Genomic DNA, 288,358 nt, shown 5'->3' on the forward strand with positions numbered 1-288,358 from the left:
AAGGGCACAAAGCGCAGCCACAGCCGAATTTGTGCCTCTGAGGGCTGCCTGAGCGCCGAACCTGAGCGGCTTGGACCGGGGAAGTGCACGCAGCCTAGGGCCAGCCGCAGATGGTTCCCGGCTGAGCATCGTACAGCCGGAGTGGTTTGTGCGCCGTGAGAAAGGACAGGTCAAGCGGGGCTGAGATACTGTGTGCACACGACAGTGCTATTTGTTTGCAGCGTCCCCCCTCCCCACAGCACGACTGAACTAGTGAGCCTAAAAAAACAGCAAACAGAAGAAGTTAAACAGAGGGAACCACCTTGGAAGTGATCCCACACGACCCATAACATCAGAGAAGGGCCAGATATATTTTTGACTATTTTTAAAATCATTCCTTTTTTTTTTTTTTTTTGCTTTTTCGTTTTTTTTTCTTTTTTCTTTTTTTTTCTAACTTTTTTTAATTGTTAAGTCTTCTATTTCTCCTCTAATTTTTATTTCTATAACTATTATTACTATTTTTTTAAAAAAAAGTCTTTTTTTTTAAGTCCTTGGATGGTGGTTGGTGGTTTTTTGTTTGTTTGTTTTTTAATAATTCTTTTTTTTTCTTTCTTCCTTTTTTCTTCTGCTTTTCTTTAATATTGTATCTTTGAAAATCCAACCTCTACTCTAGATTTTTAATCTTTGCTCGTAGGTTTTTGTTGTCAATTTTGTACATTTAAAAACCCAAACTTCACTACCCAAGTTTACCTGAGAGTGAGATTACTGGCTTGACCACTCTCTCCTCCTCTGGACTCTCCTTTTTCTCCATCAGATGGCCTCTGTCTCTTTTCTCCCCCATCTCTTCTCTATCCAACTCTGTGAATCTCTGTGTGTTCCAGACGGTGGAGAACACCTAAGGAACTGGTTACTGGCAGGATTTGTCTCTCTCCTACTCATTCCTCTCTCTTATCCACCTGGTCACCTCTGTCTACTTCCTCCCTCTCCTCTGCCCTGTATAACTCTATAAATACCTCTGAGCAGTCCAGACTATAGAGTGCACATAAGGATATGACTATTGGCTAGCTTGCTCTCTCCTCTTTTGATCTCACCGCATCTCATTCCAGTTACCTCTAACTACCCCCTCCATCTTCTCTTCTCCTTGTAACTCAGTGAACCTCTCTTAGTGTCCCTCAATGTGGAGAAACTTTTCATCTTTAACCTAGATGTTTTATCATTGGTGCTGTATAGATGGAGAAGTCTAGAGGCTACTGTGAAAATAAAACTGAAAACCAGAAGCAGGAGGCTTAAATCCAAAGCCTGAAAACATTAGAGAACTCTTGAATTCAGGGAACATTAAGCAATAGGAGCTCATCAAATGCCTTCATACCTACACCGAAACCAAGCTCCACCCAAGGGCCAACAAGTTCCAAAACAAGACATACCACGCAAATTCTCCAGCAACACAGGAACACTCCCCTGAGCTTCAATATACAGGCAGCTCAAAATTATCCCAAAACCTTTGATGTCTCATAACCCATTACGGGTCACTCCACTGCACTCCAGAGAGAAGAAACCCAGCTCCACCCACCAAAACTCCAACACAAGCCTCCCTAACCAGGAAACCTTGACAAGCCACTGATAGAACCCCACCCAAAGTGAGGAAGCTCCATAATAAAGAGAACTCCACAAATTACCAGAATATAAAAAGGCCACCCCAAACACAGCAATATAACCAAGATGAAGAGACAGAGGACTACTCAGCAGGTAAAGGAACAGGAGAGTTGCCCACCAAACCAAACAAAAGAGGAAGAAGTAGGGAATCTACCGGAGAAGGAATTCCGAATATTGATAGTGAGAATGATCCAAAATCTTGAAATCAAAATGGAATCACAGATAAATAGCCTAGAGACAAGGATTGAGAAGATGCAAGAAAGGTTTAACAAGGACCTAGAAGAAATAAAAAAGAGTCAAAATATAATGAATAATGCAATAAATGAGATCAGAAACACTCTGGAGGCAACAAATAGTAGAATAACGGAGGCAGAAGATAGGATTAGTGAAATAGAAGATAGAATGGTAGAAATAAATGAATCAGAGAGGAAACAAGAAAAACGAATTAAAAGAAATGAGGACAATCTCACAGACCTCCAGGACAATATGAAATGCTCCAACATTCGAATTATAGGAGTCCCAGAAGAAGAAGACAGAAAGAAAGATCATGAGAAAATCCTTGAGGAGATAATAGTTGAAAACTTCCCTAAAATGGGGAAGGAAATAATCACCCAAGTCCAAGAAACCCAGAGAGTTCCAAATAGGATAAACCCAAGGCAAAACACCCCAAGACACATATTAATCAAATTAACAAAGATCAAACACAAAGAACAAATATTAAAAGCAGCAAGGGAAAAACAACAAATAACACACAAGGGGATTCCCATAAGGATAACAGCTGATCTTTCAATAGAAACTCTTCAGGCCAGGAGGGAATGGCAAGACATACTTAAAGTGATGAAAGACAATAACCTACACCCAGATTACTGTACCCAGCAAGGATCTCATTCAAATACGAAGGAGAAATCAAAAGCTTTACAGACAAGCAAAAGCTGAGAGAATTCAGCACCACCAAACCAGCTCTCCAACAAATTCTAAAGGATATTCTCTAGACAGGAAACACGAAAAGGGTGTGTAAACCCGAACCCAAAACAGTAAAGTAAATGGTAACGGGATCATACTTATCAATAATTACCTTAAACGTAAATGGGTTGAACGCCCCAACCAAAAGACAAAGACTGGCCGAATGGATACAAAAACAAGACCCCTCTATATGCTGCTTACAAGAGACCCACCTCAAAACAAGGGACACATACAGACTGAAAGTGAAGGGCTGGAAAAAGATATACCACGCAAATAGAGACCAAAAGAAAGCAGGAGTGGCAATACTCATATCCGATAAAATAGACTTTAAAACAAAGGCTGTGAAAAGAGACAAAGAAGGCCACTACATAATGATCAAAGGAACAATCCAAGAAGAAGATATAACAATTATAAATATATATGCACCCAATATAGGAGCACCGCAATATGTAAGACAAATGCTAACAAGTATGAAAGGGGAAATCAACAATAACACAATAATAGTGGGAGACTTTAATACCCCACTCACACCTATGGACAGATCAACTAAACAGAAAATTAACAAAGAAATGCAAACTTTAAATGATACCTTAGATCAGTTAGACCTAATTGATATCTATAGGACATTTCACCCCAAAATGAATTTCACCTTTTTTTCAAGTGCTCATGGAACCTTCTCCAGGATAGATCACATCCTGGGCCATAAATCTAAACTTGATAAATTCAAAAATATCAAAATCATTCCAAGCATCTTTTCTGACCATAATGCATTAAGATTAGATCTCAATTACAGGAGAAAAACAATTAAAAATTCCAACATATGGAGGTTGAACAACACACTTCTGAATAACCAACAAATCACAGAAGAAATCAAAAAAGAAATCAAAATATGCATAGAAACTAATGAAAATGAAAACACAACAACCCAAAACCTGTGGGACACTATAAAAGCAGTGCTAAGAGGAAAGTTCATAGCAATACAGGCATACCTCAAGAAACAAGAAAAAAGTCAAATAAATAACCTAACTCTACAACTAAAGCAACTAGAAAAGGAAGAATTGGAGAACCCCAGAGTAAGTAGAAGCAAAGAAATCTTAAAAATTAGGGCAGAAATAAATGCAAAAGAAACAAAAGAGACCACAGCAAAAATCAACAGAGCCAAAAGCTGGTTCTTTGAAAGGATAAATAAAATTGACAAACCATTAGCCAGACTCATCAAGAAGCAAAGAGAGAAAAAGCAAATCAATAAAATTAGAAATGAAAATGGAGAGATCACAACAGACAACACAGAAATACAAAGGATCATAAGAGACTACTATCAGCAGTTGTATGCCAATAAAATGGACAACGTGGAAGAAATGGACAAATTCTTAGAAAAGTACAATTTTCCAAAACTGAACCAGGAAGAAATAGAAAATCTTAACAGACCCATCACAAGCACGGAAATTGAAACTGTAATCAGAAATCTTCCAGCAAAGAAAAGCCCAGGTCCAGATGGCTTCACAGCTGAATTCTACCAAAAATTTTGAGAAGAGCTAACACCTATCCTCCTCAAACTCTTCCAGAAAATTGCAGAGGAAGGTAAACTTCCAAACTCATTCTATGAGGCCACCATCACCCTAACACCAAAACCTGACAAAGATGTCACAAAAAAAGAAAACTACAGGCCAATATCACTGATGAACATAGATGCAAAAATCCTCAACAAAATTCTAGCAATCAGAATCCAACAACACATTAAAAAGATCATACACCATGACCAAGTGGGCTTTATCCCAGGGATGCAAGGATTCTTCAATATCCACAAATCAATCAATGTAATTCACCACATTAACAAATTGAAAAATAAAAACCACATGATTATCTCAATAGATGCAGAGAAGACCTTTGACAAAATTCAACATCCATTTATGATAAAAACTCTCCAGAAAGCAGGAATAGAAGGAACATACCTCAACATAATAAAAGCTATATATGACAAACCCACAGCAAACATTATCCTCAATGGTGAAAAATTGAAAGCATTTCCCCTAAAGTCAGGAACAAGACAAGGGCGCCCACTTTCACTGCTACTATTCAACATAGTTCTGGAAGTTTTGGCCACAGCAATCAGAGCAGAAAAAGAAATAAAAGGAATCCAAACTGGAAAAGAAGAAGTAAAACTATCACTGTTTGCAGATGACATGATCCTCTACATGGAAAACCCTAAAGACTCCACCAGAAAATTACTAGAGCTCATCAATGAATATAGTAAAGTTGCAGGATATAAAATCAACACACAGAAATCCCTTGCATTCCTATACACGAATAATGAGAAAGTAGAAAAAAAAAATTAAGGAAACAATTCCATTCACCATTGCAACGAAAAGAATAAAATACTTAGGAATATATCTACCTAAAGAAACTAAAGACCTATATATAGAAAACTATAAAACACTGATGAGAGAAATCAAAGAGGACACTAATAGATGGAGAAATATACCATGTTCATGGATCGGAAGAATCAATATAGTGAAAATGAGTATACTACCCAAAGCAATTTACAAACTCAATGCAATCCCTATCAAGCTACCAGCCACATTTTTCACAGAACTAGAACAAATAATTTCAAGATTTGTATGGAAATACAAAAAACCTCGAATAGCCAAAGCAATCTTGAGAAAGAAGAATGGAACTGGAGGAATCAACTTGCCTGACTTCAGGCTCTACTACAAAGCCACAGTCATCAAGACAGTATGGTACTGGCACAAAGACAGACATATAGATCAATGGAACAAAATAGAAAGCCCAGAGATAAATCCACACACATATGGACACCTTATCTTCGACAAAGGGGGCAAGAATATACAATGGAGTAAAGACAATCTCTTTAACAAGTGGTGCTGGGAAAACTGGTCAACCACTTGTAAAAGAATGAAACTAGATCACTTTCTAACACTGCACACAAAAATAAACTCAAAATGGATTAAAGATCTAAATGTAAGATCAGAAACTATAAAACTCCTAGAGGAGAACATAGTCAAAACATTCCCAGACATAAATCACAGCAGGATCCTCTATGATCCACCTCCCAGAATTCTGGAAATAAAAGCAAAAATAAACAAATGGGATCTAATTAAAATTAAAAGCTTCTGCACAACAAAGGAAAATATAAGCAAGGTGAAAAGACAGCCTTCTGAATGGGAGAAAATAATAGCAAATGAAGCAACTGACAAACAACTAATCTCAAAAATATATAAGCAATTTATGCAGCTCAATTCCAGAAAAATAAACGACCCAATCAAAATATGGGCCAAAGAACTAAATAGACATTTCTCCAAAGAAGACATACGGATGGCTAACAAACACATGAAAAGATGCTCAACATCACTCATTATTAGAGAAATGCAAATCAAAACCACAATGAGGTACCACTTCACACCAGTCAGAATGTCTGCAATCCAAAATCTGCAAGCAATAAATGCTGGAGAGGGTGTGGAGAAAAGGGAACCCTCCTACACTGTTGGTGGGAATGCAAACTAGTACAGCCACTATGGAGAACAGTGTGGAGATTCCTTAAGAAATTGCAAATAGAACTACCTTATGACCCAGCAATCCCACTTCTGGGCATACACACCGAGGAAACCAGAATTGAAAGAGACACATGTACCCCAATGTTCATCGCAGCACTGTTTATAATAGCCAGGACATGGAAACAACCTAGATGTCCATCAGCAGATGAATGGATAAGAAAGCTGTGGTACATATACACAATGGAGTATTACTCAGCCATTAAAAAGAATTCATTTGAATCAGTTCTGATGAGATGGATGAAACTGGAGCCGATTATACAGAGTGAAGTAAGCCAGAAAGAAAAACACCAATACAGTATACTAACACATATATATGGAATTTAGGAAGATCGCAATGACGACCCTGTATGCAAGACAGGAAAAAAGACACAGATGTGTATAATGGACTTTTGGACTCAGAGGGAGAGGGAGAGGGTGGGATGATTTGGGAGAATGGCATTCTATCATGTATACTATCATGTAAGAATTGAATCACCAATCTCTGTCTGACGCAGGATACAGCATGCTTGGGGCTGGTGCAAGGGGCTGACCCAGAGAGATGTTATGGGGAGGGAGGTGGGAGGGGGGTTCATGTTTGGGAACGTATGTAAGCATTAAACATTTTAAAATTTAAAAAATAAAAAAATAAAAGAATAATAAAAAAAATAAAAATAAAATAAAATAAAATGTGTAACTAATTATTTCTTTTCTGATTATTCTATCAATAAATAAATATTGCCTTTCTCCCAATTTGGTATTTATAATTTTATATTCTTTTTGTTAAAAAAAAAAGCTCCCAAATCATATTAGTTTCAGGTTTCACAAACCCTGGATTTTCTCCTGACCTAGGGCTTCCCTGGTGGCTCAGTGGTAAAGAATCCACTTGTGATGAAAAAGATGCAGGTTCGATCCCTGAGTCAGGAAGATCCCGTGGAGAAAGGAATGGCAACCCACTCCCGTATTCTTGCCTGGAAAATTCCATGAACAGAGGAGCCTGGTGGGCTACAGTCCATGGGAATGCAAGAGTCAGACACGACTTAGCGACTAAACCACCACCATCACCACTTTAGCATCATTTCATAAAGTCCAAGAAGTTCTTGCCTCAGAATCACCCAACAAAATGCAGAGTCAAGGACTCAACTCTCCACCTGAAGAATTAGCACCTCATAAAAGTGACTCCGGGACTTACAATTTTAACAAAGTCTATGTATGATCTCTTTGCATATTCAAGATTGACCAATGCTTTTAGAAATGTTTTCTTGGAAGTCTAATAACCTACTTTCTTGCCAACCCCATTTTTCTAGCTCTCATCTCCTCATCCTTTTCCATTACATTTGATGTCCTTTCTTGAAAAGTAGAGCTTGTCTGGGTTATCTCTGGAACTTCCTGATTTATCTCTTCTCCCTCTTTTGGACTTATGTCCCCTAAATGTTGGCATATCCAACAAGGTTCTCATCTTAGCCCTCCACTTTTATCTACACTTCTCTTTTTCATTAGTGGTTCAATTTTCTACCAGACCCGGTGATCACCTGTATGAATTTTCTAGGGTAGGTGTAATGAATTACTGTAAACAAGCTGGCTTGAATCAACTAAAATTTGTCATCTGGAAGCCAAAAGTCTGGAATCAGCATATCATCTACAGGCTTTGGAGAATATGGTGAATGCTTCTTTCCTGCGTTCTCTTGACTCCCGGCCATCCTCTTCGTGCAATCTTCCACGCTTTCGCTTGTAGATGCATCACTATGATTGCTGCCTCTGTCTTCACATGGCATTTTCCCCTGTGTGTGTATCTAAATTTCACTCTTTTTACAAGACGGACATCAGTCATTCTGGACGTAGGACCACTCTAATCCAGTAAGACCTCATCTGCACTTCATTATATCTGCAAAGATCCTATTTCCAAATGAGGTCATATCCAAAGTTCCTGGCTTGGAGGGTAGGGGGAAAGAGGTGGAGCTACTATTTGAGCCAGTATATCACCTCAGAGCCACTGGTTCTCTGTGCAGTTTGAGAACTAGTCTTTGAAATTTCACAGTGGCCCATTAAATTCAAGTAAACCAATTTAATTCATCAAGCTATCTTCTTTCAAGTCACCCCATAAAATAGCTCCTTAAGTAGTGACTGGACTTTGTACTTCTTCCCCACTTAGACCCCATCTGTCTCAGGAATCAGGATAGTCACTCTATCCTAATGACAAAGTGTATACATGTAACTGTGTCATAGGGCCAACCACTGTAAACTCGGTACTCACGTTGCATGTGTCATTTGTAATGGCATTGCAAAGTTAGGTAGAGTGCTATGGCCTTAAAATGATTTAGCCATGATCACTTCTCATAAAGACCAATATTGAGAATGGTTACCTGCACAATGCCTTCTTTTAGGACTTGCTTGTGGATGTCACCAGTGGCTTCCCTGGTGGCTCAGGTGGTAAAGCTTCTGCCTGCAATGAGGGAGACCTGGGTTCAATTCCTGGGTTGGGAAGATCCCCTGGAGAAGAAAGTGGCAATCCACTCCAGTACTCTTGCCTGGAAAATCCCAAGAATGGAGGAGCCTGATAGGCTACAGTCCATGGGGTCGCAGAGAGTCGGACACAACTGAGCAACTTCACTTCACTTTGTGTATGTCAAAGAGACGAGCAGTAAAGTTGTCCCTTTTGATGGTGCTGGAAGAGGAAGCAGAGTATTTTCTAGGCTATGTGGGACATTAAAGACCAAGGATTTCCATTGTTTCCTGAATCCTCTCTAGGTCTACTGGCCCAAACTTGAATACCCACACCAAGCCCATAAGGAACAGTAGTTTAGAACACAGCTCTTGAGCCAGATGACCTGGGTTCAAATCCTAGCTCTCCCACTCACTACTAGGCAACCTCAGACAGTCACTTCACCTCTATGTTTCAGTTTGGTCATCTGAAAAAGGAAGAGAAATATAAATTTCTAACATAGCATTATTGTTGTTTAGTTACTGGGTCATATCCAACTTTTATAACCCCATGGGCTTTAGCCCCACAGGGTCCTCTGTCCATGGGATTCTCCAGGTAGGAATGCTGGAGTGGGTTGTCATTTCCTTCTCTAGGGGATCTTCCACCCCAGGGATCAAACTCATATCTCCTGCACTGGCAGGTGGATTCTTTACCAGTGAGCTCCCTGGGAAGACCAACATAGAGTTGCAGTGAAGAGTAAATGAGATATTACATGTATAGAACTGAACATAGAGTGCAGCCCCAAGAAGAGTTCAAAACTAGCATACACCATGACCATTCTGTAGTTGGTAAGCTTTCTAGGTGACCTAACATTTAACTCTCTATAGCTTCCACTACATTCTGATATCTCCCAGGACAAGTCCTATCTACCTCTTTCTTGGCAGCCTCAGATTAGAAGACAGCAGTTACACCTGGTGCCTCAAAAGATTTTTCTGACTTGAGCTAACTATCTCCATTTTTTTCTTCAATGAGTCATCATAGGAAGGCTTCCTTATCTGGGTCAGATACCCGGGTATGCATAGCACGATGGACCTCTCCTGTATAGCACTGACTGCAGTTATAATTTTCCATTTTATTTGTGTAATGGTTAGTGTCATCTCTCCTGTTTGACATGAGAGTGGGGACCATGCCTGTGTTGGCTCATGCTCATGGGCAAGTGACCTGCTGTGACACGGGACATGAGGTAGAACCCATCAGTATGGTTTTCTGGAGCCTTAGGAAGAGACACCCACAGGTAAATAACTTGTTGCCTCTCGAGATTCAGGCATGAATCTCTGCATGTCTACTCAAGCCTGACTCTCAGGCTCACCTTGTTATAGGATCCCCACTGAGTCCATGAAGCTCAGGCCTGCCCTGAAGTTCCTCCGCTCCCCATCAGCTCTCTCAGGGGGTCTCCCAGGCCCTGGTAAAGAGGAGAAACACCAGCTTGGCTTCTGCCTCTAACAAAATTGAGACACATTTGTGTTTTTTTGAAAAGATGCTCCCCTTCAACCCCAGGGCCTAGGCTATATTCCAGCTGTGATCCTGGCGTTTTCTCCCTTGTAAGCTAGGGTTTGTGTGTATTTTGGAGGAGAAGGTAATAACAAAGGCAGGGGTTGCAGCATTGGGCTACAGGGAAAGTCTCACATGTAACTGCAGCTTCAAGGTAAAGATCATAAATCAGGCTGCTCATATTTCCCCACAGTCCAGAGTCACGGGTACAAAATCCAGGCCTATCCCAAGAAAGACCTGAGGAAAATGTACTGGAGAAGTTTGTACACTCATGATTCAGTGGATTTTTAGCTCCAAGTCAATGGTTTCTGGGGGCTTCCCTGGTAAAGCTCAGCTGGTGAAGAGCCCGCCTGTAATGCAGGAGACTCCGGTTCGATCCCTGGGTTGGGATGATCCCCTGGAGAGGGGAAGGGCTACCCACCCCAGCGTTCTGGACTGGAGAATTCCATGGACTATTCCATGGGGTCACAACGAGTTGGACACGACTGAGCAACTTTCATTTCACTTCACGTTAATGGTTTCCAAACTTCTTACCATTATGAACCCTTCTCCTATTCACCATCACACCAAATTGCACATGTTAAAGATTTTGTATTTAACAAAATAAAATGTTTTTGATAAATTAAGACTAATATTTCAATATTATAACATAATTTAATCTATATTGTGGATTACATTGCCAAGGTATAGTTATTCATTTGAATTTACCATCTCAATAAACAGTTCAAAATGCATTAATAGAGCTATTTTAATAAAAAAATATAAGCATATGAGTCCCTTGGATTTCAAGGAGATCAAACCAGTTAATCTTAAAGGAAGTCAACCCTAAATATTCACTGGAAGGACTGATGCGGAAGCTGAAGCTCCAATACTTTGACCACCTTATGTGAAGAGCCCACTCACTGGAAAAGATCCTGATGCTGGGACAGAACGAAGGCAGGAGAAAAAGGCAACAACGGAGGATGAGATGGTTGAATGGCATCATTGACTTAATAGACATGATTTTGAATAAACTCCAGAAGACAGTGAAGGACAGGGAAACCTGATGTGCTGCACTTCATGGGATCACAAAGAGTTAGACCCAATTTAGGGACTGAGCAACAGCAATGAGCATGTGACATCAATATTATGTTTATTATCTCTACTTAAAACTGTAGGGATATTCTCAACTCCATGTTTTAGAGATAATAGTAGCAGTTCATTTAGGGACAGTGGTCAGTTAATTTTTTAATGAAAATGGATGGTACCATATGAAGAAGGAATTCAGTTCAGTTCAGTCACTCAGTCGTGTCCAACTCTTTGCGACCCATGAATCGCAGCACACCAGGCCTCCTTGTCCATCACCAACTCCCAGAGTTCACCTAAACTCATGTGCATTGAGCTGGTGATGCCATCCAGCCATGTCACCCTCTATTGTCCCCTTCTCCTCCTGCCCCCAATCCTTCCCAGCATCAGGGTCTTTTCCAATGAGTCAACTCTTCGCATGAGGTGGCCAAAGTATTAGCGTTTCAGCTTTAGCATCAGTCCTTCCAATGAACACCCAGGACTGGTCTCCTTTAGGATGGACTGGTTGGATCTCCTTGAAGTTCAAGGGACTCTCAAGAGTCTTCTCCAACACCACAGTTTAAAAGCGTCAATTCTTCGGTGCTCAGCTTTCTTCACAGTCCAACTCTCACATCCATACATGACCACTGGAAAAACCGTAGCCTTCACTAGACGGGCCTTTGTTGGCAAAGTAGTGTCTCTGCTTTTTAATATGCTGTCTGCTGCTTAGTCACTTCAGTCATGTCCAACTCTGTACGACCCCATAGACGGCAGCCCACCAGGCTCCCCCGTCCCTGGAATTCTCCAGGCAAGAACATTGGAGTGGGTTTCCATTTCCTTCTCCAATGCATGAAAGTGAAAAGTGAAAGTGAAGCTCAGTCATGTCCGACTCTTCACGACCCCATGGACTACAGCCTACCAGGCTCCTCTAGGTTGGTCATATCTTTGCTTCCAAGGAGTAAGCGTCTTTTAATTTCATGGCTGCAGTCACCATCTGCAGTGATTTTGGAGCCCCCCAAAATAAAGCCTGACACTGTTTCTACTGTTTCCCCATCTATTTCCCATGAAGTGGTGGGACCAGATGCCATGATCTTTGTTTTCTGAATGTTGAGCTTTAAGCCAACTTTTTCATTCTCCTCTTTCACGTTCATCAAGAGGCTTTTTAGTTCCTTTTCACTTTCTGCCATAAGGGTGGTGTCATCTGCATATCTGAGGTTATTGTTCTCCTGGCAAGAAGGAATTACCGTAATTCAAATAAGTAGCATATTACTTCCAAGGACTACATAGGATTTTACAGACAATCTGGTGGTAATCATTATTACATGTTTAGAAAAATAAATATGAAGAGATTGATAACTTCAGATATTTGTTTCTAATCCCTGAGGTATAATGCCTTTTAGCCAAAACACTACTCAGAATCAAAGTGAACCTAAGTAATTGTGGTCATTCACTAAACACTTTTGTCGATCGCCAAGTAGCCATAAATTTCCCCTGAGTCTATTTTGGGGAAAAAACAAAACAAAAATCTCTATAAAATTATTTAATATTATTTGTTTTAAAAACTAAAGATGTTTAGCGTATATCCTATGCTTTCCTGTTTCCATCAAGCAGAATACTATAACCACATCATTAATCATTATATCTGTTGAAATCAATTTTTATTCGCATTCGTGAATTGAATGATGTGATAAATTCTAGAAACAATATGATAACATTCTGAAATCATGATTTTTTTCTCTCTATACGAACAGAGAGAGAATTTAAGAGGAAAACTGGAATTATCCAAGGTTAAATCGCTGAATCTTAGTTCAAAACTTGAAATACTATGGCCTTTAATCTTATGGTTCAATAGGTGCCCCTTATAAATCATTACTATATCTAAGCAGCAATAGTGCAAGCAGTTACAGAGTTACAAGGCCACTCATTCACTGGGCACAATATTAGAAATAGGGTATTTGCACAGGTAATTAAAATGGATTGTGGACTCATCAAAGCTTATTTTAAAATGGACTGTGGAAAGGGCACAGTGTTCTGTCACTCACTTAGAAATTATTGCCCTAGACACTGGCCAGTTGTCATTATTTAAGGCAATCCAAGAGACAGGAAGGGTCTCAGATATAATGTTAAGACATAAAGAAGAATTATAGCATAAATTTACAATGAACAAATTGTCCTGGGCTCCCAAATTGTGCTATTTGTAACTTGAACACAGAAGCCAGGGGGTAGCCATATGGCAGAGGCCACCCTTCTCCAATACAAAAAGTTATTAAATCTCCTGGAGTTGGCTAAAGGAAACCATAATTATTTGCAAATGGAAAAAAAAAGCCACAAATTTCCTTCCCCTCTCCTTGCAGATCATTTTCTTATCCCAAGTTACATATTTTCAGCTTCATCACACATCAGAATGTCAAATCAAACCCCGTATCCTAAGCATATTAAAATTCTTTCCTACTCCTGACCCTGTGGCACAAGCAATACCACTATTTCAGAATCATCATTATTTTGTTTTATAATTGTGTTGTAGTTATCCTATCAGTTGTTTTTCAGTGTTAATGTGCACAGTTGACAGCAAATATACTATTCATTTTAACTCTCTCCGAGAAACAGCTAAGGTTGTTTCCTATTTATGTCTATTAATATTTTCATAAAACATTATAAGTGATTCTCTACTATCTCTGATGAGGTGTTAACACCATCCAAAGAAGACATTTAAAAATGAAGGGGCCAAAAACAACAAAAAAAAAGAAGGGGCCAAAGTGAGTTTTTCTAGTGCAGGTCATTACCCAGTTTTCTCAATCCAGATCTTAATTTCATTTAACTTAAAATGTACTGCTTCTTTGTACTTGTACAATGGATACTAAGCAGTGGGGAAATTTAAGTATTGATGAAGAGCTATTTTATGTTTCTGGTAGAGAAATGTTCTTAGTTCAGTGAAACCTCACTATAACAGTCTACTAGCACATGGACTTTTCAAGTACAAGGGAAATTGTTTTATAAAAAATTCCAAAACTACCTCTTTATCAACCACCTATTCCCCCAGTGATAGAATTTTTATAAACTTCAAGTTGATTTCTTTGTATTTTGCAATGCCAAAAACTGTAATTGTACTAAGGAATTTGAAAATCAACGCAAGACCAATAAAATGCCTGTCACTAGGGTGAAATACCAAAGTGAAATAGTGATGAGAAATGTTCAAGGATTGAGCTTAAGGAAAAGATTGCCTTGCTTTCTAAAGAATGTGACAGAGATTTCTAAAGAATTTTAGCAACACTTTTTGAGAAATGTATAAGGGGATATTTAGGGTGAACAGAAATTTGAATTTATCTTGCCTATTTATGATCCCTAAGCATATCCCCTGTTACACTTTGGCTTATCAGAAAGAACACTATACTTGTGAATGCATCAAGCAGCACTAGGTCCCCCTTGCCAAACGTTAAGAGGCATATCACACATTACAGTGAGTTTTCACTTGGCTATTTGTACACGGAGCTGTGAATGGTTGAAACTCTAGAATGGTAATTAGCAAAGCCAAACATATAGGTATCAAATGAGAAATACCTTCAAAATGTGAAGAAAATTTTGCACTAGGAAATGAATGAAGAATATGGGATATAATTTTATGGATCACTCAGAAACTCTTCAAAGCCTGGACTCAGGTACTTTGTACAATGAATAAGTATTCAGGAAGAATACAAATAATCATTAATTATGTGTTAAATGAATTAATTGTCTTTATGCAAATGATACACTGTATTTCACAGATACTTAAGGTCATATCCATATGTTTTCATGTATTAAAAATTCTGATATTAGGATGTGCCTTATTACTGATGGCATGAATAATTACTTGATATGTTTTCTAGGTTTTCTAGTTTAGTCGTATCTAAAACAATAGGTTGTCTTACATCAATAGAGACCTATTTTCATCATGACTTTCCTGTTTCATTTTTTAGATGCACTCAGACTGTTCTGAAGAAGCTGCAGCTTGAATTTAAATATCATAGACTCATTTTTTTTTAAACAAAGGTATTTATATAGGGTTATTTATCAATTTTCATTTTGCCAAGAAAGGTGATTAAAAATACACATACCAATACTATCTCTTCTTTCTCCAAAAAGATAGTCTAAAAGTGAAAATATAGAGAGATCTTAATCTTAGAATTAAGGTTAATCCTTTACTTTTAGTAAAATTAAGTATGGAAAATACACATTGTCCTTATTTTCCCCCCTTTTGTGGATTTGTATCAATCTATGATCCACAATTTTGGAATCACTTTTCCAGGATATTGTTGCACAAACATTCACACTCATTCACACCTCTGTTCCTAATAGACATTAGGAGCAAAAACATGGCAATTATATTATCTAGAGAATGTAGAGACATTTGCAGAATACTTTTTTCTTGATTTCAAGCATCAAAAAACCTTCTATCCCAGCTTCTTTTAAGAAGGCAGATGTGTTAGATTGGATCTGAAAAGTATCCACTTAAACTAAACTTCATTCACATCACTATTTTAAGGCCCAGAGCAATGGCTGAGCACTGGCCTTTGGTTGTGGTCAATTTTGTATCTGATCTTTCTGTTTAAATGTATCCTGAGCTGGCCAGGAATGAGTTTGGTAATATTATCCTGTGGATCTTTTCCATCTCTAATGTCTACAATCTAAACTTAGCTTGCTTCTGGCTTTAAATCCTCACACTTTGGCTCCTTCTCTTCAACCTGGCCCCTCTCTTCCGCAAACACTGGAAGCCAAACCCCAGTTATGCACACTTCTGATCCACAGAGCATACACTTCCATTTCTGATTCTCCTGCCCCCAGTCCTACTTCCTTTCTCACTACTCTGAACTCCTCCCAGGTGAGCACATTTGGAAAGTGTTAAGATACAATTCTGTAGTTCATATTTGGCAAACCTTTCCCCTCATCCAACTCTTATTTAAAAACAACAACAACAACAGTTTAACCACAGGCCCAAATGCCAAGTAAATATTTGGTAAATCACAGGACAAAAACAGAATTAGCTGATTAACTCCAGTAATTCTTACTCACATACTGCACTTAATAAATAGCTTGGTTTCCAGGTCTGGCTCTAGAAGGCATTTTCCCTGAGATTTTAGAACAGTTCCTTACACATGTATTTTCTTCATATGAGTAGTTAGTAAGATAACAAGGACTGTCTACACTGACTGCAATCCTTATAATCTAACTTCTCCATTAACATCTTGGTAGGGGTGCAGGGCTAAAATAGTTTCTACATGTGGGACTACTTCAATTTTTAGAAAATAATCAGACTGTATTCACCTATTATAATGCTCTCAGTTTATACATGGGAAACAGAAATGAAAAGAGGAAATGGCTTGTCATGAAATATACTGAGGAGAGGAGAAAGTGATAAACCTGGAACTAAAACATCTCTTGACTTCAATTTAGCTGGATGGATGAAAGTAAATACATTGCACAACTGACTTGAAATGGCCTAGACTCCACTGAAAAGCTAAAACTATAAAGCTTCTAGAAGAAAATAAAACAAGAAAATCTTTGCTACCATGAGATAGTCAAAGATTATTTAGCACTGAACATTTTTTCATTGCTAATTTGGACTTAATAAAAATTAAAGTCTTTACTCATCAAAAGATAGAATTAAAAATATGAAAAGACAAGCTACATGTTGAAGAAGACATTTATTATACATATATCTAACAAAGAAATTGATCTCAAATATATGCAGAACTTCTACAAATAAATAACAAAACAGATTGTTAAACTGGGCAAAAGACATGAAAAGCCACTTCATGTGGCTAATAAGTACATTGAAAGATACTAAAAATTTAAAAAGAGATATTAAAAATCATTAGTCATTGGGAAAATGAAAAGTAAAACCATAAGTAAGTATCATTTCATACCCACTAGTTTGGCTAGAATAAGTAAGACAGGCAAAACTAAGTGTTAGTGAGGATATGGAATAACTAGAACACTCGGTCACTATGCTGGTAAGATTGTAAGTTCATGCAACACTTTGCAGAATCGTGAATAGCTTTATCATAAATACCCAAAGGAATGAAAACATATATTCACAAAAAGACTTGTACTGAAATATAATAGTTCTTAAAAAATCGTTAAAACTTGTCCAGATGTCCATTAATAGGAGAACAGATTAGCAAATTATGACATGTTCATTTAATAAAATACCCCTTCAGTTCAGTTCAGTTCAGTTCAGTTCAGTCGCTCAGTCGTGTCTGACTCTTAAAAAAAAATGAACTACTGATACATAGAACAACTGGATAAAATCTCAGAAATATTATGTGGAACAAAATAAGTCAGACATAAAAAAGAACATATTGTACATCCATCTACACAAAATTCAAAACCAGGAAAAACAAATCTACAGTGACAAATCAGAACAGTGGTTGCTTATGAGAGAGAATGATTGGTTGGGAAATTTCTAAGGAGAAGGAAGTAATTTTAAGATCTGTGCATTTTTCTGATAAAAATCTTACCTTTATTATAAAAAAATGCAGGAAAGTAAAGTATACTCCAAGTTACTTAGGAAAATAATGCTTTTCCCAAATAGGTAATACCTTTATTTCTACAGAAATTTTCACATAAACATAAAAGTACAAGCAATAGAAAAGGGACTCCATTTACCCATTTCTCAAGTTGAATAGTTATGAACTTTATGCCAATTTCATGAAATAACTGTGTTAAGGAGAAAGACATACTGGCACCTGTAACAAAATTATTACATTATTTGAAGGCTATAATTGGAAGACACAAGGCAAAAAGTGTTTTATAAAATGTTGGTGTGTTTTACCCTCATGATAATTATCTTAGTCTAGCATGTATTTAAGTAATTAATTTATATGTTAATCGCCTATAAGAGATATTTAAATTCTTAAAGACATAGCTCCTTTCTGGTCCAATCTTTTTCCATTCCAGCTAATTTATTTAGTAGTGTGAAAGAAGACCCACGTAGAAAAGTTGTATTCACCTTTTTAAGTGTGGAATTCAGTGGTTGTTAGTATGTTCACAAGTTTGCACTGTCATCACCATTAATTCCAGAAATTTTCTATCATTTCCCCAAAATCCCAGCACTCATTAGTAGTCACTCCCTACTCCCCCTCCCCCCAGCTTCTTGCTATTACTAACCTACTTTCTGTCTCTATGGATTTGCCTATTCTTGGCATTTCATACAAATGGAATCATTTAATATGTGGTCTTTTGTGTCTGGTTTCTTTCACTTAACATAATGCTTTGAAGCATAATCCATGTTGTAGTATATATAGTACTTCATTCCATTTTATGAATGAATAATGTTCCATTATACAAAAATACTACATTTATGTGAGCCTGACACAGAATAGTTGCTCAGTTTACGCTACCTTCCTTCTTCATGTTTTAACCAAAAAAGAAATTTGAAAGCTTTTCTAAAATTGTAACTTGGAAAATACAGGATTGTACTTTGATCTTTTTAATTGAAGTATAATTAATTTACAATGTTAAATTAGTATCAAGTGTACAACATAGTGATCCAATATTTTTATAGATTATATTCCATTTGAAGTCATTACTATTTCCCTGTGCTGTTCAACATATCCTTGTTGCTTATCTATCTTTTACATACCAGTTTGTATCTCTTAATCCCATACCCCAATCTTACCTCTTCCTCCTTCCCTCTCTCCACTAGTAATCACTAGTTTGCTCTCTGTATCTGTGATTCTGGGTTTTGCTGTTATGTACACTGATTTGTTTTATAGAATCCACTTAAAAGTCATAATGCAAAGTATTTATCTTTGCCATTTCTCCAAGGTTAATACTCTCTAGGTCCATCCATGTTGTTGCAAATGACAGAATTTAATTCTTTTTGTGGATTGTGGGCTTCCCTGGTGGCTCAGTGGTAAAGAATCTGCCTGCCAATGCAGGAGACTCAAGTTCCAGCCCTGGGTCAGGAAGATCCCCTAGAGAAGGAAATGGCAACCCACTCTAGTATTCTTGCCTGGGAAATCCCATAGACAGAGGAGCCTGGTGGGCTACAGTCCATGGGACCACAAGAGAGTCAGATATGACTTAGTAACTAAACAATAACAATACTATATTTTGTGTGTATGTATACATACATTTTTTATCCCTTCATCTGTTGATGGGCACTTAGGTTGTTTCCATATCTTGGCTATTTTTTTTTTTTTCTAAATGGAAGAGGAGGATTTTAGCAGGGATATGGCCCCTGGGCTCCTCTCTTCTACCTCTTAGCACCCCTCGGCTATTTTAAATAATACTTCAGTGAGCAATGGAATACATGTATCTTTTCAAATTAGTGTTTTCATATTCTTTGGATATATACCCAGAGTGGGATTACTAGATCATATGGTAGTCCTTAGTGGAAAATTCTTAAAGAGATGGGAGTACCAGACTGCCTGACCTGCCTCCTGAGAAATCTGCATACAGGTCAAGAAGCAGCAGTTAGAACTGGACATGGAACGACAGACTGGTTCCAAATTGGGAAAGGAGTACGTCAAGGCTGTATATTGTCATCCTGCTTATTTAACTTATATGCAGAGTACATCATGAGAAATGCTGGGCTGGAGGAAGCACAAGCTGGAATCAAGATTGCTGGAAGAAATATCAATAACCTCAGATATGCAGATGACACCACCCTTATGGCAGAAAGTGAAGAAGAACTAAAGAGCCTCTTGATGAAAGTGAAAGAGGAGAGTGAGAAAGTTGGCTTAAAGCTCAACATTCAGAAAACTAAGATCATGGCATCTGTTCCCATCACTTCATGGCAAATAGATGGGGAAACAGTGTCAGACTTTGGTCATGTATGGATGTAAGAGTTGGACTATTAAGAAAGCTGAGTGCCAAAGAATTGATGCTTTTGAACTGAGGTATTGAAGAAGACTCTTGAGAGTCCCTTGGACAGCAGGGAGATCTAACCAGTCAATCCTAAAGGAAATGCTGAATATTCATTGGAAGGACTGATGCTGAAGCTGAAACGCCAATACTTTGGCCACCTGATGTAAAGAACTGACTCATTTGGAAAGACCCTGATGCTGGGAAAGATTGAAGTCAGGAGGAGAAAGAGACAACAGAGGATGAGATGGTTGGATGGCATCACCAACTCAATGCACATTAGTTTGGGTAAACTCCAGGAGTTGGTGATGGACAGGGAAGCCTGGCATGCTGCAGTCCATGGGTTCACAGAGTCAGACACGACTGAGTGACTGAACTGAACTGATGGTAGTCCTATTTTTAGTTTATCAAAGAACCTCCTTGCAGTCTTCCATAGTGGCTGTAATTTGTAACCAACAGTGTATGAGGACTCCATTTTCTTACATCTTTGCCAACATTTGTTATTTGTGATCTTTTTGATGATAACCATTCTGACAGGTGTCAGGTGATATCTCATTCTGATTTTGATTTGCATTTCTTTGATGATTACTGATGTTGAACATATTTTACTGTGCCTATTGACCATTTGTATGTCTTCTTCAGAAAAATGTTTATTCAGATCTGCCTATTTTTTAATCAGGTTGCTTTATTGTCATTGAGTTGTATAAGCTGTTTATATATATTGGATATTAATCTTATTGGTCACATTATTTGCAAATATTTTCTGTCATTCAGTAGGTTGCCTTTTCATTTTTGCTTTCATTTCTCTTGCCTTAAGAAACAGATCCCAAAAAAAAGTACTGCAATGATCTGTGTCATAGAGTATTTTGCCTGTGTTCTCCTTTAGAAGTTTTATGGTTTCAGGTTTTACATTTAGGTGTTTAATATATGATGTGAGGAAATGTTCTAATTTCATTCTTTTACATGTAGCTATCCAATTTCCCAGCACAACAGATTGATGGGACTGTCTTTTCTCCATTGTATATTATTGACTCCTTCTCTGTGAATTAATTGATCATAGGGTATAGGTTTACTTCTGGGCTTCTTAATCAGTCCCTCTGAGCTATGTGTCTTTTTTGTGCCAGTACTGTGCTGTTTTGATTACTGTAGTTTTGTAGTATAGTCTGAATTCAGGGAACATGATACCTCCAGCTTTGTTCTTTTTACGCAGGATCATTTTGGCAATTTGGCATCTTTTGTGGTTCCATTTTAAGTTTAGTATTATGAGTTCTAGTTTTGTGAACAATGTCATGGGTATTTTGATAGGGATTGCATTGAATTTATGAATTGCTTTGAGTAGTATGGACATTTTAACAAAAGTCTTCCAGTCCAAGAATACAGATTATTGTTCCATTTCTTTGTATCATTTTCAAATTTCATTAATCTTTTATAGATTTCAGTGAGTTTTCACCCCCTTAATTTTATTCCTAGGTATTTTCTTCCTTTCGATACAATTTTAAACATGATTGTCTTATTGTTTCTCTTTCTGATAGTTCATTATTCAGGAACAGAAATGCAACCAATTTCTGTATATTAATATTATATCCTGCATCTTAACTGAATTTATCTATTCCAATAGTTTTTTAGTGCAGGCTTTAGGATTTTCTGTATAGAATATCACATCATCTGTAAATAGTAACAATTTTACTTCTTGCCTTCCAGTTTTCCCTTCCAAAAGAATGCCTTTTGCTTCTTTTCTTCTTGATTGCTGATTAGGACTTCTAATATGATGTTAAATAGAAATGGTGAAAGTGAGCCACCTTGCCTTTTCCCTAATTTTAGAGGAAAGACATTCAGCTTTTCACCATTGAATATGATGTTAGCTGTATCATAAATGGCCTTTGTTTCATTGAGGTATGTTCTCTCTCATATCAACTATCATGATAGCTTTCATCCTGAATGAATAAAAGCTATGCCTTTTCTATCAAGATTGTATAATTTTTGCTATTGCTTTTGTTAATGTGGCATATATATTGATTGATTTCTGGATATTGAACAGTCTAAATCCCACTTGATCATGGTGTATGATTCTTTTTATACATTGTTGATTTTGGCTTGCTAATATTTTGTTAAGGATTTTTGCATTTATATTCATCAGAGATATTTGCCTATAAGCTTCTTTCCTGTAATGTCTTTGTCTGATAAATTGTTTCTGTTTCATTATTTATTTTTTAAGGTGTTTCCTCTTGCTCTTTCAACTGAGACAAATCCTTCTGTCTTCATTTTGCTTAACTTTCACTATCTCTATGGTAAGCAGTTACCTCTTGTGGTCTTAAAGGGATGTCCTTATGTGGAAGTGTCTCTATACAGTCTACAGATGTCCAGTGGCTTTGGTGGGAGACCTGGATATGATGTAAACACAAGTCAGGTCTTTCTCAGGGTGTACCAGCAACTATCACCTTGGTAGGAGATGGTGCTAAGGATGGAGAGTCTGGGGCTGCAACCAGGTGTGAGCTGGGGCTTCCCTTTAAATGTGTGCTCTCCCTCTCCCTGACCAGCATCCTTGCCCCAGAGGAGAGCAGTGCTGGAACAAGAGGTGCTGGTGTGAGCACTAGGTGTGTGTTGGGGCCTAGGCTGTGGTTTTCCAGTTGTGGACGGAGATCTGCTTCTGATGTACTGCCTGTGTAAGTGCCAGCGGTGGCAGTCCCCACCCTCCTTGGATGACACTTCAGGTCTGAGTTGCCTCTGTGTCTCACAGACAAGCTCTCAAGTGGAGCTGAAGAATTTGCTTGGTTCAGCTTGGGGCAGGCACTGGGGCAGACACAAAAAAGCCAACCAGTCACTCCGGTTTTCAATCCACCCTCTCGCCCTGCTTCAGGTGTGAGCAAGCATGCATGTGTGCCTCACAAGTAGAGGCCAGACTTTCCACAGTCCTCCTATTAGTTCTACAGGCCCTCCAATCAGCCAAAAGGGCCTATAGTCCCTATGTAGGACTCCAGGGCTGGGGCACCCCATATGTGACTTGAACCGCTCAGTCCCCAAGGAGGATCTCTGTCTGCATAATGTCCCTTTTCACCTGAGTCCCCTCCTAGGGGCATAGGTCCTGAACTGATTGTTTCTCTTCCCTTCCTACCTGATTCCATGTGAATCCTTCCTATAGCCTTGGTTGTAGGAAGGATTTCTGCCAGTCTTCAGTTAGTTTTCAGTGAGAATTATTCCAGATGTAGATAGGTTTTTAATGAGGCTATAACTTTGATCTATAAAGCAGGTACTCTAATGTTAATTTTCAGGAGATTTTACATGACAAGCTAAACTCTTTCTAAGAGAAGTTTCCTCAGAATAAATTCTATCAAATGGTGTTTTGTGGTCTGAAAAAGTAGATACTTCCATGCTCTCTGGCATGAAGCACCCATCACAGATAGTTCAGCATTTCTACATTACAAATTCCAGATCCCTGGACTCTACCAGCTGCCAAGAAGTGCATCACAATAGAGGGGGAAAATTGATTGCTTTTTTTCCATTGTCTTATTATCTCTCTGTTACCCTAAGAAATACCCTAGAAAAAAGTGAGGGCTATTTTTCATGTTATTTACATATCAAAGCATTTTTAAAAAGAAGAAATTACTTCTTTGAAAGTCTCCAGGACATTGGTGTTGCAATCATCTGTCTTAATCCACTACTTGGGTCACGGTCTTCTTACAGTAATGGACCTATCCAGGGTCGGACCAGCAGGAGACTTATTTCAGTCATTCAAGTCAGATGGGTTTTTAACATTTTTTTGGAACAAACTGATTAGAAATTTAAAGTTCTTTTGAATCTAAAAACCAGCATCTTTCCTCTAAAGGGTAATGGATAAAAGTTGCTTTTAAAATTGTTCTTAATACCTCTGTTTCATTCAACATAACTGAATGTGATACTCATGTTGAAATGTCACACTGAAAAGACTCTGACACTCATGACTGTCTTTGATTCAGAATAGTATCTGATTTGGTGTCTTCTTAAACTGTAGTGACTACAAAGTATCTTGTAGTCTATATAGATCTACTTGTATAATGTTCAGTTTCGGTGGGTTATAGCAAATGGTATATGTCCTTAGTTACTCTTCTCAATCAATTTCTATTTTAGAGAAAATGAAAATATTAAAGAGGTAACTGGAATGATGAAGAAAATTTTGTTAGTCTTTTTTTTAAATGGTGTAAATTAGCATGTTTGTATAGGATCAGTACCTAGGAAAAATTATAAACTATCTAAAGGCAAACTGACTATATATAGATAAGAATGTGGACTGTTCAACTACGGCAATGATCATATGGGTTTTAGGCACTTAGTACTGGCTTGGCTGAAGACACTAGGACATTGTCTTGCTAAATGGACTGCTAAGAATCTCCCAAGCTAATATGTTAACTCTTAAAGACTTAGTTTGCAAAGGAAATCAAACAACTTCGCCTATTTTTTATTTGTTAATATTGATTATTAAAAAAAGATTATAAGAGATTCAACAATAACAATTTATGATAAATATTTCAAAATCATCTATTCTAGATTATTTTATTTTCTTCTTTCAGATTTTATAAACAGGGTAAAGCACAATTCTTAAATCTTGCCTGGAAGTTAAGAATAGGATCAAATTACCTTTAGATGCCCTTTCAACCTTATGATTCTATGATTCAGTGCAGCTTAATGTAGATCCCCAAAAGATGTGTGTATTGACTTTGACACCCTAAAATACATTGAACTTGACATCCCAAAATACACAAAGACAAACAAGGGAGATAAATTTTCTTATGACACAATAGAGAAATTTGTCAATATGTCAGTTCTCTGGAAATCTAGAACCACAGAAGCAAACTAATCATTTTATTATTCCTTGACTAGAAATGGCAATTTGTGCTTTCTGATAAGAGTAATCAGTAGAAGCCTTTTAAAAACAGGAGAAATGGAATATGTATTTATCCCTTAAGGATATCCTCAAATATTTCCAATCCTTAACACTAATTTAATTTGCAATCTAATTTAAGTATTTTTCTACTTCAAGTCTTAAAGAAGAAATGCCACTCATCTAAAATATATCATTTAGCACTTTTAATTTCAAAATTGTTCATGCAAAATCATAACCCAACATATGTTTTATTTCTTGGGGTTTTTTTCCCTTCAGTTTTGGCTGAGTTTTTCTAACACTGTGTAGAGCTGGAAATTATACAGATCTTTAATTGAAATAAATGTGACCAAAATTCAAGTCTGAAGTTATTTAGTTGTATAATCACCATTCTCTAATTCTTCTTTTCAATTCTTACCCATCAACTGACCACAGCTGTTAGTACTGGCTTACTAGAAACAACTTCTGGACTTGTAATACCCTAGAACTGAAAGGAGAAGTTCAATGAGTACTGCCAATCCCGAGTTCTCATGTAGATTTCATCCCTCATCTCAAGAAATTTTCTGGCAGTTTTATTCAAAGACCAGACTGTGCTAAGTGCCACATGCTGCATCTATGCTTAATATATCTTCAATTAAAGGTGAAAATTACCTTGTGTCAGCAGAGAGGGAAAGGGCATTGATATGCTTAAGTGTGTGTGTATGTTTGATAAAAATCTTGGCTATAAACTCAAGAATGCAAGAAGCGGAGCTTCCCTGGTAGCTCAGTGATAAAGAATCTGCCTTCCAATGCAGGACCCATGGGTTCCATACCTAATGTAGGAGGATCCAGCATGCTGCGGAGCAACTAAGTCCATGCACCACAACTCTTGAGCCTGTGCTCCAGAGCCCGGGAGCTGCAACTGCTGAGCCCATGTGCCACAACTACTGAAACCCATTCACCTACAGCCTACGCTCCATAGCAAGAGAAGCCATTGCAATGAGAAGCCCACACACAGCAACTAGAGAGTAGCCCTACTCGCCACAACTAGAGAAAAGCCCACCTGAGCAACAGTGAAAGCCCAGCACAGCCAAAAGTCAGCCCGAGCTGGTGAAATCTGCTAGGGGTGTCTGCAGAGCAAGTCACTGTGAACCGTGATCCCTCCCGCTGTGCAAGTGCTCTTGGTAGCCCCTGCTTTTCTTCCTTGTTCCTAGCTCTCTATATCTCAACTTTTCTGGTCTGGGTGGGGTGAACCAAAATGAGACCTTCATTCAGTACTTCTTTCTTACTTTCCTGGTGAGGGGAAGTCATTCTAGCTGGGAAATTCCTTCCTTCTGCTGAGCAATTCTGATTTTGAGGATGGGGTGATAAAGTTGATGAAGTTGCAAAATGGAGTTGTCTTTTTTTTTTCTTATGCAGTTATTCTCAGGGTTTTTTATTCCTCTGTGTTGCTAAAATTTCTCTCCAGTTTTCTCAGAGCTGTTTTTATTTGTGGATAGCTAATTGTTGATTTTCATCAGAAGACAAAGACTAGGTCTCCTATATCGCCATTTTGATGATACTACTCTTCTCAAAAATCTTTTTTAAACTACCTATCACCATTGTCTTTTAAAAAGTAGAAGAGACAGACCTATTACCAATGGAGGGGCGGGGATGGAAAGACAGTTCCTTAAATTGACTTAGTTCACTGTACTGAAGCTCTCACTGCACTAGTCTAACAAAAAGTTCATTACAATCTGCCCTTTGCCCAAACCCAACACTTAAAAACCCAGCCTTCAATAATCCACTCATTATTCTAAGATTGTTCTTGACTTGGCAGGCAAAGATTCGAGGCTCACTAGGCTTTTTTCTTCTTCCTATACCACTAAACCTCTCCCTGGTCCCCCAGTCCACATAGGAAATCACCCAGTTTCTCTATAAATAAATCAACCCCTGCTTTCATGTTTATAAACTGGCCCTAAGCCCTTGAAGAGGAAAAATACCTTTTTTAAACAAACGTCTGGCAGAGATCCAGATCAAATGAGGTGTTTCTGTTTGCTTCAGTGGATGAAAGGACAATGAAAGGATGACAGAACAGGTAGAATCCTAGAGTTTTGATGACCACATGCTAATTGCAACCCTATACACCACTTGCCACATTAGTGCTTGGATAATCTGAAAAATGCACACATTTTGAACTTTTGACTCTGCATGTTTGCATACAACCTTCCTTTGCTGGTGGCTCAGAGGTTAAAGCGTCTGCCTCCAACGTGGGAGACCCGGGTTCGATCCCTGGGTCAGGAAGATCCCCTGGAGAAGGAAATGGCAATCCACTCCAGTATTCTTGCCTGGAAAATCCCATAGACAGAGGAGCCTGGCGGGCTACAGTTCATGGGGTCGCAAAGAGTCAGACACGACTGAGCAACTTCACTTCACTTCCTTTGCTACTTCTCCTAAAGCCTACGGCTTTAGGCTCTTCTTCCTTCATTTTACCTTTACATTACCTCTCCTGTGCTCATGTCTGCTCTTTTCACAACCTCAAATATTTCAGTTGTAATCACCAGAGAACTCACTGTTTTAAGAAGTCTCTCTCAGTTTATTCTCTAAATAAATAATCATACCCAAAGATTTGGGGCAGTGGGTTCTGCTTGGACTCCACATATTGAAATTGTGTAGTGATACACTGGAGACTAATTCAAATTATGCTTAGTTTCTGTTGACTGAAAAATAAGTCACAACCTGAAAGTAAAGAGTGTTTAATTCAGTGGGAATGTTTAGAACTTCAAACCTGGGAGGCAGTATCTCAGGTAGCCCTAAGAAACTACTCCGAGGGAAGGAGTCACAGGATATGGACATTTATAACAAAGGGGGACAGACAGTTTCAACAGAAGAGATTACTGCTAATGAGTGGGGGTGGCTCAGACGGTAAAGAGTCTGCCTGCAAGGCGGGAGACCCAGGTTCTAGTCCTCGGTCAGGAAGATCCCCTGAAGAAGGGCATGGCAACCCACTCTTCTTGCCTGGAGAATCCCATGGACAGAGGATCCTGGCGGGCTATAGTCCATGGGGCCGCAAAGAGTCAAACAGGAAGGAAGGACTAACACTAACTAAGGAAAACCAGAGAGCTCAAGTTAAGGAATTTAGTGCTCTTCTATGCATATGTATGGAATTACGGAAGAGTCTGGATTATTGAAGTCATTCCTGTCATATGCATCTCAGCTATCTGCAGCCAGCATCCTGGTTTTTTTTGGTTTGTTTTTTTTTTATTTCTCACATCCTTTCCCCATCCCACCCTCCCCACCCCCCAGCAATCCCTGGGGTGGGGAGAGAGGGGCATGGTGCCAGTATCTGCTGGATCCCAGGTATTATTTTCCCTTTGGGGAGCCCTCATTTACACTTGGAGACCCCAAATCACTGATGGCTGTTACATCCTTATTTATTGAGAAGGCAGAAGATATTCCATTTCACATTTAAGAAATCAATTAGTGAAAAGTTTGGGTCCTCAATCAAGCTGTGGCCTCAGGAATGGAATTGACAAGTCAAACATTAAGCAAACTGAGCAGTAAAAATGCTGACGTTCAATACTGGACTACTCACTGGAGTTAAAGTGAGAGAAAAACCTAAAGATGAAGCTCTGCATGCCATTGACTCCTCAGTAGAGCAAATGTAGAGGGAGAGGAAGGCACCACAGCATAAGACTGGAAAGGGAAAACTGGACGAAGCATGTAGCCAACAGTAGAACTAAGGCTTTGAATAGCCACAGAATGCCCCGCATCCCTTCAAAAGTGCCTGACTCCCCCCATTCAGACTCATCCTTTGTGATTACTGTGGGCATCACCATTTGTATTTTGAAATGCAGCTATCCTAGCCAGAGGTAACACATTATTATGAAAATGATCCTTTAACTTATTTTGCTCAGTTTTTTTTTTTTTTAATCTGTAACATAAGTTTTAAAATGGTAGCATGAAATTACAGGACATGATGAAGGAACTTGAACAAAAAGAAAGAACTCTGAAATTTTAAATAGGAAAGTATACTTCTACCACTTCATATTTCAACCTGATAAATCAAGATACAGTGGGTGCGTGTGAGAGTGTATGAGTTTCAATAGCAGTTACATCTATGAATGAAGGTAACACAACTGAAAGATTGTTAAACAGAGATATTTTTCACAGTGAGTAAAATTCTCATAGCAAGCCTTAAATAGTTTAGAAAGATTCATAATTCCCCATCAACAGAAATCCTACTTTAGAACATAACTTTAGCTTCAATTCTTGTATTAAAATTTAAATTATGAATCCCTAAAAACTATGATAAGGATAATTCCAACTTGGGGTTAGAATAACAAAATGTAGAAATTGTGATGTTTCAATGGGAAACATTTAGAGTAAGAACTATTACAAAGTTTGTGCCAATTTTGTGTTTATAATGAGCCCCATCTCATTAATCTTTTCAAATTACTTCCATTCATTAGCACATGGCCATAATGTTCACATAGCTCTCTCATTCAATCTTTTTGTTTTATGCCCCAGTAGTTCAAAGATTAGAACAAAAGAAAAGCAAAAGTGAGCCAGCCTATTTATCAGCTGCTAAATGCATATGCTCTTCATCAACAGCTTGATATCCACCAGTTTAGTTCAGTTCAGTTCAGTCATTCAGTCCTGTCTGACTCTTTGAGGCCCCCTGGACTGCAGCATGCCAGGCTTCCCTGTATATCCATGATACACCCTTATTAAATGAAACTCAAGATAGACCTATAAAGCCATAAAATTATATATTCATAAATCTGCCACTTTCATAGCAAAATAAAAATAAACGAAAGACACATGTCCTAAAGACAAGTGGCCTAAGTCTTGCATTATTTCACTATTTGTAGTACATCACAGCAGTTTCCTTGCATCAAGTACCGTACCTATTGAACTCAATTCCCAGACTTCTCAGGAAATGCAGACTAGTTGGCTTGAACTCTAGTAAAATATGAATTTAAAGTTAGAACAGTGCATGCATGCATACTTAGTCACTCAGTTGTATCCTACTCTTTGAGACCCTGTGGACTATAGCCCACCAGATTCCTCTGTCCATGGGATTTTCCAAGCAAGAATACTGGAGTGGGTAGCCATTCCCTTCTCTAAGGGATCTTCCTGACCCAGGGATCAAACCAGGTCTGCTGCGTTGCTGGCAGATTCTTTAGCCTCTGAGCCACCAGAGAAGCCCAGCCTCTGTTCTATGTGATATAAATACAGTATGAAACAAGACAAAAATGATCCTGCCCATCATAGAACTATTTATCTAGTGCAGTTGGGAGAAGGGGCAGAAAAGACATCCAAGCAGAAACAAATAAACATAGTAATGCAAGACACTTGAAAATTCTACAGAGAAAATAACATAGTATAATATGATAGGGGTTCCAGGGTGAGGGTAGGGGCTAATTTAGGTAGGATGACCTTAAAGGCCTCTTTGAGAAAAAGTGAAAGTTGTTCAATCATGTCCGACTCTTTGCAACTATACAGTCCATGGAATTCTCCAGGCCAGAATACTAGAGTGGGTAGCCTTTCCATTCTCAAGGGGATCTTCCCAACCCAGGGATCAAACGCAGATCTCCTGCATTGCAGGCCAATTCTTTACCAGCTGAGCCACAAGGGAAGTCCAAGAATACTGGGGTGGGTAGCCTATCCCTTTTCCAGCGGATCTTCCTGACCCAGGGATCAAACCGAGGTCTCCTGCATTGCAGGTGGATTCTTTACCAACTTAACTATCAGGGCAGGTCTTTGAGAAAGGACCTTAGATAAATAATGTTACAATGAATGATGAGCAGAGATCAACCATAGGAAGATATGGAACCAGGGTCTCATAGGCAAATGACAATGGCTGATCAAGAGCAGGAAAAGCTGGGTTTTCTGAAGAATGTAAGTAAGGCCTATTAGGCTGCAGCATACTGAGGGGAGACAATCATCTCTATGACATCAGAGAAGCTGGAAAAGAGCCACATCGTGTGAGCCTTTGCACACAAAAGTGATAGGGTGTTATTCCGTATGTAAGGGGATCCATGATAGCATATAGGTTTCCCAGGTGGCACTAGTCGTAAGAGCGCACCTGCCAATGTAAGAGACACAGGAGACTCCAGTTTAATCCCTGGGTCGGCAAGATCCCCTGAAGGAGGAAATAGCAACCCACTCCAGTATTCTTCCCTGAAGAACCCCCTCGGACAGAGGAGCCTGTCAGGCTACAGTCCATGGGATCACACTCAGACATAACTGAAGCAACTGAGCATGCACACATGATATCACAGGAATTTTTTAAGCATCCCAATTTTTAAACTAACAATAATATTAATACCAAATTATCTGTGATGCATACTTTAGAAGGAGTAAAACAAAGATCTATAAAAGGTAAGACAGTCCTTCCAGTTCCTAATAAAGCAGTTTTCAGAGAAGAGTGACATTTGCAAAAGACCTTGAAAGATGAGAAGTCACTTATTAACTGGATGGGCAAGGTGTTCTATTTCAGGTGAGAGGCAGCCAAGCTTAGAGGCACAGAAATAGTATATTTAAGAACCTGGTAAAGAAAGAAGCCATTCAGCCCATCAGTTCAGTTCAGTCACTCAGCCGTGTCTGACTCTTTGCGACCCCATGAATCGCAGCACGCAGGGCCTCCCTGTCCATCACTATCTCCCGGCGTTCACTCAGACTCACGTTCATCAAGTCCGTGATGCCATCCAGCCATCTCATCATCTGTCGTCCCCTTCTCCTCCTGCTCCCAATCCTTCCCAGCATCAGAGTCTTTTCCAATGAGTCAACACTTTGCATGAGGTGGCCTAAGTACTGGAGTTTCAGCTTTAGCATCATTCCTTCCAAAGAAATCCCAGGGTTGATCTCCTTCAGAATGGACTGGTTGGATCTCCTTGCAGTCCAAGGGACTCTCAAGAGTCTCCTCCAACACCACAGTTCAGAAACATCAATTCTTCGGTGCTCAGCCTTCTTCACAGTCCAACTCTCACATCCATACATGACCACAGGAAAAACCATAGCCTTGACTAGATGGACCTTAGTAGGCAAAGTAATGTCTCTGCTTTTGAATATGCTATCTAGATTGGTCATAACTTTTCTTTCAAGGAGTAAGCGTCTCTTAATTTCATGGCTGCAGTCACCATCTGCAGTGATTTTGAAGCCAAAAAAAATAAAGTCTGCCACTGTTTCCACTGTTTCCCCATCTATTTCCCATGAAGTGATGGGACCGGATGCCATGGTTTTCATTTTCTGAATGTTGAGCTTTAAGCCAACTTTTCGCTTTCCTCTTTCACTTTCACCAAGAGGCGTTTGAGTTCCTCTTCACTTTCTGCCATAAGGGTGGTGTCATCTGCATATCTGAGGTTATTGATATTTCTCCTGGCAATCTTGATTCCAGATTGTGTTTCTTCCAGCCCAGCATTTCTTATGATGTACTCTGCATAGAAGTTAAATAAGCAGGGTGACAGTATACAGCCTTGACATACTCCTTTTCCTATTTTGAACCAGTCTGTTGTTCCATATCCAGTTCTAACTGTTGCTTCCTGACCTGCATACAGATTACTCAAGAGGCAGGTCAGGTGGTCTGGTATTCCCATCTCTTTCAGAATTTTCCACAGTTGATTATGATCCACACAGTCAAAGGCTTTGGCATAGTCAATAAAGCAGCAATAGATGTTTTTCTGAAACTCTCTTGCTTTTTCAATGATCCAGCGGATGTTGGCAATTTGATCTCTGGTTCCTCTGCCTTTTCTAAAACCGGCTTGAACATCAGGAAGTTCACAGTTCACGTATTGCTGAAGCCTGGCTTGGAGAATTTTGAGCATTACTTTACTAGCATGTGAGATGAGTGCAATTGTGCAGTAGTTTGAGCATTCTTTGGCATTGCCTTTCTTTGGGATTGGAATGAAAACTGACCTTTTCCAGTCCTCTGGCCACTGCTGAGTTTTCCAAATTTGCTGGCATATTGAGTGCAGCACTTTCACAGCTTCATCTTTCAGGATTCGAAATAGCTCAACTGGAATTCCATCACCTCCACTAGCTTTGTTTGTAGTGATGCTTTCTAAGGCCCATTTGACTTCACATTCCAAGATGTCTGGCTCTAGGTTAGTGATCACATCATCATGATTATCTGGGTTGTGAAGATCTTTTTTGTAGAGTTCTTCTGTGTATTGTTGCCACCTCTTCTTAATATCTTCTGCTTCTCTTAGGTCCAGACCATTTCTGTCCTTTATCGAACCCATCTTTGCATGAAATGTTCCCTTGGTATCTCTAATTTTCTTGAAGAGATCTCTAGTCTTTCGCATTCTGTTCTTTTCCTCTATTTCTTTGCATCGATCACTGAAGAAGGCTTTCTTATCTCTTCTTGCTATTCTTTGGAACTCTGCATTCAGATGCTTATATCTTTCCTTTTCTCCTTTGCTTTTTGCCTCTCTTCTTTTCACAGCTATTTGTAAGGCCTCCCCAGACAGCCATTTTGCTTTTTTGCATTTCTTTTCCATGGGGATGGTCTTGATCCCTGTATCCTGTACAATGTCATGAACCTCATTCCATAGTTCATTAGGCACTCTGTCTATCAGATCTAGGCCCTTAAATCTATTTCTCACTTCCACTGTATAATCATAAGGGATTTGATTTAGGTCATACCTGAATGGTCTAGCGGTTTTCCCTACTTTCTTCAATTTCAGTCTGAATTAGGTAATAAGGAGTTCATGATCTGAGCCACAGTCTGCTCCTGGTCTTGTTTTTGTTGACTGTATAGAGCTTCTCCATCTTTGGCTGCAAAGAATATAATCAATCTGATTTCGGTGTTGACCATCTGGTGATGTCCATGTGTAGAGTCTTCTCTTGTGTTGCTGGAAGAGGGTGTTTGCTATGACCAGTGCATTTTCTTGGCAAAACTCTATTAGTCTTTGCCCTGCTTCATTCTGCATTCCAAGGCCAAATTTGCCTGTTACTCCAGGTCTTTCTTGACTTCCTACTTTAGCATTCCAGTCCCCTATAATGAATAGGACATCTTGTTTGGGTGTTAGTTCTAAAAGATCTTGTAGGTCTTCATAAAACCATTCCACTTCAGCTTCTTCAGCGTTACTGGTTGGGGCATAGACTTGGATAACTGTGATATTGAATGGTTTGCCTTGGAAACGAACAAAGATCACTCTGTTGTTTTTGAGATTGCATCCAAGTACTGCATCTCGGACTCTTTTGTTGACCATGATGGCTACTCTATTTCTTCTGAGGGATTCCTGCCCACAGTAGTAGATATAATGGTCATCTGAGTTAAATTCACCCACTCCAGTCCATTTTAGTCCGCTGATTCCTAGAATGTCGACGTTCACTCTTGCCATCTCTTGTTTGACCACTTCCAATTTGCCTTGATTCATGGACCTGACATTCCAGATTCCTATGCAATATTGCTCTTTATAGCATCGGATCTTGCTTCTATCACCAGTCACATCCACAACTGGGTATTGTTTTTGCTTTGGCTCCATCCCTTCATTCTTTCTGGAGTTATTTCTCCACTGATCTCCAGTAGCATATTGGGCACCTAATGGGGAGTTCCTCTTTCAGTATCCTATCATTATGCCTTTTCATACTGTTCATGGGGTTCTCAAGGCAAGAATACTGAAGTGGCTTGCCATTCCCTTCTCCAGTGGACCACATTCTGTCAGACCTCTCCACCATGACCCACCCATCTTGGGTTGCCCCGCAGGCATGGCTTGGTTTCACTGAGTTAGACAAGGCTGTGGTCCTAGTGTGATTAGATGATTAGTTTTCTGTGAGTATGGCTTCAGGACTCGATGGACGTGAGTCTGAGTGAACTCTGGGAGATGGTGATGAACAGGGAGACCCGGCGTGCTGCAATTCATGGGGTCACAAAGAGTCGGACACGACAGAGCGACTGAACTGAACTACCCTCTGATGCCCTCTTGCAACACCTACCATCTTACTTGGGTTTCTCTTACGAGCATGGGGTATCTCTTCACGGCTGCTCCAGCAAAGCACAGCCGCTGCTCCTTACCTTGGATGAGGGGTATCTCCTTACCACCGCTGTTCCTGACCTTCAGCATGGGATAGCTCCTCTAGGCCCTTCTGTGCCTGCGCAGCCACCACTCCTCAGGTTGCTTCTCCTGGCCACCGGCCCTGGCCTCAGGCGTGGGTGGCTCCTCCCAGCCACCTCTCCTGGCCTCAGGCTCGGGGTGGCTCCTCAGGGTCAATGCCCCTGACCGTCAGAAAGATGAAAAGTCTGGGAGAATAAAACATAAAGCTGGAAAAGTAGATTTGAACTAAGTCCAAAGAAAAAGGTGGACTGAGTCAAAAAGGATGGAAAAGACCCTGATGCTGGGCAAGATTGAAGGCCGGAGCAGAAGGGGATGACAAAGGATGAGATGGTTGGATGGCATCACCAACTCGATGTACATGAGTTTGAGTAGGCTCCAGGAGTTGGTGATGGACAGGGAGGCCTGGCGTGCTGCAGTCCATGGGGCTGCAGAGAGTTGGACACGACTGAGCAAATGAACTGACTGAAAAAGGATGTTCAGTATCAGGCTGAATGGTTGGGTTTTACTTAATAAAAAATGGGTTTGGTTTGTTTTTTTTTTTTTTTTTTTGGAGTGGCAGTTTCTATAAATAGCATGTGCTTTAGCTGACGGGTGGAACACTATGTAAGACATGTTAGGATGTATGGAAATGACCAGAACAATTTTATTTGCTAGCGTCAGAAACCCAGCTGGAAGTGACTTAATTATTGCCCCAGTAAGTGTTAAGTCCAGGGGTACACCAGCTTCAGGAATGGCTAAACCCAGGTGCTCCAGGTGTGCTAAAGTGGCCCTGCCCACCCACTGCCTCTGTTCCCCTCTGAACTGTGGCTCCCTCCACTGGAAAAATGTCTACCAGCAGCTCCAGGTTTATGTTACTCTCAAAACACATGACCTCAAAAGGAGAGACTCTGTCTCTCTCTCTCCCAGTTTTCAAATATTAAATCTTAGAGAAAATAATAATAGTTATGATGATTATTAAAATTTATTGCATACTTGCTATGTGCCAGAATATGTCCCAGTCACTTTAGGTGTATTGATACTATCTCATTTAATCAGCTCAAAAATCCTATAAAGTAATAATACTATCAGCTCCAATTTTCAGATTATGAAACAAAAATTTGACATGATTTACCCACAGCAACTTATTTACTAAGTGTTGGGGCCAGAATTCAAACCCAGATGAAGACTCTAGAGATAGAACTCTTAATATAATTATTTATTATAAAGAAATTTGAACATATTCAGAATAAGTCAAACTAGTGTTGTTAGATTTATACCTATTCTTGGCTGAGCTCCCCCAGGCAATCCACAGATCAACTGCCCCCCATATTATTTTAAAGCACATTTCAGACATTATATCATTTTCATTTGCTCTTTATATACCTCAGCATATATTTAACAAGACCACCCTAAACTATTACCCTAAAAAAATAAGCAATAATTTCTTAATCTCATCAAATAACCAGTCCATATTTGCTTTCCCAGTGGGTTCATAAATGTCATAAATCTTTATTTTTATATTATGGGACTGCAACAGCAAAATCTAGACTCTGAGGAAAACTGCAAGATAACCAGTATTCAATAAGAGGAAAACTTTTTAAATTTAAAGGAGAAAAAGAAATGGAGGAGAAAATATAGATTGTTAGAGGCTTGAAAGACTTGTCAAACAGACAACGTGTGGAAACTTTTGTGGACACTAAGTGCTGAAAATGCTTTAAAGTTCCTTTTTGTGCACCAGGGATGAACAGTAATATTACAGTATGTTAAAGCCATTTGGACTGGTTCTCCTCTGTGAAGTTATAAATGAAAGTGTTAGTCGCTCAGTCATGTCCAACTCTTTACAACCCATGGACTGTAGCCCTCCAGGGTAAGATATGCAGGTTATTTAGGGATTGCTTTTTATATTTTTTGTTTAATAATTACAATAAAATATTTACACAGTTCAAAGGTTAAGATTACAAGACATATTCAAAAAGTCTAGTTCCTGTCTTTATTCTCTTTATGTCCCTCCCTCCCTTTTTAAGTAACTCTTCCATTTAACAGTTTACTCTTCCATTGTATATAGTTAGCTTCATCTTCCAGGGTTTGCATCAGCTATGTTTCCAGAGTAATTGCTTTATTCCTGTGGCTTTATCCACTTCTAATTTCTGTATCCCTCCAGTTTGTCCCATCCAACTATAATCAACCGTTATCATCTGGTTCTTTTTAAATGCATCTGATAAGTTGTTACAAGTTGCTGTAGAATATCTCTGTTGAACCCCAACTCCACAAAGCAAGACACAGTCACCATTATCAATCTTCACATTCTTATTTGAAGAAAGTTAAGGCTAATAGCAAGTATTTTCTGGAGCAAATAAAAGAGGAATGAGATACATATTGTAAATGGTACTAATCCACAGCACCTTCAGAGGCCTCAATGCCCTGAGGCCAAGGCAAACTCAGGGAAAGAACCTGCAATGTGCTGTGCAATTTGCTCTGGGAGTTAATATGAGACTTTGTCAAGATCATACACAGAGCATCCTCCTGAGGACCCAAACCAAATTTGTATTCCTGCATGGAATATACCATTTGACCTGCAGAGGATATTTCAGCTAGTTTGAACAGAATGCAGTTTTCCTTTAAAAAGAGAAGGATCCAAGAAACGAGTCAAGGATTCAGAGGCTCATTCTCATCATGCAGGGTAAAGAATTCTTAGAAGTATAAGACAATATAACAGAGAAGTTTAAAGATTTTGGATGCACATTGGAAACCTGTGGAACTGCAAACTCAGGATGTGTTAGTGTGTGGCATTGTCTAGGATATGCCAAGTAGACATTCATTGGTATAATCCACAATTTCCAATACCTAGACCAGACTCTTAACAATTTGTTTTCCCATGGCCACCTCTGGCAATCTGGTGGAATCTACAAACATTTTCTCAGAATACTATGCATAAAATGGAACACACTTAGTTACAAAGGCAACTAGTTATATTACAATACAGTTATCAAAATATAAACAAATGTGGTGCAGTAATGTATGCAACACCTACACTCTTTTATTGATGCTTTAAATAACAAGATCTTTTAACCTCTTTTAGCCCCATGTAAAAGGGGGTTAATAATATCTTAATAAAGAGCATAAATGAAGTTAAATATCTACAGCTACTTGTCAGGAAATGAATATATTTGTGTTTTCTGCACAGTTAGGGTTTTCTGAGCAATGTTTACTGGAACCTAGATTAAAGGATAAACCTTGGAAGCTAAATGATGACTGAATAAACAGTGGAGAACCTTGGGGAAGTAATTTATCTTCTCAGAGATATGTGTTTACATTTCAAAGAGCGCTAAAATCTAGAATCATGAAAACATTTCAGAGATTATAACCCAGAGAGATCTATTTTATCTTCCCTCTGAGAATACAAATAGTATTCCAAATGGTAAGAACCGAGGGACCTTCCCCAATCTTCCCAAGGAGACTGTCTGCATTAGAGAAGTTAAAGGAGGGGAGGGGACAATGAGCACCTACACTTATCATTTAGAGATTCCTCTTCTATGGTTTTCAAAGTCCCTTTTGCCCACAGAAAGTGTTTCTCTTGCACTCATCAATTTACGCTAGAAGGGGGAACAATTAAAGCATGGATAAAAAATGGAATTGTTGCATTATGAAACAACAGTAAGTCTGTCTTAATGAAGAAACTTCATTTTACATCCAAGATAATATAAATAAATGTAGATCAAAATCAAAACTTATCAAGTTTGTATTGGGCTGATAAAAATCAGAGAGGTTAGAAAAATGCAGAGTTAGGAATGAGTCAACACCAATGATAGCATCATCAATTCACTTATCAAACATTTATTGAATATATAATACATGTAGACACTATTAAGTGAGGTATATATTCCTGAGTAAAACAACCTTATCCCTGTCTTTTGTGACTATTACAAGTTGAGTGAGCCCAGGAAATGAGAAGTGAGAAATAAATAAGTAAATAAACTGTTTTTATAACACAGCAGATACCTCAAAGAGAAATGGTACCAATTGTTTTTAAAATTAAATAGAGAATAATAGGGTGAGAGCAAAACTCTGCCCAGATTGGTAGTCAGGGATATATTTTTCCATTAATTAATATTTGCTGTATGGCTGGCTGCAAGGGCCAGGGAGGCTAGGAATGGTGCTAGCCCACTAGAGGGCAGGACCAGATCCCTGGCACTAATAGGCTAGAGGGAGGATTCTAAAGTGACATTTAGCAGTTGCTAATGTTTCCACTATAGGATACACTCCCCCAAATGGCCAGTGTCTCCATCCTCAGAAGTCACAGTCGCCTCCTGCCATTCTAAAATGCTCTGTAGGATCATCAAGCAGGTCTTACTCAGGCTTCTTTCAAACTGCTCCCTCTGTGCTGGGACTCAGAGTTTGTGAGATTTTGTACATGATCTAAAAGAGTGAAATCTCTGTTTCCTCCAGCTCTTCAGCTTTCCCAAACATAAGTCTCTCTGGTTCTCTAAGCCAGATGTTCTGGGGCTTGTGGGGGAGGGTGCAGGGGCAGACGATACCTTCCCAGTGCAGTATCCCCCACTAGGGAGCCCAACATGGGGTCCAGCCTCTCACTGCTTGAGGATGACCTCTCCGGTTGTGATATTTCTCCCATCTCTGGGCCACTGACCTGGGTGTGTGGGTTCTGATTCTATTGAGTCTCCATCCCTCTTACTCATCTCGTTTTTCATTTCCATAGTGTGGAAAATCTTTCCTTCTTGTTCTCAGAGATAGTTTAATTTTGGTGTGTCCTTGGACTTCTCCTAAGTTCAGAGTCTTTCTACTCTGCCATTTTGGCCACCTGCCCCAGGAAGAAATAGTTTTTAAGTATTGTAAAACTTTTTGTTTTTAATTTTCAAACACTTTTTAAAGAACTCAATAGGTAAAGAATAGTATGGTATATTTACCCAGATATATATTTGACTGCTACTTTTTTATCATTCTCATTATTTCAGGTTTCTTTCTGGTACAATTTCCCCTCTATATCTGACCAACTTTTTTAAGCAATTCTTTTAAAACCAATCTGCTTTCAACAAATTGCCTCAGTTTTTCTTCATCTAAAACTATTTTCTTCACTCCTGAAAAATATATTTGCTAGACGTAGAATTTTGGATTGATACAACAAAGGAGCCAAGAAAATATAATAGTCTCTTCAATAAAAGATGTTGGGAAAACTAGACAGTCATATGCAAAATAATAAATCTGGGTCTCTGTCTTACACTATGCACAAAGTTCAACTCTGAATGAATTAAAGACATGAATGTAAGACCTGAAACCATAAAAATACCTAGAAGAAAACACAAGCAATAAGCTCCTGGACATCAGTCTTGACAATAATCTTTCAGATTTGACACCAAAAGCGAAAGTACAAAAAAAAAAAAAAAAAAGTTCAACTACATCAAACTAAAAATTTTCTCCATGGAAAAGAAAGCCATAAACAACATGAAACAGCAACCTGTGGAAGGGGAGAAAATTTTTGTAAATTGTATATCTGGTAGGGGTTAATACTGAATAAGAGTATACAACTCAGGAATTCCCTGATAGTCCAGTGGTTAGAACTCCACACTCATTCTGCTGAGGGCCTGGATTCAATCCTTGGTTGAAGAACTAAAATCCCACAAACTGCATGGCGTGGTCAAGAAAAAAGGAACACATGCAACTCAATGTGTGTGTGTTAGTCACTCAGTCATGTCTGACTCCTTGCGACCCCATGGACTGTAGCTTGCCAGGCTCCTCTGTCCAGGAAATTCTCCAGGCAAGAATACTGGAGTGGGTTGCCATTCCCTTCTTCAGAGAATCTTTCCGACCCAGCAATCAAACCCAGGTCTACCATATTGCAGGCAGATTTTTTTTTACCATCTGAATAGCAAAAAATAAGCAATTCCATTTTAAAAGGGCAGAGGAATTGCATAGATATTTTTCAAACAAGACATTCAAATGGCTATTAGGTACATAAACTTTGTATCCCAGACATTTTTAATATTTCCTTAAAAGTCACTGGGCCTTATTTGAATCTTATGGGATAGTACTGAAATTTTTCTTTAAGCAGGAAATTGCCCAGTTGGATTCAGTCCACTAATTGGATTCGGACATTCAGTGGCTGAAGTGTCAGTTCAGTTTCCAAAGCCTTTCCCTAGCAGTGCTATTCTGGTCTCTCCTGTATGTGTGCTTGTCCTTGACTAGTCTTGGATTTTGGTAGTGGTCTGTATGCCATGGGCCAGTTATCAAAGTCTGTTTATGCTGTTTCAGATCCAGATGTGTACAACCCAAGGGTGAGCCCAGGAACTAATAAATAGCTTAAAGGATCACTTTCTCAATGGCTTCCTTCTCTGAAATCTCCCCAGGACTTTCCTCCTCTCTCATGCACCCCTACCCCTGGTCTTCTGGCCAGAAAGTTAGGACTTTATTTACCCTAGTCTGCTGTATATTTCCCATGAGTACACCTGCTTTGGGGCTAAATGGTGGCGGAACAGGAAGAAAAAGCAACAAGTGTTCATCCAACCATCTGGGAACTACCACTTCTCCAATCTCTAATCAGGGATAAAGGGTTCCCTGCTCAGGGCTTTAGATTTTAACTGGCCTCTTGTTGCTTTGGCTGCCACAACCATTACGGGAATGCTTGGCGGATGTGGTGCGAGAGAACAGAGAAGCAAAATGGGTGACTTCTACACTCTCTCTAAGTACTGGGAGTTGTCCTCCCTACATCTCCAGTCAGAACTAACAGAAGACACAGGGCCCCCTTGTCTCTCCCCATTTCTGCATCTGTTTGTCTCTCCCTCTGCCTCTCTCTCTGCCCCTTTTCCCTAGCAGTCCCGCTTTCGGGTTGGGGCTGCATTGAATCCAGGGTAGCAGAATAGAGGAGCCAGGGGCCAGATTGGTAAATCCACCACCAGTCCAGCAACACTTAACACTTCAATACTTGCCTTCTTCCCAAATCTGCCTGCTACTCATTACTTTTCAAAGTCCTCAAAAACTGCCCTGAGCATTCTATCCAGGTTTTATAGCTGCATTCAGTAGAAGAAAAGGAGGGAAGTGGGAGTGGCCTATTTTATCTTATCTTATCAACTGTTTTCAGTATACACACCTGCATTGAAAATCCCTATAGTTTTGCCAAGAGAACACACTGGTCTTAACAAATGCCCTCTTCCAACAACACCTACACATGGACATCACCAGATGGCCAATGCCAAAAAGAGATTCATTATATTCTTTGCAGCCAAAGATGGAGAAGCTCTATACAGTCAGCAAAAACAAGACTGGAGCTGACTATGGCTCAGATCATGAACTCCTTACTGCCAAATTCAGACTTAAATTGAAGAAAGTGGGGGAAGCCACTAGACCATTCAGGTATGACCTAAATCAAACCTTTATGATTATAGAGGGGAAGTAAGAAATAGATTTAAGGGACTAGATCTGATAGACAGTGCCTGATTAGCATGGACAGAGGTTCATGACACTGTACAGGAGACAGGGATCAACACCATCCCCAAGAAAAAGAAATGCAAAAGAAAAAGAAATGGCTGTCTGAGGAGGCCTTACAAATAGCTGAGAAAAGAAGGAAAGTGAAAAGCAGAGGAGAGAAGGAAAGATATACCCATTTGAATGCAGAGTTCAAAAGAATAGCAAGGAGAGATAAGAAAGCCTTCCTCAGTGATCAGTGAAAAGAAAGACAGGAAAATAATAGAATGGGAAAGACGAGAGATCTCTTCAAGAAAATTAGAGATACCAAGGGAACATTTCATGCAAAGATGGGCTTGATAAAGTATAGAAATGGTATGGACCTAACAGAAGCAGAAGATATTAAGAAGAGGTGGCAAGAATACATAGAAGAACTGTACAAAAAAGATCTTCACAACCCAGATGATCACAATGGTGTGATCACTCACCCAGAGCCAGACATCCTGGAATGTGAAGTCAAATGGGCCTTAGGAAGCATCACTTCACACAAAGCTAGTGGAGGTGATGGCATTCCAGTTGAGCTAATTCAAATCCTGAAAGATGATGCTGTGAAAGTGTTGCACTCAATATGCCAGCAAATTTGGAAAACTCAGCAGTGGCCAGAGGACTGGAAAAGGTCAGTTTTCATTCCAATCCCAAAGAAAGGCAATGCCAAAGAATGCTCAAACTACCGCACAATTGCACTCATCTCACACGCTAGTAAAGTAATGCTCAAAATTCTCCAAGCCAGGCTTCAGCAATACGTGAAATGTGAACTTCCAGATATTCAAGCTGGTTTTAGAAAAGGCAGAGGAACCAGAGATCAAATTGCCAACAGCTGCTGCTGCTGCTTCTGCTAAGTCGCTTCAGTCATGTCCAACTCTGTGTGACCCCATAGACGGCAGCCCACTAGTCTCCCCTGTCCCTGGGATTCTCAAGGCCAGAACACTGGAGTAGGTTGCCATTTCCTTCTCCAATGCATGAAAGTGAAAAGTGAAAGTGAAGTCACTCAGTCGTGTCCGACTCTTAGCCACCCCATGGACTGAAACCTGCCAGGCTCCTCCGTCCATAGGATTTTCCAGGCAAGAATACTGGAGTGGGTTGCCATTGCCTTCTCCGACCAACATCTGCTGGATCATCAAAAAAGCAAGAGAGTTCCAGAAAAATATCTATTTCTACTTTAATGACTATGCCAAAGCCTTTGACTGTGTGGATCACAATAAACTCTGGAGAATTCTTCAGGAGATGGGAATACCAGACCACCTGACCTGCCTCTGGAGAAACCTGTATGCAGGTCAGGAAGCAACAGTTAGAAGTGGACATGGAACAACAGACTGGTTCCAAATTGGGAAAGGAGTATGTGAAGGTTGTATATTGTCACCCTGCTTATTTAACTTATATGCAGAGTACATCATGAGAAACGCTGGGCTGGAGGAAGCACAAGCTGGAATCTAGACTGCCAGGAGAAATATCAATAACCTCAGATATGCAGATGATACCACTCTCATGGCAGAAACTGAAGAAGAACTAAAGAGCCTCTTGATAAAAGTGAAAGAAAAGAGTGAAAAAGTTGGCTTAATGCTCAATATTCAGAAAACTAAGATCATGGCATCCAGTCCCATCACTTCATGGCAAATAGATGGGGAAAGAGTGGAAACAGTGCCAGACTTTATTTTGGGGGGCTCCAAAATCACTGCAGATGGTGACTGCAGCCATGAAATTAAAAGACGCTTACTCCTTGGAAGAAAAGTTATGACCAACCTAGATAGCCTATTCAAAAGCAGAAACATTACTTTGCCAACAAAGGTCCATCTAGTCAAGGCTATGGTCATGTATGGATGTGACAGTTGGACTATAAAGAAAGCTGAACGCCAAAGAATTGATGCTTTTGAACTGTGGTGTTGGAGAAGACTCTTAAGAGTCCCTTGGACTGCAAGGAGATCCAACCAGTCCATCCTAAGGGAGATCAGTCCTGGGTGTTCATTGGAAGGACTGATGTTAAAGGTGAAACGCCAGTACTTTGGCCACCTGATGCAAAGAGCTGACTCATTTGAAAAGACCCTGATGCTGAGAAAGACTGAGGGCAGGCAGAGAAGGGTACGACAGAGGATGAGATGGTTGTATGGCATCACCAACTCGACAGACATAAGTTTGGGTAAACTCCGGGAGTTGGTGATGGACAGGGAGGCCTGGCATGCTATGGTCCATGGGGTCACAAAGAGTCGGATATGACTGAGCAACTGAACTGATGGTCCATTGGACAGCAAGGAGATCAAACCAGTCAATCCTAAAGGAAATCGATCCTGAATATTCACTGGAAGGACTGATGCTGAAGCTGAAGCCCAAATACTTTGGCCACCTGATGCAAAGAACTGACTCAATGGAATAGACCCTGGTGCTGGGAAAGATTGAAGGCAGGAGGAGATGGGGACGACAGAGGATGAGACAACTGGATGGCATCATGGACTCAATGGACATGAGCTTGAGAAAATTCCAGGAAATAGTGAAGGACAGGGAAGCCTGGCGTGCTGCTCTCCATCCATAGGGTTGTAAAAAATCAGACATGACTTAGCAACTGAACAATGAACAATATGGTTAATATATACAAGAGCTTCAGAAATCTTGATCTTTGATCACCCCTCCCATCTTATATAATGTTTACCAGTGTTTATTTCATCTTGTTATGCTACCTTGCCATTCTTTTGCTCTTAGTTTTTGTTAGAATGAAAATTTGTTTTAAAACCTTCAGTTTTAAATTCATGATTGACAATAATTTCTCTCAGTGTTTGAAGCTATTATTTTACTATCTTCTATTTCCTTTTGTTGACATACCTGCTATCAGTTTAATTTTTCCCTCATGAATGACATGCTTTTCTCTATTTTTGCTCTTAAAACCTTATTCTGTCTTTCATTGAGACTTGCTGTGCTTCCTGAGGCTGAGAAAGTATCTTTAGTGTTTTCTGGACATTCAGAGGTATTATCTTTTCCAATACTGCCCCTTCCCCACTCCTCTCTAGTGCTTCTAGAACTTCAAACTGACTTTTATATGATAGACTTCTTCACTCCATATTTCATACCTCTTTAATATTTCACATGTCTATGTATCTTTGTGTTACTGTTGCAGAATTATCCAGATATGTTTTCCATTAATAATTTTCCCTTTAGCTAACTATAATCTGCTTTTCAATCTATTCAATGCGTATGACTCTGACACCTATTGTTATATTGTATAACTGCAGACTGTGAACTTACTGATGAAGTTTTACTTGTGGGAATCCTGAATGATAAAGAAAATACCCTGGATTTTATCTCAATTTTTTAATGCCTTTTAAAAAAAGGCACTCTCCTAGTGTTTCCAAATTCCTGACAGATATTATTGTTTCAGATTCAGGAATGAAATACTTAAATTCTCAAAATCATAAATAGTTTTAACATACTTTTAACATTTTCATGCTCTTCATTTACTTCGTGGCTATATTAAAACTGCTTTAATAATAATTTTACAAGGAACTGTAGCCTATAGAAAATGTTATTGAATAGTGTTTTTATAATATAACATTTGGATCTCCTAATAGAGTTAGCAACACTACACAGAATCATAAGTCTAAATTTCCATTATGAGAACCTATTTTGCTTCCCAATTTGTGATTTCTTAGAACACCATTCATAGGAGTTTTATAAAGTATACTATGTATAAAAACATAGTAATATTTAATTAATTTACAGGAATGGCTCACCATTACCAGCACTCAGGGCCCGAAGCATGCACTTATAACACAGCAACAGCTAGAAGCAAGCCTTATTCAGTCCTGACCACCTAACTGCTACTCCCCTACGTGCTTGCTCCCGCCCAGGTTCCCGCCCTTGTCCACCTTAACTCTGGGCTCTGAGTATCTGTATGTTCTACTCTTACTTTTGACGTAACATCAGTGAATTTCTTTGAACCAGCATTGTTGCTCTTTTGCCTGTTGAACTTTAATTCTTGCAGTGAATTACAACACATTGCCCCCTATTTTCCCCATTTCTCTACTGAGTTTTCTCAGGATTTTAAAAAAACAGATCATTTAACTATCCCAAGAAACTTTTAGAAGGAATTTCCACATGGAAACACTAATATAGAACTATAGATATATGTTTTAAATTTTATCTGGTCTAATATTCCATGATCATGGACTCTGAACTCTGTCTTTAAATCTGACTTAGCACCCAAGTCTCCATTTCTGCTGACAGTAAGGGAATTGAACTTTGCCAGTTCGTTTCAGTTCAGTTCATTTCAGTCATTCAGTAGTGTCCAACTCTTTGTGACCCCATGGACTGCAGCATGCCAGGCTTCCCTGTCCATCACCAACTCCCGGAGTTTACTCAAACTCATCAAGGTGTCCCAATTACTTCTGGTCACAAATATGGACAAACTCAATTCAGAATTTCCCCTTAATCTCTTTGCTCTCTTACCCCCACAGCTTTTTCACCAGGCTTCATAATTTCTTGGCTACATATTGAGGTCCTGGTGGCTAAGTTCATAAAAGAATTAATATCAGAATGTCCCACTGGTGACTGTGCATAACCAATTCAAGAGACAGGTAGATCTACCATGTGTCATACTCTTTCATTGACAATTTTCTCTTATATCTTTCCTTATTCACATCTCTATAGTAATGTGGATACAAATACACAAAGTTGGGTATATATTTACTTTAGTAGATGAATCAAATATTAGAAGAGCAAAGGGAGATGGAACATTGAACTAAACTAGCTAGTCATGTCTGCTTCTAATTTTGCCTCCTGCACAAGGTTCAGAATTCTTGTTGCACATCAGAATTGCCTGTGAGACTTTTTTTTTTTTTTACCATACATTTTCTAAGTTCCAGTGCTGGAGATAAAGTAACTCTAGGATGAAGTCCAGAAATCTTCACATTTACAGCTTCCCCAAATGACTCTGATGCAGGGAACCTGGGTCCAAACATTATTCTTGAAGCTCTACAAGGGAACGTTCTCAATTCACCTGGTAAGAGCATCAGATAGGGATTACAGACCAAGTTTATAAGTAAGCAAGTGAAGTCACAAAGTCGTGTCCAACTCTTTGCGACCCCATGGGCTACAGTCTGCCAGGCTCCTCTGTCCATAGGATTCTCCAGGTAAGAATACTGGAATGGGTTGCCATTTACTTCTCCAAGGGAACTTCCCGACCAGGGATCAAACCTGGGTCTTCAACTTTGCAGGCAGACTCTTTATTATCTGAGCCACCAGGGAAGCCCAAATGTCTAGCCAGTAATAAAGGGTGCATTTGCTTAGTGCCTGTACTGTGTATCCTTCATGATCCTACTGGGGTCACCCATGGCCGCCTTAGAAGGAGTCAGGAATTGGGGTTCCATGCTGGCCCTTTTGTTTGAGATGACACTAACAAACAAGTCCTGAAATCAAGACAGGGAACAGAACTGAGAGAACGATTCTAAGCTTCGCCCACCTCCACTAGGAGACACCCTGAGAGAATTAAATAATATTCAGTGCAGAGGGCATTACAAACCACCATCAGAATGCAAACCAACATTGTCCAGATGTAATAAAGATTTTTTTTAAGTCTATCTTCCAAGAAGAGAAAGAAGTAAAGACAAAAAATAACAAAGGTTGGGAAGGATGTGGAGAAAAAAGAACCCTAGTACATTTTTGGTGGGAATGTAACCTGTTGCATTGACTACAAAAAAACAGTATAGAGGTTCCTCAAAAAAGTAAAAGAAGAGTTACTGTATGATCCAGAAATCCCACTTCTGGGTATATATCCAAAGAAAACAAAACATTCAAAAACATACTTGAACCCCAGTGTCCATAGCAATGTTAGTTATGATACCCAAGATATAAAAATAACCTAAGTGTCCATCAACAGATGAACAGATAAAAAAGATGTGGTAGGTGTGTGTACATACACACACATACACATACACACACACACTATATACATATACAATTTATATATATATACACTATATATAATGATATATACATATTATGTGTACATATTGTGTATATATATAAATTGTGTATTTATATGTATATATTGCATATATATACACACACACACAAAGCGATATTACTTAGCCATGAAAAGGAATGAATGAAATTTTGCCATTTGCGATCAAATGGATGGAACTAGAGGGTATTATACTTAGTGAAGGGCTTCCGCTTTGGCTCAGCTTGTAAAGAATTCTTCTGCAATGCAGGAGACCTGGGTTCGGTCCCTGCATTGGGAAGATCCCCTGGAGAGAGGAAAGGCTACCCACTTCAGTATCTGGCCTGGAGAATTCCATGGACTGTATAGTCCATGGAGTCTCAAAGAGACACGACTGAGCAACTTTCACTTACACACATTTATGCTTAGTGAAACTGGCCAGATAGAGAAAGACAAATACTGTATATTTTCACTTATATATGAAATCTAAAAAGCAAAACAAATGTATATAATAAAACAGAAACAGATTCACAGACACAAAGAACAAAATATTAGTCACCAGTGGGGAGATGGAAGGGCTGAGGGGCAAAAGAGGAATATGGGATAAGAGGGACAAACTACTAGGTATAAAATAAATAAGATACAAGCATGTAATGTAGAGCACAGGGAATTCAGCTAATACTTTATAATTAACTTTATACAGAGCATAATCTGTAAAAATACTAAATCAGTGTTATACTCCTGAAAGTAATATCATGTTGTAAGTTAACTATACTTCAATGTAAAAAAAATAAAGAAGCAGATATATTCCCCTCTCTTCCCATCTTGTCTTATTTTGAAGCATCACAGGCCTAGACTGTGAGTGATTTGAGTTGCTCAGACTTGTAAAAGGATTCAAAATAAGAAGGATACTTAGTAGTTCAGTTCATTTCAGTTCAGTCGCTCAGTCATGTCCAACTCTTTGCAACCCCATGAACCTCAGCACACCAGGCCTCCCTGTCCATCAACAACTCCAGGAGTTCACCCAAACCCATGATCATTCAGTCGATGATGCCATCCAACCATCTCATCCTCCGTCATCCCCTTCTTTTCCTGCCCTCAATCTTTCCCAGAATCAGGGTCTTTTCCAATAAGTCAGCTCTTTGCATCAGGTGGCAAAAGTATTGGAGTTTCAGCTTCAACATCAGTCCTTCCAATGAACACCCAGGACTGATCTCCATTAGGATGGACTGGTTGGATCTCCTTGCAGTCCAAGGGACTCTCAAGAGTCTTCTCTAACACCACAGTTCAAAAGCATCAATTCTTTGGGGCTCAGTTTTCTTTATAGTCCAACTCTCACATCCATACATGACCATAGCCTTGACTAGATGGAACTTTGTTGACAAAGTAATGTTTTTGCTTTTCAATATCCTGTCTAGGTTGATCATAACTTTCCTTCCAAGGAGTTCAGGTCAGTCACTCAGTCAAGTCCAACTCTTTGCGACCCCATGAACCACACCATGCCAGGCTTCCCTGTCCATCACCAACTCCCAGAGTTCACCCAAACCCATGTCCATTGAGTCAGCAATGCCATCCAACCATCTCATCCTCTGCTGTACCCTTCTCCTCCTGCCCTCAATCCTTCCCAGCACCAGGGGAATGAGTCAAATAAGTCAGCTCTTTGCATCAGGTGACCAAAGTATTGGAGTTTCAGTTTCAACATCAGTCCTTCCAATGAACACCCAGGACTGATCTCTTTCAGAATGAACTGGTTGGATCTCCTTGCAGCCCAAGGGACAGCCCAAGGGACTTGCAAGAGTCTTCTCCAAGACCACAGTTCAAAAGCATCAATTCTTCTGTGCTCAGCTTTATACTCCAACTTTATAGTCCAACTCTCACATCCATACATGACTACTGGAAAAACCATAGCTTTCATTAGACAGACCTTTGTTGGCAAAGTAATGTTTCTGCTTTTTAATATGCCATCTAGGTTGGTCATAACTTTCCTTCCAAGGAGTAAAGCATCTTTCATTGCTGCAATCACCATCCGCAGTGATTTTGGAGCCCAGAAAAATAAAGTCAGCCACTGTTTCCCCATCTATTTGCCATGAAGTGATGGAACCAGATGCCATGATCTTAGTTTTCCGAATGTTGAGCTTTAAGCCAACTTTTTCACTCTCCTCTTTCACTTTCATCAAGAGGCTCTTTAGTTCTTCTTCACTTTCTGCCATAAGGGGTGGTGTCATCTGCATATCTGAGGTTATTGATATTTCTCCTGGCAATCTTAATTCCAGCTTGTGCTTCCTCCAGCCCAGCGTTTCTCATGATGTACTCTGCATAGAAGTTAAATAAGCAGGGTGACAGTATACAGCCTTGATGTACTCCTTTTTCTATTTGGAACCAGTCTGTTGTTCCATGTCCAGTTCTAACTGTTGCTTCCCAACCTGCATACAGGTTTCTCAAGAAGCAGGTCAGATGGTCTGGTATTCCCATCTCTTTCAGAATTTTCCACAGTTTATTGTGATCCACACAGTCAAAGGCTTTGGCATAGTCAATAAAGCAGAAATAGATGTTTTTTTGGAACTCTCTTGCTTTTTTGATGATCCGGCGGATGTTGGCAATTTGATCTTTGGTTCCTCTGTCTTTTCTAAAACCAGCTTGAATATCTGGAAGTTCATGGGTCACATATTGCTGAAGCCTGGCTTGGAGAATTTTGAGTGTTACTTTACTAGTGTGTGAGATGAGTGCAATTGTGTGGTAGTCTGATCATTCTTTGGCATTACCTTTCCTTGGGATTGATATAAGTATCTTTTAATTTCATGGCTGCAATTACCATCTGCAGTGATTTTAGTAGGGTGTGTCTGAATGGGCTTGGGGAAGTCCATTTGATTCTGGAAAGCTTAGAAAGTTGCTAAGGCTCAAATCCAGAGGAACCATAGAAGCTTTTCAGCAATCAGTTCTGATTTTAAGGAAAGAAGTAAAGAGAGAAGTACTTTTCTTATTATAGCCACCAATTTGCCAGCAGAATAAAGGAACAGGGAAGGAAGGCAGAAGTTGTTCCTGGGGATGAAAACTCCATTGACCCAGGTGTCACCATTGAAGTTGCTCCAGAAAGATATTTCTGAGAGCCACAATTTCTCTGATTGAATGGAATATAGGCACTTTTCCTTGGTATTTTCTATTGATCAAAGCCTTAAAATGTCATGACACAAGAGGAACTGATACAGAAGTTTTCTCTTAATTATGACAGTGGCAATTAAGCATTACATCAGCAGACAAAATTATATTATGAAGACTATGAATAAGCAGCCAAGAGACCTGGTGATCAACAGTCATGATTCTAATCAAAACTTTCCTTATAAATTAATTGCACACAATTACCAACTGGTGCTTTATGAAAACCCTGCTATAGCTTTGAAACATGAATTATCTCACAGTGAGTTAACTTCTTGACTTCACGAGTACCAGTTTGGACAATTATTGGTCAAAGTCACAGTTCATTATGAGAATCAGCAGTAGATCTAAAGGACAAAGTGGTATTGAATTATCGTGAAAAGTTCTCCACCATTTATAACCTTCACCAAGTTGAAAAGTAATTAGGAGATGGACAATGCACTCTATCTTCCATCTGAGATATAGTTGCAGAAGTTATTAAGCAATCTAAAGAGTATACCTAATATAGAAACTCTTGAAATCAGGCTGCTGCTGTAAGGATAATTTCCCATGGTTTCTTATAATAAGAAGTGAAGGGAGCTGTTCATCTAAGGAAAGGCTGATGTTTCAAACCAGACTTTCTTGGTATCACAGAATATTATGTTAATGCCAGTCCTGTGAGAAGTGCATATCTGTTTACAGGACCCACCCCAAAATAAAGTCTCAAGGACAGAAAATAAACATTGTTACTGAGTCACTGTTTATGTATCATTACTAACAGAAAATCCATTAAATGGCACTGACTGTCCTAAATTTTAATTTGAGCCATAAATATTCTCAATGTATTGCCATGTTGCTGAAAAGACATGTGCTCCACGCATTTTTACCTCATCTGCCTTTCAGCATCTAAGAATTGCAACTCAGTGGTGATTAAAAACAGGATTTCAACTAAGACAAGGTCAGGTGAGTGTCTTGGATGATACAAGGCATATGAAACTGGCTAAGCAATCAGCTCTGTTTATGCCAAGGGCTTTATATTCCTACACTAAAATGGTTTAAAAGCCTGTGTAAGCAATTGACATTTATTGATTCCAATATATTTTTGGCTTCTTGGAAAGTATCCCATGTGTAAATTTTCACAATTTGGAATTCTTCCTCAGACATCTATTCTTTGCCAGAACACACCGTCTTGTACCCCAACAGCTCCTTCTAATGTTCTCCATGTCATATTCATGACTGGCCTCCAGTGCTGAAATGTTAAAATTATATTCCTTTGGGTAGATTTTTGCCATTAAGAGGCTCACTCATGTTTTAGTCCTTCAATCTCTTCCCTTCTCAATGTCAGGATTTACTAAAATACTTCAGCTTTGCTCTATCAATCAAGATTGGTGTAGCAATTTTTAAAATAATGTGACTATTTACTTTAAAAGAATATCATTTGAAAATTCACAGCAATGAAGTCCACATACCACAATAGCCAACACTGGTAAATGCAGATATTAAAGACATGAAAAGCATAAAAAAGGGCCCCAAGGCCAACATGGGCAATAGTAAACTTTTTAAAATAAAAATCCTTTTTTATTTTAATTTTATTGGGATAGAATTGATTTACAATGTTGTGTTAGTTTCACGTGTACAGCAAAGTGATTCAATTATACATGTACATATATTCATATATACAAATTTATGAAACTGAATTATTTTGCTATACACATGAAACAGTATTATAAGTCAACTGTATGTCAATTAAAAAAAGAAATGGCCATTGTCACGTTTGTTGATCACAAATTAATATCTCGTTGTCTCCTAATCTTCATAAAGATTTACATTCTTAGTAATTTATACTGTATAAACTCCAAACACTCACTATCTTTTTTCTTTTTTAAAATGGTTCATATTTAAAGATTGCTCACTGTAAATTTTTATTTTCATTGTTTTTAATTTTTATTTTTACTTTATTTTACTTTACAATACTGTATTGGTTTTGCCATACATTGACATGAATCCACCATGGGTGTACATGAGTTCCCAAACATGAACCCTCCTCCCAACCTCCCTCCCCATAACATTTCTCTGGGTCACCCCTGTGCACCAGCCCCAAGAATCCTGTATCCTGCAACAGACATAGACTGGAGATTCGTTTCTTACATGATAGTATACATGTTTTAATGCCATTCTCCCAAATCATCCCACCCTCTCCCTCTCCCTCAGAGTCCAAATGTCCGCTCTACACATCTGTGTCTCTTTTGCTATCTTGCATACAGGGTCATCATTGCCATCTTTCTAAATTCCATATATATGTGTTAGTATACTGTATTGGTGTTTTTCTTTCTGGCTTACTTCACTCTGTATAATAGGCTCCAGATTCATCCACCTCATTAGAACTGATTCAAATGTATTCTTTTTAATGGCTGAGTAATACTCCATTGTGTATATGTACCACAGCTTTCTTATCCATTCATCTGCTGATGGACATCTAGGTTGTTTCCATGTCCTGGCTATTATAAACAGCGCTGTGATGAACATTGGGGTACATGTGCCTCTTTCAATTCTGGTTTCCTCGGGGTGTATGCCCAGAAGTGGGATTGCTGGGTCATAAGGCAGTTCTATTTGCAATTTTTTAAGGAATCTCCACACTGTTCTCCATAGTGGCTGTACTAGTTTGCATTCCCACCAACAGTGTAGGAGGGTTCCGTTTTCTCCACACCCTCTCCAGCATTTATTGCTTGCAGACTTTTGGATTGCAGACATTCAGACTGGTGTGAAGTGGTACCTCACTGTGGTTTTGATTTGCATTTCTCTAATAATGAGTGATGTTGAGCATCTTTTCATGTGTTTGTTAGCCATCCATATGTCTTCTTTGGAGAAATGTCTATTTAGTTCTTTGGCCCATTTTTTGATTGGGTCGGGTTTTTTGTTTTTTTTTTGTTTTTTTTTTCTGGAATTGAGCTGCATAAGTTGCTTGTATATTTTTGAGATTAGTTGTTTGTCAGTTGCTTCATTTGCTATTATTTTCTCCCATTCAGAAGGCTATATTTTCACCTTGCTTATATTTTCCTTTGTTGAGCAGAAGCTTTTAATTTTAATTAGATCCCATTTGTTTATTTTTGCTTTTATTTCCACTATTCTGGGAGGTGGATCATAGAGGATCCTGCTGTGATTTATGTCGGAGAGTGTTTTGCCTATGTTCTCCTCTAGGAGTTTTATAGTTTCTGGTCTTACGTTTAGATCTTTAATCCATTTTGAGTTTATTTTTGCGTATGGTGTTAGAAAGTGATCTAGTTTCATTCTTTTACAAGTGGTTGACCAGTTTTCCCAGTACCACTTGTTACAGAGATTGTCTTTACTCCATTGTATATTCTTGCCTCCTTTGTCAAAGATAAGGTGTCGATATGTGTGTGGATTTATCTCTGGGCTTTCTATTTTGTTCCATTGATCTATATTTCTGTCTTTGTGCCAGTACCATACTGTCTTGATGACTGTGGCTTTGTAGTAGAGCCTGAAGTCAGGCAAGTTGATTCCTCCAGTTCCATTCTTCTTTCTCAAGATTGCTTTGGCTATTCGAGGTTTTTTGTATTTCCATACAAATCTTGAAATTATTTGTTCTAGTTCTATGAAAAATATCTCTGGTAGCTTGATAGGGATTGCATTGAATTTGTAGATTGCTTTAGGTAGTATACTCATTTTCACTATATTGATTCTTCCGATCCATGAACATGGTATATTTCTCCATCTATTAGTGTCCTCTTTGATTTCTTTCATCAGTGTTTTATAGTTTTCTATATATAGGTCTTTAGTTTCTTTAGGTAGATATATTCCTAAGTATTTTATTCTTTTCATTGCGATGGTGAATGGAATTGTTTCCTTAATTTCTTTTTCTACTTTCTCATTATTAGTGTATAGGAATGCAAGGGATTTCTGTGTGTTGAGTTTATATCCTGCAACTTTACTATATTCATTGATTAGCTCTAGTAATTTTCTGGTGGAGTCCTTAGGGTTTTCTATGTAGAGGATCATGTCATCTGCAAACAGTGATAGTTTTACTTCTTCTTTTCCAGTTTGGATTCCTTTTATTTCTTTTTCTGCTCTGATTGCTGTGGCCAAAACTTCCAGAACTATGTTGAATCGCAGCGGTGAAAGTGGGCGCCCTTGTCTTGTTCCTGACTTTGGGGGAAATGTTTTCAATTTTTCACCATTGAGGATAATGTTTGCTGTGGGTTTGTCATATATAGCTTTTATTATGTTGAGGTATGTTCCTTCTATTCCTGCTTTCTGGAGAGTTTTTATCATAAATGGATGTTGAATTTTGTCAAAGGCCTTCTCTGCATCTATTGAGATAATCATATGGCTTTTATTTTTCAATTTGTTAATGTGGTGAATTACATTGATTGATTTGTGGATATTGAAGAATCCTTGCATCCCTGGGATAAAGCCCACTTGGTCATGGTGTATGATCTTTCTAATGTGTTGTTGGATTCTGATTGCTAGAATTTTGTTGAGGATTTTTGCATCTATGTTCATCAGTGATATTGGCCTGTAGTTTTCTTTTTTTGTAGCATCTTTGTCAGGTTTTGGTATTAGGGTGATGGTGGCCTCATAGAATGAGTTTGGAAATTTACCTTCCTCTGCAATTTTCTGGAAGAGTTTGAGGAGGATAGGTGTTAGCCCTTCTCAAAATTTTTGGTAGAATTCAGCTGTGAAGCCATCTGGACCTGGGCTTTTGTTTGCTGGAAGATTTCTGATTACAGTTTCAATTTCCATGTTTGTAATGGGTCTGTTAAGATTTTCTATTTCTTCCTGGTTCAGTTTTGGAAAGTTGGACTTTTCTAAGAATTTGTCCATTTCTTCCAAGTTGTCCATTTTATTGGCATATAATTGCTGATAGTAGTCTCTTAAGATCCTTTGTATTTCTGTGTTGTCTGTTGTGATCTCTCCATTTTCATTTCTAATTTTATTGATTTGATTTTTCTCTCTTTGTTTCTTGGTGAGCCTGGCTAATGGTTTGTCAGTTTTATTTTTCCTTTCAAAGAACCAGCTTTTGGCTTTGTTGATTTTTGCTATGGTCTCTTTTGTTTCTTTTGCATTTATTTCTGCCCTAATTTTTAATATTTCTTTCCTTCTACTAACTCCAGGGTTCTCCATTTCTTCCTTTTCTAGTTGCTTTAGGTGTAGAGTCAGGTTATTTATTTGACTTTTTTCTTGTTTCTTGAGGTATGCCTGTATTGCTATGAACTTTCCTCTTAGCACTACTTTTATAGTGTCCCACAGGTTTTGGGTTGTTGTGTTTTCATTTTCATTAGTTTCTATGCATATTTTGATTTCTTTTTTGATTTCTTCTGTGATTTGTTGGTTATTCAGAAGTGTGTTGTTCAGCCTCCATATGTTGGAATTTTTAGTAGGTTTTCTCCTGTAATTGAGATCTAATCTTAATGCATTATAGTCAGAAAAGATGCTTGGAATGATTTCAATTTTTTTTAATTTATGAAGGTTAGATTTATGGCCCAGGATGTGATCTATCCTGGAGAAGGTTCTGTGAGCACTTGAGAAAAAGGTGAAATTCATTGTTTTGGGGTGAAATGCCCTATAGATATCAATTAGGTCTAACTGGTCTATTGTATCATTTAAAGTTTGTGTTTCTTTGTTAATTTTCTATTTAGTTGATCTGTCCATAGGTGTAAGTCTCCCGCTATTATTGTGTTATTGTTAATTTCCCCTTTCATACTTGTTAGCATTTGTCTTACATATTGTGGTGCTCCTATATTGGGTGCATATATATTTATAATTGTTATATCTTCTTCTTGGATTGATCCTTTGATCATTATGTAGTGGCCTTCTTTGTCCCTTTTCACAGCCTTTGTTTTAAAGTCTATTTTATCGGATATGAGTATTGCCACTCCTGCTTTCTTTTGGTCTCTATTTGCGTGGAGTATCTTTTTCCAGCCCTTCACTTTCAGTCTGTATGTGTCCCTTGTTTTGAGGTGAGTCTCTTGTAAGCAGCATATAGAGGGGTCTTGTTTTTGTATCTATTCAGCCAGTCTTTGCCTTTTGGTTGGGGCATTCAACCTATTTATGTTTAAGGTAATTATTGATAAGTATGATCCCATTACCATTTACTTGGGTTCAGGTTTATACACCCTTTTTGTGTTTCCTGTCTAGAGAATATCCTTTAGCATTTGTTGGAGAGCTGGTTTGGTGGTGCTAAATTCTTTCAGCTTTTGCTTGTCTGTAAAGCTTTTGATTTCTCCTTCATATTTGAATGAGATCCTTGCTGGGTACAGTAATCTGGGCTGTAGGTTATTGTCTTTCATCACTTTAAGTATGTCTTGCCATTCCCTCCTGGCCTGAAGAGTTTCTATTGAAAGATCAGCTGTTATCCATATAGGATTCCCCTTGTGTGTTATTTGTTGTTTTTCCCTTGCTGCTTTTAATATTTGTTCTTTGTGTTTGATCTTTGTTAATTTGATTAATATGTGTCTTGGGGTGTTTTGCCTTGGGTTTATCCTATTTGGAACTCTCCGGGTTTCTTGGACTTGGGTGATTATTTCCTTCCCCATTTTAGGGAAGTTTTCAACTATTATCTCCTCAAGGATTTTCTCATGGTCTTTCTTTTTGTCTTCTTCTGGGACTCCTATAATTCGAATGTTGGAGCATTTCATATTGTCCTGGAGGTCTGTGAGATTGTCCTCATTTCTTTTAATTCGTTTTTCTTTTTTCCTCTCTGATTCATTTATTTCTACCATTCTATCTTCTATTTCACTAATCCTATCTTCTGCCTCTATTATTCTACTATTCGTTGCCTCCAGAGTGTTTCTGACCTCATTTATTGCGTTATTCATTATATATTGACTCTTTTTTATTTCTTCTAGGTCCTTGTTAAACCTTTCTTGCATCTTCTCAATCCTCAATATTTAAAGATTGCTCATTGTAAATTTTTAATAAAGAGACTAAAAATCAAAATTTTCCAGGTATCATAGGTCTTAAACCTTATACATAGCCCCACGTTACTTAAGGTGTTGAGTTGTTAAATCTCAGTTGAATTTGAATTAAAAAGCAGCTCCATCAGGGTTTATGTTTAAACGTAGGCTGTGCCAGTCAGTTCATCCTGACTCTTCTATCTGGTGGTCCCTAAGAGTTACTCAAGCATACACAGCAGAGAGCTGCAACTTGGGAAACTCGCCCAAATGTCTTACCCAAATCCTGCTAACCATAATCCATGTATTTTTACTGGACGTTCTGGTGAAATTCAGTGGATATGCTTCATCAGCAAAAGCTAAAATGTAATCATGTAAAACAGAAGTATTTGGCAGCCTTGTTTAGTAGGAAAATTCCATTCTCTGGGTTCGTTTGCAGCTTTAACCCTCTCCCAAGTAGAATGGTAGACCAAGAGAATCACCCAAACAAAACATGTAAACATGCCCTGTCCTTTTCCTGACTGGATGGGAAAAAATTAAGAATTAAACTTTTAAATCTATTTGTAATGTTTCCTTCTGGTATATCTTCCTTTAAATTTTATTCAAATGAAGCAATAAAATGTATTCCATACTATCACAAAAATAGATGAAGAATCAAACACTAATAAAACTGAAACTATTAAGCTAAACCATATGTATCATTGGGCTTCCTGTATGGCTTGGCAGTAAAGAATCTGCCTGCAATACAGGAGACATGGAAGACACAGGTTTGATCCCTGAGTTGGGATGATCCCTTAGAGGAAGAAATGACAACCAACTCCAGTATTTTTGCAAAGAAAGTTCCATGAACAGAGGAGCCTGGCAGAAAATCCATGGGGTCTCAAGAGATGGACAAGACTGAGTGACTAAGCATGCATATGTATCATTAAAAAATATCTACATGCAACCAAATTTAAAATATTCAAATGTTTCTGATAAACAATAGATACTCAGTAAATGACTCTCTCCCACGATTTTAAGGAATAAAATGTCTTATATTTTAATACATTCTTTGCTAGTATGGTTATATATGTATTAATATTTGTAATGAAAATGTCTATCACTATATTATAGAGGTTTCTCTATTCATATAAATTTCTACATATTTTATTAACTCTTTTTTCCATGAGCTTTTGAAGAATCCTATACATTCCGACCAAAACTTTCTTTACTTAAACCAAGCTCAATCAAAAAAAAAAAAGAATAAGGAAAAAACAGTGTATCCTTTCAGATATGTTTTGATAGACAATTTTATGGCAGATTGATTTCTATTAAATTAAAAGTTTTAAAGATTAATTTCAAGACATTTCATTGCAGAACTCATTTGTATTTTTGAGGAAAAATTATTTTTGCTTTTAGCACAAAAATGAAAAGTCTTTTTTTTAATTCTGTGAGAGAATTTTCCATTGAAATGGTGAAAACCAATAACTGCATGGATTTTGTTTCAATTTGATATTTAAAAAGATCTTCTTGGGAATTTCAACAATAAATACCTGGATAGAGAGTCTTTAGTACCCAAAATATTGTCATGCATTGTAAATTCTAGGGTTTCTATAGCAGAACACCTTAAGCAGTGATTCCTAAACTCTTTTGATTATGATATACACTGAAGAATCTTACATTATGACGTGGTGCACGCAGGCATGCATATGTGGAAAAAATACATTTCTCCTGATGACCTAGGAGGCTTTCTGTTTATTCTTCTGCTTTATTCTATACGGTTTCCTTTCTTTTTCAATGCCAATCACATTCTAGTGAATTAATAAATTTCACTATTCAGTACTAGGTTGTTACCACTGGCTTGAAAATGCTGCCTTACTGAACTAAGTCTTTTAGTTCTTTTAAGCTATTTCTCTATCACTATAAAACTTAAAACAGTGTGGTACATATATAGATGCTGTGTTCATGTGTGCATATATAGTTTTTGAAACAAACTTTAAATAAGCCTAAGACTGAATGACTAGAGATACAAGTACAGGCATGGTAAAAAAAAAAAAAAAAAATAATTGCTTTAGTTAGGCTTGACTGAAGATGCAGTTAAACCCACTGCAGTGGTCAAAGTATTGGAGTCTTATGCCCACATGCAATATGGCATCAGAAAATTACCAAAGGCAATGTACCAGTATCATTCATTGGAAAACAGGATTATGTGACTGTGTCATCCACACTTTCAACAACACGGTCTTAGGATTTGCTGCACAGTGAAACTCTTGTGTACAAAAGAGATTAATTTTTTCTCCTCACCCATTTCAGTCATTGCTCTGTGAAAGAAGGGAGGACATAAAATTAAGATTCCTGTCTTCTCTGCATTTAATCTACCTCTGACTTTGGATGCTTCACTGACACATACTGGTGCCTTTACATAAACATTGTTGTTCAGTTGCTCAGTCTTGTCTGACTTTTTGCAACCCCATGGACTGCAGCAAGCCAGGCTTCCCTGTCCTTCACCATCTCCTGGAGTTTGCTCAGACTTATGTCCATTGTGTCAGTGATGCCATCCAATCATCTCATCTTCTGTCCCCCCTTAGATACAGTACTTATAAGGCAAAATTGGATCCCTGTACTTAAGTAAGATTGGAAGTCACAAAGTTGCACCACATTCTAACCAAAGTACCACTGAAGCCATGTCCATGCTCACTAATGTGCTTAAAAGCTTTGATCAACCTCTAGGTGTATCACCTGTAAAATAAGCACTGTGAACTGAAGATGCAGTAGAATTTCACAGGCTAGCAGAAAAGACGTGTGATCAAAGAACCCCCAACAGGGATGAACCAAGAAGCAAAGCCTAATTAAGCAATATCTGGACCCCATGCATGCGTTTTCTCTGGGCCCCATGCATGCGTTTTCTCTGCAACTGATAGAACTTCAGGGATTGTTCCATTTTGGGTTTCATGATTTTACTTCCTGACCTGACCCTGTTACCATGACAGCTCCTCCAGGTTTGCACATTCTTTGAATCCCTATTTCCAGATGAAATTGGGCTCTTTTGTCTCTGGCTCTTCGCCAGCAGTATCAGTTCTGATCCCCAGCTCAGCTCAACTCTACCGACCTCTTAGTGTTCTCTCTGAGTCATCACCTCATTTGTAACCAATCCTCCAGTCAACATCAATGCATATGTGGGAGTGTGTGGATAATAGAGGTAAGAATCAAGTGGTTTAGGGACTTCCCTAGTGGTCCAATGGTTAAGATTCCTCACTCCCAATGCAGGGGGCCTGGGTTCAAGCCCTGGTCAGGGAACTAGATCCTACATGCCACAACTAAGTGGCAGCCAAGTAAATATATAATTTTTCTTAAAAAGAAAAGAATCAAACACTATAGAAACAGAAGAAGGAATGATTAACTCTGCCTGGAAAAATCAAAGTGTGCAGTTAACCTGAACAATGAGGCTGAGGAAAAGAGGACCTGTAAGAAGACATACTGCAGGAACAAAGATAAGAAGATTCTATCTAGACTAGCTGATTAATTCACATCATTCAAGGTGAACATTCACATGAGGATTATATCAGAATGTGCTATGGAAAAAGCACAGTCATAGAAGAGTGAGGGAGAAGGGGGAATGCAAGGAGGAGAAAAATAGACTTCAAAAAATATCCAATAGTGTGATCACCACTTGATGGTTCTACTTTCTTCAGGTACATCTCTCAGTAGCTAAAGAGTTATTTCACACTTGCATCTTGTTGAATGACTTTAGCCCCCATTTAATTGCACTTGTGTTAATTGAGAAGGTTATAATAATTTTTAAATGATTGGTGATGGCAATATTTAATGATCTATTTTTTGTTGACAGGAGTTTACTTTTTAAATCAAAATATGTTTTGTTATTTCCTAGATCAATAGATACTTGAACAGTCAAAATACATGGAAATTTGTTTTTTTATTTCAGCCCCATATTTTTTTCTTTCTTTGGTACTAATAAAAAGACCTAAAATAGTCCAAACCTTATTTCTAGGCTGTTCAGGACATTTTAATCCAGAATATTTCACATAGTTTATACGCATTAAACAAAAACTGGGGGCCAAAGTTTTTCATCTACAATTTCCAGAGGCCTTTTATTCATCCCTTATGGCCATTACCCCTTGTCCCAAACTTACTCAGTTCACACAGCAAAAAAGAGGGAAACAACAAGGCAAGTTTTTAAAGCAAGTAGTGGAGAAAGTGGAGAGTAGGGGTAAAACAAATAGGTTTTCTCTCACTTTTTGTCTAAGACAGTAAGTTGTAGTTTTTCTTTCGTGTTTTTGTCAGGCTCTTTACTAGAAAGCAGCCATTACTTAAGTTGTTTAAATTATACAGCTCCAACTAGGATATCTAAAGATGAACTAGGATATCTAAAGATGGTCTAGGCACTATAATTCTCATGATTGTTAAAAATACTACATTAGATGATGCAATTCTAAGATACTGCTGATTATATTACACTTTCTCCCTAAAAATTTAAAGTTCTGCTTAATGCCTTAATATTTTTAGTATGCTAAAAATAACTCACATAAAGACTGAGTGTCAAAATACCTTCTGTATTAGTAAAAATAAGGCTAACATCTGCAACAAAAGTGAAAAGAAAGAAGGAAAGTGAAGTGTCTCAGTCGTGTCCAACTCTTTGCGACCCCATGGACTGCAGCCTCCCAGGCTCCTCCATCCATGTGATTTTCCAAGCAAGAGTACTGGAGTGGGTTGCCATTTCCTTCTCCAGGGGATCTTCCCAACTCAGGGATTGAACCCGGGTCTCCCGCATTGTGGGCAGATGCTTTACCCTTTAAGCCACCAGGGAAGCCTCTGCAATAAAGAAACACCCAAATGTTCATGTCTTAAACCTGTAGATTTTTCTTGCTAATAAGTTCAGTGTGGGTGTCCTGATCAGCAGCAAATTTCCTCCAGCCTGCTCATCTCCTCCTGTCTTTTGACTCTGCCATTCTCTGAGCTTTTAACATCTGTGTCTGTTCCAGTGAGAGGAGAAAGGATGTGGGAAGGATCAAGGAAGATTTGTGAAGGCCAAGTCTCTTTGTGGCATATGTCACTTGTATTTGGTAATATCTAACCTACCTGGCTTAGAGGGTAAAGCATCTGCCTGCAATGCGGGAGACCCAGGTTCAATCTCTGAGTTGGGAAGATCCCCTGGAGAAGGAAATGGCAATCCACTCCAGTACTCTTGCCTGGAAAATCCCATGGATGGAGGAGCCTGGGAGGCTGCAGTCCATGGGGTCACAAAGAGACACAACTGAGAGACTTCACTTTCACAACCTACCTGCAGAAGAAGTACCATGGTAAAAACCAAACAATCCCTTTTACTTCTGTGATTCTAGATCTTTTGAAAGTTGATAGATTAATATTTAGCTAGTTAGCACCCATGGTTTCCCAGGTGGCTCAGTGGTAAAGAATCCGCCTGCAATGCAGAAAACATGTTTGATCCCTGGATCAGGAAGATCCCTCGGAGAAGGAAATAGCAACTCATTCTAGTATTCTTGCCTGAAAAATCCCATAGACAGAGGAGTCTGGCTGACTTCAGACATGACTAAGCAACTAAACAACAAAAATGAGCATCCGTATCACTTGTCTTTCTAGATCTAATCATTCAACTATTGTTTAGAATAGATCCATATCCATATAATGCTGTTCTTTAGTACTCTGTTTTGTGTAATTTCAAGATGTAAAGTCAATATTTGAATTTTATCTACAAATAAAATGTGCATAGTTGCATTTACTTCAAAACATAAAGAGGACTTCATTCAAGACTTAAAGACATAAATTAGTACCAGTATGCAATGATATGTAAGCGTGGCATTTTGCTGGAAACAGATCACTTCATCTAGTATTGCTTAGTGCTTTTTTAACACAGTTATATTAGATTTTTGTACTGAAACTTGAAACCAAATGAAACTCTTGATGCGGGGTTTGGTTTCTAAAGGTTTGGGTTTTTCTATAAACTCCAAATCCATGTGTGGTTCATAGAAAATGTTGGTAAGATGCAATCAACTTTCAGAAAACCTGGATAAAATTTCAGGCAATTAGGAACAAGAGAATAAATATGCTTTGTTTACTTTAGGCCAAATTCTGTGGCTTTTGAATTTTGAATTGAAAAATTGGGCTTTAAGTTCCATTCATTCACAGGGAAATCATGACTTCCTAGTGGAAAGACCTGGAGAAAACAACTTTTACTTTGGAAAATATAAAAACTGTTCATGCATGGGCTCTGAAACAAAACATCGTGGTTGAAAAGAGGTTGCTTGAAAGGAATTTAAAGAAATTCTGTAATACCATATGTTACCACTGGTTGTTATGCTCACTACTGAAATGAATTCCCAGAAGCTATAAGAGGTGTTGACACACATAATCTTGAGCAAGAAAATGTTAACATAAGTCGTATATTAATAGACAAATTCAACAAGTTGCTTTTAAAATAAGTAGAATGTTTTGAAAAGCAGTTATCAGTGCATTGTCTGAATTCAGCTGGTTGTATTCCAAATAATAAATTCCTGGGAGGTAAATAAATGAAATAATTATTCTCATCATTTCAAAGACAGGAAATCTGCTACTTTGTGTTAAGGGTTGAATTTGTGTATACTATGTGATAATGTGAACCTTACAACCTTATTGCTCAGACAACAACTACTACCACGATCTGGGTTGATTCACATGGTTGAAGAAAACTTATATTTGTGAGGTTATGCTTTTCCTTTTGGCTTTTTAGAGATTTTGATTAGAAAGCTTCATGGAAGAAGTGAATTTTTAAGAGGTATAGCTGAAAAAAACTGGTAAACTGGAAAACTAAGAGAAAAAAATAACTGCTTCCAATTATATGCAAAGAGTGTGGAAACAAGGTACGGATCATGAATGTCAGAGGATATAGCTAAAGGGTGGATTAAGCTCCCCCGCCTGGGGAAGAGAAAGAGACAGACTTAGACATGAGAAGACTTCTGTCATGGCTTATCCACTACTGTGTTCTGTGTTGTCTTGTGCCAGCAAAACAGATTTTTAAACTAAGAATGGAAATAGCTGTTAAAAAGGCTTCTCTGTCCATGAGATTCTCCAGGCAAGAATACTGGAGTGGGTTGCCATCTCCTTTTCCAGGGGATCTTCCTGACCCAGGAAGTGAACCCCAGTCTCCTGCATTGCAGGCAGATTCTCTACCGAATGAGCTATGAGGGAAACTCCAAAAATTCAAAAACTGGCTATTAAATCTAAAATTTCTGAAATCAGTTCTACTCCTCAAGATTCAATCAGATTCTTGTCTCCCAAGAGGAAAAAAAAAAAAAGAGAGAGAGAGATTTCTAGAGATACATTTTGGACCTGGGCTGCAATTTGAATGAGATCCATTTGGAACAAGCTCAGGTCAGTTCTAAAGGTAGTGCATTTGGCTTTCAAATAAAGCTGGACTGGGTTAAAGGCAGGGATGAAAGCCATCAGAAACCTGCAAACAGGTGAAATTTAACAAAATAAGCTAATTTGAATTGATTTTTAAGATTTCCCCTGATTCAGTTTTGGAAGGACTAGCCTAAGTAGTAAATGTTTTTTGTGGATTTGGGTTTGTTTAAATAAGTTTGTATGCAAATACCCAGGGAAACAAACTGCCATGTTTTGTGAAACTTTGCTTTATTTGAAAGCCATATCCTGAAAAGACCCAGGCTTAATCCAGGTTTGTAAAAGGCAGGTTTTACATTTTGTGAGCTGATTGATTTTTAAGCAAATTGAGGAAGAAGCCTATTTTTGTTTGGTTTTTTTAGTTTAAATGTAAGTTTAAATCTAAATGGAATTTAGATTTCATAAATTCTAAGTCTTTAATTCAGTAACTGGGAGTGAAAAGCTTAGAACTGCTGGAAAGAAGAGATTACAAATAGAGAATAATTCAAATAAAAAGTAAGCAGAATTAATAATTTAAAAATTCTCCACTTGGATAATTCAATCTCCTAAGCAGATACATACATAGAAGAAAATAATAGAATTCTAGACAGAAAATATTTGTTACAATTTATCTAGATTATTGATAACAAAAATCCAACCTGTCATTTTCCCCTCATTAATTATTTTTCTAATTAAATCATTGTATAACTATCTGAACCCAGCACTGATAAAGAGAACTCAAAAGCTATATTCATCTATTTAAAAAAAGGATAATTTGGGATTAATACAAAGCATGTTATTCAACATTTTTAAATTCATAGGCAGAATCAGTAAACTCCTATTAAACTGTCAACTTATTGAAGATAGCAAGATACCAAATCCTAAATGGACTTCCTACCTTTAGAACATACCAAGTTCTGTCCACTGAAAAGATCTAGAAAAAAAATGTCAATCCAATGGCAATAACCAACTCTCACATCAATTTATTATTAACAGGATCTATGGCTTTAAAAAATAAAAATAAAAGGCTGATTCCATATCTGGGGCAGGAAATGTAAAACATGTACTTGAAGCATTTTATCATGCCACAAATCAAGGGAACTATCACATTATACTATATACATAAGAACTCAGAAGCCAACTTGAATTGGTTTACAGCAGCCAATGACAGAACAATATGAGCATTAGTAAGATAAAGGCAATTAATTAAAATCCATGCAATATGTTTAAACACCTACATAATAATATTACCAAAATCCTTCATTGTTCATCTTTGGAGAATACTAGGAAACAAATCCACTATTTTGAAAACTGGAAAATAATTAAGAACCAAGCTTTTAGTTGTTAATGTGCACTCCAGCATGGTAGCCAATATTAGGATATGAAGGGACAAGCAGAGAATAGAGATCTCAAAGATAAGCAAGCTACTGATATAAAATACAGAAGGTAAAGTAAAAAGTTTAAGTCCTCTCCCTCACCTCTGTCTGTTAGTCACTCATTCCTGCCCAACTCTTTGCGACCTCATGGACTGCAGCCCACCAGGCTCCCCGGTCCATGGGATTTTCCAGGCAAGGATACTGGAGTGGTTTGCAATTTCCTTCTTAATCTCCCTCACATATGCTTTCACAATTCCAATTACCTCTGCAGATTCAATCACTATTAAGAGCTTTAGTATTAATTTTTTCATATGTGCTTACATACTTCTGTACATAAATGGAATCACACATAGTAATATACATATACTAATCTTCAGTTTACTCGAGTATCCTTCCACTCATACTATTACAGATGTGCCATAATTTGTTTACTAATTCTCTTATTGATAATCAAGATTGTTTTCAGTCCTTTTAAAGACTGTTTAAAGACATCAAACTCTGCTATGATGCAAAACCTTATTCATACGTCTCTGTATTCATATGCAATTGTTTTAATAAAATGGACTCTTAAAAGTAAAATAATTGGGTTAGATGATACATGCAATAGCTTTTTGATAGCCTTTTTTGGATATAATTAATATAAATAAATATACAGTGTAATAATTTTTGACATAAGAATACCCTTATGAAGTCATCAATGCCCACAAACAAAACACATGCAAAACATATTCATCACTCCCATGTTTTCTCATGCCCGTTGGTCATCCCTCTCTTTCATGCCTTCCCCAGTCCCCAAGTGGTCACTATTTGCTTTCTGTCACTTGTCAAATGAAATTGCATCAGACTGAGTTAAACAAGCTAGGAAGGCTTTATTCAAGAGTATTGCAATAGAGGTAAAAATTATTTCAGTAGTGAAGACAGATTAAACACAACCCCACTGAAAAAGGCAGGTTAGTTTTTTAAGCATTGGTGTGAGTTGTAGAAAAAATACTAAAGGAAGATCAGGGGAGGCTGGTTAATATGATTAGTCTGTCTGTGTTTAAGTGGTGCTTACCCAATCCAGGCTTCTACCCTCCTATAAGGACTGGGAGATAAAGCCCTGTTTTGTTTTTTTTTTTTAACTGGAGGAGGATTGCTTTACAATGTTGTGTTGGTTTCTACCACCCAACAATGTGAATCAGCATAAATAAATAAATAAATATATATATATATATATATATCCTCCCTCTTAAGCCTCCCTCCACTCCCGCAGCCCCACCCCTTTCCATGATAGTGTATATGTGTCAATGTTACTTTTCCATTCATCCCACCCTCTTCTTCCTCCACTGGGTCCACAAGTCCATTCTCTACATCTGAGTCTCCATTCCTTCCCTGCAAATAGGTACATCAATACCATTTCTCTAGATTCCATATATATGTGTTAATATACAATATTTGTTTTTCTCTTTCTAACTTACTTCACTCTGTATAAAAAGCTCTAGCTTCATTGACCTCACTACCACTGACTCAAATTTGTTCCTTTTTATGGCTGAGTAATATTTCTTTGTATGTAGATTCTACATCTTCTTTATCCATTCATCTGTAAATGGCTGTTGTAAATAGCCTCCATATACTAGCTATCGTAAATACTGCTACAGTAAACATTGGGATACATGTGTCTTTTAGAAGTGTGGTTTTCTCAGGGTATATGCTCAGTAGTGGGATTGCTGGGTCATATGGTAGTTTTATTCCCAGTTTTTTAAGGAATCTCCGTACTGTTTCCCATAATGGCTATTATCAGATTATATTCCCACCAACAGTACAGGAGGGTTCCCTTTTCTCCACATTCTTTACAGCATTTATTATCTGTAGATTTTTTGATACTTCATTGTAGTTTTAATTTGTATTTCTCTAATAACTAATGATGTTGAACATCTTTTCATGTGCCTCTTGGCCATCTGTATGTATTCTTTGGAGAAATGTCTGTTTATGTTTTCTGCCCATTTTTTGATTGGGCTGTTTGTTTTTCTAGTATTGAGCTATATGCACTGCTTATACATTTTGAAGCCTAATCCTTTGTCAGTTGTTCCATTTGCAATTATCAAACCAATGCATCTATGGGCATCTTATTTGACAAACGAGGCCAAAATATACAATGGAGAAAAGACAACCTCTTCAATAAGTGGTGCTGGGAAAACGGGACAGCTCTATGTAAAAGAATGAAACTAGAATGCTTCCTAACTCCATACACAAAAATAAAATGGATTAAAGATTTAGATGTAAGGCCAGAAACTATAAAGCTCTTAGAGGAAAACATAGGCAGTACATTCTTTGACATAAATCACAAGATCCTCTTGGACTCACCTCTTAAATAAATACAAAAATAAACAAATGGGACCTAACTAAACTTAAAAGCTTTTGTACAGTAAAGGAAGCAATAAACAAGATTCAAAGATACCCCTCAGCCCTGTCTTTCTTGATGATTATATTTCAAAGAGGTGGCACCCAGGTCTTTGAGAGATAGTTAGTCCTGGGTTGTAAAACTGATGAGAGGCTGGGAGAAGATTTATATCCCAAAGGGGGGAAAAAATGTTTTTTAATTACAAGTTTTCTACAGTATGTTGTTCAGTTACTCAGTTGTGTCCAGCTCTCTGCAACCCCATCGACTGCAGCACGCCAGGCTTCCCTGTCCTTCACTATCTTCTCCAGAAAAAGGAAGGTCAGGAGCCTATTGTGAGGAAGAAATCTGTCTAGAAGTTTCATCATACTGAGAGGGAACATTAAGGCCATCTTGGCCATGCTATAGATTAGTCTGAGTTTTCTAGAATTTTATATAAATGGAATCATAAAGGAAGTAAACTTTTTCTTTGGTGGCTTTTACTCAGCTTAAATATTTTATATGCATCCATGTTGCTGCATGCATTGATAATTTGTCCCTTTGTATTACTGAGTAGCATTGTATTGTATCCACACATAACAATTTATTTATCCATTCATCTACTGATGAACATTTAGATCTTTTCTGGTTTGGGGCTATTATTACATATAAAGCTGTTATAAACATTCATTTACAAGTCTTTGTATAGAATATACTTTAATTTGTTCTGGTTAAATGCGTAGGAATCAAACAGTTGATACATACCTACCATATGTTTTAAGAAACTGTCAAACAGCGTTTACTCTATATTTTCACCAGGAGTATATGAAAATTCCAGTTGCTGCACAACCTCATCACCATTTGGTATTATCAGTCTTTTTAATTTTAGACATTCCAGTAGTTGTGTAAGAGTATCTTATTGTGGCTTTGCTTTGCATTTCCTTTAAGACTAATGACACTGAACACCTTTTTGCATAGTTATTTATCATCCATATATCTTCTTTGATAAAATGTCAGTTAAAATCTTTTATTTTTGTTGGACTGTTTTCCCATTTAAAACTTTGAATATTTAGGATAGAAATCCTTTACAAGATATGAGAGTTGCAAATATTTTCCCAGTTTGGGTCTTATTTTTCCATTCTGATATAAATATTTTAAAATTTTTAAACATTTTAGAATATTTATGTATTTGACTGCACTGGGTCTTGGCTGCAGCATGTGAGATCTTCCATCTTCATTGCAGTATGAAAGATCTTTTAGTTACGGCTTATGAACTCTTCATTGCTGCATGTGGAATCTAGTTCCCTCACCAGGGATAGAACCTGAATTGGGAGTGCAGCATCTTAGCCAGTGGACCACCAAGGAAGTCTCTAAAAGTATTTTTTTTTAAGCAGTTCTTGATTGGATGAAGTCTAATTTATCAACTGTTCTGTTACAGATTGTGCTTCGGATAGTTATTAATACTAAGAAATCTTTACCAAATACAATGTCACAAGGATTTTCTGTTGTGTTTTCTTCTAGCAGTTGTATAGTTTTAGCTTGTATATTCAGGAATATAAACTATTTTGAGCTGATTTTTTAATATGTATCAGGTTTGGAGCAAAGTGCTTTCCTTGCTTAGATATCCACTATTCCAGCATCGCTTGTTGAAAGACTAACATTGCCACTGAATTACTTCTGAATGTTTGTCTAAAATCAACTGGCTACATATGTTAGTGGGTGAGGAAATGTACTGTGGCATTCTCAAGTCTGTGATGCATTTGCTGAGAAAAACAGTGGAAAAATAAGAGATTCTAATTGGCAATTATTTAAAGTAATTACATCAAGTGTAGTTGATATAAACCCATTGTCTCAGATGGGTTTTTGCACACTTCTTTGAGTTCTCTCCCAGTCTTTTTCATTCCTTTCATTATGAACAGACTGAGAATTTCCCAAGTGTTTAACGTCTGTTTCCTTTCTGATTAACAATTACATCTTTAGGTCTTTTCTCTCTTCTCTCACTTTACTGTAAGCAGTCAAGAGAAGCCAAGACACACCTTCAACACTGGGCCTAGAAATTTCCTCACGCAAATAACCATTTTCATTGCTCACAAGTTCCACCTTCTAAAAACTATGAGAACCCAAACATAATCCAGCCGGGTTCTTGGCTGTTTTATAATGAGGATGGCCTTTCCTCCACTGTCCAATAAGGCACCCCTCATTTCCACCTTGGAGAAAGGAATGGCAACCCACTCCAGTATTCTTGCCTGGAGAATCCCATGGACAGAGGAGCCTGGTGGGCTACAGTCCATGGGGTTGCAAAGAGTCAGACACGACTGAAGTGACTTAGCACCTTAGCACATTTCCACCTGGACCTCATCGCAGTGGTCTTCACTGTCCATATGCCTACAAAAAAACCTGTTAAGATTACTTAGGTATTCTCTAAGACTGTCTACAGCCTTCCTCTTCTATTTCTGGGCTCTCTCTAAAATTGTCCTCTAGTCTGTTCACAGCAATAGAGGCTTTTCCTATTATGTACCTCAAAACTCTTCCAACCTCTATCCATTATCCAGGTTCAAAGCCTCTTCCACATTTTTAGGTATTTGTTACAGCAACACCTCAACTTCTCAGCACCAGTTTCTGCCTTAATCCATTCAGGCTGCTATAACAAAACAGTGTAGCCTGGATGGCTTGTGAACAACAGAAATTTATTTCTTATAGTTTTGGGGGCTGGGAAGTCCAAGATCAAGGCACTAACATACTCAATGACTAATGAGAGTCCATTTCTTCATTGAAGACTATCTTCTCATTGTAACTTCACAAGGTAGAAGGGACAAGGAAGCTCTCTCAGGCCTTTTTATAAGGGCACTAATCCCACTCATAAGGACTCTGCCCTCACGACCAAATCACCTCCTCAATGCCCCGCCTCCTAATACCACCACACTGGGGTTAGGATTTCAATGTATGAACTTAGGGAGGGATACAGACAATTCGTCTGTAGCACCTGTTAAGAGAAAACCTTAAGAAGAGAAATACATTCAAATGTAGGAAACAAATGTAATACTTAGAATAGAAAAATTGTGCTATGTATTTTATCTTGATTATATGAAATCATAAATCACCTTACTTTTTAAATTTTTATTTAAAAATTAAATATACCTGGGGTATAGTGATTCACAATGTTGTGTTAGTTTCAGCTATATACCAAAATGATTCAGTTATACATACACAAGTATGCTTTTTCAAATTCTTTTCCCATTTAGGTTATTACAGAATATTGAGCAGAGTTCCCTGTGCTATACAGTAGGTCCTTGTTCTTATTTTATCTTTTGAACAATATCAAATGACTTTAAACTTTGACTACCAAAAAAAGGAAGTAAACTGTAATAAATTGAAGTACTTAAACACTTTCTAAGAAGCATGGACCTTGACCCAACAGCTACCATTTGCATACTTGCTCTATACTATTTGCGTGTGAGTGTGCTAAGTTGCTCCAGCCACGTCCAACTCTTTGCCACCCTATAGACTGTAGCCCACCAGGCTCCTCTGTCCATGGGATTCTCCAGGCAAGAATACTGAAGTGGGTTGCCATGCTTTCCTCCAGGGGATCTTCCCAAACCAGGGATAGAACCCGCTCCTCTTATGTCTTCTTCATTGCTGCTGCTGCTGCTAAGTCGCTTCAGTCGTGTCCGACTCTGTGCGACCCCATAGACAGCAGTCCACCAGGCTCCCCCATCCCTGGGATTCTAGGCGAGTTCTTTACCACTAGCACCATCTATATTTCTATACCATTTTTGTAAGGAAAGAAGTAGACCTGGCCACAGGTCCCAAAATATTTATCATGTACTCTTAAGGTGAAACTGCAAATTTCTTTCTTAAAGGACCATAGCATCTCCTTCACATACAAACTCTGGTTCTGAGGATTTCTTTACCTATGGAATCTAAGTGAAAGGCCATGATTTTCCACTACAATAGCTGTTAGACTTTTCACCAGCTCTCAATTTTTTCTAGTTGTACAAGCAAAGTGACCCCCTAGTGGGCTTCCCTTAGAGTATCCTCTGGGAATACATGGTCTATTCGCTGCACAACAGATCCTTGTGGGTCAACAGCTGTGATTCCAAATTGCTCCTCATTTTGGTAATTATGTATGCCTTTTCCTCTATTGGTTAAATGCTACCACCTAGCCTCTGTTGGTTCAGAATCCTTTGGAATTGATACAAATTTGAGGACACTGTGATAGTTTGATGGCAGTATCTTCAAAATACTGTAAAGCCTTATCAATCAAGGATAGCCACTCCTGAAATTCTGACATATTATCAGCATTGCCCTTAAACACAAGCAAGAAGTCTGGGTACCTCCCAGGGTACAGCGCCGGGACAGCCTGCACTTTAAGGGGGTTTCTTCAGATCTTTCTGAGTTCTCCTCAAGTGCCTGTACTGGCTATGGCCAGCAGCTTCATTCAGGTGGAGCCTCCCGCTTGGAGCTGGACTTATATCCCTCTTTCTCCTGTTCCAGGACACTCCCTAACCACCTACTCTACATGTAGGACCACTAGATGCCCTGAGAAGCCCCATAATCCGGACCTATGAGACTTTCCAGGTGCGATCCCAGTTCTAGGAGAGGGGCCTACAAGGCCAGTGGCCCCCACTGACCAGTACAGTTCTTCTTCCACAGGATCACTTGAGGTCGGGTCACCAGAATAGTGCTGACACACTGACTTGGGGTGACCCTCACTCACGTCAGACGCAGGACAAGTTCAGGGCTCTTGGCCAGTGATGGTTACTCTTCAGTTAAGTCACAAGTGTGAGCCCATGCCTTCTTTCACATAGTGTGATTCTGAGATCATCTATGTTAGTGTATGTGTCAGTTCATTCTTTTTATTAATGAATTATATTCTAGTGTGTGAATATAGCAGTTTATCCGTCTATGACATCTGTTTCAGTGGTTTCCCATAATTGGCTAGGATTATCAAAACTGCTATAAACAGTGTGTAGGCCTTGTACATAAATCAGGATGTGCGCATGCATGCATGCTTAGTGGCTTCAGTCACGTCTGACTCTTTGCAACCCTGTGGACTGTAGCCCACCAGGCTCCTCTGTCCATGGGATTCTCCAGGCAAGAACACTGAAGTGGGTTGCTATTTCCTCCTCCAAGAGGTCTTCCCAACTCAGCGATCAAACTCACATCTCCTGCACTGGCAGGGAGATTCTTTACCACTGAGCCACCTGGGATGCCCTACATAAATGTGGATATTGGTTGTCGTTTCATTGGGATAAATACCTAAGAGAGGAATTGTTAGATTTGTAAAGTGCATGTTTAATATATAAGATACTATGAAACTGTTTTCCAAAGTGGATGTAAAATTTACCTCCAAATTATAATTTATAAAAGTTGCTCCATATCCTTGCCAAGAATCAGTATCATCAGTCTTCTTAATTTTGGTCCTTCTAGAGGATATGAAGTAGTACCTCCTGGCTTAGACTATAAAATGTTAATAGTTTCTATATATTAGTATAATGGCATAATTGGTATAATAATTGGTTTATTTCCAATGAATGCAACTGTCTCATTGGATTTTATGAAGTTATGTTGAGCATCTTTTCATGTGCTTATTGACCCTTCATGTATTTTTTATGAAGTATTTTTTTAATTATTTTCAAATTGAACTATTTGCTGCTATTGCATTGTAAGAATTCTTTATATATTCTTGCTCTAAGTCTTTTCTTAGATACAAATATTGTGAATATTTTCTTCCATTTTGTAGTTTGCCTTTTTTTTTCTTAATGGTATCTTTTGGAAAGCAGGCAGTTTTAGCTTTGATGAAGTCTAATGTATCACTTTTTATGATGAGTGTTCTGTGTCCTCTCTCTCTCTCTCTCTCTCTCTCTCGTGAGTCTTTGCCCATCCCAAAGTAGCAAAAGTTTTCTCTTGTATCTTTCTCTAGAAGATTCATAGTTTGTAGCTTCTATATTTAGGTCTGTGATATATTGGAAAGTAATTTTTGTGTACTGTTTGAGATTCAGTTCAGTTCAGTCGCTCAGTCGTGTCCAACTCTTTGCAACCCCATGAATCGCAGCACGCCAGGCCTCCCTGTCCATCACCAACTCCCAGAGTTCACTCAGAGTCGCATCCATTGAGTCAGTGATGCCATCCAGCCATCTCATCTTCTGTTGTCCCCTTCTCCTCCTGCCCCCAATCCCTGCCAGCATCAAAGTCTTCTCCAATGAGTCAACTCTTCGCATGAGGTGGCCAAAATACTGGAGTTTCAGCTTTAGCATCATTCCTTCCAAAGAAATCCCCAGGTTGATCTCCTTTAGAATGGACTGGTTGGATCTCCTTGCTGTCCAAGGGACTCTCAAGAGTCTTCTCCAACACCACAGTTCAAAAGCATCAATTCTTTGGCGCTCAGCCTTCTTCACAGTCCAACTCTCTTAGTGTTGAAGTATATATTTCATGTATTTATCTAAATATTCCAGCATCATTTTTGAAGAGACTGTTTTTCCTCCATTGAAAAGTGTTGGCTCCTATGCTTAAAAAAAAAAAAAAAGTTGGCCATACATGAAAGTATCTTCTGGATTCTCTAGGCTGTGTCACTGATCTGTATTTCTACCTTTATGCCAGCACCACACTAAGTTGAAGCTGTACTTTTCTCATAATTTCTGAAAAAGATAATGTAAGTTCTCCCTTCAACTTTGTTCTATCTCAACATTGTTTTGGTTCTTCTGGGTCCTTTACATTTTTGTACAAATTTTAGAGTAAGATTATCGATTCCCTTTTAACAGGGGAGAAAGGTTACTGGGAGGTCAGTTGGTACTCCATTGAACCTATAGACAAATCTAGGGAGAATGGACTTCTTAACAATATTGAATGAGATCTTCATAACTTTTCTTATCAAATATTTGAGGCTTTCAGTGTAGCTGTTTGCACATCTTCTGTTAAACCTAAGTATTTTATCTTTTAGACATATTATTAAAGGAATTTTTATTCCATTTTCAAATGTATAGTACATATAAATAAAACTGTGTTTTTTGTATTAATCTTGCATTCTGTGACCTTGATAACTTCACTTAATATTTTTAATTTTTTTAGATGAATCCTTAGGAATTTCTATGTAGACAATCATATCCATTGCAAACAGAAGCAAGATTTTTCCTTCCCTTCCAGTTTTATGCCTTTTATTTCATTTAGAAGTTGTCTTATTGTACTGGCTATTATTCCAGTAGGATAATGAATAGAAATGATGGCAGTGACATCTTTAGTTTATTTCTATTTCTGATCTAAGAGAGAAAATATCAATTTTTCACCATTAAATGATATTAACTTGGATTCTTTGTAGATGCCTTTTTCAGAGTGAGAAAGTTTCCTTCTCTTTCTACTAGGCTAAATGTTTTTATCTTGAATATGTATTAAATTATACCAAAATCTTTCTCCATATTTACTGAGATGACCATATAATGTTTCATCTTTATTCAGTTAATGCGGTTAGCTATGTTGGGTGATTTTCAAACATTAAAACAAGCTTGCATTCCTGAAACCCTACTTGGCCATAATGTAGATGTATCCTTTTGTGTATATAATGGGTTTATTTATGCTTTTGAACTGTGGTGTTGGAGAAGACTCTTAAGAGTCCCTTGGACTGCAAGGAGATCCAACAAATCCATCCTAAAGGAGAGATCAGTTCTAGGTGTTCATTGGAGGGACTGATGCTGAAGCTGAAACTCCAATACTTTGGCTGCCTGATGCAGAGAGCTGACTCATTTGAAAAGACCCTGATGCTGGGAAAGATTGAGGGCAGGAGAAGGGGACGACAGAGGATGAGATGGTTAGATGGCATCACCGACACAATGGACATGGATTTGGGTGGACTCCGGGAATTGGTGATGGACAGGGAGGCCTGGCATGCTGCGGTTCATGGGGTCGCAAAGAGTCAGACACGACTGAGTGACTGAATTGAACTGGGTTTATTTGCTACTACTTGGTTGAGGATTTTTTAATCTGTGTCCATGAGGGATACTTGTCTCTTATTCAATTCAGGCTGCTGTAAAAGACCATAGACTAGTGGCTTGTATACAACAGAAGTTTACTTCTCACAGTTCTGGAGGCTGAAAGTTCAAGGTCAAGATGTCAGATGGTTGAGTTCTGGCGAGAGCCCTCTTACCTTTGCAGACTGCCAACTTCTCCTTGTATCCTCATGTGGTGGAAAGCAGACATTATGCAAACTCTGACCCCTTTCCTGACCTCATCTATTCCTAATCAACTCCCAAAGGCCACCTTCTAGTACCATCACATCAGGGGTATAAGCTTTCAACACATGAATCTGAACAGAGAATGGAGAAGGACAGTCTGTCCATTATAGTCTCTGGCCTCTTCTCTTATAAACCTTTGTCCAATCTTGGTATTAGGATTATAGTGATCATGTAAAATGACTTGGGAAGCATTCCTCTCTCTACATTCTGAAGGAGAGTTTATACATTATTGTTATTATTTCTTACTTTGTGCATTATGTAATTTAACAGTGAAACTATCTGGCCTTGAGTTTTGTGAAAAGTTCTTTGATTACTATTATAAATTCAATGTATTGAATAGTTATATGGCTATTCCAGTTGTCCACTTCTTTTTGAGTCACTTTTGAAAAGATTTGCTTTTAAAAAACTTATTTATTTCATCTACTTGCCAAATCTGTTGGCACCATTTGTTCCTAATCTTTTATTTTCCTATTAAAATCATTAAGGTTGGTAATAGTATTTCTTCTTTTTTTTTTTTTTAAATTTTAAAATCTTTAATTCTCACATGCGATCCTTCTTTTATTTGTAATATTGGTAATTTATATTTATCTAATTCTTGGTTTGTCCTGTTGGAGCTTACTGATTTTATTAATCTTTCAAAGAATGAAATTTGAGCTATATACATTTTTCTGTTTCTAAATCATAGAGTTCTGTACTGACTAGATTATTTTTTCTTTTTTGTTGTTGTTGTTCAACCCATGGCAGTTTTATTCATATTGTTGCACACATTTTTTCCATTTTTGTTGCATGGGAGCTTTTCAAATTAGCTCCTAGTCTTTTTGACATAAATCGACCAGTCTTTGAAAGCAGCTCAGTTTTTTGCAGTAGCAAGATATTCCAGAGTCATCTTATAAATTCCCTGCCCAAAACTCTGAAACACCTGTTTGTCCAAAGAGTCTTGATTCCTTTTAGTGAGAAAAGGCATTTAGAGACCATAATCTGAGCACTAGAGATGCTATTGCTGCTGGGTTGGTCATTGGTTTCAAGCCTTTTTGGTGGACAGAGTTGGGAAATATTTTTTGAAAACAACATCATAAATTCATATGGTTGCTTCAGAATTTTTTAACTTAACCTTACCAAACTTATTTTAGGTTTAATTTACTTTTTCTTTACCCCTTAAAATGGAAACTTATGTCAATTTTTAAAATTTTTCCTCTCTTCCATTATAAATTTTTAAAGCTATAAATTTCCCTCTAAAGCACTGCATTTCCTGTATCCCACAAATTTTGATGTTTTATTTTTATTATCATTCAACTCAAAACATTTTATTATTCTCATGTGATTTCATCTTTGAGACATGGGTTATTTAGACATGTACTATTTAATGACAGGATGTTTGGACATTTTCTAAATATTTTCGTTATTGATTTCTGATACAATTCTATTATGATCACAGAATACAATCTGTAATACACGAATCTTTGGAAATGTATTGAGATTTCTTTTATGATCTAGTATGTCTACTCTGATGAACGTTCCACATGCACTTGAATGTTTATTCCACAGTTGAGTAAAATGTTTTGTAAATGTCAATTAGTTCAAGATAGTGTGCTCAGATCTTCTATATCTAACTAATTTTTGTCCACTTGTTTACTAATCACTGAGAAAGTGGTGTTCCACACTCCCATGATTTTCCATTTGTTCTGTAAAATTTTTGCTTCATGAATTTTAAGCTTTGTGAATAGATGTATACATCTATGATTATGTCTTCCGAATGAATTGGTCCTCTTTTGATTTGTGAATGTCTCTTTATCTCCTGTCTTGACAAAATACTTTGTCTTAAAGTCTACTCTTTCTAAAATTAACATAGCTGTACCACCTTTCTTATGCCATTTGGTTGGCATATTGCTTTTTGTGTTTTTATGTTCAAGTTATATATATTTTTAAATGTAAAATGTCTATGTAATAGATGCATATACTTGTGTCTTTCATTCTTATCTAATCTGACAGTCTTTGACCTTCAGTGGAAATTAGATGTAATGTAATTTACACTACATTTACATTTAATATAATTATTGCTGCTAAGTCACGTCAGTCGTGTCCGACTCTGTGCGACCCCATAGACGGCAGCCCACCAGGCTCTCCCGTCCCTGGGATTCTCCAGGCAAGAACACTGGAGTGGGTTGCCATTTCCTTCTCCAATGCATGAAAGTGAAAAGTGAGAGTGAAGTCGCTCAGTGGTGTCCGACTCTTTGCGACCCCATGGACTGCAGCCTACCAGTCTCCTCCATCCATGGGATTTCCTAGGCAAGAGTACTGGAGTGGGGTGCCATTGCCTTCTCTGCTACAGTGCATTTAAGTTAGTGCTGTGCTGTGCTCACTCAGTTATGTCTGATGCTTTTGTGACCCTACGGACTGTAGCCCACCAGGATCCTCTGTCCATAGGATTCCCTGGCAAGAATACTGGAGTGAGCTGTCATTTCCTGCTCCAGTCTACACCTTGCTATTTATTTTCTATTTCTCTCTTTTATTTTTTCATTTTGTTTCTCATTTCATTGATATTTTGTTTTTATTCCTATTGGTTTCTTAGCTCTTTTTACAAATTTTTAGTATTCTTTCAGGGCTAACAATGCATTCTAATAGAGTCTGGTTAGAATCAAAATTGTACAATTTCACCCATTACACTTGACAGGACTTCCTTCTTCACACTGCCCACTTGTTCCTTGACACTTGAAATATCCCTCTTCCCACTTCATACTTCACACTCCACAAATCTAATAGCCTTACAATGATGTAATTCCATTTATCCATCACTCCAAAACAGTTTGCTTTTTTGTCATATATTTACTTCTACCCATACTGTAAAATCCACCTTAGGATGTTGTCATTTTTGGATGTTACCTCTTAAGGAAATTAGGAAGTGATAAAAATGATCTTTTATTGGGACATAGTTTTCCTGCCTTGCATAGATTTAGATTTTCATTCTGATGTCATTCCCTCATCAGTCTCAAGAATGCCTTTCAAATCTTTTTATCTTGAAGGGCTGCTAGATCCAGTTCCCTCAGCTTCCATTTATCTGAAAGTGTCTTTATTTCACTCAATTTTTTAGAAGTTTTTCTCTGGGTATAGAATTCTGAACGTTTTCTACCCATTTGCACTTTAAGGACATTTCTATTCTCTTCTGACTTCCAGAGTTTCTGATAAAAACTAGGCAGACATTCTTATTGCTGTTCACTTGTATATTGTATGTCCTTTTTCCCCCTCTGACTGCTTTCAAGATTTTATTTTTGTGTTTCGTTTTCAGCAGTCCTTTATGATGTGTCCAGGTGCAGGTTTCTTGGTATTTATCTTCCATAGTGTTCCATTTTCTTAGATTGTCAGTAAATGTTTTCCATCAAATTTGGGAAAATTTGGCATTATTTTAATTATATATTTTTCCTGCCTCATCCTTACCTTCTTCTCTTTCTAGGACTCGAATAACACACATATTAGACCAGCTGATATTATCCATCTGTCCCTGAAATTCTGTCCCTTTGTCTTTCCTTTACAATCTCCTATTTGCTTGTGAAGCTTATCCAATGAATTTTTCCATGTCAGTTATAGCACTTTTCTATTTTAGAGCTTCCATTTGGTCCTTTTTATGTTTTTTATTTCTCTACTATGATTCCTTATCTATTGACTCAAACAGACTATGCATGTGTCTGCTTCGTCACTTCAGTCGTGTCCAATTCTTTGAGACCCTATGGACTATAGCCCACCAAAATCCTCATTCTGTGGGATTCTCCAGGCAAGAATACTGGAGTGGGTTGCCATGCCATCCTCCAGGGGATCTTCCCAATCCAGGGATCAAACTTGCATCTCCTGCATTACAGGCAGATTCTTTACCACTGAACCATCATCATTCTCCTTTAATTCCATTAAAAGAATTAAACATGTATTGGTCTTTAGCTGCTTTAAAATCTTTGCTAACTCTAACATTTGAGTCACATCACTATATAGGCCTTATTTTCCTGATTTTTGCATGTCTGGTACTTTTTTTTTTCTGTGCACTGGACATTGTTAGTGATACATTATAGACTCTGGATCTTTTCTGTTATGTTTCCTTTAAAGGACTTTGACTTGTTCTAGTAGGCAGTTCATTTACTGGCTAATAACCTTTATATTGTATAGGTTCAGTTTAATGCTTTGTTACAGGGCAGCAGTCCCCAACCTTTTAGGCACCAGGATCCAGTTTCACAGAAGACAGCTTTTCCATGGACAGGGCGCTGGTAGGAGGGTGTGGATGGTTTTAGGATGATTCTCATAAGGAGCACGTAACCTGGATCCCTCGCATGTGCAGTTCACAGTAGGGTTTGTGCTCCTATGAGAATCTAATGCCACTGCTGATCTGCCCAGAGGCGGGGCTCAGGCAGTAATGCAAGAGAGAGGGAGCAACTCTATATAGAGAGAAAGCTTCACTTGGCTTGCTCACCGGCCACTCATCTCCCACTTTGTGGCCCAGTTGATAACAGGCCACGGACCAGTACAAGTCCATGGCCCAGGGGGTTGGGGACTCCTGTTATAGTGGATAAGTGGAAACCCATGATGTTCCCCAAGCACCTCTAACTTGACAAGACTCAACCTCCAAAACCTGTCTTCCCTGCAGGTCTTGTCAAGGCTTGGCTTTGGACTTTGTCAGGATGGGTGCGGGGCTTCCCCAGTGGCTCAGCAGGAAAGAATCTGCCTGCAATGCAGGAGCCACAGGAGACGCGGGTTTGATCCCTGGGTCAAGAAGATCCCCTGGAGGAGGGCAGGAAATCCCACTCCGGTAGTCTTGCTTGGAGAATCCCATGGACTCCAGAGGAGCCTCGGGAGCTAAGGTCCACAGGGTTGCAAAGAGACATGACTGAAGTGATTTAGCACACGTGTACACAGGGTGGGTATAGAGCAGTGGCCTCTGTCAGGAGGTGACTTTCCCCTCAGATGACACATGGAAATACCTGAAGACAGTATTGGTTGACACAGCTGGGGAGCAAAGGGGAGTTACTGGCACTTAGTGGATAGAGGTCAGGGAGAGTGCTAAACAGCCTACAACACTGAAACAGGTCTAACAAGGATGATCCATCCTGCACATCAATAGTGCCAAGACTGAAAAGCCCAGGCCTACCTCAGGGCTTTCACTAGGGCATGGTCTGCCTGGTAACAAGGTGTTCAGGAGACCTGCCGCTCTGCCTGGAATGGACCTCCAGTGACTTCATTCACTACTTGACATCTAATATCTCCGGTAGGTTGCTCTCTGGTAAGCTGTTAATAGTCATGCTCTACAGATGCTATTTTTGAAGGGAAGACTGAAAGGAAATGAGTAGAGAAATGAAAAGAATTTGTGACTATTTCTATAACATAGCTACCTATGCTTGTACTGCTAATAAATTTTAGTTCACTTAATTTTCTAAATGCAAACCTTTACTTTCTTTTGAGCGTTGAACTTGGTAAATACAGATTTTCTGAAATTATATCTTCATTATATTTTTAATAGGATGCATATTTGATGATGTGTTTGTGTGACTTTATTGAATATCAGAAACTTATATTCAAAGGACAGGTTAATCTCATAATACAAAGACTTATACATGCTGCCCATATGCTTGAAAAATTACCTGATCCTTTGAACTACATTGCATTAACATCTCTATATTTTTACCCATATTATTGGTTTCTCTTAGTAAGGGAATTCAAAGACAGTACATTGTAATTAAGTAGCCAATATATAAATAATGAATAAAGTAAAGGCTTCGGGCTTCCCTTATAGCTCAGTTGGTAAAGAGTCTGCCTGCAATGCAGGAGACCCTGGTTCGAGTCCTGGGTTGGGACGATCTGCTGGAGAAGAGATAGGTTACCCACTCCAGTATTCTTGGGCTTCCCTTGTGGCTCAGCTGGTGAAGAATCCACCTGCAATGCGGGAGACCTGGGTTCAATCCCTGCATTGGGAAGATCCTCTGGAGAAAGAAAAGGCTACCCACTCCAGCATTCTGGCCTGGAGAATTCCATGGACTGCATAGTTGCAAAAAAGTCAGACACAACTGAGCTACTTTCACTTTCACTTTTCAAAGTAAAGGCTTAAGACAAAAAAACGTCTATCCTTCCCAAAGGAGTTTTATGACAAGGTACCATGGATGAGATATGCCACCTTACTTGAATCAGAGGATATTAAGGTCCATGGTGGGCATGAGATGTCTCAAATGCTACATGGTAGTGTTGCCTTGCACCTCATAGCCTGCTGTGCCCCATGGCCTCCTGACACATATGTCAATCTTCCAAAACAAAATCAAGGGCTCAACTCAGGCACAAGTAAGACAGTATACTGTTTTCATCAGTGTACTGCCTTCCTAACCTATAACATGAGTTCTCCTGTCTCCCTCTCTTCACTTTCATAATGTAATACACGATTTAAAACAAAACTATTATCCCCTCTTGGAAATTATACTTCATCACTTGATTTGGAATCTACTATCCTACTTAGTAACCCACTGCAGTGTTCTTGCCTGAAGAATCCTATTGACAGAAGAGCCTAGCAGGTTACACTCCACAGGGTCGCAAAGAGTTGGACATGACTGAAGTGACTTGGCATGCAGATATGCACGCAGGTACCCTACCGAGCAAATCACTGGTGTTCTGGAAAATTAGAAAATCAAGACATTCTGGTAGGACTAAGTAGAAAACAACAGTATAAACAGGCCAAATATTTAGCACAACAAGATGAAGATTATGTCTAAATACTAATTTATTCATTGTATTAATTTGACTTTTCTGTCCTTACAGTGTTTTTTTCTTTTCTGAGCAGACTATAGAGTGGTATATGCATCTGACATTCCACGACATTCAAGATTGTTGCCTTTTATTTGCAAACTCAGGGAAAATGAGGTCAATTTGATTCTTATTCAGTTGGTTTTCTTCAATGTAAAACAAAAGTAGCACTCAACTTCTATTTAATGATTAGAATAATGGCTAAACTCAACAAGATTAGAAATATGGATAGTAATTTGAATTATTCATAATCCATGATTCAATAAAAGGAATACATAAATATCATAAAAAGAGTTATATTTGAAAGACAGTAAACATGTGACTTCCCAGGTATAAAGACTTCACCTGTCAGTGCAGGAGACACAAGAGATGCGGGTTTGACCCATGGGTCAGGAAGACTCCCTAAAAAGGAAATGGCAACCCATTGCAGTATTCTTCCCTGGGAAATTCCATGGACAGAGGAACCTGGTGGGCTGCAGTCCACAGGGCAGCGAAGAATAGGACATGACTAAGCGATTGAACATGCACACAAACATGTAACAAAACTGTTTTGAAAAATAAAATTGCGTTTTTCATTTTCATGCTTCATACCTTATCAGGTGGCCGTCTGCAAAAATTCCTTTAATAATCAGTATCAAATATGTTATTATTTAAGCCACCATTCACTTTAACCAGAAAATTATCTATATTTAAGTAAATCAAGTCAGTAATTTTTATGTTACAAATAAAACATCCTATAACTAAATATTTTTAATAACTGACTTTTGCTTACTTTGCTTACTTTAATTATGACATTATGCTTTGACATTAAATGAAAAACACAATCCGATTTCTTAAAAAGATTACAAAATTAGTACTTTCAGTATGCATGTTTATTTTCCAATTAATTTTATTGATCTTACAGGCAGAATAGTATCTTGATCTCTATTACATTCAACAACACCAAAAAATCTACAGCTCTGGTGTCAAAATCAATAAGTACTAAAAATCGAGCAAGCAATTTACAACTATCTTCAATTAAGGAAAGTGGATCCAAAAGGCATATAACAGCAATAACAATAAAATAGTATTTGTGTTAAGACATAAATAGCCAATGTAAATGTAGTACCTCAGGCATTTTTCTAATTGTGGTATTTACACAAATTTTGGAAATTAAATTGAGCACACTGGCCAGTCTACTAATGATCATGAAAGACAGAATATGTAAAAGTGCCTATTTTGCTAATAGGATATGTTCAGCTCTTTAGCTTGACATTGTGTGGTACAGTTATCCCTTCCAAGCATTACAGATCAATACTACATGTGCCTCAAGCTCTTTTGCAGATGAATGATCTGATGAAGATGCCCTCATCTCAGAAACTAAGGTCATTAATGTTTATCTTCCCTTGAAACATTCAGAAGGCTTGCTGAACCTAGAGAAAGCCCAATCTCAAACTACTGGAGGAACAGCGACACCTAGTGGTCATTATACTCCTAAACAAATATCTTAAAAGTATAAACAGGGGTATCCAAGAAATGGCCACAAATGCATCCCCTTTAAATGTGACAGAAGCCTATTTCCAATGAAATTTAATCTGAAAATCACAAATACTTTCATTAACTTTTCTATTGATCAGTAATAATATAAATTGTAAGGAAAAGCCAGCATTGACCTTAAAATCTTTAATCAACAACCCTTTGCCTTTGTAGATTTTTATAAAAATCCAGTTTTGATTTCTTCATGTCTGGGTTCTTGCTAATTGTAGGATGACATAAAGAACTCTGAAACACTCTGAACTACTGAATGATCAGCTTTGTGGCTCTTTTATGAATACATGGATTGGAATGTCCCAGCAACAAAATTAAACACTCTATACAACAGTGCACTAAGGCTCAAAATCAGGACATTATAAAAGCTGCCAGTCTGTTAATTCTTGTTGGATGGAATTTACACTGGACATTTTATAAATTTTTTGTCAGTAGGGAATATCGAGTTCATCAAGCTTTTCTGAAACAACTGATACATGAATTATAGAATCACTTTACCATCAAAGTCATTGTTTAGTAAGTAGGACTGTTTCCTATTAGTGAAAAAATCGGCACATTCTTTAGCCATTTGCACAGTCGATCTGAGGCAGTCCAAGCAAGCTTTTGCTCTTTGCTGGAATCTTAGCTCTGTTCATTACGCATACTTCCCATCAGACCCAACACTGTTCCCCATGTCTTTCTGGCCAACTCCAAAGAAACTCCACATTCCCGTCACCAGGAAGATTTTTCCTGAGCACAAACCCCACTGTTGTTGATGGGACATACTGGAATTATCCCTTCCAGATGGACTGAGGCACCCCCCACAGTGCCAAGACATACATGAATGACTGTAGGTGGAATCACTATCTATTGACTTATTTCATCTCCCTGGTATTTCATTGCCAAGGACCAAGACTAGACTTTCTCCCTCCCTGTAACCTTTTAAGGTTCTGCTGAAGACAATAAATAGATGCAAGGCTTAGACAATAGTTTTTGTGTTAACATACCGCCAGCCTCTCCACATGAAAAATGAGCCTACTTACCACTCCCAGATCATCAAACTATCCCCTTCCCAGCCACATGCCATGTCAGTGACTACCTGGGACATTCACCAAAATGCCACTTGTGTGCACAAAAGGCTAGGAGAGGCCAAGGCCTCCAGTGACTGTTTGCAACAGTCCACCGGACTGACATCTCATAGGTACCTTCAAATTGGGGAACCAAGAAGAAATTTTCGTGCCATTTAAGATTTTCATGTAAATGTTAATCAAGACATGTTCCAGTAGGTATCTCTTGCCCAAATAGATAAGCAGTTAATTTTATTAATGACTGTGATTTATGTGCATTTAAAATTAACACTAAGGTGAGGTGCTGTAACTTTAAAGCCCAGAGTTTTCTCCAGCCAACTCCCCCCAGTGACTCTCTAGTCCTCTTTTTCCAAGGTCCTCGGTTACACGAGGATGCATGGGCTGTAGCCACAAGCAGTCAAATGTAATGTTTACTAAGGGGACAGGCAGCCATGAATGGCACTGGAGGCACATGGAGGTTACATCCCATTGCCATCATTATATAGACTTCATCTCCCTTTTCCCCCTCCTTTGTCCCTTTGCCTCCCTTATTTCAGCCTAAAGCTGAGAGTATGAAGCACTGCTGTGCCCTTCTGATGTCTGAACACCTGGGGTGAGTAACAAAGATGATTTCTGAATTCTAGGAGAAAATACTGCGAACTATTCACCACTCAACACACCCAGATAGTCACAGATGAAGAGTTATGGGCAATCATAGGTTATCATTACTGTCTGCTCATAATAATAATGTTCTCCCCCCAAATAACCCAGAACTTGAACTGGAATTTTGAGTTAAAGGTCTCTCCTCTACCTGTCGGTATTCACCTGTCTTGACTTTGTGCATGTTTTAAGGATGAATTAGAAGAGGTTTGCAAATAAGTCCTATCAGAGTTACCAGCGCACAAAAACATCTTTGTTACCTCCTTTTCTCACATAAGCTAGCCAAAGAGTAAAGTCAATTATGCTTTTTACTAGTTGCCCAGGGTCATTCTTCCCTGGACCTGGAAGAGTGGAGAAGGGTCTAGCTGAATGGCTGGATGAATGGCCACCACTAGATCCCACCCACCTAGAAGTAATTTGGTCTCGGTCTAAGCGCTAATATCATGCTGCCAAGTCTCTTTCTGAAAAGCATAAATGCAAAATATCCCATTCCGGCAAGCAAACCAACCACAAGGGTGGTGCCAAGAACCTTTGGGGCCCTTTTCTTGGCCACTCGGAATGCAGTTGGCAGCACCGCAGAGATTAATATATTGTTGACATGTCCCAAAACCTTGTTAAATGTTTTCCTCTTCAAGACACGCTCGTAATAGGTTTCCAGGTTGGGTCGCTTTCCATTTCCCCAGTTTCTCCTCGCAAACCCCAGGAACTTCAGTCGATGCAGTGTAACAGCAAGCGATACGTCCGCCAGAGTGAAGGATTCCCCGCAGAGCCATGGCTGGCGGCCTTCTTCTAATTGGAGAAAGGGACACGGGCAAGCGGGTTAAGGGCAAGCGCTGTACCAAGAAGGCTTTCCAAGTGGTGCTAGTGGGAAAGAACCTGCCTCCCCATGCAGGAGATGTAAGAGACACAGGTTCAGTCCCTGGATTGGGAAGATCCCCTGGAGGAGGGCATAGCAACCCACTCCAGTATTCTTGCCTGGAGAATCCATGGACAAAGAGCCTGGTGAGCTACAGTCCACAGGGTCACAGAGAGTCAGACACAGCTGAGTTACTGAGCACACATCCATGCACTGTACAGACAGCCTCTGGTTGGCATCTCTGCTCTTAGTGCTGAGGGCAAGGGTGAGTATAGCAAAAGATGGAGGCCATGGTACATATTCTTGACAATCACACTCAGCGAGTAATTCTATGCTTAAAAAAAGGAGGAGCAAATGTATCCCAAGCTACGGGACTTCACTTTCCAATGCAGGGAGTGCAGGTTCAATCCCTGGTGGGGAATATATGATCCCACATGCCTCTCAGCCAAAAGAAAAATCATAACATAAATCAGAAGTGATATTGTACCGAATTCAATAAAGACTCTAAAAATGGTCCACATCAAAATAATCCATCCCAAAGCTAAGGGACAGTTTCTTGACACCTGACAGGCACCCGGGTCCCTAGGTGCCACTAGAGCTACTGGAGCTCGAAGCCTGTCTATCATGCCTCCAAGCCAACAGAGTTAACAGATATTTCCTTGTGGGTTAAAAAAAAATGACATGTGTACTTGAGGAAAATCTATAAGGTTGGGTCTAAAATGTCACTCAGTAGTTGCTGCGTTGTTAATTGTTACTTATTTAAAACAGAAGAAAATCCCTGTTGTGAAGCAAGTTGCAGGTAACATGGTCTTCAACTTTGTGGTCAGTCAGAATAGTGCAAACAGTCCATGTGTCTGCACTTGGGCTTCACCATTAATTCATTTTCTCAGGTACGGAAGACGGGTGCTCACCAGCCAGCCTGCACATACTCACAGGCTCACTCCCATGTTATGCTAAGTTACTTCAGTTGTGTCCGACTCTTCGTAACCCTGTGGAGTGTAGCCCCCACCTCTCCCTGCCCCAGGCTCCTCTGTCCATGGGATTCTCCAGGCAAGAATACTGGAGTGGGTTGCCATGTCCTCCCCCAAGGGATCTTCCTGACCCAGAAACTGAACCCATGTCTCATGTGTTCAGTACTGGCAGGTGGGTTCCTTACCACTAGCACCACCTGGGAAGCCCACCCACGTTATACTTTACTTGAATTTGCAATTTTTCCCCCACCTAAGGAAAAAACTAGAGGGAATGTTCTAGCAAGTAGAACACTCCCAAACTAACCACTGTAATTAAAACTTGTGAAACAGGCCAGGTAGGAATCTACCAACCATAACTTAAGTTGTGCTAAAAGAAATTCTTCACTGGCTGTATTTCATAAAAATGCAATTACAACTAGACACCTGGGTTTTGTTGAATTCAGTATTATTGTTGCTATCATAAGTCAAACTGTCCATGAGTACTAACAGTTAAAAGTAGGTTACAGAACGTTTTGGGTGAAATCTAAGAATGTTCCCATAAATACCCCTGGTATACAGAAAAAGACAAAAAGAACACAAATGAGAACCTACCTGGGGTTTCTTCATTTCTTCTTTGCAACTCAGTTTCAACCTGATCCAAGACTTTCTCCAATTCATCAAGAATTTTCTTCAAATATTTGACATTGTCATGGTCAAGGAGCTTTGACTAATTAACAAAAATAACTAAGTAGGTTATTTATGCCTGTAAAAATAATCAGCGTAGAGCAGAGAAGATATAAATTTTTACACAGTGGGAGTCTGTTTATTCTAGACAATGAGAAGAAACAATAAAAAATAAAGCAGAAGCAAATCTGAGGGGAAATGCCCTGGCTGTGAAATTATCCCAGGGGCCAGACTCATTGTCCACCGGCAACTCCTGTGGGACCTAAGGATCAGAGAGTACAGAGAATATGAGGGGCACAAAGAGACTCCTTTCACTGGGAGGGGAGTTTGGGGAAGAATAGATGCACGCATATGTATGGCTGAGTCCCTCTGCTGTTCACCTGAAACTATCACAACACTGTTTGTTAATCGGCTTTACCCCAGTACAAAATAAAAAGTTTAAAAAAAAGAGAGATTCCTTTCACGTCCAATTCAAAAATGGAATTTTTTAAGTTTTTTTTTTTTTAATCTTTTGGCCACACCTAGCAGCATGTGGGATCTTAGTCCCCCAACCAGGGATGGAGCTCCTAACCTCTACATTGGCAATGCAGAGTCTCAGTCACTGGAGAGCCAGAGAAGTCCTGAAGATGGTTGTGTTGATTTTGTTTTGCTTTGTTGGCCATGGCACGTGGCACGTGGGATCTTCCCTGACCAGGGATTGAACCCATGTCCCCTACATTGGGAGCACAGAGTCAACCACTGGACCACAAAGGAAGTTTAAGAATGAAAATTCAGCAGTCTCCAATGAATGAATAACTGAGGGGTCAGAGCTCTGTGACTTCCCTGGTGGCTCAGTTGGTAAAGAATCTGCCTGCAATGCAGGAGACCCAGGTTCGATCCCTGGGATGGGAAGATCCCCTGGAGGAGGAAATGGCAACCCACCCTCTTATCCTTATTTGGGAAATCCCACAGACAGAGAAGCCTGGTGGGTTACAATCCATGGGGTTGCAAAGAGCTGGCCATGACTGATGCACGCAAACACACATAACTCAATAGCAAGTAAACAATTCAATTTAAAAATGGGCAGAAGATCCAGATAGACATTTTTCCAAAGATATGCAAAGGCCAATGGGTACATGAAAAGATGCTCAACATTTTTAATCATCAGGGAAAACAAATCAAAACCACAGTGAGATACTACCTCTCCTGTTAGGATGGCTATTATCAAAAAGACAGAAACTTCAAGTGTTGACCAGGATGTGGAAAAAAGGGAAACTTTGTGTTCTATTGGTGGAAATGTAACCTGGTACAGCCATGATGGAAAATAGTGTAGAAGTTCCTCAAAAAATTAAAAATAGAACTAATATACAATCCAGCAATTCTACTTCTGGGTATTTAGCCAAAGAAAAACAAAAACATAAATTCTTAATAACGCATATATCTGGATTCTAGAAAAATGGTACTGATGAACCCATCTCCAGGGCAGGAATAGAGACACAGACACAGAGAATAGGCTTGTGGACATAGCAGGTAAGGAGAGGGTGGGATGAATTGAGAGAGTGGCATTGAAACATATACATTATCATATGTGAAATAGACAGCTAATGGGAGGCTACTGCATAGCACAGGGATCTCAACCCAGTGCTCCATAACAACCTAGAGGGTAGAATGGGGTAGGGGGTGGGAGGAAGGTTCAGGATGGAGGGGATATGTGTATACTTATGGTTGATTCACGTTGTTGTACAGCAGAAACCAACACAACATTGTAAAGCTTTTCCTCCAATTCTATGTTCCTTGCAGTATTATTTACAATAAGCAGAACAACTTAAGTGTTCATCAACAGATGAATGGATTTGTAAAAACTGTAATGTGTATATATAGAATGGAATATTTTCCAGCTACAAAAAAGAATAAAAATTTTGCCATTTACAACAATGTAGTTAAACCTTGAGAGAATTATGCTAAGTGAAATAAATCAGACAGAGAAAGACAAACACCATATGATCTCTCTTGTTTGTGGAATCTAAAAACAAAACAAACAAATAACTAAGCTCACAGATGCAGAGAACAGACCAGTGGTTGCCAGAGGCAGGAGGTAAGAGGTAGGAGAAATGGGTGAAGGTGATCAAAAGGTAAAAAGGAAAAAACTGAAAGGTGTGAGGGGAAGATATACAGTATTAAAAAAAAATTCACTGATTGCTTTATTGGTATAAAAAGTCATAAACAGAGGTCCAGCTGACTCAAAGTGCAAAACACCTGAAATGACAGATTCCTATGATATTTTATTAACCTGCTTTTACATTTTATAACTTGCCTTGGCAACCAGCATGAGCAATATCTGCTCCTCAAGCAACTGTCGTTAGGTCTGAATATCAAATCTAATAAAGAAAAATTCTTTCTAAACGCAGAGCATAAGCCAAAGGTAACATGTGCACTAATGATTTGTAATATTTAATAGAAGATATTCTAAGAAATAGCAATACTTTACAAAAAGTGGACCATTTAACACAAATAGCAGATGTCAGTTGAGGACAGCCTGGTTTACTTACTTTAAGTCGCTTCTGTTTTGCAATGTACGCCTCTTGTAAATCTGGATTTTCTTCGGCAAGTTTTTTCAGTTCAGACTCCGTGTTACCAATTTGGCCTGATGATGAAATCAGTTTTGAAACAGAAAATTATTTCCTCCCTTCCATATAAGAAACAAGGAGAAGTAGGGAAACTTGATGGTAAGAGCATACGCGCTGAGCAGTCACGCCCTCTCTCTGCCCCAGACTCCCCCCTCTCTGTGCCTCAGTTTCCTCACCTTTCAATTGGAGCTATGAGACTATCTGCCACGCAGGTTGAGGATGAAATAAGAGGCACCTTGGAAAGTGCTTAGAGCCAAGTCCAGCACACCGTGAGTGCCAGCTGCGGAATAGTTGTCCTACTTTTCAGTACCTTTCAAGTCTTCCGTAATAAACTTTTTTTGTGAAGGGAAGGAAAAAGCATTATTTAGAGAAATATTTATTCTGGATGATAGAACTATGGTCAGAATACTTGCTTCAAACCATATGATGGGTATTTATGAGGAGGAGGAGGAGGAACACGAGGAAGGTGAGAGGCCAGGAGAGAAATGAGGAAGATGGAGGGAAGGAGAGCACGGAACGGGAGCAGACTGAGGAGGAGGGCATCAAAAAGAAAGGAAAGCATCGTAAGAGAACCCTGAAAGCAAGGCATGATGTCATGGGAAGAACATGCTTGGTGGAATTGGAGATCTGAGTGTGAGTGTTCCTGGTCACTCCTCAGGAGACCACGGCCCCTTCCCTTCCCACCCCTGGGCCATGGAGCACACCTCCTGCTCCTCATCCCATACACTGACCCATCCCTATGCTCAGGACAGGAGGAAGGAGAGGGCTAGTGGTCACAGCTCAGCCTCAGTGGATTGCCAGTCACTGAACTTAGAGGCAGAGTAATGATGAGACAGCCTTCACATAATGAAACAAAACTAAAGGACTAGAAATGTGAGCTCCATTGCCCATAACTGCCTACAGACCCCAGCTTTTCTGATTCCTAGTCTGTCTGTCCCTGTAAACACATTACGTTCCTTACTCTTCCACAGGCCACTCTTCTGAGTTTTATCTATGCTTGGTCCTCAAGGCCAAGAGCTGGAAAATCAGATCCTAAAGACAATAAATGTCCAGCCAAACAGGTGAGGCACAGATTCATCTGCCTGGCACATGGATCAATGTGTAACATGCATGTCCATGAAGCAAACTCAACAATCCCGCCCCCAGGGCTTCCTGAGATGTGCTGGGTGTCAAAAATGAATGAAAAGAAACATGAGGCAGAACTGCAGGTCTTTAAGATCTCTACATACTGCGAATCCTTGTTGTTGCATAAGCTGGGATCATGGAGTCCACAGTTAGCTCAGGATGTAAAATGCAGCCGTGTGTATAGGCATCCATGGGCAAAGAGTCAAGTAGTTCTCGATAATGCTGGACCCGTGGGTAATACATGCTTCCTTTATCGGGCATTAATCTGGGTGTTTTTTCTAAAATATACATACAAACACATACACAAACATTGAAGAAAAAGTTACAAATGAGACGTTACAACCAAAAGCAAAAAAGAAAAATACCAGCCCCCTCATCATTCACATTTTCAGTATTATATGAAGGGAGGTAAAGGATGATATTTTCCCAGCCTCAACATTCAAAACTTGAACTGATGTCCTAGACCAGATTCCAAACCATGATCAGACTTCTCCAACTCGCAAATAACTATTCTCAAGGTCCAGATTTTCATGCCAACTCCTCTGTGAAATCTTCTCCAACCTCCCACAACTACCAACATCTGACTAGATCAAGTGTGCCTTCCTCTGTACACAAAAAATACTTGGTACAAACTCCTTTGTAACCCTTATCACCTTAACTAGTTATTGTATCTTTTTGCCCTATGAACTCCTTCAGGGCAAAGAACATATGATCCAGAGTCCAGCACAGTGCCTCATACATTTCATGTCTGCTTAGTCGCTCGGTCATGTCCAGCTCTTTGTGACCCCATGGACTGTAACCCGCCAGGCTACTCTGTCCATGGGGATTTTCCAGGCTAGAATACTGGAGTGGGTAGCCATTTCCTTCTCCAGGGAACCTTCCCAACCCAGGGATCAAACCCAGGTTTTCCGCATTGCAGGTGGATTCTTTCCACCAGGGAAGCCCAAGAATACTGGAGTGGGTAGACTATCCCGTCTCCAGAGGAATTTCCCAACGCATGATTTGAACCGAGGTCTCATTTTAGGCCATCGGTAAATGTTGGTTAAGTGAATCAAGGCTCATTGTGGAAAGATGATCAGGGGCCACACCTTCTGAGGTTCCAGTACATACCAAGAGTGATCCTGTTGATGTATATGGCAGAAACCAACACAATAGTGTAAAGCAATTATCCTCCAATTAAAAATTTTTTTAAAAAAATAATGATCCTGTTGATGCTATGTGAATGTGAATGGCTAGTCTTCATGGAATTCACTGGGAAATTCTGGTATTTTCTCTCTGGAAAGTGGGTTTCACATAAATCTTCATTTGTTGGTTAAACTCTAGACTATAGACTCCTAAAGGTAGGGATCATGTACTATTCTTTGTTGAATCCCCAGTTGCCTAATATAATGTTTGGCTGATAGCAGGTGTTCAATAAATTTCAATTAATAAATGAATTAATGAATATGTCCCCAAATTGCTAGCTATAGGAATATTTGAGCTGGAGAAGCTCTGGAGCGGTTAATGACGACACTAACATATAGAGGCTGAGACATTCTCCCAAGAGCCCACAGCTAAATAGAGGCAGAATGAGAACCAAAGTCATGAACTCCTAATGCAGTGCTCTGTTGTATTACATCATCATAACATCTTCAAAGGGTATACTTTTCAGAGACTATCCAAGAAAAATAAAGATAAACCACGTGATCTAGAGGCCAGGGGTAAGTGGGAACCAATTCCCACTTCTAACTCTCAAACTGCCTCTAAAAAAGTGCCAAAAAGCTTATTAATCCAAAAAGAACAGCCTCTACTCTATACATTTCTTTTTGCTTATTCACTTATTTAGTTTGGGTTATTTATTTAATGTAGAATCCTTTTGAGCATCCCACACTCATTCATAAGCATTGACAATTCAGAATTGGTTGCAGAGCATTTCAGGCAAGATCTCATCATGCCAGACCAAGAAGAACAAGCTTTTAAAAGCGAAAAGGCTATTTCTGACTCTCTAAGAAAAAAAGATGATTACTCCTCAGTGGGCAAGTGTCTAATTCCCTGCTAGCAACTCCAGTTCTGAAGTCTGCAATAGAATGACCGAGGATCACATGTCAGCTGCAAACTGCTCATACACTGTGGGTTTGCCCAACTAGATCACACTTTCTTACTGACCTTTCAGGATCTCAGAATGTCACCTACCCCCAATAATGCACAGTAGCCATTCCCATGAGAATAACAGACTGAAGGCTTTCTAAGGTGCTTGAAATTCTGAAGAGTTCTTAACTTTTTGTTTGCCACTGACCTCCAAAATAATGTTCTTAAATGCACAAAATACATAGGATTGCAAAGAAAATTGATTATATTAAAGTATGTTATCAGAGTAAATTTAAATGATAAAATAGTAATATGGGTGTCTTTTATTAACACATTAACAAGATCCAGCAGCAGATCTAATAATTACCATAATTTCAATATAGTGAGGGGCATAAGTGATATTTTAAGACATCTGCAATAACAATAATGCTATTAATACATCACAGTCATGTGAACATGTGAACAAAGTCATAGGCACTTCTGATACTGCTTTGAATTCTCCCTACACTAGAAATGAAGGAAATGATCCATTTCTTTTGGAAATTAGTGAAAACAAAGATGTAATTTTTTTCCCCTTTAAGATAGTAAATCTCCTGGATTTTATTCACAGACCACTAGGGGTAACAGTTCACAAAGTACGGTCTGAAAATCCCTGGGCTTCCTGAAGACACCCTCAGAGGGTCTACAAATCAAAGCTGTTTTTATAGTAATACTAAGATGTTCATTGCTTTTTCATTCTTAACCTCTCTTGAGTATACAATGGTATTTTCCAGAGGTTACACAATGTGTAAAAACTCCATCGCTCTGACAGTTAACGGCATATGAGACTTATATGTTCTTGTATTTTAAACTTTTCTCAATTTTAATTTCTAATTTGATAAGTATTGATAGATAGTCCATATAAACAAAAGCTCTCTCAAATGTCCTCATTAACTTCTAACACAAAGGGGCCTTGAAAGCTTAAAGTTTCAGAACCACTGCTCTGGGAGGGTTCAAGAACCACAGGTTAATAACCATGAATGATGCAGCATTTTAAAATGCTTCCCAGGTTGTTAAATTTATGGCTACTGGCTCTGGCTGTTTTGTGGGGCCAGGCTGGGGGCTTGACTTCAGAAGAGCATACCACTTCCTTCCTGGAAAGAGAATGAGAGCAGGAAAAATAATGTCTAATTGCTTTCTGGGAAAGGTCCATCTGGCCAAGCCTGCATCCAAATGTTTGAATGCCTGAAAATAATCTTCTACTCAGTGCACCATGAACTATATAACTATCTCCTAAGACAACTTTGTCAGACAGAGGCTCAGATACCCGCTGAACCCATGTTCTTTTCCAAGCTCACTTTCTCTCTTCAAGGACACCCTGTCCACATGACGATATACTACCAGCATCTTCCTGACACCAGCAACAAATCAGCAACAGACAGCTGCCTCTGGAAAAAGAGTTTTTTCAAAACACAATTGGGAATTTCCTTTGACTGACACAGAAAATCTTCTCTCTCATTCTCCTCTTCTTTTATTTTCCTGTCCTTTCATAAAGCACTTTTGTTAAGATATTTAAAAAAGAAAATCTTTTCTGGGTCTATCTTGGTCAGGAGTGAGAAAACAACAGAAGGGTTACAGTGGCAGCAGAGACAGTCAGAGGATTTTAAAGAAAAAGCAATAAAAGAAGTTTCCAGCACTGGGGAGGAGGGGTGCAGTAGTGGAAGCCAGGATTAGTGACTAAGCTGGAAGAACAAATACATTGGACTAAGACCTGACTTTGTCGAAGCACTGAGTAGGGACAAAGGCAAGACTAAATTTAGGCAGCAAATCAGAAACAAGCAGATAGACACAAAGCAGAAAGATGCGATACACAAGGAGAGAAAACAAAAGCACAAAATTAGAAATCAGAAAGGACAAAATCATATTGTAATCCATTTAATTGGGGACATCCGCTCCATATATCCTCAAGTCCCTGTATTGCTGAGTAGACTAAGAATGGCCCTGGGCGATTTTTTTTTTTTTAATTACATTCAGTTTCCCCAAGAGCAAACAATAAAAAGAGTTTAGTTTCCGAGGTGGCACTAGTGGTAAAGAACCTGCCTGCCAATGCAGGAGACATACATAGGCGATGCAAGTTTGATCCCTGGGTCGGGAAGGTCCCCTGTAGGAGAGCATGGAACCCACTCCAATATTCTTGCCTGGAGAAGCCCATGGACAGAGGAGCCTGGCATCCACTAAAACTGAACAAATCACAGAAAGTTTTTTTAATTACTTTTTAAAACCACTTTTATTGGCATAATCAGGAGTTTTAAAGACTCCTTTTCTTTTCCTTACCATTTACCATATTTTCTCTGCATTCAGTTACACACTTTGAGCTAATCTGCAATTTCAGTAGTGTACTAAAAATTATGTAATATTACTCAATTATATATGAGAGCCTTTTATTAACAGACATAAAATTATTTATTCTATGACCTTAACAATAATTGCAAAGAGTCAGACACGACTGAGCGACTGAACTGAACAGAACAATAATTGGAAATTCCTTTACATTTATATTATTTAAAGTAACAGTAATTTCAGAATTAATATTATTTTTTAAATCTGAATTAATTTTCTATTGATAAAACTGTATTTATAAAATAAATTTACATTTCCTAATTGGACTTAATATGTGATCCTGTAATCTATCAGGATACTTGGATTCTTTACAAACCAAATTCTTTTCCTAAGAATATTCAAAATGACATATATGGACATAAGACATGGGATATAATCTTCAGAGAACTGTTATATAACATATTAAGTTACCAAAATTCAATATTTACCATATGACACCCTTGATTCCAGGTTACCAATGAGTTATTTGACAATAATAAATAGTATACATTCTAGTATTTTGTAGTTATTTAATGCTCACCTTTTTTTTTATTATCTAGTGGCCATGTTAAAGTTCATGAAAAGAGATTACAATATAGCAAAAGCATAAGAATGTAAATATGTAAATACTGATTACACAGAAAGGTTGAGAAAAGTGTACAGGCCAGCAAGCCATCATTTTTAGTACAGTCTCAGTTGGTAGACTAATGAAAGATACCAACAAATAACAGCAAAAGCGATGCCTGTTGACTACTACACTCTGTTCTGGAGATGAATGGATACACTTAAAGCCTCTCATTACAACCATGGGCAACTACACACCTCATGAAATTCATTCAAGTGTTATTCATTCTAATTTGTCAACTTTCCCCAAAGTTCCATCCATAATTGACCAAAATTCTGCATGTTCCATCGAGCTCAAATGTAGTAGGTCACAATTAGCCATGCTCTGGATAGAACCTACACTTCTGAAACAACTCAAGATCACACTTGTCTTTTATTTCATTGTTGGCTGTTGTTGGTAACTTATTAGCAAGCCAGGGCTCCCATCCTTCATTAACGAAGCCGATTTTTCCAAACAAAATTCATATACTACTTTTAGCCTTGTTAAACTTTATCTTAGTTATTGTTCCATGCAAAGCGTTTCATAAGCTACTCATCATTTTAACTATTGCAGTTTACATATCCACAAGTGTAACAGTATTTCTATGCCTTTATTCAAATCATTTATGGAATTGTTAGACTCAAATCAGAGAACAGAAGCCTAAAAGAACACCAGTAGAGATCCCTGTCCAAGTTGATATCTATTTTCAATATTTTATTCATTTTAATCATTCAAAAATGTTTATTAAGCTCCCATTAGAGAACATTCACCATACGAGGCACTGGAAATGCAGCTGTTAGTGAAACACTGACTCCACAGTGCATACAGGGTCTGCCAGTAAATGAAATAATGAAAGTGATAGAATTATCATAGGATGAGTGAAATGAGAGAATATAGCTAAATAAGTAACATGGTATAAGAAATTTATAAATGAATATTCTTCAGAATGGTGGTTTATTCATCGGAAAATATGCATTATTCTTATCTAGCCATACGTGCTCCTTCATTCCACAGGGCTATCATATGACACAATCTCAAATGCTCTACTTAAATCAAGCAACACTATACCAAGAACTATGCCCAGCACACAACAGACCCACTTTTTAAAGTGTTAGAGACATTCGCCAGTAATGTAAAACTTATGCTGGTTCCTTTTAATCAAGATACTCAAAAATACTGTTTTTAATTTCTGACAACACATTCTAGAACTCTGCCATACTTAAAGAAATATTTTACAGCACTGCTTAAAGCTTAAGCAATTACTTAATGCAAAATAATTTGTAGTACTGCTTCTCAAACTTCTATGTATGTATGAGTCACTTGGGAATCTTATTAAAATATAGATTCTGATTCAAGAGACTTGCAGTAGGGTCTAGAATTCTGCCTTTCTAATAGGCTCCTAGGTGATACCAATGCTGCTGGTCAATGGAAAGAAAGAAAGTAAAAGTGAAGTCGCTCAGTCATGTCCAACTCTTTGCGACCCTGTGGACTGTAGCCCACCAGGCTCCTCTGTCCATGGGATTCTCCAGGCAAGGATACTGGAGTGGGTTGCCATTTCCTTCTCCAGGGGATCTTCCCGACCCAGGGATCAAACCCGGGTCTCTTGCATTGCAGGCAGACTACCCTCTGACCCACCAGGGAAGCTGGTCAAGGGAATACATGTTAAATAACATGTTATCAGTGAATAACATTTGTCTCTCTCTTGTCTGGCACTTTTCCTAACCTCCATGAATTCTTAATAATAAATATAAATTATGTTAATGATCATTGTGATAATGCTTACAAGTTTTTTATTTTAGATAAACTTCATCTAGAAACTAGAGTAGCCTTCATTTATATAAAGTAATTGTTTTCTTACTGCCTTCATATCTACTATAGGTTTTAGTTCCCTTAATCTTAACCTTTGTTTAACCCTTCCCAACTGAATGACTCTTCTCCTTGGGAAACAGCAAAGAGTGAAATAAGAGTTGTTTGGATTGCTTTATCTCTGCAACTGATAAAACTATCACACCTAGTTCCCAAGAGAACAAAAAGAAAAATCAAGTTTCAGACTAAGAGTTAGGATTCTTGATTGTCTGTTTACTCTATCAGTACAACCAGAATTAAGTTCTTAGTTTCCATATTTTCATCTTAATGTTTAGCCCACAATGCCTTCTCCTCTGATTCAACAAATTGTAGTAAGAACTTAGTATTCACCTTGAGCAGGACTCAGAATGCATTCCAGTTTTGCTATGAAATAGTCAAAGAAAAAGAAAAAGCCTAAAGAAAAATTTAATAAAGCCTAATCATCATTAACATGACTATACTATGAAGTAACATTGAACATTACTGAACATCTGAGAGTAGACACAATGTAAGGAAGAGGAGGCGGAAAAGGCTAGTAATAATAGTTCAAGGGATGCTAAACAAAATATTTAAATATGATTTTCATTTGCTGTATCTTTTTAAAGTTTTTGGTGACTTATAGTAGAATTCTTATGCAATTATTTTGTCTTATTCACATTATTATAATCACTTCCCCCAAGAAATACAAATTATTATTTAACAGACTTGTCCATTTCCAAAAAGCTCAAGATTGAGAAAATTTGTCTTAAATCAATTAGCCCCCATTTTCTGTACAGTCCCCAGAATTTAGACTTATAAGGGCTAGCAAATAATGATGGATAGAAAAGAAGTTCATTACACCAAGTTAAACTCCTTGGTTTAGATACATGGCCAACTCCAATCAAAATCCTAGGGAACTAAACACTTAGATTAAGAATAAGGGTAGCTAAGTCGCTCAGTCGTGTCTGACTCTCTGCTACCCCGTGGACTGTGGCTCACCAGGCTCCTCTGTCCATGAGATTCTCCAGGCAAGAATACTGGAGTGGATTGCCATTTCCTTCTCCAGGGATCTTCCTGGCTCAGGGATCGAACCCAGGTCTCCCACATTGCAGGCAGATGCTTTAACCTCTGAGCCACCAGGGAAGTTGCTAATCTATTTCCCTGGGGCAAACCCCATCCCTATTTAGGTCCTATACCTATCTTTCTTCTAAGTACCTCAGACTTTTTTTTTTTTTTTTTTGCCTTAAAATTTCCTTTCTCAGCTTCCAGTAATTTGAGGTTATAGTCTGGTTTTATCCTGCCTAATTAACATTCACATAACTGGTAGCAGATGAAGAGTAATTGGATCTTATCATGCAGTTCCTTTTTCAGACGAGTTGTTAGCCTGAAAGCTAAGAGCCCTCTGTTCTGTTCTCAGTTCTGTCGTTGACTGGCTGTATAATCTTGGGCAAATATTAAAGCTACAGTTTACCTGAAAGGCTTGTTATTAAGGAAGAAGCAAAGACAGTGTGTAAGTGCCAATGACTATGAGCGACAGTCCATGTAATAGGAAGGTCTGGATTTGAAAGGCTTACATTCCAGCCCATTCTGCTATAAAACAGCTATGTTACTTTAGGCAACCCGTTTCTGTTTCCTCGCGTACAAAATGGGAATAATTAATCTACCATGCCTATCTCAGGTGTTTGTTTTTTTTTAAAGACTGACTAGAACAGAAATTACAAAATGTCTAACATAGAATAGGCTGTCAATAATATGAATCTGACTTCAAGGCTAATAAATCACCACCACAAATCATACACCTGCAGGGTTTCTTGCAATGAATTTAAAAGGGAAATTCCAACATTAAAATTGGTAGTTTATATGAAATCGTTTCGATGGAGTCACACTGGCTTATTATAAATTACGCTATTGACCCATTTTTATTTGTGTGCTTATGGAAATGGAAAAGGTTGTTGGCACTAAACCACCATCATGAAACCAAAAGGAAGGGAGGAAGGAGGGGAGGAAGGGAGGATATAGGAAGCTGGGAAGAAGAGAAGGAGGGGAGGAGGGATGAGAGGAAGGAGGGAAGACATATATTTGTGTTCAAAGTAAATCCAAGAAATCACAAATAGCCTTAACATTACCATCCAGGAAAGTCTGTTCAAGATAATCAATGATCTGAGTGGCCTCACAAATAATGTTTTCCCCGTGGATAAGGACGGGCACTTCTCCAGTTGAGTTCAAACGCATAAACCAAGGCTCATTGTGCTCACTCAGGGGCAGACTTACATCATGTTCCTCGCACTTCAATGCCTTTTCAGCAATTACCAAGCGCACCTGGAAGAGTTCACATTGGTTACCAAAACACAGGTAGGCTTTTAATTAAATGACATCCCTGGGTACCAGCAAGCAGCCTTTTTGTGCTTCCCTGAGTTATTAATATTTTCAGCACTCCTTTCAACTCTATTCCTGGAATTAACAAGTGAGACACATTCTCGCAGCTTAATCTTATCAGTTAGAAAAGATAAGTAATGAGAATGATTCTGGCAATATTCAGTCCACGGTCACCCTCTTCATCACTACTCTTATTTGTGTCCTAAACCTTATGATGTGTCTCCCCATAGTAAGAACCTGAAACAGATACACTAGGCCTGTTGAAGAGAGTGCATCAACCAAGAGTAAAAGAAGGAACCCTGGATGCGGCGGTTGCCGGAAGGCGCTTCCCTCTGCCTCACTCTCCAAAGGCCCCGGAGACAAACCCTCCCTCCCCAACGCCGAAAGTGATGCTTTCTGTCGCATTTCATGAATGGCAGTGCCTGAGTCACGGCCTTTCCACCTCAGACTGATTCTCCCTGCTCCTCCAGATAAGGCGCACCCCTGCCCCACAGGGCGCGCCCGCCCGCAGGGGTTGAGGCATTGGAGGTCTAGGTGGGCGGGCTTCCCCGGGCGGCACCCAGCGGGAGCTGTCCAGGTGCTGAAACCCGATCCGCGCCGCCCGCCCGGCGGAGGCCTTTACCTTTTGAGAGCTGAAGGAATGCGTCCAGTGGTACAGAATGAGCTTAACCTCTGCGTCCGACTTGCCTTCCGCCATCAAGGGCGCACCCCCTCTCTGCTCGTCCTGCCTCCGAGCCATTTCGGGGTGCGCGAGCGCGGGAGGGCCTCGCCGGTCGGTCCTTTACTTCCTCCAGCCACACTGCCCTGCAACGAGCCGTTTAGCTTTTCCGGGTGCCACCCGGAGCCGGGAAAGTTGCGTTCGCGCGGATGGACGAACAGATCACTGGGAAGTGTAGTTTCGCCGGCGAGAAGGCTGCGGGGCGAGTCCGCAAAGACCCGGGGCCGGGTCTCTGCGCGCGGAAGTCACCTGGGAGGTGCAATTGGACGTTTTTAAGGAGAAATGATCTGAAATATGAGTTCCTGATTATTTAAGATGAGTAATGAAACGTGTTAATTACAAATTACTCATAGGTTTTGTAGATGGAGTAGAGATGGCTCAGGTACAAAAGCATCCGTTTCCTGAGACACAGGATTCCTCACGGATAGGCTGTGCCTTTGGTGGAAGGTTGATAGACAAAAGATTTATGAGTTTTCATTAGAAGATGCTACTATGAGGTCACGTAACAACAACAATAAATCTCATTAACAATGCGAATTAAAAGTCTAGTTGTTACATACAGAAATTTTTTGTCCATTTAAAAATTTTTTAAATTCATTTTATGTAAGTATTGTTGGTTTACAATGTTGTGTGTGTTTCTGCTGCACAGCAAAGTGATTCAATCATGTGTGTGTGTGTGTGTGTGTGTGTGTATTCTTGTTCACATTTCTTTCTATTATGGTTTATTACAGGATCAGATATAATTTCCTGTGCTATGCAATAGGATCTTGCTGTCTACCCCTTCTATATACAATAGTTTGCACCTGCTAATTAACACAGAATTTTTAGAGCAGAATTACTTGGGTTTGTTTCCTAGTTTTTAAATTTTCCCAATTTTTGAAGTACAGATAATTCTATTTTCCCCATAAGGTTTTTGTGAGAATTAAATAACTAAATACAATGTTAAACACTCAAAACAAGCTAGCATATTGTAGACACTAAATATTATGTACAATTTCAGTTGCCTTATAAACATTCTCTTTATAACTGTGGTCAAAATCATAATTTTATGATAATCTAGTCATTATTATACACTTCTCAAAATTCAGCATAATAGTAAATCAGCAGGATTTCCCTTTTAGTGAATATGTATTAAAATGACCATGAAATGAATGCTTGTTATAATTTATCCAACAAATATTTATTGAGTATCTACTGTGTTCCAAGCCTTGTACTGGGCACTGGAAATACAAAGATGTATAATTCTTCACACATGGCACCCAAAATATAAGTCTGGTGGCAGGGACAACAAAATAAATAGATGACCACAGTGGAGATGGGAACTATCAGTCTTAAGAAGAAACACAAGTACTAAGAGAAGTGAAAGGTCTAAAAAAGGTCCCTAGAAGAGACAGAAATCTCACGAGGTCCCTCCTCTCCTTTACAACACTTTATTTGTTGTTCTCTGTAATTACTGTTTAAAGATTTTTATAGTATCTCTTTATACCCTTGCATGCATGCTAAGCTGCTTCAGTCATGTCCGACTCTTTGGGAACCTATGGACTATAGTCTGCCAGGCTCCTCTATGCGTGGGGATTCTCCAGCCAAGAATACTGGAGTAGGTTGCCATTTCCTCCTCCAGGGGGATCCCCGACCCAGGATCCAACTCAAGTCTCTTATGCCTCTTGTTGGTAGGCAGGTTGTTTACCACTTGTGCCACCTAGGAAGCCCCATTTTATAGTGAAAGTCACTCTGTAGCCTGCCAGGCTCCTCTGTCCATGGAATTCTCCAGGCCAGAATACTGTAGTGGACAGCTGTTCTCTTCTCCAGGGGATCTTCCCAACCCAGGGATTGAACCCAGGTCTCCCACATTGCAGGCAGATTCTTTACCATCTGAGCTACCAGGGAAGCCCTTTTATACCCTTAAGTGAATTCAAATGCTACAGCAAAAGTGGTCCTTACCAAATTTGTTTTTTATCCATTCACACTCCAGAGCAGAATAAAAAGCAAAACTGTGACATCAGTCAGAGTGGGGTTTAAACTCCAGCTCCACTCTTACCCTGAACTCTCCTGAGCCTTCACTTCATCATGTGCAAAATGTTAGCATCTAAAAATATGTGAGTGCCATGGCATTTGCTGAGAGACTGTGTATAAAGAATAACCAAAATGGGGTCCAGCTGCTTGCCACTCAAAAGCCAATAAAGACGCCAGGTTGGTGGGAAGCAAAGTTAGTTTTATTCTGGATGCTTGCAACACTTGGGGGAGTGGGAAACAGGGGCCCACCTGTCCAAAGGTCAACTTCCTCTCCTCCTCCCACCCCGGACTATCAAGGGGCAAGAACTTTTAGGGGGCAAGAGCTTTTATATACAGAAGGACAGGGGTGGGGAGGGGTGGCTACATGCCAAAACATCACAGTCATCTCTGATAGTCATCTTGAAATTGGTCATGCAGTGGTCTGACCAACATCATCTTGATTGTTTTAAGTACAGTTAATCTTCAGTTTCAGGGTCAGTTTGTTCCCATTTCTTTGACCAGTTCTCAGAATTGTGGCCGCTTATGTCATGGTTATAGTCTGGTCATCATGTAGTTAATTCCTTCCACCTGGTAGGGGTTTCAGTATGTATAAGACAGCTCCCAGGATATGGCTCAGAATATTATCTATAGCCCTTGAGCAAGAACTAAAGGTCCTTGACTATGTGTAATGGCTAAACTATTATTATTATTTGGTTTCCTTTGACTGTTTTCCTTTGTTTCTACACGTTCTCACTTCTCTGATTAAACTTATTCTTTGGCTCAAGTTATTCCACAGACAAAAGGTAGGCAGAGGACATGGGAGGCAAGGACCATAGGATCCTGCTCCATTTCAAAAGCACTTAGCATGTTGCCTGCAAAACAGCAGTTGTTGCAAAAAGAATTTGTGGAAAAGCCCCTTCATGATGTTAAGAAGACATCACACTTGCTCTTCTCTCTTTAGGCCTCAAAATGTTTTCACTAGTGAGTGACAGAGCTACAATTCAAACATGACTTTTTGACTACTAGTCAAGTATTTCTTTCTACAACACTATGTTAGCTTTACACCAAAGAAAAAGTTGTAGACTTTCAAGCTTTACACAGCTGTAGTAGACATTAGAGAAAATATAGCCACTTTCTTGAAAAGCAGTCCACATAGATATTTAGATATACACAAGTCTATTAGAACACAAACTACCAACAACTACTACTACTACTATCAAACTACTGCTCACATGCCTTTCCTGAGCATTAGACTTTGAGCCTCAGAAGGTCAAAGACTCAGTATTATTCATTTTAGTACCCCCAAGAATCCAAAATAGTGCTTTGTACATAAAAGATGCTCCCAAACTGCTTATTAATTGAGAAAAAGAGTAGCTAACCGCGTCACCGATAGAAGCAGTAAACGACAAACAACAATAATAAAGTGTAGCCTATCTACTGCTCTAAAGATTCTGTGTAAAGGTAATTTCATTCGACAACATTCAGTACTTACAAATCTGGACTGTGGATCATGGCTCAGTAAATTGACTGCTTTTTATGTTAACTTTTAAATTTTTCCCGATTTATTCTTGGCTACACGGGGTCTTCATTGCTGCACGAGAGCCTTCTCTAGTTGCAGCGAGCAGGAGCTGCTCTCCGTTGCAGTGTGAGGGCTTCTCACTGCAGCGGCTTCTCTCGCTGTGAGCACAGGCTCCAGGCGCAGGGGCTTCCGGAATCGCAGTGCGTGGGCTCCAGAACATGGGCTCGGTTGTCGTGGCGCAGGGGCTTAGTTCCCCCTCAGCGTGTGGAATCTTCCCAGACCAGGTATCGAACCATATACCCTGCATTGGCTGGCAGATTCTTAACCACTGGAATACCAGGGAAGTCCTATGTTAATATTTATTGAAATTTGTTATTCATTTAAATATTTCTGAATGATTGAAGTTAAAATGGATTTGATAGGTACTATGAAATAACAGATCACATGCTCTCTCTGAACCTGAGTCACCTTACCTATAGTTATGATGAAAATCTACCAGATATGCTGGATACACAGATCTATTCAGTTTGGACAAATTTCTTGAGCTAAACAATTAATGATTTGTGCACTTTCCTTTATGTCTTATGCTTCAGTCAATTTTAAAATTATCATATAGAACTATTATAGCTGGATGATGTATATATATTTATGCAGTTGTCATTATATAAAGTTCTATTACTGACATTACCTATTTTGACAGGTATTAATTAGGTAATTCATACATATTTGTAAACATTTTTTAATGTATGTTAACTAAGCCAGAGATCTTGAAACCTGACAAACTGAAATACTCCAGGTTTGTTTTTTAAAGTACTTTTATGAATGACCACAAGAGGTCTCTATCTTTTTAAGAATAATCAATCCCTTGCCATTTTTTTTTTTCTTGACAAATAAGAAAACTGAAATGGCGATATTCTTCAGAGAATATATATGACTAATTAAGCTAATTCAAAATGAAAATTTCCAAAATTAGGGGAAAAAATCTTTTATACATACATAAAAAATAGAATATCTCCACTTTCTCCTGATAATAGCTACTAAGCAACCACAATCTATTTTGCCTGCCCTATCAGAAAACCCCTGCCAGTTTTCTGACCCATGTGAATAGCATAGGATTTGTAATTGATATATTACAGTTACAATAAGAAAAAAGGGGTAGAGGTCCTTATTTAGAAATTATTTTCAAGAATTTTTATCTCAAATGTGAACAATTCCTGTTAACTGATATTCTCAAGCATCTACAAAACTAATTATCTAATTGAATGAGATAAAAGATGGGCTCCTCAAAAATACACTGATTTGATCATATAATTGCAATGGTTCCAACTAGTTTACCGACGAAGCTCTCATCAGCTCCTATACTTACTGTGCTTCTCAAAGTATGGTCCCTTGACAAGCAGATCAGTATCATCTGGAAACTTGTTAGAACTGCACATTCTACTCTGAAAGTGGAACCCAGAGTGTTTTTAAAGGCCCTCCAGGCTTTTCTGATGCATGTTAAGTCTGAGAACTACCAGTTTAGTGTATAACCGATGAGCCATCTTAGTTCTCAACCCCCAATTTGCCCCATTGGTAAAATTTGTAGAGCTGAATAGTGCCTGTATGCCAGATACCTTATGGTATCTGGAAGAGAAAAATAATTTGGAACCACTCCTACAAAACAGCCTGGTAAGATCCCAGGAAGCCAAGCCACCAGTTAGAGTTTACAAGTGCAAGATGTCAAGACTCCTTTGCTTTCCCCTCCAAAAATGTAGATTACCCGCTGTGGGCTTCTAGATGAAAGCATCAGTGAACTTCGCATAGACCAGACCATCTTCTGAAACCAAAATGCTTCCTCTGGCTCTCTTTGCATCCCAGAGCAAAGAGTCATAAGTAATACCAAGTGCAACTTACTAATTCAGGAGGATCTCACCATGAGGTTACTGTAAATTTATATTTCATTAGTTTCCTAGTTTCTCAAAGAAACACTACTAATATTAACAATGCACTAAATTCTTTATTTTTCAGTAGAAAATTTGTTTTGAGCTATAATTCTCATGGAAAGGATTTGACAGGTCTGTCTACCCTATCTCACCCACCTCTATTGTGATGAATGGCGTACATTTCAGAATAAATGTACATGAACATGGACCAGTATACAGTTAAAGGGCTTCCCAGATGGTAAAGAACCTGTCTGCCAATACAGGAGATATAAGAGATAATGGTTCAATCCCTGCATCAGGAAGATCCCCTGGAAGAGGGCACAGTAACCCACTCCAGTGTTCTTGCCTGGAGAATCCCAGGGACAAGGGAGCCTGGTGGCCGTCTGGCCTGGTCCTGAAGCGGCGTCGTCAGCACTATGGAGTACGGACACGGACTACGACTGGACTCCTCACTCACCGACTTAGAGGCACCCAGGCGCCAGCCAGGCAAGCCTGCGCATCCAGGCGACCACTACATGTCGCAGCAGATCAGACATGGACTTTGTATGTGGACTCTATTGTAACACTTGCAAACTCCCCTAGAGCAGGGGAGATATCCTCCCTGTGTTTTAAATGAGGATATTGAGGCACAGAGAAGTCAGGAAAAATTTCAAACTCATACAAATAAGTAAGCGCCAAAACTGCAACTTAGCCTCCCCACCCCACCATGTTCATTTCGGGACTTCACATTGTGCTCATTGGAGTACATCACTAAAAAAGTACTTTGGTGATTATGTTAGTATTAGTGAATATCATTTATGAGGGCAAAGAAATCAAAGAGAAAAAAAAGGAGTCACTTAGCAGCTTGCTCTACTGGTATTTGAATAGTATCACCAACATTTCTTTCATTAATGTTACAATAATAGAGAGATCTATTCATAAATGTTTGCAGTGATGAAAGCCTCAAGGATATTTAGATGTGAAAAAAGCATATTCCATAGAGGATACTTACTGCTTATGTCTGATATTGCATTTTGATTAGTTATGTTTCCTGAAGTTAATGTTTTCTTACTAATTGACAGTGTGCTTAGGTACTGATCATCCTTTCATCCTAACCAATTGCTTTCCTCTCAGTGGAAGACAGGCATCCCTGGTGGATCAGATGGTAAAGAATCTGCCTGCAATGCAGGAGATCTGGGTTCAATCCCTGGGTTGGGAAGATCCCCTGGAGGAGTGCATGGCAACCCACACCAGTATTCTTGCCTGGAGAATCCCATGGACAAAGGAGACTGGCCTGCAACAGTCATCGGGTCACAAAGAGTCAGACACGACTGAGCGACTAAGCACACACACTGTGGAAGATACTTTTCTTCCTGCTTCTCAATAAATGATTCAAGTTGTCTTCCAGGACACCTCCTTCTGTCACTTTCTTTGTACATTTATAGGACTCTTTCCAGGCATTTATGATTATTTGGCATTTATCCTGGTAATTCAAATTAGAATATTTAATAATACATTGGAATTTCTTTTTCCAGTGTCCTTGCTTTTGTGTTCTTTTAGTCACTAAATAATAAGCAGAGAAGCTAATTTATGCCCGCATTGTCCCTGGCCACATGAGAAAAATGGCATTAAAGCTCAGAGACATGAGCTTTAAAGAAAGAAAAGCTAATGTTACAAGGATTGCTCTAAGTCAGATTTTGCTTTGTGAATGTATAAATAGGACCAGATAAGGTTCTGGGCAGCAGCAGATCCCAGGCACCAAACTGTCATCTCTGTTCCTTTGGCACTGACTTCAACACACTAGCGTGGTTCTTTTTTCTTAACCACCCAACGTCACCAGGGACGTTGAGAGAACAAACATGACAGCTAGTGCTATAAAAGCTACTTCATTTATCTCTTTAGTCTTAGTAAGATCCTAAAGAAGCATGAGATAATAGTGACAATAAAACAGCACTGAAGTTTACATGCCGATACCAAAGTCTAAAGCAACATTTCCTTTCACTTTTTACATACTGCATTTTCTGAATAAAAGCAATATTGTGATCCACGGAGAAAGATTCATTTAACTCCTAAGCATGTACAGTAACTGAAACAGATGAAAGCATGGAACTGAACCTGTGTTTATGAAGTGCCATGAAGAGGGACTTCCTGGTGGTCCAGTGGCTAAGACTCTATGCTCCCAATGCTGGGGGCCCAGGTTTGATGGCTCAGTGGTAAAGAATCCGCCTGCCCATGCAGGAAATGCATGAGACTCAGGTTCAGTCCCTGGGTTGGGAAGATCCCCTGGAGGAGGAAATGGCAAGCCACTCCAGTATTTTGGCTTGGAAAAATCCCATGGACAGAGGAGCCTGGCAGGCTACAGTCCATGGACTTAAAAAGAGTGAGACATAACTGAGTGCCTGAGCATGCATGGAACTAGACCCCACATGCTGCAACTAAGAGTTCGCAAGCTGCAACTGAAGATCCTGCATGCCACAACTAAGACCTGGAACAGCCAAATAAATAAATTAAAATTAAACATTTTTAAAAAAAGCTACATGAGGGAGACAGGTGACACATGACCGCTGTGAACCTGTTTCCAATGACTTATTGCATGACATTCAGGACTGGTTGGAGAGACCAAATGAAAGATCCAGAGAGAAGGAGCTGGGCTTCATATAAGAAATGAAATCCTTTTAGAGCAAGAAAGTTTAACAGAAAAAGGAAAACTCATCAAATTCAGGTGATGGTTTAGTTTTTAAAACACATGGAAAAAAGTCAGGACCATATATTAGCTTAAACTGTTTTCAGCCTGAAAAAAAACTATTGCTGTATGCAAGTTACAAAAAATGGAAAAGCCCAATTTGACCAAATCCACGTGGCCAAAGAATGTAAAGATGGCAAAACCACAACCACCCAGAGACGTGGCCATATAGTATATGAAACTGAAGTATCCATGAAAAGGGACATGGGAAGATGTGGCACCCAGAACTGCAAAAATGGTGAAAAACCAGTGTTTGGTCTGCAAAGGGAGACCAGGGAGGTCTGAAGGCAAGGATACGCTGCTTCCTCCGAGACCTGCCGGGCAAAGGTGCTGATTCTGTACAATGAAGCGGCTGAAATCCGATGGGCGCGCTTTAAATAACCGATGACCAACGAGAGCCCTCTTATTCACCTTCCTCATTACGCATGTGCCTTGACGGCCACGGCAGCTGCAGATAACAGCGAGTTCTCAGGCAGACATGCGGGGAAGTTCTGGGCTCAGCTCTCCAGAGCCCTGAGCCAGCTGTCCGGAAAGCCGATTTAGAACGAACCTCCCTGCAACCAGAAGGGTGCTGAGTCCCCCTAGCTCTGCGGTGGGCTCTGTACACCCCGCCACCCACTCCTCTTCTTTGTATGCTAAGTCACAGCTCCAAAATCAAGCCGCTTGGTCAGCATCAACTTCTGTGCATGTTTCCTCCAAAGCCCTGAGCCAGCTCCACAGAGCCAGCAGGCGCTGGGTGCCGCAAATGTGATCCCGTCTGTCGTTTTGGCCTCAGCAGAAGAGCGACATGACCATATTTATTGCTGTTGCTATTCTAGGGGCTGGGTGACGTTCTTCTCCCCTTGTGGCTGAGCCCGTTCATCTTTCACCACTCCCTCCAAGTCTGCGAGGCTAAAACCAGGGATACAAATAGATTCTATCAGGAGGAAAGTTAAAACGAGAAGTTCTGAAGTATTCCTGAACCTATTTGCTTTTCGGCATAAAGAGTTATAAATTCTGCGGTTCTGTATTATACACGTGTACTATTAGCATCCCATTGTTACCATAAGCTGCTACTGATGGTAACTTTGCTAAGGAAAGAAAACATGAATAAAGGTGGTGGAGAGATGATCTGGCTGATAAACATGGCTTGGAGATTTGGCAAATGTTGAATTTTCCACTGTTGAGTCTTGGGAGTGTCCACATGTTACCAGAACACTTGAAGCTTTCTGCTTGCCTCAGACTCTTCCTCACTAAGCCACTCCTCTTTTGTGACGTGAAAGGGACTAATTGACAAGCCACAGAAACTCCTATTAAGGATACAATGGTGCAGGGCACAGGTGACAGGGCTCCTAGAAAGTAACTATATACAGACTTTCTAAATGAAGAACTTAGGTACATAAATAACTAATTACCGCATTTGTTACATGCTGCACCAAATGAGAGGGAGTCTGTCTTTACCACTGACCCCTATTCATTACCAATGGGTCAAATCTTCCACTGTAACTCGTGATCACTTTGTGTTTGGGCTCAGCTGGCTGATCCATCGTCTGCCCTTGGCAACAGTTCTATCTCTGGCTTTGCTAAAATGACTCTTTGGATTCATGTGCCCTGATGCAATTCCACTCTGTCACATACAAGGTGGCAGAACATTCTAGGGGAGGCAGTGGGTTGCAGAGGTAGGTGCGTGGGCCCTGGAGCCAGCTGCCTGGGTTTGAGCCCTGGCTGGCTGCTGTGGGACCTCGTTAAGCCTCCACTTCCTCTGTAAAATTAGGATGATAGCAGTAATCGCCTCCTAGAGCTGCGGTGAGAATTAAATAGGAGAAAAATACATATGTAAACACAGTTAGAAAAACTAAAAGCCCGAGGACAGGAGCTGTGCTGTCTTTTACCAGCAGGGAAATTTAACCTCTCTCTAGCACGTTTCCTTTGGCTCAACTGTAGCTGGTCTTCAAACTGTCTGTTCACTCTCAAAATCACAGTATGCAATTGTGCTCCAGACTGGGAGGTTTCTGGCTGTCTCCCTGAGAAATGCCTTTCCAACATCCAGGGCAGTATCTAAAGTGCACTATCAGCTGGCAGCTCAGCTAATTTTCACCTGAAATGTCCATAAATTATAGGAGTAGTTCAGTAAAAGCCCTTATAAGGCCTGGTTCTTCTTCTTAAGAAAGTGACATGTACATTCCTTGTAGCTCAAATGGTAAAGAATCTGCCTGCAATGCAGGAGACCTGGGTTCCATCACTGGGTCAGGAAGATCTGCTGGAGAAGGAAATGGCCAGCCACTACAGTATTCTTTTTTGGAAAACTCCATGGACAGAGGAGCTTGGCTGGCTACAGTCCATGGGGTCACAAAGAGTCAGACACAGATCTAAGCAACTAACACACACATCCACACAGACACACATGTATATATATGGAGAATTCCGTAGACAGAGGAGCCTGGCGGGCTACCAGTCTATGGGATCACAAAGAATCAGACAACTGAGCAACTAACACTTTCACTTATATACATACACATATCACAATTATGGTTTTTTTGCCCTAATATGATTTTGGTCTCTCTTCCCTCTTTCTAGTTGCATATTTCTGGACCATCACACCTCAGATATGTGAAAATGGAACTGTTTTATTTCTCTAAAACCACTTAAAAGCTCTGAAGACTCATTACCACTGATAGTAGAAAATACTCTTAAATTTGTCCCTCTTGGTGTAACTCAGTCCCTCTCATAGAATACAGATCTCTCTGGAGAAATATTCAGTCATTCTTCCCCCTCCCTCTGGTGGTGGTAGGGAGAGTGGGGAACGGCTCTAATTTTCTGCTGGTGTACAGTTCACCTGACCTCAAGAGAAGGGCATTTGGTTTGAAAACAATCCCCTGGTCCTCACTGGTCTCTCACAAGATGTCTTGTGCAGCTGGATCTTTGAGACTTGACCTGTGGCCTTGCTGCATGTGCTGAAGGGTTCATAACTGGCCAGTCCTTCCAGCATGGTCAGGCATGGGCAGTGTGTAGCCACCCCAGCCCTCCCCCACAATGCTGACTCTGTCTTGCCTCCAACTGATCCTCTGAAATTCAACCATATCTTCCATCCAGTCCCTGCCTTTGTGACATCCACCTAAAACCTTACCTCTCACCATACCAAGGAAACCCACGAACAGTCCACTTGCTCATAATTCTCACCAGCATTGAGTCGGGGAACTCATCTGTGGCTTCCTCCATATTTCAACCCCCAACCAGCAGAGCTAGAGAGACCTAGGAGACCTGTTGTAGTTAAGGTTCTCCAGGAAACAGACTTTGAGATTCGCCTAGAGAAGGTTTATTGGCAAATGTTCTCCAGAAAAACACTTGTAAGAGAGTGTGGGAAGCTGGGTTGAGCAGAGAGAGAAGTGAGGATTTCCAGGGACTTGCAAAGAAACTGATTTTGCTGGCATTTCTGAGCTGAGAGGGAATCTAATAGTTGTTCCAATTGAGGCATGGGGTCTAGAACTTTCCATCCCCCACAGTGGACTAGTCACTGGATATGTGCTGCTCAGTGAGGTCGCCTGGCCTTGCGCCAAGGGGCCTTCTTTGGCTGAGGGCAGTGCATGGCGAGGGCTTCCCTGGTGGCTCGGTGGTAGTAAATCTGCCTGCCAGTGCAGGAGATATGGGTTTGATCCCTGGGTCGGGAAGATCTCCTGGAGAAGGAAATGGCAACCCACTTCAGTATTCTTGCCTTGGAAATCCCAGGGATAGAGGAGCCTGGTGGGCTATAGTTCACGGGCTCACAAAAGAGCAGACACAGTTCAGCAACTAAACAACAATGCCTGAAGAAGGACTCAGATGTGAGGCTTCAGCTGCCAGGATTCACAGCAGCTGGGGAACAAGTACCTGATCCACATCAGTGTCCAGTGATGTCTAACATGCCTCTGTTCTAACCTGCCTGTCCAGCGTTTCTTCCAACTCTGATGAGGTGCTGTCACCCTTCTCCCCAGACATCCAGGAAAGAAGTAGAATATGCAACCCTTCCACCTCAGAGTCTCTGTATGCCTGAGAATATGTCTTGGAATTTTCATTCCCATTCATCCTCTCCCAGACTTCTCCAAACTGCTCTGATATCATAGCCTGAAAGTGAAAGTGTTAGTCATGTCCAACTCTTTGCGACCCCATGAACTGTAGCCTGCCAAGCTCCTCTATCCATGGAATTCTACAGGCAAGAATACGGGAGTGGGTTGCCATTTCCTTCAGCAGGAGATCTTCCCAACCCAGGGATCGAACCTGGGTCTCCTAAACTGCAGGCAGCTTCCTTACCATCTGAGCCACCAGGAAGGGTGATACAGCCTACATCCTCTCTCCAACAGAAAGATGCAATATTTTTTATTTCCTTTTCTCTCATTTATTTTTCTCCAAGGAATCAATATTTCAATATGTTGAGCTGTATGTCCAATGCTATGAAATGAAAATGTTAAATAACATATTTATGGCATTTTCTCAAAGAGTGTGGTTAAGAAATATTTCTTTTGTTTTACTCTTTTGGGTTCTTACCACCACTTCTTTTAGGAGCAGATCTCCCCAGGGATGTGTGTAGTCTCCTGACTCTCAGAACAGCCGCCGCCCCAGGATTCACCACCTTCTTCTGCTCTTGGGTGAAATTAGGTGACGTGTGTAGCTTCCTTTTCACTAGTGCTGTTCTCCCTGGGTCCTGCTCCTGCCCCAGAGCTCTATGGATTTTCCCCCAGAGGCCGTGGGAACATTCCCTGCATTTATAAGACTCATTTGCCATGGAGAGTGGATGGTTTCATTCCCAAACCGTTCTCTTCCAGGGACCCAAGGAGACTAGAACTTTGTGCATAACCCTCCTACCCACCATTTTCAACTTTATTTTTAAATGCATTAAAAATTGTGCTAGTCTCCTTTGCTGCATGGACTTCAAACTGCATGAAATGCAATAAATCTCATTTTAGATTAAAAAAAAAAAAACAGTAAACACCTTGTGTTCAAGTCTCCAATGGATAACTTTGGGGAATCCCACAAATGACTTCTTTTTCTCAGCAAAACCTGAATAGTACACATATTAGACTTGGCATATTTTTCTTAAAGTTAAAATTTGATTTCAAGCTGAGTTTCAAGTTTAGTTCTTTGTATGGTACCCACCCCTCTCTCTGAAGTAATGGATATTATTGATAGGTGAAAGACTTTAATACCCTGAAACAGTAAAACTTTGGTTGACGTTTCATATATATTAACCTAATCAACTTACAGTGATACACTACATGATTTTCTACCTTATCAGAAAATACACATTTCTTTTACTGGCTACTCTTTGCATTTGGTAAATTACACAAGTTGTTGAGAGCTCTCAGCTTTACAGAGCCCCTACCCAAATTTCTTTGGGAGCTACTCTTTTTTTTCGTCTGTTTCTCCAAAATTTTATCTGATTACAGGGCCAACCACACATTCTGATAAGAAATTTACTTTTCCTTAAGAGAAAGGAAATACTTCCGTGGCATTGTTAATAACTACATACATTTCCACCTTTGGGGGGGGGGGCTTCCCAGGTGGCTTAGTGGGTAAAAAATCTGCCTACAATGCAGGAGACATGGGTTGGATCCCTGGGTTGGGAAGATCCCCTGAAGGAGGGCATCGCAACCACTCCAGCATTCTTACCTGGAGAATCCCATGGACAGAGGAGCCTGGCAGGCTAGTCTATAGGGTTGCAAAGAGTAGGGCACAACTAAAGCAACTGACCACCCCACCTTTTTTTTAAGGGTTAAAAATTACTTTGAGTAACTGACTTATGTAAAATTAAAACTTTATAACACAGAAACAAACCACTTTCAGTATAGTCATTTTGGTAATATGAATACATGAAATGATCATAACTTCAAATGCAATTTTTCAACTTTGAGTATTTTTACACACGTCTATAAAAATAAACAAAGAAAAACAGTCTTAATTATCCCCAGATTCCAACATGGTAGTAACACATCAGTGTTTTCTTTGACATGCTGTGCCCCTCACTGTCTTCCACACAAAGGGCTCTAGTGCTACAACAGCGTTGCCAAAGTGGAAGCTGTTGTTTCAAGTTCTAAGAACCAGCTTGGCAAGGAAACCTTTCTTCCACTGGGTGTAATTAATGTTTGCACACTAGATCCAGAAACCCAGCGACGGACCGTGAGAACCAGAATGATGCATCTCAGCCAAGCCTGTCTTCCTAAACATTGGGATATTTTCATTTTCCAGAGCCTGGATTGCTTTCTCTAGTTCCAACAGAAAACCCTGATTTATTTTACACAGATTTTGGTAAAGAGGGGCTCAGAGATTGGGGCTTAGGTCTCCCAGGGCTCTTGATAATTTCTTCCCACACCTCGTTGGATAGGTTTGTGCACCTGACTTGGGAGGCTAATGCTGTAAGCCTTTTTCAGCCAACTGGCCAGGAGGCAGAGACATCTCAGACGCCTCTTTCTAATCTTGTCTGTCCTGAGTACCATAGCAGGAACCACAGGGACTTGTGACCACACCCAGGTTGGTCTCTCCTTACACTCAAATCTTAATGATCCCTCTTGACCCTACCAAACCTTGGATTCCACTGATCCCTTTTTAGAATGTTGGAAGGAACAATTTATTCTGTCTGCATGGCTCTATGTGAGGACGAATAGTGTCCTTCCCCCGCACACTCCCAGGAAATCTCTGGGGATAATTGGCTCTCATATTTGAAACTGTTTTCCAAACAAAAGTCCACACACCTATGTAGTCTAAGGGGTCTGGTAATTTTCTCTAGATTTTTCATCTCTTTAGACTATCCCTTGGACTGCAAGGAGATCCAACCAGTCCATTCTGAAGGAGATCAACCCTGGGATTTCTTTGGAAGGAATGATGCTAAAGCTGAAACTCCAGTACTTAGGCCACCTCATGAGAAGAGTTGACTCACTGGAAAAGACTCTGATGCTGGGAGGGGTTGGGGGCAGGAGGAGAAGGGGATGACCGAGGATGAGATGGCTGGATGGCATCACCAACTCAATGGACGTGAGTCTGAGTGAACTCCGGGAGTTGGTGATGGGCAGGGAGGCCTGGCGTGCTGCGATTCATGGGGTCGCAAAGAGTCGGACACGACTGAGCAATTGAACTGAACTGAACTGGACTATCACTTGGTTTTGGTGGTTAAGCTTGTGTTTATGCTCAGGCAGACATTGCCATTGAGTCTTTCTACTTTAATTGTTTCTGACTAGTGAGTAGAGAGGCAGACCTAATATGCAAATGATGTATATCCATCAAGTAATAGCCAAATGGTGGGCCAGTACTCTGTACAAAGAAAGACTTCTAAGAAATCCTGTAGACGAGTCCTCAACAGCATCTGGTAGGATGCCTTTACTGAATCAGGAGAAACTGTAACTCCTTGGGCAATGCTATAAAAAAATTTTTTTAATGCAAGCAGTAATCTTATTTCATCAAAACATCATTTGTCACATTAAATTCAGTTTGCTAATTTCAAAATTACTTGTTCTTAATTTATGCTGGTTTTATGTTGTAAATAAATTCTAAGCAGACAGAGGTATACCTTATCTGATGGTTTATATATTTAAGTACATGTATATAATGAATATATAAATACATATAAAATTATTGAAATCACCATGGGCAAGAGGTCTGGATAAATATTTGCTTTCTTTGAAAACTGTTGATGCATTTCTTAAGTTTGAAAAACACTGTTCTGTAGCAGGGAGGGGTGGGTGGGGGGAGGTATGTCACATCTTGCTTCACGGAATCAGTAAGGACGGGCTGGTTTTAACATCCTTTTCATATTTTCTTTCCAGTACTACCCTTCTTCCTCGTTTCCTTTCTCTGCACTACCCCGAGCTATGGGGAAAATGGCTAGACAGTTATCCTTTCTTAAAAGCTCTTTGATCACAACAAGGCCCTGGTGGCTGCCTCCCTCTCCACCAACATCTTTTACCAAGATCTTTTCTCCCTTGCTCAGTGAGTCCAAACATACTGTCCTGTCTTCAGTTACTTCAGTGTGCCAAGCTCTTTCTACCTCAGAGTTGCTTCCTCTTCTCCAGCTGATCCCCTGCTTACTTTCCAGGCCATCTCCTCCTCATCCTTAAGAGCTTAGCTAACATATCACTTTACTGTAAATAATCCTAAAGTGTACATGGAACCACAAAAGATGTCAAATTGCCAAAGTAATCTTGAGAAAAAAGAACAGAGCTGGAGGCATCATGTTCCCTGACTTCAGACCATACTACAAAGATTCAGTAATCAAAACAGCATGGAACTGGCACAAAACCAGACATGTAGATCAGTGCAACAGAACAGACAGCCCAGAAATAAACCACACACCTATAGTCCCTTATTCTATGGCAAAAGAAGAAGCAATATACAATGAAGAAAAGAAAATCTCTTCAGCAAATGATGTTGGGAAAACTGGAACAGATACATGTAAAAGAATGAAATGAGAACATTAATACCACATACAAAAATAAACTCAAAAAGGATTAAAGACTTAAATGTAAGAGTAGACACTATAAAATTCCTTAAGGAAAACACAGGCAGGACATTCTTTGATATAAATCACAGCAGTAATTCTTTGGACCTGTTTGCTAAAGTAAATAAAAGCAAAAATACACAAATGGAGCCTAATAAAACTAAAAAGCTTCTGCACAGTAAAGAAAATCATTGCTAAAACAAAAAGACAACCTACTGAATAGAAGAAAATAATTACAAATGATATGACCAATAAGGGATTATATTCTAAAGTCGCTGGGAAAGGAATGGAGACTTCACAAGTCCACCAACTGATTTCGTTTAGAATTATCAGAATTTTGTTAAGTTCTGGGTTTCAAGGTCACCTCATTAATGACTTCTTTTACTGATAATTATTCACTGTCTATTGTACACTTACTCTTAGCAACCATTCACTTACATAGGACTTTTAAATTTTGCCTTTTAAATGATGTGGAGGATATTGTTTACAATTATCAAAGCACTTTGAGGAAGAATTCATATGAGAAACTAATATTAGGATCACTAGTATCAGGAAACTTTGAATTCACTTTATCAATTTATGGAATCTAAGGCAGCCTACATGAGGCTACATGACCCTATAGTAATGTTTCCCTGAAGACTCAGAGTATTTACTAAAATCACAGATTCCAGCTCAAACCCACTGAAGCAGAATTCACCAAGGGAGAGACCTGGGCATGAGTTTATTTAACAAGTGCCCCCTGATGACTGACATCAGGGGAGTTTGGAAAACTGTCCTACAGACATGATTCATCAGAAATACATTAGGATACAGGGGAAGCTCTCAGAATGTATGTGACTAAGCCTCTTCAAGAGATTTTGCCAGGGAAAAGTGGAGTCTAAACAAGCAATGAAAATGCTTGCCAAGGGACTCTTACCTGCACTTTAATGAAGTATCTGTACTAAAGGAATATTTAGTATGGATCAGAGGTGGAAATGAGGCATAATTTAGCGTGGGCTGTAACATTCAGGAAGGAAATGGTGGTGCATACTTCTTTACAGAAGTAGCAACTCGTTCAGCTCAGCAACCATGCCGGGACTAATACAACAGCATACAGTTCAGTTCAGTTGCTCAGTCGTGTCCAACTCTTTGTGACCCCATGGACTGCAGCACGCCAGGTTTCCCTGTCCATCACCAACTCCCGGAGCTTATTCAAACTCATGTCCATCGAGTCGGTGATGCCACCCAGCCATCTCATCCTCTGTCATCCCCTTCTCCTCCTGCCTTCAATCTTTCCCAGCATCAGGGTCTTTTCAAATGAATCAGTCCTTCACATCAGGTAGCCAAAGTATCAGAGCTTCAGCTTCACAAATCAGCCCTCCCAATGAATACTCAGGACTGATTTCCTTTAGGATGGACTGGTTGGATCTCTTTGCAGTCCAAGGGACTCTCAAGAGTCTTCTCCAACACCACAGTTCAAAAGCATCAATTCTTTGGTGCTCAGCTTTCTTTATAGTCCAACTCTCACATCCATACATGACTACTGGAAAAACCATAGCTTTGACTAGATGGATGTTTGTTGATAAAGTAATGTCTCTGCTTTTTAATATGCTTTCTAGGGTGGTCATAGCTTTTCTTCCAAGGAGCAAGCATCTTTTAATTTCATGGCTGCAGTCACCATCTGCAGTGATTTTGAAGGCCCCCAAAATAAAACCTCTCACAGTTTCCATTGTTTCCCCATCTATTTGCCATGAAGCGATAGGACTGGATGCCATGATCTTAGTGTTCAGTATACAGTTGAAATACATATACAGTTGGAAGTCTCTAAATGTCCACTCTGTCACACTCACACAGAGAAGCTATGAATTATTCCATCAGTTGGTGAGTCAGAAATTGCTCCAGCCATCTGGATCACGCAGTCTTTTACCATCTGGGAGACTAAGTTTTAGACAGTCCTTAAATTTATCAGGTCCCTATGTAGCTCAGTTGGTAAAGCATCTGCCTGCAATGCGGGAGACCTGGGTTCAATTCCTGGGTCAGGAAGTTCCCCTGGAGAAGGAAATGGCAACCCACTCCAGTATTCTTGCCTGGAGAATCCCATGAGTAGAGGAGCCTGGCAGACTTCAGGTCATGGGATCCCAAGAGTGAGACACAACTTAGCACTATTTTTCTTTCTTCTTTCTAAGTTTATCAGGTCCACTCACTGCTATAAATAGGTTACTATTTCATATGCCAATGGGAAGTTATGGTCAATAACAGATTTTGAAAATAGTAACATGCAAAAATGTTGAAGATTGACATTTCAGTGTAGTTATTAATAGGTAGCACAATTTCAAGGTGCAAGATAAAAACAAATGAAAATATTATGTAATGAGCATGGCCATTCCCATCCCCTTTAGTTTAATTTGTATCTTTAGAGGATTCTCCCCCAGCCCATCCTCCCCTACAGATTTTTACATAGATATAAGTGCAGAAAAATTCAACAGGTTACATACATTATTCTGTATATTGCTTTTATCCACTTAATAGATCTTGGGGATTTTTCCATATCAATACACAGAGAGCTTCTTCATTCTTTTTTAAGAACCATAAAAATCTGATTTTCAATTCAATTTTGTTAAGTTCTATAGCAGACTTTCTTATTTTTTTTATTGAGGTATAGTTGATTTACAATGTTGTGCCAATCTCTTCTAAACTACAGAATGAGTCAGTTATACAAACCTATACATTATTTTTCATATTCTTTTCCATTATGGTTTATCTCAGGATATCAAATATATTTCCCTATGCTATACATTAGGACCTTATTGTTAAGAGTTTGCTCCTACCAATCCCAAATTCCTAGCCCATCCTCTCCCCTACATCATCTTTCCCTTGACAGCCATAAATCTGTTCTCTATGAGTCTGTTTCTGTTTGGTAGACATATTTTAGATTCCACATATACATGATATCATACGGTATCAGGCTTTCTCTGACTTAGTATGATAATCTCTAGTTGTATCTACATTGGTGCAAATGACATTATTTCATTCTTTTTATGACTAAGTAGTATTCCATTGTGTCTATGCACCACATCTTCTTTATGAATGCATCTGTCGATGGACATTTAGGTTTTTTAATATTTTGGCTCTTGTGAATAGCACTGCTATGAACATAGGGGTGCATGTACCTTTTCAAGTAATACAGCAGACTTTCGTCTCTCTTTGACCATGGCCTACCTGTAAACATAAACATGTTTATGTATGTGCTTATTTTTAAAAGATCACTGGGTGTATCAGTTTAGATCCCCCAACAAGCAGATGTCAGGATGGAATTAGACATACAAAAGATATACTGAAGTGAACACATGTGAGGGATAAGACCAAAGGAATCAGGAGTAGGTGGGCAGAGTCTTTGGGTCACAACACAGGTCTGAAACCTATGAAAGGAAAGAGGGAAGAAAGCGGGGTTCAGTAGGGGGAACTCAGACTGCTGTGTAGCTTGGCCAGGTCAATGTCAGTGGGGAACATTTCAGCCAGGTCAGTGGGGAGCACAGAAAATATAAGCCTGGCAGAGGAGCCCTGTGTTGAGAAGGAATGGTCCAGCTCAAGCAGTCCCACTGTGCTCAGCTATTGGCTGGAGACAGTCTAAGTAGAGTCCTGGCTTTTCAGTGTCGCTTTCATGAAGGCCATTGATATGTAGCACAAAACTCCTCACACTCAGGGCCCATTCCCACATGTTCATCCACATGTCTGCTCTACCATCTTCCAGACCTCTGACCAGATGGCCAGGTTGTTGGCCATTGCTTGAAATCTACATATGTTCCCCACCTCAGGCCACTTTTCCTTTCCCATAAAATACATGACCAGGTTCAGCACTCACGGCTCTGTCCCTTGCAAAGATTTTCCCTCTCTGAATACTTTCAAGGCCCCGCCTGAGTGGAGCTTTAATGAAGCCTTCATTCATTTTCAGCTTCATCCACATAATAGCTTGTCCATTGATAAACCAAGCTTCTCTTCCTCCTTCAGCTGGTCAAATGGAACCCCAGTCTTCCCATAGGTGATGGTGGGTAAGAGATGTTAGTGAAATCCTAGGGCACATGGGGCTCTGGGCAGCCTGTTCTTGTAGCTTTCTTGTGTCCTTGATCCTGGATATATCATGTTCATCTTACAACAGATGGCAACTGGGTTTGTCCATCTTCATATTGTTCGGGTATTTTTGTATAGTTATAGGTCACCGTTACCCTTTATGTGTGCTATGGTTTCATCCAACTTTGTCTTGGCAGGTTCAACAGGACCCAGCTCACAGTGGGAAATTCTAAAGTAATAGTCACTTGGTATCCCACGATCAAGCATTCCTTTTTTTTTTTTTTTTGCTAAAGTCAAGTAACTGTTTCTCAAAAATTCTAGAATTCTCTTCTGCAGATTCTATGGCCTTGTGTCAGAGCTCCAGAGACCTGCATTGTGATTCCTCCACTGGGCCTTGCCACAATCTTCACATTGCATCTTTTCTCGCCACCTACACCAAACACTAACACCAAAGGATCTGCCTGATGATATGGCCCAAGAGGCAGGGCTGCTAGTACCAGAGCCCCGGCCTCCTGCAAAATGCTTTCCTGCTCTGAGCCCTCTCGAAGCTGGCAGCCTTTGTTCCATGTCATTCAGCATGTAGACTGGAGATGCTTCTAAGTGTGGTATTGTTCCCAGAATCCAAGAGGCCTACCAGGTGCTCTGCTTTATTTTTTCCTCTTTGTCTTTTTTGGGGGGGTGGGCTGGGGTTGGGGGGAATTATATAACAGAGTTTATGAGATCCAGCCATTTGCCTTTTACTTTTTTATTATTCGTTTATTTATTTTTGGCTGTGCTGGGTCATTGTTGCTGTGCAAGCTTTCCTTGTTGCAGAGAATGGGAACTACTCCCCAGCTGCAGGAGACAGCTTTTCATTGTGGCGGCTTCTCTTGTTGTAGAGCTCGGGTTCTAAATGCACCGGCTGAGTAGGCAGCACATGAGCTCAGTAGTTGCAGTTCCCCGGCTCTAGAGCACAGGCTCAGTAGTTGTAGCACATGGGCTTAATTGCTCTGCAGCACGTGGGATCTTCCCAGATCAGGGATGGAACGGGGGTCTCCCACCCTAGCACGTGGATTATTCACCACTGAGCCACCAGGGAAGCCCTGCCTTTACATTGAAGGGGATGTCCCGGGCAGAGCATGGACTTGGTGTGAACACCACAGCAGATCTGAACTCGCAGCAGCTGGAGGCTGTCTGCCAAGTTCCCTCTGAGCTGCAGGTTCTCTGGGAGGGAGATCTGAGCTGTGCACCTCCAAGGCCACCCCCTGGAGTGTTCCTGCTTCTGAGTAAGCTTTAAAAAGTGATTGTCATGTGAAAGTAATAAGTGAGATGCAAGCAATGACATACATTCTAGAATACGTTTAAGGCAAGGAAGAAGAATTGAAGCTTTATCTGGAATGCAGTCAGTATCTGAAGAATCCACCAGGTCTCTGAGGTGTGCGTGCCAAGGTGGTATGTAGGCTGGGACTGCAGCACTTGGCAAGGATGTGGCATTCCCCAGTGGCACTCAGTCAGAGGGCTGCCTCTTCTATTATCGCCCATTGTTTCAAATCCCATCTCAGATCTCTTGGAACCATTCATTCCCCAATTATATTATACATCTCTTTCCTGTCTAATAACGGATTTTGTGTTTTTCTCTCCTTCAACGATCAGTCACTTGGCAACTACTTACTCCTTAGCTGCGCTTTCAGCAACATTGTTCACCTCCCTTTTTTTTTAATTTTTAAAATTGTGGTGTAGTTGATGTATAATGCTGTGTTAGATTCTGGCATACAGCAGAGTTATTCCATTATACGTGTATACATTCTCTCTCACATTCTTCTTCGTTATAGGTTATTTTCAGATATTGAATATAGCTCCCTGTGCTTTATGGTAGGACCTTGTTGTTTATCTATTTTATGTATAGCAGTTTGTACCTGCCAATCCCAGACTCCTAATTTACCCCTCCCGCTTTGGGAGGTTTGTTTTCTATGTCTGTAAGCCTGGTTTCTGTTTTGTAAATAAGTTCATTAGTATATTTTAGATTCCACATACAAATGATATATTTGCCTTTTTACGTCTGATTTACTTCATTTAGTATGATAATCCCTAGGTCCATCCATGCTGCTGCAAATGGCATTATTTCATTCTTTTTTATGGCTGAATATTAGTCCATTGTATATATGTAACACCTCTTTACCCACTCATCTGTCAATGGACATTTAGGTTGCTTCCATGTCTTGGCTATTGTAAAAAGTGCTGCTATGAACACTGAGGTACATGTATCTTTTCAAACTAGGGTTTTGTCCAGATATATACCTAGGAGTGAGACTGGTGGATCATATAGTAACTCTGTTTTTAGTTTTCTAAAGAAACTCCATTACTTTTTCCATAGTGACTGCACGAATTTACATTCCCACCAGCAGTGTATGACGGCTTCTCTCCACACCCTCTCCAGCATTTTATTGTTTGTGGACTTTTTAATGATGGCCATTCTGACCACTGTAAGGTAATACCTCATTGTGGTTTTGATTTGCATTTCTCTAATAATTAGTGATGTGGGCATCTTTTCATGTGCCCAATAGTCATCTGTATGTCTTCCTTGAAAAAATGTCTATTTAGATCTTCTGACCATTTTGATTGGGCTGTTTGGGTTTCTGTTACTGAGTTGTATGAACTATTTGTATATTTTGGAAAGTAAGCCCTTGTCGATTGCATCATCTGCAAATAGTTTCTCCCAGTCCATAGGTTGTCTTTTCATTTTGTTTATGGTTTCCTTTGTGTGAAAATGCTTTTAAGTTTGATTCAGTTCCATCTGTTTTTGCTTTTATTTCTATTGCTATGGGAAACTGACCTAAGAAAACATTGCTACAACTTAACATCAGAGAATGTTTTCCCTATGTTCTCTTCTAAGAGTTTTATGGTGCCCTTCTTTTATATTTAAGTCTTTAAGCCATTTTGAGTTTATTTTTGTATACGGTATGAGGAAGTGTTCCAACTTCACTGATTTACATGTGACTATGTAGCTTTTCCAATACCACTTGCTAAAGAGACTGTCTTTTCCCCACTATATACTCTTGCCTCGTTTGTCAAAGATTGACCTTAGGTGTCTGGGTTTATTTCTGGGCTGTCTATTCTGTTCCACTGACCCAGATGTCTGTTTCTGTGCCAATTCCATGCTGCTTTGATTACTGTAGCTTTAAGGTATTGTCTGAAATCTGGGAGGGTTATGCCTCCAGCTTTTTTTTTCCCCCCACCAGGATTGCTTTGGCAATTCTGGGTCTTTTGTGAATCCATATAAAATTTATGATTATTTATTCTGGTTCTGTGAAAAATATCATGGGTAATTTAATAGGGATCACATTAAATCTGTACACTGCTTTGGGTAGTGTGGCCATTTTAACAATATTAATTCTTCCAATCCAAGAGTATGGGAAAACTTTCCATTGCTTTAAATCACCTTCAATTTCCTTCTCCAGGGGATCTTTCAGACCCAGGGATCAAACCCAGGTCTCCTGCATTGCAGGCAGATTCTTTACCATCTAAGCCACCAGGGAAGCCCACTAACCATTTTAAGTCTCTCCTTAATCTGTCATTACCTTTTTCATTGTTAGACCTTTCCTGAACTTCCTGTGAGCCTTGTCATTGGACACATATGCTGTCCAAGTCCAGTGGACCTCTGCCCACTAGGAAAAAGAGGCAGAGACCACAAGGGACAAATTATAGGAAGAACCAAAGAACTGCCCTTGAGACTTAAATAAGGCTCAGCTGATGTTTTTATATCAGAATTAGACTATTTCTAAATTAGACTCTTAGCCCCTAGGGCAGGATTGCCTAGTTGTATAAAATAAGCTAACAAGTATCCAGTAATTACACAAAATTTGGACACCATGAAGCTAATGTTATGGACACAAAAGATAGCCTAAGGAGACTAGAAAGGGATCAGAAGAAAAACACACAGGGAATGAGACAGCTGAAGTGGGAGGAGAGGGGGTGGGAGAGGAGAGATAAGCTAAGAGACGTGGGTTTTACAGAAGCTGAGGGAGGTAAGTGTTCACCAGTATCAAATTCACAGCTGCCAATCCTAGCAGAACTGAAGAGGTGCCATCGTAGCTGTCAACTGGGAGGTCCCTAAATGGCTCAGACAAAAAAGAATTCACCTGCAATGAGTTCAATCCCTGGGTTGGGAAGATCATCTGTAGAAAAGAATGGCAACCTACTCCAGTATTCTTGCCTGGAGAATTCTATAGACAGAGAAGCCTGGTGGGTTATGGTCCATGGGGTCACAGAGTCAGACATGACTGAGTGACTCACTAATGGCTGAACAAGCTGCCCTAGACTGGTGGGGTAGAACCCACATCAAGTGGTGTGAGGAGAGGTGGGAAGGAAAGACTTGAATGTAACCTACTCATTCAAGGAGGTGTGCAGTTTTGAGGACAGGAGTCTTGAGGTGCAAGCAGGACCAGGAAATAAGGGCTGTCTTAACATGGTAGACATACGAGTACCTCTGTTGGATGGAAGGAAAGAAATTAAAGTATATTCAAAGGTGAAGGTGAAGTCGCTCAGTCGTGTCCGACTCTTTGCGACCCCATGGACTGTAGCCTACCAGGCTCCTCCGTCCATGGGATTCTCCAGGCAAGAATACTGGAGTGGGTTGCCATTTTCCTTCTCCAGGGGATCTTCCCTACCCAGGGATCGAACCCAGGTCTCCTGCATTGGAGGCAGATGCTTTAACCTCTGAGCCACCAGGGAAGCACACAGTATATTCAAAAGGGAAGGAACTGACCCAAAACTTGGAGTGGAAAAAGGACATCTTTGCCTCTGAGATGAGGTGGTGGTGAAAGGTAGAAAATGAGAAACAGTGGAAGGTTTAAGAAAGGGAAGGTGTTCCCATGGGTTACCACTTTTTCTCCAGGAGGAAGAAGACAAGTAGGAAAGAACTGGGGCTGAGAAGGGCTTGAGGACAGTAATGGGCTTCTAGAAGTTTCCTGGGAAGAGATCTGCCATGTGGTGTGGAGGGATTGGTCTGAGGTTTGCCACCCATAATTTGCAATGGCAACTGGTAGATGTTATTGATTATTCCCAGAAGGGGTTTCCTATCAGCAGGGGAGGAGAAACTGATTTAGGCTTGAGGGCTGGGCAGGGGGATGAACCAGGAGGTCACTATGGAAAGGAAAGTGCAGTGGAAAAGATGCAGTAGGGTTCTTCAGGCAGGACAGGGAAGGGCCAGGAAGACATGAAGGGCATCAAAGGAGTGAAGACTCTGCCAAGAGTCCATGCTTGTTCAGTGAATGGGAAAGACCAGTGAGCGTTGTCAACAAGTGAGATTGTCAAGTTCTAGTCTTCAGCACTGACCTATGTGTGAATCAGAGAAAGTCCCAGGCTGTGTGTGAGGGCTTTAAGATAAAGGCCATGATGCTGAAAAAGGCAATGGATGGTGAGGCCAGGTTGAGGTAGCCTGGGACAATGGAAGTGACAGGAGGTGGGGGCATAGCAGATAAGCCACTGGTCCTGGATGAACAAGGAGACTGATCTAGACAAGATAGATTTTCTGAAATACACAGCACAGAGCAAGTTTCTGGCTTCCTAAAAAGTGGGCTAACATGAATAGTACAAGTCTCAAAAGGGAGGGGCTACTGAAAAACAGCTTTCAGAAGAGGAGCTCACAGATTATAGTTGGCCCTCCTTATGCTGTATCAAACTCAACATCCACAGATTCCACCAATCACAGATCAAAAATATTTGGGGAAAAAAAAATTCCAGAAAGTTTCATGAAGTAAAGCTTCAATCTGTTGCATGCTGGCCGCTATTTATATAGCATTTGCATTATATTGGTGATTATAAGTAAATCTAGATAGGATTTAAAGAATATGGGAGGAGAGGCATAGGTTATATACAAATATGGTACCATTTTATATATGGGACTTAAACACTGTGGATTTTGGTATTGAGAGGGGTGGTTCTGAAACCAATATTCCACAGATACTGAGGACAACTATATTTACTTATTAATTTACTTTTACTTCTTGACCTGTATTAACAACTACTGAACATCTCTAAGGTATATTTCTGGATCATCTGTTCCGATATGAACCTATCTTTCCAACCTCTATAATTTACTCTTCTTCCACCATTTCTTTAATTCTAGACAGCAGCATCACTATTATCCAGGTAGCTGTTCTATAAAATAAAAAGGTCATCTTTACCACCCCTTACCATCTCCACCTAACCTGCCTCTTCCCCCGTTTGGAAGCTCTCACCCACACGCCAGTAAAGACTGGTAATAGAGTCAGACAGATTTAATTTAAATTCCAGCTCAACCATTTCTACCTTGAATCATCCTGGGCACAAAACTGTCCTTAAACTTTAGCCTGCCACGCTCCTCTCTTCATGGGATTCTGCAGGCAAGAATACTGGAGTGGGAAGCCACTCCCTTCTCCAGATTTTCTTCTGTAAAATGGTAATAATACTAGTACTAACCAATGGGTTATTATGAGATTTAAATAAATTAATACATGTAAAGAATTTAGTACCTAATCTAGCATAAGATAATTTCCTTCAAAGTTTTGAAAATCATTAATTTTGTAATTTGTTTCCTCTTCTGACTTCATGTTGTCTACAAAGTTTCTGGCTACATTTCTTAACTTTTGCATTTACTGTGGGAAAATTTCTTAAATTTTCATGAATGTTTTATTATAAATATGCTGCTGCTGGTAAGTCGCTTCAGTCGTGTCCAACTCTGTGCGACCCCATAGATGGCAGCCCACCAGGCTCCCTCATCCCTGGGATTCTCCAGGCATATGCTAGTAATCCTCTGTTTTGAGGAGGGCATGGCAACCCACTCCAGTATTCTTGCATGGAGAATCCCATAGACAGAGGAGCCTGGTGGGCTGCAGTCCATTGAGTCTCAAGAGTCAGACACGACTTCCAGCAACTGAGCATGCATGCACTCCTGTATGTTATTTATTGATTTACAAATAACAATGTTGTGTTAATTTCTGCTGTACAGCAAAGAGATTCCATTATACATATATATATTTTCATATTCTTTTCCATTATGGTTTATCACAGGATCTTGAGTATAGGTACCTGTGCTATACAGTAGGAACTTGTTTATCCATCCTATATATTACAGTAGTAATACTAACTTTGACTTATAAATCAAGTAATTTTAATTCTATTTGCTTTCTTACACTTTGAATCAATAAACACACTTTAGTCGCACAGAGTCGGACACGACTAAAGCGACTTAGCAGCAGCAGCAGACAACATACACCTCCAGGTTAGCTTTCTGTCGTTTGTAGTTTTATTAAAAATTCTCAATAATTCTAATGTGTAAATAAAAGGAAATCACCAATGAAATTTTAAATACAGCCTCAGCTTTAAAAAAAAGATAAAATTCTAAGCCACATATCCTCACCACCATGTTGTTAGTAACATTCACACTCAAATGGCTTACTTTTGGTTACAAATTTTTTTAGAATGGAAACCTACTAGTGCTGGGTTTTGAACATGGAGGAAAAAAACCAAGTGCTAGCGTGGCTGTTGGCCCCTGGGCTTTAGTGGCCTCCCCCACCCCACCTGTCAAACTAACATTCACATTCTCTTCTTACTAATCCCTTCTTAAAGCTAAATTCAACTCCCCCTTAGCCAGGGCAAAGATTCAGAGTGAGAGGGAAAGTGAGGACATTACTGACCCCAGCTAGTAAACTGCAGCACTATTCTACCGCTCCTGTGAGCAGAACCATCACCGTCAGGGCCTCTTCCTCTTCCTGGTTCTTGTTCCCTGTCTTCTCCAATCACCACCATTGAACGTGAACACTGCCATTAATGAACACATCAGTGAGACTGGAGAAACATTCCACCAGGACAACAGCAGGCAAACGGAAGCATGGCTTGAGTGGTTACTTTGCCAAAAATTGCTCAGTGAGCTACCAAAAATTAGATACTAATTTTCACCCATGAAGAGAGTCAGTGGCAGAGTCGAGTTAGGACTGATTAGTTGAAATTTAATAGCAGACGTATGGTGGTAGAGTCTTTCTTTTAATGAAGGGTCTTTCCAAGGAAGACATCTATTAGGGATAGCAAGAGGAAGAGATTAAGGGATAAATGGTCATATCTTTTGTCATCCTCAAATCTCCATATTCTCCCTGGATGCGTCCATACCACCACCCTTTGTCCATCTACCATAGATGGACTTCACTCACATCTGTTATAGAAGCCAGAAACTCACTCTGTGCTGTATATTTCAGAAAGTCCATCATCTGCCTGAGAGCTAATTAGGAAGAGTAGGTGGCACAGTGGTAAAGAATCTGCCTGCCAATGCCAGACACGCAAGAGATGCGGGTTTGATCCCTGGGTGGAGAAGATCCCCTGGAGAAGGAAATGGCAACCCACTCCAGTATTCTCGCCTGGGAAATCCCATGGAAGAGGAGCCTGGTGGGCTACAGTCCATGGGCTCGCAAAAAGTCGGACACAACTGAGTGCACACATGCAAACACACACACAGCATTAAATGGTTCTACCATGCTTGCAAACAAAAGTGTAAACCTCAAATATGCATGTATGTAGATCCTAACACACGAGTGTGTAAAAAATCAAAAAGGGAAAGAAACAAAGGTTGCTCTACAAAGAGAGCCAGTTAAAAAATGAGTGGAAAAAAAAAGTATATTGACCTGAGCAATCACAGTTTCTCATATCAAACAGAACCCCAAAATAGACGGAAATGTCTACAGTAGCTCCTGATCCTGGTGTGCCCTGTAACAGAAAAATGGAACTATGGTTCAGCTGCGAAATCCTGGGCCCTCATTTTCCCAGTGGCCTAAATCAATCCCCAGTCCGGGGACAAGATGCTGAGCAAGGTGCGTAATTATTTCAGGCCACTAGGGTAAGCACTATTCCTGGCAACTCTGTAGGCAGCACCATGGATGAGGGTTTCTAATCCTCTTTGGTGATTTGGTTCTGTGTAAACTGAGATTTTTCTTTCACTATTTCAGCCAGATAAGCAGGAAAGGCCAGCTCCAGTCCTGAGCTAGAGCCGATCAAGGTCAGTTTCAGTTCCTTTTCTGTGCAGTTTAGATTCCTTTTTTCCTTGCTGCCTTCCCTGACACCTGTCCTTGTATTTTTATCTGACTATCAGAACCTAGTGAGAGAACCCTTGGCAGCCTCTGGTGCTTACTCTGTCATGCAAAAGCTTCTAAGTCTAAGGGATACCATAAATACTGTGCAGAGCAGAGTCCTTGAAAGGCCAACCTAAGACCCTGGCTATGCACCACAGAGAGGTGTCTCTCATGGGGATTTTAAGGGTGAGGTTGAAACTAGTGCCTGCTTTTACCCAGAGGCAATACTGACGTTTCAACTCGCCTATTAACAAATCTCTCATGTTTGGCTTGACACTGTCCCCACAATAAATTCAGTTATTACTTAACAGAGAGAAAGTGAAAGGTAAATCTTGACATTCCCATTTGGATGATGATGAAATAGAGGTTTAAAAGAGTTGTGTACAGTGAATTCAACCGAACAGTGTTGTAGCTGGAAAGTAGACCAGCTGACACCTGTCCCCGGTTTTGTAGGTCACAGACTTTGTAAGTTTAGAGCAGTGTTTTACTTACCATGTTTCTCCTTGAAAGCGTCTATTTACTTTCTTAAATTGTGGGTGCCAGTGGAGAGGAACCAGGTGTACATTCCAGACACTCAGACAACATACACAGACTGAGCCGTCTGCCTGTTGAGTACACAGCTCCGGGCTGAAGAATTTCTAGGGTTGTTAGAAGAACACAGGCGACTTCAGAAGGAGCAGGCTGAGGTGGACGCGAATACCTAAATCCCTACGAAGACAGATGAAAAACATCCTCTTTATTATTACAAACCAAAAAACCGAACCCATGTATTTTGTGCTTTTTCAAACTGCACTGCCCTCCCCCCCGCCCCGTATCTTCATTAAAGAAATGCAAACACATGTGCTTCAAGACGGGTAGGTGTAAAAGAACATTCTGCACAATTATATCTAGGCTGTCGCAGACTTCTTTCACATGCAACCATCTATCCGGGGGATGTTAATTCACGGTGACAGCTGAGCATGACAAACGCCACGGTACACAAGTTGGAATGCCGGAAAACAGGCAACTACGAAAAGCCCATGAAGACAAACGCGCCTCGGAGTTTTCTCCCTCCACACACACGTGGCCGCACTTCTAGGCGCTCCAGCACGGTGATAAACCCCAAACACACACACACACACACACACACACACACCGGAGCCTCCGCCGCCCTCCACGCCCGCGCCTCGGTCTCCACGCAGGCGGGCACTCGAGCGCGCCCCTGGGCACACTCGCCCCCGACCCGTATCCCGCTACTGCGCACGGCAGCGCCGGGCGGTCCCCACGTCCCCCTGCCAGCCCGCCGGGGAAGCGGTGGCTCCCGGGCTGGGGGCAGGGGCGGGGGCGGGGGCAGCTGGCAAGAGAGCGGAGCGCCGCAGGGCCGGGCCTCGGCGCCTGGGGAGGGGAAGAGGGGCGGGCACGGGGCGGCGCCCGGCTCACGTGGGCGGGCAGGAGCAGCTGAAGGTCCGCTCCGTAGCCCGGGCTGTCCTCTCGCGCGCGGCGCTGGCCCCGGGCGGCGGCGGCGGCGGCGAAGGAGGAGGAGTTGGAGGAGGAAGGCGGCGGTGGCGGCGACGAAAGAAGAGGGGAGGACGGGGGCGGCGTCGGACTGGAGCCGAGCGGCGGCACGAGCTGCCCGGGGCGCTGTCGTGAGCTCGCCCGCAGGGCCCCCACCCCCGAGCTACACCCTGCCGTGCCCAGCTCTGCCCGCGTCCGTGCCCCCGCGGGGAGCGCGCCGGGGCTGCCCCCCGAATGACGGGCGGAAGGTTCGACTTCGACGATGGCGGCACCTACTGCGGCGGCTGGGAGGAGGGCAAGGCGCACGGGCATGGCATCTGCACGGGGCCCAAGGGCCAGGGCGAGTACTCGGGCTCCTGGTCGCACGGCTTCGAGGTGGTCGGAGGCTACACCTGGCCCAGCGGCAACACCTACCAGGGCTACTGGGCGCAGGGCAAGCGGCACGGGCTGGGGGTGGAGACGAAGGGCAAGTGGATGTACCGGGGGGAGTGGTCACATGGCTTCAAGGGGCGCTACGGGGTCCGGCAGAGCCTGTGCACCCCCGCCCGCTACGAGGGGACCTGGAGTAACGGGCTGCAGGACGGGTACGGCGTGGAGACCTACGGGGACGGAGGTGAGCTGCGTCGCTGGCGGCTCGGCTGCCCCGCGAGCTGGGCTCTGGGGGAGGGCTTTGCCCCTGACTGCGGGGCCGCGGGGAGGACGCAAGGCGCACGTGTCCCGAAACCCGCCAAAACACCTGGGGGAGCCTCCCACCCTCCTCCCGCGGCCACTCTCCCCGGGAGGGGGCGGTAGGACGTGGCGGGTGCGCGGGGGTTGGATCTGACTCGGTTCTGGGGGCGGGCGGTGTGTCCACACCCGGGGGAACAAGGCGTGAAGACACCTGGCCGGCGCCAGCGCCGCGCTGCCACCGGGAGGGAGCGTGCCCGGGAGGGCTGGACTGGGAAGAGGACGCTGTCACTTGAGCCCGTCACATTACGTTCCTGATCCCTCCCTCTCCCGGCCGGGTTTGAAATCGCCACTCCCGTGGAGTGAGAGCGGGCGCCCTGGGCTTGGAGGCTGGCGGTCGCGGCGCACAGCTCCCGGGATTGGTTTCACGTGGAGTCGTATTTCGCCTCTGGTCCTCTAGTGGCCTAAAGATAGAAGTCAGAACCCCAGAACTGGGATGTTGGGGAATTGTTCCTTATCGGAAGTGCATTTGGAAAGTAATCGTAGTTTTGGGAGTGGAGAGTCCACCTGATGCAGGTGGGGTTCAAAGAATGCGGGGTTTTCTTTCTGGTTTTCCTTCGCTTTCTTAAAGTATCGGTTTTCTATCAAAAGAAGGTAGTCATTGTTGATCTGGAGATATCTGGGAAAATTACCAGGAAAACATTTTACAAACGAACAGGGAAGTCTATGTTTTAAAAAATACAATTGAAAGGTGTATTCCTATAACAGCTAAATTAACAGCTACTTCACTCCTGAGAATAGCAGTAGGGAATCGCCGGTTTGCCCTGAGGTGTGCGATGTAAAACCGTATGCTGGCTGTAAGCAAAATTCACCTAATTTTAATATTTACTAATTTTTGCAAAAGAAATTTTGTATATAATAGAGCATAGCCCTCCCCCTTTTTTCCCCCAACCAGGAAAAGTATACATTATTGATACAGGTGTCAAAACCTGATGAATTTGCTTGTGTAATAAACCGAGAAGGACGAATGGCTTATGCTTTGGCAAAACACAGTTTCTGATAATAATCATAATTGAAAAGGGTTGTCACATTTCGGAATTCTGCAGCCCAGAGTTGGAGGATATTAAAGGGGCCTAATTGAAAGTTTGTCCAGCCCAGTCAGGCAACTGCTTATATAAAAGCTTATACAATTTGTACACTTCACTTACTCAGAACACTTGGGCCGTGTTTCAAATACAAACCCGCAGCATGGTAAGATTGGCTAAAAAGGACATCTTTTCGTCCTACAGTATAAATAACGGATATAGTCCTCATGGATTAAAAGTGGAGGAGGGGGGCTGTCTCTAATAATTGTGTATGGGCTGTGTGAGTTTCAAGTTCCACAGTAGTTAATTAGGGCCCTTAAATGTTCTCAGTGGGCACAGAGCACCTTAGTTTACACCCATATAAATGTGTTAGCTTGTGACTGGATTTTATCAGAGGCCCCGGTCTACAATATAACTAAATTCCATGCTCAAAAGTGGAATGCAAATCTTATCTTTCAGACGTGTGCATTATTTTACAACCTTTCAAGAAGGTGGTGGATGGTTCTTTTACTTCAGTATTTGGAAGGCTAAAAATAAATGTCTTCTTTTAAAGTTACTACTAATTAAACAAAATCTCTTGGTTTAGAGTATTCATTGTACCTAGCAATAAAAAAATTTATATATAGCACAGTAAAGGTCTTCTGTTTATGTATTGCCGAAGCTCAAATAAGTGTCTAGGGTGACTATGGATAATTGGCCTCCTGTTTTAAAACTAACTTTTAAAAGAATTTTTTAAAAACCTCAAAATTTGGCATTACCACAGGACTGCGGTTTTTTCTACCAAAACAAACAATCTAACATGCTACCAATTAGGAAAGGGGCGGGGGGAGACTCCTAAAAATCATTATTGAATTCTTACTGTTAATTTCTTTCATATGTCAATCAGTTAATTAGAAAGTCCTGAATCATAAAATGGGGTTCTAAGTGGAAGTGTATTGCTATAACTTATTTCCTGCAAAGATTTTGGCCACAATAAGACAGATCACTTCTACAAGCTTTACTTCTTGCCTCTGCACCACCACAAGTCCATCCCTAGAAGCCTCTGTCAGACTTAAGAAAATCTGATTGCATGTATTTTGTGGTGACGTTAAACTCAGAAGGAAGGAAGTTGTAATTCCATTGACAACTATCACTCAGTTTATTTTACTAGTGATCTGAGTATGAAGTGTTGTTGAAATAGAACCCCTGAATATTAAGTAAGAATAGTTAGTACAGTGCTCCCAAAATCCAAGTCTAGGTGCCCAGAATATTTGGTAAAAATTCGGATCCTGCTGTGGTTCCTTTTTTCACCTGTCATGAAACTATTAGAATGTATCTAGAAAGATACATTGTTGTGTTAATTATATGCATTCCTGTCCATGCACATTTTCATTCATAGCATGTAGATTTAAATTTGGCACATTAAACCTAAATTTGACTGGAATTCTCTCTGAATTGGAAGTCTTCCACTACAAACTTATTTAGTGAAAATGGCTGTATCTAGAAAATCAGCTCCCAGATGAAAAGTCGTAGAACATCCATAAAAATATTTTTTAAACTTATGAACTATGCATCCATATGTAAGAAATTGAGAGGAACTAATTAGAACTTTGAGCAGCAGGGAGCAGGTGGAATGCACCTGCTTCGTAAGGAAAAAGAGGCCCTTTTCCCCCACTTAAGTTCATTGACTAAACTAAACCTACTTTAAATTTCAGATGAATCACTAACACTTTGACTGTAAATTAGTTTCTAGCAATTCTATGGAGGAATTCTTCCATGCAGTGTTCCTCAACAGGGTAAGATGGGAATATAGGCAATGCCATTGTTCTGCCTTCTCTGCTACTACAGTCAAGCAACAACTTAAACTTTCTAGTTATTGCTGTTGCCTTAAACCACTTAGATTTTCAAGCAATGTGTCTTTGGAAACTCTAAATACTAGTCTTATTTTGGAGATAGCAGATTAAGGAAACTAGTTGTTAATTTCCCCTCAGTGTTAAACATTTCCTAAGATAGTGTGGTTGTGTTTTAAAAGTGTAAGTACTTCTTGATATCAAACAGTATGTTTGGAAGTTGTTCTAGCAAAATTAACTTGTAGAAAAGTTAGAGGAGAATGATTATAGTGTTCTTTGTTTATTTAAACAAAATATTTTAAATTAAGGTGGTTTGTTTTAGTGCATATAAGTCAGGTTGTATAACTTTTATCTTAGAACTTGAATTTTTATCTATCTAGGCAAAGGGAAAGTCAGTTGCAATTTTCTAGTAATTTCAGTTTCCTTCTGGGTTACAGTGGTGGTGTTTGGAGATGGCTAATACTGAGTAGAAAGCTTCTTCATCTGAAATGTTGTATTTGAGTGTCTTATCCTTTGGGGTTTATCCTTTTGGGAAAGTCATGGCCCACCCACCTCTTCAGAAGTTCTGAGATGTCAGGTTAAGATGTTAAGACCTATCCAGAGTATGACATTCACAGTACCAGACCCCCTTTGTATTGGATTGGCCAAAAAGTTTGTTTGGGCTTTTTGTCAGATATATAAGGGAAGAACCTCAATGAACTTTTTGACCAACCCAATATGTCATTGTCACCCTGCTACTGTCTATTTATATACCAAAAATATGTCAGAATGAACAGAGGGAGATGGTAGTCTTGCAATTAGTCAAAACTTTTGACTTGGGAGCCACTATGGCTTTAACTTTTAAGTGCATGAAATAATCAGTAAGCAGCACTTCTCAGTATTTTAAAAGTAAATGTATGCCATTCAATGGAAATTTTTTCATGGCAATCTGAAATGAAAAGTATACTGCAAACTAACTCTATAACCAGAAACTGAAAGAAGTCAAAACAGTTATGATTTACTTTCTATAATATTTGTGAGTTAGAAAGAATACAGAAGTAATTACGTCTTAAAATTTTCATATAACTTCTTTGGAGGGCTAGTTTAATATAAAATTTGCCTTTAATTAAAAGGAAATGGACTCAATTTAGAAGAGAAAATTCTAAGTTCCTAATTTTAACATCCAGTTCCTCCTAAGATGATTTAGGAAGTTGCTCCAGGTTAATTTCTAAATGTCTTTGCTAATTGACTTAATGGAAAAACTTCTGAAAACAAATGCTTTAGAGATTATCATATTCCTGAGAAGGCATACTATTCATTGAAAAAATGATCTGGTGATGACAAAGTTTTCATGTACGCTGTCAAATGTACCTTTCTTCTGAGATGAATTCCATAATGTTAAGAGTGGAAGTTTTCCTCTGACCTTATCTTAGTTTTCCCAAAGGTAAATAGTGCATGCTTTTAAGCCACCACAGCTGTTTATTATAAAGTCATCAAACATCTACATACCAGAGGACACACAGCCAGGAGTGTGGAAATTTTGTGTTCTCCTATGAAGTAATGCCTGCCCTCAGAATGTTTCCAGTTTAGGATGTGGTTCACAGTACAGTGGCAGAAGCTAGGGAAACCATGAGGAGAATGACCAGAAGAAAGCAGAAATTTAGCAAATTTTGACCTTTTCACTTGGAAGTACAAAATGTTAAATTGCCCATTTTTTTATAATGGTTCACTCTATTCAGAATATATATTCTATTTGTCAGATCCCTCTCAGCTTAAAAAGGATCACCCAAAACTAAATAATAATCCTGAATGTTAAATAGTTTTCCATGCCCTAAAAGAACATGATGAGTGTGGTAGAAAGAAAATGTAAGAAAACTTGTTTGACAACTCATGTTCCAAGCATTCAGATCACTAATAATTTTAGGTCTTTGAACTTGTTGGAATGTCAAACTGCCAGACCTGAAGTCTCATTTTTCAGTTAAATTAGTAAAACTACAGCTCACAAATAGAGCTCATTTCTTCCTCTGCTATTGCACTGCCTTCCTCAGAGGGGGTATTGATGTGTTAATTTCAGGGGAGAAAAGTTTTCTAATGATCACTCTCTTGTATTAGAAGTCAGTGCTTTGTAAAATATTTTCAGTGAAAGGCAAAAAAAAAAAAAAAAAAAAAAAAAAACACCTATTGGAAAAACCTATGTAGATTTAGATTCGAGGTTATCCTATTCCTGAGAAGGCATAATATTCACTGAGAAAATGGTGTCAACAAAGTTTTAATGGGCACTGTCAGGCACACCTTTGCTCTGAGATGAATTCCATAGGGTTAAGAGTGTTAATTTTCCTCTGGCTTCCTCTCAGTTTTACCAAAGGTAAGCAGCACACTCGTTTGGGGATACATCTATATCCCCAAAGCTGACATACAATTACAGAAACGGCCTAGACACAACACTTCAGGGTGGGGATTCACAAAGGGAATTTCCGAAGCATGGCCTAGAGTTGACTAGGCAGTGTGGCGGGGTTGGGCCTTGAGTTCCCGGCCTGCGCAGGGCTCTCCATGTGAGCACCCACGCCCCCATCGGCCTATCTGCGGCCCCGGACTCACGCTGTGCTCTCTTGCGCTCTCTCGAAGGTACCTACCAAGGCCAGTGGGCCGGCGGCATGCGGCACGGCTACGGCGTGCGCCAGAGCGTGCCCTACGGCATGGCCACGGTGATCCGCTCTCCGCTGCGCACGTCGCTGGCCTCGCTGCGCAGCGAGCAGAGCAATGGCAGCGTGCTCCACGACGCCGCGGCCGCCGCCGACAGCCCGGCCGGCACCCGCGGCGGCTTCGTGCTCAACTTTCACGCCGACGCCGAGCTCTCTGGCAAGAAGAAGGGCGGCCTCTTCCGCCGGGGCTCCCTCCTGGGAAGCATGAAACTGCGCAAGTCCGAGTCCAAGTCGTCCATCTCCAGCAAGCGCAGCTCGGTCCGCAGCGACGCGGCCATGAGCCGGATCAGCTCCAGCGACGCCAACTCCACCATCAGCTTTGGCGACGTCGACTGTGACTTCTGCCCCGTGGAAGATCACGTGGACGCCACCACCACGGAGACCTACATGGGCGAGTGGAAGAATGACAAGCGCACAGGCTTCGGCATCAGCGAGCGTTCCAACGGTATGAAGTACGAAGGCGAGTGGGCAAATAACAAGAGGCACGGCTACGGCTGCACTGTCTTTCCTGACGGCTCCAAGGAAGAGGGAAAATACAAAAATAATATTCTGGTCCGTGGAATAAGGAAGCAGCTGATACCAATAAGAAATACAAAAACTAGGGAGAAGGTGGACAGAGCGATCGAAGGCGCACAACGGGCAGCCGCCATGGCAAGAACCAAAGTGGAAATAGCAAACTCCAGGTATGTAAACGCCGAAGGGGTGGTACTGCCCGGGTCTCTGGAAACGGTAGAATATCAGATAATCTGTGTGTGTCAGTCCTTTGGCGGCATAGGTTCCAGAACCAGAAGTGGAAAAGGATTCAGCCCGATAGAATGAGGCAGAAATGTACCTGAACCTCTTATGAAATTCTCCATCCTGAAAAAGTGTTGAAGGCGCATTGTGGTCCCCTTCCTCTTAAAATTACTTCCTTAATACTAAACATGATGGAGTTCACTCAGTGCCTATGTACATTTTCCAGAGTCCAGAAAGTTATCTTTTTTAAAAAAGACAAAACAAAAAAGTACCCCTGAAATACTTCCAGAGAGAACATGGTACATCGTGTGCTGGGAAGAAAATATCCATCCACATGGAAACCTACCCAGTGTAGGTGAACCTTTTTATTCTAACATCAAAGTTGCAGGTGTGTACAACTCCTCCCTAGAAAATTATCCTCATTTATAACATTCACATTCTGTTTATTGATGCCTTCTAGGTGAAATTGGTTTTGAGCAAGTGATCAAGGTCTAAATAAGGCAGAAATGGAGAGGTATATGACAAAATCCGTCAAGCATTCTTTGAACAGCAAAACTCACCTGCATGGGAAAGGCAGAGGGATTGGGGCTCAGCAGAATCCCCCCCATTCTAGGCAAGAAAGATTAGATCACTGGGTGTATTAAAAGGAAGGGGGTGGGGAGAGCCTGACACAGACAGATGGGACTGTCAGTGTGCCAAGTTTGAAAGAAAGAGTGGTAGAGAAGGGCTGGAGTGAGCAGGAGAAAGCAGTGAATAATAGATTGAGAAGTGGGGTGTATGTGGGCACAGAAGGTCCATGCGCCTAAAGTTTTACCTTTAATAGCTGGATTCAAGCATTCAGCCAGGAGGATGGAGAAATCGATTGGGAATAGAAAATTTTATTAGGGATGGATGACATATGTTAGACAAAAATGAAAAAGGACTGGTTATACATGGAAATCTTTATTCTTAGGTTTATCTAAGCAAATACTGACTGGCCCCAGTTCTGTGTGATTTGAGATATACTTTTAGCACAGAATATTGAAAATCCTTTTCTTGCTTTAGTAATATTCTCCCACTGAAGTAAACCTTATGAAACCAAAGACTCGTAGCATGTCTTCAAACTTTAATTCTTAACATTAAATTAATAAGCCCTGCCTTTTCTTTGGCGGAATCACGTGAAATTTCTGATGTTCAGACTTAATGTACAAAAATGGCCATTTCATATTGTTCAACTTAATATTTCCAGACATCTGAAATTTCCTTTTAAAAAATGCTCCTGCTTTATGGCTACTGTTTACTTTTAAGTGTCTGACACACTGGAAACTGGAGGCCATCTTGTGTTTTGCAATATTTTTAGATATAAAAGTACTCAAGATACACATCTCTATCCCAAACTGACCGTGTTTTAAAGTTAATTTTGCCTGTTAATAGGCACAGACTTTGAGGAAGGGTCTTTCCTCTCTTCTCTGCTGAGCATCGTTTATTTTAGATGATGGTTTTCTGTGATCGGTCATTGCATTGACTTGTTTTTTACATTGCTTGTCAATAGGCTACTTGGCACACGTAACCTTGCTAGCCTTCGTGGCCCTCAGCTAACTTTTAGAGCTAGTGAGATACTCTTTGTTAGTTCTTATTCTCTAATTTGAAATGCACTCTTGGCTTCTTCCCTTTTATTGTCACCTACTGATATACAAGAGGTAATTCAATCTTGGCAGGTGAAAAATGAACCTATGCGGGACATTCTAGCAAATGACTTTCTTATGCTTGCTTTAATTATTGACTTTTATGATTAGTTAAAATTGGAGGAACCTACATAATGAAAGGTTGTGATGCAAAGATCTCTGATTATAACAGTTTCATAAAACTCTTATCCAAGTCCTAGCTAGCCACAGTCTCTGTCAAAAGTCTTTGGGGGAGGAGGGTGTTACATAGTCTGTGAGTATTGTGTTATAATAGTTTATAATCAACGAACATCTTAAGACCTTGTACTAACTAGCTAGTTAACTACTACTTAAGATTTCACTTGGCTTTTTTTAAAAATGCTCAGTTCATTTTGCTAAGTGACAAGTCCATCACAGAACAAATACATTGCATAATTCTACTTATAGGAAGGATCTGTAATGGTCCAACACGTAGAAACAATGAAAAGGTGGTTGCCAGGGGCTGAAGGAGCATTTGCAAGGTGGTGTTCCAAGGTATAAAGTTTCATGTTAAGCAAAAATAAGTCCTAGAGCTTTCTACCGCATTGTGCCTGGAGATAATACTGTAAAAAATAAGTGAAAGTGTTAGTCACTAAGTTGTGCCCAACTTTTTGTGACCCCATGGGCTGTAGCCCACCAGGCTCCTCTGTCCATGGAATTTCTCCAGGCAATAATACTGGAGTGAGTAACCATTCCCTTCTCCAGCAGATCTTCCCAACCCAGGGATTGAATCCAGGTCTCCTGCGTTGCAGGGAGAGTCTTTACAGTTTAAGTATTGGGCGCTTAATGTTTAATAGGGTAGATTTCATGTTAAGTATTCTGACTACAAAAAAAAAAAATACTCTTTCAATGACACAATAGGCAAAAAAAAAAAGTTTACTACCCTGTTAACCTTTTATATTTTACTTTCACTGTTTTAAGTCTCTTTCCAGATTCTGCTTTAATGACTTCTCCAGATACAGAGACTTGCAACTTGCTCAGTCCTTCCTGGCCTCTCTAGCAGTTGTTATTTACATAATGTGTTTTTGTCTTTAAAAAATAATCAAAGGTTTAAGACCATAAAGACACTCTTCCCCTCTCCCTGCCCCTTTTTCTGCCCTAATGATGGCAGAATGAGAACTAGAAAGTAAGACTCCTGGCAGCGGCCACTGTTGAAATTGCTGGTTCACTATTAGCAGCAAAGGGAAATGATGTGTTAATAGTTACTGACCACTTCAGTTTGCCTGACTGGTAGTGTTAGTTATTGTTGTATTGCTGTTATTTCTTGTGCTATAGAGATTGTTGCTTGTTTCTGAAATCCCAAGGAAATGGGTCCACCTTTGTACCATCACCTTATTTTAGCTTGAAGCAAAGCCTTTGAGGGAAAACAACTGTACTCACCAGTAATGGTGGCTCAGGAAAATCAGGAGACATGGTACCAACCAACTTCAGTCCAAAGATTCAGGAAAGCATGGTAAATCTCTCGATCTTCACTTCTTAGAAGAGGCAGTGGTGCATCGTCCTAGGAAACACAACGAAGCTTATTTCTGAAGTCTTCTTATGGACCCCTGTTTATTTCTTCTAGATCAAGGAATATGAGGATCACCTAAGAGGTAGGAGATGACAGAAATGATGCAACCGTCTGTAGATACTGAGTTGCCTTGAAGGTTAGCATTTAGAGTTAGAACTTTAAGGGATGCTAATAATGGGCTCCTGTAACTTTTCTGTTCTAATTCCAAAAGTACCATGTTTATAAGATGTAACAGAATGTTTTGCTCCCCGCTTGTCTTGGTCCTGAGGGTGAAAATCATCACATGGAATTAAGATAGTGTCTCAACCCTGAGTTTAAAGAAACGTTCAGGAGGAAGGGGAGCAGCCCTGTACATCTCAAGCTCCTCATTTCTGCAGGCAGAGCCTGAGGCACTGCTTGGGATCACCTTGCTCTCCCTGTCATATCATTTACTTCTCTCATTTGGTCATTTTTTTACTCCACTAACTCTTGACTTCAGTAATTCCTTAAGAGAGACGTTCAAATGACTGTCCCTCAAGAAAAATATTTTAAGGAAGAATTTTAATGTGAGGCATTTGGTCGAAGGAGAGCAAATAAGTGACACTTGGAGAGCCACACTTCTGTGGAAACGAACAGATAATTTAGGAAGGGGGAGAATCCCAGGGACGGGGGAGCCTGATGGGCTGCCATCTATGGGGTCGCACAGAGTTGGACACAACTGAAGCGAGTTAGCAGCAGCAGCAGCAGCAGCAGCAGCAGCAGCAGCAGCATAGACCAAAAAAAAAAAAAAAAAAAAACAGCTTTGTAGCATCTGGGACTTAGAGGAAGTTGTTGTCATTTAGTCACTAAGTTTCGTCGACTCTTTTGTGACCCCATGGACCTGTCAGGCTCCTCTGTCCATGGGATTTCCCAGGCAGGAATACTGGAGTGAGCTGTCACATTCTCTGGGGGATTTACCGACCCCGGGATCAAACCCGCGTCTCCTGCATTGGCAGCTGGATTCTTTACCACTGAGCCATCAGAGAAGCCCCTTAGAGTAGTTATCTGCTATAAGGGTGGAAGAGCCGTGATGAAAAGGCCTAAAGCAGTTGAGAACCATAGGTGTTTATGTAGTCTGATTGTGGCAGATCAGAAGAAAGAAAACTAAGGGAGGATGGAGCTGAGTGGGAGTGTCCCTAACCCACGGACTCTGTGGCCAGTCTCACTGCAGCTAGTTGGGCAGTGGGCTGGGAGGCCCCCAGGACCGCTCTGAAGTGTCACTGATGGGACAGTCCAGTTAGTGGGGTGGGACCATCTGTTCTCAACCTCTCCCCAACCATCAGTGCCCCTTCTGGTGGTAATGGCAGCACCTTGACCATGTACTGTCCCCTGCCCAGTCCTGCTGTGCTTGTCACTTTGGGGCGGGGTGTGTGTGGAAGCAGCCAGACAGCACACAGACGACCTCAGGATCCAGGGGTCTGCTCAGCTTGCTGTGGCCATTTGCAGAACCAGAGATTAGAGTCTCTACTTGCCAGTTTCAAACTTACATATTAAAATGACATAGTATTTTTGTTTTAGTCCTATAGGAAAAATCTATTTCCCATACTTTTCTTTTAGAAAAAAGATACCTTACAATTTCATGTCACTCTTTCCTCATTGCCCAGGATGACTCAGCTGCGACAGTTTTCCTTCAGGAAAGTCTTCGCTCATCCCTCCCCATGCCTGGTGCCCCTGCTCAGCTCCCCTGGCCAGCCGCTCGGGCTGCTCCGCACTCTGGTTTAGACCTAAAACCACTCCACAGAGGGTCTCCCTATCCCCGCCCCCTCGCACCCCACTGCATCCCCCTCAGACCAGGACCCCCCCCAACCCCCGCAATCAGTCTGCATTGTCATTGCGTTTCAGTATATTTGTGATGTATTTTTCTCCCAACTGGACTGGAGAGCCAGGCCCTGAGGGCGGCTGGGCTCAGATCTGTAATTCCCAGCAGCTAGTTTAGATCAGGGCACTTTTATAAGAGCTCTAGTAAATATTTGATGAATGAGTGAATTAAATCCTCACTGCTTTGGGTTTGAACGCTGCCAGTGCTTCTAATTCCGTTTTGCCGGACGTTTTGAAACCGCAGTTCTCAGGCAGGAAACCTGCTTCTCACAATTCGTCATCGTATAATCTGGCAATAAAGGAAGTGCAAAAAATGCAAAGGTGTGTGTTACAGCTGCCCTTTCCCCTAATTAGGTCAACATCATTAAAGTGTCAAAACTAAAGCATAGCCAGGGAATATGAGCTCCTGGTTAAGCTGTACTGTTAACTTCTTTTTTCATCGGTATGAGCTGGTCAGGAATACCTGTGAGCACTTACCTAAACAGATGAGAAATTTCCAGAAAGTCAGCTTTTACTAACTGCAATAATGTTGGCTTATCCTTCATAGTTGACATCACCAAAACTTGTGGTGAGGCAGAACATAAGAGCTTATTGTTGTCTTTTAGAAATCTAAGTTTGCTAAATATTCAGCTGTTTCCTTTTGAAAGTTTTTCTTGTCCAGCGATTTTGGGGTCATTTTTTGTATTCATTCGAATAAGTGAATACGAAATCAGCGGAACAGTCTCTCACGAGATCACTCAACTGGATTCATGCTTCGCTTATTAGTAATTAAAACCCAAAGTCAGCCGTGAGTCAGTGCACATTATGGATCCAGATTAAACTTATTGCCACTAATTACAGGGAAAAGCTCAATTTCTGCCAAGTGATTGTGAAGGGCAAGGAGTTTGAGATTCTTAAATTCTGTTGAACAAGAGGGTTCTCTTTCTTTTTTGAAAATTGATAATATTATAGTTTATCTTCTGTATTTATGTATTTTCAGTAATATTAGCAGCCATATCATATCTTTAAAAACAGTTTTAGGTTACCTTTTCCATGAATTTTTTTTGTTTCTTCTATGGGTGCTCTGGTTAATTTTCACTATTAGCGAAAAGTGATTTTTCCATTGGAAGCTGAATTTCTTATCATGCCTCGTAAGTCATTTTAATGAAAAGTCTGTTTAAAAAAGTAATTTGTGGGGAAGTCACCTAAAATATGGGAACTTACAACAGGGGAGAGAATTGGCATTTTCTTTAGTTGTGTCTCTTGTGTTCTTCCATATCTGCTTTTGCTGTCTGTCACCCTTTGTCCACCTGCTCTCACCAGCCCCGTACAAACAAATTTCAGAGGCTTGATTAAAACACTCAGGCCCTGAGGTGCAGAAAAATTACTATGAGTGGGGGTTGATGCTTGACTTTTTCTGTATGGGAGAGTCATTTTAAGGGTCAGATGAGAGAATGGGTGTCATGGGACTCTAACCTGTATATCACTATGTGTAGTTAACACTTTAGAAAGTGTGTTGCCCTTTTGGGTGCCATTCCCAAAAGGGAAGGTTGATAGGAGACTGAGAAGCCAGACTAAGAAGGAGGACGGGAAGGAAGGCTTGGGAAGCAGAAATATGGCTAAGCAAACGGGAAGGAATCAACTTTACCGAGCTTGACCACCTGTGTGCAGACATTTGCATGTGTGTGTGTCTGTCTCCACACCCACCCCTTTCCCAGAAGCCTCAGTCGGTTTGGAGTCAGCATACTGTCAACAGGAGATCAGATTTTTTGAGACTGAAGAGAAATTGAACAGAGAAATGACACGTGTTTCTATGAAGCCAGGCTAGACCGGGGTCCTGTCCTGAAGACGAGAGGGCAAGGACTTCATACTGTTAGGGTATATTCATGTAGGTCACCATTACCCTTAGTGTGTGTTATGGTTTCGTATTGCACATAAAAGTGTTATTTTTATTTTAATTTTTTTACTTGGCTGTACCAGGTCTTAGCTGTGGCATGTTAACTCTTAGTTGCGGCGTGTAGGAGCGGGTTCCCTGGCCAGGGAGGGAACCCCGTCCCCTGCCTTGGCAGCTCCATGTCTTCGCCACCGGGCCACCAGGGAAGTCCCTGGATTGCCCATTTGAAAAGTTTTAAATACTTGTTTCTCCTTTTTACCAAAGATGGCCCATTTCCCATGGGAGCAAGTGAGGTGCCTGCTCTGATTTCCTCACGTTGTTCTCCAGGCTGTTAAAAGGCACACTTCTTTCTATCACAAGGCCCAGGACTTCTTAAGGGGCCCAAGCAGTCACTGAGAATTCTGCAGTGTGCCAAGAGACAGCTGAAACCACAAAGATGACCTCGGTGTCAGCCCTGTTGTGCCCATGGACAGAGGGGCGAGCCTGGCTATAATGCTTATCTAGAGGCCAAACTCAGGGACCCAGAGCAGGCCCACGCCTGCTCCTTTCCTTCAGCTCTGACCTTACGTAACTTGGTGGCTTAACAGGTCATTACACGTGACATCGGAACACACTGTTACCCGCACCTTGTAAAGTGTTCTTAGGTCATCTCGTTTCTAAAGATCTTTCTTTAAAAAATTCTGCATCCAGCCCTACCAGTGCCAGGCCCATTGAGAAACCCTGGGGCATTGAGGTGAGCCTGAGTTTTCATGATTAACAGGTAGGTCCAAGTAATTCCGATTTAATGAAACTCGGTCTTGGTCTGTCATCCTGGGATGACCGCACAGTTAGCCACACTCTAGAGCCATTAGAAACATTCCTTTTGAAACCCTGAATGGTGTAGGCACAGCTCTCCACTGTGACTGAGCAGGGAGGGTGAGGAGAAGGGTGCCGCGCGTGGAGGGAGTGGGCCGTGAGGTGACAGCCAACTCTGCAGAGACCTATTTGGTGAAAACCGGCTATGAGGACCAGAGGGAAAAAAACAATCCAGAGTGATGAGAAGCTAGGTTTTGGGGACACATGTTGGCCTGGTTTTAACTGCTGAAATCTGAGTTTGCTGCAGACAGTCCAGATTTCAGCAGCTTCCATCTCAGTGAACTGTGAAATATGACACTTGACTGATCCAGTCAATATGAAAAATGAAGGCAGCAGATAATTTTTAGCACCACTTGGTTGTAATGGAAACCACTCTGCTATAGTGTTTACCGTAAGGCTGGAGTGTGATTGCATTCGAGTTCCAGCGCGTGGGCTCTGTGTGAACCTGCGCTTTGCCCTGGAGAAGCTCTGTTTAGGGGGCCAGTGGCAGTTCTGTGCACATGCTAACCTAGCGGGCAGACGCCTGGGAGCCGCAGCTGCCAGGCGGCCCCAGCACCCTGCTCACAACTTTCCATCATGGATTAAGCTGACTCTGCCAATCTCACTTTACTCAAGACACCAAACTGGACGCTTGCAAGACCAGTGCCTTGCAAATCTTTGAGATGCTTTTCTTATTATAGATGAAATATGAACATTGTGTTTAGGAACAGGATCCAACAAATGCCAAAGGTATTTATGTAAGTCACTCAGCCTTAGTCCAATGGCCTCTTGAGACTACAACCAAATCAGCTTTTAATAATTTTGCCCTTCTGTTTCAGTTGGTGTTTCATATTTATTCATATAATATGCTCAACTCAGAATAAGCTGCTTTATCAGAAATTTAATTAAGGTGTGAGGAATCAAGATTGCCTTGAAAGTAGTACAGCTCTTTGAAGTCAAATCTTCTTAGAATTTCCCTATGCACCCAAAGAAACTTATTCAAGCCAAGTAAAATACAATTAATCCACTTTCTAGTATTTTTAAAACAATCAATTATGCTAGAGATAACACATCATTTGTTATATTTTTTTGTTGTTGTTTTTTAAAAACTTGAAGTAAAATTTTTGTTAATTTTGTTCATTTGTGTCCAACTTTTTGACCCCATGGACCATATGAGGCCACCAGGCTTCTCTGCCCATGGAATTTTCCAAGTAATAATACTGAAGCAGGTTGTCACTTCCTACTCTAGGGGATCTTCTCGACCCAGGGATCAAACCTACATCTCTTACAACTTCTGCCTTGGCAGACGGATTCTTTACCACTAGTGCCACTGGAAAGCCTCTTTACAATATCAGGTCAATCAAATTTTTATCTCAGTTGCTTAGTCTGGATATCTCTGTCAGCTTCATTTTTTTAATATTGGCGAGGAAGCTTTTTGGAATTAGTATTTCAAGATTTCATCTATTTACTTCTATCCGTTAGGGGAAAGGTTTGCGATTCATGGGGGTGGAGCCTCCTAGTCAAAACATGATGAAAAATCCTATGGGAGCTTGGTTTTAGGATTCAAGAGTGAGGATGGTGGACTGTCAGACGGTGGAGCTTCATCCACCCTCCACCAGCCCTGGTCACTTGTTCCCACCTCCTCCAGCTTATCCCAGTGATTTCAGAGTCAGTTGAGCTATGGACTGACAAGTTACCTTGTAAAACATGCAAATACCCTGAAAGGGTAACCTCTAACCCCAATCCATTGTCAGTTAACATGTTAACAGTTTGGCCTAGAGTCCCAGAAAAGATACTTGGTTTTGTGTGTGCATGCATGCTCAGTTGCATCCAATTCTTTGAGACCCCATGGACTATACTCCTCTGTCCATGTGATTTTCCCAGCAAGAATACTGGAGTGGGTTGCCATTTCATCCTCCAGTGGATTTTCCCAACTCAGGGACTGAATCCATGTCTCCTGTGTTTCCTACATTGCAGGGAGATTCTTTACCACTAAGCCACTTGGGAAGCCCAGATACTTGGTTACCAACCCATTTTATAAGGTTCTTATCTCAGTGAAATACTAATTCTGATTGCTCTTTGTAATATTCACTGATTTCTTACTGTGTAAATAAAAAATTATGATTAGGGCCTAATTCAGTCATAGTGTCTGGTTGGTATAGATTTTAAAAAGCAGTTACCTATCAGATGATTCGCACCTTGCTATGAGTTTAGTTAGCGTGTGTGTGTGTGTGTGTGTGTGTGTGTGTGTGTGTGTGTGTGTGAGAGAGAGAGAGAGAGAGAGGGAGAGAGTCACTCAGTTGTGTTCAACTCTTCTGCGACCTCATGGACTGTAGCCTGCCAGGCTCCTCTGTCCACGGGGTTCTCCAGGCAGGAATACTGGTATGGGTTGCCATTCCCTTCTCCAGGGGATCTTCCCAACCCAGGGATTGGACCCAGATCTCCCTCATTGCAGGCAGATTCTTTACCATCTGAGCCACCAGGGAAGTCCAGGTAGTACATCAGTTCAGTTCAGTTGCTCAGTCGTGTCTGACTCTTTGTGACCCCGTGAACCGCAGCACGCCAGGCCTCATTGTCCATCACCAGCTCCCAGAGTCCACCCAAACCCATGTCCATTGAGGAGGAGCTTAATCATAGGTTGGGGCTGGAGGCGAGATTCTGCAGGTGGTATCCAGCTGGGAACTAAAGGGTGTTGTAGACATTTTACAGAAGAACATGGCAGATAGTGCAAAAGGACGGTAGCACAGTGTATTGGGGGTGCTGTAAAATGTTTGGTAAGGCTGGAAAAGAGGGTACTAGGTGGAGGGTGTTGAGAGATGAAGTGGAGAAGTAAGCAAGGGCTCCCTGACTTTTAAGGAGAAATGTGGACCTTATCCTGAAGACAGGAGAGAGCTATTGATAGTTTCAAGCAAAAGAATTACGTGATCAAATTCTAGAAAGATCACTCTGCTTGGAGGTGGTGTAGAGATTGAAGGATAGAAGGGGCAGGAAATAAGACTGGAGACAGATTAAGTAGTAATCGGCTAACTAGTAATCCTGGTAAGCGCCCACGGGCTGAGCTGAGCCGTGGCAGTGAAGATGGGAAGAGGTGACTGTACAGGCGGAAGCCTCCCAGGCTGACTCAGGAGCGCCTGATGTTTGGTTGATGGTGCAGAGAACAGAAAAGGACGAGTCAGTGACTCAAGTTTCTGGTGTGGCCAACCGGATGGATGCCAGTCCAGTTTATGGAGACAGGGACCAGGGAGGAAAGTACAGATTTAGAGAGGAGGAAGAATTGGAATTGTTTTTAACTTCTTGAGTTTTGAGTTGCTGGCGCCAAAGACAAAAGGGTACATAGGCCTGGAACTCAGAAAGGTTTGTACTGTATGTGGAGAACTCAAGACACTAGCTCTGAAGAGCAAAGACGTTGATGAGGCCTGCCACAAAAGAATTCCTTGTACATGATACCAGACACAGTTCTTTTTTAAGACATAGCGGTAAAGCAGTTCACACATTAAGTGTTTGGGAGCCTTTTGCCTTAATGCAATGCAGGTATCAGAATGTCTGTTCCTGAGTTTGAGAAATTATGCTTTCTAAGATTTGTGCTCAAGGGACCTACCCAGTGAGCAAGATCTGTTGGCCTGTTTCTGTCTTGGCAACACATGGGAACAAAATATCATTCTCAAAAATTATTATGCTACGGAAACATCATTTGGCAAACATTTACTTGGTGCCAGCTCTGTCCAGGCATGGCACTAGGCCCTAGGAATAGAGAGATAAGTGAGAAACAAAATGCGTCGTGAAGATCGGGGAAACTGGCAGGTTCCCTGCACCAAGACAAGAGCTGGGAGCAAGGTAGGGCTGCAACTTGGAGGGCCCCACCAGAAGCACTTAACCCAGCCTGGGCCACTTACGGTAGACAATTTCCTATGCTCTTTGCACAGGCGACTCTTGTCTGCCTGGAATGCCTTCCCTCCCAGGCCCCTTTCCTTTGCCTAGCCCCTGTTTGTCTTTTGTGATCGCCCTCAAGATCCGTAGCAGGCCTGGACTAAGTTAGAAAAAGTTGATCAAATGTCTCTCCAAACATGTAATCTTACATGACAGCAGGAATACCGGCAGTATATATGCGAGAGTATGTAAGAATTGTATTGTGCCGAAGGGAAGATGACCACGCATTCTTTAAAAAGTATCAGAATGTTTAAATATTTAGTGGGGCTTTCCAGGCGGTGCTAGTGGTAAAGAACCCACCTGCCAACACAGGAGATGCGACTTTGATCCCTGGGTTGGGAAGATCTCCTGGAGAAAAAAAATGGCAATCTACTCTAGTATTCTTGCCTGGATTTTAATTTAAATCACTTTTTAATTTGAATTAAAAATTCTTCCTAGAGACTATATGGTATGAATTTAACAGTAGCAGAAATCTCATGAGCAGCATATGGATTCAGAGACACCAAAGGTAGCTGTTGAGCAGTTAGTGAATTTTTTGGCAGTGTTTCCAGATATGGAAGTAGTATAGATACTCCTTAGTGGTTCCCCCATATATATCACACATCACTGCAAACCCCCTTCCCTTTTTGGTGTGAGGATAGCAGTTGGGGTGCTACCTTTTGGCCACATGCAGACAGGTGTGTCTTGAGTAGTTACTTGGAGCCTCGACCCGTGCCGTGACCTTGTCATCAGTCGTCTCCTCTCATCCACATGGCAACACTGAGCATGTGGAAAACCAAGGCATAGGAAGGTCACAAGGCCAGGAGACATCCTAGCAAGGGAGGATCCCAGGCAGTGTCACCATCAGAACCCAGGGCTTTAGCCTCCACTGGACTTTGAGAATTGGGGTGGGATTTTTTTCTTTACCCCACATCCTCTCTATAGGCTCTTAAAGGAAGATCTGTTTGGAAGCAAAACTATGTCATCATATAAATCACTGCAGATGGTGACTGCAGCCATGAAATTAAAAGACTCTTGCTCCTTGGAAGAAAAGCTATGACCAACCTAGACAGTATATTGAAAAGAAGAGACATTACTTTGCCAACAAAGATCCATCTAGTCAAAGCTTTGGTTTTTCCAGTAGTCACGTATGGATATGAGAGTTGGACTATAAAGAAAGCTGAGCACCAAAGAATTGATGCTTTTGAACTGTGGTGTTGGAGAAGACTCTTGAGAGTCCCTTGGACAGCAAGGAGATCCAACCAGTCCATCCTAAAGGAAATCTGTCCTGAATATTCTTTGGAAGGACTGATGCTGAAGCTGAAACCCGAGTACTTTGGCCACTGATGTGAAGAACTGACTCATTGAAAGACCCTGATGCTGGGAAAGATTGAAGGTGGGAGGAGAAGGGGATGACAGAGGATGAGATTGTTGGGTGGCATCACCGACTCAATGGACATGAGTTTGAGTAAACTCTGGGAGTTGGTGATGGACAGGGAGGCCTGGCGTGCTGCAGTCCATGGGGTCACAAAGAGTCAGACACGACTGAGCGACTGAACTGAACTGCATTTTGGTCTTCCCTGATGGCTCAGTGGTAAAGAACCTTGCCTGCCAGTGCAGGAGATGTAGGCTCAATCCCTGGGTCAGAAAAACCTCTGGAGAACAAAATGGCAACCCACTCCAGTATTCTTGCCTGGAGATGGACAGAAGAACCTGGCGGGCTACAGACCAGAGGGTCAGAGAGTCAGATACTACTTAGCGACTTAACACAGAGACATGTACTGCATTTTGCCACTGTTTCATTTAACAGATATTCATTCAGCAGCCACAAATCTTATGTCAGAGACAAGAATAAACAGATAATGTCAGTATAACATCATAAATTCTGAGAAAAACATGGAAAAAGAGGAAGAACACCAAATACACGTGGGGCCTTCAGAGAGTGGGTCTGAGCGTGAGCTGTGGAGATGAGGCAGGAAGCAGGTGCTGGCAAGCTCCTTTTGCCTGGAGCATCTTGGGGAAGACAGAGTGTAGGGAACGTGCCCAGGGTGAGTTCCTCCAGGCAACGGGATGGAAGGGCAGTGCTCCCCCAGGTGTGCTCCATCCACCACAGGGCAGACCCCACGGGCTGCTGAAAAACCCTGAGTCTTGCACCTGGTACTGAATTATTACACCTTTGGGTGAAGCCCAGAGATCTGCCTTTCACAGACTTCCCAGGTTATCCTCAAGCCTGCTCACATGTGCTACATTGAGATGTCACAGGAACGAGGTCATAAAGTTTTGGGAGCTGAGTTTTCAATTGTTGGCCTTGGGGAGTCTTTGAAGGAATTCGAGCAGGGAGCCCTCTGCCTTTGAGATGGATTTAAGTAGGGTGAAGACTGGAGGCGTGGTCTGTGGCGATGACAAAAATTCAGTCAAGGGTGGGGGTAGTAGCGAAGCAAGGGATAAAATGAGAAGTGGGTGAACTGGAAGTGGGGGCTGAAAGGCAGAGGCAGACCTAAGACGTGTGTCTGATGCTCTAATGCCCCTGAATCACGTTAGCAGAAAGGTTCCTTCATTCCCAGAACATGGGTGATTTATTTCAAACATAGTGAACAAGTAATCTTTCCAGGTCTCTCGTTCTTACCAATACGATGGGAGTGAGAAAGTGGGAAATGAGACGAGACCATCACAGAATACCCCAGTCTGGGTCTCCACCATTGAGCGAATTCACCTGCTTGGCCTGTTATTGTTTTGTTTTGTTTTAAATAAAGGGCAGCTTTTTGGGGGGCGGGGCGCTGCTGCTCTGGGTCTCTGGTGCTGTGTGTGGGCTTTCTCTAGTTGTGGGAGGCAGAGGCTTCTCGTTGTGGTGCCTTCTCGTTGCAGCTCCATGGTTCTAGTCTGCCGGGGCTTCAGTAGTTGTGGCACGTGGGCTTAGTGGCCCCTCAGCGTGTGGGATCTTCCCAGGCCAAGGATTGAACCCATGTCTCCTGCATTTCAGGGGAATTCTTAACCACTGGACCACCAGGGAAGTTCCCTTTGCCTGTTTTTGAGCCTTGATTTCCCATCACTCTGCCAACAGTGCTTCTTACAGAACCCTGTCTGTGAGTAAACCTAGTGAAACGTCAGTGACATTTTACTTTTCCGACTCCAGACTTGTCCTCCATCAGAAGATGATGGATTGCAAGGGGAAATGCATAACTGTGTAAACTGTTAGAAAGAAAATTGTAGTGAGGCGTGTCTAACCAAAACTGAAGCTGTTTTGAAGCACCCTTAGCATACCAGTGAACCTCAGTCATGTCTGAGGTATGTTAGATGCTCACACATTTAGCTGCACTGGCCCTGAAGGGGAAGAGGAAATGTGAGTCTAACCCTTCCCTCCCCCTGCCGCACACACAAGCTTAGAGTTGATGGGAGGTAACCTGTACTCATAGGAAACAGTTAAGTAAGAGCATAGAGTAATTCGTTCAGTCAGCTGTTAGCACTCTGCCTCCATTCCATACAGGTTTTGAAGTAGATTAAAATCTCCAAATGGTTAGTCTTACAGGTATCGAAAGGAAATACATTGACTGTTCATAAAGCCGTCGCAAAGACTTTTTACTTGGCCTCATATCCTAGTAGTATTTTGTTGTTATTGTTTTAATGTTACTGTATAAATTTGACAGTGAAAGCACTTTTCAAAATTATGCTGCTCTTGAAACTGAAACATTCGCTCAGTCCTGTCCAACTCTTTGCAACGCTATGGACAGTAGCCCACCAGTCTCCTCTGTTCATGGAATTCTCCAGGCAAGAATACTGGAGTGGGTAGCCATTCCCTTCTCCAGGGGAGCTCCCAGGGTCGAACCTGGGGCACTCTCATTGCAGGTAGATTCTTTACTACCGGAGCTACCAGGGAAGCCATCCTTCTTACTCCTCACTAAATTAGAATAACCTTCAACTCATTGTTGGAATTATTAAAATGTGGTTTTAAAGTGAGCAGTCAGTAATGTTTAGCTCTATAAATGAAAACAAGGGGAAGAAGAGCTTGGTTAAAGGTTTTCCCTTTTGCTATATTTGTAATCATACAGGGCTGCTGCTGTATTCGGTGCCCAATAAGACTTTAAAGATATTTCCAGGGAAGTATAGGCATCAGCCAACAAAATAAAGAAAACAAGTCTTAGACATCCCCCATAGAGTGTCTGTAAACATGTATGTATAGGAATGCTGGCCCTAAAAGAAGGCCCAGTAAGGAGAAAAGGGGGAGAAATTAGGCAGCTTGAATGAAGAGGTAGGGATTCTTAGTATAACTGGTGTGTCTGGTGCCAGATGGAACTGGTCTGGCGTGATTTCAGAAGGGATTTGAGCCTTGAGCAACATATCATTGTTGCTGTTTAGTCACTAAGTCATATCCGACTCTTCTGCGACCCCATGGACTGTAGCCCACCAGGCTCCTCTGTCCATGGGATTCTGCAGGCAAGAATACTGGAGTGGGTTGCCATTCCTTTCTCCGGGGATCTTCCAGACCCAGGGATCGAACCCACATCTCTGCACTGCAGGCAGATTCTTCACCACTGAACCACAGAGAAGCCCTGAGCAACATTTTAAAGGGACACAAAGGCGTGATTTGTCACAGAGGCAAACAGATTTTTGCCAGTTGGAGAAAGAAAAGCCTATCTGATGATTCACAGCCTGAAGAGAAAGAAGAACTGCTTAAAGGCAGTGAGAATCACCAGTGTTCATTATCTGCGTGCAGTTCTGCCCTGTGGCTTGCTGGAGTAATCTTTCATAGCTTTATTAATCATCTAATGTTCTGTGTTCATGTCCCCTAACGAGTTCCATTGTCAATAAAACCTGTAACAAGGCTCTTTCACGGGCAGATGCATCACTTTCACCGTCATCCTACTGCCAGAAGCAATGATCCAGAAAGTTAGTAAATTTGGGGAGGGCAGTCATGGTGTTGCCCGAAATTCCTCAAAAATGAATGCTGCCGATTTGTAGAAAAAAATAAAAACACTAGGAAAGTAGGAGGCTGGAACTACTGGATAGATCCCTGCTATCAGATTCAGACTCCAGAGCTTCATCTCCTTTTGAGAAATCTTACAAATATTTGTACAAAAAAATGCACTTAAGCCCCTTCTGTATCTCTCACCACCCTGTGACATATTTAATCTAAGTGTTTTGCTTTGCAGTGGTGTAGAGCACAGCTGAGTCATGGTGGGAGAGAAAGGAGAGCAATTAGATAAGGGGGGAGTGCTGCCTGTTAAAGGAGCCTGAAAGCACTAATCAGGTGTTACGCAACACACAAGTGGAAAGTGTTTCAGAGTTCTGAGGAAGTTAGTAACATGAGCAAGACAACATGTGAGGAGAGTGATTCTAGCTGCCATGCACAATGTGGATTGCAAGCCTCAGAAGTTGGGACGGGACCATCAGGACATGAATAAGTCAGTACAGGCATAAAGGACTGGGTCCTTGAAATTTATAGAGGAGGACTCATCATGTAGAAGGCAGTTCAGGCTCTGAGGATCTGAACAGAGGTAGAGCACAAGAAGACCATGAACGACGATGGTGACACTTTGGGGAGGAGCTTTCAATTTATGGACATTCAAGGAGGAATGAAACAGAGAGATGAGATTTCTCTAAGAATGGCACTTTGAAGCCTTGTGCATTTAAGAGCTTCCAAGGAAACGACAGCGTGAAAATCAAACATTGCGTTGTCATTTGTAACAAAGTCATTAGGAAAATGAATAGAGGGCGGAGGTAGAAAAATTTATTAGGAAGTGTCGGAAATAGTTACCCGTGTTTGGGAAGCAGGGAATTAGATAAGATACTGAACAAGATTTGGTTATGGTTATAGCTAACATCTCTATTTGTATAATTCCTCTGTCAGAAATCAAATTAGCAAATCTGTTTTTTTATTTTTTTTTTAATACCAAAAACATTTTGTATTGAGGTACAGTCAGTTAACAATGTTGCGGTAGTTTCAGGAGAACAGTGAAGGGAGGCAGCCATACATAGACATGTATCCATTCTCCCCCAAACCCCGCTCCCATCCGAGGATGGCACGTAGCATTGAGCAGAGTTCCATGTGCTAGACAATAGGTCTTTGTCGGTTATCCATTTTACATATAGCAATGTGCACATGACCTTCCCAAGGTCCCTGACCCCACCTTCCTCCTGGCAACCATAAGTTCATTTTTCTGTCTGTAAGTCTCCTTCTGTTTTGTAAATACATTCAGTTGTATCATTTCTTCTTAGATTCCACATATATGATATTTCATATGATATTTCTCCTTTGACTGATTTCACTTATATTTTTATTCTATTAAGAGACTAGTCATCAAAATATCTAGATGATTAGCTATAACCTAGTCATAGATCTCATTAACTCATAACTTTAAATGCCGCCTGGTGTCTTTAACTAAGTCTACAGAAGAGAATGAAATTAGTATCCATGATTTTCTTTGCCAGATGCTTAGAAAAAGGCATCTTTCATTTTTTCCCTGTCTGAAACATGACTTTTGTCTATGGATTTATTTATAATTATCAGCTGGGAAAACTAAGTTTTATGAAATACTCAAACAGAAAAATAAATCTGCTTCAGTTCAGTCACTCAGTCGTGTCTGACTGTTTGCGACCTCATGAATCGCACCACTCCAGGCCTGCCTGTCCATCACTAACTCCCGGAATTCCCTCAAACTCATGTCCATCGAATTGGTGATGCCATCCAGCCATCTCATCCTCTGTCGTCCCCTTCTCCTCCTGTCCCCAATCCCTCCCAGCATCAGGGTCTGTTCCAGTGAGTCAGCTCTTCACATGAGGTGGCCAAAGTATTGGAGTTTCAGCTTTAGCATCAGTCCTTCCAAAGAACACCCAGGACTGATCTCCTTTAGGTTGGACTGGTTGGATCTCCTTGCAGTCCAAGGGACTCAAGAGTCTTCTCCAACACCACAGTTCAAAAGCATCAATTCTTCAGTGCTCAGCATTCTTCACAGTCCAACTCTCACATCCATACATGACCACTGGAAAAACCATAACCTTGACTAGATGGACCTTTGTTGGCAAACTAATGTCTCTGCTTTTGAATATGCTGTCTAGGTTGGTCATAACTTTCCTTCCAAGGAGTAAGCGTCTTTTAATTTCATGGCTGCAAGCACCATCTGCAGTGATTATGGAGCCCCAAAGAAATAAAGTCTGACACTGCTTCCACTGTTTCCCCATCTATTTCCCATGAAGTGATGGGACCAGATGCCATGATCTTAGTTTTCTGAATGTTGAGCTTTAGGCCAACCTTTTCACTCTCCTCTTTCATCAAGAAGCTCTTTAGCTCCTCTTTACTTTCTGCCATAAAGGTGGTGTCATCTGCATATCTGAGGTTATTGATATTTCTCCCGGCAATCTTGATTCCAGCTTGTGCTTCTTCCAGCCCAGCATTTCTCATGATGTACTCTGCATATAAGTTAAATAAGCAGGGTGACAATGTACAGCCTTGACACATTCCTTTCCCTATTTGGAACCAATTTGTTGTTCCATGTCCAGTTCTAACTGTTGCTTCCTGACCTGCATATAGGTTTCTCAAGAGGCAGGTCAGGTGGTCTGGTATTCCTATCTCTTTCAGAATTTTCCACAGTTTATTGTGATCTACACAGTCAAAGGCTTTGGCATAGTCAATAAAGCAGAAATAGATGTTTTTCTGGAACTCGCTTGCTTTTTTGATGATCCAGTGGATGTTGGCAATTTGATCTCTGGTTCCTCTGTGTTTTCTAAAACCAGCTTGAACATCAGGAAGTTAATGGTTCACGTATTGCAGAAGCCTGGCTTGGAGAATTTTGAGCATTACTTTACTAGCATGTGAGATGAGTGCAATTGTGTGGTAGTTTGAACATTCTTTGGCATTGCCTTTCTTTGGGATTGGAATGAAAAGTGACCTTTTCCAGTCCTGTGGCCACTGCTGAGTTTTCCAAATTTGCTGGCATATTGAGTGCAGCACTTTCACAGCATCATCTTTCAGGATTTGAGATAGCTCAACTGGAATTCCATCACCTCCACTAGCTTTGTTCGTAGTGATGCTTTCTAGTGCCCACTTCATATTCCCGGATGTCTGGCTCTAGATGAATGATCACACTATCGTGATTATTTGGGTCGTGAAGATCTTTTTTGTACAGTTCTTCTGCGTATTCTTGCCACCTCTTCTGCTCATACCTTTATAAATCCAGTGAAGTAAGCCAAGGATTCAAGAAAAAGTTCTTTTAAATAATGTATTGGTGGCTAATTATAGGCTTCCCAGGTGGCTTAGTGGTAAAGAATCCACCTGCCAATGCGGGAGATATGGATTCAATCCTGTCAGATAAATCCCCTGGAAAAGGAAATGGCAGGCCACTCTTGCCTGGGAAATCCCATGGACAGAGAGAGGAGCCTGGTGGGCTATAGTCCATGGGATTGCAAAGAGTTGGACACAACTGAGCACACACACACTAGTAATTAATTAACATACATGTTTCAGGTATTTTTCCTGATTTAATTTATAGTTATATTTTGAAGTGTTTTTAAAACTATGTTAAAATGTGACCTGCATTACAAAAAATAAGTATGCAAAATAAGGAAAAGAAGCACATGACCTACATGAAGATACATGTCTTAATAATTAAAAATGTGGAAATTCTGCAGTGTATAATTTCAGGCCCCAGCCTTATCGTCCAGGGTTTACCTGTAGAAGACCATCAGTAGGCATGTTCCCTGTGTGCAGTAGGGAGGACAGAGAACAGAGAGTGAGTTAGGAATCCCGAGAAGAGCGCTTGTGTTCAGCTGAGGATCCAAACCAAGAGAGTGCTAGAGGTTTGTTTTGTGTTAATAATGTTCCATGATACCACCTAGGGCTTCCCAGATGTCTCTGGTGGTCAAGAATTGGCCTGCCAGTTCAGGTAACAAAAGAGACATGGGTTCAATCCCTGGATCAGGAAGATCCCCTGGAGGAAGAAATGGCAGCCCATTCCAGTGTTCAGTCCATGGGGCTGCAGAAGAGTTGGAGGCAGCTAAGCATGTGCACACACACAGTGATGACAGCTCCGTCTTTCCTTTCTCTGGCCCCCATTCTTAACTCATTGTGGATTTGTTTTGCTTTGTCGCCTCTCTGACTTGTAATAGAAAATCCACCTGGTCTTCAAGAGCTGACGTGTCCAGGGGTCCAGTCCAAGCTTCCTGCATAGCCTTAGCAAGTCCCTGCTTGAAAGGGCCTTCTCATCAGCAGAACCTGACCCACCAGCTGAGAAATCACAGCTCCTGCTAGAAAGCAGGCAGGTGTAGAGGTGCTTACTGAGGTGCAAGGGTCACTGTCAAGCAGTCTGGTTTTTCCATTGAGAAGAAACTGGTTACTGCTTCTAGTGTGTCAACAGTTTTTCTTAATGCTCATAAAACAGGATGATATGAAAAGAAAAAATATTCTTAAATAAACTATGATCATTTCTTAAGTGAATCAAAATATAAAGTTGTTTATATCATAAACTCTTCAAAGATAATTTATTCTTTCAACATTAAGGGTTACACTGAATCATGCTTTGTAATTTTTATCTCTATGAGGACTCTGAATTAGCCAGAGATGTAAAGGTTTAAGCTTTTCAAGTCATAAGAATTAAGGAGGGATATCTTTGTAGGAAAAAAAATGAAATTTTTAGGCAAACTGAGATGTTTACAGTTTCTGCACTAAATAGGTATGAAGACCTTTAGGAACTTAAGGTAGTCTGTGCAAAACTAGATTTTCTCATGACATTTTCAGGATTTTTTTCCTCCCAATTTTTCTGTTCCTCCTTTCTCCCATTTGTTGCATCTCTGATTAGTGTGAAATTCTTCTCACTTAAATTCTTAATCTCTAGAAGTCTGAATCAATAAACACTGAACCAATGAGCTGTAAAAGTCATACTTTTCCTCATAGTTAAGCACAAATCTAAAGCAAGCTAGAACCATTTTCAGTAAGAACTCTGAGGGTTGTACCTGGAATGAAATGTTTACTTATCCTACACACGTGGAAAGAAAATGATCTTCGTGAGCAGGTACATTTTAGACTTCAGAGGACTATTTGATGCATATTAATATATACAATGGGCTCAGCTGGTAAAGAATCAGCCTGCAGTGCAGGAGACACAGGAGACATGGGTTTGATCCCATGGATCAGGAATATTTCCCCAGAGGAGGAGATGGCAACCCACTCCAGTATTCGTGCCTGGAGAATCCCATGGACAGAGGAGCCTGGCAGTTTACAGTCTTTGGGGTCGCAAAGAGTCGGACATGACTGAGCGAGTAACGCTTTCACTTTCAAGCTATTAGTGGTTGAGAACAGACACTGCAACTGCAGTCCAGGTTCATGTCCTGGCGCTGCCAATGGTGTGTCACGGACAAGCCACTGGACCTCTCCAGGCCTCACACCCCTCCAGCTGCACGTGGGGGTGTGATGGCATCTCCCAAGATTGTCTCCACGGCAGAACGAGGATCATCAGTTTAAATGGAAACTGGATGATAACGGTTTCATGTTAGTGTCAGTTCTGTTTTCATTTTGACTGTCTCTCGAATACACGCTCTCTGTAGAGCAAGGGAGATTTGGTGTCCTGGGAGAGATCCAAATGAGAATGACAGGGCCCCATCCTCCCGGACATTCATCACCAAGGGACAGAGGTGGACACATTGGCAACTAGCCACGCGGCTGGAAGTGAAATGAGCTCTGCGGAGGTGGCCGCAGAGTGTGGGAGCATCACCGACAGCAGGGTTTCTCCATGAAGAATGAGGGGTTCTTGGGAAGGAGAGATCGGGGAGGAGTCTCCGTTGGCTGCCCGCTTTGGTTCAGTGGCGTGGGAATCAGGGCATCCGTCCAGCCTGCTCTTGGCCCCGTTTCATTCCCTGTGGTCGACTTGTCTCGGCTCCTCTCCCATCCACCTGGATGGCCTTCAGCTGCTTCGGGTGGAACTGAAGCTGGAGAGGTGAGTCAGGTAGGTGTCTGTGGTTGGCCTGAGAGAGGCACAGAGAGAGCGAGGGCTGGAGCCTTCCTCTCTGGTGGTGACAAGTCAGCTTCCAGTGAGACTCCGGAGCCCATTGCTGGATTTCCCTCCCAGCCACTTGGCTCCACCTGCTTTGTTAATGTCAGTTGCAGTGACTCAGCCTTCTCCTGTGATCAGAGGAGCTTTCTCAAACTTGCAGCTTTCATGACTTCCCCAGTGGTTAAGAGCCCACCCTCCCACTTTAGGGGGTGCGAGTTCGATCGCTGGTTGGAGAACTAAGATCCCACGTGCCACTCGGTGTGGCAGAAAAAAAGATTGGCAGATTGCTGCCTCCATGGCTCCCCCAGGATAGACCAGACAGGCCCGCATTGTTCCTGGGAAACCAGGTATGCGAGAGCACAGAGGTTAAGTGCAACCCCTGCCTGCAGTGGGGACCAGCCTTCTGTAGAGTCCCTGTGTCTCCAGGGACTGCCAGTCACTTGTGGGGTGACAGGGAATGAGTGTCTACTGCCCCTTCCCCACTGGTATCTTCCAACGGTTGGGTCCCTATTGTCCTGTTTCTGACAGCATTATCTCAGGCAGGGGCTGTGGTGTGTGCCTGGCTCTGAACTGCAGTTGGAGCTCTGAGAAAATGCCATTGCCTCCTTTGGGTCAGTCTGGGCCTGGGAAGAGAAGATTCACATGGCAGCTCTAATTCACGTATTGTTGCTGGAAGATGAAGCAAGAGGTGAAGGTGAGCTGGTTGCCTTGTGGAGAATTTCAGAAGGGAGGAAAGAGGGAAGCAATTCACATGAATCTTTTAACATGACAGCCTGATTTTCACCCAGGGAGTTTTTCTGCAGTCTTTCTATAACGTGGCATAGTAGTACAGCACCCTATATAGTAGGAGCAACAATAAGTCTTGGCTGTCACTTTTCAGCCAGGTGGTCTCAGGCAAACAACTTTACCTCTCCTAGCCTCAGTTTTCTCATCTGTGGACTGGGTGTGATGATTAATAGTACCTCCTCACAGGGCTGGAGAGAGGACTCCCTTGTGTTGGAATGTGGTGTTTAGAAGGGTGGGTACCTGGTACCAGCAAGTCTAGGCAGGTGTGCGCTTTCATTCTTACCATGGGGCACATGGCGAGGTTTTCAGTGAAGTTGTTCTCTTGCTGCCTTGTCGGGCATATCTGAGGATATGACGCCTTTTGAGACACTAGCCAGGCTTCCCCGGTGGCTCATTGGTAAAGAGTCTGCCTGCAGTGCAGGAGACGCAGGTTCAATCCCTGGGTCAGGACGATCCCCTGGAGGAGGGCATGGCAACCCTCTCCAGTATTCTTGCCTGGAGAATCCCATGGACAGAGGAGCCTGGCAGGCTGCAGTCCAGAGGGTTGCAAAGAGTCGGACACAACTGAAGCAACTTAGTATGCACAAGGCAGTATCCAAGGTTTTAATGTGAAGTTCAACTAATAGACATGTTCGGTTATTGGGTTTAGTGGAAAGGTATTGCAGTCATAGGTGTCTGAGAAAGAGGTTCACCCGGTTCTGGAAGAGGACGAAGGATTTTCTCCTAATTCATCACATACAGACGTGAAGAAAGCCCCCAGCCTGTGGTGGACGTGACCAGGCCTCTGGGTGAGGTGCCTGAACGCCGCCACCCCAGGGTGTGTATAGACGGGGTGAAGCCACAAAGACAGGTTTTTTTGTCACGCAGGTTTTCTGTTTGAGACCAGCCTGACTCTCCTTTGTGTGTTGTCTGCCGGGGAAGTTGAAACAGCTTTGAGCAGAACACCTGTGTCTTTGTCCCGGTCTCGCCTTGCCAAACAGGATCCGATTGAACTTCTCTTTCCAGCACAGTTGCCCACCTACTCACCTTGCATCTCTGCATTCCGGCCTCACATTGCTTTAGGAGAAAGCAGCCAGACCCAAAGTATGAGAAAATAACATTAAAGTTAGATAGAAAAATTCTTTTTATACTACTTCTCTGTTTAATCAAAGAAAAACAAGTGTGCAATGTCTGTTATTAAAACCTCTTCATTATAGCCTCCTCTGAGTGTTTCTGCTTAGGCTTTAGAGGGACAACTGAAACCAGTCTCTTCTATCCATATAAAGTTGGGTACATTTGTCATTTGGAAAATGACATCAGAAAAAAAAAATTGGGAGAAATCAGTACAGACTCATGTGTCATGTGTACTGTGAAAATTCATGGAAGATCCAGCTTGGCCCCGTCCGCCCCCCGCACTTTTATCACAGTGAACACTGTCAGTGCTTCCATGAGCGTGTACTGCCAGGAGTTCACAAGGAAGCCTGGGATAACCCTGCATCTCCAGCTGCTTACACTCCCGTGGTAGAATGTGACACCGTGATCCAAGGTGGAGAGTCTGCCTGGATAGAAGCAGTTGTTTTTCTGAATCTTTCCAGTTCTGAATAACATTTAAAAGAGCAAAGTGAATTATTTGGGGAGCGTCAGGAAAGGCTTTATGGGGAGAGGGTTAGAATTGGGTCTTGAACCACTAGAACAATTTGGGCAGCAGAATTGGGGGGATGTGTTCTAAGCAGAGCAAAGCGTGTGAGGAGAGGGCACGGAAGCAGGTGTGAGAGCAACAGTAGGGCAACGGGGAACATCTTATAATGGACCTGCTTCCTGAAATGCCGCTGAAGGTTAGGGGTTGTTTTGCGCTGTTTTTGGAGCAGCGGCGCTGCGCTGGGTCTTGGCTGTGTCATTCGAGCTTCTCTTGTGGAGCATGGGCTCTAGAGCGTGCAGCCTCAGGCAGGGATCTTCCCCGACCAGGGCCTGAACCCTTGTCCCCTGCATGGATTCTCAACCACTGGACCACCAGGAAAGTCCCTCTTGTACACCTTTCAATGATGTACCTTTGGAAGTATCACCTTTAAAACTCAAAGCTCTGGTTACCATTATAAATCTGCTACACCATCTTACTGTTCTTGCCAAGCAGCAGGGTGTTAGTATCTTTCTCTGAAGAGGACCATGCTGTGGGTGGTGGCATGCCTGTGATGGATACAGATGCCTACGGCCGTGACTGCGGTTATGTGAGGCCCTGGTGATTGTTTTTGTCCTTTCAATCCCAGAAAGAAATGACTATCAGATCTAACTAAACAAATGTACCATCTTCTCAAATACGATTTCTATAGAAAATCTATTTCCTCCTTCTTGAAGTTCCCTTGTTTTAATAGTTCCTGTGGTTTTAGAGTAGATGCATTTCTTTGGGTTGGTTGGTGGGTGTCTTTCATAATTTACACAGCAGCCTCCTTTCCAGTATCTCATCCACTGCCTTTGCTGAACAACTCTGTGTTTGCCACACAACAGACTCTTAGGGAGCATTCCTACTCCATGCACAAAAGAAGTGCCTGGTTTGAAAGTCATTTTTAAGGCCAAGTCAGCTCTACACAGTTACAGTATTTACTAGGCATTACCGGAAATGTAGGAACAAAAGATTATCCGAATAACCTAAGGAGTGTCTCGTTTCCTGACCTGTTTATTTAGGGTGGGTTAAGAATAACACGCCCATTCGCCTCTGTTGAGAATTGTTCACAAACTTAACTTTCTTTTTGTTTCATCTTCATAAAGCATTTCCTTGAACACGTGTGTGTTCCTTAATTATCTCTTGCCTTCTGCCTCTTGCTTTTTCTTGCCTTCTGCTCACATCTGCCTTCTGTTTCCCATTTCCCCTACTTTTCTACTCAAAGACAGCATCCACCTTCCTTCTAGGTTGGCCTGTTTTTACCACAAAGTCATGTGTGTCCATTCAGTCCAGTTGATGGATACTGACCAAGAGCCTGCTCCACGCCAACCTTACACATGGGGTTTCAACCTTTCAAAATGGGTTTTCAGAGGCAGCCCTTGCCCTTTGGGTGAGACAGACAAGTAAACGGCTGGTTACAGAAACTAGTGCGGGTGCAGCTGAAATCCTGCCGAGGAGGGTGACAGGAGGCTTAGGGGGTGGGGGCAACAGTGAAACCGGTCCCTGCCAAAGCCCTTGTCTCTCTCCCCTTCCCCGCTTTCCGGCTGCCTTTTCTAGCTCCCTCAGTCTTCCTCTCTCTGCCCTTGACCTTCGGTGCAGACCTCTTGTTTCAATACTTACTAGGCTCCAAGTAGTATGTGTGTGCATGCCCAGTCAGTGAGTCGTGTCTCTTGTGTGACCCCGTGGGCTGTGGCCTGCCAGGCTCCTCCGTCCGTGGGATTCAGGAATCAAACACGCGTCTCTTATGTCTCCTCCTTTGGCAGGTGGATTCTTTACCACAAAAGCCCATAGGTGTGTACTTGTGTCTTTCTTAGTTCTTAATAATCGCACATGTGCATAGCAGATCGAACACATCCAATAAACTGTGATTTCTCCGGACTTGTTTTTTTCATCTGTAAGATGAGAATGGTGACTTAGAACTCTAACCAAGGTTTTTCTGGCTTAAAAAAATTCAGTGGTTATCAGTTACAACAAGTACGTATTTGTATTGAAAACTATTTAGCCATTCTGTCTTTATTTTGTGACTACATAAGCACGGCTTAAAAGTAAATTTCTTGGGAGTTCCCTGACAATCCAATGGTCAGGACTTAACACTTTCACTGCCATGGGCCTGGCTTCCGTCCCCAGATAGGGAACTAAGATCCTACAAGCTGCACAGCTCAGCCAAAAAGAGAAAACTGTGTTAAAAAGGGAGGGCACATATATATGCCTATGGCTGATTCATGTTGCTGTATGGCAGAAACCAACATAGTATTGTGAAGCAATTATTCTCCAATTAAAAATAAATTTTTAAAAATTGTCCTAAAAAGAGAAAGTGAATTTCTATAGTAGGATTAATTTCCAAGGATAAAAAGGAGAGAATATATAGTTTTTATTCAAGATGTGTTTTTTTTTAATGGTTTCAAATACAACAGTTTGTTACCAATGCCAAAACAGTGGACTTGGATGAAATGCATAAGGGGAAATTTTTGCTTCACTGGATGGAATCTACTCTTCTTCAAAAGTCTCTGCTTTCCATCTTAAAAAAAAAAAAAAGAGAAACTGGACTAATTGTTAAAATGAGTATGTGTACGAATGCAATTTAGTGACCTTTTCAGAAATCATTCTGAAGTGATTTCAAGGATTCTAAGATAAGGATTTGGGTTATTTCTATATTTAGTAGCCTATGGTTTTTAAAGATTTTGACTGTTAGTTTAGGTCCTCAGGACTTACCATGATCAGTAGATAACTTGTTTCTTTAACTGAGAGCTTTTAAAAATATATATTTATTTATCTGGCTGTGTCAAGTCTCCATTGCAGCATTCAAACTCTTAGCTGTGGCATGTGGGATCTAGTTCCCTGACCAGGGGTTGAACCCAGGCCCCGAGCATTGGGAGCACGGAGTCTTAGCCACTGGACCGCCAGGGAAGTCCCAACTCAGAGCATCTATTATTAGATCACTGCTTCTGCCTGCAAGAGCACCAAAACGTAACTGGGTTTTCCTTACCATCAGGGCATGTATCAGCCGCTGGAAACTGTAAATTCAGAATAGTTCTCTGCGTCCCAGAACTCTACCTCTAATTGTCACTACAGGTGGTATTTGAGCCTTCAGAAACCTGCCTTGATTGTGTTTTCCATTTTATTTTCATTATAAAGCTTTCTTGTGAAGTAATTTTTGTTTTCTAGGCTTAAATCCGCTTAGCTAATATTTATCAGTATTTGGGCAGGGCCTCGAAGGTTCATTAGGAAGACCCTATATATACACACAGTATAATTAACCATTATTTAAGAAAAACTGTCAAGTAAATTTTTTAAAGCAACATATTTTATCCCTACTTTCATGAGATTCCAGTACAATAGAAAAAAAAAAAAAGGACAAATAAGCAAACATATCTGGCCAACTACATGAATTTTAGAGATAAAATTCAGACATAAGCGAAGTAACCACAGCTGCGTTAGGGAGACAGAGGCTTCATTTAAGAAACAGACTGCAAACAGTATTTTGAGGAAGAGTGGGAAGTATGTTCAGGACGAGAGTAAAAAGAAACCAGAGTTCACAGTGACTAAGGAAGTTTGGTCGAAGGGATCCACTGACAGTGGGTGTGAAACATCGCCGACCAGACTTGTTAATAGGATGTGTTTTAAATAGACCACGTTCTTGTAGTATGCATATAATGGGTGATTTAAAATTTTTTTAATTTTCTTTATTTTTTGAATATGTGATACATGTTCACAGCTCAAATGTTTCAAGTTACAAAATGGAACAGACTGAGTGATAAACTCCCTCACACACTTGACTCCCACTAACCACTTCTCCTCCCTGAAGATAACCAGTGTTATTAGTACTTCATAAACTTTTTCTGATAATTTATACACACAGATATACATTTTATTCCCTTTGACACAGATGGTTACATACCACAAGTCCATAACTGCTTTCCAAAACCTTTTGGGTGCAGATGGGTTGTAGAATTCAAAATTCATTGGATTTTAGAAAAGCAATATGGTCCATAGAGTATAAATGACATAACACCCCCAGGGGATCTGTGCAGCACTAAGCGATAAAAGAAATTAATTCTCCAGGGAAGCTGAATAGTCACACCAAAGTGGGATAAATAAGAACCATAAATAGCCTCATGTCAGTTGGATTCAGGTGTTATTGTCAGATATGTTTCAACACTAAGCTTACAAAATTACAATTTTTAGAGGTTTTTAGGTCTTGGACTAGCTGACAGAGGGTTATAACTAGAATCCCTGCTATTCCCTACCCTGTGTTTTTTTAAATTAACAGTGTGTGTTGGAATTCTCCTTATCAGTACAGAAAGCTTCCTCATCATCTACACAATTAAAACTGCTTGTGTGCTAGATTTCTTGCAGAAAGCAGTTTAAACACACACAGTGGTTTATGCACATACACGTTTGTGTATAGATAAATAAGTGTTGGTGATGAACAGGGAAGCCGGGCATGCTACAGTCCATGGGGTCGCAAAGAGTCGGACACACCTGAGCTACTGAAACAAGACTCATATTTATTGGTACAATTAACAGTACAGTAAGTGAAGTGAACGTTGCTCACTCTTGTCCGACTCTTTGCGACCCCATGGACTATACAGTCCATGGAATTCTCCAGGCCAGAATACTGGAGTGGGGAGCTGTTCCCTTCTCCAGGAGATCTTCCTAACCCAGGGATCAAACCCAGGTCTCCCGCGCTGTAGACAGATTCTTTACCAACTGGGCCATCAGGGAAGCCCAAGCACAGTAAGGTCGAGATCAAATTATTGACTTCTAAGTATGAGACTCTACGCTTAAGTTGCTTTTTAAAAAATCACCTAGTTAGAAATAGTAATAATACTAGTTGATGGGGGAAAAGGCAGTTTAGTCAAGTAGAATCATAATATGCCTTGCTACAATAAATAAGTGGTTTAGCCAGTAAGAGTGTTCATGTGTAATTGGTTCAGCATTGGGATCAAGGGTGGTGGAAAGCCTTAAGAGTTAGAATTTTAATTGTCGGTGTTCCTTATGGGAATTCTTTGCTCAGTAAAGAGGTTCGGGTTTCTCTGTGATATCGTTACCATTGTTCTGGGTAGAAAGTTGCTGCCCGAAAAGGCAAGGGGCTGTTTAAATAATGGCGACACTTTTTGTAGTTGGTGTGTCAGCACCAGTGACCGAGAGGAGGAGCACTGGGATAGCATGCGCAGTTGTCACCGTGCACCAGTGTTTGGGCCCAGAAGTCTGACTAAATAAGGCAATGCCCCAGCGAGCCTTATCAGCGTCTGACCGGGATACCGGCTAGCAGCTGATACATGGTGCCCGGCCATGCTCTGCAATTCCTTAGCTTCTTGGCAGGTGAGCGTCGATCCCAGACACCAAAAGCTCCCACCTGCCATGCCCAGTGTTGTACCTGTGTTTGATTTTCTGTAAAGCTTGAGTATGAGATGTTAAGGCCCTGGAGAGGACAAAAGAGAGTTCAGGGTACTGTTCCAAAAATGTGTTATGCATGTAAGCATACTTATTTTTAGTGATGTGTCAGTGGAGAGTTTGTTTAGGAGTTCATTCACCACCCCTGGCTCCCTGCAGCTTTTTCCCCACCACCCCGGTGCCTCCGACCTGAGGTTGAGAGGCTGGCAGGCTCTTCAAGGCTGGGGTTCCAGGAAAGGAGAGGTACCATCACTGCCACCCTTGGAGTCAATGGGTGCAGGGGGAGGGGAAAGGAGGGACTTTTCAATCACATCTGATCTTGGGCTCACCTCTCTTTTCATTTCTTTGGTCTCTGTGTTCTGCAGTGTTTATACTCTGCCAGTCTGTGTATTTATAAAAAGAAAACAGCATTTTTTATAGGAATCAGTCCAAGGGTCCAATTTTAATGCCAGCAAATGCAAATTTCAGTTCCTGTTAGTATTCAAGCCTGCAAACCTGGTCTAATCCAGGCTTGCTTGTACAGAGTTGAGGGGTGACTGTGTACACGTGAGCACATTGGAGGTTCCCCAAACTACTGACAGGGTATTATACCACCAGGAAATAGAACTTCATGACTTGAGTGATGGAGTGGAGGCAAAGCTGTGAGCTGGGGTCAGTGACGCCCTCTGACTGTCTCCTGTGTCGTCCCTCCTGGCCCGCCCCTTCCCCTCCGCCCATACCTCCCTCTCCTCCTCTCTTCTTTGCTGAACCCCTTAGTGTAGAAGGTTGAAGGAATGATGCTTCTCAGGTCCTGACTTTCTGAATGCAGAGCCCCCCTTCTCTCTCCTCTTCCCCTTTGTTTACCCAGGCCTATCCCTTCCCCTCCAGAAATTCTCAGTAATAGATGTTTTCATCACATGCTGTTGATTCTGTATAATGCGAAAAATGTTGTCTTCAATTTTTTTTTTAAGTGTATGTGAATGGCACCAAGTCACAGTTTGTTGTGGTGGTTTAGTCACTTGGTTGTGTCCAATAGTAACCCATGGACTTTGGTCCACCAGGTTCCTCTGTCCATGGCATTTCCCAGGCAAGAATTCTAGAGTGGGTTGCCATTTCCTTCTCCAGGGTATCTTCCCAACTCAAGGATCAAACCTGGGTCTCCTGCATTGCAGGCAGACTCTTTACCAACTGAGCCACCAGGGAAGCCCAAGTAGGTGGTGGTGGATTTTATTTGTAGTATGGTTAATAGATAGGTAACATTCCTATATAACTCTTTTAGTTTTGTTTATTTTTGCCCCTTGAGAATGCTGTGTTAAGATTCATCCGCTGGCCATATGTACCCCTGGGCTGTTGGTTTTCAGGGTTGCATGGTATTCTGGGGCTTCCCTGGTGGCCCAGAGAGTAAAGAGTTTACCTGCAATGCAGGAGACCCAGGCTCAGTCCCTGGGTTGAGAAGATCCCCTGGATGTGGGCATGGCTACGCACTCAGTATTCTTGTCTGGAGAATCCCAGGGACAGAGGAGCCTGGCAGCTACAGTCCATGGGGTCACAAACAGTCAGACATGACTGAGCAACTAACACTTTGACTTTCAAGGTATACCAGTCTCTGCCTGCACCCCAGTGTACTCACCAGTTGACTTACTTAGTGATGGACATTTAGCTTGCCTCAAACACCCCATATCACAAGCAGTGTTATCATCGAACTAGCTTTTAAAAAGCCAAGATGCAGTTCAGTAAAATGCCTTCTGTAAAATCTTGTGGTACCTGTTTAAATTCAGACATATCCCTTCTAAAGTTATTCGTTTAAATGTTTCTCTACAGTTTAGAGCACTGTTACAGCATGAGTGTTCTTGATATCTCTAAACTAATAAAGACCCAGATGAAATCAAAACTTTCTGATTGGAATGCATTCTGTGTTGGGCAGATAGCCACTGGGTCTTCTGTTTGAGAATAAGATGTTCACATGTTTTCCCTGATCATAGTTTGGGACTTTGGCAGGCAAAACTTGAAGGAAGATGGTAGATGGGTCAGAGAGACTGAGCTTACTCACACTCTGTAATTGAAGGTCTTGCCAGGTGGGAAGAACACGTGCTTTGGAGTCAGGCAAAGTCTTGACTCTACCTTGGGCAAGTTATTTAACCTCTCTCAGCCTTGTTTTCTTCATCAGTAAAAATAGGAGTAATTAGGGAGCCCTCCCAGAGGAACATCAGAAGGATTAAATGAGCTAACGTGAGATGGAATTTGTGTAACACCTGACGCGTCTTGGGCGTTCCGTAAGTGGGAACTCCGGAACATCAGGAAAGTGTCCTCACCTCCACCTGGGTTAGACAGCAACCCAGGTGTGTTTCTGAGGGTTTCTGAGAGCCACCGTGGTCATTTCTGTGTCACCTCTCCCTGTCTTCCAGCCCATCCGGAGATCAAGGATGGCTGTTGCAGGGCACCCCTGGGAGGGTGGAGGCTGGCAGTGGGCAGCACCAGGGCTTATGAGAAAAGGACAGGGTGTAGGAGGGGGAGTCCAACTGTATTTAAGGAGATTTATCCCAAAACATAAGATCATCGAGGGAGGAATGTGAGGGGATAATTGCGGACCGAGTGAAGTCAGCCTTGGGGTCGGTCCCACTGGCCACACAGGATAGACAGGAGCCGATCTGGCATGGAGAGCCAGGCCTGAGCACTTGGATTCTGGTGATCAAGAGAACACTGAACAGCTTTGATAACGTCTGAAGAAAACAGAATGTTCTTATCAAACCTAAGTGAGAATTTTGTCCACAAACACTTGCTTCCAGAGAAGAATGGGGCTATTTCAGTGTGTTGGGTCCTTGGATTGGGTCTGTTCCCCTGAAATAATTGGGTAAACACGTGTCCACTCAGTATTTTCGGCTCTCTTCACCAGATTGGCTCACTGGCGGCTCAGAAGGGGTTTTGTTCCTACTATATTAAGGCCAGCCTGACATGCCCAAGTGACCACTGGTCACGTTCTGATCCTGGAAGGACAGTGGCAGCAGGATTGGGTTGGAGATGCCATTTAATTCCCTGGTTTTTGTTTGTAGCTCGCAGAATTGCTGAGAACCTTTTTATCTGAATGGTCAACTTAGTGAAAGTTCATTCTATCAGGGTTATGTGTGACTTAAATACAAAAACCAGTATAATAAATAAACAGTTATCACAAGTTGGCAGGTTCCCCACACACGCATTTTCCTTCATGATGTGGAAGAAAGAGTACAGGCTCTTTCATGAAACCTACCCAGTTCTGATTCTGCTGTGTTCTGTCTACTTGGACAGACCACCACCTTTCAGAGCATGATTCCTTATACATAATAGAATAACAACCTTGAAGGGTTGTAGGGAGAATCTAGTAATTTTGTTCATAAAGTGTTTCACAGAGTTCCTAGAATATGGATGTTTGGTAGTTTCAGGGTAGTAGTGTACATTTATTATCATTTGTGTGTGTGTGTGCATCAGTGCATACATTAGTCTAGAAATATTAAAATTGTTTTTTTCACATTTCTCTTGGGCACTTAGGATAGTTTGTCAGTGCTAAGCGTAGCTCTGGAATATTTCCTGCTTCGTCAGCCTCTGCTGTGTTGAACCCACAGGAGCCAGGGCACCAGCACCATTCTTTCCCTTTCCTCCTCACGTTCCCTGTCCATCTGCCTTTCTCTGGGCAGTTGCTGTCATTCCTCCCTCCCTCCCATCCATTTCATCATTAATAAGGAAAGTGAATGGGTTTCCTAGGCGATGTTAGTGGTAAAGAACCCGCCTGCCAATGCAGGAGACGTAAGAGATGAGGGTTCGGTCCCTGGGTTGGGAAGATCCCCTGGAGGAGGGCATGGCAATCCATTGCGGTATTCTTGCCTGGAGAATCCCATGGACAGAGGAGCCTGAGGGCCTACAGTGGGTCACAAAGAACCAGACACGACTGTGAAGCAACAGCATGTATGCATGCAAGGAAGATGAATGCAATAGGAGTATGATTAACTAAAAACGAATACTTAGGCAACATCTAATACTCTACTGAAGAAGAGCCCAGTTCTTGGCAATCAAATTTCAAATACCACTGCAGCACACAATGCATTCTGAGTCCCAGGAGAATGGCATGGCCCCCAGATTGCACCACCTAATGGCCGGTGGAGTGACATTTTTTCCCCAGCTACTTAGGAATGTTAGTAGTTTGCACCCTGTGTAGCTCTGTTTCTCGTGCCCCCCGCCATGCTGTCTCCGCAGGGCTGGTGCTGGGAAGGCTGGGATTGTATAATGTATACATCTCGGGGGGTATGTGTGCGCATGTGTGTGTGCGCATGTGAGTGTCTTGTCACCTTAACTGCTCTAGGCCTAAGCTTTCTGATCGGCACGGATCATTTGGTTAGAACTGGATGATCTCTGAGCTCTTTCTTAGTTTCCAGATTTTGTGACATATGTTGATCTCATGATTAATAATTCCAGATTAATTAGAAGATTACAGAATGTTTGAAGACTGTGTCTAGTGTTAGAGTTTCACTTACAAAAATAATCAGCCATCAATCCTAGAGGATGATTGGGCTTTATGATCATGTTTATAAACCTCTGTTGTTAAGCTTTTTGATCTGTGTGATTGTAAAAGACATGGAACTTCATTTGTCACTGTGCACAGATGATTTGACTGCTATGTACGGGCTATTACATAAGGTGTTTTATTTATGTTCAAGTTATAGGGAAGTTTTAGTTAGAAGGTATACTCACCTGTCTTACTTAAATCTGATACCTCTAAATTTCTTTACCAAAGAAAACTTAGCAGCAGGTTTAGTAGCAAGACTGTTATCACTCTTAAGAAAAATTAGAAAGCAATAAAGAGAGGCCTAGATTTTACTTATATATAATAAGGGAATTTCTCTAGAAACAAAAATACAGCTTCCACAGTTACTGAATATTCAGGTAGAAGGGAACTTTAGAACTCTCTACTTTCCCAGGGGTCTTTAGCTTATAGTTTCAGACCTGGGAGTTCTCAGGTTTTATGGAAGGGCTGTCAGCAGGAGGCAGGGAACAGCTGAGGAGATGGAGATAGGTCCTTGCAAGCCAGAACACAGGCAGGTTTGTTTGATTTCATATGGTTGGGAAAAAGTATGCCAAATTTTTATATAAGAATGAATGAGAATTCTCATTCTAACTCCTTTGTTTTACAGATGAAAAAACAAAGCTCCAGCCCACCATGTCAGTAGCACAGAAGGGACAGATTTTGTGGAGTATATTGATATCATGATTAATAATTCCAGGTTTAATCAGAAGGTGTTTGGGCTTTATGATCATGTTTATAATCCAGTAGCCTTGCTCTGAAAGGGCTGGTGGCTCAGAAGGTGAAGACTCCGCCTGCCAGTGCAGGAGACCCAGGAGACCCGGGCTCAGTCCCTGGATGGGGAAGACCCCTGGAGAAGGGCATGGCAGCCCACTCCAGTACTCTTGCCTGGAGAATCCCACGGACAGAGAATTCCTGGCGGGCTGTGGTCCATGGGGTCGAAAAGAGTTGGACACAACTTAGTGACTGACACTTTCGCTTCAGAGGACTGAACTCATTTGGCTGCTCCTGAGGACGTGAAAACCGCTAGAGTCTCTGGTGTCCTCTTCTCCTCCCCAGTGTACCTCTCACTTATCTCCAGACCTTAAGCCTCATATCAGGTAGAAACTATTGTTGACACAGTTTAGAGCATCTCTAGAAACCCAATCCATGTTGGGAAAGTTGGACTGGGCAGCCCTATGACACAGAGCACAGCCATGCCAGCTCTTGATTCCTCGAGGAAAAGTAGACCTTTGTGACCCTTGACAAGGAAAGTCACTGGGCCGGCCAGACACTGGATCAGGAGGAGGGGCGTCTACTCTGCACATTCACCTGCAGCTGTTTCCAGAGTAGAAAGAGTGGCCTTATGGGCTCTGGTAGCTTCTAACTGGTAATAATGCTGTGTGTGTGTGTGTCCTTAAGTTTTCGTATCTCATTATAGCCCCATAACAAACATGTTGACAACCACTTGTGTTTCTCCAGGACTTTTAAGTAAGCTGCCCAGCATTGCACAGGTGGGACCCCCAGCCCCCCTGCTTCACCTGGGTAGCTACAGTCGCTGTCAACCCTCACAAAGGTCACAGGTGCAGTAATTTGGCACAATATGATACCTAATGCTTTGGTCACAGCTTTCTGGTTACATTTCGTGAAAGTGAAAGTGTCATATATATTGCTTCCTGTTTTATAGAATAGGAGAAAACAGAAACTTGTATTCCTATTTTCTTGTATGTCTTTTAAAATAACGGCAGAAAAATCTTTTGAAAAAACACTAACATTGGTTAGCTCTGCTGGATTAATATCAGGGTTGAGTAAGGAATAAGGGAAGAGGGAGACTTCCCTAGTTTTATTAGATTTTATTGATCCATTTGAATATGTTGCTTATTTGGAAACTTAATATCTCTTTAAATTACTCAGTTAACTAAATGCATAGATGTTACTGATAATGGTGTTGAATAGTCTCTGCCCAGCTTTACCTGCATCTTCTGTGTTTAGCACTTGACATGTATCATCTGTAGTCCTCATAATAACTCTGCAAGGTTGGTTCTACCACTCTTCAGGGTTTACGTAAGAAGAAACAGAGATGTCCCAAGGGTGTAGGGAACTTGCCCTGGATTCCAGGCTGGCAAGCAGTGAGAGCTGATTCATATCCAGGCAATCTGATTGGAGAGCTCATGCTCGTAACCACTATAGGAAGGGCTTAGACAAACAGCAAGAAACTCAACTTTGAGGGTGTTCCAGTGTGATGTAAGAGATATTTTTAGTTTGGCACTTTTGAAGTCTGTGAATCCTAAATAATACATCTACATTTATAGAGCAAGTCCGGGGAGACCATGCAGTTTCCATTATGCTATTTAATCTAAGGATTACGTTTATGCTGTGGTTGTAACAATACGCTGTCGATGGAGATCTCAGGCTTTAAGTGCCAACAGATTGTCACAAATGCTGAGACACCTAAGGATGCGTCGAGGGTGGTAGGTGGGGAGGGAAACAGCAGAGACCAGGCTGGATGACAAGGTGGCCTCGTGGTGGCCCAGCAGGCAGAGAGCTTCATATGCCACCAGCGTGGGGGTGAGGTGACCGCTTTGAGGGGTTGGGGTGTGTTACCCGCTGAAATCCCAGGGAAAGACAGAAACACCTCAGCACCTTACCAGGGAGATGTTGTTAGAAAACAAAATCCCTTATCTTGGAGCAAAATCACAGGGAAAGCTAATGCAGCTAATCACTTGTTGCTTAACAGTGTCAATTTTACATTTATTTAAACCAAGAGTTGTTTATCACTAAAAGGTTATTATATACACGAATCCACTCATGCAAATGGGAAATGTGTATGTTAATTTAATCATAATTGGGAAAGAACATTCATCTTTTATTAATTCAGATGATGAGAATAAACCCAGTGTTCAGAGAGAGAATGAAAAGAAAGACCATCATAGGAAAAGTCTGCGGCTCAATTAAGATGGGATGGGGAGGCGGGTGTACCGTTCTTGCCTTCGATGCAAATCGCCTCCCAACACTAACTGGCTACTAATCCCCAGGGGGTTGCAGGAGCTATTGCACAGGAAGTTCTTGGAACAGATAATGCAGGTTGAACCTGAAGTATAAAAAATCCCTCAGTAAGTGTCAACAGTAATCATCACCCTCATCATATCGATACTTGTTGGTTTAACTTGCTAGGCTAAGTCGCTCAGTCCTGTCCGACTCTTTGAGACTCCATGTAGCCCACCAGGCTCCTCTGTCCATGGGATTCTCCAGGCAAGAATACTGGAGTGGGTTGCCATGCCCTCCTCCAGAGGATCTTCCCAACCCAGAGACTGAACCCAGGCCTCCTGCACTGCAGATGAATTCTTTGCCATCTGAGCCACCAGGGAAACCTGTAAGTTAGGCTGGCCTAACTTAATACAGTATATATCTCCCAGATGTTTATATTTTCCCAGTGGTCATATTGTGTAGCTTATGAGTCATTGAATCAACTAAGAGGAGCCTACACTTTGTCTGTTGTCCTATCAAATTGTGTAATGACCCAAGGTAGGGGCTGGCTTCCAGGCCACAGAGGGTAGAGTTCACAGGTCACCACCCTGTTCACACCTTCCCAGCCTCAGTGTTTTAGCCCGTCACCCAGGCGGTGTGAAGCATGCCCATCGCTGGTGTACGCTTCTGGGACGTGTCCCATTCATTCACTTGCTTCTTCTCCTCCAAACCCAGACATTGGCCTGTGCCCCCCTCCTTTTTTTCAGCCTACAAACCTGTGGTTTTGTCTGCTAATATTCATTCCTTTCGCAGGCTCCTTAAGAAATGTGGTAGAATTTCCCTCAACTTGCCTTTTACTCTTTCATTCCTAGAAATAATGTATCCATATTGTAATCTTCCCAACGCAGAGATCCAACCAGGCCTCCTGCATCACAGGCATATTCTTTACTGCTGAGCCAACCAGGGAGGCATGAACAGAGGAGCCTGGAGGGCTGTAGTCCATGGGATCCCAAAAGAATCAGACACAACTGAGCAACTGAACCACCACCACCACTGTAATCTTAGAGTATATGAGATAAATGTGTGTGTGTTTTAGTTGGTAATAATCTCAGAGAAGCACACAATATAATAAAAGTTATTAAAATAACAAATTGATATTTAGAAAGTTATTAAAAAGAGGTCTTCAGAAGTGCTAATAATCATTTACACTATTTCTTTAATGCCAGATTGGTCTCTCCTGCCTCGATTCTGACCTAAGAAGGTATCTCATCAAGAGTTTTTTTGCTTCCCTCTGTTCTCAGAGCATGGAGAGCTGGTTATGTGAAGAAAGTCCGTGACTGTAAGAGCCATCACATTAAAGGCTTTGAGGGTCCTTTAGGGACATTATGCTCCCATTATCTGTTGTGATGTAGCCAAAATTATACTCCCCTTGGCAGCGTTTCCATGGCAGGTCCTTGATCCTGACTCACAAATGCATGATTGATTCTGAGTAGTGGTGTGTAGTTGTGGTGAAGAGTCCCTCACATTTTTTTTTCATTGTTGTATTGCCTTTAAGACTGAGTTTGAACAGTATTTTAGGAAAAGAGAAAAAGTAAGAAGATATTAGATTATTTTATTACCTGAAAGAAGACCAGGGAGCACAGGGGAATTCATTTGAGAAAGAAAATGGCATTTTGTCTATTGTAATTGGGAACTAGTTCTCCAGAAGCTTAGAGCGCTCAGGGTAATATGGGATTTATTTTGAGTTGTGTTTCCATGATATTAAGAGCATAATGGTGTTCAGTAACACTTGTGTGCCTTCTAGTAAAAACAAGCGTCTCTTGTTTTGATCCGTTTTCTTCTTCTCTGTTTTGCTACTGTGTAGATAAATTTGAAAGCTTGTAGCCCTGACTATATGTAACCAAATAGTCTACCAGAGGGCCCCTCCTTTGTTAGAGAAGTTTAAAAATGGTTTCCTATTAATTCACAAGTCTGTGTGGGTGAATGCTTTTTTAACATGACATTTCTAAGACGCTTTTCTTGCTTATTCCAGAAAAGAGAGGCCAAATCTGTTATTTACTACCTGCTTGGATAGTCGTTTGTTCAGCAAAAAATCAAGTAGAATCTCAGCTGACCACAGGTGAAGTCTAATGGCCCAAGTGGTTAAAGTAAACATCTCAAAAGTAAATAGGCAGAAATTCTGGTTTCTGTACTTGAGCTCCCTAGACCATTTAGATGAAGAGGCTCTTTTAACTGGTCTGGATTTTAATTCCACTGTCAGCAAAATGAGTATGTTCGTATAGCATTGGTACATTAAGGTCTCAAGGCAGACATCCTAGACTTGTAAAATACTCCCTTAAAAGTTAACTGTCTTCAGAGTCTTCATAGTAGATTCTGGCTTTCGGGTAGTTTTGAGCTGTGAAAGTTTACAGAACCTCAAGAGCAGTTCTCTAGAAAGGTTTTACATTTTACTTAATTTTTAATGATTTTAAGGGGGCTTTTCTGGCTTGTTCTTCTCTAAAGCAAGAGCTTGGCTCCAGTAAGGACATATACCTTTTGTCTAGCACAGAAGTGCATGGACCATTGACAGAGGATGGGAATGGGGCCAGTCAGAAGGGACAGGTTAGAACCAAGTGTTTCTTAGAATGTCCACTGGGCTTCCCTAAAAGCTCAGAAACCTGAGAAAGCTGGCTTTTTATGGGCACGCAGTTCCTCTGAAGGCTCTTTGAGTAGATCCATTTTGTTTTATAAAAATTCTATTGGCAGCTTGGCCTTTGAGAAATCATTCTGCAGATATTCCAGGAGCATGCAGGCATGCTGGAGGCCTCTTTCCTTTTTCTTCCATTGTTCGTGTGTCTCAATTAAGAGTTTTGGGTGACTGCTTCTTGGGTTCTGGCCCAACTCTCCTCCCTTCCTCCAGAAGTCCGCCCCCTGCACCTGCACCTTTCTGGTGGTAAACACCTGGGACGCTGGGAGCGGGAGTGAAGCCAGTGTGTAGGACACACAGACTCATGCAGCTAGTTCGAGCCAAAGCACAATTGGATTATGTCGAGAAGGGAAAAGGTGCCACGTGAATTTGCCATGTTTCTGCACAGAGCAGGCCAATTTAAATATAGCCTACTACCACAGCTTGTCCAGAATTAAAATAGCCCAGAACAAGTGGCAAATGGCAGGGCGCGGGGCTCTCTGCCAGGAGATGGCTAAGGGACGGGAAAATGGGCTTTTGAGATGGATTGTGCAGGCTCAGATAACAACAGCAGACAGGACACCCTGGGATCCTACTTCAAAACTTCAATTTCAGGTCAACGTAAATGTGCAGAGTCCAAAAGGAAGGGCTGATGAAAACACTCAGCAGCCTAGAAGGCTGTTCTAAATGTGCTATATTATTATTTGAGAATTAAAATCTGGTCCCTGAATTCCCCTTAGTGACATCTTACCTAAATTCAAGGACAGTACCATTGCAGCTAGGTTTTCCAGGCATAGATGGTTTTAGCCCATGAATTGAATTATGTAATAACTGTATAATAAAGCCTTATTTGAGCCTGGTGCTGCACATAATGAAATTAGAACTTGAAAATATGATGAACAGCCCTGCCTTTACTGGTTTATCAGAACAGTGATAGTGGTCAGTACAAGAGTTTTAGCAGATATTTCGGTTCAGTTATTCATTCCTGAAATTTTTGTTTGGTTGGTTGATTTTTAGTCTTTCTTGATTCTACCTGTCATGTTCCCTGAGATTGAACAACACCAAAGGCACGTTTCATTATAGGAGAGTAGGTACAGTTAGATAGATACTTGCTTTGAGAAAAAGCCAAAAGAGATGCTCAGCAGTGGTTAACATTTGCTGGTGCAGATAGACATTTCATAGCCCATGCAATCAGTATACACATAACTAAAATGTTTGTATATTATATATTTGTGTATGTTTTTTATTCTTCCCTCAAAATTAACTGTCACGTTACACCTATCCAGCACACATTTAATACTACTTTTTAGTGATATGAGGAATTCGTCATCTGATAGCATCTAAATTTCAGACCTTGAGAACCATGGTTGATAAGCTGGTTTCTGAAATTATGCCGGCACTATGGAAGAGATATTTTAAAAATTAAATAGCGAGAAGTTATTTATCATATTGAAATGTGTGACTGCGGTAACTTACTGTAGTGTCTCAGAGTTCAGGGAGTAACAGAGAGACCTTTCTCTCTCAGATGAGCATGTGAACCCTCTAAAAAATTTATTATTATTTTAACTATGAAAATATGATAACACCTTTACCTGAGACTTGGAAAATATAGAACAAGGTTATATATAGTTCAACTATATATATTACAGTTTTTTAAGGTAGATAAGTTAAGATTTTTAGTTGGAGTTTCAATATCAAACTCTCAAAAACTAACAGAATGAACACACAGACAAGTAGAAGTGGAAACCTGAAAAGCACAGTGAACCAATTCAGCATAATTAAGATTTACACAGTTTTCACACAGCAGCAGGGTACACATGCTACTCAAGTTCCTCTAGACTGTAAACTAGGAGACCCTGGAACATATCCAGGACCTAAGACCAGGTGCAAAAATTTGATGGTCTAAAGGTATTGAAATCATAGAGTCTGTTCTCTGAGCATGAGGACCTTTTTTATTTTGTCAGGCTGTACCGGCTCACCCGTTTGAGCTGCTGCTGTTGTGACGTCTTAGAAAAACATTGCAGAGAAGTTTCCTATTTACAATTAACTGTTGCCAACAGTGATCACCGGCCAGAGAGAAATTGAAGGGGGAAAAAAGAGCTTTCATTTCACCACCAGAGTTACAGAAGGGTCAGAGCAGGATGGTGAACATGGACAATATAATCAGTAGGAGAAGAAAAATGAATTTAGAGTTAAGTAGACTTGGGGGTGTTGCCTGGAGTAGCAAATAATTTGAAGGCATTTCTGGACATTTGTAGATGATTGAGTACATTGAGGTTTTGTATGCCATAGCAGACATTAGGAGCTGATCATGAAATGAGAATGTAGACAGCCTTGAAAGGAGATGGGCCAGGAGCAGTTATTTTAGAGAGCACAAATTCACACGTGATCTGAAACCTGGAGACATGTCAGTAGAAAGACATGGGACAGCAGAACATGAGTGTTGTCAGTAAAAGCTCCCAGGAACAGAATCGTGGAGCAGTGAGTCACTCACCAGCTTCAAGCTTCCTTGTCTTGCATGGAAAGAGCCTAATCCTTACCTCTCCTCCTTACTCTGGAACAGTAACATTCCCATTCTTCGTTGGGAAAGACTGGAGTGCAGAGGCATCCCCACATCTTTCTAAGGATGGTGACTTCTTCAGGATGGGCTTGCTCCAGACTTGATGACTGACTCATTAGCCTCCCCTTTCCTTGATGTCCTGTACATTTTCAGGGTAACTGGTCAGCCCAAAGGGATTGCATATGAAGCTATAAAGAGGGCTTTTTCTATTTCCTACCCCATCTCATTCATGTCAGAGCAGAGTGAAAAATGGGAAGCCTCCTCCCCAACTGTGTCCATTACAGTCCACTGGGGTCCAGAATTATAAACGTACCTTACAGGTTTCCACAGAGTCCTCCAGAGTGTCTCAAGGCTCCGAGGTTCTCAGCCTCAAGTAAAAGTGGATTTCTCACGCTTCTACTCCCCAGCACCTGTAAGACAAGGGCACATCCTTCAGTCATCAAGTCTGTTGTCATTATAAGTAGATTCTGTGATTGTACTGACACTACTGAAAGGGGAAAAAAGAACTTTCTGCAGTCCTCCTCCCACTGCCTGACACCTAGTACATTCAGGAAATCGGACCTGGAAAGTGTAGCCCACTCTGGGAGGTAAACCTGGAGCCTTTCAGCAACTGTCAGAGCTGAGAAGCAGTGGGGAGGGCCCAGGACCTTCCTGCTGACACTGGGCCACTCTCAGCCAGGGGGCGGGCAGACTTCAGGGTTTGGTGGGTAATTCTTCCTATCCCTCCCGAGTTCAGCGTGCTTTCTTATTTACAAAATGACAGTAGACTTTGAATTCTTGGGCCTCAGAGAAAACCCCTTCCTAAGTGCCAAGTGAAGTGAAAGTTGCTCAGTCACATCTGACTCTTTATGACCCCATGAACTGTAGCCCACCAGGCTCCTCTGTCCATGAAATTCTCCAGGCAAGAATACTGGAGCAGGTAGCCCTTCCCTTCTCCAGGAGATCTTCCTAAACCCAGGGATCAAACCTGGATCCCCCACATTGCAGGCAGATTCTTCACCATCTGAGCCACCAGAGAAGCCCCAAACAGGGCTCAGAGCCTAAATGTTCTGCCTCATTCTTAGCATGTGCAGTGTGCCCACTGTGCTTGGAATTCTGGAGACTCAGTCTGAATTTCAGGCTGGTGAGGGGTCCTTCCGTTGGGATCAGTGCATGTGGCACTAAGGAATGGATCCCGGAAGGCAACCCCACATTCCCCAGTGACAGCGGTTCATCCATCCCACCGACCTGCATGGCATTGCCTCCCAGGCCCCACAGTCCGTTAATTCCCCTATGAAGAAAAGTAAAGGTTAAAAGTTCATCAGAAAGTGTCTAGAGCAGAAACTCAAGCCAACAGCAGGCTCTTGATCAAGAATAATCCAAGTATTATAAGTCCCACAAGGATATTTTATTGAGGCAACTCAACTGACAGTCTATCAAGAATGAAGGAAAACATTCCTATTATTTGAGCCAGAATTTAACATGACCCTTTTAGTTAATTTGTTTGAATTCTGCCTTGCATTTCCACCCCCGTCTCTAATGAAGGAGAAGCACACAGTTCTTTCTGTTCAACATACATGTGTTCATCTTCAAAACCGCCTTTGCCCCACCCCACCCCAACCAGTCCAAATTATACCAAGTGTTATTTAAAGGTACTGAGCAGAAAAGCAACCATCCTGGTTTACATATTTGTTCCAGCCACCATTTTTCTCAGTTTTCTGGGGTAAGTAAGCTATTATCTTATCCATTCAGTATGGGATGAAAGTTTTCTGTTCTTGGTTTAACACAGCCAAATGCTTAAAAACAGATAAAATCATGTTGTTGTTTTTTTTAAGATTCCCACGTGGGAAAAAAAGAAAACTTTTTAAGAATTCAGGAGGAGCTAGATGATCTTCTGATATTTCCTTTTAAACTTGGAGGTGTTAATTACTAATTTGGTGGTTTGGGGAAGGCAACTATGAGTTAGATGAATCTGCAGTATTTTTGACACCACCTAAAATGTTCCTGCTGAAGAATAACCTTGATGAAAACCAATTTTTTCCCCTAGTCTTTAGTAAGATATTTTCTAAGCTGCATTTCACTTGAAAGTCAGCCAAAACTGGTTTAAAAATATGTAGGAGAAGAAAGCACCTCATCTGCATTTTTCAGTACAAGTCAAAATCTATTAATATTAAAGATAATAAATAAGGAGGGCAGTAGACTCAATAAAGAGAAAGCATAACTATAAGAACTGTGGGTATGAAGGAATATTTATAGCAGAAAGGAAAGTTTATAACTTGAAGACGAAATAGATCATGGACATTTGCTACCACAAGATCTGTAGACAGCAGTACAGAAATCTCTCTTCACAGCATAGCTACCAGCTTTGCCCTAAACCTTTGGAGACCTGGCCTCTGCCTGTTCATCCCACTGGATTACTGTGTGACTTTGAGTTTGTTGCTTGGTCTCTCTGAGTTTTAAATTTCTACAGAAGGGAGAGTCATTATCTGACCACAGGGGAAGGACTTCGTGGGCTCTCCGAGGCCCTTCCAGTTCTAATTGTGGTTTTTAATCTGTCTGGCAAAGCAGAACTGTCAAGAATCATCTCCTCAAAACTAGAAGGTTAACGAAAGTCAAGTAAATGCTTTGTGCTCATTACATTAGTGTCCCCAATATCTGTTGCAACAAAAGACTGAAAATTTGGACTGAAAGCAGTCAACGACTTTGTTTTCCTTTTTAAAAAAATTTTACTGAAGTATAGTTGATTTATAATGTGTTCGTTTTCTGTGTACAGCACAGTGAATCAGTTACGCATATATCCACTCTTTTTGAGACTCTTTTCCCATATTGGCCATTACAGGGTATCATATAGAGTCCCCAGGTGGCTCAGTGGTAAAGAATCCACCTGCCAAGGCAGGAAACAGGGGTTTGGTCCCTGGGTTGGGAAGATCCCTAGAGGAGAAAATGGAAACCTTCTCCAACAGACAGAGGAGTCTGGCAAGCAACAGCACGTGGGGACACACTGGTGACTGAGAACACATCTGTTACATACAGCAGGTTCCTACTGGTGGTTGTGCTGTACACTGTCGTGTATGTCCATCCTGGTCTTCCAGTTCATCCCTCCCCCCGCCTTACCAGGGTAAGCCTCTGCTTGTTGTCTGCATCTGTAACTCTGTTTCTGTTTTGTAGACAAGTTCATTTGTATCTTTTTAAAAGTGAAACTATGGAATGTGTTCTTGTCACAGATTAGGTGTGAAATCAGTGCAGTCACTGAATTACAGTTCCTACAAAGGTTCCTACAAGGAAACATTGCTACTAGGAAAGGTTAAGTGAGTTAAATGGTTTGCTGAGAGAATAACTGTACTCCTATTACTTTGTCATTCCTCGAAAAGCAGTGCTGTCCCAAATCCAACAACTTCCAAACCCATATCTTAAATACGATAGAACTTCAGATGCAGAATGGCTTGCGGAGCCAGTCCCGAGCAGGTTCATACTTAGCATCCCATGCCCAGCAGAGGAGCCAGTGCCTTTACTGGTCACTATCTTGGCAGGTCTAGACAGATCAAAGTGTAACTGGTTGATTTGGGATCTTTAGAGAGCCATTTTAGGTAATTTACAAAATGGATATCTTACTACTTAAGAGACTGTGTTTCAACTAAGATGCAGGATACAGGATGTTTGGGGCTGGTGCACTGGGATGACCCAGAGAGATGGTATGGAGAGGGAGGTGGGAGGGGGGTTCAGGATTGGGAACTCATGTACACCCATGGCAGATTCATGTTGATGTATGGCAAAACCAATACAGTATTGTAAAATAAAGTAAAATTTAAAAAAAAAAAAAAGAAGGGGAAAAAAAAGAGTTCTAGTTTGTGTCATTTTAAAGGCATGAATAATGTTTGCTTTTTTTTTTTTTTGGTGATTAAGTATTTATGAAATGGGATCATATTAGCACCAGCAAGTGCACACCCAGTGTGCGTCTGCCCCACGAAGAGGAAATTAGGTCTGCCCGTGACCCTTCACTGGGGTCCATTAGTCACTCGGCTGAACACTGCTAGCTGCCGGCATGTGTTTCGACCACTAGATAGTCTTACATTGCTCTGATTCTTAGTCATACTTTTAATCTGTCACCACAGTGACCATTGGTAAAGGACAAAAAGCATAACAACACTGACGTGGAAATACAAACAGCCTTGACCTGACAGTTCTCATCACTACCCACAGGGTCTGCTTAGATCCTGAAGGTTTTGAAGTTCTTTTTGGGAACACCCAGATGTTTCTATTACAACACTAAAAAGAAATGTGGTCATGATTATATCTGATTTCATTTTACCGAATATGTATCCATTTTGAAATAGTTTGACCCACCTTTTGTGACTAAAGGCATGATAACTTGAGTGAGATTTAGTCAAAATAAGGCCATTTCTATGAAATTGGCCATGGGAAAGAAGCCTTATTTTAAGCAACTAAAAGCACCTAAAATTGTAATAATAGTCTGCATTTATATGACTTTACAGTTTCCTGATTGCCTTCACATTGGTCAGTGGTTCCTAACTTAACCCTCTGTATTTTAGAGTCTCCCCCTGGCAGTGCACCGGTCCCCCCTTCCCAGAGCTCTGAGGTGGGTTCATCTCCATCCTCCTCGCTCAGGTTTCTGCCCTGCATCAAGGGCCCCCTTCTTCCTTCTCTGCTTCTCCTAGAAAAGAGACCCCTGCCAGAGAGAGATGCAAAGTTATGTCAGCCTAAAATCAGGTCCTCCCAGTGCTATGTCGCAATTCGTTTTCCTTTCTTAGAACTTTTGTATACAATCCTGATTGCAAATCTTCACCTCTTTAAGCACCCAGATTTTCCCTACCAGCCCTACATTTTAGCCAGAGACTAATAGTGGCCATTTATCAACTAAATACCCTCTCTGCATTAGTCCTCAGTACTTCAAAGAACTCAGTTCTGACCTTAGCAACTGTACAAGGTAATATCACTGCCATTATACAGGTAAGGAAAGTGAGGCAAAAGTGGCACAGCTGGGATGTGATCAGTGGGTTTAAGCCCAGGTCTGTCTGGTTTCCAGAGTCCACACTCTGTCTCTTTCAGGCTTGCTGTGCTGTGTCCTGTGCTTAGCCATGTCTGAGTCTTTGCCACCCCATACACTCCCCTGCCAGGCTCCTCTGTCCATGGAGTTTTCTAGGCAGAAATACTGGATCAGATTGCAAGCTTAGGACCCTTTAAATAATTTTAAAACACTGAATCAACCCAGCATTTGTTTTCCTGTTTCTTTTATTTTTCTTTGTCTAAGACCCGACTCCAACAGTTGTCACCTTCTCAAAGCCTCTTCATTTTCTCCTGTTCTCTGAGCATCTTTCTTCCTGCCTTCCAACAGGATCTGCTGTCATGGATACAAGTAAAGTGCCTTTTCCCTTAACCCAGCTAATCCCCCTGGTTACTGTCCAAATTTCCTCTTCCTTTCTGGGTCAGAAGTCACCAGCATGTGGCTCACACCTGCTTCCTCTGCTTCCTCTCTTCCTTCCTCACCGACCCTCTTTGGACCGGTTTCTGCAGTGGTCTTATTAAAACTTTTTTTGACCACATGGTGGGATCTTGGTTCCCCAACCAGGGATCAAACCTACACCACTTGGAGTGGAAGCTCAGAGTGTTAACTGCTGGGGCACCCAGGATGTCCCCTGACCTTCCTGTTAGAACTGCTGTCTTGGAGGTTCTCAACAAACCTACCATCACCTTTCTCCAGCACAGAGCAAGGTTGACAGACAACCCCTTTCTCAGACTGTAAACCATGCTGGCTCATTTCAGCTGCCTCCAAATCCGCCAGCCACTGCAGCTGCCTCAGACAAATTCAGATGTGGCCCACTTCCTTCCTAAGAGGAGCACAGGTCTTACCCAAGAACAGGAAATTTGAAAGGTTCCGTTGGAAGTTCACCATCTACCTTTACGCCATTGCCTCTCACTTCATTTCCTCCATCAGGTCCCTGGGACATTTTGTCTCCATCCTTCACTTTTTTGACATACTCATCTGATGGACTCCTCCACCATCTGTGATCACATGACTCACATTGCTGTTGCTCACCTTGACCCTTAACTTTGCATTGCAGCCTTCATTTCCAACTTGAAATGCTTAGATTGTATAAAATCCTGCTTGAATGTATCCCCTTTCAAATTGTCCAGCCTTCCCATCTATACAGCATCTCTGTGTAGTAAAGCTGTTCATCTGCATACCAAGTTGGAAACCTTGGGGTTATCTTTTAGGTTTCTCTCTCTCTTACCGATTTTATTTATTTTTAAAGTATTTATGTATTTCTTTAGCTGCCTCAGGTCTTCGTTGCAACATGTGGGATCTGTCATTGCAGCCCACGGACTCTCTAGTTCTGGTGTATGGGCTCAGTTGCTCTGTGGCATGTTGGACCTTAGTTTCCTGTGAAAGTGAAAGTGTCAGAAGTGTGTCCGATCCCTCGTGACCCTACAGACTGTAGCTCACCAGGCTCCTCTGTCCATAGGATTTTTTTTTTTAATTGGAGACTAATTACTTTACAGTTTTGTAGTGGTTTTGCCATACATTGACATGAATGTCCATAGGATTCTCCAGGCAAGAATACTAGAGTGGGTTGCCATTTTCTTCTCCAGGGGATCTTCCCAACCCAGAGATCAAACCTAGGTCTCCCGCATTGCAGGCACATTCTTTACCATCTGAGCCACCAGCGAAGCCCAGGGATCAAACCTGAGTCCCCTGCAACCTGTGTTGCAAGGCAGATTCTTAACTACTAGACCACCAGGGAAGCCCCTTTACCTATTTATTTATTCCACCAATATTTGAGGATTGCTGCTGTGCCAGGCGTTATGGTAAGAGCTAGCAAAACAAATATGGAGGCCGCCTGCACATTTCAAAGTTCTGACACTTCTTCCCTTAAAGATCCTTTGGCTCTTCCTTTTCTTAGCACCATTCGCCTCGCTTGACATAGCTTCCCCAGCTTGCCCCAGCCAGGATTAGTGAAGCAATGTCTCGTCTGATGACCCAACCTTTGGTCTTTTCTTTTCACTTCCTCTGGATACATAGAATATTCTGGAAATATTTATTCATGGGTGATTTTTTTTTAGATTTTTTTTCACTGTAAAATACACATAACATAAAATTTACCATCTTAACCATTTTTGCATGTACAGCTCAGCTGTAAGTGCATTCACATTGCTCTGCAGCCAATCTCCAGAACTTTTTCATTTTCCAGAACTAAACTCTACCCATTAAATAACAACTCCCTGTTCTCCCTCCTCCAGCCTCTGGCAACCACGCTTCTACTTTGTGACTCTAGGAGGTTGACTCTTCTAGGTTCCTCCTGGGAATGGAATCATACAGAGTTTGTCCTCTTGTGACTAGCTTATTTCTTTAGCATTAAGTTCCATGGAAGGTTCATCCATGATATAGCACACATCAGAAATTCCTTCCTTTTTAAGGCTGACATTCTGACAACCCACTCCAGTATTCTTGCCAGGAGTATCCCATGGACAGAGGAGCCTGGCAGGCTACAGTCCATGAGGCTGCAAAGAGTCAGACACAACTGAGTGACTAACACACATAGGCAACACACACACACACACACACACACACACACAGGCAACATTCCATATGGACTTTCCAGGTGGCTCGGTGGTAAAGAATCCATCTACCAGTGCAGGAGACTCGGGTTTGATCCCTGGGTCAGGAAGATCCCCTGGAGTAGGAAATGGCAACCCACTCCAATAATCTTAGCTGGAAAATTCCATTGACAGAGGATCCTGGCAGGCTGCAGTCCAGGGGGTCACAAAGAGCTGGACATGACTGAGCCCACACACATTATGATTGTTCCATGTGTGACTGGGCTGTGTTTCATTCCTCCCTTCTTTCATAGAGGCACCCTTGGGTGGTTTCTACCTTTTGGGTGTTATGAATAACGCCCCTGTGAATGTGGGTGTACAGATATCTCTCTGAGACCCCGCTTTCAGTCTGGGGTGGTATATACCAAGGAGTTGGATTGGTGGATCACACAGCAGTTGCATTTTTCATTGTGGAGGGCCCACCATACTGTTGCCGACAGCAGTGCGCCAGGTTTATAAGTTCTCTACTTCCTTGCCAATACTTGTTAGCTTGAGTGGTTTTCTTTTTTCAGTAGTAACCATCCTAGTGGGTATGAGGTAGTATCTCATTGTGGTTTTGATTTATATCTCCCTTACAATTAGTGTTGTTGAACACCTTTTCGTGTGCTTCCCGGCCATTTGTGTATCTTTGCAGAAACGTCTCTTCTGGTCCTTTGCCCATTTTTCAATTGTTCTTATTACATAAGTGGTAAGAGTTCTTTATATATTCTGGATACTATCCAAGTATCAGACAAATGATCAGCAAATATTTTCTCCCATAAAATGGAGTTTTAGTCTTATTTAGTGTAATGTGTTTTAACTGTAGAATAACACTCATTAAAAGGACTTTTCTCTAAACATTATTTCAAGAATAAAACATCCCTTAAAATTGTTTCTACACCAGATTTGTCTTAATGTGTAAATTACACAGCAAGGTAAATTTTAGATAAATTTTATAAAACCCAGAGTAAAGTAGAAGATAGCCAATTATTTAGCTTATTCTAGCTGAGGATTAGAAATGTGCTTTTGGCCTGGCCTGTCCAGAGAATATAACCTTTAAGCTTATTAAGTTTGATAAAATGTTAGGGAATAGAGCCTGTAATGTACTTAAGAATGAGGACTCATTTTCCAAGCTTGAAAGTGTTCTGGATATAGAAAAAATATCTGTAAAGGAAACTGCGTGGTTGGCTATTCTGTCCCCAAGTAAATCACATATGTCCCTAAGCATTCACACACTATCAGGACTAAGAAAACTTAGTATAATAAGAGCTTATTGATCCAGTAATCTTTCTTCAATATCCGGCCAGTCTCCAAAAAGGATTTCCAGGGCATTATAAGTCACATACATAAGAGCATTCCTGATGCTAGGGAATGTTAAACCATGTCATTAGAGGAGATAACCATACACATAGATTGACAATAATTTTATTCCAGGTTTCCCAGTAGCTGTAACAAAAAGAGAAACAATATTGTGGTTCTCATTCTGTGATGCAACAAGCACACCAGCATGTCATCAGACCAGATTTTTCCTGGCACCAAATTTAAGAGGAAATATATCGCCTAGACCTTTATGAGCATGACAGTAATCCACGTAATGGACAGCATTTCACATTCTTTGTATGAATCTTCGTTCATAGACTATCTCGGTTCATCCTCCTATCTCCGCTGGATAAAAGGCCAAGGCTTGATATGAATTATGCTTCTGTGGAGGCATCTCTAAGGCAATTAATGTAATGTGGTATAAAACTTCTGATCTCATAGACAGGAACCATCTGTGACTAGATTGGCCTCAGCCTGGTCTCTGGCTGCCCACAGTTTCAAAGCCCATGTCATCGTACCTCTGCAAGACTTTGGGCCCTTAAAATACCAAAGCCACATTTCAATGGGGTTAGCACACCCCTTAAACTGCATTTTATATCTATATAACTTGATAATGCCTTTAGAAAAGGAAGCAATGAACCGCCCTGACAAAAGAGACAGCTATTTGCTGATGCTGTCACTTGTTCTAAACCAGGACCTAAGAACAGTTTTGAAGTGACTATTCCTGGTCCTGCCTTTTACAAAAGAAAAAAGCAACATTGGAAGAAAACATTAACATTCAAGAACTAATGAGTGTAAAGATGGGACTCATCAGAAGTAGTTTTTCCAAACCAAATTTACTGAGGCGCTTTTGCTGACTCTGCCTGTTGCAGATTAAAATCAGCAGGAGCTACGCCAGTGAATAGGTCTGTGTGTGAAAGACTGCAAGTTAGACGTCAGGAGGGGCAGCTCAGGGCCCCACCTGTGCCTTAGCAGCTGCACATGCTGCATCCCATCGAGTTGGTCTTGAGTGGAGAAGCACATCGATACTGAGAAAGCAGTTACACATCACACCTTTGCTTTTTAGCTGAGAGCTGTGGAAACATCAGTTTCTTGGTTCATATTAAGAATATTCCTTGCTTAACACACTAATTTCTTCGTTAGAACTACACTGTATACACAGAATAACTGGATTTTGCAAGGCTAGCTCTCATAAGTGAATAATGTCACAGCCCAAAAGGAAGGCTAACAGGTCAATTGTTGGCATTTTCTTGAACATGATGCCATAATCCAGGAAAGACTGGCGGTTATTGTCAGGCAGTTTCAAGGGAACCAGAAGAGAAGTGGAATGGTGGGCTACATGGACAGACACAGGGAGATCAATTCTGCCTTTGCAGGAACCAGTGAGATGCGACCCAGTCAGGAGCAGTGACAAGAAGGAGATGTGGTGGCGTCAGGCGTGTGTTGAAGGTCCTGCCAGCCTCCTTTGCTGACCATGGACATGGCCCGTGAGAGAAGAGGAGGCAACAGGGATGACTTACAGGGTCCAGGCTTGAGCAGCTGGAAAAATAGAGTTGCCATTATCTAAGATCTAGAGTGTTATGCACCATTGCTTTTTTTTTTTTACATTAAAAAAATTTTTGGCTGTACTGGGTCTTTGTTGAGGTGCACAGAGTCTTCATTGCTGCAGGTTTTCTCTAGTTGTGGAGAGCAGTGGCAGCTCTCTAGTAGCGGCATGCGGGCTTCTCATTGCAGCGGCTCCTCTTGTCACGGAGCTTGGACTCCAGGGTGTGTGGGCTCAGCAGTTGAGACGCATGGGCTTAGTTGCCGCATGGCATGTGGACCTTAGTTCCCAGACCAGGGATTGAACCCCTGTCTCCTGCACTAGCAGTGTCTCCTAACACTGGGCCACCAGAGAAGTCCCTCAATTACTGTGGTTTTTAAATGTTGCTAATAATTTCCTGTAAGTATATGGAAATCAAAGCAGATTACATGTGTAGCTCCTGAACCAATCAATGACAGCCTCTGCCATCAAATTTTCAAAGTCAGATCAGGCAACTGCACTTTGAACATAACAAATTTTAAGACACATCAAAATCAGCATTTTTTTTCAAAGCAGTTTTTTGTTGGGAAGAAAATGTAAACAATAGAAATAGAAAATTATAAATATTGTATACAGTTTTACCTTTAGCCAAATTCTGGTTCATTCTAGATTAAAATCTTTATCTGCTGCGTCAGTGAATAGGTGCATAAAATATGGAAAGAAGCTGGAACAGTTGTCTAAGGGGCCTGCATGTGCCTCATTAGTAGTAAGTGCATGTGCTGAGCATGTTCCATGTATTGTTTATGTGCTTTTCCTTTTTTTCTAAAAACATTATAATGTTTAAGAAAAACTGAGAAAGCCAGATTGTTTTGTTGTGAGTAAGGTGACTTGAAAGTTCATGCAACATGTATTTTAATCTCTAAAGAAAAAAAAATTCTCATCAAATTCCTTGGTGGCTGAGACGGTAAAGAATCCACCTGCAAGTACAGGAGACTCAGGTTCAATCCCTGAAGATCCCCTGGAAAAGGATATGGCAACCCACTCCATATTGCCTGGAGAATCCCATGAGCCTGGTTGACTGTAATCCATGGGGTCACTAAGAGTCGGACATGACTGAGTGACTAACACTACTAACTGATTGGAAAGCAACAAGCTGTAATTAAGGTTTGAGTACAATGATGCCTGACATTCAGAACTTCCACTGTTGCTGTTTGGGCTGTTTGCAAGTGACCTTATGTCTGGGTGAGGGTCACTTACCTGCCGTACCAGTTTAGCCAGTGACCCAGAACTCTCTGTAGCTCTTCACCCCAAAATAGTAACTCTCTACATGTTAAAACTGGTTTATTGGTAAAAGTAGGACCTAAAAGAAAGTCAGCCACTGATGCCTGAGAGATGGTGTTTTCTCCTTACTTTTTGCTGCATTTGATATGAGAAAGTATAGATGATGATGATGGAATTAGGAGGTCCCTGAGGGTCTGAAGATTGATGGGTGTCGGGAGTCTTTGGAGTAAACAAAATCTTGGGCATGTGTGAGCGCTCCTTTGTGTGGATGTGTTTCGCGTGAACAGCCATCTGGAAGCAGCCAGGCATCCACTTTGAGTAGTTTCCACCTGTCTTCTTTCCCACCACCAACCCCCCACCACTGACCCATGAACAATGTCATTTTGGTGTGTCTTACTGACTAAGGGATTGTGCGTTGCTCGAGAACTGAGCCTGGGATTGGAACACATGAATCACGTGAACCAGGGTCAAGCCCAGATTTTTCCTCTGGACAAAATCAAGATGTATCAATGGCCCAACCCCACAGCGCTTTTGATGACAGCAAACTCAGATGGCTTCCTGTTCTCTTCTACTTTTAAAACATTATTTATTTATTTATTTTTGGCTAAACTGGGTCTTTGTTGCTGTGTGTGGGCTTTCTCTAGTTGCAGTGGGGGTGGGGGCTGTTCTTCATTGCGGTGCAATGTGCGGTAGCCTCTCTTGTTGCAGAGCACGGGCTCCAGGCACACGGTAGTTGTGATGCATGGGCTTAGTTGCTCGCAGCATGTAGGATCTTCCCAGACCAGGGACTGAACCCACGTCCCCTGCATTGGCAGGTGGATTCTCAACCACTGGACCACCAGGGAAGTCCCTCTTCTATTTCTTGTTATCAGGTCCAGGATTACCAGAAGCTCCTGGGCACACACCTGGTTTCAGGCTTGACTCTGGTTTTGACCATCATGACAGTCACGCAGAAGTGCTGACACAGGGAGGGGCAGTCAGTGGAAAAGGTGCCCCCACCGCCTTTGTCTGGTCTCACAGGAAAGAACAGGTAGTAAAGGGTTAAGGCTTCGCTGATGCAGTGCTTCCAAAATACATTTGCAGAAAGGTTAAGCTGTGTTTGTCTGTTTTCCAGTTTAGCTTGCTGTCTGAAGTGGTGGAAATACTTCCACCATTTATTTCACTCCACGGTGGTGGGTTGTGATTGAGTCGGAATAAATAGTACTTGATTTTTGTAAGTTTATCATTGAAAGGCTAGCAGATTTTATTATAAGGCAGGATAACTGTACTCTTGTGGCTTCATTAATTATGGTACCTAGACATAATTAGGCTCGAGCTAAGTATAGCAGATAAAATGGAAAATAATTCTGAGGACAAAAAAGAATTGAGATTCTGAGAAACTGAAAGAGCATAAGAGAGGGCATCCACTGAGTCTCAGGCCCAACACATGGAACTAAAGCCTCATCAGTGTTGGCTTCCTCATGGGGGTTTTTAGGAATATGTTCTAACCCTCTTGATCTTATCTCCATACCCTATCAACAGGGATCATCTAAAATACCCTCTGTAATTCATAAATAATAATTCTTATGAATTTGATTTATTCAATTTTAATTCATACACTTTATTTTTTAGAACAGTTTTAAGTATACAGAAAAAATTGAGCAGGAAATACAGAGTTTCTGCATACCTCCTCTGCCCACATCCACACCCAATTCCCCTTGTTATTAACATCTTGTAGTGGGTACATTTGATACAATTGAGGAATCCACGTGGATATGTCAGTATTAACTAGAAGTCCGTACTATATGCTAGGGTTCACTCTTTGTACAGTTCAGTGGGTTATGACAAGAGCATGATGTCGTGTATCCCCCCCATTAGAGGATTATCCAGAATAGTTTCAGCCCCCTAAACATTCCCTGTGATCCTCTTGTTCATCCCTCACCTGCTTTCACCTTGAACCCTTGGAAACTGCTGATCTATTAACTGTCTCTGTAGTTTTGTCAATCCATTTTTAAGTGACTAGCCAGCTGTTCCTAAGAAAACATCCTCCATTCTTTTATTTATGAAATGATCCCTCAATAAATACTATGTGCCAAGCAGTGTTCTGTGCCTTGGGAATATAGTGTTGCTGTTATTTAGTCCTTAAGCCGTGCCCGACTCTTTGCAACCCATGAACTGTATAGTACAACAGGCTCCTCTGTCCTCCACTGTCTCTTGGGAGTTTGTTCACTCATGTCCATTGAGTCAGTGATGTTATCCAGCCAACTTCATCCTCTGCTGCCCCCTTCTCCTCTTGCCCTCAATCTTTCCCAGCATCAGGGTCTTTTCCAATGAGTCGGCTCTTCCCATCAGTTGGCCAAAATATTGGCGCTTCAGCTTCAGCAACAGTCTTGCCAGTGAATATTCAGGGTTGACTGGTTTGATCTCCTTACAGTCCACAGGACTCGTAAGAGTCTCCTCCAGCATCACAGTTTAAAGCATCAATTTGACACTCAACTTTCTTTATGGTCCAACTCTCACATCTGTACACGACTACTGAAAAACCATAGCTTTGACTAGACAGACCTCTGTCTGCAAAGTGATATCTCTGCCTTATAATACACTGTCTAGGTTTGTCATAGCTTTCCTTCCAAGAAGCAACCATCTCTTAATTCTGTGGCTGCAGTCACAGTCCACAGTGGTTTTGGAGCCCAATAAAAGAAAGTCTGTCACTGCTTCCACTTTTTCTCCTTCTGTTTGCCATGAAGTGATGGGACCTGATGTCAGGATCTTGATCTTCAGGCCAGCTTTTTCACTCTCCTTTTTCACCCTCATCAAGAGTTTCTTTACTTCCTTTTCACTTTCTGCCATTAGAGTGGTATCATCTGCATATCTGAGGTTGTTGATATTTCTCCTGGCAGTCTGGATTCCAGCTTGTGATTCATCCAGCTTGGCGTTTTGCATGATATACTCTGCATATAAGTTAAATAAGCAGGGTGACATGACAGTATACAGCCTTGTCATACTCCTTTCCCAATTTTGAACTAGTCCATTGTTCCATGTCTGGTTCTTACTGTTGCTTTTTGACCTGCTTACATGTGACCGTGTACTCACATCTCTTGAAGAATTTTCTGCAGTTTGTTGTGATCCCCAGTCAAAGCCTCTAGTGTAGTCAATGAAGCAGAAATAGATTTTTTTCTGAAACTCCTTTGCAGTTTGATTTTGTGGTTCCTCTGCCTCTTTGAAAACCAGGTTGTACATTTGGAAGTTCTCTGTTCAAACCCTGCTGAAGCCTAGCTTGAAGCCATTTCGTCTAAGGAATTCTTGATCACAGAAGTAGATACAATGGTCATCTGAATTAAATTCACCCATTCCTGTCCGTTTTAGTTCACTGATTCCTAAAATGTCAGTGTTCAGTCTTTGCCATCTCCTGCTTGACCATGTCCAATTTACCTTGATTGATGGACCTACCATTCCAGGTTCCTATGCAGTATTGCTCTTCACAGCATTGGACTTTACTTTCACCACCAGACACATCCACAGCTGAGTGTCATTTCCATTTTGGCCCAGCCGATTCATTCTTACTGAAGCTATTAGTAATTGCCCTCCACTCTTCCCGTGTAACATATTGGACACTTTCCAACCTGGAGGCTCATCATCTGGTGTCTTGTCTTCCTGCATTTTCCTCCTGTCCATGGCGTTCTCCAGGCAAGAATATTAGAGTAGGTTGTCATTCCCTCCTCCAGTAGACCACATGCTGTCAGAGCTCTTCACTATGACCCATCCATCTTGGGTGGCTCTGCACAGCATGGCTCATAGCTTCGTTGAGTTATGCAAGCCCCTTCCCCACGACGAGGATGTGATCCATGAAGGGGTGGGAATATAGTAGAGGACCAAAACTAAGAAAAAAAAAATCCCTAAAATAAAAATCTCCATGACACTTAATATTATAGTGCAGCAAGCCTCCAAGCTCAGCTAGGTCCTAAGTAGGAGTGAAATGGGCCCGTGCCTGAGAGCACAGGATGTGAGCAGGGAGTTAGCAAAGGTAATTGGAGAATGGGGCCTCGGGCATTTAGCCCCAAATCCTCAGGTCAGACCCTGTCCTCCCAGGCTAGGACACAATGCCATTTCCCAACATTTCCTCTCCTGCTCTCTCTGAAATGAGTGCTATCACCTCTTTTAGACTCTTTCTAAGCTTTTACTACTAGTTATTGTAGCCCTGCCTAGCACTAATAAAAGAAAATAGGAAGTTTATAAAATTATAGGAAGTAGGTGCCCAGGGTCATCATCTAAATACCAATTGGACAAGATCTTATCCTTTGGAAGTGGATGACCCAGTCTCAGCCTCCAAGCCCCTCTTCTTGGGCAGGCAGATGTCAGTCTCCATGAGTCTTGCCTTAGGGAGGCCCACTCTTAGCCCTGCTTCCTTTCTCCCAGCCCTAGTCCTCTAGAAAGAGCAGAGGTTTCAGTGGGTAAGGAATTGGGCCAGGGAGAAGGTGGGAGACTGAAAGAGACCCCTTTCCTCCTCTGCAGCTCCACTTCTCTCCTCCTTTTTTGTTTCACACAAGAAATGTGCTTAAAGAGCAACTAAATGGACTTCTTGGAACCATCCTGGGCACATTTTCCCAGCATACCCAGAGGGGAGCCCATGGTGTAGGTCTGCTCCCAACTACACATTCAGCAAATCACACTGGTAGCATGACCTGGCCGTGCTGGGAGCATGTCTTCAATACACCACCGAAATCAGCCAGTGCTGGCACTTCCCTGATGGTCCGGTGGCTAAGACTCCTCACTTCCAGTGCAGGGGGCTCGGGTTTAATCTCAGGTCAAGGAGCTAAGATCCCATATGGTGCGTAGCATGGCCAAAAAACAAAAACAAAAAAAAGTTATTTTTTAAAAAAGCAGTCAGTCAATGCTACAGATCAGAGTTTACTAATTTTTTGTTCCCCAGAGAGCTTCTTTACTAGCACACCGCTGGGCAGACCTTTCTTACTCAAATCCTTACATTGACTCTACCAGAGAAATGAAATCCATGGGCTCTATACTAATTTGCATGATCCAGTCCTGTTCTCCATGGTTGGGGGGACAGAAAAGGAGAACCCCACCCCCAGCCCAAGTCAATAGGGGATTTGATCCTGTACGTTTTGAACAGTAAGGTTTGCTTTAAGCTGTGTATAACTTCCATGTACATTCGTCAACCTTGCAAGAAGGATCGAGGCAGCTCACAGGTGTTCATCCGCCTTATCATTGACATCTCACAGCGAAATGAGTGCAGAACTTCCTGCGGCAGGTGTGGGGCCAGGGTCACTTTGAGCATTTCTTCCCCGCCCCGCCTGCCCCGTAGACCATTTTTGCAGGTCCTGTGTAATTACCAGGGCGCCGCTCTTGCTGACCCACCCTCTGTGCTTCCGTAGGACCGCCCACGCGAGAGCCAAAGCCGACGCCGCAGACCAGGCCGCGCTGGCCGCCCGCCAGGAGTGTGACATCGCGAGAGCTGTGGCCCGAGAGCTGTCGCCTGACTTCTACCAGCCAGGTGGGACCTGCGATGCTGTTGGTCCGGGGGATGCAGGACGGGTGGGGGGTGGGAGCAGGTAGGACCTGCAATGGGTGGGGGGCAGGTGGGAGCCGGTAGGACCTGCTGAGATAGGAGGGGGTAGGGGGCTAGGAACGTGGCCTCTGGTTTCCTTTCGCCTGCTTTTCTTTATAATCTGAAGATCTGTGCCCCCTGAATTTCAGCAGGACTACAGAAAAATTGGGAGCTTAGCGTAACACGTCTGAAGTCTTGAGTGTTAGTGCTGGAGTTCTGGCTTGTTCTTCCCCAGTGTGTCTCCCTCGCCTTCTGCTCTCCCACCCAGAGCAGCAAACTTCCAACTGATAGCATAAACAAGATGAGAATCTAAGAGAAGCATCTAAGCAGTTGTGTTAATGTGTTGGGGTCCGTCACAGGTGCTGAAACAAATACCTCAAAATCAGGCACCTGTAACAATCACATTAGCAAAGAAAACAACTAGTAAGTATTGGACTAATGTTTTTAATACACCTCAAAGGAATGTTGGGATGTAAAGAAATGCACCACTTAAAGACAGTTGCCTCTGCGCAGACTAAGAGGAGAATGTATGTCATGATGGAAGAAATGAAAGGGACAGCCACGCACACACAAAATCAACCCAGATCATCTGCCTCTCAAACATTATACCATAGCAGTAAGCAGATAGTTACAGTAGGGTTAAATATTTAACTCACTCCTTAGAGCTTTCCTAGTAGACTGTTTCCATCCCTTTCTTTATTACAGGATGTTATAGGATTATGTTTAATATGTGTTATAGGAAAAGGTGGCAATTGCCATTTTATTGATTCTCCATAGTTTTAGAAACAACTTCCTGTTGATTCAAGGGATCAACAAGTTTCCAGGCAAAGAGACTAAAAGAAATGTTCTTAATTTCTAAGTATCGAAATTTGTTTTCTTGGTGAAGAGCCTTTCCACATTGGTTTCTGTTAATCAAGCTGGATAACTAGCACCCTGCACAGCACGTATGTCCATTACCCATTTGGCTCCAGTGAGGGTGATAAGGCACTGGAAGCCATAGGGCATCTGTGTGGCTGCGTGAACAAGGTACGTCACGGTGCGCAGAAGAGCAGGCTTCCTGTAGAAGCTAGAACATCGACTGTAATATAGCACGGGAGAATGAGAAAGGAAGGACAGGAGTTTTTTTTCTTTTTTTTTTTCTGTAAAGGGTGAAGACAGTAAAAGGCCATGTTAACAAGACTGTTTTTATGAGAGCACTTTGGGACAGGGCTGGGTTCGGTTGCAGAGTGATTGAGTTACTATAGAGTGACTAGCTCTGTACTAGTTCAAGGGAGAAAACCAGTGGCAACAGATGTTTTCTTCCATGTGCATCCTTTGTGTTGTGTTCTATTTTCATTTGTGTCCCGTCTCTGGGTCAACTGAAATCATCTAATGCATACTTGTTTGATTAGGAAAGGGAAATTTTCCATTTTGGGGGGTAGGAATAAACGCTTCTCTGGAAATTCCCACATCCCTAGACCTAAGCACCTTGGGAACTGCTTGTTGTAGGGTGTGAGAGCTGAAGAGGGGATTCAGCCACCCTGGAGGGACCCTCTTGTCCCTTTGCGGTAGTGATGCTCTTGGGAGCAGCTGGGCAATTGGGAGACAAAGCAGCTTCATGAAGCAGCCCTGGCCTTGAGCTGCTGTGGAAGCAAACAAACTCGCTATTGTCTGCAGATGGTAATTGCTCGGTTCTGTTGTTCACTCCGCTGGGGATGGGGTCCCTGAGATTGCCAGTCGGTGTTAACAGGAGGTAAATGATAGGGGAGGTCATCTCAATTTTTCAGACTAAAAGGTTTTTTAAAGCCTTTTGTGACGTGAAAGCATTGGAGGAGGGGGGAAAATTTTGTGGGAAAATGCCATTCTACCCTTTTGTAGCTAAAACATCGTCACACAAGCCAGTTGTCCCTCAGTAATAAATACATCACAGTAGCACAAGATGACAAGGGGTCTGTTTGAGACAGGAGCTAAGGGGGGTGGCAGTGATCCCCTTTGACCCACAGCCAGCACTACCTTCGGCAACTGTATAGAAAGCCTTTTCTGTACTGAGTATTATTGATCTTCTCAAGGGAGCATAACATGCTTTCCACTGTGCATTCTTCCCAGGGTGATCAAATTGGATAGACATTTCTGAAAGGGCTTTCAAGTACTTTTTTCTGAGTCAGACTGCGTGATTCATTTACATATCCCAGATACAAATGTTTCCTTTGTTGGGAATGAATGTGTCGTGCATAGAAGTCGTTAACCCTTGGAAAAAAGGATGTCTGTCCTAGCTAATATTTTGAACTTTCATGGTAAGTTACCTCTTTTCAGGAGCCGGCAGTATTTTCAGAAGTTTCCCGTCTTAAGTCAGTCTAACACTTTTTAGCTCAAATCTGTATTATTCTACAGTTCAATTAAAAACTACGGAAAAGGGACTTCCCTGGTGGTCCAGTGGTTAAGACTCTGTGCTCCCAGTGCAGGGGGCCTGGGTTCGATCCTGGTCAAGGAACTAGATCCCACATCCCGCAACTAAGACCAGGCACAGGCAAATAAATGCACATTAAAAACTGTGGCCATGTGGGATAGCTTAATCATTCAAAGGGCGTGGTTATAACAATAAAAGGCATTCAAATAGATGTATGTGACCGTGTATGTAGGTAATTGCATTCGTGTATGTAGTTGAATTCATGTATGTAGACAATTGCATTCACACACAGAAACCTCAGTTGCCATGAGTAAGAGTGACACAGTGAGTCATACCCCCAGAACTTAGAAATAAGATTGCCCTCTGAGAGTTAAATGGACATGAACTTGGGCGAACTCTGGGAGGTGGTTGAGGGACAGGGAGGCCTGGCGTGCTGCTGTCCATGGGGTAGCAAAGAGTCGGACACGACTTAGCAACTGAACAGCAACAACTGACTGGTAAAATATGCCCGTGAGACAGTACAGGAACATATGAAGTGATCATACGTGATAGGTAGTATGTCTGTAGTTCAGCAAGATTTCCTTGTGACCTGGTTTAGTGTATTAGAACCTACCAAGGCTTGGTCACCCAAAGTAGTATTGAAAAAAAGAGTCACAGAGGCAAAAATAGACAGTGTCCATTCGAACGCTATCCAGAGGAGAGCGATGCTGTGGCCAGGACCTTGGAGCATTGTAGTTGCACTGGCAGGGACGTTGTGTTATGGGGAAGGATGCGGGGAGAGGTAGCCAGCCGTGTATGGCTTTATTGGCAGGATCAACCGAGTGAGGAAATGGATGCAACAGGCGCGCTCAGCCCGATGCCATTGGATACTTGATTCATCTCATGCCTCTGTCTCGATTCCGCCACCACCAGTAACCTTCTAATTTTGGTCAAGCTTCTCGTGGAGGTCTGCCAGTGGGGAGAGCGTGCCCTGGTGGCATCAGTGCTGGTCCCGGCCTTTGTGACATTCACCTCGCTCATTGTGAACTGATGAATCGGTCTTCTGGTGTCACACGTCAGTCTTGTGAGCTTCGGCAACGGGAGTCGGCCCTGAGGGATGGCGCGGCTTCAAAGGGCTGATGAAACGGGCTTTCTGAGCCAGGAAAGCTGAGACAGGACTTGGGATGGTCACGGAAGAGGTGGTGGGGAGCTGGACATGGCGAAGGGTAATTGGGAAACTCTGTGTATGGCTCTTTTACCCCCTGCTGTTTCAGTTTCCTTCCATCAAGATGCCTTATTTTTTTATTTCAAGTGATATTTATCAGTTGTGGGGGTGACTGGTCATGGGTGGAAAAAGCAAATGTGACTACATGATGTAGACTATATAGAGTAGAGTATATTATGTATACATAGTATAGGTGACTATATTATGTATACATAGGTATAGGTGGCTATATTATATATACATAGTATAGGTGACTTATATTATGTAGAACCCTCTTGGGAGGTGACCCAAGCAACAGCCTCACAAGCTTCGTCTTCCTGGGTTTAAGCATGTGTATTAATTGACTTGGGCTGCTACAACAAAATACCATGGACATGGGGGCTTATGCAACAGATATTTTTCTTAGTTCTGGAAGCTGTAATTGCAAGATCTGGATGCTAACAAAATTGGGTTCAGGTGATTCTTCCCGGCTGGCAGGCGGCATTTCCCCAGTCCATGAACCTGGAGGACGAGAACTCTGGTGTCTCTTCCAGTTTTTATAAGACCATTAAGCCCATGAGACTCATGAGAGTCTCCCCGCATGAGCTAAACTATCTCCCCGAGCCCCCACCGCCAAGTAACATCACACTGGGGGTTAGGGCCTCAACATCTGAATTTGTGAGGGCAGGAGACACAAGTGTTCAAGGTATAAGAGCATGTGTGTTACATACACATGCACAGAATATGTTGATTACTTCAAGTGAAGTCTTTTGGTATAGGTTACTTTGAGACAGTGTCAACTAAGCTCACACTTCTGGTATGAATTAGAAGTCCTAAGAATTGTCTATACCTTGGAGTAGGAAATGGCAAGCCATTCCATATTCTGCCTGTGGAATCCCACGGACAGAGGAGCCTGGCAGGCTATAATCCATAAGGTCACAAAGAGTCAGACACACTAACACACATTATTAATATGTACTTTTTGTTAAGAAAAAAAAAATGTTTCCTGGAATAGATAACTTCTAAACTCACGTTACAGACCCCAAATTTGGAATAACTTTTTTTCATAGAGAAAGGGAAATGGAATAATCTACTAGTTGATGAGAAATTAGTAATGCGTGGGACTTCTGGTTATTACCACCTGTGTATCCCACTGTATCCCATTCGACACACATGTGTACTGAAAGCCTGCCGTGTGCGCAACCCTGGCTAAGTGTCTTATAACTTGCAGACCGGAGTGCTGCGGTTGTGTTCTCAGAAGTTGCAGTACAATAATGGATGGGACTCTGAAGTCCTTTGGGAAAGTCTTTCCATATAGAACAGTGATCTGCCATCAGTTGCATAATTTTTAAAAAACCTTTCAATGTGGTCTTCTTTTAGTGATTGACAGTCCCCATAAAAAATACCTAATTTCCATGTAATGACTTCTGATGTTGCTACAAGCATGTGCACTGCCCTGGGGGGGGGGTCTTCATAGTGCCCCCCACCATTTCACAGAGGCTCACCTATGAAGAACTAGCTGAACGCCCCACTGTTTTCCATCTGCTGTATCTGCTCAGAGCCTTCATGCCAACTGCAACTCATAACCTCTCCGTGTGGGGGCCTGACATGTGCTCGGTGTCATTGTTTTGTGTTGTGTGGCACATCAGTTAGCAGGTGACCTCTGACTTCTTCCCAGAAACATCCCTTGCTGCTGCTAAGTCGCTTCAGTTGTGTCTGACTCTGTGCGACCCCATAGATGGCAGCCCACCAGGCTCCCTTGTCCCTGGGATTCTCCAGGCAAGAACACTGGAGTGGGTTGCCATCTCCTTCTCCAGTGCATGAAAGTGAAAAGCGAAAGGGAAGTCGCTCAGTCGTGTCCGACTCTTAGCGACCCCATGGACTGCAGCCCACCAGGCTCCTCCGTCCATGGGAGTTTCCAGGCAAGAGTACTGGAGTGGGGTGCCAGTGCCTTCCCCGAGAAGCATCCCTTAAGGACTCAGAAATACTGTCTGTAAAAACAGACCAAAATGCTGACTGCAACAGCTCTCAGCACTTGTCATCATTCCTCCCTGGCAATATTCTGACCCGTCTTTTTAATGAACCGCGGCATCTCATCAGCTCTGTGGTGCTGGCATCGCGGCGTGGACACACGTTACCACACAGAACGAGCGCAGGCACACCACGCGCCCTCCAAGAAACCTGTCCAGGAAAAACTCCTGCCCTCCACACTATGTTAGACATTTTGCTTTAAAAGCACCTAATCTGACTCTGGAAAATCTAAGTCTGCATCCTCATTTAGCTGGCCAGTCCCCAGTTGACTATGCCACGTTGGAACCATTTCCAGCTGGATGCAGGTGAGGAAGGCTGGAGTTAGGTTGGCTCTAGTCAGCATACTTCTTGCCATACTGTTCAAATTTATTTTTTTGTGTGTGGAATCAGAAGTCTTTATTTCAAGGTCTCTCACTCTGGTGTCTTTTTTTCCCATTTATTTTTATTTTATATTGGAGTATAGTTGATTAACAATGTGTCAGTTTCAAGTGCACACCTAAGTGATTCAGTTAGACATATACATATGTCTGTTCTTTTTCAGGTTCTTTTCCCATGTAGGTTATTACAGAATATTGAGCAGAGTTCCCTGTGCTCTCCAGGAGTTCCTTGTTGGTTATCTATTTTAAATATAGCAGTGTGTACATGTCCATCCCAAACTTGCCATGCTTTTAAATGCAAGCACTGGGTACATTAGAGTCACCTGGAGCATTTATTAAACCTCAAGATTTCTAGGCTTCAGTTAATACTTACTAAATTCTCTGGGAATCACACCCCACACGCCTCTGCTAGGCAGCTCATGGGGAACACTGCTTTGAAGTATGTTTATTCTCTCATCCAGCCAATTTTTAATGGGCAATAAAGCTGGGAGATTGTGTTGTTGTTTTTTTTAAATCTGAAAGGTGGTGCTAGTAAATTCTCTGAGCTCAACAGATTCTGAGTATCATTAGAAGCCCTGTAGATAAAACTGAATGAATACGCCTGAAAACCATGTCTGAGAAGATGGACACAAGTGAAAATGCCTTTCGGAAGACATTTAAGATAAGAAGCAATGCATGAGAGGTCTACAGATCTAAAGGAGTTGGCTAGACTGGTATTTAAGAGTTAATAAACAGTAAATATGTTCAGTGGAACCCAGAATATAGTTTTGTGAGGCCATTAATACAGAATCCTCCAGGGGCCAGATCAGTCTCAGCTTGGCCTATTGACAATGGCATAAATTAAGAGGTAGGGGGAGATCTATTTACCCTTTACAAAAAGTATTTGCAACTAGGCTTTGTATTCAGGTATTATAGGTCTTTGTTGTTTTTCCAAATAACTAAAGCATATCACTTTAATATAAATTTAATTTTTAAAAAATTCTTTTTCTGGGACCCACTATCACTCAATTGACTGAGTTTCCTCCCAAATAAACAACCTCTTGCCGCTGTTAGCATTTCAGCAGTCTCATCCTTTGCTAGCAGCTGTCACGTTGCTGGAACCTGTCAAAGCAGTTCCCATTTCAGCTTCTCATCTGCTTTCAGCAGGGGACACAGGTAAGACCAGTGGTTACCCAGATAAACCCTAAACTCTTAAGCATCGTGGTTCCAGTCTCACATTTTCAAATTGAAACACGCGGGCTTTGTGACAGCTTTATTTCCTGTGGTTCAATGACTCTCTTCTTCCAACTTTAAGAATGTATAACTAGCCACGTCTGCCAGAGTCTATTTTATTCCTGTTCTTTTTGGTGTGTGTATTTAAGTCAGACATTAGCTTTTCATATGCCTTAATCTTAAGATAGAAAGGTCTGCAAAAATAACTTTTGCACTTACCCCTTGGATTGAAGACATTGAAAGTACTTTGTAATTTGTGTTTCAGAGTTAGGTGACTTTAAGGAGGAAATCCATTGGCTTTAAGAGTCTTGCCTATTAATTACCTTTGCACAGAACATTTACTGCCATGCCTAGATGGGTATTTCAGTCATGCTCTAAAATTGGATGAAAGTGAAGCACAAGTGAAACCAGTCTGATGAAACGTGGCGTTGAAGGGTGGGAGAAACTATGCCATCAGCATCCTGCAGAGGGGGTGTTGGGTGAAAATAAGTCTGCAGTAGATGAGGGACTTCTCCATGAAAAACCAGGATAAATTCTTCTCGTGGGTTTTTGAAAGTCAGGGCGAGCCTGTTGATGAGAAACCTCCCCTTCCAGGGTTGCTTGCTAATGCTGCTTTCTCCTGGTGGTAATGGTCTAGTCAGAGCCCCAAGGAAGGAGCTGGAATGAAAAACGGCACCTTTTGAATAATTGCAGTTGCCTCTTTTTCTTCAGGCTTTCCTGATAGCTCAGCTGGTAGAGAATCCGTCTGCAGTGCAGGAGACCCTGGTTCAATTCCTGGGTCGGGAACGTTCACCTGGAGAGGGGATAGGATAGCCAAGCGAGATAACTTTCTCTGTGCCAAGAATTCATACTGTCATATTTAGTGGATTTAAAAGAAAATTGCCAGATTTTGTAAAGAGAGCACTTAACCTTAAGTTTAGAAAGGAAATCTTGATTGTTGACATACGAGGAAGTTTGAATGCCGAGTGGTGGCTTTATCATCTGCAGGGTGGACTGTGAGATAGAACTCTTATGCTTTTGTCCCTTAGTGCAATCTATAAATGTGGGCCCTTGGGAATTCTCATTTCTGGGCTTAATATATTACATGTTGCGTGATATTTTATATTAAGGATCCACAGGAGCTGTGTGACTTTGGGTTTTTCAGCTACTGCAGCTGTTTCCATATCAGTAAAATCAGGATAATGCCCACTTGCTAGGATTTTCGTGAGGCTTAACAGTTTGGAAAACACCTTGTATAATAAATGGCCATCTCACAATAAATAATTATTCAGATCGTCCCAGGAAGAACATTACTAATCGGTAATTTTTTTATTTCCATACAATTTTAAAGGTTATTTTCCATTTACAGTTATTTCAAGATATTAGCTATGTTCTCCGTGTTGTACAGTACATCCTTGAGCCTGTCTTACCACCTGTAGTTTGTATCTCCCACTCCCCGATCCATACACTGCCTGTCCCTCCCTCCCCACTGGTAACCACAAGATTGTTCTCTATACCTGTGAGCCTGCTAGTTTCACATATTCATGATGCTAAGTGAAATAAGTCAGAGAAAGACAAATGCTATCCCTTATATGTCAAATTTATTCCACATATAAGGGATACCATATGGCATTTGTCGTTCTCTGACTCATTTCATTTAGCATCATGCCCTCCAAGTCCATCCATGGGGCCATGCTGCTGCTAAGTCGCTTCAGTCTTTTGTCTGTCAGTTTTGTGTGTCTAAACCTCTCCTTTATCCATTCATCTGTGAGGGAAGTAGTATGCATTTTTAACAATCAGGGATAACTGTTTTTCAGCCCCGCCTGGGGTGAGGGCTCAGCATGGAGGGAAGAAGGAAAGTTAATAGAGGCAATGCTCTGGAATTGACAAGAGCTGGTCAGTTCCTATAAGCAAGTTGGTGGGTCAGTTCTCCCTTGGATACTCCAGAGATGATACAGTCAGCTACCTCCCATTTGCAGAGAAGAGGGCCACTTGGACTAGGTGACCTTGATTTGATTTCCTTTGATGAGAAATGGTGGCCAGGTGATGTGGTGGCCAAAGGCTGTACAGGGGAGGCTACTGGGGAAGGGCAGAGTGCCTGGGAGCACATCTGAGGTCTGCAGAGACTCCCTTCTCCGGATGCTGGCCTCCTCAAGCGCTCACAGATGGTGGGACAAGCTTGCGGCACAAGTTCTCCTTACTCTCCCCTAAACCTGCCCATAAAGTAACAATGCACCAGGGTCCCTTTTTAAAAACAGAATTCTTTTTTATAAAAAGAATATGTGATTGTTAAACAATTCTAAAGTACTCAGAAAAAAAATGTCTTGAGACTGCAGAGCCAAAGACAGCTGGCTTGTCTTAACTCTGATGCCTGCAGAAATGCGGCCGATGCAAAGCCAGACTCTGAAGGGCCTCTGAGTAAGTTATCCTGTGAAGTGTAACCCGCACTTCGGTGTTTGTTTCTAACTGGGCGGTTTTAATGAAGGGTCATTAAAAAATAGGTTATATGCATGTTCTCCTCCTCCAATGTAGATGATTTTTTAAACATTCTTTTAAGTGTTCTAATATATTAAATATTAAGCATACGAGTCAGTTTATTTTTGTATATGAGCACATACTTTGTATTTTAGTTATACCATGTAATTTGAACGTGCAGATTAATTATGGTGCTGTCAGCGGTGCTCCATCCATATGAATTCTGCCTCCCTGTTCTGCCAGTGAGAGGAAACAGTACAATTACTTGGGAAGTCAGGACTGTCTCACCTTTATGGCTGTCAAAATAGTGTAAATTAATGGTACATATGTGCATGTGTGTGCTAAGTAGTGTCCAAATCTGTGCGACCCTGTGGACCGTAGCCTGCCAGGCTCCTCTGTCCATGGGAGTCTCCAGGCAAGTACATAATCACCTTAATCTTTCTCCCAGGCTTGTGCTTAGTCAAAGCCTTATAAATACATTTTAGAGAAAAAGAGGAAAGGCTAAGTTGATTTAGCAAATATTTATATATCTGTAGCCATGAGAGGAATAAGCCTTTATGCCTTATTTTCATTTTATCACCTCCCCTTCTGTTGTCCACTTTCTCCCCAGGCCCAGATTACATCAAACAAAGATTTCAGGAAGGTGTAGATGCTAAAGAAAATCCCGAAGACAAGGTCCCGGAAAAGCCCCCCACACCAAAGGAATCGCCTCACTTCTACCGCAAAGGCACCACACCCCCAGAGTCTCCTGAGCCAAGTCCCAGACAAGGCCGCTCTCCCTCCCCAAAGCCCGCAAGGAAGCAGAACCCCAGTTCAGGGGCAAGACTCAACCAGGACAAACGCAGCGCGGCTGAGGAGAAGGTGACGGCTGCCGTCAACAAGCCCTTGACCTCCAAGGCCCCCCCAAAGGAGGTGGGGGCGGTCGTGCCCTCCTCCAAGTACTCTGGCCGCCACCACATCCCCAACCCCAGTAACGGGGAGCTGCACTCTCAGTACCACGGCTACTACGTGAAACTGAACGCCCCCCAGCACCCTCCGGAGGACACGGAGGAGGAGGGGTTGAGCCAGTCTTCCTCGGCACTGGTGCACAAGCCGTCACCCAACAAGTGGAGTCCCCCTAAATCTGTGACAAAACCAGTTGCCAAAGAAAGCAAAGCTGAGCCAAAAGCTAAGAAGTCTGAACTTGCTATACCAAAGAACCCAGCAAGCAGCGATGTGCTCCCTGCTTTGGAAAAAGAAGCCAATTCAGTAAGTTGTACAAGACGTGGTTCCCTGTCCCTCTGCTCCTCTGGGTTCTTCTGGGTGGCATCAGGGGAGATCAGCGCCTTGATGACGACAAGGAGCCCAGGGCTGTGAAGGGTAGCGTTTACTAGCACCAGTAGCCTAGCCACCAGGGGCTCTCTGGGCAGCATTTGCGACCTCCCTCAAGCTTCCTACAGGTGGGCTCACGTGACCGCCTTGTCCCAGCTCCACTTTCACAAGCCTTTACCAGCACATGGCGGTAAGCTTCATGGGAGCTGTCTTATCAGCTCCAGCTGTGGTAACGAAAAACTATACCTTGAACTGAGTGGTTTAAAAAGCAAATGCTTATTTCTCACAATTCTGGAGGCTCAGTGGTCCCAAGATCAAGGCACCAGCAGATCTGAGGTCTGGTGAAAACCCACTGCCTGGTCCATGGACCACGGTCCACCTTCTCCCTGAGTCCTCGCAGGGCTAAGAAAGAGGAAACTAATACTGTCAAAGGGCTCCAACCTCATTACCTGATCACCTCCCAAAGGTCCATCCTCCACGGCTTAGGGCTTTACTGTGTGAATTTGGGGGCATGGGACACAAACGGGCAGCCTGTAACAATAGCTGACTGCTGGGGCTGGGAAGGAATCATGGGCCTTGGCCCAGAGGCCGGCTGTTGTGCTCTAACCAGGAGGAGACGTCCACTGCCGTTTGCTAAGTTCTTAGCTTGCCTTTAGACCCACAACAGTCAGCATCTTTCGACAAAACGTCTTTTCTGGTTATTGTGAATTATTCTCATAAATGTTTAGTTTGGATTTTATTTAATAGCCAGGCTTTTCAGAACTACTACTTTCCTGTATAAGAAGTGAAAATTTTCAGTTGGTTAAGAAAGTTACTTTGGTTTTCTAATTCCCCAGAGTGTAAATCTTCCTAAAATTTCAGTTTTCTCATAGATGCTAGTTTTATTATGAGTCTTCACCATTTACTGTTTTTATTATTCAACCAGAAAGCTCTCTGATATCCTTATTCAGTAAGATTTAAAATTCTATTAAATTGTTCACCTGGTCATATGGCTTTGGAAAAGATTGTAATTTAGGGAAGAAGCCACAGTTGACCCAGTATTGACTAGTAATTTCTGAGACATATTTGCATAAAGGTGTAGATTAATATTTTGGCCAACAAGAATATAACCATTGGTTTACTTTTGTCTGTTCAGTCTGCTAATAGGTTTAACACTGAAATTCATTTTTCAACTAACTTTTATGTTTGAAATTTCTTAGGTTTATTTTGCTAATATCTATTAACATGGGTTCCCACCTTCTTTAAATTCTCACCTTTTTAATTATCTAAATATAAATTAATCAAATTAACATGATTAACTTTCCAAGAGTCAAGTGCTTATATAGATATGTGGTTTTCAAAACAGTAACTTTGACACTCACTGTTTAGTAAGCCTTTTTTTAACATTGATATATCAGTATCCTGATACTAAATACGTCTGAATGTTATCACTACTGAATTTGTTAAATGTGATAACCTCTCTTTTGGCTTTCAGCATTTATCCATAGGGTTAGTCAAGTTTCCCATATAAATTGGTATTAGTATGCTTGATTTACAAGAGGAAAATTCAGACAATACAAGGCTATATCGTTTATACCTTTTGGGTACCCATTAGTGGGTTCAGTTGATTTTCAGAACTTCCTAAGAGAAAGTATATGCCCCAGTGTCCCTCACATTAGGTGAGTTACCTAGTTCTTACCTGTAATAAACTGTTACTGATTGGTATGTTTGGTGAATTAGCGCCTTCTTGTTTAGAAACAGCATGTTTCGTGGATGTGCAGAACATTTGGATTCTGGGAGTCAGCCAAGCATTGTGCAGCTCTGCAGGCTGGTCTCTAGGGTTCCCTTGGACACCCCAGGATAGGAGGCGGCCAGCAGCTCTGTACCTCTGTTAGGAGCTGGAAGTCAGGGCTGAATTGGTGCCTGTGTGTGAAGAGTTTAACAATTAATCTTCCCTTCCTTGATAACAGAAAGCTGCCTTTCACACCCCTGATAACTGTTTTCTTCACAAGGAACGTCACTCAGTCGTGTCCAACTCTTTGAGACCCCGTGGACTGTAGCCTACCAGGCTCCTCTGTCCATGGGATTTTCCAGGCAATAGTACTGGAGTGGATTGCCATTTCCTTCTCCAGCAGATCTTCCCGACCCAGGGATCAAACCTGGGTCTCCCACATTGTAGACAGATGCTTTACCATCTGAGCCATCAGGGAAGTCCTCTTCACAAGGAATTAGGTGAGTGACAGAATCATCCTAAAGGTAGTCAGTGAATGACCTTTAAAACAAAAGAGCGCTACATACAATTTTGAAATTAAGACAGTGTATAAGTTACAAGTTTACAAATAACAACTCGGAAACTCGTAGAAACATTCACACTAAAGCAGACATTAGGGGGGAAACCAGACTGAGTTCCTCTTTGTGAGACAGTGTGAGAGGTCCACTTTGAATCAGAATCACCAAGCAATTTGCAGAATTGTAGTCAGCCAACTTACTGAGAGTGTAGGCTACTAGCTAAGGGTGTGGCCACTTATGCCAGACACCATAGGTTCAAATCCCTGCTGTGTTACTTACCAGCTCTTTGACTTTTAGGCAAGTTTCTTAACCTGCTCTGTGACTTAGTTTCTTCATCTGTACCTATATCAAGCTTTGTGAAGATTAATATCAGTGGTTGTGAGTTGATAACTTGTAAAGGTCTTAGTTCCTTGCACAGGGTAGGTATTCAGAAAGCATTGACTATTATTAAGTTCACCTCAACACTAGTTGGAGCATAAACGGTTCCTAAATATTTTCCAGTAGATTTTGATCCCTCCTCAGGATCACCCTGGGTATTGATTCCTAGGAATAGAGAGAATCTTTGGGGACACAGGCTAACACTGGGAGAAGGGGAGCCATAACAAGGATTACTTTACAGCCTTCCTCCAGTCTGTGACTCCTGTGGGCAGTGGCTGCATGTGGACTCATGTCCCAGGAAAGTACATTCTGTGTGATGCCAAGATTTTTGTAGGATTTTTGCAGTATGGCAACTTGAGAACCTTATGATCAAAGAGACTAGTGAGTGGTCTTCTAGTTAGGAGACTCAACTCCTGAGAACCACCCACACTTTTCTCTTAGCAGTTACACTGATCAGCTTCCAAGTTTGAGATTTACCCAACCTTTCTTCTGAATTGTTAAAAAACCTAAGGCAGCCATGTCAGATCAGGTCTGAATCGCACACACAGTAAACACATATAATTAACTTTCGCCCTTTTCATGTTTTTGGAAAAGCTTGAAGTTTAGCAAATTGTACTAACTCTTCAGAAAATTCTTCATAATTTTAAATGAGTGATAGTCTCTTGAAGAAAAAACTCCTTGAGTTAGAATTTCTTTCCATAGTTTGACTTCCTGCACTTTAGTTTCTAACTGCCTGAAAGTGTCTTCTAATCAAGACTTGTGCTGTGCCCTGCCCAACAGCTTCTTGTATTACACCTGTCTCAGTCAGTCTTCAAAAGCAAGACTTTTTTTCTTTTTACTATTTTAAGCTACAACTGGCCACCGCAGTCATATTTATGAGACTTCACCTTAAAGCTTTACACTCTGTGCCCAGCCCAGGTGTCTGACGAGCACAGAGGTCATGTCTTGATATCCACCTGTTAAACATAGTGTCCCAGAATTTATTTTTTTTACCTGGCTGTTTGTTTGAGCCTTTTATTGCCAGTTTACTCTTATCTAAACTGAGTCATCTTTAAAAATACCTTTGTAAGTGGAGCTATACTGGTAGGATAAATATATGTGTATATTAGAATATATATGGAAGAAATACTTAGTCAATAGAAATTATGTCTGTATAAATATACACAAACCCAAAATACTAACCAATTCAAAAAGTTAGATAAATTCATGGAACCTTTTAAGGACTCAGAGTGGGAGTGAAAGGTCCAGGCACACCTTTAGTGAAAGTACTTTCTCTATCATTCTGCTTTCTCAGGGTCCCCTGTAAGTCACTGGGCTTTGCATCATATTGGTTTGACGTTACTTTCCCTGTCTTCTTTCATTATCACTCACTGTCTTGAGGAATTATGAAATGAAATCCACTAATCCAAAAGAGTTGAAAGGATCCCAGAATTCTTAACACATTCCTAAGAAAATCTAAACACATTCAGTGAGCAAAGTCTATTCAGTATGTATATTAATAGCATTTCCGTAATCTCCGGCCTAACTAATAACGTTGAAAGATCATCAATTATTTTCTGAGTTCTAACACATTATTTATGTGTTCTAAGTTAACCATAAATGAGGAGTTACACAGGTTAGTACTCTATTAATTTAGAACACAACTATTCTAAAAGACCCATTGATCATTATCAAGAACTGATGTTTTTCTGATACTATGGGATATCGATGAAAATGCCATGTTAAAGAAGTTGATGGTAAATTATGTTTAAACCACGGCCTGTGACTTTAAAGAGATGAAGGACATGTAGTTCTGAAGTGAACAGACCAAAGGTGTTTAATCTCAGTTCTAATTCATTCAAACTGGCCGAGTAACCTTGGGCAAGACACTTATCTTTTTGGAGGTTGGTAAAAGGGAACTAATAATCACTGTGAAGAATTATTTTCCTCCCTTACTTGGAGTTTAGGAACTAGGCTTTTTCTTGTAAGAATGCCTCTTAACACCCATTTTTATTCCTCCTCTCTGTCACCCTGATTTTATGAATCACCCTGTTCTTCATTTAATACAGTGAATATATCTGTTCAGCCACCACATCTATAGTACTTGGAAAAGTGGAAGGTGGGTTCTCATTAAATACTGGTTGTCTGGATGAACTGGACAGCCCTTAAGTGTGGGTACACAGTGGTGAACAAGGAGGACCCCTGTGGGACTCAGTCTAGGGGAAAAGATGGCAGTTAACAAGAAAGGACAGTAAGGTGTGAAGTGTTAGGACACAGAAGGAGGAGGCACTCTGACCTCTACCAGGGAGGATGTGGCCTCATCCAGAAAGGAGGCCTCCTTGAAGGACACAGGACTCAAGCCCTGGACCCCGTGAGATGAGCACTAACCAATGGCAGTTCCAGCCTCCCTTACTCACTCACCACCCCCAACAAACCACATCATTATAGCATCTGAAGACTGACACAGTTTCACCGTAGTGTACAACTCTTTCCTCGTCCATAAAATGAGAATAAAACTACCTACCCCACCTCCCTTATAAGGCAAGTTTTAGAGCACTTTTAATGCTACTTAAGAATTAGACACTATTTTAATAGTTAATACCAAGAATGCCTCTTTATGATAAAGATAGCCAAACATAACCAGATATAAACAGATGGGTCATACAGCAGTTTTGTTTTGTATTTAAAAAAAGTAAATTTGGGGCACTTTAGACTGTGTGGTATTTATTATAGTGGTACTTACCAAAATAGGATTTTGTGATTTGTTAAAATATAACTTGATTTCTGAAATGCTGTGGGTGTGAGCAGAGAAATTAAAAATTAGATCTTGCACAGTAATTTACAAAAGGTTCAACTTCCCACTTGCAGTTTTTACATTAAGAACAGAATGGTATCCAAAAAGAAAACCAGGAAAAACAAGAGTCAAAGAACCTCCTCCTGAGTTTTTCCTGAACTTTGCCGGAGCAGCCTCACCATCCTTCAGATTTCACTCTCCTGTTTCCAGCTGCCTTGATGAGGAAATGATTTCTTCCTAGTCCAAATTGCTGCTAAGTCGCTTCAGTCGTGTCCAACTCTGCGACCCCATAGACGGCAGCCCACCAGGCTCCCTTGTCCCTGGGATTCTCCAGGCAAGAATACTGGAGTGGGTTGCCATTTCCTTCTCCAATGCATGAAAGTGAAAAGTGAAAGTGAAGTCACTCAGTCGTGTCTGACTCTTCGCGACCCCATGGACTGCAGCCTACCAGGCTCCTCTGCCCAAGGGGTTTTCCAGGCAAGAGTACTGGAGTGGGTTGCCACTGCCTTCTCCGAGTCCAAATTATACCCCACCTAACAAAAACACATCTCTAATTCCCATCAGTTTTAAACCCATTATGGTGAGCTGTGTCTCACCCAGACTGTTGCCCAGTGTTTTAAGGTGAAGTCAGCTATTTTTTAAGTCATTTTTTAGGTTTAATCAATACTAGGTTCATTTTGTATGAAAGCTCAGAGATGACTCCATCTAAACACAGCATAGCTATTTTTAGTTTATACCTTTCAGAACTGTTGTCGTTATTCATGCTTTATTTGCTGCAACTGTGTTGTCGTTGTTATTCACACACTAAGTTATGTCCAGTTCTTTGCAGCCCCTTTGGATGGCAGCATGCCAGGCTTCCTTGTCCTTCACTGTCCGCTGGAGTTTGCTCAGACTCATGTCCATTGAGTTAGTGATGCTATCTAACCATCTCATCCTCTCCCAGCCTCTTTTCCTCCTGCCCTCAATCTTTCCCAACATGAGGGCCTTTTCCAATGAGTCAACTCTTCACATCAGGTGGCCAAAGTATTGAAATTTCAACATCAGTCCTTCCAAATGAATATTCAGGGATGATTTCCTTTAGGATTGACTGGTTTGATCTCCTTGCTGTCCAAGGGACTCTCAAGAGTCTTCTCCAGCACCACAGTTTGAAAGCATCAATTCTTAGGCACTCAACCTTCTTTATGGTCCAACTCACACCTGTACATGACTACTAGGAAAACTGTAACTTTGACTATACGGACCTGCAACTGTGTTGTGTCTTTTTAAGTATTTTTGGTAATTGGTTTTGTGAGCTAATTTAACTATTGCTATTAACATGGAAAGGTGACACTTAGAGTTTTCTGTTTCATTCTGTTTCATTTCCAGGGCCCTAATTCAATCATGATCATCCTCGTCATGCTGTTGAATATCGGGTTGGCCATTCTTTTTGTTCACTTTCTAACTTGATTGGAATTAGGAAAGGTAAGAATAGCCTTAATTTCTATATAAAATCACAATCTATCACATTCTTTTCCCCTATTCAGATTTACATTTTTTTTAACAACCGTGCATTGTCCTTCAATTTAATTTTGGCTGCGCCTGAATATGATTCAACATAGTTACTTAATGATATCACTGTTTTGACCCTTCGGTGAAGTCATGACAACTAGTGGTGTGAGCCCACGGTCCTCTGCAGTGGTGTCATCAGCCCTTTAAATGGCACACTCCAGGCAGACTCAGACACAGGGAAGGAGGCTTGGAATTAGGATGGGCTCACGAGAGAGAGAGAGAGAGAGAGAAAGATGGAAAATTCAACCGGAGGACCTGTCCAGTCCCCCTGGGAAGGCGTTGTGGCTGTGGGGTCCTCTGGGAGCTGAAGCAGGCAACCATGTTGGAGAGCAAAACTTAATAATCATTCTTTCTTAACATCTGCTGAAGCAGCCCCATCCGGCGAAGTTCTTGGCATTGGCTACTCCATCTGTCCTAGCAGAGTGTGACTAAACTGGAGATGTATGGAGCTGCTTTTTTTTTTTTTTCTGATGGAAGTCAACAGCTGCCTTACTATTTTACCATCTGACGTTGCTAGTAGGGAGCTGGGGAAACAAACGACCGCCCTAGGAATGCGGTCAGAGGATTGTGTTGCTGCGGCCATGGTTCCAACATTCACTCCTGTCTCAGTAGAGGAAGTAGGCAGCAGCATCACTCACCAGTCTTATGCCACGACCTGCTGCTTTCTCATCTCCTGGAACATCCCGGGAGAGAAGGTTTTGTCGGCTTGTGCACGGTTCTGTTCATTTCTGCTGTTTACTTAAATCTGATGTGTGGTCACCTGCAGCGTGCGGTCCTGGCCGGAGGAAGCACACGTGTCACATCTCGAGGAAAAGAAAACAACAGAATTCTAGAGAAGATGTGTTTATTTTGATAGCAATACATCATTCTTCATGTCATTTTTAGTCTTCCTAAACCTGTAAAAGGCTATTTAAAATTTAGCAATTTGAAGGCATTATACCTAAGAAATCACTTAAACATTTTTAAAGCTACTGAGATGAATTTATTTATGCACTTCGGAGGTGCTAAATTTTAAAAGCTGAAAGACAACAGAAGTCTAAGAAGTGTAGTCAAAATGTTGCATGGGTTGCAGTAATCAGTGTTTTAAGGATTCAGTTTCATTGCTGACGTACTTTACCAACCAAATAAAATCTTGTCAGTGGCTATGTTAATTCCCATGAAAGTTAAGCAAGATGCTATTAATAACTACTCTTTTTTTTTTTTTCCCCAACTTACAAATTTTCGTTGAATACATTCAGGTAGAGCATAAAGCTTCGTTCAATCAGTGCTTCTCAATTTTATGCCTTTCATGTTTTTCATAGTCCTTTTGTAATTTTATTTCACTCTTTAAAGGCGTAGACAATTTTTAAGTATCTGTCTTTTGCAGTCCTTTGTTATTCTGACATAAACTGATTTTTTTTGCTGTTTTATAATTTATTCTTTATTACTCAGAAGCATGCTTATTTAGAGAAACTATGTGGGCTTTATATAATTATTTAAAAAGAAAATCAGGAGAGGAAAGTTGTCCATTTAATCTTGGTAAAACATTGAGGAGAGGGAGCTATTCCTAAGTATTTTCATGATCTGCATGGTTTAATCAGATTCTTCTTACCTTATTTGCTACCATTTCGATACAGAAGAGAGAAGTCATATGTTAGCACAGATGTGGAGTGAATGTCACCTGCAGGGTAGTAACCCAGTGGTGTTTTTTGCAGAAGTACAATATGTTGAAACTCCTGGGTGTGACCAATATGGAATAAAGAAGAAAGCAGAAAGAGAGCAAATGAAAATTACATCTTGTATATTTATTTTTTACATTTTCCTTTGACTTTTAAATCTAGGAAGTACGTTTTTACCCAAGAAACGTTTCAGTTCCTGTGTCGATCTCCATACTCTCACTGCTCCTTCCTAACCCCATAGCTCTTGATGCTGGGAAAGCTGATTTTTTTTTTTAATGAAATAAAATATTTAATCTTAAGTGTTTATTTCAAATGTGTAATGCTTTGGAAGTAATGGGTAACAGATAATAAAGGATATGTTTATAAAGTGAGCATGTTGGTTCCATTTATAAATATATGTATGATTTATAAGCTTTTTTAAAACAAAGCTCAAATTGTTGGTATTTTTCTAAAATGTGCACAGCTGTATTTTACATGAAAGGCTCTTTCTAATGGGTTGTTATACTGTACTCTACATTTTGGACAGCACATGAAGTCTGCCAATGTACTTAATAAAACATGACTTTGTTTATTTAAAGTTTCTTGCTGTGAAAAAGAACTCCCTACCTGCGAGTTCCGTTATTTATAATCCTTGAAACCAAAATGTATAATGTACAGTTTTCACAACTGTATCTGCTCTAATAAAAAGTTGGTTATTAATAAAGTTGCAGGTGTGTTTCCTTTAAGAGTAAATTACTGTCTTGAGTTATGTGGAATTTTTTGATGGTGTTGAAAGAAAAATCTGCTGAAAAATTAATAATAGAAATGGGGGGCACGCAGCACAGTGCTCAAAGAATCCGCCTAGCAGAAGGTCACAGTGCTGCACCATAATTTTTTTCTATGTTTCTTTCACCTTGGGCCTTTCAAGTAATTTTGCAAAATAAAATTCTTGGCTCTGCTCTTTGCCTCCATTGTGTATGTGCTCAGTCATGTCCAACTCTTTGCAACCCCATGGACTGTAGCCCCCCAGGCTCCTCTGTCCCTGGGATTTCCCAGGCAGGAATACTGGAATGGGTTGCCATTTCCTTCTCCAGGGGATCTTCCCAACTCAGGGACCAAACCCATGTCTCCTGCATCTCGTGCACTGGCAGGTGGATTCTATCAACTGAGCCACCAGCCAGAGTCATTAACTGTATTAGTGCCTTATCCCAGGTTTTAAGTCCATTCCTGTTTTCAAGGAAAACGTCAAGTTGAAGTAAATCTCCTGCACGGGCACTTTGCAGTTAGTTTTTTGACCGTTGTGGGCCAGAGAAGTCGATATGTCACTCTAGCCCCTGCTGCTTAGGTACAAGCAGCTTGAATAAACTTACACTTGAAAAAACTTGCTGCAAACAGAACTTGCAGCCTATGAGGAATAATAAAAAGGGCTTCTCTAGAACAGCTTCCCAAGAAGCTGCCACAGCACCTTTAAATCCCAAATTGGTCACTCCTATTGCGAGCTAAGGCATCAAAGACCCTCACAAACATAACAGATTTACCAACTCAGATGATTCCTCTCCTAGCAAATCCTCTAGGAACAAAACAGAGAACAAACTACTTTGAAGCAGTCAGGAGAAGCACAGGGTGCTAGAACAATTACCGACTCCAGATTCATGTCCAAACCACAGATTTCAGTGGCTGAAGCCAAAAGCTAGGGTGAAGACTGTGTGGTTGGGAAATCTGGAAAATATTCGGTGTGCCCTTTTCATGCAATAACTATTTCAAGAGTCGTGAGCAGCTCCCTGGGCTTCTGCTTACACACACATCCCCCACACCCCCACCCCAGACTTTGGAAAAACGTGTAGACTTGTGTCTTCAATATCACAAGCACTGTGGACGTGGCATATCCGCCGGGAGAGTGTAACAATTCATCAGGCTATGTTCGATTATCCCAGGTTTACGAATTATCTGTGTCCAACATTTCCTTCTTTTCCCGCATACTGGAGAAGTACTTAGGAGTCTCTCATAGGAGTCTGATATATGGGAGTAGTGACTAACATTCTCTCGATAGGGGTATGATATATGGGAGTAAGAGAAAATACCAAAATTATAGAATGCAGCGAATACTGATTAACACAATAGTATGAATGAAATTTTGGCTGTGACTGATTGTGGATTCTTCACTAATCCGTGCTCCCTGTAAAATGGGCAGAACCATAGCACTAACCTCACAGGGTGGATCTGAGGAGGAAAGGAACTTATTTACATTAAGTGCTTAGGATAGTATCTGGTGCAGAGAAACTGCTTTGGCCATGTTAGCTTTTACTAATTGGAGGAACTGGGAAAGAATTTAATTCGTGTGTCTCAAATTTTTAAAATACAGTAAGATCCCACTAAAGGCCTCTTTATAAAGGTTAATCATGCCATAGGTCATAGGATGTTCTTCAGTGGTGATCACCGAGTCTCCCTCTCTCTGAAAATCAGAGACCATACTTACAGACCTCCTTCTCTACACTGAAATGTGATTTTTTGTAGAGAACGTGACATTTGCTTTACAAAGAACTCCCCTATCTCGTTAGAGTCTTTTAAGGTCCCTATGAAAGATTTCCTGCAGGTAGACTTGCCTGAGGTTATGTAGCCAAAAAGTTGTAAATATTTGTAACAGAGTCCCAGGTATGATTGCATACTATGCTTTTTCATTTCAGTATACTGACTAGCATTATTCCACACTGTCGTACCATCAGCCATGAAAAGGCAGACAATATGATGAAATTCAAGGTAACAGTGTGGGTTCCATGAGCCCATCTCCATAAGTTCCTGAGTCCTACTCAGTTTATGTAACTACAGAAGCCTGTCAGAAGTTCTGAATAATGTACTTAAAATCCTAAATGTTAAATGTATTTAAAAGTTACATATATTTATTATTGAAGCTTAAAAATACTAAATATTATTTATTTATACCATATTCTTGAATTGGGAGAATCAATATTGTGAAAAGACTCCACTACCCAAAGCAATATACAGATTGAATGCAATTCCTATCAAATTACCAATGGCATCCTTCATAAGAATTAGAACAAAAAATTTAACCATTTGTATGGAAACACAAAAAACCCCAAATAGCCAAAAGGATCTTGAGAAAGAAAAACTGAACTGGAGGAAATCGGGCACCCCGACTTCAAACTATACTGCAAAGCTACAGTAATCAAGATAGTGTAACTGGAACAAAAACAGAAATATAAATCAATGGTATAGGATGGGAAACCCAGAGATAAACCCACACACCTATGACAGAGGAGGCAAGAATATACAATGGAGAAAAGACAGCCTCTTCAACAAGTGGTGCTTGAGGAAACTGGAGAGCTACATGTAAAAGGATGAAATTAGAACACTACCTAACACCATACACAAGATAAAATGGATTAAAGGCCTAAATGTAAGACTGGACACTATAAAACTCTTAGAGGAAAACATAGGAAAAACACTCTGACATAAACCACAGCAAGATCTTTTTCAACTCACCTCCTAGGGTGATGAGAATAAAAACATAAATGGGATCTAATTAAAAGACTTTTCCACAGCAAAGGAAACCGTAAACAAGATGAAAAGACAACCTTCAGAACAGGAGAAAATATTTGCAAATAAAGCAATGGAAAAAGGATTAATCTCCAAAATATATAAACAGCTCATGCAGGTCAATATTAAAAAAACAACCCACTCAAGAAATAACAGGTAGGAGACCTAAATAGATCTCTCTCCAAAGAAGACATACAGATGGCCAAGAGGCACGTGAAAAGATGCTCAACATCCCTAATTATTAGAAAAATGCAAATCAAAACTACGAGGTGTCACCTCTTACCAATCAGAATGGCGATCGTCAAAAAATCTACAAACAAATGCTGGAGAGGGTGTGGAGAAAAGGGAACCCTCATACACTGTTGGTGGGAATGTAAATTGATACAGTCACTGGAAAACAGTATGGGGGTTCCTTAAAAAAACTAAAAATAGAACTACAACATAACCCAGCAATCCCATATACACCCTGAGAAAACCATAATTCAAAAGGACACACATACCTCAGTGTTCATCTGTAGCATTACTTAACACAGCCAGGATATGGGAACAGCCTAAATGTTCAACAACAGATGAACTGATAAAGAAGATGCGGGTGTGGGTGTGTGTGTGAGAGAGAGAGAGGGAATATTATTACTCAACCATAAAAAAGGAATGAGATAAGCTCATTTATAGAGATGTGGATAGACCTAGAGTCTGTCATACAAAAGTAAGTCAGAAAGAGAAACATAATTAATGCATGTATGTGGAATCTAGAAAATGGTGCACCTATTTCCAGGACAGGAATAGAGACGCAGATAGAGAGAATGGGCTGTGGACACAGATGGGGTAAGGGGAAGATGGGACAAATTGGGAGATTGGGATTGACTACTGTGTGTAAAACAGCTAGCTCAGGGAGCTTAGCTCAGTGCTACGTGATGATCCGGAGGGCTGAGGTTGGGGGTTGGGAGAGAGGTCTTAAGAGGGAGGGGTTCATGTATCTATAGAGCTGATGCACTTCACTGTACAGCATAAACTAATACAACATTGTAAAGCAACTATACTCCCAATTATTTTTTAAAGTTCTGGAAAATGTACTTAAAATCCTAAATGTTAAATGTATATAAAAGTTTCATAACTTTTAGTGAGGTATGTACCTATTTATTTTTGAATCTTAAAAAATACTAAATAATAAATGTTTAGCTCTTAAATGCAAAGTTTCTTGGTATTTTGGAGTAAGAGGCACATTATAAATGAAGTTGGTGTGGGTGTTTGTTTGAACCTGATCTCTAGGATTAACCCAGAAATTGCAAATAGAAGCCTAAAAGATTTAGATATAAATCATCACATTCTTTTGACACTTGATCTCAGTATCCCATAAAATTGCCTTGCTGTTCTCTTGAATCCCAAGTCTGATTTAGGTCAATTATTAGTAGAATTAACAGAAAAAGTGAGGGCCTGAGATTTGATCAGCCAGTAATTGATAAAGCTGTTCACTTACTGTGGTGAAGAGTATTAGCCACCTTTAAGGAGAATTTGAGAGAAGGCAGAGAATAATTCAGTGGAAGATGACTACAGTGGTGATGTATTGGGTGGGCCAAAAAGATCATTCAGATTTTTCCATTACATAGCTTACAGGAAAAAAAACAAATGAACTTTTTGGCCAACCCAATACAAGTCTTTTCTTACCCCAAGCAAATTCATTCATGAAATATCAAGAACAATACTGAAGATTCAATGGAATTCATGATGTTATTTGGTTACAGAAAAGCAAAGAAGGGCTTCAGTTCAGTCCTGCCACTTAGGACACATATTTAAAAGGAAAGAATCTGGTAAGTAAGTATCATGACCCTAGTGCTGGAAAAGTAGAAGAGTAGAAGCAAAGGTGAGAAGAAGCCGAAGTCTAGTTTTCTCATGTTCTGTTGTTCAGCCGTGTCTGACTCCTTGCCACCCGTGGACTGCAGCACCCCCACGCTTCCCTGTCTTTCTCCATCTACCAGAGCTTGCTCAAATTCATCCACTGATGCGGTGATGCCATCCAACCATCTCATCCTCTGTCTCACGTTCTAGGCACATCTTAACACTCGCTTCTGACCACTAGAACAAATGCCTAGAGATCAGGTAGCTGCTTATGAGGTGATAAAAGCCAAGATGTTCAAACATAGCATCCTTGTGGAGCTAACAGATGGTCAGCCCCATTACCTGAGAACTAGAAGTGACGCTTGAAAAGCAGTTTTACATCAGATAATTGGGCCAAATGTAAGTTAGGATAGGTTAACTAAGATCCCACATACTGCCCAGTGAGGCCTTAAGATAATTTGGACTTCCCTGGTGGTCCAGTGGTTGAGAATCCACCTTCCACTGCAGGAATGCAGGTCTGATCCCTGGCCAGGGAACTGGAATCCTACAGGCCTCAGGGCAACTAACCCACAACTAGAGAGCCCACGTGCTCCGGAACCCACACACCACAACTACAGAGGAGCCTACCACAATGAAGATGCCGCGTGCCACAGCTAAGACCCGACACAGCCAAAATCAAATAATTTTTTTAAAAGTTAGGAGAGGTTAGACACCTACAAAGCCACACATTGTTCAAAAGAAAAAACACATGTATCACTTCCATCTGTCATCACTCATAGATCTACTGACACCAAACAAGAATTTGGGAAATAATCTCAACACAGGAAGGCACCAAAGAATTGTGCTTCAGATAAAAGGTTTGGTGGTATTTTGTTTTATAGTTGCTCAGTTGTGTCCAACTCTTTGTGGCACCGTGGACTATAGTTCACAGGTTCCTCTGTCCATAGGATCCTCCAGACAAGAATACTGGAGTAGGTTGTCATTCCCTTCTCCAGGGGAATCTTCCTGACCCAGGTGTTAACTACACCAAATTGGTTTTGTCAGGATACAAGTAATATGAGGAATTCATAAGTTTTTTTATTTCTCAGTATGCACTATGAACATTTCCTAATATTTCCTTACTTTCACAATTTGACTTTCTTCCATTGAAAGTGAAAGTGTTAATCATTCAGTCGTGTCCAACTCTGTGACCCCATGGACCACATTCCACCAAGGTCTTCTGTCCATGGGATTCTCCAGGCAAGAATACTACTGGAGTAGGTAGCCATTCCCTTCTCCAGGGAATCTTCCTAACCCAGGGATCGAACCCAGGTCTCCTGCATTGCAGGCAGACTCTTTACCATCTGAGCCACCATGGCTTTGAATATTTCTAAGATCTTTCCATTTTTTTCCCTAATAATTATGTCCAATTTTTCTTCACAAAAGGGGTAGTACTAACCAGAAAAGATCCTAGCAGACAGTATTTTTAAGTCTTCATTGCTTCCCTCAAACTATTAATCTATACATATTTGTGTTAACTTCCAAAGACTATCTCAGTAAATTATAAAGGAAGCACTCAAAACTATTAATATTTGCTCTTCTACTCCAAGCTCTCAGGAGTTTTCCTGTTGCCTGTGCGTTCAGTATGCTGCCCAGTGCCCTGTGCCCTGGGAAACCCCAGCTCTCCTTTTCACCTCATGGCAGCAGGGTTTCCTATCCGTCTCCCCATACGAAGGCCAAGCTTAGACACACACAGTGCACCAGTGTGGTGTGACAAACAGCTCAGCTTAACTGAGGATTTGAAGTCAGAAGAAACTTATGAAGGCTTTGCATCAGGCCCGCCACTTTCTCAGATGCAGTTTTATGAAACCAGCCACACACTTCCTTTTGAGTCATCCCTATATTCTTTGGCTATGACAGCACTAAACATCATATGTCCATTTGGGACCCTCAAGGCTAGTTTTGGTGTCTGTAAAATGGGAACAATAAAATCTGCCTCATAGTGTTTTTCTACAAATCAAAGTAGGTGATTTCAGTCAGCTCCCTAGCACCTACTAGACTCAGTGTATGGTAGGTAATATTAACTTAATAGTCTCACCTTTGTTAGCAATTTGCACTTAGTTCAGTCAGTCAGTCATGTCCAACTCTTTGCGACCCCATCAATTGCAGCACGCCAGGCCTCCCTGTCCATCACCAACTCCCGGAGTTCACTCAAACTCATATCCATCGAGTCAGTGATGCCATCCAGCCATCTCGTCCTCTGTCATCCCCTTCTCCTCCTGCCCCCAATCCTTCCCACCATCAGAGTCTTCCAATGAGTCAACTCTTCGCATGAGATGGTCAAAGTACTGGAGTTTCAGCTTCAGCATCATTCCTTCCAAAGAAATCCCAGGGCTGATCTCCTTCAGAATGGACTGGTCGGATCTCCTTGCAGTCCAAGGGACTCTCAAGAGTCTTCTCCAACATTTGCACTTATTCCATCAATAAACTTCTTGGCCCAAGATGGAGCCCCTCCTGCCAGGAATAGCAAGTCAGGAAACCAAAGCCAGATACTTTCTGGTCCCTGCAAATGCTCCATTTGACTAGAAATGCAATATATACTCATCCCAGGACTTCCTTGGTGGCTCAGTGGATAAGAATCTGCCTGCCAATGCAGGGGACACAGGTTTGAGCCGTAGTTTGGGAAGATTCCACATGCCGCAGAGCAGCTAAGCCCAGGTACCACAACTATTGAGCCTGTGCCCTAGAGTCCAGGGGCCACACTACTGAGCCCTCGTGCCCCAATGACTGAAGCCCACTCTGCAATGAGAACCTGTGCATCGCATCTAGGGAGTAGCCTCCACTCCCTACAACTAGAGAGAAGCCTGCACAGCAGTGAAGACCCCGCACAGCAAAAAGTAATACATTAAAAATAAATACACACACTCAGTCCACCAACCGTCAAGCCAACCTGGGTCTTCTCACCCCAAACAAGGGTGACTGTGGCCCCAGCCAATTAGATATTTTCTACTTTTCTGTTCCTTGTTCTTTATTCTTTATCTGACAAAAGATTCCTCCCTTCTGTCCCATTTTGCAGTTCTCTAAAAAGGAAACTATCTACTTCAAGTGTAAAATGAAGTTTGTTTCTATCCCTTAGATTGTTTTATTCTTAATGATCATTGATGTTTAACTGTATTGAAATTCTTTGATCCTTAAGTATCAGATCCTGACCTAAGGAATATATTTGGCATATAGAATCAGTTGTACTTTACACAATTAAATGAGTTCCTTCCCCAAAGCAAAGGGCACTCAAAAATCAAAGCTCCTAATGACCATCAGATGGTACAGTGATGAGTATTGACTCATTTCTCATAAGAAGCTTAGAAATATTTAACAACATGAAACACTCATTATATACAGTAGGTACAATTATTCCTTAATGTCTGCTATTGTATAATAAAGAGGTACAATTAAGATGTATGAGAAACAAGCTTGAAAAAGGCTGGCCACAATGATTACACTCTTGGTTGTAGGAGTGAGCTTCCTGGTGCATGTAGAGTGTCGAGATTTTCACTGATACCCAGAAGTATGTTAATGTGCCTATTATGTTTAATCATTGTGGTTAGGAACACAGGCAAATGGCTGTGCCTTTAAATTAAAATATATCTAATCAGAAATAATAGCATGGCAAAATACCATGTCGCATCTCCCAGAGCTGAGTAGTTAGTGTAGCAACCATTAGTTTACAAGTTCTGTCATTAATATTTATAAGAAAAAGAACAGAAAAGAGGGCAAGAAGTTATCTGTTTCAGTTAAGTGATCATCCAAGTCCAGAGAGCTTATCTCAAATCCTGCATTAAGCTAAACCTGGGTGCTTTCCTCCAAAGGGTAACAGGAAACAGCGCTCCTGCTTGTAACATTTTATTCACTATTTTAAAGACAATCTGACATTAGATGAAAGTCACCTTCTGGGACTTTAAATAGCTTTTATATTATTAAGACACACACACTATTTTTTCCCTTTTCCCAAATCTCATGCTATAATGACCGTGGCAGGCAGGAGCCTTTCAGTGGTTCTCAAATTTTAACGAGCATTAGTCAAACACTTGGAAAAGGAAATGGCAACCCACTCCAGTGTTCTTGCCTGGAGAATCCCAGGGACAGGGGAGCCTGGTGAGCTGCCATCTATGGGGTTGCACAGAGTTGGACACTACTGAAGCAACTTAGCAGCAGCAGTCACACACTGCTGAGCCCACAACAGTTTCTGACGGAGTAGGTCCGGATTTTTGCATGTCTAACAAGTGATAGGATGTTGCTGGCCAGGGGACTGTACTTTGAGAACAACTGCTGTATGGAATCAAGCAGTACACGAGAATCAAGCACCAACCACCGCCAAAGCCCTTTGCTTGGCTGTGGGTATGGTGTCCTCAGGAGAAGAAAGAAGAGTGAAGAAGAATGCTTGCACGCTTAACGTGTAATGCAGTCATGCTTCTCATGCTCAGTCATTTCCGACTCTGAGACCCTATGGCTCCCCTGTCCATGGGATTCTCCAGGCAGGAGTACTGGCATGGGTTGCCATCCCCTTCTCCAGGGGCTCTTCCTGATCCAGGGATTGAACCCACATCTCCTACACTGGCAGGGGGATTCTTTACCACTAAGCCACCTGGGAAGCCCCAGCAATCATGTTATTTGATCCTTAAACTACCTCTACAAGCTACAAAGCACTCTTCCCATTTTGCACATAAGAAAACCAGGGTCCAGATGGTTGAAGAGAATTGTTAAACAAAACACAGCTGATAACGAGCAGAGCCAAGACTCCCACCCAAGTGCCTCTGACTCCAAGTCCTGGACACTCCTTCCCCTACATGTCGGCGGCTTTGGCCTCTGGCCATCAAGAGGTGAGAGCACTGGACACAGTCCTTCTGGCTGTCATCAGGCAAGAAGACCACAGGATGGCTGAGTCCTCAGGCTAAACTGGGACGAAACACTGACTTCTGAGGTTGAAGGCAGTGCACTTCCTAATACATGAATGAGAGCATTCTAAAAGTCCATACAGTATTTTATCTATAGATACTTCTCGCAAACCAGATATAAAATTGGACCTCATTTTCTAAGACTTGCACACTCAAAAACTTGCATTTTATCAGACAGCACTCACATTTGCAAGCCTGCACATAACTCCCTCTGCCCATCTGTGTAGACTTTCTCCCTTCGTTTTGATAGAAGCAGAAACTGTGCAGTTAAAGACGACAGTGTCTGCACAGATTCCATCGTGTCCAGCTGACCTTCTTCTGCAGCCACCAGGCTAGAAGAGGAAACCTAGTTATCAAAGAGAAGGCAGATACTGACAGGAAGCGGTGAGGGGGGTGGTTAGGAAAACATCCTGATCCTAATTTTTGTCAGGAGATGAGTGTAGGACTTACAAAATCCATCCTACAATCAGCATCAGACAAGTCCCCTCTCTGTCACAGACTTTATTTTCAACATTAAGATTTCTCACAAATGGTAAAAATGGATAATACATAGAAAATACACATTGTCAATAAACGTAAAAAGGTGTTCAACCTGACAACCAGGGAAATGCAAATTAAAATAAGGAGATTTTTAAAAATCCAGTGCCTGCCACATTGATTACATTCTTAGCTGAAATGGAAAAGGGCCTTGATTTGCAGGCAGCTCTGGATCTCAAATCCAGATCTTCTTTACGTTCCAGCTCTGGGAAGCCTTCCCAGGCTCCACAGAATGTCCCTTCTCAAAGTCTCAAGACCACCTTGCTTGATTCTTAGCACTTCACTGCCTAAATCATCTGATTTTCAAATCTGTCTCCACTACAAGGCTGTGTGCTCCTCATTGGTGGGATATTTGTACCATGTCTCTATCCCAATGATGCCTGGGATATGAACACATATGTTCAGTAAGATTAATGAGTGAATTAATAAAACTGAAATAACCTTGCCCACTTGGGCAAATCACTTACTAATATAAGGTGGCCATCTTCCACAACTTGCCATGAGGATATGACCTCCCACAATTTCTTTGGTCTTACTCTTTTATGTAAGTGTTAATATTACTATGCTAAATTAGGAGTGTGAATATTTTGAGGAAGAGTAAGAAGTCTTCAATAGTTTTAGAAGCTTAGATAGCAGTCATTTTCATTAGGCAAAAAGTAGGGCTGAATGCCTTTGTAAAAGTTGCCAAGCAATTTGATGATGGATCCAAGAAAGCCAATAGATCATCTATCTTGGTTAAGAAAATGATTTCTAATCAACAGGTATGAAGTTTCAGTAAAACCAGACCTTCTAGGTACCAATGAATCTATTGGCAGGGCAGCAGTGGAGATATAGACATTCAGAATAGACTGCGTCAGAATGGATGGAGGAGAGGAAGCAGAGGGTGGGACAAACGGAGTGAGTAGCATGGAAACATACACACTACCGTATGTAAAATGGATAGCCAGTGGGAATTTGCTGGATGACTCCACAAACTCAAACCACGACTCTGTGACAATCTAGAGGGGTGGAGTAGAGTGGGACGTGGGAGGGAGGTTCCAGAGGGAGAGTACCTATGGCTGATGCATGCTGATGTATGGCAGAAGCCAAGACAATATTGTAAAGCAATCATCCTTCAATTAAAAATGCATTATTCTTTTAAAAAATACAATACTATCACACACACAAACAAGATGTTCTACACAATCTGCTATGCAACATTTTGCCTGGAGATGACAATACTTAAAATCTATTCAGAGGGAAGATCTTAAATGGTCTTACCACAAGAAAACAGTCTGTATCTTATCACATTGAATATTTTTCAGACCTTTAGGATAAGTGATGGCAGAATGAATGCTAGGAGCTCCTTAGAAGAGAAGAGTTCCTGATTCCTTATATACCTTAGAGTGGCAACTGTGGAGGTGAAGAGAACTGGACAGATCGGAGCAACACCGAGGAGACAGAATTAACTGGAAGTGGTGTTTGATTGGGTGTGGAGGGTAAGAGAAAAGTTGGATTCAGGAATAACCCCAGTATATACCAATGTCCAAACTCATCAAATTATGTACCTTAAATATGTGAATTAAAAAACATTAAAATGATATAAAACTGAGAAAAAATAGTGGTATAGTAGAATAGAAATGGACAAAAGTGGAATTATGTCCTTAATAAATATTCCCTTAGCAAATTTCTACCAAAAAAAAAACAACAAAGAATGACACCCAGGTTTCAAGACAGAGCAACTGGGTACTTGTTAGGGGCCCTAACTAAAACAGAGAAGGAGGGAGGAGGAACAGATGTGCACAGGTGAACTGAAGACACTGAATTCGGTTTGAGACTCGAGGTGTAGGTAAGATAGGCCCAATGGAGAGGACGGTATTGGGTATACAGGTCCAAAGTGCAAGAGAACACTTTGTAATCAAGTTACACACTGAGTGTAAAGAGAAGACACCCACTAAAATGCAACTGTTTGCTCTTCTCTTTACAGATTATTATTCAGGGCTTTCCTGGTGGCTCAGACGGCAAACAATCTGCCCACTATGTGAGAGATGCAGGTTTGATTCCTGGGTCAGGAGGATCCCCTGGAGAAGGGAATGGCTGCCCACTCCAGTATTCTTGCCTGGAGAATTTCATGGACAGAAGAGCCTGGTGGATTACAGTCCATGGGGTCGCAAGGAGTTGCACACGACTGAGTAACACACATACACTTACAAATTATTCTACCTATTCATTACAGCAGGTCCCTCAACAAAACTACATTGAGATTTTTTATTGCAGCAAAATATGTATATAAATTTACCATTTTAGCCATTTTTAAGTATACAGTTTAGTTGCATTAAGTACATTCACACTGTACATGTATCCCCACTGTCCATCTTCAGAAGATTTTTTGAGATACATGAAATTTTCCTTTCTTCAAAAAAATAGCTATCTTGTCATTCATTTCACCAATTGGTGTTTTTTTTTAATACAGAGGTGTTTGAAATTACTCTAATAACTTGTTTTATCACTGAGTCTGAGGTCCCTAAATATCACATCAAATGCACAGTTTTTAAATTCATTTTATAACAAGGAACTTGATAAACTACTGTAACTATCTCTGAGTGCTTAAGTTGTCTTCCATGAAGGGTCAAGAAAGGTTTTCTTTACAAGGAGGAGCCTAGGCTTTGCCATCAGGCCCGAAGGCAGTAAAGGGGCAGCTGCTAATCACTACTGCACAAGCCCCTTCCTGCACGAGGTGGAATTGGCTTCTTTGTCCTCCTTCCTGTTGTTCCAGCTTCCTGTGCAACTGAGCCCGCTGTTGCACTCAGATAATTTAAAATGCAACAACAAAGTCTACCATTGAAGTCCACCAGTCATTTTTAGTCATTACCTAAAGAGATCTACTATTTATTGAAATTTAAAAAAAAAAAATGAAAAGAAAAGGAATTTAAGCTTCTATAGGCCCTAGGAAACCAAAAAGGCAAAAAAATATCTTTGATTTCTCTTATGCCATAGACAACAGGGATACTACCTACTTAACAATGAGACAGACTATCTACCGATCTACAGTTAAATGATAATTCACTGGATAAACCAGAATTTTTAGTTGCCAAAAATCGTATTCCAAAATCTCAGCTGCTTAAAAATCTCCCCACTAGTGTAGGGAGTGATTATCAGGCAATCTTGCTCCTCTTCGCCAAATTTTTGCTTTTTTGGTCTTTTTTAATCCCTGGAGGTGACCATGTGATCTAATTCTGGCCAATGAAACTCTGAATTTTCTGGCAAATGCTTGCTTCCCTGATTAAAAAATAATAATAATAAAAGATACAAAGCACAGAACTCAGTGGTGCTGCAACATGCCCTTTTGTTCAGCCTTGAACGTAGATGTGATGCTTTATGCTATGGCAACCATGTTATAAACGTGAAACATCAAGTTTAAGAACAAAAACCCAACAATTTCTTGGATCCTTAATAATATTGTTGAACTTTCTAGTTAAGTAAACAATAAGTTTTCATTATCATTTAATTCCCATTAAAAAAAAAACTCAGTTACTATTAAATGGTAACAAAAAATAATTTCAGCCTGACATATATGAAAAGATAAAGTTGACAAAGCTTTAGCTAAACTCACCAAGAAAGAGGACTTAAAATCAGAAATAAAAGAAGAGATTGACTGATACCACAGAAATACAAAGGATGAAATTTATGTGCCAACTGTGAAAATCACACGCCAACAAATTTGACACCCTAGAAGAAATGGATAAATTCCTAGAAAATACAACCTACCAAGACAGAATCACGTACAGTTCAAAAATTTGATTATACTGATTATTAGTAATGAGATTGAATCTGTAATGAAAAACTTTTCAACAAACAAAAGTCCAGGAACAGACAGCTTCACAAGGGAATTCTATCAAACCTTCAGAGAAAGATTAATATCAATCTTTCTCAAACTTTTCCAAAGAATAGAGGAGTGAAGAGTGGGCAAAATGAGGGAAGGGGGTCAAAAAGCACAAATTTCCAGTTATAAAGTAAATAAGTCATGGGGACTATTATGTACAACATGATGACTATAGTTAAGAATCAGTTCAATCCAGTTGCTCAGTCACGTCCGACTCTTTGCAACCCCATGAATCGCAGCACGCCAGGCCTCCCTGTCCATCACCAACTCCCGGAATTCACTCAGATTCACATCCATCGAGTCAGCGATGCCATCCAGCCATCTCATCCTCTGTCGTCCCCTTCTCCTCCTGCCCCCAATCCCTCTCAGCATCAGAGTCTTTCCCAATGAGTCAACTCTTCGTATGAGGTGGCCAAAGTACTGGAGCTTCAGCTTTAGCATCATTCCTACCAAAGAACACCCAGGACTGGTCTCCTTCAGAACGGACTGGTTGGATCTCCTTGCAGTCCAAGGGACTCTCAAGAGTCTTCTCCAACACCACAGTTCAAAAGCATCAATTCTTGGCGCCACTCAGCTTTCTTCACAGTCCAACTCTCACATCCATACATGACCACAGGAAAAACCATAGCCTTGACTAGACGGACCTTTGTTAGCAAACTAATGTCTCTGCTTTTGAATATGCTATCTGGGTTGGTCATAACTTTCCTTCCAAGGAGTAAGTGTCTTTTAATGTCATGGCTGCAATCACCATCTGCAGTGATTTTGGAGCCCAAAAAAATAAAGTCTGACACTGTTTCCACTGTTTCCCCATCTACTTCCCATGAAGTGATGGGACCAGATGCCATGATCTTCATTTTCTGAGTGTTGAGCTTTAAGCCACCTTTTTCACTCCCCACTTTCACTTTCTTCAAGAGGCTTTTTAGTTCCTCTTCACTTTCTGCCATAAGGGTGGTGTCATCTGCATGTCTGAGGTTTTTGATATTTCTCCCGGCAATCTTGATTCCAGCTTGTGTTTCTTCCAGCCCAGCGTTTCTCATGATGTACTCTGCATGTGAGTTAAATAAGCAGGGTACTGTCTCATATATTTGAAAGTTGTGAAGAGTAAATCTTAACCATATGATCCAACAATTCCACTTCTAGGTATTTATTCAAAGAAAACAAAAACACTAATTCAAGAAGATATATGTATCCTTAAGTTAAGCATAGCATTGTTTATAATAGCCAAGACATGGAAATCAAGTGTCTACCAATGGATGAATGGATAAAGAAATGTGGTATCTATATACATATGCACACAGTGGAATATTATTCATCCATATAAAAGAATGAAATCTCACTATTTGCAACCACATGGATAGAGCTTAAGGGCATTATGCTCAGTGAAATAAGTCAAAGACAAATACCAAATGCTCTCACTTATATGTGGAATCTTAAAGACAAAGAAAAACCTCATAGAAATAGATCAGATAGGTGGTTGCCAGATGTGGGGGGCAGAGGGAAGAGTGGGCAAAATGAGTGAAGAGGGTCAAAAAGCATAAATTTCCAGTTACAAAGTCAGTCAGTCATAGGGACTATTATGTACAGCATGGTGAACACAGTTAAGAATACTGTCTCATATATTTGAAAGTTGTAAGGAGTAAATCTTAAAAGTTCTCAGAAGAAAAAAGGATGGAACTATTAACGGTGATGAATGCTAACTAGACACATTGCGGTGATGATTCCACAGTTCAGATAAATATCAAATCATGACATTGTACACCTGAAACTAATGTTATGTCAATGATACCTCAATAAATAGCTGAATGGAAATCTCGGCTGTTCTTATAATGGTAATAAAATAATTGCAAACTTATGTAAGTAAGGAAAGTTATGACCAACCTAGATAGCATATTAAAAAGCAGAGACATTACTTTGTCAACAAAGGTCCGTCTAGTCAAGGCTATGGTTTTTCCAGTGGTTGTGTATGGGTGTGAGAACTGGACTATAAAGAAAGCTGAGCGCCGAAGAATTGTTGCTTTTGAACCATGGTGTTGGAGAAGACTCTTGAGAGTCCCTTGGACTGCAAGGAGATCCAACCAGTCCATCCTAAAGGAAATCAGTCCTGGGTGTTCATTGGTAGGACTGATGTTGAAGCTGAAACTTCAATACTTTGGCCACCTGATGTGAAGAGCTGACTCATTTGAAAAGACCCTGATGCTGGGAAAGATTGAGGGCAGGAGAAGAAGGGGACAACAGAGGATGAGATGGTTGGATGGCATCACCAACTCAATGGACATGGGTTTGGGTGGACTCCGGGAGTTGGTGATGGACAGGGAGGCCTGGTGTGTTCATGGGGTCGCAAAGAGTCGGACACAACTGAGCAACTGAACTGAACTATGTACGTATGCAAGAGACTGTCAACATTATTCATGCTTGTAATTTGTATCAACTCTGCAAAATAAGAAACTGTTTCCTAAATCAGTTCATCTCTGTGCTTGGGAAAGTTGAACTTCGTAAACATCAAAGGCCTGAAGAAACTCTGTTGTAAACCCTTGAGTCCTCCCTGAGTCATCCCTTCCCTGAGCAGCTCAACTAAGACTGTCCTCTGAAAGATGTCTCCCCACTACAATGGCGTCAATTGTGCTAATCAGATCCTATTCAGTCAGTCCCATCCGAGTGTGATGTGTGCTGACCTACCGTAAATGCTTCCTGATATTTTCTCACTTAATGTATTCTTTGCAAAAAAAAAAAAGCTCTATGAAGTTATTATTGTTATCCTAGATTTTACTATTGAAAAACAACAGGGACTTCCCTGGTGGTCCAGTGGCTAAGACTCCAAGCTCCCGATGCAGGGGGCCCAGGTTCCATTACCAGTCAGAGAGCTAGATCCCACATGCCACAGTTAAAGATCCTGTATGCTACAATGAAGATCAAAGATCTCACATGCTGTAGCTAAAACCTGGCACAGTTAGCTAGCGAGTTAAATATGTAAATACATGTTTTTTAAAGAAACCATTCCTTTACTAAAAGACAAATCAGTTTCCACGAGGTGACTTGTCTATGCAATGGCTCCCACACGGCTTGTATTATAGCAACAGAGCTAGAATTTGAAACCAGATCTATTTTTGAAGCCTGTCTCATAGGTTTGTAAGAACTGATTTCCTAGTTCCTTTTCGTGGCTTTATCAGCCATCCTTCCCCCGGGGCTGACCCCGGACTTCTGTCTGCTGGCCCCACTACTGCTGCCCACACACCCTGTGTCTCAGATGATCCCCTCTTTCCCAGTTCCACAGCCACCAGCTCGGCTCCTCGTGACCACTGGTTGGTTAGATGGATCACAGAGTATCCAAACCGGTCTCTCTGCCCACAACCTGCCCTGTCTATTGCCACTGCTAGGTCTTGCCAGAGACACAAAGCCAATGCTTTCTCAGACTTTGCTCTGAGCCTGTGACCTCCTTTAAGAATGTACACCAACTCCTTTGCTGCCTTAAAGACTAGAAGAAACAGGGAAATAGGCCCTCATGCGTTCATGGGGCCAGATCAGACCCTTTCAGATTCAAGGTTCTCGGGTCAGAAGCATTGTCAGAGGAGGGTACAGCCCCCACGGTGGGAGCCAGTTCCCTTCTGGGTCTTAATATTCCAACTGGACAATTCCATGAGAATTCATCTAGGAGAGCCCCCAGAAAATTCACTGGAGACTGAGTGTGTGCATATGAGTGTGTGTATGGCTATAGACAAGCCAGTGTCTATACGTGTGTGTACGTGTGTGTGTGTATAGGGTCACAGGAAAATGAGGCAGCCCAGAGATTTTGTCAGGTGTGCACCCTCCTGTTACTGGTGTGCACATTGGGAGCTGCCAAATAGATGTTCTAGCATTGGATCGACACAGCCTCAGGCTACTGTGCTCAATGCTAAGACAGCACTTCCAATGGGGAGTCTCAGTTTTACAAATTAGAATTTTGTATGCACAAAGCTGCTTTCATCATCCTAACTACAGAAAATCAGTCCTAATGGAACTTCCCTGCTTGGAGATTTGCAGGCCTTGGGCTCTGTGTCCTGCACACACACACAAGTGATCCTTTTGAACAAGGTGTCTCTACATCCATCAAAAGTGGGTGCAGGTTAGAAACACTGAGACTACTTAAGTGTCCTTCCCAGACTTAATTCCCCTTCTCACTCAATGGTGGACCTCGTTCTCAGCTAGTGCCTCCCAACTTGCCTCTCCATGCTCTGCTTCTCTCTCCAGGCAGCTACAAAGGCATTTAGAAGATGGTGCTTCCTCCACCTCTCTGGGCACCACTGCCAGCCACTGCCCCACCACACCCCCATACAAGTACACATACACACTCAGCTCTGACCCAACCTGCATTAAAGAACATGTTCCTCCCAGACAAGAATTTTAAGGGGGTAGTTACAAGGTGGTGGCAGGGGACTAGACCCAAGTCCTGTAAAAGCATACACTGGTGGACTCGTGTGTGTGTGTTTAGTCATTTCAGTCATGTCCGACTCTTTGCAACCGTATGGACTATAACCCATCAGGCTCCTCTGTCCATGGGATTCTCCAGACAAGAATACTGGGGTGGGTTGCCATGCCCTGCTCCAGGGATCTTTCCAACCCAGGGATCAAACCTGTGTCTCTTACATTTCTTACATTAGCAGGCAGGTTCTTTACTACTAGTACCACCAGGGGCTACTAACTAATCCATCCCCATTCCACACTGATCTCTGCCCTCTCACCGTACAACATCCAGGGAATGGTCTGAATCGTGTAGACTCAGCTGCAATCAGAGCTATGATTTATCATCTGAAACCAGATGTCACAGGTGAGGTTCTCCAAGAAACCAATGGAGACAAATCACTTGGGGAAAAACAAGGAGAAGGGGAGCAGGAGAGGGAAAGACTGAGCTCTGCTGTAGCCCCAAGAAGGAGCTCCGCCGACCCTACAGAGAACTTGAGGGCTGAACTACCCTTCCGAGTTATCCCAAGTTGGGGAAAACGACCAGGCCTATCACTCAGCCATGGTCAGTCACTGGGCCTGGACTTCCCCTAGAAGGAGATGGGCGTGTGAGTCAGTGAGTGATACAGTCCTCTTCAGCTGGGGCAATCGCTAGCGGGCGTCAACTGAGGGCCATCTTCATATAGCACACCCAACAATTGAGAGAGTAAGTCCCTCATTCCTAAAAAGGGTTCCAGGCATCACCTCACAGCACCCACCACCCTGGAATTCCCTCTTTTCAGCCAAGTCCACAGTGAGGTCAGCTTCCTCCAAGAAGCCCCCCATCACCACAGCCTCTCTCAGGGTTGGCTCCTCCACGGCCCACTAGCACCACAGCCCTGAGGCAGCTTGTGCTCCAAAGGCCGGCTTCCCGCGCTAAAGCAGCCAGATGGTAACTCCTTGAAGGCAGCGACACAGGCTGGGTTATACAAACCCGCTGCACTGGCCTTTCTCTCTATGGAGCAGAGCTGTTCCAGGTGACCAGTATGGGCTCTGGGCCCAAATCCGGACTGGAATTCTGCCTGGCTCAGTTTAGATAAGCTACTTTCAGCCTCAATGACATTATCTGCAACCTGGCTCTATAATACCCAAGCCTCTCCAGCGTTGTTTGCTCGGGCGACAGACCTATACCGAGAGGCTGTGCTCTGTCGCTCAGTCGTGTCTCTTTGCAACCTCACGAACTGTAGCCCTCCAGGCTCCTCCATCCATGGGATTTCCCAGGCAAGGATACTGGAGTGGGGTGCCATTTCCTCCTCCAGGGGACAGTCCCAACCCAGGGATGAACCCGCCTCTCCTGCACTGGCAGGCGGATTCTTTACACTGAGCCTCCTAGGAAGCCCTCAGGCTCCTGGGCAACTAGACAACGTGTTTGTCCCAGGCCCAAAGGTAAGGCAGGCTCTCCCCTCATCAGCCGGTCCCTCAGTCCTCCCTAAACACCAAGGAGAAGGCAGTCCTGTGTCCACTCTCTCTAGAGTTCCTGGGAAAGTGGTCGCCCAATGGCCTGTTCCAAGCCCCGCAAGCTCACCTGAGGGTGAGCCGGAAAAGAGGGCGTCAGTTCCTCTCCCAGAAGACACTTGGGTGAGTGGCGTGAACTACCTCTTCTCCTGAAAGAATGCTGCGAAGTGCTGTGGAAAATACAAAATTAAATTCCCTTCCCCTGGCATCAGCTTGCATGAGACTGACATGCACTGACTCTCCTGCTCCCCTGGGTTACCTGGGCCTGAGGATGAAACCCAGGGGCCTGTAATCTTGCCATTGAAAACTGGGGTCACAGAAAGCAAAAACAGCAGCAAAAACCTCCATCATCACCATGACAGCCCCACTGAGGGAACTGTCAGATGACATATGCAATTAGACTGTTTTTAGCCATTAGCTCTTACAGCTCTGATCAATGTGTTTCTAGTTCCCAAAGAACAGACTCTGCGTGCTGGGAGCCACAGCTGCACTGCGGAAGAGCTGCACTCTCTGAAGGCTTGTTTTCAGGGCAGCGTTGGCAGATGAAGGAAGCATGCCAATTATCCGCATTTCCTATTCGAACAACAGCTTTTCCTCCTTATGAGGCATCTGCCTGTTCCATGCAGCGCTCTAACCAAGGGAACCAGCAGGAAAGCAAATTCCTTTGCATCCACTGGGATCTGGTGAGCTAGCCAACAAACAGAGGAACCACAACCCAGGGAGCAAAGAAGCAGTGCTGGGAATTTCTGCCTTTTTTCTTTCCTTCCCCATTGCAATAGCACAAATTTGATGCTTTCGAACTGTGGTGCTGGAGAAGACTATTGGGAGTCCCTTGGACTGCAAGGAGATCAAACCAGTCAATCCTAAAGGAAATTACCCCTGAATATTCATTGGAAGGACTGATGCTGAAGCTCCAACACTTACGGCCACCTAATGCAAAAAGCTGACAAACTGGAAAAGACCCTGATGCTGGAAAAGACTGAGGGCAGGAGAAGAAGGGGACACCAGGAGGAGAAGGAGATGGTTGGATGGCATCATCGACTCAATGGACACGGGTTTAAGCAAACTCCAGAAGATAGTGAAGAACAGGGAAGCCTGGTGTGTTGCAGTCCATGGGGTTGTAAAGAGTCAGATAGGACTTAGTGACTGAACAACAACAAACTGAAGGGAATTAGGGAAAGACAGAGGGAGGGAAGAAAGGAAAGGAACACACACAAGTGGGATCCAGCAACGTGTGAGCATAAGAAATAGTATAGGAAACTCCTTATTCAAGAGCTCAAATGGAAGAAATTGAATAGGGCTTTGTAGGAGGAGTAGAACACATAAGCTTCTTTGTTCTGAAAGTTTTGAACCTGATCCAAGTTTACTTCAAAATGTAGTACATGCATGTTAAGTTGCTGTAGTCGTGTCCAAATCTTTGCAGCCCTATGGACTGTAGCCTGGTAGGCTCCTCGATCCACGGGATTCTCCAAGCAAGAATATTGGAGTGGGCTGCCATTCCCTTCTCCAGGGGATCTTTCCAAACCCGTATCTCATACGTCTCCTGCATTGGCAGGCAGATTCTTTACCACTAGCACCTCCGGGGAAGCTCAAAAATGTAGACGTTTATAAACCATATTTAGGTCCCTAACTAAATTCATCATTTCAGTGAATTAACTACACCCTGCACATCCCCCAGGTTCCCCAAAGCTATAATCCTGGACCTCTCTTTCCTTTTCATTGATTGGCCAAACCTCATCCACCATCAACTCACATTAATTTAACATTCTGAAATATTCCTTGAATCTACCTCTTGCTTCACCATCCATTGTCTCCGATTTAGTTGAGCCACTCATAGCTGTATAATGGCAAAAGTCTACTCACCTTTGTTTTTTCGCTGCCAGAATTGTAACACAGATGCCTAATACAGTGCTTCACGTAATAATGAGCTCATGTTCATGCCTACACACATATCACAGTTCCTCATGGCCGCCATGACTTACGCACTTTGATTCCACCTGGAATGTCATCTCTCTCCCTGGCAGTTGTCCACCTGACAAACTTGACCTCATTCTTCGATGCTCACGTCAGTCATTATTTCTTCAAAGAAACATGCCCTGAATCTTCTCAGGATGAATCAAATGCCCCTTCTGTTGCCATCGCATCCACTAACTGTTGGTTGCCTCGTCTGTGTTCCTTCTCCACTTTACTTCATTGGAAATAGAGACTAGTCCTTATTCCCCTTTGCATTCTTCTATACTGGGGCCTGACACAAAGCAGTTGCTCAATAAATATTACTTGAAAATGTGAATGAAGAACTCTCTGTTGAAGGAAGATGAGCTAAAACTAAAAGAAGATATATACCATTTACGTGTAATGAAAAACTTGTTTTATAAAAATGCTTTTTTAAAATGTTTTACCCCAACCTCACATCATGTATAAAAATTTACTCAAAATGAATTAGAGACTTAATATAAGACCAAAAACTATAAATTTTTGGAATAAAACATAATAAGTTTTAATGATCTTAGATGAAGCAGTCAATGGTTTCTTAAATATGATAGCACAAGCAACAAAAGAAAAAATAACTTGGACTTCATCAAAATTTAAAACTTTAATTCTTCAAGGACACCAATCGAGAAAGTTAGAAAAAAACAGAACGGGAGAAAATATTTGCAAATCATACAGCTTGCAAAAGACTTCTATCTACAAAGGTAAAGAACAGTTACAACTCAACAGTTAAAAAACAAATAACCCAATTTAAAAATGTGCAACAGATCTGAACACTTCTTCAAAGAAGATACCCAAGTGACCAATAAGCACATGAAAAGATACTCAAATCATTAAGTCATTAGGAAAATACACACCTCAATTCACACCTCTGCTTACTAGAATGGCTGTAATTTTTTAACGGAAAATAACAAACGTTGGTGAGAATGTAGAAAGGTTAAAACCTTCGTGAACTGCTTATGGGAATATAAAATGGTGTGGCCACTGTGGAAAACAGTTTGTGGTGTCTAAGAAAGTCAAGCATAGAACTACCTGATAACTCCACTCCTAGGGATATATCTGGAAGGATCGACCGCAGGAACGCAAACAGACATCTTTAAACCAATGTTCATAACAGCACTATTCACAATAGCCAGAAGGTGAAACAATCTCAGTGTCGAACAACAGATTCATGGACAAACAAACTGTGTTATATACACACAAGGGATACTATTCAGCCACAGAAAGGAAAAGAATTTTGATATATGCTGCAAAAGGCTGACATTGTGGGGTGGGAGAGAGGTTCAAGAAGGAGGGGACATAGGTATACCTATGGCTGATTCATGTTGATGTATGGCAGAAACCAACACAATATTGTAAAGCAATTAGCTTTTAATTAAAAATAAATACATTTTAAAATGAAGGATGAACTTTGAAAAATCTTGCTTAGTGAAATAGACAGAAAAGGTCAACTACAGCATGATTCTATTTATATGGGGTACCTAAAATAAGCAATTCACAGAAACAGAAAGTAGAACGGAGGTTACCAGCTGCTGGGGGAGGTAAAAAAAAAAATAGGAGTTACTGTTTAACGGCTACATAACTGACATTGGGGATGATGGAAAAGTTTACGGTATAGATAGTAGTGAGCGCATTAAATATGCTATGAATGTATTTAATACCAAACTGTACATGTACAAATGATTAAAATGATAAGTATTATGTATATTTTACAAAAAATAAAGCATGAAGCATACTCCATCATGGGTGAACTTTGAAAACATTTATGCCTGGTGAAAGTACCAAGTCACAAAAGCCCACATGCTGTATTATTCCACTTACACCAAGTGTCCAGAATAGACAAATAGACCAATCTACAGAAACCAAATAGATGAAGACTGTGGGTGGTAAGGAGTGAGGAGTGACTGTTAAGGGGTCCAGGGTTCCTTTTTTCATTTTAATTTTTGTTGGACTAGAGTTGCTTCACAATGTTGTGTTAGTTTCTGCTGAAAAGGGAGGTGAATCAGCTATAGGTATATACATATCCCCTCTTTTTTGAATTTCCTTCCCGTTTAGGTCACCACAGAGCACTGAGTTCCTTGTGCTAGACAGTAGGTTCTCATGAGTTATTTATTTTATACATAGTATCAATAGTGTGTATATGCCAATCCCAATTTCCTAATTTATCCCACCTCCCCTTTCTCCCCTAGTGTCCATAAGGGTCCAGGGATTCTTTTGGGGATGGAGAAAATCTGATATTAGATCAGAGGTGGTTGCACAATTCTGCAACTATACTAAAATCCACTGAATTGTACACTTTAAAGAAGTGAATTTTGTCGTATATGAATTTTATATCAGTAAAGCTGTTATTTTTTTAACATGTAAAATTTTTTAATCACTAGAATGGATTGCAAATTGAAAATGTAAATCTTTGTTTTTTGAAAATGTAAATCTTTCTTTCTGAATCTTAAGAGTTATACAAATACCCATTCATGGTATTTATGATCTAAACTACTTTAGGACAAGGAAATAGGTAGAAATGACCATTTACACTATCATTTAAAAAGTTAATGTAACAATGAATAAAATTTAAATTGATAGGATACCATTTTAACATCAAGTTGGAGGAAGTCATAAAGGTTAATGATACACAGTGTTATCTGTATTATTTTCACAGTGCTTATCTGAAGGCAGGGCCTCTGATAAAACTGCTTAAATGAGGTTCAGTCTGCTAGGAAAGCACATCTTTTTGTTCTTTCTTTTTTCCTTGTAGCCTGGAAACAGCTGGAGCTCCAGTAACTATTTTGAAAATGTAAAGCAGTTCTGAGGACAGAAGCCATGCTAAACACATGGGGCAGAGTGCTCACTAGGAAACCACTGCTCATCTGCCTTCCTCCTACCTTCTCAGCTTCCCCTGAAGTTTATAAGACAAAGAACAATAAACCTCTATCTCCCTTAAGCCATGTATTTGGAAGGTTTGCTGTAAGCAGCAAAATCTTATTCTGATACAATCTCATCAACACAGATGAAGGTTGTACACACAGGATGTTGTGGCAAACTACAGACAGTGACTTGAAGGTCTGCAATGGAAGGGAAATTTATTTCTCTCCTCCTCTTTAGTATCGCTTTGGTGTTTACCGTGTCTGTATTGACACATCGTAGGGCCTGCCTGGAATCCTCCAGCTTCATCTCTCTCCCAGATCTCTGGTGCTTGCCCCACTCACCTGCTGCCCTTGTGACACACTGGTTCCCCAGGTGAAGTAAAGGGCCAGCATCACTGGCTCCCCTCACCACTTCAGATGAAGTACCACACCCTGAGGTCTCACTTCTCTGCAACTGCTAAGGGGTCAGAGGGAAGCAACCCTGGGAATGAAGAGAAATAGTATCCTGAAGGTGAACTTCACCGTGTGGAAGGACAGGAAAAGGGAAAGAGTCAACAAATACATTTATTCCTCATTCATCCCCCAAGGGACTGCTCCAGGTTGTGCTGTTTCTGCACATCTCATCCAGAGCTACCACTTGGGGCTGAGAAACTGGATAGACCCGTCTGCGAAGCAGTAGCCACCTTCTGTGTCTATCAGTAGTAACAGACTGCCTTATATCTGCTCCCCATTCCTCCCAGGCTCACAATCCGATTCCCTCATTCCAGCCACCTTGGCATTGTACCTCCCAAGGAATCAGAGGCACTTAAGCTTTTCTTTAAGCTCTTGTTTCCTAGGCTAAGGCAATACGCACATATTTCTTTTGCAACTAAAAAAGAGGTGTGGAGTGGGGTGGGGATTTTCCTTGTGGTCCAGTGTTTAAGAATCAGTTTTCCAATGCAGGGGATGTGGGTTTGAACCTTGGTTGGGGAACTAAGATCCCATATGCCACAAGGCAACTAAGCCTGCACGCCACAACTAGAGAGAAGCCCATGCTGCAAGTAAGACCAGATGCAGCCAAATAATTTTTTTTTCTTTAAAAAAAGAGAAATATGAGAGAGGCAATTGGGGGGGGGGGCAATGTAGGAGTAAGGGATTAAGGGGTACAAACCATTAGGTACAAAATAAACTACAAGGACATATCGTACAACATGGTGAATATAACCAATATTTTATAATAACTATAAATGGAGTATAACCTTTAAAAATTGTGAATCACTATACTGTACTCCTGTTAACTTACATAATACTGTACATAAACTATAATTTTAAAAAGAAAAAGAGCTAATTAATTTTTTAGAAACCCAGCAAGCAAAACAAAACTGCAGCCCAGGCACTGGGTTTGGAGCTATAATGTTCCATAAACTCTTGTATTTCTACAGTTAACCAAAAAAATGAAAATTGAGTCTTTTTTTTCCTAATAGGCCAACATCCTTGTTTTTTTTTAGTGTATCTTATTAGGCCTTTTATACAGTCTAACAAGCAATAAACACATTTTACAACCACGACACATAAAAGGATCTGAATTTTTATTGAATGACTAAAACCCAAAGAGGCAGATCCCAAAACCAAGGTCATACAAGAACACCTGCTTGTTCTGTCCTCAGCTGACTCTGTCTGAGACTCAGAGACGTTTAAAATCCCATCATCCCGGAATCTGATCTCACAGACACCAGGATCAACACGAGAGACTCCAGGGCTGTGCAGTGCTTTCTCTGTTGACACGGATTAGAGAATTCGCTGGCAGCTGGTATAAAACCTGCAGGCCTGGGGAGTTGTGTCTTTGGAGCTCTGTGACCTAAGTGAGAATCCTCCTGATGGCATTTCTCAGGAACCAGAGTAATGGCCGCCTTCCCCAGGCATTCTTCTGCTGTCACACGGCTTCAGGGTCATCAGTTTCTGCTTCTACACCAGCGAGCCAACCACCAAAGGATTATCAACCAAACACATGCAGCACTCACTGTTCCAGGATACGGAAGGCCGACCTCAAGCTCGGACACCAACCTCTGCCTCTTCAGTAAATCGAGCCCCTCACCCACTTCATCCAGTCCACCAACATCAGTTTGGACATGTCATACCCCAGAAGGGACAGGGAGAGATTCACTTGCACCAACACGTTTTGTGCCCATCCACGCTAATGTCACCCTCCCTGTGGTTTCTCTATCCCTCAGAGTCCCTCCATACAAAGTGAGGAGATGGCCTCACACTGAGAACATTCTCACAGCTGTGCCAGGGATGAGATGTTGTGTCTAGGCATCCACAAGACTCTATCAATATCCCAAGCAAGCCTCCAACAAAAACACTGAAGCTGGTCCCAGTGCTCTCCCACCCCAGAGAAACATGGGTATCCACTCCAGATGTGAAGTCCAAGTTGCCGCTTTAACATCAAATTAAGGGACTTCCCTGGTGGTCCAGTGGTTAAGAATCCATGTGCCAATACAGGGGACACAAGTTCAATCCCTAGGCTGGGAAGATGCCATATGCCTGCACAGCACCAACCACTGAAGCCCTGCACCTGCAGCCTGAGCTCCCCAACAAGAGGAGCCACCACAGTGAGAAGCCATGACTAAAGAAAGCCCACGAGCAGGAACGAACACCCAGCACAGCCGGAAAAAAAAAACCAACAACATCAAATTAAGACTTGCACACCCATGTTCACAGCAGTATTATTCTGGTCCACGTGTGTGGAAGCAACCAAAGCATACATCAGTGGAGAAACACAATGTGGCATCTACCTGCAATAGAATATTACTCAGCTGTAAAAAGGAATGAGATTCTGATATGTGCTATATCACTGATGAACCCTGAGACAACTATGCTGAGTGAAAGAAACCAGGCACAAAAGGACAAATGCTGCATGACCCCTCCTGCATGGGGCACCGAAATAGGCGATATCATAGAGACAGAAAGTAGAGTAGTTCCCCAGGGGCTTGGAGGAGGGGAGAAAGGAGGGGTGATTGTTTAATGGGCATTTCGTTTCTATTTAGAATGGTGGAGAAATTCTGGAAATGGATAGTGGTGATGGTTACACAGTGTGAATGGATTTAAAGCCACTGAACTGTACACTTAAAATGAATTTTCTTAATGGTCAATTTTGTTATGTATATTAACAGTAAAAAAAACTTTAAATCAAGATAAAATGTCACTCTGTGGATAACAGCATTCCCACTTAAAGATAAGCCATGTCTTCAACACATTCATTAAGTACCTATTATGTGCTCAGTTTTGAACTGGGTCCCCAACCTCCGGGATCTAATGCCTAATAATTTGAAGTGAAGCTGATGTAATAATAACAGAAGTAAAGTGCACACTAAATTTAATGCATTTGAATCATCCTAAAACCACCTCCCACCCTACCCTGGTCCGTGGAAAAATTATCTTCCATAAAGTCGGTTCATGGTGCCAAAAAGGTTGGGGACTGCTGTTTGGGGGGATTCAAAGCCTCAGGGAGGGTCAGGGCCCATAAATAGCTAAAGTAAACAAGAAATTAGAGCAGGAAAAATCAAATAATAATGCTTATAGATGTATAATCTGTATTATGTTTACTTCAGACCTCTCAGCTTTATGTAATCCAGACAATGTGTGGCACCTGAACCAAGCTATGGGCTCAATTTAAAACGTGAGAAAGTGACACCATTATGTCTATTATTATTTTTACTGATGAGGAAACAGATACAGAGGTTTACAACATCCTGAAAAATTATCACATGGCAATGCCAAAGTAGCCTTTCAATGTCAGCATCTGAGCTTATTCCATGAAATTACAACCTCATCAAGTGGTTCCCATGGCATATGGTGGTGTCTGTCTTTACCAGGGCACAGAATACCCTTTCTCACTGGATTAAGAGACAGTTACTATAGCAAATGCTAAAATAACAGAGGCGTAAACAAATTAGGACATATTTCTCCCTCGTGTGACAGGGTTTGGTAAGTAGTTCATTACTAATCACACTGGCCCTATGGTGTTGGGAACACTGGCTCTTTTGACCTTCTGCCATTCTCTGCAGCCAGTTTCCGTTTTACAGTCCAAGTTCCCACTGTTACTCCAGCTATGATGTCAACCCTCCAGCCTACAGAAAGGGGAGGAGACTAAGTAAAGACCTTGTCCCTTTAAGGGTACAACCCTGAAGCTGCACCCAGCATCACTTCCGCTCACATCACAGAACTCATTTGCACAGCTGTCACCTAAGTGTAAAAGAGCTTGACGGTCATGTGCTCAGCTCAGACCAAGCGCTCTCTGAATAATGGAAGAAGTGAGGTTGCTATGAGTGGCCAATGGCCCATCTCTTCCACACTCACCCCTTACACCTGGCTGAAGGTACTCAAGGTTCCCTGCTCCTATTCTGCCCCAAGCCAGGCCACCCCAGGGGCCTCTCCCAGTCAGCAGCCCACACCAGCATCCACTCAGGTTGTGCTTCTCTACTGGGCTCTCAGTTACTAACAAATCTGCTGTTAGGAAAATCTACACTAGGAGACTGGAGTTTTGCATGGGAGAAAAGAAGTTATTCCCTTAAAGCAGCTCAGTGCGCTCTTTGTGTAGCATTAAACAAGGGAGGTGAGAAGCAGGAAACTAGGTGACCTGCAGTACCGAGACAGTGGTCCCCAGCCTTCCTTGGCACTAGCATTCAATTCGTGGAAGACAATTTTTCCATGGACTGGGGCGGGGGCGGGGGGATGGTTTCAGGATGATTCAAGCACGTTACATGTATTGTGCACTTTATTTCTATTATTATTACATCAGCTGCACTTCAGATCATCAGGCATTAGATCCTGAAGGTTGGGGACCCTGATCCTAGAACACTCAAGTCATCCACCCAGCCACAACCACAAGGGCATCAAGAAAATAGCAATTTACAGGCCAGGCATGAGTCTTCTTTCTTATATTCCCAGCAACTAGGATGGCATAATGTCCATCAAGGTAACAAACATTTGTCTGGCACTTTGCTGTTTACAAAGTGTTTACATAAATAATATCTAATCTTACCAAAACCCCAGGAAGTTGTTTATTGTGCCCATTTTAGAGGTAATGAAACTGCAGGACAGTGGGCTGAAGGAATCACTGCCCAAGAACACACATGATATTGTGATATTGCAGGGGGCTTTATATTAATAATTGTTGTAATAAAATTAATAGCTCCTAAAATTGAGGAAACACCCACCAGGTGTAAAGAAAAAATGGTTAGGTCTACTGAGGTTCCTGCATGGGCTAGATTACCTGCTAGAGTAGGGTACACGGTTCAGCCTGTTCCCGCCCCAGCTTCGACTATAGATGATGCCAGAAGTAGTAGGAAAGAGGGAGGGAGGAGTCAGAAGCTTATATTGTTTATTCGGGGAAATGCTATGTCGGGAGCACCAATTATTAGAGGGACTAGTCAGTTACCGAATCCTCCAATTATGATTGGCATCACTATAAAGAAAATTATTACGAATGCATGTGCGGTTACAACTACATTGTAGATTTGGTCATCTCCAAGCAGGGTTCCAAGGTTGACCTAGCTCAGCACGAATTAGCAGGCTTAGGGCTGTTCCTATGCCGGCTCAGGCACCAAATAGTAAGTATAAGGTACCAGTATCTTTGTGATTGGTTGAGAATAATCAGCGGTTAGTGAACATGGGTAGAATGGCTGAGTAAAGCATTAGACTGTAAATCTGAAGACAGAGGTGAATATTCAGGGTTGATTTCCTTTGGGATTGACTGGTTTGACCTCCTTGCAGTCCAAGGGACTCTCAAGAGTCTTTACCAGCACCACAGTTCAAACTATTGTGCCTATCACTGAGTGCCAGATTCATTTACATGAAATCCTGTTTCCACTTGCTCAGAGTTCCAACCTGGGCTCTCCTTCCACCTTGACACTCTGACTCACTGGTACCAGCATAGAATAAGCTTCAGGGATAGGCATTGAAAACAGAATGGCTCTAACAGTCTTGTAGCCGATCCTGATGGGATTTCCCTCCACTTCTACCTTCTGGCTCCCTCCAGTGCCACCCACCTTGCAGTCCCTGATGACTGCAGGCACAGGGTGGGGTGAGAAATAGATTTAAAGATGGGGCGAGGGCCACAAGATGGAGCAGGGTCAGCTGTGCTGATGGCAAAGAGCACTGAGTGTGGAGTCCAGTCTAATGGATCCTGACTCTGACACTAATTTGCTAAGTGACTTTAAGCAAGTAACTCCACTTCTCTGGCTTCAGTTTCCTTGTCTATAAATCAAGGACAACATCAGATTCACAGAGAAATAAATGAGAAAATGAACTCCAATGAGACACCACGAAGGCATCCAGAACATAGTCAGCAGCAGTAGCAATGTCAGTCGCTCTGTCGTGTCCAGCTCTTTGGGATCCCACGAACTGTAGCCCACCAGACTCCTCTGTCCATGGGGATTCTCCAGGCAAGAATACTGAAGTGGATTGCCATTCCCTTCTTCAGAGGATCTTCCTGACCCAGGGATCACACCCAGGTCTCCTGCATTGCAGTCAGATTCTTTACCATCTGAGCTACACGGAAGATCCACACATAGTCAGATCCACAGTAAATGTATCCATAGAATTCTACAGCTGTAGGTCATTGTTCCAACCCTCCTGTTTCATAAAAGAGGAAGCTGGGGCTCAGAGAGGTGAAGTATAGTTCCCAAGGTAACCCAGCTGGGCCATACAGAGCACAGGATGGATACCAGCTCTTCTCATGCCTGGACTCCTGCTTGTTCCAAACACCATGCTATTCTGACATATGGAAGGTAAGGTTGCAGAAATCCAGATGAGAATGCATGTTTCAGGTGCAGATTTAGAGAGCTGCAAATATCAGGGTTGGATATGTGCACAAACGTGTGCACATGCACACACACACACACAGATACACCCTGGCATGCTCCTTAAGGGGGAACTTTACCATGTCATCCACTGCTATATTCAAAGGGCCTAGAACACGGTTTCAAAGTTAGTAGATCCCAGCCGATAATTTTGGCTTACCTCGTGGCTCAGACAGTAAAGAATCTGCCTGCAATGCAGGAGACCTGCGTTTGATTCCTGGATCAGGAAGGTCCCCTTCCTGGATCAAGAAGGAAGATCCCCTTCTGCAAAGCAGAACTCTCATTTGAACTCTACTTCCTCGTCCAATAGAGAGATTTAAGCCAGGCTCCTTGTGCCTTTGAACTTCCTATCATTTGATAAAGACCCTCTGCCCAGACCTCAGTGCCTTCAACTTTCTAAAAGCTCTTAGGCTCCAAACACTTTCTTTGCACCAGTATTAGCCTTCTCTCATCACATCGCTTCTGGGCTCTGAGCCTTCAACAATCTACATGGCAACAAGTGGGATTCAATTAATTAAATAAACAAGAATTTTTAAAAAATCTTAGTTCATCTAAGTAGTATAAGGTACTGAGATATAGCAAAAAGTCAATGGGAAGTTGGCCATGGAACTTTCTAAGAGAATTTAAAAACAGACTTATGTCACCAGTGTTTCCCCTGATACCCAGAAAGCAACACTAAGGGAACCTTGCTCTAAGTTCTATCTTCTGTTTTTTTCTCTTTCCTTGAGCCTCTAGACAATTACACATTGTTACAAAAGCAGGCTGGTCCCCACTCTTGAGAGCAAGCACTTGAAGAATGTCTCTATAAACCCTGGCTTGTTAACCACCAGGATGTAGGATTCTTAGGATGGACAATGGAATTCAAGGAAGCCAGAAAGGAAGAGATTTCGTAGGACAGAATGGAAAGCATCCAAAGGTTGATAAATAGAAAAGGAAGTGAAAGAGACAGTTGTAATCTAAAAGGGGAAGTAGGCCTCATTGATTCCTTCATTGATCAATTTATTTACTCAACTAGTACCTGCTGAATACTAACCATCTACAAGCCCTGTGCTTGGCTCACAGAAACCTTATGAGCAAACAAGGATGCAGGTCCTTCCTAAAAAGAGATTATGCTCCAATGGAAGAGACAGATTGTGATCACACAATCACATGTATAAGTTTCACTTGGGCAAGTTCTATGAAGAAGAGGATTGGTACCCCACCAAGACCTCTGGGACGCCTTTACTTGTTGGGCTAGGTGAGCCCATCCCTAAAGTCTTTACCTAAAGCCTCAGCATCTCAAGAGTATTGTCTATCGATTTCTCTGGAGGAAGGAAATGCTTGGACGTTCACCCACCCTGAAGCCTACAACCAGTCATTGTCACAGGGAGTAGGGAATACAGGAGGCCCCTTCCACATCTTCCTAAAGACAGGACAGACTCTGCAGTTCGGTCCGCCCTTCAGAGCTCCTCTCTAGATCAGGCTGAAGCCAGAACACAGTGCCACCTTCCTGTGCAACAACTTCTCCATCTCTGTCTTGCTTCCTTCCTTCCCTCAATAAATCACAAGTCCCCACACATCCCTGCCTCAGGCTCTGCTTTTAGAGAACCTCATCTAAGATAACAATATTCTGAAAGCCCGTAACTAGGAGATTTGACCGTCAGAGGGCCTAGGGAGGGCTTTCCTAAGAAAATGACTGAGCTGAAAGAGAAGGAAGAGTCAAAATTAGCAACATGGATTGGAAGAAAGGACCTGTGGCAGCAGACAGGTTTGCCACCTGAATCCGAATGTTTCTGATTGTCTCAAAGAAAGTTGGTGGGTCAAGAGCCCATAGCGTGAGGGGACTTGGTATGAAATGATGGGGAGACAGGTTCAGAACAGAGAGATCCCAACTCCAAGGGGTAGAAACAGAAGTTGCAGAGCTGCAAATTTCCATTCACTAACTCAGCCACAATAAATAGGTTTCAACAGAGGAATTCTTTGACCAGTCCTCTGAAAGGGTCTTCTGGAATGTTCTGAGTGCTCTGGGTTATCTAAGGACTCTGCATTATTTCCTCACAACATTCGCAAAGGAACAGTGGCCTGAGGAGCAGTGAGTTCCTATGAATGAGAATGTACAAGTAGAGAGAGAGTTGGTATCTATCAGGGAACTTATGTATGGCATTGGGCAGGATGGTGGGATAGAAGACCCTTAATGTATCTGATTTTAAACTTCTGGGGAAGTTATTTGAAGTGAGAGAGGCTTTGGCATCAAAGAGAACCTCAAGCGTGAGCACCATTTTCTTGGATGGCTTGCAAACCACCCATGGTTCTGCTTCGGAGCCTCTGGGAAGCAGTCAGGCCACCACAGTGTAGAAATAGGAGAGAAGAATCCCTGTCACTCACACAGCTATTGGGAAGGGGCTGCATGGAGTAGAGGCTTCCCTGGTGGCTCAGATGGCAAAGAATCTGCTTGCAATGCAGGAGACCCAGGTTTGATCCCTGGGTCGGGAAGATCTTCTGGAGAAGGAAATGGCTACCACTCCAGTATTCTTGCCTGGAGAATTCCATGGACAGAGGAGCCTGGTGCGCTACAGTCCATGGTGTTGCAAAGAGTTGGATACAACTGAGCGACTAACACTCACCGAGTGGAGTGGGGCCCGGGCCAGGCTTCCTCGCACACCCAAACCCAGGCAGCCTCTGTCCCTGATCCCTGCAGCGCTCAGTGGTGTCCAGCCACTAAGGACAGGACCACACTTCCTTGGGGCATTCCTCTTCCGCAGACCATGCTCACGCTAAACCCCTTTCTGTACCTCTTCCACTGCAAGCACAGGCATTTCTTAGTCATCTTTGCATCTCCAGAACTCAACAGAAGGCCTGACACATGGCAGTTGCTCACGAAGTCTTTTCCAACTGACTGGTTTATCCCCAGACAGGCTCCATCCCTGCTCTGGTCTCCTGCCTCACCCCATTCATTCCTGTAGCTGTTACACCAGACAGATTCTGGGGCCTGCTCTATGTGCTTTAGTCATATCTGACACTGTGACCCCGTAGACTATAGTCCACTAGGTTCCTCGGGCCATGGGATTTCTCATGTCCATGGCATGGAGTAGGTTGCCATGCTCTCCTCCAGCGGATCTTCCTAACGCAGGGAGCAAACCCACATCTCTTATGTCTCCTGCATTGGCAAGCGGATTCTTTACCACTGAGCACCTAGAAGCCTATGTTTGGAGCATACTTTGGGGGCTCCCAAGATTTCTAAATCTCAGGAGAGACATCCTCATCTGTGACTGTCAATAGTCTCAGAAGAGGACATTAGCAGAATGTTCTAGCACAGAGTTCATGAAGACCCAGTGCAGCCCAGTATTTACGGCTCCACCCCAGAAAATTCCATCTCAGCTTGTCCAGGTTTCAAAAGAGGGATTCTTAGACCACTCCTCTCAGAGAGTCTTCTGGAATGTTCTGAACGCTCTGGGTTATTTCAGGACACTGCATTATTTTCTCACGACTTCACTCACAATTTTTGATACAGCCTCTCCGGATTCAAAATAGCAAGACGAGGCAGCCATGCGACAAGTGTCCGTCTTTATTTTAAGACGGTATAAAATGCAGAAATATGCAGTGTAACAACCCTAAAGAAACTGCCTTGCATTTGAGGTTTTCAGTACTTGGTGAATCTTCACAAATATGTAGAAGAAAATTCTTCGTTTTACAGAAGATTGAAGCTCAAGGCTACGTGACTTGTGCAAGCTGCCTGGTGGCAAAGTTGGGGCAAGACTCTGTGGCTCCCAGTTTCTGCTCCTGCTGTATGATTGTAACACCAGAATCCAGGAGGAACTTATAGATGAACTAGTCCAATGTACACCCCTCCAGTGTGATTCAGGAGAAAAACTGAGCTAGTTCTTAAGAAAGTAACAACTGAAGCTACCTGCTGGCTCAGATGGTAAAGAATCCTCCTGCAATGTAGGAGACCCAGGTTTGATCCCTGAGATGGGAAGATCCCCTGGAGAAGGGAACAGCAACCCACTTCAGTATTCTTGCCTGGAGAATCTCATGGACAGAGGAGCCTGGTGAGCTACAGTCCATGGGGTCGCAAAGAGCCAGACACAACTGAGTGACTTTCACTTCACAAAGCAAGTTGAGAGTCAGTTCACACGAAATAGATAGTAGGGAGACAGGGGTGGAAAAAGGCAGAGTCAAATTTATCAGCCACTTCAGTGCCCTAAAGAACAAGTGAGTGTGTGCAAATGTCAAACCTTTATGTAGCATACCTGAAACTAACATAAAATTGTAGAATGACTATATTTCAATTTTAAAACTAAATAAATTTAGATAGATAGGTGGATAGATATTTAGATAAAGGATGGGCCAGTGTATTGCACTAACCCAACCTTTATTTTTTAACTTTTTATTTTGTAATAGCATATAGCCAATTAACAATGTTGTGATAGTTTCAGGTGGACAGCAAAGGGACTCAGCCATATATATACAAGCATCCGTTCTCCTCCAGACTCCCCTCGCATCCAGGCTGCCGTAAGACTGCGTGTGTGCTCAGTCACTTCAGTTGTGTCTGACTCTCTACAGCCCCATGAACTGTAGGTCTGCCAGGCAGAGTCCTCTGTCCACAGAATTCTCCAGGCAAGAATACCAGAGCAGGTTGCCATGCTCTCTTCCAGGACATCTTCCCAACCAGGGATCAAACTCAGGTCTCCTGCATTACAGGTGGATTGAGCAGAGTCAACCATTATTTACTGAGGGTCAGGCAATCTGCTAAATGCTGGGTAATCCGAGGTAAAAACCTCAGCAACATTCCTGAGTGTAAGAAGGCATGAGAAAAATCAGTGAGTTATAGTGGAGAGTGAATAAGTCTTACAAGAAGGGTATTCTCAGGTAGGGGAAGGACTAAGGTCAACAAAGCTTCAAAGAGGAGGTAACTATCATACCTGATACTGCAAGGCTAATTGGAGTTTGTCAAATTGACGAGGGGAAGATCTCGTCAATAGTTCCAGGCAAAGGGAAGGGTTTGGGCAAAGGCAGGCGGGCTTGTCGTAACATAGTGGGTTGGGACAACTGCAAGTGTAGCTGAGAATGGCTGATTCATAAAGATTCATCTATTGTGCTGAAAAGTTTTGCCCTTTGACCTGAAGATAACAGGTAATGGTCCAAGGATTTTGCTTTAAACTGGATGTAACATGATTGCATTCCCATTTTAGAAAGTTCACACTGGAGGATTGTTTAGAAAAGAGTACTCTCAAGAGGGAGGCCAGATGAAAACAAAAGCAGGTGAGAAATGATTCGAGTTGGAATTAAGGGAACAGCAAGGAGAATAAAAATGTTTAAGGGGTATTTAGAAATTAGAAATTACTGATCCAACAACCTTACTCCTGGGCATATATCTGGAGAAAACTTTAATTTGAAGATATATGTGTACCCCAGAGTTCACAACAGCACTATTCTTAACAGCCAAGACATGGAAGCAACCTAAATGTCCATCGACAGATAAATGGATAAGGATGATGTGGTATACATATCTGTTTTTCATACAACGGAATACTACTCAGCCATAAAAAGGAATGAAATAATGCCATTTGCAGTCACATGGATGGACCTAGACATTATCATACTAAGTGAAGTAAGTCAGACAAAGAAAAGCAAATATATAATATTGCTTATATGTGGAATCTAAATAATAAATGAAAGAAATGAACTTATTTCCAAAACAGACTCACAAAAACAAACTTATAGTTAACAAAGAGGAAACAAGTTGGGGGGAGGGATAAAATTAGGAATTGGGGATTAGTAGGTCCATGCTACTATATATAAAAGAGAGAAATAAGGGCTTACTGTACAGCACAGGGAAATATAATCAGTATCTTATAATAAACCAGAATGGAAAAGAATATGAAAAAAAAACACATATATCTATGTATAACTGAATCACTTTGGTATATATCAGAAACTAATACAATATTGTAAATCAACTGGAGTTCAATCAAATATAAACAAAAAAGAAAAAAGGAATTATTAGTCTTAATGATATGGAACACAGAAGAGAGAAAAGTGACTCAAATTTCCAATGAGCAGCTTAGAAGAAAATACTGTTCTATAAGGCAGAGGAGAAGCTGTTGGGGGAGTAGAGAACTTCATTAGCTGAGCTAAAACATGTTGAGCTGGAGATACCAGCTGGCCATCTGAGTGGAGTGGTCAGAAGGCAGCAGGAAATAGGAGTTTAGAGCCCAGGAAGGAGGACTGGGAGGGGCCTGAGGGTTTTAAACCATCGATAGGGACTTCCCTGGTGGTCCAGTGGCTAAGACTCTACACTCCAAGTGTTGGGGGCCTGGGTTCAGTCCCTGGTCAGGGAACTAGATCCCACATGACACAACCCTTAGATGCATATGAAGATCCTGAGTGCCAAAACTAAGACCTGGCACAGCCAGATAAATGAATAAAGTCAATATCTAGGAGGCAGCTGGGATCAGATGTGTGGATGAGATAATCCAGGGGACACACAGTAGCAGAAAGAGAGAACAAGGCCACGGACAGCCTTGAGGGGCAACAGCAGTTCTAGGAGTGGAGAGAAGGATGAAGATAAGTGTGCAAGGGACACAAAGATTTGACTGGAGATGAGCGGATGAGGAAGAGAGTGGAGTCACAGTGTGACAGGGACGGGAAGAGAGCAATGGAGCCAACATGTACAGAGCGCTGGTGAGTCCCCAGCCAGGACCGGGAATCTCACATATGTTCTCTCACTTAATGCTCCTGGAACAATCCCACGAGTGAGGTATTAGTATCCTAGCTTAACTATGATGGAAACTGTGGCCCAGAGAAGTGAAAGGACCTGCCCAGGATTACATAGCGACCCAGTGGTGAAATAGAATCAATGCCAAACCTCTCTGGCTCCAAAGTCCATAATACTCTTTTCATAGGGCAGACTGCTTCAAAAAGTCAAACAGGGCTGAAAAGAGCTGCATAAATGTGAGAGTCATCATCCAGCCAAGGGTGTGGCTTCACTGTGGTGAGCTGATGTGAACAGGTTTAGGTAGACAGACAGTGAAGCGACAGTTCTTTTTTGAGAAAACTGCCCTCACCCATTCAACAAACACTCCAAAATTATTTGACAGTCTTCTAATGTGCCACATAATCTTCTAGACTCTGGGAATACCAAGTAACTGTTTTCAAGCAGTTTGTATCTGGGTGATCAGGGGAGAGAGACACTTAGCTATTATATCAAATGCACAACACAGGGATTTCCCTGTGGTCCACTGCCTGAGACTCTGCGCTCCCAATGCATGGGACCCAGACTCATCCCTGGCCAGGGAACTAGATCCCACATGCTAGGAGCCTGCATGCCACAACCAAGATCCAGCACAGCCAGAAAACAAACAACAAAAACACATGTCAGACAGTAAGAAGAGCTAGGAGAGGAAATAAAGGCAGGAAGGGGTACCTTGTAAGAGGCAAGGCAGGGAGATGGGAGGTAGTCTATCAGGTAAGGTGGCCTCTGATAAGACCTTGGAGCAGATGGTTGAATGAAGCCCTTGAATCAGTAAGGCCTGCCAATGACCCAAGGCAGAAGGAACAGCAAACACAGATGCCTCGAGGCGGGATGACGCCTATATCCATCCAGGATCCACAGCTGACAAAGCAGCCAGCTGGGCTGCCCTGGAGTAAGCAACGGAAGTGAAGGAGGGAAGATTCGCAGGGGCCCCAGTGCACAGGACTCTGGAGACCATAGCAAGAGATCTGGGCTTCATTCTGAGCTGGGAACCCTCTGGAGCAAGAGGGGCTATCCTTCATCATCCATCCCTAAGGGAAGGGTTACTGGGTCAGGGTTCCCAGGAGAATGGTGCTCCCATCCTCACCTCCTTCCTGACTGGAGTGACCAGGAGAGGGCCTAGAGTGGAAGCACACCCGTGATGAGCAGAACGGCTGGAGGACCAGGGTAATCCCAGAGTGAGATGCTAAGAGGCCTTCCCAGCCTCAATCATCAAGGCTACTGGCCTTGGTAGAGTACAGCATTCATCAAAACCAGCACGTGCAGAGTAACCCTGGGGGAAGTCTGTATCTCAGCCCATCCTGGCCACTCAGAACTCTCTCCTGTGCATGCGTGCTAAATCATTTCAGTCATGTCCATCTCTTTGCGACCCCTTGGACTGTAGCCCATGAGGCTCCTCTGTGCATGGGATTCTCCAGGCAAGAACACTGGAGTCGGTTGCCATGCCCTCCTCCAGGGGATCTTTCCAACCCAGGGATCAAACCCAAGTCTCTTGTGTCTCCTGCATTGACAGATGGGTTCTTTACCACTAGCATCACTTGGGAAGCACCCCACCCAAGTCACCCAGAATCCTTTCCCAAGCAGATGTAATTAGACCACAAGAACCAAAACAGAAATGGAACTATTTAAATAGCCACCACCATTAACCTCAGAGAGATGCGACGTCCCAAGATACCTTCAGAGAATTAAAGCCTGATCCTCTGATCAGAGGGTTCTCTGGGTGTGTGAACTCCATCCCTGCCCCCAAAGGCTCCTAATGCAAGGAGGTAACCACAGTGTGCAGCAGACATGCTCTGCCCAGTGCAGGGATGACCAAGGGCATCCTGCCACCAGGCCCTAAAGCTGACCACACTCAGCCTTCTCACACACCAGGAGGTCTAACGTGAGGGAAGCAACAGACTTGGGGGTGGCCTCGGCCCAGGGGGCATGTTGTTGCTCAGTTGCTAAGTCATGTCCCACTCTTTGCGACCCCATGGACTGTGTGCAGCATGCCAGGTTCCCCTGTCCTTCACTATCTCCTGGAGTTTGCTCAAACTCATGTCCATGGAATACTGCTGCTGCTGCTAAGTCGCTTCAGTCGCGTCCGACTCTGTGCGACCCCAGAGACGGCAGCCCACCAGGCTCCCCCATCCCTGGGATTCTCCAGGCGAGAACACTGGAGTGGGTTGCCATTCCTTCTCCAATGCATGAAAGTGAAACGTGAAAGTGAAGTCGCTCAGTCGTGTCTGACTCTTTGCGACCCCATGGACGGCAGCCCACCAGGCTCCTCCATCCATGGGATTTTCCAGGCAAGAGTCCTGGAGTGGGGTGCCATTGCCTTCTCCAAATACTACTCAGCCATAAAAAGGAACATATTTGAGTCATTTCTAATGAGGTGGATGAACCTAGAGCCTATTTATACAGTGAAATTAGAAAGAGAAAAACAAATATCGTATACTAATGCATATATATGGAATCTAGAAAGGTACTGATGAACCTATCTGCAGGATAAGAATGGAGATGCAGAAACAGAGCACAGGGGATACAGGGGTGGCAGGGAGGAAGGAGAAGGTGGGACAAATAGAAAGAGCAGCATGGAAACATATATTACCATATGTAAAATAGATAACCAGTGGGAATTTGCCATATAACTCATGGAGCTCAAACAGGGGCTCTGTGATAACCTAGAGGGGTCAGATGGGGTGGGAAGGAAGTTCAAGAGGGAGAGGAATATGTATACCCATGGCTGATTCATATGGATGTATGGCAGAAACCAACACAATACTGCAAAGCAATTATCCTTCAATAAAAGTAAATAAACAAAAAAAATTTTTCTTAATGGAGATGTTGAATCCATGAGCTGAATGGAAGAATATGTGTCACACACAGGAATGGGGTCCATCCACAGAAAGACAATTTGAATATGTGGCTCTTACGTTTGGAATTTCAGAAATGAGGCAAGTGAGCAGCTCTGGGCCCCTCATATATTCTGGAAAGGCAGCTGCTTCTTTGGCTCCACCTAGGTGAGCCCTAAAAATACTGGTTCTCTTTTTCTATCCCTCTCCTCACTCCCTCTTTAATGAGGCCTTAAATTGAGCCCCTGGTTTCTGCCTTACCCCAGTCTGTGGGCTTGAGACGTTTTCTCCACATAGAGATTCTGTGTCATCATTCACTTTTCTATTCTGGGCTTCAGGCTTGCCACACGTGATGTGCAGTTTGGAAGAACATCATTAAGTGCACAGACCTCCAAGGCCAAGATCGTCCATAATATAGTAATCTGGAGCCTGATATGATTTTATCAAAAGTCTTCAAATCATTTAAGTTCCAAGTGGCTGCAAAATTCTCTTATATAGAAAGCCCTGTTTTTTCCACTCACTCAAAACGACATAGAATCTACCTGAGTCAGTTACAAATTTTGTTTCCTTTCATCGTCTACATTTTTCTTTTCCCCAAGAGAAACATTCACTCACTTTTTTAGCTACCTGGTAAGAGTCATGCTGGAAAGTGAGATGAATCATCAAGTTTCCATGGCAGCTATAGGGAACCTGAGCCAGGCAACCGGACACTTGTGTATAGAAGGCTGGTAACACCCATTCTACCCAGATGGAGCTCGCTTATTTTCCATAGCATTTTAAAACTGGGCCTGGCACCATTATTCACCCTATTTATAGTTTAACATGCAACATAATATTGACTCCAGGCTCCAATAGGAATGCTTCTTTTAAATGTCAGCGGATTATTTACTATGGTAAACTAATTAGTTGCATAAAGGCTTCCCTTTTCAGGATGGGTGAGGAGGAGACTGTTAATGCTTCTTGGATTAGCATAGTACTACTGTCCTTTGAAGTTCTTTTACATTTAAGAGAGTTATTACAGGACTGCTCAACTTTGCAATGCATAGTACATCTGTTGCTGAAGTGACTGGAAGCTTTTTTATTTTAACCCGAATGGGGGAAATACAGCAACAGAAAAGGAAAGCCATACATCCTGAATTAAGAGAGAATCATTGCAATTTGAACACAGAAAAAAGGCAGCATTCCGTGTTCTTGACTGGAAGTTTTAATTTACACTACTTTTATGACAACTAGATCAACATGCAAAATGGATATAAATGAAAGCAGCATTGAAGGTCCAATGGTCCCTTAGAAATAATTACAGTGGTTGAAGACAATTTTCTTCTTGGACTTCTTAGGAATTCAGTTCAATGATGAGAGCAAATAGCAAGTGAGATCTATCTTGGGGAACTGTCATATACAAATATGCTTCATCTTGGGAAGTGGGAAGACATGGTTTTCTCAGTTCTGATCACAAAGAGATTTATCGATGTGAAAATATAGGTAATGGAACTTAAAATACAGTAAAAGAGAAATTTTTTTTCAAAAAAAGAAAACAAATGTGTATGTGTGTTTAATATTTTTCACCCAGTGTCTTATTTTTTCATAACAAGATTTTAAGTAGGAGGTGCATTCCTGACTGAGGAAGTGACATAAACTTAAATCCTATATATGAATATCACAGATCAAAAATAGTTATAATCAACTTCTGTATTTAAAAACCATATGGGGACTTCCCTTGTGGTCCAGAGGCTGAGAGACTGTACTCCTGATGCAAGGGGCCAGGGTTCAACCCCTGGGTCAGGGGACTAGGTCCCATATGCTGCAACTTAGAGTTCTCATGCTGAATCTAAAGATCCCTCATTCTACAACTAAAGATCCCACATGATGCAACTAAGCCCCAGCACAGCCAAATGAATAAATATTTCTAAAAATAAATAAAATAAAAATCTTATTAGTGACTCTCGTTTTCTCTGTACAGGCCTGGCTCTAAATACATCACATGAATTGTGATCGGATCATCACAGCAATCCAGGGAGAAAATTACTGATATTCCTTCCATTTTAAAGATGAGGAAATTCAGGCCAAAAACCTGAAATGATTTCCCCAGCACAATGGCCTGATGAGGCTGGAATATGATAAGAGCAGACTCACTGGAGAAGATCCTGAGGCTGGGAAAGATTGAAAATAGGAGAAGAGGATGACAGAGGATGAGATGGTTGGATGGCATCACTGACTCAACGGACATGAGTTTGAGCAAACTCAGGGAGATGGTGAAGGACAGGCAAGAGTGGTGTGCTGCAGTCCATGGGGTCACAAAGAGTTGGACTCGACTGAGCGACTGAACAATAAGGGAAAGGCTCTCAAACTGTGATCTGGGGACTCCTGCAGGTACCTGTAACCTTTTGAGGGGGTTCATGAGGTCAAAACTATATTCATAATGAAGTGATAGTGAAAGTGAAGTCAAAGTGTTATTTGCTCAGTCACTATTGACTCTCTGTGACCCCATAGACTGTAACCCACCAAGCTCCACTGTCCATGGGATTTCCCAGGCAAGAGTACTGGAGTGGGTTGCCATTCCTTCTCCAGGGGACCTTCCCAACCCAGGGATCGAACCCAGGTCTCCTGCACTGCAGGCGGATTCTTTATCATCTGAGCCCTCAAGCAAGCCTGATGTTTGTAATAATGTTATTATTTGCCTTTTTCACTCTCACTCTTTCACAGGTACACAGTAAAGTTTTCCAGATGCCACACGATGTGTTACATCTCAACAGATTATGTCCAGATATGAGAATCCAGCTGGCTTCTATCAAGCCAGACATCCAGGAGATATATAAACATGGAGCAATGCCACTCCTCACTGAATTTTACTTTTGCTTTGAAAAATATACTTATTTTCATTAAAATTATGTTATTTATGTTAATATATAATGGGTTTTTACAACTAACAAGACCTTTTGGAACAAACACCCAAAAAAAGATGTCTCTTTTATTATAGGGGACTGGAATGCAAAAGTAGGAAGTCAAGAAACACCTGGGGTAACAGGCAAATTTGGCCTTGGAGTACAGAATGAAGCAGGGCAAAGGCTAATAGAGTTTTGCCAAGAGAACGCACTGGTCATAGCGAACAAACACCCTCTTCCAACAACACAAGAGAAGACTCTACACATGGACTTCACTAGATGGTCAACACCAAAATCAGATTGATTATATTCTTTGCAGCCAAAGATGGAGAAGCTCTATACAGTCAGCAAAAACAAGACCAGGAGCTGACTGTGGCTCACATCATGAAATCCTTATTGCCAAATTCAGACTTAAAGAAAGTAGGGAAAACCACTAGACCATTCAGGAATGACCTAAATTGAATCCCTTATGATTATACAGTGGAAATGAGAAATAGACTTAAGGGCCTAGATCTGATAGACAGAGTGCCTGATGAACTATGGATGGAGGTTCATGACATTGTACAGGAGACAGGGATCAAGACCATCCCCATGGAAAAGATATGCAAAAAGCAAAATGGCTGTCTGAGGAGGCCTTACAAATAGCTGTGAAAAGAAGAGAGGCGAAAAGCAAAGGAGAAAGGGAAAGATATTCCTATTTGAATGCAGAGTTCTAAAGAATAGCAAAGAAGGGATAAGAAAGCCTTACTCAGTGTTCAGTGCAAAGAAATAGAGGAAAACAACAGAATGGGAAAGACAAGCGATCTCTTCAAGAAAATTAGAGATACCAAGGGAACATTTCATGCAAAGGTGGGCTCGATAAAGGACAGAAATGGTATGGACCTAACAGAAGCAGAAGATATTAAGAAGATGTGGCAAGAATACACAGAAGAACTGTACAAAAAAGATCTTCATGACCCAGATAATCACGATGGTGTGATCACTCACCTAGAGCCAGACATCTTGGAATGTAAAGTCAAGTGGACCTTAGGAAGCCTCACTATGAACAAAGCTAGTGGAGGTGATGGAATTCCAGTTGAGCTATTTCAAATCCTAAAAGATGATGCTGTGAAAGTGCTACAATAATATGCCAGCAAATTTGGAAAACTCAGCAGTGGCCACAGGACTAGAAAAGGTCAGTTTTCATTTCAATCCCAAAGAAAGGGAAAGAATGCTCAAACTACTGCACAATTGCACTCATCTAAATGGCTACCCACTCCAGTGTTCTTGCCTGGAGAATCCCAGGACAGGGGAGCCTGGTGGGCTGCCATCTATGGCATCACACAGAGTCGGACACGACTGAAGTGACTTAGCAATAGCACACGCTAGTAAAGTAATGCTCAAAATTCTCCAAGCCAGGCTTCAGCAATACGTGAACCATGAACTTCCTGATGTTCAAGCTAGTTTTAGAAAAGGCAGAGGAACCAGAGATCAAATTGCCAACATCCGCTGGATCATGGAAAAAGCAAGAGAGTTCCAGAAAAACATCTATTTATGCTTTATTGACTATGCCAAAGCCTTTGACTGTGTGGATCACAATAAACTGTGGACAATTCTGAAAGAGATGGGAATACCAGACCACCTGAACCTGCCTCTTGAGAAATCTGTATGCAAGTCAGGAAGCAATAGTTAGAACTGGACATGGAACAACAGACTGGTTCCAAATAGGAAAAGGAGTGCGTCAAGGCTATATATTGTCACCCTGCTTATTTAACTTCTATGCAGAATACATTGTGAGAGATGCTGGGCTGGAAGAAGCACAAGCTGGAATCAAGATTGCCAGGAGAAATATCAGTAAGCTCAGATACGCAGATGACACCACCCTTATGGAAGAAAGTGAAAAACTAAAAAGCCTCTTGATGAAAGTGAAAGAGGAGAGTGAAAAACTTGGCTTAAAGCTCACCATTCAGAAAACAAAGATCATGGCATCTGGTCCCATCACTTCATAGGAAATAGATGGGGAAACAGTGGAAACAGTGTCAGACTTTATTTTGGGGGGGCTCCAAAATCACTGCAGATGGTGACTGCAGCCATGAAATTAAAAGACACTTACTCCTTGGAAGAAAAGTTATGACCAACCTAGATAGCATATTCAAAAGCAGAGACATTACTTTGCCAACAAAGGTCCGTCTAGTCAAGGCTATGGTTTTTCCAGTGGTCATGTATGGATGTGAGAGTTGGACTGTGAAGAAAGCTGAGTGCCGAAGAATTGATGCTTTTGAGCTGTGGTGTTGGCGAAGACTCTTGAGAATCCCTTGGATTGCAGGGAGATCCAACCAGTCCATTCTAAAAGAGATCAGTCCTGGGTGTTCATTGGAAGGACTGATGCTAAAGCTGAAAACTCCAATACTTTGTCCCCCTCATGCGAAGAGTTGACTCATTGGAAAAGCCCCTGATGGTGGGAGGGATTAAGGGCAGGAGGAGAAGGGGATGACAGAGGATGAGATGGCTGGATGGCATCACTGACTCAATGGACATGAGTTTGAGTGAACTCCAGGAGTTGGTGATGGACAGGGAGGCCTGGCGTGCTGCAAATCATGGGGTCACTAAGAGTCAGACAGACTGAGCAACTGAGCTGAGCTGAACTGATAATGGGTTTATTATTCTTATTTTTAAATAAATAAATGTTTACATTTTCCTGGATTTAATTTGTAATGTAGTAAATATCCATATATGAACAAAAAGCTCCTTGCGGTCCTCAATAATTTATAAGAATTTAAGAGAGTCCTAAGAAAAAGTAAATAAATAAATAAAAGAGTCCTAAGAGCAAAGAGCTTGAAAGCAACTAAAGTACAGTCTTTCATATCCTATAAAATGAATATCAATATATAACATACATTTTTTTAAAAATCACATCCATCAATGACAGAAGAGGTTGTGATAACATATCAGGATCTGTACGTTGCCCAAAAATCTTGATGGATAAACAAAAATACAAATAAAAAGCAACCTAAGGTCCAAAAAGGGGCTCTATGACAGGCTAAAGGGTGGGATGGGAAGGCAGGTTCAGGAGGGAGGGGACATGGGTATATCTATGCCTGATTCTTGTTGATGTATGACAGAAAACCACAAAATTCTATAAAGCAATTATCCTTCAATTAAAAGAAAATTTTTTTAAATTTTTAATCAACCTAAGGTCCAAAAGTTTTCAACATCTAAATATTCTGACTTTGGAGTTGAGATTTAAAATTTTAATCTAAATGTGTCTTTGGTTTGGGGTTTTTTTTTTTCTTCTTTTGTGGCCCCTATACTTAGAAACCCTGGAAGAAGCCTCTTTATGAAAAATAGTAAAAAATTATGAATATTTGGTATGAATGTTTTTCCAATAGTCATGTATGGATGTGAGAGTTGGACTAAGAAGGCTAAGTGCCAATGAATTGATGCTTTCGAACTGCGGTGCTGGAGAAGACACTTGAGAGTCCCTTGGACAACAAAGAGATTAAACCAGTCAATCCTAAAGTAAATCAACCCTGGATATTCATTCAAAGGACTGATGCTGTAGCTCTAATACTTTGGCCACCTGATGCAAAGAGCCAACTCATTGGAAAAGACCCTGATGCTGGGAAAGAGTGAAGGTGAGAAGAGAAAGGGGCAACAGAGGATGAGATGGCTGAATGGCATCAATGACTCAATGGACATGAGTTTGAGCAAACTCAGGGAGATGGTGATGGACTGGGAAGGGTGGCATACTGCAGCCCATGGGGTGGTGAAGAGTCTAACATGACTGAGTAACTGGACAACATGAACGTTAGGGGAAGCACACTGACTGAAACCGCCCACCCTGGCCAGGCACCATAGTAACCATTTACATGAGTTATTTTATAACAGGAGGTCCTGGTAAGGAACACGGAACTAATAAGCCATCACCAATCAGGAGAGTTGGGAAAGGTCAAAAGGAGATGCCACATGTCCTACCACCTCCCAGAATCCTTCTCCCTGGCATGCATCTTGGCCTGAGCAATGCGTGCACCATCAGGAAGGATTCAAAGCCAGAATGATTGGCCAGAGAAAACTCAGAAACTAATCCCATCACCATAAAACCTGAGACTGCAAGCCATGAGGCAGAGCAGTTCTCCTTGGTTCCCCGGCCCTACACCTCTCCTCCCAAGTGCCCTTTCCCAATAAAGTCTCTTCTTGCTTTGTCAGCATGCGTGCCTCCTCAGACAATTCATTTCCAAGTGTTAGACAAGAGCGAACTCTTAGGCCCTAGAAGGGGTCCCTCGTGCCACAACATTAAGCAAGAGTAAGCAAGTTGCATCACTCATTATCAGAGAAATGCAAATCAAAACCACAATGAGGTACCATCTCACAACGGTCAGAATGGCTGCTATTCAAAAGTCTACAAACAATAAATGCTGGAGAGGGTGCGGAGAAAAGGGAACCCTTGTACAGTGCTGGTGGGAATGCAAACTAGTACAGCCACTATGGAGAACAGTGTGGAGATGCCTTTAAAAACTGGAAATAGAACTGCCATATGACCCAGCAATCCCACTGCTGGGCACACACACCGAGGAAACCAGAACTGAAAGAGACACGTGTACCCCAATATTCATCGCAGCACTGTTTGTAATAGCCAGGACATGAAAGCAACCTAGATGTCCATCAGCAGATGAATGGATAAGGAAGCTGTGGTACATATACACAATGGAATATCACTCAGCTATTAAAAAGAACGCATTTGAATCAGTTCTATTATACAGAGTGAAGTCAGAAGGAAAAATAACAATACAGTATATTAACACATACATGTTAATTTAGAAAGATGGTAACGATAACCCTATATATGAGACAGAAAAAGAGACACAGATATAAAGAACAGACTTGTAGACTCTGTGGGAGGAGGCAAAGATGGGATGATTTGAGAGAATAGCATTGAAACATGTATATTATCATATGTGAAACAGATCACCAGTCCAGGTTTGATGCATGAGACAGGGTGCTCAGGGCTGGTGCACTGGGATTACCCTGAGGGATGAGATGGGGACAGAGGTGGGAGGGAGGGTCAGGATGGGAAACACATGTACACCCATGGCTGATTCATGTGAATGTATGGCAAAAACCACCACAATATTGTAATTAGCCTCCAATTAAAATAAATTTTAAAAAATAAATAAATGAAGGACTTGTTACCAAGAAAAAAAAAGGATTTTTAGAAGTATGAAAAATTGTACTGCTGTCATGCACTGACATGATTATGAGATAGAACGTAAGGTTATACATCTTGACTAGAGTCAAGAATAGCACTTAATGTGAAAAAATATAATTGACATATATTCAAATTTAATTAAAAAGAGAAGAAATTATATCATATGTAATGAACTGCAGGAAAATTAGGTATTTCATCTAAAAAGAAAACAGAGCATAACTGAATCCAGATGATATATTACAGCCAAGGCATTAATTCTCTATATTGATTAAAATAAAGATATAATCTCCAAAAAAAAAAGTAAGCAAGTTGCAATTTTTAGAAAATACCACAAATATCAGAAAATTCAAAAAAATGATATATTTTCGTTAATTAATGCCTAACCCATCTCTAATAATATTCTCCACAAGGTTTTGATTACACATTCTCTTGTGACTAATATTTTCTATGCAAAAGAATAGAAATAATTTATTACTATTCTTTTGCATAGTTGATCAAAAGTTTTAATGATAATTTATGGGGAAAGATTTTGGTTTCATTTTCAGGACTGTCGTTAAATTTAGGAAAATCTTTATCAAGTTTCTTATTTGCATGGTGAGATTTGGTGGACTTTCAATTTCCTTTTGCAGAAATGATCTATATCATATAAACTTTGAAGCTTGTAGGTGGGTGTGCGGCACACCTTGGTTCCATGGCACACCTTGGTTCCATGTCACACCTTGTGAGTCCACGTATCTCTTCCCACTGTTGCTGTGAGTTAACTGAGGGCATGGTTGTTGTGTATTGCTTGCTTTTTGTCTGGGTTTCTCTGCCTCAGTTGGATCTCCTGAAAGAACTTGTTCAAACATCTGCCTCACACCTAACCCTGAAACGCTTTGTTGCAGGAAAAAGCCAATCCTTACTCCACAGTGGAACAGTTTCTTTGACTTGCTTTCCCTTGCCTTTGTTATTATAATCAATCATGCAGAATGGCCTGCCTCAGAGAATCCTGCCTTTCTGCCTGGTAAGCTAAGGTACCTTTGTTCAGAACCGTGTCCACCTGTAGATGGCAGGAAGGCAGAAATGAACACATCCCCATGCCTGAGGCTTGCCATTCTAGGTAATATTTGTAAGTTTAGTGGCCTTTTTCCTTTGTTTCCTTATCTTCCCCCACCTCTGATCTATAAAAGTTGACATAGGTAAGTCAGCCGAGCAGCTATTAACCACACAAATACTATCAACTAAACTCATCAACACGAATCTCTAATTCAACTTCCCCTTAGCCAGATCCCAATACTGCACACAACCCTTCCAAAGTCATATGACTGTGGGAGACTTTAGATCCAGAGCCAGAGTAAAAAAAAAAAAAAAGGCAGTATCATTATGAATTGCATTTAAAATACCTTATTTTTTGTAAATTTTACAACATATGACCACATAAGTACATCCCCTAGGGCCCTCCCAGGATCTCAGAGGAGCAGAAGCGGGTCCTTAAAGCTTAAGCTTCAACAGCTTCATGGCAAATCCACCTCTAGGCAAGAGTTACCTCCATAATCAAACACTCCCACAGTCTGGAGCCACACTGCCCTAGGAGAGCACCCTAGCTTCACAGCTTAATAGCTGTAAGATCTTGGACAAAGTTTTTAACTTCTGCAATTCCCTCCACTCACCTGTATAATGGAGAACACAAGAGTACCTACCTCATAGTGTTATGAGGATTCAATGATTGGCACACTAAGTATTCAGTCAATATCAGCTGTTGTCTCTGTTTAACGATGGAGTGCAAAGGCACCAGCTTACCTTTCATTATGGAGGGACTCTGCTTCCTTACCCCCACCCACTTAGCAGATAAACTCCAAATGCTCTGGGGAAAGAAATAGGAACCTACTCCAGTCTTCTTGCCTCAGAAATCCCATAAACAGAGGAACCCCAAGGGCTACCCTCCATGGGGTTGCAAATAGCAACTCCAAATGCTCAGTTTGCATATGGATGGGACTCTTCAACCCCCTCATCTTGCTGCTGAAATCAGCGATCTCATTAACAGTGACATCTCCAGAGAACAGTCACTAAAGAAGTTTTCAAAGATCCAGGCTCCCCACATCAGCTGTTTTTTCCCCAGGTACCTCAAAAAGAAAGGCTCTCTGTGCCCTCCTGAGGGGAAAGACGCAGCTTAATGAGCCAGTGGTTGGCAGATTATACATGGTAAATTCACTCCAGGCTTCCTAGCTCTTTAAATTCTTTCCTCTATCTGCTCACAAAAGATTTTTAGCTGATCAGTTTCATTTGATGGGAGCTGCTATTGAAAACAGCTCTTTTTTGGTCAACTAATCAAGCTAACAAATTGCCAACAGCAATCGATCATAGAGAAAGCAAAGGAATTCCAGAAAAGCATGATGTTGGGAAAGACTGAGGGCAGGAAGAGAAAGGAGTGACACAGGATGAGATGGTTGGGTGGCCTCACTGACTCAATAGACATGAGTAGGAGGAAACTCAAGGAGATAGTGAAGGACAGGGAAGCCTGGTGTGCTGCAGTTCATGGGGCTGCAAAGTCGGACAGGACTTAGTGACTGAACAAGAAGCAGCCACCCTATTGCCCACCCTGTAGCATCCTACCCAATCACCTGATGCCACCCTTCCAGTAGTGATTTTCTCTGTCTTGTAGCTATGAAAATTGGCTACTAGCCTGCGAAAGGGTTCGGCTCTCCCTTGAGCTGACCGGCTACTTCTAACAGCGTATCCCACTCTAATAAATTGTATTCTCCCCTCCTTTGGCCTCATGTCTGGACGTTCTTTTCCAACCTGTGCACAGACCACGACACCTTCCCCCTTGGCACACGTGCTGGGCTGCTTTGACTGGCGAGGGAGGCTCACTGCATATCTGGGGTTCCAGCTACCTCCTCACTCCTTCAGTCGTCCTCCACTTCCTCCTCCTAATTCTTCCTGTAACACACTGTTGTTCAGTTTGGTTGGTGGCAAGCAGAACTTTTTAAATAGAACAAAAACAGCACACACTTTGCATACAATAAAAGTAAATATTCTTTTGTGATATCTTTGTTTCAGTCATTTTGAGAGGGCTGGGTGCGGGTACGTATGTGTGTGCTGGATCATGATATAAGGTATATTTCTTATAAGGGCTATGGCCAAAAACATCAGAAAGCCACTTGTGCAAAAGACGTGATAAAGCTGTAACTTCAACTAAAGTAATTCAGCAACTTACACCAACTATGAATTTTGTTTTGGGTGACCTCAACCATCTAGCTTCAGGTGATTAAGACTTCTTTTAGTTGAGGTTTTATCAAGTAAAGGGGGTGCAATCTTCAGCTGAGGGTTTGGATACTGAGGCTTATTATTCATTCTCTTTCTCTAGGTTTTTTAGTGCTGTTAGAAAACAGCATTGTACCCACTACTCAAGTTCTCATGACTTCATAATGTTCTGTGTCTACAGTAATGGGGTTCCCTAAATCTTGCCTTCAGTGAGGGCTTCATTACAGGCAACAATGGACAATAATTCAAAGAGTATTTGCCACTTCAGATCCAAGGGTTGTCAGAATCCCATGACTAATACAAATGGAATTTTCACTGCCCTACGCCCAGCTTCAGTTTTTCCCATCTAAGGATCTGTTATCTGCATCACACTTCTCATTACCAGTTTATCAATTGATTTCAAGCAAAAATATAAAACAAAAAAAACATAAAAACAAAACTCTGAATACCTTGAGAATACTGCTAGTCAGGTGGCACTGTGATAACAAATCCACCTGCGATTCAGGAGACCTGGCTTTAATCCCTGGGTGAGGAAGATCCCCTGGAGGAGGCATGGCAACCCATCCAATATTCTTGCCTAGAGAGTCCCATGGACAGAAGAGCCTGTCGGGCTACAATCAACCCATGGGGTTGCAAAGAGTCGGACACAACTGAGCAACTAACGCTTTCACTTTAGATATACCAGAATTTGGTTCATTAATAATGAGAATCTTTCCTTTGTCTCATCTCTCGATTCTAGATGTTTCTATGAGGTGGGTAATATGAATGCACTTATTTCAAAGAGAGAGAGGGATGTGAGATACTGAAAAGGCAGCCTGGCCAGGTCACGCTGCGAACCCCTGGGGCTTCCAAGTTTAGAACTGAGGCTGTGGCTGCTAATTCCTGGTTTGCTGATGAAGACACATGAATGATCACTTTTTATAGATTTTATGACTCCTTTGTAAGTACCAGTCATTTTAAATTCAAAGAAGGTTTCTAATTCCAGCCATCAACTGGACGCCTTGGACATTCTTGCCGGAGCATTAGTATGAGTGGATGGCCTTCACATCAGACTATGACATCTATTAATAGTTGTTTATGGATCTTTCTCTGAACAGAAGCAGGTAAATATATCAGGTTTAATTTGCAATACTCAGAGATGGGTGCTTATTCATCTGGAAATGAAAGTATTTTCTTGTCTCGCATTTTCACCCAAATAAGACAATTTTTAGTAACTCCAGGGACCCCCTCCTTCTTAGCCTTTAGGTTTCATTACAATTTTCTTGAGTCTGGAGAAGAGGCCCTAAATAAGGCAGATGGCTACAGATTGATATCAGAGTATGAGTTAACATCAAGTATGTTTTGACTTGCAGTAGGAGTTGCTGGTTGGAGAAGGCAATGGCAACCCACTCCAGTACTCTTGCCTGGAAAATCCCATGGATGGAGGAGCCTGGTAGGCTGCAGTCCACGGGGTCATGAAGAGTCGGACACTTACTGAGCGACTTCGATTTCACTTTTCACTTTCATGCATTGGAGAAGAAAATGGCAACCCACTCCAGTGTTCTTGCCTGGAGAATCCCAGGGATGGCAGAGCCTGGTGGGCTGCCATCTATGGGGTCGCACAGAGTCGGACATGACTGAAGCGACTTAGCAGCAGCAGCAGCAGGATTTGCTAGTTATCATGCTGTGGAAGAAACTTAAAAACTTCTCAGGGTCAGATCTTATCTTGAAGAGGAGTGGCTTAAATCAGTGTTTATAGTGTTTCTTCATGTGTGTGAATTTAATCTTCTGAACCACCAATATTTTCTAGCTAGGTTCCCCTTGTGATTATGTTATGGGCTTGATATTATTTTATATTATTGGCATTTCCCAGACCGACCTGAAACACACCTCCTCTCCCAATTAGATTAAAACTCCTAAAGGCAGAGCCTATAACTTAAACTTTTTATTCCTCTAAAATATCTGGTCCAATGTACACACTGCTATATTGAAAATGGATTAATACGTAATGTATAGCACATGGAATTCTGCTCAATGTCATAAGGCAGCCTCAATGGGAGGGGAGTTTGGGGGAGAAGGGATATATAAATATGTATGTCTGAGTCCCTTCACTGTTCATCTGAAACAATCACAACATTGTTAATCAGTTATGTGTGTGTATGTGTGTTCGATTTTCAGTCATGTTTGACTCCTTGTGACCCCATGTACTATAACCTGCGAGGCTCTTCTGTCCATGGAATTTTCCAGGCAAGAATTCTGGACTGGGTTGCCATTCTCTTTCTCCAGGAGATCTTCCCGACCCAGGGATTGAACCCACTTATCCTGCTTTGCAGGCAGATTCTTTACTACTGAGCCACCAAGATTCCCTGTTAATCAGCTATACTCCAATAAAAAATAAAAAGTTTTAATAAAAAATAAAATATCTGAGCTAGTACCTTGCATTAAGTGGGTGCTCAATAAATATCGATCATTGATTGAACCTACAGAACCTGGAAATGTGGAGGAGACGCCAAGCAATGGGAGAAGTGAGCAAAGCCATGAGCAGAGCACCCAGAGGTTTCCAGCACATCAGTCACAAGCCATCAGTCACCCCACTGAGGGCGAGCCTTGCTCTTCACTTGAAGAGAATGGCTCGGTCTTTGCTGTTTGGGCTTCGTCTCCCACCCCTTCTAATTTCATCTGAGATATCTGATTGGCCACTCCACTTTTGTTCTGCTCACCCCTCCTCCTGCCTCTTCTGTCTCACTCCCAGACTAACAGGGTGGAAAAGTCACCTAAAGGAAACACACAACATGCTGTAACTACTGGGCCCATGCTCCACAATAAGAGAAACCGCTGCAAGGAGAAGTCCACAAACTGCAGCTAGAGTAACCCCGACTTGCTACAACTAGAAGAAGCCTGCAGGCAGCAAAGACAGCTGAGCATAGTCAAAAGTAAATAAATAAACAATTTTTAAATGTTACCTATTTTTAAAAAGGAAATACACACATATGATTGTCACACAATGGGCATAACACTCAGAAAAGGCAGGCCAGGTCCCAAGGGGCGCCACCTACTGCCCCTAGTCACTGATGCTCCTTTCTAAACTGGAGCTTGGACAAGAAAAACCTCAGCCCAGTCATTCAAGGATGTCTGTGATACTGTGATTCATAATAAGAAATATAAACATGGTCTTCATCCCCGTTTCTGGCAGAGAACTCCTGAAATCCTTGGAAATAGTCTTTTGTGGTGTCAACGAGGTAACTTTTAGAAAGCCCCTAAGGCTGGGGGCATTGAAAGTGAGCCAATCATATGATTCAAGGATTGGAACTTCCAGTCCCATCCCGCTGATCTCCAGGGAGAGGAAACAGGCTAGAGACTGAGCTTAATGGCCAGTGATGTAATCAACCATGCCATAAAAATCTGAAAGGGTGGGGTTCTTCTGGCCTGGTGAACATGTGAAGATCTGGAGAGAGGTGGGCTCCGAGAGGGCACGGAAGCTCCACGCCCTCTCCCCATGCCCTGCCCTGTGCATCTCTTCCATCTGGCTGTTCGTAAGTTACATTTCTTTATAATAGACCAGTAATCTAGTAAGATGTTTCTCTTTCTTCTATCAGTTGCTCTAGGAAATTAACTGAACCCAAGGAAGAGGTCATGGAAACCTCCAATCTGCAGCAAGTAGGTCAGAAGCACAGGTGACAAACTGGACGTGTGATTTTTTTCTGAAGGCGCTGGTGTGGGGAGGGGTCTATTTCAGGACTGAGCTCTTAACGTGTGGAATAGGATGCTGTCTTCAAGTAGACAGTTTCAGGATTGAGTTGACTTGTAGGACCCCCAGCTGGTATGAAAGGCTTGCTTGGATGTATGGGGAACCCTCCCTACCCCTTATCACCATGTTGGAATTAGGGGCAAAATGGCTAATGTTCTAAAAGGTAAAAGGCTGGTCCCATATTTGGCCTGATTTAGAAAAGATCTGAAGAACAAATTATGTTTGAGACCAACCCTAGACTTAATTCCAATACACAGATGGACCAGTGAACCTCAGTTCAGTTCAGTCTCTCAGTCCTGTCCGACTCTTTGCGACCCCACAGACTGCAGCACACCAGGCTTCCATGTCCATCACCAACTTTCGGAACTTACTCAAACTCATGTCCATCGAGTCGGTGATGCCATCCAACCATCTCATCCTCTGTCGTCCCCTTCTCCTGCCTTCAATCTTCCCCACCATCAGGGTCTTTTCCAATGAGTCAGTTCTTCGCATCAGGTGGCCAAAGGATTGGAGTTTCAGCTTCAGCATCAGTCTTTCCAATAAATTTTCAGGACTGACTTCCTTTAGGATGGACTGGTTGGATCTCCTTGCACTCCAAGGGACTCTCAAGAGTCTTCTCCAACACCACAGTTCAAAAGCATCAATTCTTTGGTCCTCAGCTTTCTTTACAGTCCAACTCTCACATCCATACATGACTACTGGAAAAACTATAGCTTTGACTAGAGGGACCTTTGTTGGCAAAGTAACGTCTCTGCTTTTTAATATGCCGTCTAGGTTGGTCATAGATTTCTTCCAAGGAGAAAGTGTCTTTTAATTTCATGGCTGCAATCACCATCTGCAGTGATTTTGGAGCGCCAAAAATAAAAGTCTCTGTTTCCATTGTTTCTCCGTCTATTTGCCATGAAGTGATGGGACCAGATACCATGATCTTTGCTTTTTGAATGTCGAGTTTTAAGCCAACTTTTTCACTCTCCTCTGTCATCAAGAAGCTCTTTAATTCTTCTTCACTTTCTGCCATAAGGGTGGTGTCATCTGCATATCTGAGGTTATTGGTATTTCTCCTGGCAATCTTGATTCCAGCTTGTGCTTCATCCAACCCAGCATTTCACATGATGTACTCTGCATAGAAGTTAAATAAGCAGGGTGACAATACACAGCCTTCATGTACTCCGTTCCCAATTTGGAACCAGTCTGTTGTTCCATGTCCAGTTCTAACTGTTGCTCCTTGACCTGCATACAGATTGCTCTGGAGGCAGGTAAGGTGGTCTGGTATTCCCATCTCTTTAAGAATTTTCCACTTTGTTGTGATCCACACAGTCAAAGAATTTAGCATAGTCAATAAAGCAGAAATAGATGTTTTTCTGGAACTCTCTTGCCTTTTCAATGATCCAACGGATTATCATGGCAATTTAATCTCTGATTCCTCTGCCTTTTTCTAAATCCAATTTGAACATCTAGAGTTCTTAGTTCACATACTGTTGAAGCCTTCCTTGGAGAATTTTGAGTATTACTTTGCTAGCATGTGAAATGAGTGTAATTGTGCGGTAGTTTGAACATTCTTTAGCATTGCCCTTCTTTGTGACTAAAATGAAAACTGACCTTTCCCCATCCTGTGACCACTGCTGAGACTTCCAAGTTTGCTGGCATATTGAGTGCAGCACTTTCATAGCATCGTCTTTTAGGATTTAAAATCGCTCAACTGGAATTCTGTCACCTTCACTAACTTTGTTCATAGTGATGATTCCTAAGGCCCACTTGACTTTGCATTCCAGGATGTCTGGCTCTAGGTGAGTGATCACACCACTGTGGTTATCTAGGTCATGAAGATCTTTTTTGTACAGTTCTTCTGTGTATTCTTGCCACCTCTTCTTAATATCTTCTTCTGTTAGGTCCATACCATTTCTCTCCTTCATTGTGCCCATCTTTGCATAGAATGTTCCCTTGGTATCTCTAATTTTCTTGAAGAGATCTCTCGTCTTTCTCATTCTATTGTTTTCCCCTATTTCTTTACACTGATCACTGAGGAAGGCTTTCTTATCTCTCCTTGCTATTTGGAACTCTGTATTCAAATGGGTATATCTTTCCTTTTCTCCTTGCCTTTAGCTTCTCTTGTTTTCTCAGCTATTTGTAAGGCCTCCTCAGACAACCATCCTGCCTTTTTGCATTTCTTTTTCTTGGGGGTGGTCTTGATCACTGCCTCCTGTACAATGACACTAACCCCGATCCATAGTTCTTCAGACACTCTATCAGATCTAATCCCTTGAATCTGTTTGTCACTTCCATTGTATAATCATAAGGGATTTGATTTAGGTCATACCTGAATGGTCTAGTGGTTTTCCCTACTTTCTCCAATTTAAATCTGAATTTTGCAACAAGTTCATGACCTGAGCCACAGTCAGCTCCTGGTCTTGTTTTTGCTGACTGTATAGAGCTTCTCCATCTTTGGCTGCAAAGAATATAATCAACTTGATTTCAGTATTGACCATCTGGTGATGTCCCTGTGTAGAGTCTTCTCGTGTTGGAAGAGGGTGTTTGCTATGACCAGTACATTCTCTTGGAAAAGCTCTATTAGACTGCCCCGCTTCATTTTGTACTCCAGGGCCAAATTTGTTTTGTTACTCCAGGTATCTCTTGACTGCCTACTTTCACATTCCAGTCCCCTATGATGAAAAGGACATTTTGGGGGGTGTTAGTCCTAGAAGGCCTTGTAGGTCTTCATAGAACTGTTCACCTTCAGCTTCTTTAGCATTACTGGTTGGAGCATAGACTTGGATTACCATAATACTGAATGGTTTGTCTTGGAAACGAACAGAGATCATTCTGTCATTTTTGAGATTGCATCCAAGTACTGCATTTCAGACTCTTTTGTTGACTATGAGGGTTACTCCATTTCTTCTAAGGGATTCTTGCTCACATTAGTAGACACAATGGTCATCTGAGTTAAATTCACCCATTCCAGTCCATTTTAGTTCACTGATTCCTAAAATGTTGATGTTCACTCTTGCCATCTCCTGTTTGACCACTTCCAATTTACCTTGATTCGTGGACATAACATTCCAAGTTCCTGTACAATATTGTTCCTTATAGCATCAGACTTTACTTCCATCACCAATCAAATCCACAACTGGGTATTGTTTTTACTTTGACTCCATCTTGTCATTATTTCTGGAGTTATCTCTCTACTGTTCTCCAGTAGCATATTGGGCACCTACCAACCTGAGGATTTCATCTTTCAGTTTCCTATCTTTTTGCCTTTTCATAGTGTGGACTAATAGTCCCAGCTGAACTCAGCAGAATTAATCCATTTAAAATATTTGTTCAGAGGCTACACTGCCAAGACATCAATGAGGTGTATACAAAGATGACAGACAGGTGTACAGACACAGTACACTGTCTAGAGGAGGAGATTAAAAAAAAAACGTATCTGATAAATTATAAAACAACCTAAAATACGGTCAATGTCATAAAAGAGATGCAAAGCAAGTGCTGTGAGAATTCTGAATGGACAACTGAATAGACAATTCCCATGTGTTCTCAGGAAAGCGCTGTGGGCCAAGAAAGTTGCAAAATATCCTGAATATCCTGGCTCCTCCCTTACCACTTGGAACAGTCCCGCACAGCTAACTGAGAGACCCTCTCCCAGACTTAAGTTCTCATTACTTAGGAGAACTTAACTCCTCAGGTCTCAGTACTCCTTGGAATAAAACATAATTCTCAACTTTTAAGTTGTGCATTTTTTCAATCAACAGTGTGAAACCAGGTTTTCCTTCATATTCCATTTATCCCTGCTTAAGCTTTATTTTAAAGTATCTATTTTCCCAGTATTTCTAAAGAAAATGTAGTTAGGAAGGACGTTTTCATCATCTCCATGTGTCTATTCCTCCCCTCAGATTTCCAGGCTACTTGAAAAGTACGTGTTTTTCACTCCCCGCACCAAGTAGATGAGAGACTTCTCCCTCTTCACTGGCCTCCTGTTATTCCTCTCAGATTTTTCAGATACTATGTGACACTGTTTATTAGTCTTCAGTACTTTTTGATCTTTCTTTCTTTACCACAGATCAATCCTGTTTTTTGTGGGCCAATAGAAATGCCAGGCTAAGAACTCCAGGAGCCAGCCAGTATCTCTATAGCAATTCACAGTGACTTTCCTGATAGTCCAGTAGTTAAGATGCCACACTTCCGCTGCAGGGAGGCACAGATTTGATCCCTGGTCTAGGAACTAGATCTCACATGTTGCACAGTGCAGCCAAAATGTTAAAAAAAGAAAGAAAGATAGAAAGAGAGTGAGAGAGAAGATATGAATTCTCAATTTGTTGCCTTTGTTTTGGTTGCTAACGTTTACCAAGTCAAATGCACAAAAAAAGAGGCAGGTGAAATATCTGCCAGGTGAAAAAGAGATTTGTTTATGGATTTCCTGCCTAAAGAAAGCAAGCCTCACTGACATGTTGCCCATGGATTCAGCTAGGAGCAGTTCCTATAACCACAGATACTGTTTTGGGTGTTGAATTTCTACTAATAATTGTCATCGCATTTCTTGCTTGCCTACCAGGCTCTTTATGGGTAATAAATTTCTAGAACTTCTCCTTGCAGAAACTATCTTATCCTCTTTCCTCTTCTCCTGATAAATTATAATCATAGATGTATATGTAAGTATCTGTTCGCTTCCTATGTGCAGGTAACTCCACTGTCAATCACCGTTACCTATAGATATGACCCTCTTAACCCCACTCTGCATTTTGGAAACTCCAGCTCCCTGCAAATTTCCTCTTCCCTGTAACAACTTGTGTCTTGGAGTGATGGAGAACACCTCACAGCCATCACCCCCACCCCATCCCCTGCTCAGGCAACACTGGTGCCCTCTGCTTTTGAGGCATGCATCCCACTCAGACACGAGAGGAGCCCCTCTGTGCTGCGCCTGCTGGCCTGGCATCAATGCTGATGGGATGGACCTGAAGGGCAGCAGAAAATGCCATCCAAAGTGACTGTAGGAGTTCCGGACATGCCACCCCCAAACATGGTTTTGTATATGAATTATTTTGCACCATTACTGTTGTTTGGGCTTCCCTTGTGGCTCAGTCGGTAAAGCATCCGTCTGCATTGCGGGAGACCTGGGTTCAATCCCTGGGTTGAGAAGATCCCCTGGAGAAGGGAAAGGTTACCCTCTACAGTATTCTGGCCTGGAGAATTCTGTGGACTGTATAGTTCATGGGGTCGCAAAGAGTTGGCCACGACTTAGTGACTTTCAATCAATCATTACTGTTGTTTAGTCATCCAGTCATTTCTGACTCTTTGCAACCCCATGGACTGTAGCCCTCCAGGCTCTTCTGTCCATGGAGGGCGATTTAACCAGCTAAACCACTTGAAAACCAGCAAATGCTGGGGAAGACCTTCTCTGAATTCCCTTTATCTGCCTAAAAACAGATCCTCTAAGAGGAACTTGAATGTCATAAACCCTCTCCCCCAGGAGTTTCACCAACCAGGAAGCAATGACCTTTATCGCCGGGGAGGAGACTAGAAGTTGACACCACACTCAAACTTTGTCACAAACTGTCACACCTCCCATGTATCCAAGGGCCCACTCATCCTTCCTAAAAATCATTTACTCTCCTGAGAAGCCTGCATTCCTCCTCCCTTTCCCCAGTTAAGATGGTATAGGCATTACAGTAACAATTTCACAATATGTATATATCAAATCATTATGCTGCACCCCTTAAACCTCTACTGTGTTGTATGTCAATTGTATCTCAATAAAACTGGAAGAAAAAATAAAACAAAAATAATAAAATTAAAACAATTTTTCAAGATGGTATTGAATCCTGAATTCTAAACCAGCTCATAAGTTACTCATTTTCCCCCCTGAGTATCTCCTTTGCATACATGACATATATGGGTCAACAAAACTCTGTGTGGTTTTCTCTTATTAATCTCTCTTTTATTATAGCATGTGTCTGACTCTTTGTGACCCTATGGGCTATGCTCTGCCAGGTTCCTCTGTCCATGGGATTCTCCAGGCAGGAATACTGGAATGAGTTGCCATTTCCTACTCCAGGGGAACTTCCAGACCCAGGGATCAAACTATCTCTTGAGCCTCCAGCATTGGCAGGCAGATTCTAACCACTGCACCACCTGGGAAGCCCCTTTTATTACAGGGGTCTCAGCTAAGCACTCGGAAGGATAGAGGGAAAATTAGCTTTCCTCCCCTAGACACCAAGGCCAGAAACCAACGTAGCTGACACAGGATGCCACTTCCGCCTGCATCTGAGAGCGAGAGAGCTGCTGTCCGAGCCAAGGGCAACATTTCCCATGGTTTCCAAAGCTTCTGATGCCCCTCTTTGCCATTAGTGAAGCCTTCTCCTCCTCTCCTTGCCCCTCCTGCTGCTGTGGAAGAAATCAGTTGCTCCAGCAGAACTGGAGACGCCACTGGCATGCAGGAGCCCCTAAGTGCCAGAGCTCTGCAGGTGCCCATGCCTCTCTGCCATTTTGTTATTCTGTTTCCCCGCTCTCAGAACAATGCTGCCTTGTACTCCCAATGTTTCAAAGAGAGTCTGTGCACAGACAGCTCTTCCTTTGTTATTCCAGTAACTCTCCCCACTCCCACCCAGGAATTAGGGCCTTCCCTTCTCTTCAGCACCTGTGCCTATGTGCTAAGTCACTTCAGCCATGTCCAGCTCTTTGCCACCCCTGAGGGCTGTGGCCCATCAGGCTCCTCAGTCCATGGGGATTCTCCAGGCAAGAATACTGGAGTGGATTGCCACGTCCTCCTCCAGGGGATCTTCCCAACCCAGGGATCAAACCCAGGTCTCTTGCACTGCAGGCAGATTCTTTACCACTGAGCCACCAGGGAAGCCCTCTGCATCTAGCAGTAAGATCAAACTACACCTGTATTCAGAAAAACACAGAGCATTCTCTCATATGCATTTTAATATACTTGGATACATGAGGTTTACTACCAGGAAGGATCTTAGATAAGCAACTATCTGGCCAAAGTTTATCCCAATAGGCAATAGAACACACCCATAGATAGCAGTGGGTGTGCGTGCAAAGTTGTTTCAGAAGGGCTGGAGCTAGCCAGGCTCCCCAGTCATGGGATTCCCCAGGCAAGAATACTGGAGTGGGTTGCCATGCCCTCCTCAAGGGGGTTTTCCCAACCCAGGAATCGAACCCACGTCTCTTATGTCTCCTGCATTGGCAGGTGGGTTTTTAACCATCAGCTACTGAGGGGAGCTAACAGATCACAGCCTGGGGCCTGCTGGTATCTCTCCTCCCAAAGATGATTCAAAGAGGTCCGGCTCCTCAGTCTGGCAGACAACTTCCACTGTGCCCCAACATTTCTGAACCCCAGGGAAAGACTCTCCCTATCTCAAGCTGCTCTCCATGCCTCCCAACTCCCTGTATTCACAGGTGGTCCAAGGCGATGACCTGCAAAGTTGTGAGTGCCTGTAACAAGGGATGGTGAGTTTTCATTCTCTGGATGGGTACAGAGGAGCTGAATCATCAGCGGGACCAGTAACTGCTATCATCAAGGGAAACCTGATCGACTAGGGGAAGAGCTTCTTGAGGTCCATAGCATTGGGAAACACACCTCAACTTGGCCAAGTCATCCTTCATCCAGAGATTTCTGAAGATGAGAGATTTGGAGGTGTTACTTACAACAACAGGATGAGTCAGAATCACGGTGAGGTTAGCGAGCCTGGAAAAAAGATGGGGGCCCCCTACTCCACCCTAGATCCCTGCAGTCTTCAAAGGGTGGAGAAAAGAGAGAACAGAAGCCATGAAATGTGCCCAAGGACATGGATGAAGGGATGGCCCATCTGGAAAGAGACTTAGGATTGTGGATCACTGTCAGGGACCAAAGAGAGGCACAGCTGACCTCTCAGCATTGGAGGGGTGGTTGTTCCGTAGCTTAGTCATGTCCGACTCTTTGTGGCCCCATGGACTGTAGCCTGCTAGGCTCCTTTGTCCATGGGATTTCCCAGGCAAGAATACTGGAGCAGGTCATCGTTTCCTTCTCCAACATTGTTGAAGGGGGTTGGGATGCAACTGAACTTGGCAGAGACCACCCTAGTTGATTAAAGCCACCACCAGCACACGCAGACAACTGGGCCAGGGCAGGACCAGGGCAGCCTCCCTCTTCACACAGCCTCCCGTGGAAGGTGAGCCCAGCATCACCCTATTCCCCCTTCCCAACATATGGGAGTAGCTAGAGCCTGGGCCAGGGCAGGACCAGGGCAGCCTCCCTCTTCACACAGGCCTCCCGTGGAAGGTGAGCCCAGGCATCACCCTATTCCCCCTTCCCAACATATGGGAGTAGCTAGAGCCTGGGCCAGGGCAGGACCAGGGCAGCCTCCCTCTTCACACAGCCTCCCGTGGAAGGTGAGCCCAGGCATCACCCTATTCCCCCTTCCCAACATATGGGAGTAGCTAGAGCCTGGGACAGGGCAGGGGAGGGGGAGGCCCTGTAAACAGACCTGCGGTTCACTCATACACATATGTACACACACACACACACTCACACTCACACTCCTCCAAGGTACAGGATTCAGAGCAAAGACAGAAAGGTAAACCTACACCTCCTCCCCCTTCTCCAAGCCCCCTGAACCAAAGACTGGATGGAGTAGGTAGAGATTCCAATTGCCAATAAGATGTCAATTAAATTAAATTAGGCTGTCCTGAGTATAAATGTTAATAACTGAAAATAACTGGGAAACTATCAAGTCTGCCCAAGACATTTTTATGGGTGGGTAAGATCTCCTGGAGAAGGAACTGATGACCCACCCCAGTATTCTTGCCTGGAAAATTCCACAGACAGAGGAGCCTGGTGGGCTAGAGTCCAGGGGGTCACAAAAGAGTCTGGACACAATTTAGCAACTCAACAACAACAGCAACCAAGTGAAGCAGAGATCCAACGCTGCACAGTGGGGACAGTGAGTAGAGGAAAAGAAAACTGAACCCCGCCCAGTTCACAGAGCTCAGAAAAGAAGCTACATGTGTGCTACCCTTCTTAAACACACCTCAAATCTAACACCTTTCTTTCCAGGGCTTAAAGTTGTTGTACAAGGCTGAGATTAGAAGGAAATACAGTAAAAATTTTCAAGAATTATTTTTTACATCCCAAATTGACTTGGCTGCCTTTTATATCCACAAACTACCCCAAGATGGTATTTTGCCCTTGCCTGCATCTCTGTACCTTCTAAGTTGACGCTGTGGCTGTATTGGAATAAAAACCAAGAATATGGAGAAACTATAAATAGTGTAAAGTATTCTTATTTCTTCTCCCTCCCACTTTAACCACTGCTCCTGCCTCTGCCTAAAAAAGACACTTGGAACATCTAGTCAGCAATGAATAGACCTCTTTTCATTGAAATATTCTCTTGCAGCATGATCTGCTTGATCAACTTAAGATACAAATGTAATCACATCTTGTTCATTACTCTAATGAATCCCCCAAAGCCACGTCTTTCCCTGCTCCCAGGAACTC

General features: G+C 41.6%; 2 protein-coding genes across 5 annotated transcripts; one reads left to right on the forward strand and one right to left on the reverse strand.

The window, feature by feature from the left end:
• On the reverse strand, positions 85,244 to 134,846 carry GDAP1 (ganglioside induced differentiation associated protein 1). Its single transcript, XM_018058393.1, has 8 exons — positions 134,645 to 134,846; positions 134,002 to 134,217; positions 103,695 to 104,039; positions 102,823 to 103,015; positions 93,948 to 94,121; positions 92,641 to 92,735; positions 90,041 to 90,155; positions 85,244 to 88,411 (listed from the first exon to the last, which is right to left on the reverse strand). The coding sequence occupies exons 3-8, from the start codon at positions 103,809 to 103,811 to the stop codon at positions 88,029 to 88,031; spliced, it is 1,077 nt and encodes a 358-aa protein (XP_017913882.1). The 5' UTR covers positions 103,812 to 104,039; positions 134,002 to 134,217; positions 134,645 to 134,846; the 3' UTR covers positions 85,244 to 88,028.
• Positions 134,972 to 222,894, forward strand: JPH1 (junctophilin 1). 4 transcript variants are annotated; one of them, XM_018058395.1, is made up of 6 exons: positions 134,972 to 135,616; positions 141,188 to 141,947; positions 202,205 to 202,323; positions 212,631 to 213,268; positions 220,116 to 220,211; positions 220,387 to 222,894. In XM_018058395.1, the coding sequence occupies exons 1-5, from the start codon at positions 135,238 to 135,240 to the stop codon at positions 220,194 to 220,196; spliced, it is 1,977 nt and encodes a 658-aa protein (XP_017913884.1). In that variant the 5' UTR covers positions 134,972 to 135,237; the 3' UTR covers positions 220,197 to 220,211; positions 220,387 to 222,894. The 4 variants fall into 4 exon arrangements, with proteins under 4 accessions (XP_017913884.1, XP_017913885.1, XP_017913883.1 ...); XM_018058396.1 differs by having other exon boundaries at positions 220,668 to 222,894; XM_018058394.1 differs by having other exon boundaries at positions 220,671 to 222,894.

Source organism: Capra hircus, chromosome 14 (genome assembly GCF_001704415.2).
Source record: "Capra hircus breed San Clemente chromosome 14, ASM170441v1, whole genome shotgun sequence".
Taxonomy (NCBI): Eukaryota; Metazoa; Chordata; class Mammalia; order Artiodactyla; family Bovidae; genus Capra; species Capra hircus.

Bases quoted from the DNA above. Each gene is read 5' to 3' on its own strand.
- JPH1 (XM_018058395.1), top strand. From the start codon at position 135,238: ATGACGGGCGGAAGGTTCGACTTCGACGATGGCGGCACCTACTGCGGC. The intron at 135,617-141,187 runs GTGAGCTGCGTC...GCTCTCTCGAAG, and splicing joins GGAGACCTACGGGGACGGAG to GTACCTACCAAGGCCAGTGG. The intron at 141,948-202,204 runs GTATGTAAACGC...GTGCTTCCGTAG, and splicing joins GTGGAAATAGCAAACTCCAG to GACCGCCCACGCGAGAGCCA.
- GDAP1 (XM_018058393.1), bottom strand. From the start codon at position 103,811: ATGGCTCGGAGGCAGGACGAGCAGAGAGGGGGTGCGCCCTTGATGGCG. The intron at 94,122-102,822 runs GTAATGTTAAGG...TGTATATTTTAG, and splicing joins TGAACAGACTTTCCTGGATG to AAAAAACACCCAGATTAATG. The intron at 88,412-90,040 runs GTAGGTTCTCAT...TTCTCCAATTAG, and splicing joins AAGAAATGAAGAAACCCCAG to AAGAAGGCCGCCAGCCATGG.